The sequence below is a fragment of the Trichosurus vulpecula genome, chromosome 1 (assembly GCF_011100635.1).
Source record: "Trichosurus vulpecula isolate mTriVul1 chromosome 1, mTriVul1.pri, whole genome shotgun sequence".
Taxonomy (NCBI): domain Eukaryota; kingdom Metazoa; phylum Chordata; class Mammalia; order Diprotodontia; family Phalangeridae; genus Trichosurus; species Trichosurus vulpecula.
Window position 1 is genome coordinate 146,483,967 of NC_050573.1, and position 288,358 is coordinate 146,772,324.

Sequence of the window (288,358 nt, forward strand, 5' to 3'; positions counted from 1 at the left end):
AAATCTATAAGAATACAAGTCATTCCTCAATTGAGAAATGGTTGAACAGGCAGTTTTCCAATGAAGAAATCAAAATAATTTATAGTAACATTTAAAAATGCTCTAAATCATTACTGATTAGAGAAATGCAGATTAAAACAACCTTGAGATATCATTTTACACTTACCTGATTGGCTAAAACAATAGAAGGTGAAAGTGACAAATGTTGGAGAGGATGTGGAAAAATTGGGACACTAATTCATGGTTGGTGGAATTGTGAAATGATCCAATCATTTTGGAGAACAATCTGGAATTATGCCCAAAGAGTTCTTAAACTACCTATATCCTTTGACCCACAATACCACTACTTGGTCTATTTCCAAAGAGGATTAGGGGTAAAGGAAAAGAACCTATATGTTCTAAAATACTCTCTTTGTGGAGGCAAAGAATTGGAAATTGCAGGGATACCCACAATTGGGGAATGGCTGAACAAGTTGTGGTATATGATTGTGATGGAATACTACTGTGTTATAAGAAATGATGAGCTCAATGGTTTTAAAAAAACAGGGAAAGATTTGCATGAAATAATGAAGAGTGAAATGAGAAGGATCAAGAGAACATTGTATATAACAGCAATATTGTTTTAAGGAGGACTTTGAATAAGTTATTTTGTCTGTTATGAATACCCCAATTAACTATAAAGGACATGTGAAGAAAGATGTTATCTGCATTGAGAAAGAACTGATAAAAAGAAGTATGTAAAGAATAATTTTACATACACACACACACACACACACACACACACACACACACACACACCCCTATTTGTGTCTAATGGTAGCCATCTCTAAGACAGGGGAGAGGGAAAAGAAGAAAAAAGAAAAAAATTACATAATTTTGTTGTATATTTGAAAGGAATAGCAAGTTGGTAGATTTGCAGTTTCATGTACAGTCATCTTTTGTATTTTGCTTTGTTATGGAAATGCTTGTTTTATTCTATAAATTAAAATTAAAAATAAAACAAAGCAACAATTAAGGGCTGCCCTGAGGGGGTTGGTTCACCATCCTTGGTGATCTTTAAGTAGAGGCTAGATGACTACTTGTGTTTGTTATAGTGGGGATTCCTTTCATGAATGGGTCTGGATACAGCCCCTAAGACTCAACTCCTAAATTCTGTGATCCTGAGAGCATTCCAGGGAAGAGGGATAGTCTGTGGAAAGGCATGGAAGAGGGGCTGGAATGTCAGCAAGTGGTTTGGCCCAGTATGGAAAGGATGTGGACAAGGTGCAGATTGGATTGGATGACTTTTAAAGTCCCGAGCAGCTGTGGCCTGTAAAAATTCCTCTGAATTTGCAGGGGGGAAGGCAGGGCAATTGGGGTTAAGTGACTTGCCCAAGGTCACACAGCTAGTGTGTCAAGTGTCTGAGACCGGGACTTCAGGGTCGGTGTTCTACTCACTGCGCCACCTAGCTGCCCCTACCTCATGTGATTTCAACCCCTTAGCTTCTAGTTTCTCTCTGGAAACATAAAGAATAAATCTAGTCTTCGAGTTTTAGAAGACCACTCGAATCGCCTAACAAGGAGTCCATTTTTTCCTGGACCCAAAGTTGTACTTGGATTTTTTTTTTCCTTGTAAGGTTTCCACTAAAAAAAAAAAAGCAGTGTGAGAAACCCTGATGAACTCAGTAATGAGAAAGGTCAAGGCTTCGACAGGGTAAGGGTAGGGACTTGGTGGAGTGGAGGGGTTTGATGAAAACCCAAGCCGTCACAAGAAGCTGCTGCATCCTCAGCCTCGTCACAATTGAGCACTTTGCTAGATCATATCCAACCAACCCTTAGGTGCCATTCCAACAGGGTGAACATTTCCCTTTGGTGTATAGAGGTGGGGAGCCTGCTTACCAGTCAGATCAAGTACGTGGTGGGGGTTAGGGAGAGGTGGACAGACCCCTTCTCCAACTAACAGGAGACGAGTAGCAGTAGCGGGTGGAGGGCAGTGGCGAGTCTGGAATTCCTGAAGCTCTGCAACTGAAACTTTGCTAATACGCAAACTCCCCAGGCCACCTCCCTTTTCGCCAGGACATTTGTTCCCAAGGAGCTAAAAGCGTCCTTTTCACGCTTTGCATTTGAATCAAGGTTGCTAGGCTGACTGAGGAATACGGGTGCGGTGCGCAACCAAAGCCCTAATACTGTGAGGCGCGTCGGGGGAAAAGAGTGAGCGGATCTGCAGAGCCCCAGAGACCCCCTGCTCCCTTCCCGAGTGGGACCACGCCAGCACCTCGTTCAGTTTGCTCGGAGGCTTGTGGCTTCCCCGCCGTGCGGAGTGTGAGCGCTCCGCCTGCAGCAGCAACAGCAGCTCCGCACAAACCGGGTCCCCGGGTGCAAAACCAGTCCCGCAGCGCGCGCTCAGCCCAGTCCGGGAGGGCTCGCGCCAAAGCCTCAGGAAACTCTCCCCGCTACTCCCCCACTCGCCGCCCCGCCCCACTCCCTGTCCCCCATCCCTCGTCTCCCATCCCTCGTCCGCTGCCCCACCACCAGCAGCAGAGACCTAACGGGCCAATGGAGCACTGACCACCGCGGCCAGGAGGGAGGAAGTAGCCTCCCCCAAGGAGGAGGGGAAGAGCCCGCAACACGGCTATGCGGGAGAAACGGCTCACCACCGGTACGTAGCGGAGGCAGCAGAGTGCAGGAGGACGGAGGGGAGGAGCCTTTGGCTTGGCCGCCATTGGCCCGCCCCGACAAGGCCCCGCCCCCGAAAGGCCCAGCGCCGTTGGGGGCGGGGGGTGGGGTGGGGTCCTTCTCCTAGGACTAAACCTCCCACTTTCCCTACCTCTGCGGAAAGAAACCTGGAACCTTTGCGCATCTGCAGGGCCCGCCCCCCTCCCCCTCCATCAGAAAAAAGACCAATTGCTACACACGCATTGATGTGTGACTGCGCCTGCGGTTTGCACCTAGCTAATTTAGCGCCAGCAAGTCTTTTGATGCCCTCTCAATAACCGGGTGAGACGGGTGCTATAATTATTTTATAATTAGTTCTCCCTATTTTAAAAATGGGGAGACTGGAACATGTGGGGAAAACGGAGTTCACAACTCTGAGAACTTGAGCAAATTAACATTTCTGAAGCGGGGAGGCTATTATCTAGTGTGTTGGTTGTTCCAACTTTGTGTCATCTGCAAATCTGATGAGCATGCCAATCACCATTAAAAAAAAGTTAAACAGCAAAAGACTAAGCAACCTGGAAGGCAGACTGGATAGAACACCTGGGCCTGCAGTCAGGGTGACCCTGGGCAAGTCATTTAACATCTGTCTGACTCAGTTTTCTCATCTGCAAAAGTGGGAATAATATTATAACACCTACCTCCCAGGATTTATAAAGCATTTTGCAAACTTAAGGCAAGATACACACACACACACACACACACACATACACACACACACACACATACACACACACACATATGTATATATATATATACATATATACATGTATAAAGTAATATATGTGTATACACATACATTGTGCATATATATAGTACACATGTGATATATATGTGTATATATAGTGCTTTAAGGTTTGCTAAGTATTTTACAAATTTCTTTTTTGATTTCTATATATCCATATAATTTGAAAGAGCCAAGGTCTTCCTCACTCCTATCTATCATCCATCCATCCATCCATCCATCTATCCAACATATACATACATATATATGTATATACACACACACCTCCATATCTATATATTGATATCTCTACCTGGGTAACTAGGTGACACAGTGGATAAGGTGCCAGGCACAAAGTCAGGAAGACTTGTCTTCCTGAATTCAAATCTGACCTCAGACACTTATAGTTGTGTGACCCTGGGCAAGTCTAAACGTTATTTGCCTCAGTTTCCTCATCTGTAAAATGTTCTGGAGAAGGAAATGGCAAACCATTCCAGTATCTTTGCCAAAAAAAAACCCAAATGGGGTCATGAAGAGTTGGTTCCGACTGAAATATGACTGAACAAAACGCACACAGATGTGGATATGTATATTTATATATGTATATATACACACACATTTATGTGTATGTGAATCAAATGAAATATTTGTAGGGCACTTTGCAAACCTTAAAGCAAGATATATATATAGCAATATATAGGCATACATGCACATACATTGTATGTGTATAGTGTATGTGTGGTCTCTGTGTGTGTGTGTGTGTGTGTGTGTATAGTGCTTTAAGGTTTGCAAAGTGTGCTTTACAAATATCTCATTATATATATCAAATTTGAAGACTCAAGGTCTTCCTTACTCCTAACTATATCTCTATATACATACACATACATATATACACATACATATATGTGTGAATAAATCAAATGGGATATTTGTAAAGCACTTTGCAAACCTTAAACATTAAATATATATTTATACACATACATATAAGCTATATATATGTATATATGCACCTTCCATATACACACAGACACACACATGCTAGCCTTTACTATTACAGACACAAAGGGTCTTCCTCACTCCCAACTAAACTACCTAGACATTGCTTCTCCTAAGAAAGGGAGACCACCTCCCTCCTTTCTTTAGCCCACCGGACTTTACAGAAGTCCATCTTTGACATTTATTTACATTAATAATAGATAGGTGTGTAGTCCTCCACCAACCTTTAGCCTACTAGATTCTGCAGAAATCTCTTGCTGACATTACATTTCTTATCAGTCCATGTGTCTAACATGGGCCTGTCCAGTGGGTTGGTTACACATATATTTTCCTTTTATCCTGGTGACTAATCAATATAGAGCAATTGAAGGCCAGGTTAAATCCAAAATGACGGTAAAGTTAATTAATAGATGATGCTTTTAAAAGCCTGTTTGCCAACTTTAAAGGGCACTATGGATATGGGTGGATGAGAGAGAGCAGCATGGTGGAGTGGATAGCAGTTATGAAGTCAGGAAGATCAGATCCCTAACATCCTGTTGTGTGATTCTGAGCAAGTCAATTTACTTAAATTCTCAGAGCTCTAAGCAGCTCCTGAGGACCGTAAATTGCAGTGAAGATGCCTGCCTGCCCTGCTATAGGGAGTTTGCTCACCTGAGAGTTTCCTATAATAATGAAATCCATGCTAATGAAAGATCTAGCCCCTTTCCCCATATTTGTAGATTATGATTACTTACACATAGCGACACTGGTTCTTATGGCAACATTAAATGGCTGTAAAGATGAATCAGATTGAGTGATAAAATTCATTATTTCATTTTGTTGCAGAGCCACCAGTTATAACAGAAGAAGGGTTTGTAAGTACACATTAGAGTGACTGAAATGTTCTTTTTGCTCTGTTCTTGTTAGGAAATAGTATGGACTGCAGAGATAAAAGCTATTATGTTTTCTTTATTGCTGCAAGTGATAAGTGTGTTTTATTCAATTAGTGGCAACAGCTGGATGTAAACATGTGCAATTTAAATTAGTTTTGATTGATGTTTGCTAAAATAAAGTGGAATGCTGGTTATAAGGTTTCAAAAAGAAGTATTTTACTATTGGGTGCATTCTATGTTCTTTGCACGCTGGAAATATTAATTAGACAAAGCACTAATTTAGGAAATATTGTTAACTTATATTTCATTTTTGTTTTAATTTTGCTCTCAGTTTGGACTTCTGATTTTCCCCCCATTTAACGGTATTTTATTTTTTCCAATTACATGTAAAAATAGCTTTCAGCATTAACTTTTATAAGATTTTTAATTCCAAATTTCTTTCTCCCTCCCTCCCTCTCTTCCTTCCCACCTCCCTGTATGAGCAAAGCAATAATCACTCACAGGACTGATGGTGCATCCGCTCCCTCCCTCAGTTCTAACTGCTCTCCCAGCATTTCCTGTGACACACTTTCCTTTTCCTGTCAGGAAGCTCCTCCCACCACATGTGACTTAGGCTTCCTGTGATGTAAGCAGGTCACATGGTCTATTAATGGGTGGGGAAGATCTTCAAATCTAAATTGTTATACACTCCCCAAGAGAGAAAGCAATCTGATATTGGCTATATATGGACAATCATATTAAATAAATTTTAGACTTCTGATTAAAAATCAGAGGACTATTGCATACTTCTGACCTTTTAACACATATTTTGTTAGCTAATTTTTCATTTATTTTTTTCTATTTCAGTTTACAATAGAAATTAATGGTTTCTTGTTTCAGTAGCTGGTTTTAGGTTGACTAAAATAAATATTTGTGGAGAGAAATGCTTATATACCTTAAGTTTACATTTAAATACAAAATTTCTCAGTCCTTTTTTTCTTTGACATCTCTGTAGTATTTGACACTATTGGCTAATCTTTCCTTGAAGCCCTATTCTTTGGTTTGTGTGATACTAAAATACTTTTGTTCTCCTCTTTTCTCTCTGATTTGCTTCTTCTCTGTCTCCATCACTGGCTTCTCTTTCTCCATCTTTCCTCTAACTGATACCCTGACCAAGATTCAGTCTGTAGCCCTTTATACTTCTCTCTATATTTTCTTCTTTGGGATCTCATCCACTCTCACACATGTATCTTCATGTCTTCCATTATTATTAGCTCTTTGGGGATGACTATATCTCAAGCCCCAAACTCTAGACCTGCCTCTTCATGGAGTCCTAGAGGACATTTTTTTTGAGTTGTCCTGATACCTCAAATTCAGCAGATATAAAACTGAACTCATCCCCTTTCTCTTCAAACCATATCATTGTAGGTTATGGTCACTCCTTTGGTTTATAAAGTCTTATATTGTCATTTATCATACTATTATTACTTCTGTAGTATCATTTTTGCATGTTTTGTTACCCTAACTGGACTGTTCTTCCAATTTAGGAAGCATGTTTTATGATTAATTCTCTCCTCCCTCTAATGCATTTAACAGAATCTTTACCAGATTAATTTTCCTTAAAAGGTTAATGCAATTTTCTAGTCCTTTGCCCATTTGAATAGTTAAGGTAAGCAAGCCCTTTGAAAGTTTATATTTTTTGGTAATCAGTCAAAAATTTTTATAGGGTCTTCCTGTTATGAAACATTTATGTTTGAGTTTTTAGCTATAGATGCACACTAATTCTACATTTATTTAAAATAAGGCATAAATACATTTTAAAAAATTGGCCAATACAAGAAAAACAGTCACATGGAAATAATAGAATTGTGTCATATTGTTAGTCTTTATATTGTGTTTGTGAGATTGAAATGTAATTCCCATTAGAAAAATAAACACAAATTATGTAACATAGCATTCCATAATGCTTTTTTTTAACATAATGGAAATAATTACTAATGAAATAAGATGTTTTATTATTTACAAAAGATATTCTGTTCTTGCCAGTTGCTTTTCAACTTTACCAGTTTAAAAAAGTCTTAGAATTGGTGAACTAAATCTCCATGGTAAATGCACAAAATTTTCTTTGCATTTAGAAAATTTTCATTTTCTAAGTTTCTGTATGCTCTGACACATTAGAGCAAAGTAGGAGTTGGAGCCCCTAAATGCATCTTCTCCTAAAGAGAAAAAGAAGCAATATTTTCTTCTCTCTCCTCAACCTGCCTTCATCGAGTCTCTTGATATATATACACCTTCTCTAAAACTTTACCTTTTGCTTCTTTTTCTTCTGCAGTAAGATTTGTTTTTAAACAATCTGCTACATTTATTCTCCAAGAAATCAGTGTAGAAAGTACTTCAGCACCTTCATAGTGGAGGTGATATTATTTGATGACAACAAAAGAAAAATTTTAAAAAGAAAATTGAATTTTTCTACTTGCATTCTTTCTAATTCAATTTTAAGTTCTTTAAGAGAAACTCTTGGTTTCCTTGCATCTTCCTTTCAGACATTAGCTTAATAAATATCAATTGACTAAAAAGGACTTTAAGATCTATATTCTAGGCAATTTATAGTACACAGACAATGATATAGTCATAGTTTTTCCCATTTAATAGTATAAACATTTGTTTTCATATTACAGGAAGATTCTTTAGCAACTGATAATTTGCTTGTGGACTACTTCAATGAATTTTTAAGTCTTCCAGTAAGTATTATGTTATGGTTATCTTTGCCCTTCACAGCAAAACCAATGATGACTAAGTTCTGATGTAAAATAAATGTATTTAAGGATAATGTTTGTTTGAAATATTAATCAAAAGAAAAGAACTTGCTGACTTTTCTAAGTGTTTCAGATAAAATTTTTATGTCTTCACAGAGTTAGTAATTAACTTGAATTTTACTTTCATATGTTTTTAGTGAATTTACTAGGATTCCAACCACCCATTTTTCCTGTATCAGTCTTAAAAAGCAGCATATATTAAGTGTCTCTATTTTGCACTTGACATTCATTATATTAAGCTTCATACAGAAAATAATGTAAAGTGTGAAACCCTTGCGACTCTTGTTCCTTCTGAAAATATAAGCGAATACTCACTTAATGAAAATAAAAGTTTAAGCTAGCAAGCCAAATGCTGTAATGCGATACTTTTTGGTTTTAAGTTCTCATTCTTCTATCTCTTAGATTTTTCCCTTAAACTTGTTTTTTTTTTGTAAGAACCCTTTATGGCTACATTTGTTTCATATATAAACTCATGTTTTTAGTTTAATCTTCGCGATATGTGAAACAGTAAGAGGAAAAGATTGCTTAAGAATATATGAGAAATAGCAGTGATTAATGTTGATGAGGTAGATAAAACTTTTTTGAGTTGGTGAACTATTTCTAAAAGTACATGTGGAACTTTCAAGGAGGGTAGTATTTAAAACTTGTACAGAAAAGTTCATAATAACACTTTGTTCTCAAGTTTTAAGTATCTAGTGAATGAAGAAAATGATTCATTGCTCTCTGTGTCACAATATTGATAAGTTCTTCTTGGATTTAAAAGCCTTTTGTACTAACACCTTTGGTACTTTAATGGAACTTTGATCTCATTGCTGTGTGGGAATCATTTTCTCCCCAACTTATACCTCAGATACCTTCGACATCATTCTCCATTCTCCCCTCCTTTGCTCTAATTTCGGAAGAGGTTTCCCTTCTCAGTGTCCAAAACAATTCCTATATTTGTGCTCTTGATTCTATCCCTTCCTGTTTTCCCTAATTCCCTTTGCTATCATCCCTTCTTTTCCCTTAATTTTCAAACCTTCCTTACCCACTGGATCTTTCCTTGCTTGATATAAACATCCCCCAATTCTTTGGATAAATAAGCTAATTTCTAAAGATAAGTGAGTTAAGAGTGTTTTGTCTTTATGTTTCCTCAGTGCCTGGCAAATAGGAGGAATCTATTAATGCCTGTTGATTGTTTGGTCATTCCAGAAACTTTGGTCTCAAGGAAAATTTACCAGGAAATGCAGTGCGCTGAAATTAGAACTCCAACATGCTCTGAGTGTTTTATCTTGGAGGCAAAAAGTATATTTGCTTGAGTGTCAAATTCAACTCTTAAGCTATCATCATTTACATCTCCTTCCCTTCAAATCCTAGAAAAATTTTTTAATACTTATCATTACTTTCTCAACTTCTACTCAGATTCTCTCTTTATAGATAAATCCGATAGTTTTTTTTTTATTCTCGGCCCTTATGTAGGAGAGGAGGAAGTATCCATGGTGTGGTAGAAAAGGGTTGGATTTGGAGTTGGAGAACCTGGATTCAGAGAGTTTTCCCACTTACAAACTGTGTGATCTTGGTCAAGTTACTCTTCTCTGGGCCTCAGTTTTTCCTTATCTGTCAAATAAAAGGATTGGACTAGATGTTCTTTAAATTTACCTTCAAGCTCTAAATCTGATGCTTCATCTCAGCAGCATTTAGTAATAAATAGTGAATCCCTAAAGTCTGTCTCCTGGTTCTTCTCAGTGACCATTCCTCCTCAGTGTCCTTTGTAGGATCACCATACACATTGCACAGTGTGGATATATAGTAGGCTTTGAGTTGAGATCCTTTCTTTCTCTGTACATTTTTGCTCTTGGTGACCTCTTCAGCTCTTATATGTTAAACTATCATCTGTGACCAGATGACAACCAAATCTACATGTCTGGCCTTCATGTCTCTTTTGAATTCCAGTCTTGCATCATTAACAGCTTGCTATACATCTTTATCTGGATGTCTCAAAGGCATCAACATATCCAAAACAGAACTCACCATCTTTCCCCTTACACTCAAGTTTTACTTTGTTTCAAACTCTCCTTTCTTTCAAGGACTCTACATTCCTTCTAGTCATCTAGGTTGGCAACCTAAGAGTCATCTTTGACTCTTCACTTTCCATCACACCCCACACCTCCTATATTTTGAGTGTAAGCTTTTTATCTTTGCTTTATGGAATATCGTATTCCAAAATCTCCTCTCATCTATAATAGAAGCTATAAGTTCTTGGGTAATTCTGGCTGAGTGGCTCCTTGATACTTGAACCTCTTTTTGTATGCTTGCAGCATTTTCTTTGACATGGGGACTCTAGATTTTGGCCATGACTTTCCTTGGATTTTTCCTTTTGGGATTCCTTTCAAAAGGTGATAGGTTGATTCTGTCTTCTTATATTTCTCTAGTTCTAATAGATTCAGGCTGTTTCTATTTATGACTTTTTAAAATATGGTCTTGAGGCTTAAATTTTTTTTTCATTCTTTTGACTTTGTTCTATTGTTTCTTGAAATGTCATGGACTCATTGGCTCCTACTTGCCCAATTCTAACATTTAAGGAATTATTTTCTTCAGTGAGCTTTCATACCTCTTTTTCCATTTGGCCAATTCTGCTTTTTAAGGAGTTCTTTTCTTCAGTGAAGTTTTGTGCCTTTTTTAATAATTAAGTCAATTCTGTTTTTTAAGGTGTGATTTTTCTTCAGTATTTTTTTTCTGTACCTCTCTTACCAAGCTGTTAATTCCCTTTTCATAAATTTCCTGCATCACTTTCATTTCTTTTCCCATTTTTTCCTCTACCACTCTTATCTCTAACTCTTCCAGGAATTCTTGCTGGCCTTGGGTCCAATTAGCATTTTCCTTTGAAGTGTTGCTTGTAGGTGTTTTCCCATTGTTGTCATTTAAATTTATATCTTGGTCTTTGTTGCCACCACAGTAGCTTTTTATAGTCAAGTTTCTTTTGTTTGTTTGTTTGTTTGTTTTCTCATTTGTTCAGCCTGTTTCTTGACTTTGAACTTTATGTTAAAGTTGGGCTCTGCTTTCCTGGGCATGGGGAGGCACTGTCCCAAGCTTTAGACTTTTTCATGCAGCTGTTCTGGGAGTCTGCAAGTTTTGGGTGCTTCTAAGATGGTATTATTCTGGGAGAGATGTGGTCACTGCTCTCTTTGTCTGTATTCTGGCCTTTACCCAGGAAGACCCCATGCTCTCCTGCAGCTGCAAGTGCTAGTGTTCTTCTTGACCCTGGAACTGTGACCAGGGCCCCTGCTCCCTTGTAACCTCTCACAAGTGTTTCTCTCTGCCCTGGATCTGTGATCCAGAACTGCTTATGGGCAACAGAGTTTCCAATCAGTGCCATCTGCACTCAGTGCTAACAAAGGGTCCTCTGTAATCTCTTTCTGACCAGTTGTCTGACCCCTTTTACTATCTCTGGGCTGAGATCTCTGGAAGCTGCTGTTGTCACTGCTGTAATAGATACTTCCTAGCTCCACTGTGGGCCTGTGCCCACCCTAGTGTTACAGACCTCTCTTACGGATGTCCTAAGTGCCTTAGGCTGGAAAAGTATCTTCCTTTGATCTTTTCATCACTTTTCTGCTCCTCAATTTGATTTCAGAAGTTATTTTAAAGTAGTTTGGAGGAGAATATTGGGAAAGTTCACCTGGGTCCCACCTCGTACTCTGCCATCTTGGCTCCACCACTTAGGGGTTTTTTTAATTATGTTTTTCAGGGAGTCCAGTGGTTATTAAATTATTTCTCCTTGGCCTGTTTTCCAGGGTAGTATTTTTGGTGTCCAATATCTTATATTTTCTTTTTTTCAATTTATGATTTTGTTCTCATTTTTTTTTTTTACTGTCTCATGGAATAATTGATTTCTGTTTGGCCCATTCTGGTTTTCAGAGAGTCCATTACTTGGATTAAGGTTTGCCACTTTTTATTCTTACCTATTTATTTTCCTTCCATTTCTTAACTCCAGAGCTTTCAGTTCATTTTAAATTTCTTCCAGGTATTCATGTAGTTATTGTGGAAAAATCCATTTTTTTTTCCTTTAAGTCTCTTTGTAGTTCTTACAGAATTACTCCTGCCTTCACTTGGAGATCTCTAAATGCATAATAATTTTTAATATAGTGTTTTATTTACTCATCTCTCTGGCTTTAGTTTCTGAATTTTGAGGGTTTGTTCCAGGTCCAGGATTCACCCCCTGTTACACTTTTGAGTGGGCCCTACTTGGTCCCTCTTGGGTCCCCTGGGTTCCTGTGCTGACCTCTACCTCACAGCGTTAGAGCCCTCTGTGTCTTTGAGCTTCAGAGTACTGGATCTTTAGGGTCTTCTCTGGCATTTCAACGTCCCAGAGTCTTCTCTGGCATTTCATATCATTAGTGTTAGAACCTAAGATCCCCAGGGGTACCGGGTTCTGGTCCAAGTGCACTATGTTGGCTTTTACCTATTGCCTCTCCATGGCATGTCTAACTTCCACATCTATTGGGGCTTTTTGATGACCATAGGGTATTCTGACAATGCCGAGGCTTTCTCAGAACCTTTGGCTCTTGATGCCTCCGGACACAGAGCCTTGCAGGCTATGTCTGGTCACACTGGGTGGTTGCCCTATTCTAGTGCTGACTTTCTTGGCAATCCCTGTCCTCTTGCTCTCACGCTTGTGGCTGACGTCTTATGCATTTCTGGGATGGAACAAGGCACTTGCTATAGTTTCTTATTGTATTTCTTTATCATTGTACAGTATAGTATGAACTGTTTTTACTGGAGTGGGTATGTGAGTGCAAGGCAGTTTGCCTCCTGTTCACATCCCTGCCCTTATCTAAACAGTTGCCAGGTTTTATGGATTCTACTTCTTCTGGAAGATTTAGACCTGAGAAAGGATCAAGAGATTCTAATAGCTATCTTCCAGAACATCTTTTGCATCCGTCCCTTTCTTTGCATTCACATCATCACTACCCTCATTACTTCCCTCACCTAGACTATTGCAGTAACTTCCCAATTGGTCTCTTTGCATCTGTCCTGTCATCTCCAGTCCCTCTTCCACACAGAAGCCAAATTTATCTTTCTCTAACAGAGATCTGACCATGCTGTTCCCTCTTCAAGAGGCTCCTTTGTTTCCGTTACCTTTGGGATAAAATGAAAAGTCTTATTTGGCATTTAAAATCATTCTTAATTGGTCTCCAATTTGTCATTTCAAGCTAACATCTAATTACTCCCCCTTGTACACTCTGTGTTCTAGCCACATAGGCCCTCTTAGTGTTCCCTGGGCAAGAGACTCCACCTCCCATATCTTTGCACAGGATGTTCCCCACGTCTAGAATTCTCCTGGACCTTAGTTCCACCTCCTGGAATCCCGTGCTCCCTTTGAGACTCAGCTTAAGTATTAACTTCCTTAATAGGAGTTCCCTGGATCCCTCAATTGTTTGTGTTTGCCCTTCTCTAATGAAATTGTATTTATTTTGTATATGCTTTGTGTTTACTTATTATTATATTTGTTAGGGAAATTGTAAGCTCCTCAGGGCAGGGATTGTTTAATTTTTGTTTTTGAATCCCAATATCTAGCACAATGCCTGGCACATAGTAGGTGCTTAATATTATGAAATGCTTATTGAATTGTTAAGAGTACAGTCTCCAACTTTCAAACTTCCAGTTTCTGTCAAATATGCCACCATCTTTCCAGCATCTCAGCTTTGTAATCTTGGCATTATCTTTGACTCCTTTTTCTATCTCATCCTGGATGTCTGGTCAGTATACTCACTCATCTCCACAACATCTTTCACATCTGACCCCTCCTTTCCACATACACAGCTACTGCCTTACTTAGGTCAGGCCCACATCACCTCTTGTTGAGGTTATCCCAATAACGACCTAGATGGTCTCCTTGCCCCCAGGCTCTCTTCATTCCAGTCCATCCTCCATGTGGCTGCCAAAAGAATTTCCCTTAAACACAGATCTAGCCATAGGACTCCCCTACTCAACCAATTCTAGGGGATTCCTATCACCTCTAGAATAAAATAAAAACTTTTCTGTTTAGCTTTTAAAACTCTTCACAATCTGACCCCAACTTCTCTTTCCAGCTTCATTGTATATTGTTCTCACTCCTTCACTTAATGTACCAGTCAAATTGACCTTCCATTTTTACTCATGATCTCCTCCTCCTGCTGTCCCTGGACCTCTAAAGTCCCTTCTTATTGCTACTTTATAGCATCCCTCTTTTCCTATAATAGGGACTCCAACACCATCTTCTGCATGAACCCTTTCTGGCTTCCCCCAGCTGCTTCAGGCAGCCACCTTGGCAGGAAGCTTTAAATCACCAGCCCTAACCTACCTTTCTAGCTTAGTTGGACATTATTCTCTCTCCCATAGTCTGCATTCCAGGCAACAGGGACATTGTTCCTCCCTTAAGATATTCCATCTCCCTTCTCCATGCCACACCAATGTGTACTGGCTGCCATTCTTGTGTGCCATAATGCACTGCTGCCATTCTTCTGTCTCATCAGAGTCTCTCTGCTCCTTTAAGATGCAGCTCATGCACCCTCTTCTGCATGAAGCCCATCCTGTCCCTCCACCTGCTAGTGGCCTTCCTGTCAGACTACCTTGTATTTGACCACTTTGTGTATATTTGTATCCTTTCATTTTCTACTTATGTTATACTTGTAAATATGTGTCTGTATGTATATGTGTGTGTATATGTATGTATTTGTCTCCATTGTACATTGTAAGAACGCAAGTTTTTTCTAAGTAGAGTTGTTTCATTCTTTGTACTTTTATCCTCAGTGCCTAACAAAGTGCCTGGCCTGGAGGAGGTTTTTAAATAAATACCCTATCTGTCTTGTCTTTTTTCCCATTCTTAGAAATCTGTTATCATTGTGTTCCTAACATATGAAAACACATTCTTGCCTCTACAATTTTGATTATGTTTGGGCAGTCACTTAGACATATGTGATCATTCTCTTAGAATGGAAAGAATGAATTGGTTCTTTATGAGGTAATTATGTCAAGCCAACTTTACTTCCTTTTTTGAGAGGACTGGTAGATCAGAGGAAAAGCATAGACATTTTGTATATGCAGTTCAGATACGCATTTGACAAGTCTCTCATGGTACCCTTCTAGAGAAGATAAACAAATGTGAATTAGATATTAGTCATGAAATGGCTTAAAAGGTTGTTGAACAACTATATCCAGAATCTTGATTAATTGCTGGTGACCTGAAGTGAGGCTTGGCGTAATACCTCTCAAGGACAGAAGTACTTGGTCCTGTTCTGTACAACTTGTTAAATTGGTGATTAGGATAAAGGCTTACAAGCTATAATTATAAAATTTGTAGGCGATAGACAACAATTTAATGACAGAACCAGGATTCAGATGATTACAATAGCCCTAAAGTGATAGACTGAAGCCAAAAAGATGAAGTTTAATGGGTAAGAAATCTAAAGCCATGCATTTAGGGTAAAAGTAAACGTGCAACTCTGTAAGTACAAAATGAGATAGACTTTGATGGCAGTTTGCCTGATAAAGACCTGGGAGTTCTCAGTGGACCATAGGCTTAATATGAGCCAACAATATGATATAGCTGGTAAAAAAAAACTGCAACATTATGTTGCAGGATATCAGAACTATCCTGTCGTTTTCTGTGCCAGTCAGACTCTGTCTTGGGTATTGTTTTCAATTTTGTACACTATACCTCAAGAGGAACTTTGATAATTTAGTGTAGACGACAGATTATTAAATCAAAACCAAGAGACCGGGTTCATAGTCATGACTTAGCCCCTAAATAACTACCATATGATTTGTGTCCCTTTTTTACATCTTGATTTCCTGATCTGTCAAATGAAAAGGTTGTACTAGATTGTTTTCAAGGTCCTTCCCAAAGCTAATATTCTTAATAAATGCTAGCATAGTTCTTTGGCATGTGCCCCTGGGTGTTTATAGATGTTTGTTGAATGAATGATGAATGAATAAGTGGAACTAAAGTATGCAGAAGAGGAGAATTGGGATAGTATGAGGTCTTGAAACTGTGCTATATGAAGAATGTTTGAAAGAATCTGGAAGAGTTAGACCTGAGAAAGGATCAAGAGAATCTAATAGCTATCTTCTCAAGCACTTGAAGATTTGTTATATGAGAAGTGTTAGTAGAATTTTATAGCTTGAAAGGAAAGAACTGGGACCAATGGGTGTGGAAATTATAGGGAGGCTGATTTTGACTAGGGGCAGCTAGATGGCACAGTGGGTAGAGCACTGGGCTTGGAATCAGGAAGACTCATCATGAGTTCAAATTTGAACTCAGAAGCTTAACTAGCTGTGTGTGACCCTGGACAATTCACATGTTTGCCTCAATTCCTCATCTGTAAAATGAAGAAAGAAATGGCAAACCACTGCAGTATCTCTGCCAAGAAAACCTTAAATGGGGTCATGAAGAGTTGAGCATGACTGAACAATAAGATTTTGACTCTACATATAAAAGGACTACCTAATAGTAATTAGAACTAACAATAGAAAGAACTGCTGTTAGTAAGCTCCTTACATTTAGATGTATACAGTCACAGGCTCTCTAACATTATGTCAGGGCTGTTATAGAAGTAATTACCACATTGAGTGGAAATTTTGTCAGGATCAGTGGTCTCCAAACTTTTTTGATCATACTCTCCATCAGTAAAAGATTTTTGAGTATTACTGCCCTATGTAAGTAGATGTATATGTATTTACAAATTATATATATATACTACTCTAATAATAATTATTTTTTTAAAATAATACTTTATTTTCCCCCAATTACATGGTAACAATTTTTAACATTTTTTAAGGTTTTTATTTCCAAATTTTATCCCTTTCCTCCTTCACTCCCCACTCTCTGAGATGATAAGCAATCTGATATAGGTTATATATGTGTAACCATGTATACCATTTCCACGTTATTCATTTTGTACAAGAAGACTAGAATTTAAAAAAAAAAGAAAGAAAGAAGGTGAAAAATAGTAAGCTTCAGTCCATATTCAGACAACATTAGTTCATTTCTCTGGAGTCAGCGTTTTTCATCATGAGTTCTTTGGGATTATCTTGGATCATTGAATTGCTGAGAATAGTTAAGTCGTTCACAGTTCTTCATTGTACAATATTGCTATTGCTGTGTACAATGTTTCCCTGGTTCTGCTCACTTCACTTTGCATCAGTTCATGCTAGTCTTTCCAGGCTTTTCTGAAATTATCCTGCTTGTCATTTGTTATAGCACAATAATATTCCATCACAATCTTATAGCACAGCTTGTTTAGCCATTCCCTAATCAATGGGCATTCCCTTAATTTCCAATTCTTGATCACCACAAAAAGGGGTTCTGTAAATATTTTTGTATAAGTAGATCTTTTTCCTTTTTAAAAAAATCTCTTTGGGATACAGACCTAGCAGTGGTATTGCTGGATCAAAGAGTATGCCCAATTTTGTAGCCCTTTGGGCATAGTTCCAAATTGCTTTCCAGAATGTTCTCAGTTCACAACTCTACCAACTCTAATAATTATTTATATTATAAGCCTTATACAAATGTAGAAAATTTAAAAATATGAGCTAAAGTTGAAATGGCATTTGATTCGAGGGTCAGTAAAGAGCCACTGGGGTTTACTGAATGGGGATGTGGCATGGTCAGATCTGTGCGTTAGGAAAATCACTTTGGCAACTGTGTGGAAGATGGATTGGAGAGGGGAAACATTTGAGTTGGGGGTAGACCAATTAGGATGCTATCATAAGCTCAGGTCCTGAACTATGGTGATGGCTGTGTGAGCAGAATGAAGGCTGTGACACAAGAAATGCTGTGAAGGAAGAAATGACAAGATTTGCTAAATGATTGAGTGTGTGGTGTGAGGAGTCAGGATTAACACCAACGTTGCAAACCTGAGGGATTGTAAGGAGAGTGGTGCTCTCAACAGAGATTAGTAGCTTCAGAAGGGAAGGTTCTGTTTTGGGCAGATTGAGTTTGAGATGCCCTTGGGACATCAAATTTGAAATGTCCAAAACATAGTCACTGATGTATAAATAGAACTCAAGAGAGAGCCTAGGGCAGGATATATAGATTTGAGTTATTTCCATAGAAATGATGAGCTCAGAAGTCATGAGGTGATGTGGAGAGGCAGGAAGGGGCAAGGCTTGGGGATGTCATAGGAGGAATAGGATGGCGATTTTTGCCTGATTAACTGCTGAGGATCCTTGAATCATGTTAGTCTATAACTGCCTTAGAGGTCCATGGCAGTGATAGTCACATGGGAGAGGGAGAATAAGGGTGAGTGTTGAAATTAGTTGATAGAGTTACGTAGAGATAAGCTATTGGTGGGAGGTGATATGGGGCCCATCTTGCCATCCTCTAATTGGTTGGTTTTATAGTCCCTGGCAGGAAGCCTGTGGAAATTATTCTGTGGCCCTCACTTTGGATACCACTAGCCTAGATAAGGCGGGGATTCTTGACCTGGGCTACATGAATATGAACTTTTTAAGAAAAATATTTTGATAACCATATTATACAATTAGTTTCCTTTGTTATCCTGTGTGTTTTGTTTTTCATTTGAAAAGATTCTAAGAAGAGGTCGGTGGGCTTTATGAGCTTGCCAAAGGGTTCCATAACACACAAAAAAGTCAAGAACCTCTGCTCTGAGGGCTTTTCCAGCTCTAGATTCTATGATTGTTTTTAGGTGCATTACTTTTATCTTCCCAACTAAACTATAAGCCTTTCTTGAACATAAATATCTTGTAGAACCCACTGCTTTTACTTTCACGCCTTCCTTGCAGGACATCTGTATAAACTTTCTCTCTGTACTCCTGTTTCAAAAGTAACAACACACAGTATGGAGGTAATAAATAGACATAGTCAATGCACATTTATTAAGCATTTAGTGTATGGTGGGCCCTGGGCTAAGCACTGGGGATACAAATAGAAGCAGAAAGATAGCCCCTGCCCTCAAGAAGCTTACATTCTAATGGGGGAAGACAACCCTTAAAAAGAAGCTGACAAAAGGGACTTTAGAGATCACATTCTCTCATTTTACAGATGAGGTAACTTGGACTCAGAAAAATTAAATTACTTGCCAAAGTTGGATAGCTGTTAATGGCAGAGTTTGGAACTAGGACCCAGATCTTCTAATTCCCACTGAAGTGTTTTTTTTTCCACCATTTCCACTGTATTGCTTCCCTTGGGATATATTGTAGGATCCAAGAATTGATGGCTAGTAACCACCCCCAAGTTATTTTTGATGAGGGGAATCAGGGACAGTTGCCACTATTATAAATGATTATGGCACTTTCCAAATTCTAGCTTTCATAACTTCATTCTTTTTGTTCATATGCCAAGCTTACATTCAGATATTGTTTTCATTTGGTGTCTGGGAGGTTTCTTTGCTGTCAACTCTTTCTGTACAAGTGTTTGCTTATTAAGATTTCTTCTATATTGGAGTGTGAAACATTTCTTTTTGTTTTGTGTATTTTATGTGCAATGAGTGTTGTGGGGTTGAGTAGACGGGCCCACATAGAGATTTAGGTTGGTCCTTTGTGGGTGGTTTAGAATGTTTGTGACACTTATGGTTTGCAGAAGCTGGAGGGGTGGCCTGCTCTATACCCCTGCAAGGATAGGTATGTCATATGTCTGCCAGACCATGCTCAGCTATGTGCCTTTGGAATTTTACCATAACTTTTTTTTTTCACTGATCTTAAGCATATTTTTTGAGCTATAAACTATTATAATTTATTACAGCTTTTCTAAAAAGTTATGTGGATTGTTGGGGAGCAGGAAGAATGATTTTGGCAATTTTTTTCATTTTTGTTGAGGATGAAGAAAAAAAGTAGGAGGATAAGGGTGTAAGTAACCATTTTTTTCCCCTTACCAAAGTTTAAAGGTTCTAAGGTTAACTTAACTTTTTCAAAGATATCAGCAACATTCTAGATACAGAAGATTTTATGTTTGTGGCAACCAGGGTGCTCTTTTGCATGCCTTCTTCATGTTTGAAAGTAGGACACAAAAGAGCTTTGTTAGCTCTAGGATAAAAGATAAATGATATTTACTTCCGTCCCATTATTCTATGGGCCTAATAGGTTATGATCAGACATTTACAAAGACAAAATATAAATTTAAATGAAAAGAAATTGTTATTGGTAATTAGCTTGTCATATTTAGTCAGCTGTTTTTCGTTCACTGATTTGAGTGCATTTAAAAAGTGGAGCTCTGGAGCTCTGGAGATAGAGTTGGAACAGAGATGAACATGTACTAAATTAATCTAGTCATTAGTTTTTAATTTAAATACTGTTCAGCTAAATAATTTGGCATCCAGAAAATTTCACTGGTTAGCTGTTTAAGCACATCAATAATTACTCCCAGGTTATGGGTTTGGCTTTTTTTGCCTCCTTTTTAAAGAAATTTAGAAACAACAATTTATTGTGGCAAATATATTTTCATGCACTTGATTTTTTTGTGTGAAAATCTTTTTCACACATGGATGGTTAGTACGACAAAGTTAACTTTCATCACCTTCAGGTCAGTTCATTTTAGAACGTTTGGAATGAAATAAATATCCTTTTAAAATAATACATTTGATTAAAGAAAATCAGTCTTAGCCGCTTGTTTGAGGGATCTAGTTTTGATACTTAAACTGAAGATTTTGTTGTTGGTTAAGCAAGAGAAAAAGTTAGTTGTTATGTGAAGTCTTCTCTATTTGTTTTTTTTTTTTTTTGATGAAAAGACTCCTGATATGTGAAATTTTATTCTTTCTCACTGGACTAGGCTGACTTTGGGAATAATACTTATAAGATTTAGAAGGCTTCCAAATCAATATATAGAAGGTAAAGGACATATGTGGGAGGAAGATTTGTGAAAGTGAGAGACAAATCTTGCTAAAGAGAGGGAGGATTGTAGTTTAGGGTCAAAGACAAAAGGCAAATTCTTCTGCCTCTCCTGGTTTGCAGGATTTAGTTGAGTATGTGTGTCTTGTGCTTTCTGCCCCATGGGAGGGGCCCTGGGAAGTATAGGTATTTGCAAAGATCCTGGCAGGTAAGCTAGATGAGGGTGACCAAAATGAGTCTGGAAAGTTTTGGAGGACCTACTCAGTTGGTTTAGCCTGGAGAAGAAAAGAGCAAAGAGAGTTAGGTTATCTGTCTAAAAACATTTGAAGGACTCAAGTAGAAAAAAGAACATATTTGTTCTGTATTCCTTAAAAAGTCCAAGTGGAACCAGTAAGTAAAAGTTATAAAGAGGCAGATTTAGACTCAAACTAAGGAAGGATTTTCTAATGCCCAGGCCTGTCCTCCAAAGGCTGCCCTAATTTGGGAGGACTGACAATGAGATCCTTTTCAGTGAAGATATTTAAGTAGATTGGATGATCCACCATCAGTGATGTTGTAGAAGAGATATTCACTTTGTTTAAAGTTGGGCTATGGGTGGTACAGTGGTGTGAACTTGAGGAAAATTACTTTACTTTTTATTAGTAATTAGTAAATTTAGTTTAATTAGTTAAAATTAGTAAAATGAGTAATTAGTAATTACTTTACTTTTTATTCCTTAGTTTCTTTGTAAAATAAAGTAGGGATCACAGATTTAGAGCTGGAAAGGAACTTCTGTGTCCACCTAGTCCAACCTTCTTGTTTTCCAGAGGAGGAAACAGGCTCAGAGAAATGAGAAGACTTGCCCAGGTCACACAGCCAGGTCTTCCTGACTCCATGTTTAGCACTCCATCTGTTATGCCAAAGAGTCTTAACCTAGGGTTTGTGAACTTTTTTTTTTAATTTCACAAGCATTTCAATAGAATTGATTTTCTTTGTAATCCCGTGCATTTTATTTTATGCATTTAAAAACATTATTCTGAGAAGGGATCTATGGGCTTCACCAGACTGTCAAAAGGGTCTATGACACAAAGAAGGTTAAGAACCCCGGTACTATGCCATGTTGCCTCTGATGATATCCCAGATGATCTTTTAAGTCCCCTCAGTCCTCTAAATTGATATGCTTTGTGATCTCTACCTCTTAAGTTCTAGAAATGATATGAATTGAATGGTAATAAATATTAGAATCTGAGACAAGAAGAGATTTCAAGAAGTTATCTGTTCCAGCTCCCAGCCTTTAAGCTAGATGAATGTTTTAAGTCATTCAGGACAGATATGTATGCTTGTTTTCTTCCTGAAGACCTTTAGGAGTCCTTTGGGAATAGCTGATTATCATGAGTTTTAATTTACACCCATTTTTTTCCTGCTTAATTTTCTGTGGACATAGAGAACAATTGTTCATCATACTCTTTAAAAAATACTTCATATTCTTGAACAGAATAACTCCTGGGAATATTGTGGCCATTCACTGTGAGCTCCTTATTTTCTACTTCTCTCAGAATTTTTTCTCGTTTTTACCTCACTCTTCATTTTCTCCAGCACTTGATTAGGAGGTGGCCCTTCTTGTCAAGGCTAGGCTTTGACATATACTCCTCTCATCCCCTCCTAACTTCTTCAGCAGATTGCCACCTCATTTCCTTTCCCTTCTGATCTCTAACGAGGCTCTTTCTATAGGGTTCCTTCCCTATTAACTTCAAAGATGCTCAGGTGTCTCCTGTCTTTAAAAAAAAACTATGACTAGACCGTACCAATTCACTCAAGCTGTTGTCCTAGATCCCTCCTATTTCTTAGCCAAACTCTTAGAAAAAGTTATATAGACATATTGTCTTCACTTCCTCTCTTCTCACCTCTTTGTTATTAGCATTTTCGTTTTGACTTCATCATCAATCAACTGAAACTTCTCTCAAAAATTATCAATGATCTCTTAATTACCAAAGAATATCTTCAGGTTTTTCCCCCCAGTTCTCATCCTTCTTGACATCTCTGCTGTATGTGACATTGCTGACCACCTGCTCTCGCTGGATCTTCTCTTCTTCTCTCTGGCTTTTAGTGATTATTACTCTCTCTGTTAGTTCTTCTGCTAACTATCTGACTGCTTCTTCTCTGTCTGCTTTGCTGGCTGATCATCCATATCATGTCCTCTAACTGTGGATGTGGCGGGGCTCTGCCCTGGGCCCTCTTCTCTCTACATACTTTCACTTGTATTGACCTCATCAGTTCTTATGGGTTTAATTATCTTCTCTATGCATGTGATCCATAGCTCTCCATACCTAGTTCAAGTCTCCTGCCCTATAGTTGCTCTTCACCAACTACCTGTTTAGACAATTCAAACTAGATTCCTCAGAGAAAACTCAAACTCAGCATGCCCCAAACAGAATTCATTATTTTTTCCACAAAATCTTCTCCTCTACCAAATTTCCCTATGTTTGTTGAGGGTACGGCCATTCTTCTAAAATCCCAGGTTTGTAACCTTGGCATTATTCTTGATTCCTCATTCTTCCCCAACTCACATATTCAATCTATTGCCAAATCCTGCTGTTCCTGCCTTCATGTCCCTTGTATCCTACCTCTCCTGTTTACTGACAAAACTACATTAGTTCAGGAGACTTCATCACCTTTCACCTTTCCCTCCAAACCAACTTCTGAAATTACCTCTTTCTGTTGAGGTCACCACCATTCTGCCAATCACCTAGGTTTATAAGCTTGGTGTTATCTCTGACTCTTCCCCCCACATCTCTAATCAGTTACCAACTCTTGTCATTTCTACTTCCATATCATCTCTTACATTTAACCCTTTCTCCTTTCAGAGCCCACCACCTTAGGTCAGGGCCTTGTTATCTATTACCTAGACTAGTGGTTTTCAAATAGTGTTTGGCAGACTCCTGGGGGTCCTCAGGACTCTTTCATTGCATCTACAAAGTCAAAACTAGTTTCGTAATACTACCACGACATAATTTTTCCAACTACTTATCTGTGTGAGGCCATATTGTTTTCATATACAACATATCACAACAGATTAAATGCAGAAGCAGATATGTAAATCCAGCTGTCTTCTATTAAGCCTGATACAAAAGAGATTTGCAAGAATATGTAGAATAATGCCACTGTTCTCACTAAATTTTTCTTGTTTTGGAAAATGTTTTTCAAAAAATGTTACATTAATATGTAATGGGTTTATTATTTTTAAATGAATAAATATTAAAATTTATCATTTTGAATTTCTAATATGGTAAGTATTGATATAGTCCACATAAATAAACAAAAGCTCTTTGGGTCCTCAATGACTTTTAAAAGTGTAAAGGGGTCCCGAGGCCAAAAAGTTTGAGAACTACTCATTTAGACTACTGTAATGGCCTCTTAATCGTTCTGTCCTATTCAAGTCTTTCTTCAATCTATCCCTCCATGCCGCTGCCAAAGTAATTTTCCTTATGGGAGAATCTAGCCATGTCCTTCTCCTGATCAATAAACTACAGTAGTTCTCTATCGTCTTTAGGATAAAATGTACACTCTGTTTGGCTTTTTAAAAGCCCTTCACCAATTTGGCCCCAACTTCTCTTTTCAAACCCATTTTAACTTTAGTGTGCTACACTTTGCAGTCCAATCACCAATCAAGAGCTTCTCTCTTTCTCTCCCCGCTCTCCTCTTTTGTCCTCTCCCCTCTCCTTTCTCCTCTCTCCCTTTGCTCTTCCCACCCCCAATACCTGGAATGAGCTTCCTCTTTACTCCACTGCTTCACAGAATCCCTCACTTGTTTCAAAACATAGCTCAACATCACCTTCTCCATTACAACTTTTATATACATGCTGTCTCCCCCTATTGAATGTAAGCTCCTTGAGGGCAGGGACTTAACATTTTTGTATTTTTTTCCCAGCATCCAGTACAATTCCTGGGATATAGAAGGTGATTAGTTAATACTTATTGATTGTTAATTCAATTGATCCCCTAGCTTGTTCTTTTCTAAGTTAAAATTTCCCTGCATGACTTATTTTTCATCCTTTTGATAGCTTTTGTTGCTTTTCTATGGATCAGATCTCTCTATGTCCTTTTTAGTTATGACCAAGATTGTGCAGGATTCTCTAATAAAGATTTGATTAATTCAGACTATAATAGAAAGAGTGCCCTTCAGTTTTTGAATATTTTACCTATTTTAAATATAGCCTGTCATCCTTTTGGCTTATTTCATAGTAGCCCAAAGTAACAGAGACTTGTACTTGTGCCCTTGTAGAAGTCTTGAATAATTTAGTTGATAATCTCATTCTAGAGTCATGAGACTGATAAGAATATGAAAAGGCAGATTCTTTATGGAATTCTCTTTTGTCAGGAATTTATATTATCTTAGAAGATAACATATTCTATTTCAAAATTCAATTTAACAAGCATTTATTAAACACTTACCATTTGCAATACCTTATGATTCAGAGAGAAATTCCACACATTTCCTTAATTATAAAGGACATTAATCTATTATATACATTTGGGTTTCATTTCTTAGCATAAAAAAATTTTCCCACAAATACTAAATTACATATTCGTTTTTTATGATAGGTGAAACATTTCCTTGATTTTCCTTTCCAATGCTATGGATATATATGTATGTATATGTTTCTGGCCAGTTGCTTTCCTGAATATTTTATACATTTTTACATTTTAGAAATTAATTCTCTTAGTAACTGATTCTAGTGTGTCTAGTGTCTAACAGGAATCCCTGCCATGAATTCCTTCATTTTGTCTAACCTAAATCCCTTGGACTTTAGTTGAAATCTTTTCCCTCTTGTCTGTCTGTACTCAAGCATCTCAGAGGACAGCTGATTTTCTTCACTTGTATAAGAGTTCTTCATAGTCAGTTCAGTTCAACAAACATTTTTAAGCACTTGCTGTGTGTGAGGCACCTCTTTAGGCACTGGGGATTCAAAGATGAAGAAAAGAAAAAAGTACCTTCCCTCAAGGGACTTACATTCTGCTTCAATGTATACAATGGGTATACAGATAAGGAAAGAAAAAATAATTTAAGAAGAGAGAAAGCACTAACAACGAACATATATGTTTTAAATGGTTATTTAACACATCCTTAGACTGGTTTTCTACAAGAAGAATCTCTAGTTCTCTTTAATCTTGTCTATAGTTCTTATATTCTAATTCTTCCAGTCTTTGTGACTTCCCTATAAAAACTTTCCACATTTTTCACATCCCTGTTTAATTGTGGAGATCAGAACTAGGGCAGTTGGTAGATGGAAGAGATAGCAGTAGTGGCTGGGTATTTCTAATCTTCTGCCATCCTTCTCCATAGCACAAATGACATTGTAGTGTAAGCTGGTGTTGCCCTTGGCTTCCGTGTCTCACTACTTGTCAAGAAGCTCAGGTATTTGCTTGCTCTATTTTGGGTCTCATTGTGGTGACATTTCACATCAGTAAACTTGTCCAAGAAATAATAATAATCTAGAGCAGATTTATCAAACTCATCTGCAAAACTCTGGAGAGTGGCCAGAACCAGATTAAAGTGTAATGGGCAATTATTTAACAAATAAAACAAATAATAAATAAAAATACATAGATATGACATAGATAATGATAATCTGTGGTTTTCTAAGATAAGTCCTGCAGGGATTTGAATTTGACACCACTGATCTAGAGAAAATGTCTCCATTTTTCAAAAGCAAAATCATGCTTAAAATGGGTATAAATGATTGCATAAAAGCATAGATTTAAAGCTGAAAGGGATTGTATATTCCAGCACCCTCATTCCACAGATGAGGAAAATAATACCCAGTAAAGAAAATGGCTTGGTCACAGAAATAGCATGATGGCAGTGCTGGCATTTGAACTCAAGTGATAACCCTAATCTCTTGTTCTTTCCACTGGGTCATACTTTATTCCTATGAATAAAATGTAATTGAACAAATAAAAATTAGGTCTAGATAGACATGTTAAAAATGTATTCAATGTCAGTTCATCTTTATCCTTTTTTAATAGACTTGGTATTGAATTTTTAACCTTTGCTTCAACCATTCAACAATCTGGCTGTACCTCTGGTAGCTGATTCTGAAGTGACTCCAACATTAGTAACTAGTCATTTCTTGTCTATTAAGATAAGGTCACTTTTACTTTTTGTTGTGATGTTTGTTGATTGCAGTCTCTATCATTTTTTGACTTTACGTCTAAGTAGTTTATAAACCATTGATTTCATATGTTGATACTGAACCATATTTTCCAGCATACTTTTTGCTACCTACTTTTGTGCCCTTCACCTTGACATCATCAAATATTAATATATATGTTGACTTAGTTTGGAATATCTTTCAGGGTTTTCATAGTTTTTCATCTCTTCATATTTTGTAACAGATGTTACCAATAAGATGTACTTAGCTTCATGCTGGTCTGTTTACTCATAATGAGCTATGAGCCCAGAAAAAGTGAAGTGACCAAGCATCCTATGAAATGATATTTCTTATTGCCCTTGGATGCATAGTGAATCCAATGACTTCAGCTCCTTTAATCATCTCCCTAAGGAGAACCTCTGATCTGTTCTTCCATTTAGCTACCATTTCTTTATCTTCTAGTTTCATTCATAACAAGAATTTCAATGTGATTGTAATTTACTCTCTCTAGGGCAGTAGTTTTTTTAACTTGTTGGTCAGTATCACTCGAAGATCTAACATTTACCATACTAACAGCCAAGATAATATTTGTAAACAGTCTAAAAATGATGCAATTCTTAGAATTCTCTGTTCCCTTTTTCCTAATTTTGATATAGTCACCGCAGAAGTAACCACTGGTTCATCTTCCTGCCTCAAGTCTCTCCGCTATCTACCACTCAGCTGACAAAATGATCTTCTTTAAGTGCTGGTCTGACTGTATCACCCCCTCCAGCTCACTAAATCCATTGGCTCTCTATTACATTATTATTATATTATATTTGATACAGAATCAAATATAAAATCCTCTAGCTGGCTTTTAAGTAAGCCTTTTACAATTTGGCCCCTTCATGCCTTTTCGGTCTTACACTTTACTACCCTCTGTCAACTCTATAAGCTACATTGGCCATTTTGCTGTTTCTGGCATCCAATACACTGTCCCATGCCTTTTTTCCTGCCTGTCCTCAATGCCTAGAATTTCTTCCCTCCTTGCTTCCACTCCCCAGCTTGCCTGGCTTCCTTCAAAACTCTCCTCAAATCCCACCTTCTCTAAGATGACTCCCCTAGTCTCCTCTACTAAAAAGTATACTATCTAGTGTACTCTGAGATTACCCTACATTTGTGCTTGATATATTTTGTATGTAGTAGCTGTTTTATATTTTCTTTCCTATTAGAAAGTGAACTACTTGAGGCTGAGAACAAAGGTTTTGCCTTTTTAAAAAATCTCCGTTGTTTAGCACAGGGCTTAATAAATGCTTGATGATGATGGTGGTGGTGGTATTACACAGAACTGAAGGCCATTCTGTATTTTTATCTTTTTCATGGGTTACTATAGCTGAACTTGTAGTGATGAAGCTCTTTGTTTCGCTAGGAAAGTCTTTGTGTAATATAAATGTAATTTCCTTGAAAGCAAGGACTAGTTTTTTGTTTTGTTTTTGTTTTTTTATCTTGAGTGCCTACCATATGTATTTGGATGCTTTGTATGTAGTTGGTGTTTTATAAACGTTTATTAGATTGGGCTTAATACACATAGCCTGCTGTTGGTATAATAGTCACAGCCTTTTTCACCTTGTTAAAATATGTCAGAACTTGTGTTCCATTGACCTAGCCTTTCAAGAGTTCAGCTTCACTTCTACACTGGAATAAGGCATAGAGTAGGACTTTTGTGGAGATGGTTCAATTCAGCTAACAGTTTTTTAAATGGGTGCTACACACGAGGAAGATGATAAGGGACAATGTTGCCCTCAAGGAACTTATTATGTTCTAATGGGAGGATATAACATATATATATATATATATATATATGTATGTATGTATATACACACACACATTTAAAACCTGGAGTTATTAGCCAAGGTAGAGTAGGTGATGGGCCAAAGGACAACCAAGTGCTCTGAGAATTTTGAGGAAAGAGAGATAATTTTCATCCCTTGAAAAAGATAGTCAAGGATAGGGATGACATTTGAATTGGGCCTTGGAGAGAACTTCAGCAGATGGAAACTCGGGTTGGTGAGAGTCTATTCTAAACATGGAATTAGTATGAAAAAGACATCAAGATGTGACGAGAAAGGACAGGATGAGAAAAGAATGTGGAACAGAGCCCAGCACCCTATTTACCAGTTTGTCTGAAATATAGGATACTTAAAGGGAAGTAATATGAGATAGGGTTAAACAGGTAGGTTTGAAGCCAGATGGTAGAGGGTCATGGTTCAAATTTCTTGTGGTAGGCATGGGAAGCCACTGAATGTTTTGAGTAGAGGAATGCTACCAAATAACAGTAGTAAGTTGTTACCTTTTAAAATTTAAAAATTGTTTTTAATTAATAATCATATTTTTTCTTCCCCCTGACTTCCCCACCCCCACAAGGCTCCCTTCCCCACCACAAAACCTTGTAACAAATTGTGTAGTTGATCAAGCAAAAGCAAATTCCTGCATTGGCCATGTCCAAAACACATATGTCTCATTCTTTATCTTGAGTCTGTCGCCCATCAGGAGATGGGTACTGTGCTTCATCATTGTCCTTCTGGATTTGTGGTTTATCACTTACTCTTCAAGTGTGCGTTAAATGATACCCTTATGGTGTGGAAATATCAGTGCCTTTTCAAAATTAGTATTTTGCCAAGTCATCAGGAAACAGTTTACTTCAGAGATATTAAACTCAAATAGAAACGGGAGGCACTAAGCACACTTGGGAGTATTGTGGGCCAGGTGTTTGACACCTCTGGTTTACTTGACTGTGGAACTTTTTGTAAAGACCTTAAGTTAGGAGGATTTCCTGAGACAGTCTTTTCCACTTTGGCACAGCTCAGATTGTTATAAAGTTTTTCTTAATGTTGAGTCTAAATCTGCCTCTCTTCAATTTCCATCCATTGCTCCCAGCGCCACCCTCTGGAGCCAAGCAGAATGAGGCTAATATCCTCTTCCACATGATGGGCTTTCAAGTCCTTAAATGTATGTAACATAAGCTTCCTAAGTCTTCTTTAGTCTCCTCAGATGATTTTCATATGGTATGATCTCAAGACACTTGGCCGTCTCTCCACACTAAGCTCTCCATCTTATCAATATCCTTCCATGTTGAACATAATATCCATGTAATTCAAATTCACATGTAAGGAAGTCATCAGATGACAAGGTAGACTTAGAAGATGAAATTCTTACAACAAAAGTTATGATTCTAAATAAATCATATCCTGCTTTATGGCAAGTTTTTGTACTAGTAAACCTAGAAATCCTGTGATATTTTGGAAGAACTATCTTTTGGTCACATCTTATGTGACCAACTTGATGAGCTCGGTTCTTTCCTTTCAGGCAAGAGGAGATTGAAAGGGGTAGAAGGTGTAAAAAAGTCTTCTTTCCTCTCTCATCCTTTCTCAGTGATTCATCCTTCCCACAAGAGTGTACCATTGAAACCAAATTTTGCAAGTTTATGAGATGCACATAGCTTAGGTGAAATGGCCAGATGGGAGAATCACCGCTATGGTATTCCCTAATTCTATCTAATGGCCTAATTGCATTTATGAGGCTATAATGGTGCCACAGTCTCAGGCCAATAACTTTTTAAGCTTTTCTCATGCCTTCTAAAAAGGAATTTGAATTTCTGGAATTTTTTTTAAATCCTTTAGTTTACTTTCATATGTATATAGGTAATGAGTTTTCTCAGCTTTTTATTTTTTTTAAAAAATATGATGTTTAAAACATTTCTTTTTCAGACTTTTTCAGAAGCAATTAGATTTAATGTGGATTATGGAGTTTTTGAAGTAGTTAATGATGCTCCTAACCTTATAGAAAAGCAACTAAAAAGAATCCTACATGAACAGAAACCTCGAAATCCCATTTATGATGTTGTAAGAAAAGAAAAATGTGTGGTGACATCTGATAAATTAAATGTCTCTCCTGAAGAAGATACTATAAAGATCAACTATAATATTATGGTAAGAAATTAAATTTGAATTAAAATTAATTGCTTAAAATAAAGTATTTTATGGAATTAAGTTCTGGGACTTGAGGGGTCTTTTTCCATTTAAGAAACTATGCTGATGCTTACACAGTTACTCAGTGATTTCTCAGTTGTTCATAAGTATCTGAGATCCAAATAAATATTGATAGTGCCTCTTTGCTGTGCAAAAGTTTTGTTTACTTTGCACAAACAAAGCCAATGCAACCAAGATTAGGAGGGAAGCAGAAAACTGGGAAAGGATTTTTACAATCAGTGTCTCTGATAAAGGCTTCATTTGACTCTAAAATATCTCCATGCAATGCCTTAGAAACACAGTTTGGGTATAAACTCAACTAGATTTCTTGAAAGAAATGGAACAAGTTAAAAGTTTTTTTTAAAAAAAGAGTTTAAAATGTTTTTATAAGTGGAATGAGAGTGCTGGAGAAAAAAAATTGGAAGAGAAATGTGACCTATGGAAGAAGAATAAGAGAGAGAATTAACAACTTGGTCCAAGAGGTACAAAACTTTGCTTAAATAACAAACTTCCTAAAAATTAGAATGGACTAGTAGAAGCCGATGACTCCATGAGGCAACAAGAAACATTAAAACAAAGTCAAAAGGCTGAAAAAACAGAAGAAAATGTAAAGTATCTCATAACAAAAACAATTGTTCTGAACACTATGACCTCCTCAAAAAGCTTTGACATCATATTTCAAGAAATCTTAAAAATAAAACCTTAAAATCTTAAAAGAAAATTGCCCAGCTCTCTTAGAACTAGAAGGAAAAGTGGAAATAGAACCCATCAGTCACCTCCTGAAAGAAACTCCTAAATAAAAACTCCTAGGAACATCATAGCCAAAATCCAAAGCTTTCAGGTCAACCAAAAAAAAAATACTGCGCACTACTAGAAAGAAAAAAGTCAAGTGCTAAGGAGCCACAGTTAGAATCACATACGATTTAGCAGTCACTATTATAAAGGAGCAGAGATTTGGCTATGATATTCCAGAAGGCAAAAAAAAAATGCCTTTACAGGGAAAAAATAGATCCATAATGAAATAGAAGTCTTCTAAGCATTCTTGATGAAAAGACCAGAGCTTCACAGAAATACTGAAATTCAAACATGAGTGAAGAGAACATAAAAAGGCAAACATGGATGGGCAATGATGAAGGAGTATACACAGATAAAACTGCTTACATTCAAATGTGGGATGATGGTAATGTGTCTTCTCTGATTCCTATCATCACGAGGGTTCATAGAGGAAGTCCAATTAGACAATGATTCTGTCTTGATGTCTAGATGATCTTAAGAAAAGAATGGAAAGAGAGGGGAAGAGAAATACCCTAAGGAGGGGGGAAGGAGAGGAAGATTAAGGAGAATTATTTCATATAATTGGGTGTACAAGCAGACATCTATACAGAAAAGGAGGGAATAGAGGAGGAACAGCACACACTTGAACCCCTCACTCTCATCTGAATTGGTCAGAAGGAGAAAGAACACACACACACACACACACACACACACGCATGGAGTTGGGTACAGAAATAAATTTCCCTCAATAGAGAAATAGGGGAAGAGGAGGGGAGGGAAGGAATTAGAGAGGAGAGTAGACTAAGGGAAGGGGCAGCTAAGTGGCACAGTGGATGGAGTACCAGGCCTGGAGTCAGGAAGACTCATCTTTCCAAGTTCAAATCTTGCTTCACACACTTACTAGCTGTGTGATACTGGATGAGTCACTTAACCCAGTTTGCCTCAGTTGCCTCATCTGTAAAATGAGCTGGAGAGGGAAATGTATCTTTGCCAAGAAAACCCCAAATGGGGTCACAAAGAATCAGACACAACTGAAAGGACTCGACAAGATTAAGGGAGAATCTAATCCCTCCCTTAACCTACCCCCTTCCCCTTTAGCAAAAGCTCTAAGGATGTATAAAAATATTTATAGGGGGCGGAGCCAATATGGCAGCTGGTAAGCAGGAACTAGTATGAGCTCCGTACCGAGTCCCTCCAAAAACCTATAAAAAATGGCTCTGAACCAATTCTAGAACAGCAGAACCCACAAAACAGCAGAGGGAAGCAGGGCTCCAGCCCAGGAGAGCCTGCATGGTCCCTGGGTGAGGTCTATCCCACACGGAGCTGGGAGCTGGGAACGGAGTGGAGCAGAGTCCAGCGTGGGCGGCGTGGACCATCCAGACCAGAAGCTGGGGGGAGGGGGCCCTAGCGCCCTGAATCAGTGGGCTGCGGCAGTTACCAGACTCCTTAACCCACAAACACCAAAGACTGCAGAGAAGGTTAGTGGGAAAAGCTGCGGGAGTAGAAAGAGTTCTCCGTTCAGCTTCCAGCCCCGGGGGCAGCGGAGGTGGGGCAGCTACAGCTGTTGTTACTTCTGGCTCCAGGCCCACCTGGTGGGAGGAATTAAGTGGTGGATCAGAGCAGGAGTGCATGGCCTGCTGAAGATCTAAGCCCAGTCCGGATTGGGGGTTGGGTAAGGAGCAGTGCTGGTGTGGCAGAGCTGGCACCTCCCCCCCAAACGTGGAACATAGAACTCGTTAGTCTACAAGCAGTCATACCCCGCTGAAAAACTCAAAGGGTCAAGTTAGTTGGCTGGGAATATGGCCAGGCAGCGAAAACGCACCGAGATTCAGTCTCAGACTTTGCATTCTTTCTTTGCTGACAAAGAAGACCAAAACATACAGCCTAAAGAAGTCAATAAAGTGCAAGAGCCTACACCAACAGCCTCCAAGAAAAACATGAACTGGTCCCAGGCCATGGAAGAGCTCAAAAAGGATTTGGAAAAGCAAGTTAGAGAAGTAGAGGAAAAATTGGGAAGAGAAATGAGAAGGATGCAAGAAAACCATGAAAAACAAGTCAATGACTTGCTAAAGGAGACCCAAAAAAATACTGAAAAACACACTGAAGAAAACAACACCTTAAAAAACAGACTAACTCAAATGGCAAAAGAGCTCCAAAAAGCCAATGAGAAGAATGCCTTTAAAGGCAGAATTAGCCAAATGGAAAAGGAGGTCCAAAAGAGCACTGAAGAAAATACTACTTTAAAAATTAGATTGGAGCAAGTGGAAGCTAGTGATTTTATGAGAAATCAAGATATTATAAAACAGAACCAAAGGAATGAAAAAATGGAAGATAATGTGAAATATCTCATTGGAAAAACCATTGACCTGGAAAATAGATCCAGGAGAGATAATTTAAAAATGATTGGACTACCATGATCAAAAAAAGAGCCTAGATATCATCTTTCAAGAAATTATCAAGGAGAACTGCCCTGATATTCTAGAGCCACAGGGCAAAATAGAAATTGAAAGAATCCATTGATCACCTCCTCAAGTAGATCTCAAAAAGAAATCTCCCAGGAATATTGTCGCCAAATTCCAGAGCTCCCAGATCAAGGAGAAAATACTGCAAGCAGCCAGAAAGAAACAATTTGAGTATTGTGGAAACCCAATCAGAATAACCCAAGATCTGGCAGCCTCTACATTAAGAGATCGAAGGGCTTGGAATACGATATTCTGGAGGTCAATGGAGCTAGGATTAAAACCTAGAATCACCTACCCAGCAAAACTGAGTATCATGCTCCAAGGCAAAATATGGATTTTCAATAAAATAGAGGACTTTCAAGCTTTCTCAGTGAAAAGACCAGAACTGAATAGAAAATTTGACTTTCAAACACAAGAATCAAGAGAAGCATGAAAAGGTAATCAAGAAAAAGAACAAGAAAAAGAAATTGCAAGGGACTTACTAAAGGTGAACTGTTTTGTTGACATTCCTACATGGAAAGATGATGTGTATGATTCATGAGACCTCAGTATTAGGGTAGCTGAAGGGAATATGCATACATATATGTTTATGTATATATATGGGTGAAGGTGTATGTATGTATATATCTATGTGTGTATGTATATACGTATATATATATATATATATATATATATACATATATATATATATACAGAGAGAGAGAGAGAGAGAGAGAGAGGGAGAGAGGGAGAGAGGGAGAGAGGGAGAGAGCAGACACAGGGTGAGTTGAAGATGAAGGGAAGATATCTAAAAGAAATAAAATAAAATTAAGGGATGAGAGAGGAACATACTGAGAGAGGGAGATAAGGAGAGATAGAATGGGATGGATTATCTCCCATAAAGGTGGCAAGAGGAAGCAGTTCTGTGGGAGGAGGGGAGAGGGCGGATGAGGGGGGAATGAGTGAACATTGCTCATCAGATTTGGCCTAAGGAGGGAATACCATACATACCCAATTGGGAATCTTACCCCACAGGAAAGAAGAGGGAAGAAGATAAAAAAAAATGGGGGGGGGGATGATGGAGGGGAGGACAGATGGGGGTGGAGGTAGTCAAAAACAAACACTTTCGAAAGGGAACAGGGTCAAGGGAGAAAATTCAATAAAGGGGGATGGGTTGGGAAGGAGCAAAATATAGTTAGTCTTTCACAACATGAGTATTGTGGAAGGGTTATACATAATGATACACATGTGGCCTATGTTGAATTGCTTGACTTCTTAGGGAGGGTGGGTGGGAAGAGAAGAGGGGAGAGAATTTGGAACTCAAAGTTTTAAAAACAGATGTTCAAAAACAAACAAAAATGTTTTTGCATGCAACAAGAAAATAAGATACACAGGCAATGGGGTGTAGAAATTTATCTTGCCCTACAAGAAAGGAAGGGAAAAGGGGATGGGAGGGGAGTGGGGTGACAGAGGGGAGCGCTGACTGGGGAACAGGGCAACCAGAATATATGCCATCTTGGAGTGGGGGGAGAGGGTAGAAATGGGGAGAAAATTTGTAATCCAAACTCTTGTGAAAATCAATGGTGAAAACTAAATATGTTAAATAAATTAAAAAAAATATTTATAATTCTTTTTGAAGTGATGAAGGATGAGAATCAGAGGGGGTGCCATAAATTGGGGAATGGATGAACAAGTTGTGGTATATACATGTGACTGAATACTATTGTGCTGAACTCTCTTCTAAGTGTAATGACCAACTAGGACTCCAGAGGTTTGATGATAAAACCATGCTGCCCACCTCCTGAGAGAAGAATGTAAAATAAGACGATTTTTTTTAACATGGCCAATGTAGGGAGTTCTTTAAATTGACTATACATGCCTGTAATGGGTTTTGTTTTTCTTACGTTCTCAGTGGTTGGGGTGAGGTTAGGGTGGGAGGGTGAGAAGGAAGATCTTGACTGATTAAAACAAATTTTATATACATATATATATATATATATATATATATACACACACATACATATATATATACTCATAAATATATATTTTTAAAAACCTAATGGACTTTTCTCAGTTACCCTTCTTGACCTCTCTGCAGCCTTTAGCAACTGTTTATTGCTCCCTTATTCCTGAAACTCTCTTCTTCTCGAGTTTTTTCTGACGCTGCCCTCCCCTTGTCCTCTTCCTCCCTTTCCCCTTATTCCCTCTCAGTCTTCTGTTTTGGATCTGCGTTGTTTGGTGTCCCCCAGGCCTCTGTCCTGGGCCCTCTCCTTCCTCTATATTGTTCCAATTAATTATTATCTACATGCAGACGATTCTTAGATTTCGTTGTGTATCTTAACCTCTCTCCCAACCTCCAGTCTCACACCTTCCGCTGCCTGTCGGATTTTTAAGCTGGATGTCACATGTATTTTACACTCAACATGTCCAAAATTTGAGCTCATTATCTTCCCCCCTTTCCCTGCCTCTGTCTCTTCTTAACTTCCTGTTACCGTAGAGTGTACTCCTGTCCTCTCAGTCACCCATGCTCACAATGTCGGTATCATCAACTCCTCACTTCCTCTCACCTCCCATACCTAATCAGATGCCAAATTCTTTTGTTTTTACCTTCTCAACATCTCTTGTCTAAACCCCGTTCTGTCCTCTGACACTGCCTCCAGCCTGGGCTAGGCCTTCATCATCTTACACACCTGGACTATTGCAGCAGTCTGCTAGTTGGTCTTCCTACATGAAGTCTCTCTTCACTGAAGTTCATCCTGTCAAACTGATCTTCCTAAAGTACAGGTCTTTCTTAAGTGTGAATTTATATCTATGGGTAGGAGCAGGACATACAGGGTCAGGAGGAGAACCATAGAGAGCAATGTCGCCAAAATCAATGGAAAAGAAACTATCCAAGGGAATGGTCAGCGGTGTTCAAATAAATGCAGAGAGGTTAGGAAGATAGCAACTGGCTCCTTTCCTGTTGCCTACAATCATGCCCGGATTTTTTCTGTGCTTAAAAAAATCATCATAATAAAAAATAATTCTACTTTCCTCCTACTTTTCATAGCCAAACTCCCAGAAAATGGTCCTTAAGGGTAAGGACTATCTCAATTTTGTATTTTTATTCTCTTTGTCAAATACAATGCCTGGAACATGATAGATGCTTAACAGATGCTTATTGATGAATTGAAAAGTCCAGTGGATTTAGCAGTTAAGAAATCATTAGTAATTGTGTAGAGAACAGTTGCAATCAACTAATGGTGTTGGAAGCCAGACTGCAAAAGGTTGAGAAGAGACTGGGATGTGAGGTAGTGAAGACAAGAGTATATAGCATTTTCTAGGAATTTGTCAGCGAAAGGGAGGAGAGATGTGAAACAATTGCTCTGGGGTATAGGGTCAAGCAAAAGGTTTGAGGGTTTTTTTTAAGTGTGGGAGAAATATGGGAATGTTTTTAGAGGTAGTATGGAATGAGTCAGTGGATAAAGAGAACAGAGGTTAGAAAGAGAAGTGGAGATGATTAAACAGGTAACTCCTGGAGAGAATGTGTTCAAAGGCATGAGTCGAAGAGTTGGCCTTTGTAAAAAAGAGGGACCTCCTCTTCCCCTGAGACTGAAGCAAGGGGAGGGTCTGACAGTAGTATTGAGGAACCAAGGGTATGCTTACACCTTTCTCCTAGACCAGTGTGTTGAGGGGTTTGAGAGAAGATGTATCCAGTTCCAGAGAGGGTGGCCAGGGATTCACTTTCTTCTTGAGGTAGCCAGGTTTCCCTGAATACAAAAACATGGAAGGAGGAGTGTAAAAGGAACAGGGCTAATAGGAAGGGCAACTTGTTAACAATAGAATGGCATTCTGGGGAGGGGGAAGACAGAGAAGAAGAATAGGGCTACTGAGTTGGATAAGGAGAAGTAAACAGGGATGGCAGCAGGGAAAGGAAGTTTTTACTTAGGCAGCCTACATCTTTTGAGTTACAGGGATGCAGAGAGGAGGAGAGAACAGTGCCCGTTTGCTAGCCATAGCATGGTAGACTGGCCAAGGTCTGTGCAAGGATGGCCATTGGATTTTCTCCCCTAGTTGGGGTTGGGGATGGAGAGACTCAACCTATCCTCTTGAGTGGTGTGGATCCAGTCTTGGTGGTTAGATCATAATAGCTAATTTTTGTATCATGCTCACTGTGTGCCAGGCGCTTTGTAGAGTTCTTTACAATCTTTACCTTATTGGATCCTCCCAACAACCCTGGAAGGTAGGAGCTATTATTATCCCCATTATTATTGTTATCTCTATCACTATCTCCATTTTACTGGTGAGGAAACTGAGGCAAACAGAGGTTAGGTGACTCGCCTGGGGTCACACAGCTTATAAATGTCTGAGACCGAATTTGAACTTGGGTCTTCCTGAGTGCTTTTATCCACTGTGCCATCCACTGTCCCACTAGATAGCCTAGTGTCTGGGCCCTTGCTGATAAACGATTATTTGGGCAGCTGTGTGGATTGTGTGATGGATTGGAGATAGGAAGCAGAATACTGGAAGTACTCTTATTCTACCTAGAAGGTCTTAAGAGGAGATAGATGTTTTTTTTTTTGAGGGGGGAAGGCAGGGCAATTGGGGTTAAGTGACTTGCCCAAGGTCACACAGCTAGTAAGTGTGTCAAGGCTGGATTTGAACTCAGGTCCTCCTGACTCCAGGGTTGGTGCTCTACTCACTGCACCACATAGCTGCCCCAGAGATGAATGTTTTACCCAATAGAATTTAATCTTCTTGAGTTCAAACTCTTTTGTTTTTGTCTTTGTATACCTAGCACTTAGTATAGTGCTTACCACTAGTAGGTTAGGTGGTTAATAGATGTTTATTGCAGTGAACTGAATGGAGTTAAGAGGTGGAAGTGTAAGGGTGAGGCGTTCAGCTGATATAGGCCTTCCACCGAGACTTCTAATTGTGGGAAGGGGCTTAAAATGGACAACTCAGTTCACATTTGCTCCTGCCCAAGTAGCAACAGTAAATTGGGTATAATCAGTTAGCAACTATTTGTTGGTGTCAAGGCCCATAGTGGATAAAAAAAAATTACTCTAACTGTCTCTGTTTCTATCTCTCTAACAGTCTCTCAACCGTGAACAAGGTATTCAGTGGATTAAGAAAGAGAGACTTCCAGCATTTCTAGAAAGTGATTGTTACTTTGAATACAGGTATTGTTATTTTCATGGATAAATGCTTAGAGTATGCTTAAAATTTTCTTTTTTTAAAAAAACATAACTTTTGCTCTACTTTTTCAAGATACTTAAGTATCCAGCTTTTAGCCCTGTATGAACTTGATTTGTGAAAAAAAAATATTTTGTTAACTATTTTTCAGTAAGATCCTTTGTAATGGTGTGTATTTTATTTTATGCATTTAGAAACATTTTAATAAAAGGTCCATAGTTTGAAACTCTTCTTTAACCCATGTGGATTTTGGTGATTCTATAGGTAAAATTTATTAGCTGTTTTCTCATCAGAATATCAACATTTTACTTTAACTTATCATAGTTCTTGAGAGTCTTCACTCTTTGCAAAAAGATCTTAGGGAAGCCAAATCAAATAAATATGTTTCTTACTATACTTCTGAGCACTATATTCTGTAAAACTAGCAGTAATAAACTGGAATTTCATATAATCACAGAGTTGGAATGGTTTATCAGATTAATGATTATGTGTATGGATTAAGGTGGGAGAAAAAGGATACCAGGCCAGACTAGAATATCACATACTTCTTTTTTCCTTGGCCTTAAAAAATGCATCAGGATTTTTTTTATCTTAATATGTTTCAGAATGACCCATGCTCTGAATACGCTTTTATTCCCCTAATAAAGAAAATACATGAAATACCTATCAAAGCCACAGAAGATGAGAGACTCTGATGGGGTTGAGCTATTCTGGAATTCTGCTTTCTCTCAATACTAATAAGTCACAAAGAATGAGATTCTTTATGTTGGAAACGGCATTTTTCTTAGAGAATCAAAAACTTAAAAGCATTGGAAACACTGGGGAAATGGTTTTAATTTTGGCACTAATTAAGCAAACATCTCTGTAATTTTGAAATTTACATATATAAATGGAATATATATGATTCAACTTACTGAGCATTTGGCCATTTCTAAACATATAACCATGTATGTATGTTGTGTTTGTTTATAAAATTTTATCAGATAATAACAATAAACAAAGAAATTTAAGAATTCTTGTCTTAGTGGGTACTGAAGGAATGTATTGGAACCAGCAATGAATCCAGGCTACCAGCTTTGGCCACAGAAATCTCTACATATACTTTGTTTAATTCTAGTTATGTCAGAGAGGGGCACTCTGTAGAGGGGATAATTGGAGTTGAAGATATAAAATTGAATTCCTGATCTCCTAAGATATGGTTTGTGTCTCATTTCTAATAGCTCTTATTTCTCAAATGCAGGTTAGCTAAACTGATATCACAAGTGAGATGGAGCAGATCAGGCGTGAATATGCATGTAGATTCTCTTTATAGGCCCTGGGTTACTAAGAAGCCAGCAACCCCACCACCTTCTTTAGAGGAAGATGAAAATGATTTAATTATGAAAAAATACTACATTTCTCTTGGACAGGTAAAAAAAATACACGCTTTTCATTTATTGAAACTTTTCTTTTTATGTATATGTAGCTTTCATTTTGCATTATTTGACCAGGAGAGGTGCATAAAAAAGTTATATAATAATATGTGACATGTACATAATATGTAATAATACTTTCATAATGTTTTTGGGTTTATTCTGAGACATCACATTTCTGCCTTTTATGTCCTATTCCCATTGTACATATAAAGGATGTATGGGGTCTTCTTCAGGTAGATGGCAACACAGCACAGTAGATACAGTCACCAAAACATGGTTTCAAAAATCTTGCTTCCGATGTTTACTAGCTGTGTTACCTTGGAAAGTTAGCTTCTCTGAGCCACAGTTTTCTTCATCTGTAAAGTGGGGATAGAGCACCAACTTCACAGTATTACTGTGAGGATCAAATGAGAAAATGTACACAAAACAATTTAAAAACCTTAACAGTGCTATATAAATCTTAGCTCTTATGGACTCAGTGATAGACTTTTGTGCTTATTTTACACGGATCAGCCTCTCTGAGCTGAGAGATTCTAGATCACCAACCACTAGGTGATCACTTTTTGCAGCTATAGCAAATCATGAAACTCATGGAAATGTTTATAAAATTATTTACTGAGCTATGAGAACATTGATATCTGTATCAGTGGATCACCCACACAGATAAGTTCACAGATCTTTGACATATACATAAATTTTTGTTTTCTAAAATACTTTCTCTTATCTCTAATAGCCATGACTTTTAAAATGCAGGTTAGATAAACTGGTGTCAGAAATTGGATTAAATAAATAACACACACATGTATGTATACATACATACATACGTATGTAGATATATACATGTATAATCTTTGTTATTAAAAGTGTATTAGACCTACCAAGAAGTAACAAAGACACAGTGAATTGTAAAGGAAGATATATCATGTGGTAGAAGGAGTACTGGGGATTTCATACCTGCTTTTAAGTTCCAGTTTCACTGTGATATCAGGCAAGTCACTTAGCTGCTTTGACCTTCGGCTTCTTCATCTTTGAAATAAAGGCATTGGACCAGGCAATCTTTATTATTCCCTTTGTCTCTGACATTCTGGAGCTGATAATTGCTTCCATTTTAATATGTATTTTAATGCATTAGAGTGTACAAAGCTATTTCTTCCAAACAACTCTAGGTTAAGTAGTAAAATATTACAATCCCTATTTTGCTGAGGAAACTGAGGCTGAGAATCACAGAATCTCCACAGCGGCATGAACTCCAGAATCCGTCTGTCCCCAAACAAGAGATCCCTCCTAGAGCATCTCTGACAAATGGTCCCTCAGTTTTTGTCTGGAGATTTCCAAAGACTTCTCAGATATCAAGTTCCTAGCATATATCAAGTGCTCAACAAATGCTTGTTGTGGAGTTGCTGAGACTGTGAGCATTCTCTTCATCTGGTATCTTCAGCAGAGCTGCTTCCATTCATTGCTATGCCTGTGACTGGCAAAATCTCACCATGTGTTACTCCTAATTCCTATGATATTAAATCACCAGTTGCCTAAAAGTAAACTACAACCCCCCTCTATGCCTCATTTCCTGTTCTTTCATTTTTGTCCTTAACTCTTCCACTTTTGTTCTCTCATCTCTTCTAGTTTGTCCTCAGGAATTCTTATTCCGTGTCTAACAAAATTCCTTTCATTTTGACTCTATTCTTTTTGGGTTCATTCCATTTTTTTCTGGCACTCCAAAACACCTGGCATCTCTCATTGGAGGGTACCCTAATATTGTGCCACCATCTTCTGCCTGGTCTCCATAAGGGTCCTGCCTGGACTCCAGCCTCCATTGGGAAGAGAAGTCTCCTGCCACTGAGGTGAGGGGAAGAGGGTACTAATCTATCAAGTTTCCAGCCTGATCTTCTGCCTTGGGAGGCAGAGGCGAACCTTCTGCTCTCCACACCTTCCACTCCAAGTTCTTGCTTCCTCACTTGAACTGCCTAAGGCTCTGGAGAAGACTACACTGAGATCATAACATTATTGACATTGAAAATCTTTCTAAAAATTTTCCATTATTGACTAACAAACCTTGGCCTTACCTTTCCCATCCAAGTGATTCTGAATCCCTATAGGTCATCCTTCAAACCTCATACCATATCCTCCACTGCCCTATTCCTTATTCCCATTCCCCTCAACCTGCCACCCTCAGTGTCCCACCCTAGCTACTTCCACTTGCCCTTTGGAATACCTGCTCGATAGGCAACAGACTTGTTTGCTTTTACCTTAAATCTTTTCCTGCTCCTTTCATCTTCTAGTTCTCCCTGAGTCTTAACTTCCTCCTGATAACAGAACCTCCCATGGCACCCTTTCCAACTCTGTCTTCACTTTCCCTCATACTGAACTCACTGGTTGAGGTGAGGAGTTGGAATACTCTTTGCTACCCATTGCCACTTCTGGGTTTTCCCCCTACCACCATGAATCGTTGATCTCCCCTCCTTTGAGGTTCATAAAATCCACATCTACCATGAAATAAAAATCCTGGCAGCTATTTTCTACAGAACTCTAAGATACGCCCCTTCCTTCCTTAAGGAATTCAGTTCCTGGCTCACAATCTTTCCTTCCCAACTCCTTTCCTCATAGTAGGGGACTTTAACATATATATCAACTCTCCCTCAAACATCTGAACCTCCCAGTTCCCTCACTCACTTCCCATGACTTACTTCTCTACCCCATCTCAGCTACATGCAGAGGTGGTCATATCCTTGATCTTGCCGTCATCTATAAATGTTCCACTTCCATGTTTGTGAACTCTGAAATTCCCTTCTTTGATCAGAATTAGTGGTTATTCCACCTTCCCCTCTGCCTTGCAGCTTCACTGTTCTTCACGTACACTGTGACCACCTTAGCCCCTCATTTCTCTCCTAGACCTCCATCCCTGCACTAGCTACACTGTCCTCCTTTCCTTGTTTGGCCCTTTGGTGAACCAGTTGAACTCTGTCTTCTCTCTGAGTCTCTTGTTCCCTTATCATATTGCTTATTATGTCCTACCAAGCCTCAGCCTTGGTTCATTCTTACCAACCATTTGCTCCTACATACATACTGCCAAAAGAAGGTGGAGAAAAGCATGCAGTCATGCTTCCAACCATGCTGGCTCAATTACAGATTTATGTTACATCACCTCAACTGGACCCTCACCGTACTAGGCAATGCTTTTATGCCTTCCTATTTAACTCACTATCCCAGTTACCACAGAAGCTCTTCCAAATCTTTTTCTTTCCTTTTCAAATCCTCCATGCCTCCCCATCCACCCCACCCTTAGCTTAGAACCTTGCCTCATATGTGAGTGGAAAAAGAAAAGAGCATTCACCAAGAGCTCCCTCTTCTCCTTTCTTCCTTATCTGACATCATCCAGATGTATTCAATACTATCTTCTCCTTGTCTCACGTGATGAGGTGGCCCACGCTAACCCCTCTACCTGCACAAGTGAATCCCATTCCACCTTCTCTTCTCTAGCAGATTGTCCCCTCTATCATCCCCGCCCCCTCTCAATTATCTTCAATCTCTCCCTGTCTACTGGCTGCTTCCCTGCTACCTACAAATATGCCTGTGCATTCCTGTCCTCACAGCCTTATTTGATCTATACATCCCCACTAACTACCATTTCATATCTTTCCTACCTTTTGTGGCTAAACTCCTTGCAAGGGCCATCTACAGTAGGTACCACCACTTCCTCTCTTCCAACTCTCTTCTTAACTCTCTACAGTCTGCCTTCTGATAACATCTTTCAACTAAAACTACTTTCTCCAAAGTTACCAGGGATCTCTTAATTGCCAAATCTAATGGCCTTTTCTCAGTCCCCATCTTTCTTGACCTCTCTGCAACTTCAACACTGTAAATCACCACCGTTTCCTTGATATTCTCTTCTTTCTACTGTTTTCTTCTGATTCTCCTCCTATCTGACTGCTCCTTCTCAGTTTCCTTTTTCCAGATCTTTGTCCAGGTAATGCCCAATAACCAGGGGTCTCATAGGGCTTTGTATTGGGCCTCTTCCATTCCTCTTAAATACTATTTCACTTAGAGACCTTATCACCTTTCATGGATTCCATTATCATCTCTATGCTGATGATTTTCAAATATACTCATCTACCCCTAACTTCCCTGCTGATGTCTAGTCTCACATATCCAATTGCCTATTAGACATCTTGAAGGAGACATCTTAACATGTCCAAACCAAATTCATTATCTTTCCCCCTAATTCCTCCCTCCTTCCAAACTTTTCTGTTACTATGGAAGGTACCACCATTCTCCCAGTTCCCTAGGCTTACAATCTAGATGTCACTGTCAGCTCCTCACTATCTCCCCTCAACCCACCTATAACCAATGTGACTAAGGCCTGTCAGTACTACCTTTGCATATTTCTCAAACATGCCTCCTCTCTCCTCTGATACTGCCACTATGCTGGTGCAAGCCTTTATCACCTTGTATCTAGACTATTTTAATAGCCTACTGGTTGGTTTGCCTGCCACAAGTCTCTCTCCAGTCTAGTCCACCCTCTATATAGCCACCAAATTGATTTTCCTAAAGCACTAGTCTGACCATATGACCCCCCTACTCAATAAACTACAGTGGCTCCCTATTACTTTCTGGATCAAATATAAATACTTTGTTTGGTGTTCAAAGTCCTTCATAACCTCCCCTCCCTATGTTTCCATCCTTCTCTCACTTTACATTCTGTGCTCCCCCACCACAATCCCCCTTACTCAGTGGCCCAGTGACACTGTCTCCCTTAAACTCTTCATTGCTGCTGTCTGTAGGACAAATGAAACTTTGAAGGAGCAGTAAAGAGATTTAAATCCATTAATGTTCCCTGTTACCCTTCCAGGATGCACATCAGTATTATCCTTTCCATCTCATGTGCCAGAACCTGGAGGACAGAGTGATGCTGCTAGCTTCCCTTGCTGTTTCTTGAACAAGATGCTCCATCTCCTGGCTCCAGCCTGGAATACTCTCCTTCCTCATCTCTGTCTCCTGGCTTCCCTTGCTGTTTTCAAGTCCCAGCTAAAATCCCACTTTATACGGGAATCCTTTTCCATTACCTCTTAATAAATGTTTATTGATTTTTTTACTGACTGGCTAAGATGATACTGCATCCCTGTTATTCTGTCTGTCACTGAATGAACTTCCTTAACGCCATGCCCTCTCACACTGGTTAAGGAAGGGAAGCTTTGTGGAGAGTCAGAATATTTCTGTCTCCCACTTAAACTTATAATCTATCCCTTTGTTGCCTCCACTCAGCAAGCTCCCCTTTTTTTGAGGTTTACTCTGTTCATAATAGTTAATAAATATAACAGCTAATATTTCTCTAATACCTGCTATATGCCAGGCACGGTGCTACTTTATGACTATTATCTCAGTTGATCCTCACAACAGCCCTGGGAACTGAGGGAAACAGAGGCTAAATAACTTGCCCAGGTTCACACTGCTGGTGAGTATCTGAGGCTGGATTTGAATTTGGGTCTTCCTGACTCCAGGCCCAATGCTCTATCCATTGCACCACCTAGCTGCCTACAAATTAATTACTCAGTGAATATCATGGTGACTTCTGTCTACTGGTGCCCAGGTCATTTTAAAAGAAAGGCTCACAATCTTTCTCTCTTCCTTAACTGTTGCTTAGGGTCTTCTACATATGTGTTAATGTTCCTTCAAATACACTAACACCTTAGTTCTTCAGCAGTCTCCTTAAATCCCATGACCTATATCTTAGTCACTTATGGGGAAGGTTGAACCCTTGGTCTTATCCCCTGCAAGCATTCTACTTCCTTCACCAAAAACTTAGAAATCTCTTGACCTGGTCGAAACCAATCATTCCACCTCATCCTTGCCTCAACCCTTCCTAAATCTATCCTTTCTCTTCACCATGACTTCATATCTCTCCACTACTAAGTACTATGGCATGCCATCATCCCTGTTCTGACTTCACTTTACACACTTCCCCATCTTGATTCTACAGCTAACCAGTTCACCTCCTTCTTGTTCCTTGATCCTGTCCCTATTCATACCTCACCAAATCCCAGCCCTGTATTATTGCCACCATCCTCATTTCCTGCTCCTACTCACATGATAAATGAATTGATCTGGAGAAAGTCAAACTGAGCTGACTGGATCCGCTACAAGTTCATGTTATCTAAGCTCAAATGGACTCCTACTGCAGCAGGGCAATACATTCCATCTTCCCTAATTGATTACTCCTACTCTCAGTTGAGGCCCTTACCTCATGCTTTACTGAGAAAATGAATGTCATTCACTTATTGCTGTAGTGGTAAAACTGTGACTTGGATTCTGGAAAACAATTAAAAGCTAGACACAAAAAGCCACTACGTCATGTGTATTCTTTGACTCAGCAATAGCACTACTGGTATATAGCTCAAGAGCTTGTGGGAGTAGCGACGAAGGATCAGAGAAGAGAAATGTTGATGGAGCGTGTTATTATTTCTTACCAGTGGGAATACAGAGTGGAATGACTCCTAGGTAGAAAAATGTTAATAGCACTTTTGTTAGAGAAAAGAACAGGGAAGAAAGTGGGTGCCTCTCAGTTAAGAAATGCTATACAAATCATGGCATGTTGAATGTAAATGGCATACCATGGATTAGGAGATAACCTGGGAAGATTTTTGTGAACTGATGCAGAATGGAGTAAGCTAGAACCAGAGAACAATTTAGTTTGATGACCATAGTAATGTAAAGAAAACGATTTTTGAAAGACTTCAGAACTGTTATCAAGCAGTGATCAATTTGACTTCAGAAGAATGAGGATAAATCATATCTTCTACTTCTTGGCAGAGAGGTTTTACACTAGACCAAGGGTAGCTAAAATACAGTCTGATGGCAAATCTTGTATGTCCATATGTTTTGTATGATAGTGAGCTAAGAATGGTTTTTACATTTTTAAATGAAGTTTTATGTATTTTAAAATGTAAAACCATCTTAACTCATACAAAAGGAAGCTGTGGGATAGATTTGGCCTGTAGACTGTAGTTTTCTGACCTCTGGACTATGTAGAATGAGATTAACATTTTCAGAGAATAGTCAATGTATTGATTTTTTTTTGCCTGACTGTACTGATTTTATTTTCTTTTTTATGGTGGCAGGGAAGGGAGCTAGTGGCAGATAGTGGTAGCTAGCTGGTACAGTGGATAGAGTGCTGTGCCTGGAGTCAGGAAGACTCATTTTGAGTTCATATGTGGCTGGCCTCGGACACTTATTAGCTGTAGACCCTGGGCAAGTCAATTAACCCTGTTTGCCTCAGTTTCCTCATCTGTAAAATGAGCTGGGGAAGGAAATGACAAGCCACGCTTTGCCAAGAAAACCCTAAAAGGGTTCATGAAAAGTTGGACATGACTGAAAATGAGAAAAACAAGGAAAATGAAAACAACAAGGGAAAGGAGTTGTGGATAATAAAATTTATACAAAAAAAAGAACAGGGGAAAAAAGAGAATCAATGAAATGCTTGCAACATAAAAGAGAAAGAATGTTCAGAAGATGATAGAGGGTTGTTTTGTTACTATGTACTAAATTTAACACACACATAAAACAAATTATGTAGCAAGATTATAGTTTGATATTTTACTCTTTTCTGTTCTTTATAATACTGAAATGTTCACGTTAAGTTTATAAGAAAATATAAAACAACAAAAGAGGCCATTTACCACAAGCATCTTTTCCCTTTCACCGTATCCAAAATTTTTAACATCATTTTCACTCTTTCTCCTCCTCATCTACTCCATATCTGAGAGTGAGTTGTTAAGGCCAATCCCTCTACATGTGTGTCATTGATCTCACTCCAGCAGATTGACTCCTACCAGCCACCCTAGGTCATTCCCTTTTTCTCCATTCTTTAATCTCTCTTAACCTACTGGTTCCTTCCTTGCTACCTACAATCTTACTCAAATGAAAAAAATTCTCATATGTTCTCTCAAGTTATCATGCTACATTCTGTGTAGGGTTGAGATGGCTTAACTCTTGGGTTGAAGTCAGAGAGGGAGGAAAGTGAAGTCAGAGCAGGGGCGAGCTGGGAAAGTATTGAAGGTTAGAGGAATTGGAAATGTCAATGACAGTGGAAAAACAGGTTTAGGAGGGGTGAAACAAAGGAAAAGGCAGAATGGTAGGAGGTTGTGTTCAGATAATGGAATGCCAAAGTTTCTAGTTAAGGAAGTGGCACATTTATAGGTAATGGCAAAATTTATTATGTTATCTTCACTGTGTGTGGCTGAAATGCAATGAAGAAGTAGGTCCTGGGATTTAAGGAGGCTGAAGAATTGGGAGTTTAGGGAGTTTGAAGGACCTAATATAAGGGTAGGAGTTAGGGAGAAGAGGACTATGATAAGCCAGGATGAGGTTAATGAAAGCCAAGGTTGTAAACCTAGATGTCTGAAAGGGTAACGGTTCCTTTAACAGAAATAGGAACATTTGGTAAAGGGTGGCAGAGCAAGTTTTGAGATAAATATAATGAGTTCTATTTAGGATACATTAAATGTGTGGGAAAGCCAGTTTCAAATGTCTATCAGGCAATGTGTGAGACTTAGGGTCAGGAGAGATTGGAACTGGATATATAAATCTGAGACTTATCTGCATAGAGGTGATAATTAAACGCATAGGAACTGGTGAAGTCACCAAGAGAGTGATTGGAAAGAGAACAGAAAAAGACCCAAGACCATGCTTTGAGGTGTGCCTTGAAGGAATTACATATATGTCTATATCTATCTATCTACCTATCTATATCTATAAAGAGTCAGCAAAAGAGACTGAGAGGGCAAGTCAGGTAAGTCAAGGTAAGAGGAGCACCAGTAGAGAGCAGTGTCACAAAACCCTAGAGAAGAAAATGTTCAGGAGGAGAGGTCAGATGCTTCAGAGAGATCATGTGAGAAGAGGACTAAGAAAACACCTTCAATTTGGGCAATTAAAAAATCATTGGAAACTCAGTAACTTCATCAGCTCCCATGGATTTAACTATCATCTCTTTGCAGATGACTTCCAGATCCATCCCTAGCCTCCCTCTCAAGCCTCAGTCCCACATCACAAATTCTCTATTGGATATTTCAAACTAGATGTATAACCTTAGGGTTGACATGTCCAAAATTGACTTCATTATGAAGATTTCACCATCATTCTAGTCTCCTAGGTTTGTAACCTCAACATTTCTCTGGATTCCTCATTCTTTCTTTTTTTTTTTTTTTTTTGGAGGGAGGAAGGCAAGGCAATTGGGGTTAAGTGACTTGCCCAAGTCACACAGCTGGTGTTTCTACTCACTGCACCACCTAACTGTCCCTGGATTCCTCATTCTTTCTCACTTCCAATATCTAATCAGTTGCCAAATATGCCTTTTCTAACTTCAACAATATGTCTCTGTTAACCCTGAAAATAATGCAGTTCACAGAGGTTATGCACCAACTATCAACTCTGAAAAATAAAATAAAATTAACCAAAGGCACAGAGGTTATTACACCAACTGTCAACTCTGACCAAAGAGCATGGAAGTCCTGACATCTCAAACTTGACCCCTTCAGTCACACAGCTATCTCCTTTAGTTGAGGGCGTTGGCACTTCTCACCATGATTGCAACAGCCTCCTAATTGGTGTCCCTATTCTGTCTCCCCCTACACTAGTCCTACATTTTGCTGCCAAATAATTTTCCTTAAACCGGTACTGACTATGGCCTCAGGTTGGCCTCAGGTGGGGCCAACAAAGGGTGGCCTGATGAGAGGCAGGCCCACACCTTTGTGATGCCAATCAGGGATCAAAGACCTTTCCCACCCACTCAATAAACCTCAAGTGGGGCCAATTAAGGGAAGCTTAATTAGAGGTTTGTTTGTAGGCAGGCCTAATCTCTTTACTTACTAGGCACTAAGCCTCAGGCCCACACCCTTTTGTTGTTTGGTCCTGAAGGCCCAAAAGAGTACATACACCCAGAAGGTAGCCATGGAACTCAGAATCTGCAAAGAGCTACAGGGGTCTGAATTCAGGCCAAGGAGAAGGAGCAGGAACTCGAGAGTCAACAGAGCTGCAGAGAGAATGAAGAGGCGGAGAGTGGAAACTTTGGAGACCATAGAACTGAGAGAGGGGAGGAACAAAGGCAAGCAGATAGTTAGGATTTGTGAGTGTTTGCAGCAAAGGCCTGCTAGGGAGGTTACAGGATGTCTTGGTTTCTTGCTATAATACTGTGTTATAATTTCCTTGTTGCTACATTGAGGTGGGCTTACTGGTTTTGGAATATAATTACTGCTATATCGAATTGGAATTACTGGTCCTGGGATTGGATTCTCTGGTGCCTAAATAAATGTTGTACTTCCTCTGCCTTCTACCCATTTTTTTATGCTTTGCAATTACAACCATTCAGGCATGTTCATGGTCATCCAACCTCAAGGTCATGAATTGTGCCTTACTAATACACTCCTCTACTCAATCACCTATGATGGCTTCTTGTTGTCTTTAGGATAATAGATGAACTCTTTTGTTTAGCTTTCAAAGCCTTAAAAAGGGGCAGCTAGGTGTTTAATGAGAGTAGAGCACCAGCCCTGGAGTCAGAAGGACCTGAGTTCAAATCCTGCCTCAGACACGCGATCCACCTTACTGCTGTGTGACCTTGGGCAAGTCACTTAACCCTTGTCTTCCCCCCTCCAAAAAAAAAAAGCTTTATAAGATCTCACCCTAATCTATTTTTTTCTGACTTACTGGATATTACCCCCTACCTGTATTCCAGCCAAATTGGCATCCTTTCTGATCGCCACACAAAATACTACATCTCATTACTGTCACGCCTTTGCGCTGGCCTTCCCATCTGCCTGGAGTTTCTTTCTTCATTTGTTGTTGTTGTTTGTCCTTCGTTCTCAAAGACAACCATGACATCAGGGAGGTGATGCCATGACATGCAAATGAATTGGATTTAATCGAAGGAGGGTTGTGAAAAGTCACTGGCCTCAGACTTTCTCCTCCAGAGCCATCTCAGTCCAGTGGTAAGATATAGATTAGGATGACTGGAGATGACCCTGGATGCTCATTTGAGATGATGTTCAAGCACTGTTTTCTGTATTTAGCTTTTCCTGATCCTCCTTATATTTAATTACTTGTATATATTTATTTTTTATTCATTTTATGTTTATGCTACACACACACACACAAGAGGTCTTCAGATAAAGGTAGAGTGCTGCTTGTCCAGGATTTCGTTGTGGAGATTCATGATTATACAGGGATTGGGTTTGATAATCTCTTAAGGTCCTTTTCAGCTCTTAAGATTTTGCCTTCTTTGGTAGTCACACTAGCCAATATGTGAAAGAAAGACTAATATATTAAACTTACATGCTTTTTACTTTCTAGGCTACTGTTACTCAGACACAGGAATGGTTTACAATGGCCAAACAAATCCAGCCCACAGTGACAACCTTCTCATCACCTACTTGTATGACCAGCCCTAGGATTCAAGAGAAAGCCTTTGAGAGTAAGCAGAAGCAGCAGATTTCAAAACAATGAAAATAATGAAGTTTGATCTATTCTTTAGTCTTAAATATTTCTTGTTCTATTGTTGCAGTATGGCATTTTGTGATTTTGTTGGTAGAGATAAAAAGGGAAAGTCTTCCTTCTCTCCATATTATTATAACATATTTCTTTATCTTCTAAATCAATTAAACCCTGCTCTTAAGGTGAGACTTTCAGGAGGCTGGACAAATATCCACTGGGGAAAGCTTTTAGAGCAAGGGATCACTAATCTGGGACCCATGAACTTTTTTTAATACAGTACTATTTTAATATAATTTTTTTATGCATTAAAAATCATTCTGAGAAGCAATCCATAGGCTTCATTAGGCTGCCAAAGGGGCATCCATGATACAAAAAAGACTAAGAACCCTGGTCTTGAGGGTGAAACAACTGTCATGGAGAGAAAAGTGCAGTATTGTTAAGGGGCAGGTCCAGAAGTAGGAATACGGGTAGTGCTTAGCCATTGACTCTACCATTTTTATCTTAATTCCTCTGAAGAAATGTAGTCTGTGCCCACAGTTGTCCAGTACTATTTATTCTCTTTTGAATTCTTTGCTCTACAACCTAACCATAAAGGAAAATTGATTCTCCTAGCTCATGGGATATGTGATTTTATGAATTCAGTCTGCCAACTCCTGTAATTCTTGGATAAGCAAGGTTTTCTCTATTATTTAACTCCCAGAATTTGGAAATATGAGGGGGTGATGGGCACAGAAACTAGTCAGTGGCATTCAGGGACTGTTTTGTTTTATCTGTCTATCTTTCTATCTGTATCTCTGGGGCTTGCATGTAGTAAGCACTTAATAAACATTTATTGAAAGAGTGAAAGGAAAGCAGAAGTATCACTGTTACTTCTTACTATAACTTTATTCAGTGCTATAATTCTAGTTTGTTTTTGGCTTTAGTAGTTTAGTAATACTAGTAACAGAACTTGAGTAAACATTTTCCTCCTGTGTTAAGATGAGGAAGGTACACTTCCACCCCATCACCAGAAAGGAACAGATAAACTAATTCATCCTACTTTCCTTCAGATCTTATCTCAGTTGTTACTTCCCTACTGTAGGAAGACTTTCTTGATCTCCCTCCTAAAATTATAGTACATTGACTTATCTGTGTATGTATATGTGGTGTCCTGCTGCTCCTCTCCTACCTCCTCCTATAACATAAAATCTCTGAAAGGAAAGTAAAGTTCACAGCAGAAAAAAAGAGATCGTTTGCTAACATGGGATTGGAGATGGAACTCACTAATTTTCAGTAAAAATAAAAATGAAATGTTTCCAGTTCATTGACTAAAATGTGTGAATGATAGAGTGGGATCAGTCAGGACATGAATGATGCCTTACCTTGTTGCAAGTACTTCTGAAACCAATTGCATATATGATGTGGAATACAATGAGGAATATATCTTTTACTGCTTTGAAAGAGGAAGGAAGGAGAGATAGGAGAATGATTCTAGTTATAATATAGGATCCTTTACTTTGAAGGAATTGGGGGGAAATGACACACTTGTATATTTATAGAGGGAGCCACTCAGTGAAGTGAGAATGAAGGGTAACTAATGGATAGCTTGCTTGCTGTATCTTGCTATATTGGTATCCCTGGTATCCATGAAAGCATCTAAAGAAACGTCTCTCACATTTTGATGGGACCCTAGTGAAGATTTTATTGGAAGATGTGGACAAGAACTGTTGCACAAGATTAAATGCTTAGGTTGTGATTGGCATTCGTGAAAGAGAACCCACATTGATGAGCTCACAGATCCTTTGCAGAGAGTTTGTAGGCCTTAACACAGGCCTTGTGTTATTCAAAAAGTTTTAACTTAATACTTAGGTTGTAAAGGTTATAAAAAAGAAAAAAGCTCATCATCTGTACAGGTGGTTAAATTTTCTCCCCTTAGCTTGTCATAGGAAAGGCCATCTGTCTCAGCCTCCTGATTTTACATTTGAGCAAATTGATGACAAGAGAGGTTAAGTTACTTGCCCAATATTACATCTACCTCCAGAACCAATGCTTTTCCCGTCATACCACAATGCCCTTCAAATTATGAAATGGTCATATGTGGACTTAAATTCTGACATCCATTGGACACAATTTACCTTTTTTTTCTGTGTGAGCTACTTTTCATTTGTCATAGGATATGAAATCATATATGAGTTTAGTTGTGTGACATAGTTGTCATAAAATTAATAAGGTATATTAACGTTTTAATATATTGTTTCTGTCGTGTCTACAACAACCCAAGCTACTTAAATTTAAAGGTTCTTAAAGAATTATATGAAAACTTCTCTGTATCATCTATGTAATACAACAGTTTGATATGATGGTCTTTTTAATGATTAATGATTTAATCTAAAAGGTGATGAAATTTTTGATGAACCTGTGAAGAAAGATTCAAGTGCTACTCCTGGATCACCATTAGAAGTTTTGGATCAAGAAGGGTCTGTATCTGTTAAAGACACTCCTTCTCATGCTCTTTTGAGATTTATTTAGAAAGAAAACAGGAGACCATTAAGGATTCGGAATATTTTTCCCAACAATTGAAGGCTTTGTAACTGCTTATATAGACTTTATTACAAAATCAGCACTGGCAAAACTTGGTCACGGCCACTTAGAGCCAGTGAAGATGTTATAGACTTCAATAATATTGCACAAGTGGTGATTCAAGAGCAGGAGGAGGAAGTTGAAAAAAAAAGTTCAGATTTTTCTGCTGAAATCAAACAGAAAGAGTTTGATGAGAAACTTAGAGCTAGTGAGTTTATGCTCAAGAACTGAAAGCATTGGATCAGAGATCAGAGCTGATTGGTGTATTTCCCATAAGACGTATGACATTGGCACCAGGAAGGAATTTGAAAGATTTAAGAAGTTTATAAAAGGGACACTAGGGGAGAGATATCGGTGGCTCTGGATGATATTGAAAGATTAAAAGTTCTAAAGGACGCTGGAAGACGTCAGAGGTATTTTTCCTTTATTAAATTATAATTTTATTAAATTAAAATGTGCATTTTTACTACTATTTCAATAAATCTTGTTGACCCGAAAATAATTGGTGCTCTGGAAGAAATTATTATTGAAATTATGATTGTTATTAATATTAGCTTCTTTAGGCTTCTGATTTTCAGAGTCAGCAGATAACAAAAAATAATTCACTGAATTTGTAAAATATTTTCCCATGAGAGCTCAAAAGACTTTCCACATTTGTTATTTTATCCTTATAACATTTCTGTGGTCAGGTTTTACTTTCCTTCTTCTGTTGAGTGAGGAAACACACTCAGAGAGGCAAATGTCTTGTCCAAGATGACAATCAGTGTTTTGGCCAACATGAGAACTCCTCTCTTTGGTAGTCCCTATAGTAGTCTTGAGGAGACCACTGTTCACACTAGATGTTAATATTTTTATGTGCTGTTAAGATTACTACGGTAACAGGGAGCAAAAGCTATGGTGTCTCAATAAGTGGCCTGAATATCTGTTGGGGTCCTTGTAGTGGAAGATCCCTTGGAAATCTTGGTCTAGTTTTAAATGGACTTAAAGTCTTCACTGAGCGACTCTATGGCATTGAACTAATTAGAACTTAGAGATATGAAGCATCTTGCTAGATTGCATCTGATTGAGGAAGCCCTAGTTCTTAGCCAGACTTCTAATAACTGAGCCAGACCGTTTGGAGTGTGAAGATTCATTAGACTATACTCCTATTGAAATATCTAGCCTGAGCACAGAAATATTTACTATGTTCTTCCATTGAATTTTTTTTTTTTTTTGGTATACAGGTTACAGAGCTAATTTAAAAAAAATTTTGCGGGGGGGAAGGCAGGGCAATTGGGGTTAAGTGACTTGCCCAAGGTCACCACAGCTAGTAAATGTGTCAAGTGGTCACATTTGAACTCAGGTTCTCCTGACTCCAGGGCCAGTGCTCTACTCACTGCGCCACCTAGCTGCCCCGCAGGAGCTAATTTTTACACAGAATCAGCAATGATACAACAATGGTTCCAAAGTGCTTTCTTGTGGCTCATGAAAAAACCACTACTCTAGTCCTTTAAGCATTCCTAACATGGAAGAGACATTTCTAGAAGTGCCCTTCATAGTCCTTTTCCTCTTAATTGCTCAGGAACTTAATTGTCAGAACTTTCTCCAATCTCATGATATTAAGATTTCCAAGAAATAAAAAAAAAATTCTTCCTCACAATAGATTGGGACCCCCAAAATAAAACTTTGATTTTAATATGATTTTTAAATTTATGGAAGTTCGGAAATTATAAGTTTTTCACTAATCTTGATGGCAATTGTATGTTCTGTGTGTTTCCTTTTATTCTAGACACCTTGAAAAGATGAGAAAATGCTATCTAGTGAGTACTGGAGAATGCTATCTCACTCCAGAAGTCTTATTAAAACTTAATCTAATAGATGGATCTTATTGGAATGAACCACATTTGAGATGCATTCAGGCTGAAGTTGTGAAACCCTTACTCCAATATTGGTAGGAAAAACTGAAGGTTGAATTACAAAGTTATTTAATTTCTCTTTCTTAGACTGTGTAGGAAAATTGTCTTAACAGGCATGGAGATTACAGAAGTCTGAAATGGTAAAATCTCATTGTGTCATTGAAACTTTTTTCCTGAATAACAGTCATAATTCTTCCTCAAAGCCTCCAATTTAAAAAAACTTTTAAAAAGTTATAAAAGAGCAGTTTCCTTAGACACCTTCAGAATGGATCAGAAATCATCCAACACCCTTCCTAACTCAGTGATCACCTCTCTGAATCTGACCTATTCACTCTTTCTACCCCTTCAATTGTTGTGGCCCTAATATATCTTTCTGCCCATCCTACTCCAAAACATCCTTTCAATTATTTTAGCTCCTCACAAACCAAGTCAGATACACTAGATTTTCTCTTCTCCCATCTTCCACATAGCTGCCCACATGGATTTCCTTAAGTGCAGATGTGATCATCTCACCTGCCTGTTCGAATAGGATAAGATAGAAATTCTTCTGTTTTACTTTTAAAGCCATTTACAACTTGGCTCCCGCCTATATTTCTAGCATCATTATACACTATTTCCCTTTTAATTACACTATGGTCCAGCCAAACTGGCTTTTTTCTATTTATTCCTCTCTCTATTCCTCCTTTCTACCTATTCTCATCTATTACTTCATCTCCTCTTTCTATTTCTTTGGCTGGAACATACTCCTCCTTCATTTCTGCTTCACAAAAGTCCTCACTTCCTTCAAGACAACAGTTCAAACACTGACTTCTACATCTTTTACAGGGATTTTTATAAATCTTTTAACCAGCGAACGCTCTATCCCATTAACTACCTTGCATTTTGTATTTATTCTGCATAGAATCGTTCTGTATATATCTATAATGTTGTCTCCACTGATAGAATATAAGCTCCTTGAGAGACACTTTTAATTTTTTTGGTTGTCCTCAATTCCTAGAACTTAATAAGGGCTTGCTAGATTGACTGAAGAGAGAAACTTTAGGAGGACTGTTGTACAGAGATATGACAGGGTTAAAGTACTCTTATATAGGGGTTAGACTCGTTCTCCCAGGGTCCAGAGGCCAAAACTAGCACTAGTGGTGAGAGTTCCAGACAGGTTACTTTAGTCTTGACTAAGGAAAAAATTCCAAAGAATTAGAACTATCCCAAAGGGGAATGGGCTGCTTTAGGAGTCATTGGGTTCCCTGTCGCCTGAAAATTTCAAGAAAAGACTAGATAACCCCCTTGCTCTCTATAGATTCTTGTTCAGGCTTGGGTTGGATATGTGGCTTCTGAGGTATCTCTCAAATCTGAAAGTCTTTGATTCTGTAAATTCATCAATACCATAGGGAACACTGTGAGTAGAGACTTAGGTAGGGAAGCATGAGACAGTAGTATAAGGTCAGGTTGGGAATTATAGTGTGATGACAGATTGTAGAGCAGTTTAAATGCCAGGCTACAGAGTATGAGCTCTTTATGTGAATTGTGTGCTAACTCACCTCTCATAATTATGTACGCTCTGATTTGACATGCAAATATGTGGTTAAACATGCATAATTCCAAAATATTGACCTCTGCTGTTTTGTAATAGGATGTTGACAACTCTAAATGAATTACAGAATTCTATTGCATGATTTTTCTCTAGTTTCCATCATCCCACTTTGCTTTCAAGTTATAGAACCATAATTGAATCATAAGCAGTAATGCCATTGCTACTGGAAAATGTATGCAAATCTACTCTATGGTTGCATTCATCACTTGTAATTTTCCAAACTAAAATATTCCTCCCTGGCTACCATTCTCCTATATGTCTTGTCTCCCACTGTAGAATGTAAGTTTCTTGAGGGCAGGGACTATTTTCAATTTGTATTTGTATCCGCGGTGTCCCTCGGCACATAGCACTTAATGAATGCTTTTTCATGTATTTATTAATTTCAGTCAGCCAGCCAGTAAGCATTTATTAAGCACCTACTGTGCGCCAGGGACTGTGCTAAGTGCTGAGGATGCCAAGAAGGCAAAGGAGAGTCCCTGTTCTCAAGGAGCTCACAATCTAATAGGGGAAGACCACACATAAAAAGAAGCTGAAAAGGTGGGTTACCCTGTATGGGTAGGGCATTATGAAGTCCCGCAAGTGGGTGGGAAATTCTGAGATGAGTGCCCTGGGTCTTTCCTTAAATGGAGGATCTGAGAATAACTCTCCAATGTCCACCTTCTGTCTACTCCAATCAGAGAAAGGCAGCCCCCTACCCCGGCCTGAGGTAAATTGTACTGTGGAGGTATGCTTTCAGAATTGATGTGATCTTGAAGAAAGATGAGTTCTGGAGACAATGATGAAGTCTAGGAGAGCAGGCAGGTGGGACATGATCGTTTATTTATTTATGGAGTAAAAGCAGATTTGCCTTATACTAAATTCTACTCCATTTGTGAGATTCTAGTATTTTCTATTCACCTTATTTATGTGGTTAGCAGTAAGAAAAAGGTGGGGATAACTAGAAATGGATCATAGATTCTCATGGCTGAAAAAAACCTTAGAAATCATCAAGTGTACCTCCTCCCTTCATTTGACAGATGACTAAACTAAGGACTACAGAGATAAAATAACTTGTCCAAGACCACACAGGTAATAAGTGACAGAGCTGGGATTTGAACTCAGGACTTCTGACTATAAATCCTTTGCTTTTTCCACCGTAATTGTTACTCTTAGAAAATAAAGGGTTAGGTATGACTCTGGTAGTTGGGGCCAAATTGGTACATTGCAAATTTTGTACTTTTGAAAATGTTTTTATAACCAAAGATATAAGGAGTCTTTTATCAAGACCTTCTTAGAGTTGTATTTCTCCCAACAGGGGACCTAGATTCTGTGTAACACATAAACATGAAATAAAAAATGCCAGTGCTGAGCTGAAATTGTGGCATTCCCGCCAAGAACGACCAAGGAAAGATATTGATCCTTTCCCACAAATGGTGACTCTTTTACCGCTAAGACCTAAATCTTGTATGCCACAGATTCCTACACTAAAGGTAGGTTGGACTATTGAGCTCATTATTGTGAAGTTTGTGATAAAAATCCATGCTTGGTTTATATGTATGCCTTCATCAAGTTTAATCATAATCTTTTAATAATGCGCATCTTGAAATAACTCAGAAACAAGAAAATGAAATGCAGTGACACATTTTAAAATGGAATCTTTCTTGTTTGTGTTTATAATTATTTGTGAGTATAAAATTAGGCACATATCTCTTCCTTAGTTTCAAGGATGGTCGTAACCTTGCTTCCAGTGTCAGTCCTCCTCCTTCTGCCTTGAATTTCATCTTGTCTTCCATGCCTTACCTTTTTGATTAGACATAGGCACTTGTTTTAGCCCTGAACCATAGGAGTTGCCTTTCCCCAACCTGGACAACTCTTCACATCCCACCTCCTTCCCACTTTTTGGCTACACACAGTTGCCTCACACCCTGGGACGACTCTACCCTCTGGCCAAACCAACATGGAAAACAATAGTCTACCTGAACTTATTCTTCAATGATTAATATACTCCTATCACTCTTTCCCCCAATCCCATGATTCTGACCACCCAGCTGCCATTGTTCAAATCCTGTTCTTGGCTTCCCACTGATTGTTCCATTATTCTTATCTCCTCAACCCAATTCCAGGTCTATCTCTTTTGCCTTTTGTAATATTATATTCTAAAGTCTCCTCTGGGTTTTTGTATAAGCTTCCAGGTCATGTGTAATCCTCAATGTGTGGTTCTTTGGTATTTGAACTGTTTCTGTCTTGGTGTTTTAAATATTCTTTCTCTGATGAGGGAACTCTGGACTTTTACTTTTTGGGGTTCCTTTCAGGGAGATGATTAGTGGATTCTTTATATTTTTACTTTGTCATCTGGTTCTAATAGAACTGGGCAGTTTTTGTTTATGATTTATATATTTCATTATAAAATATAATGTTCAGTCCCCTTTTTAAGAGTGGTTTTTAGTTAGTATACTGATTCTTAAACACTTTCTCCTTGACATGTTTTCCATGTTAATTGCTTTTTATATCATGTATCTTATATTTTGCTCTATTTTTTCAGTTTTTTGTTTTAATATTTCTTGCTGCCTCATAGTCATTGATTTCTGTTTCTTTGTTCCCCACCCCCCCACCCCTCCCAGTTATCAGTGTCTCCTTTACTTGGATAAGGTTTATCATTTTTTCTTCTAAGCTCTTTATTCTTCTTAAAAGTTTTCCAGAGCTTTTATTTCATTTTTCATTTCTTTGATTTTTCTCATGAAAAAATCCATTTTTCCTTTGAGTCTCTGTTTACAATTGTTATAATTACTCATATCTTCTTTGGGAGGTATCTTTAGAAGCATAATTTTATGCTGGTTAGTGTCTTCTTTATTTACTCATCTCTCTTGTTTTAGTTTCTGATTTTTTTCCCCTCAGAGCCGTGTTCTGGCCCTTCTGTGCTTTGGGACTTTGGGGTGGAGCTGCTTAGTCTTTCCACAAGTGCTGGGTTCTTCTGGGATTAAGCCTTCCTTCCTATAACTTTGAAGTTCAGAGCATTATGGACCCTCTAGGGCATCACAGAACAGAGTGCTAGAGACCTTGGAACCCCTGGATCTTGAATGTCCTGGTCTGAGCATGCCATGATATTCTCTGCCTGTTCTCTAGTCTTGGTATCTCTAGAGCCTTACTTGGTTACACTTATCTATGGCCTCTCTGTAGTAGCACTGGAAGACTGGGCTTGTTTTCCTGTGTTGGCTTTGTTGAAGACCATTTAACTCAGGGGTGGATAATCTATGGCCTCAAGGCCACATGTAGTCTAGGTTTTCAAGTGTGTCCCTTTGACTGAACCTAAACTTCACAGAACACCACTGTTGACCTAACCAATTATCCTCAGGCTTCTAGCTGTCTTTGTTCTTTTAGTGTTGTTCTTTCTCCCTCTATAAGCACTTCAGAGCCTGTGATACCTACTAGGGTCCAAACATGGTCGAATCTATTATCTTTGATAGTGAAGAGTTTTTGAAGTGGTTTTTGCAAATCTTTTCCATCTTTCTTTGGTTCTTTAGTTTTCCTTCCAGTATCATCAATGAAGGTCCTTGGGATAACTTTGCTTAGTTAGATATCTTGCTAAGGTTTCTTTAAGCAAGTTTTATCCTCTACTGATTCTGTTTTATGAGATGATACTTTTGGGTATCATCCATCATTCTTCTTCTTAAGATTGTGCAACTAAGTTTATATCCTAACCTTTGTTAACCATCACTCTCCATTTGGCAAATAAGGTCATATGCTTGCTGACTAAGGTGCGTCCTGGGTTCTTTCAGTTTCCTCGTTAAGGAAACATTTACATTTATTTCACTTCTGGATAAACTAATAGTTGGTGCTGATGTCATCTCTGTTGTCCATGTTCCGTTTTTGATCTTCAACAACTTGTTTAAATAATCTAGGGCTAAATCTTTTTTTAATTGTAAATTACATCTTTTTGTCATTATTATTGTTATTGTTTCTTTTTGTTTTTGTTTGCTTTTTTAACTAATTCTGATTCCTGAGCCTGGAGTTAAAAAGGCCTGAGTTCACATCTGGTCTCAGACATTTACTAGTTGTATGACCCTTCAAAATCTGCATCACTTAACCTCTGTTTGCCTCAAATTCATCATCTGTAAAATGGTTATGTAGAACCTACCTCCCAAGGTTGTTGTGAAGATAAAATGAGATAATATTTATAAAGCTCCTTGTAAACCTTAAGTCTCTTTGTAAATTATATTATTATTACTGTTGTTATTGTTATTATTATAGAGTTAAGTGAGTTGCCCGTTTATATTTTCAGGAATGAATCAAAACCTCAGATCTCAACTTTTGAAATCTACTTCACCATTCACTGAGGGTTGCATTTTTTTTCTTTTCATTTTAGGTTATTTGGAAAATTCAGTTATGTGAGACAGTTCATTTTCTAAAAGTATTAGAGGACTAAGGCATTATTGGGTTAGACACAAACAACCTTTTATTCCACAGTTATAAAATAGCATTTACGTTACTCAGTGACTATGATAATCATGGTTGTTAAAACATTTGTGGCCTTTGATCCTCCAGGAGGTTAAACTAAAATATTCTCAAATAATTATTCTCTTTATACAATTTTAAAATCTAATAGCAGTTGTTAAGCATGCCTTTTATGCAGTACATCATATTGTATATAAAACATATAGTAGATGTGTTTTTGTTCTCTAACTGCTTACATTATAAGAAGAGCTATCCAAAGAGAGAATAAATAATCTTTCAATGGCCTGAAAATGTTCAGGTTTTCTCCTCCCGGCCCAAGAATCTAAGGCAATTTTTTTTTAACTTTAAGAGAAGATGAGTATTCTCTGTAATGCTGAATATTTTGGAAGGAGGGGTGTACAGCTCACACTTTGGCCTTCGTCTGCCCCAGCCCCACTACTGATGGGCTTCTGTGGTTTAGCTATCCAGTAGGTATGGATAGAGAAAAGCCTTTAACTACATTGATGCAAGGATGTGGAGTAGGGGGAATGATGTGTGGATCCTCAGGTAATCTAATATAAATCTGAGGATTAGGGTTCAAAGCTGAGATATTTTCTTCCATATATTCTTTCATGTTATCCATCATCCCATCACTTTTTAGAAGGAGGAGTTCATCCAACCACGGTCTTCGAAGTCCGAGAGGAAATCAGCCAAGAAATCTGAAAGAGCAGGCTCAGCAACAAGAAGATCAGCTGTGAAGACTGAGGCTCCTGATGAAACTTTGGAGCAGGATCTTACCGGGAAGAAGTGAGTACAATTACAGAGGAAGCTACTGGTCTGTTTTACCACCCAGACACTATTGGAATGGAAACAGGTGTGTTTCCATTATCCACAAATTAAATTTGTTTGAAGGATCTTCCCTTTCAATAGAAACTGAGAATTAACTGAGTGGTGTTTGAGGTGGTTTCTTATGTTTCTTATGTCCTTATGTTTGTCACTTCTTGCATGTGACTGCACACTCCTGAGGGGTAGGTTCAGAGATTACTAATATAAAAGGGAGAGTCTTTTTGAATTCTAGAGTCCTATGTCTTACTACAGTCCTAAGAACTCTCAGAGAATCTTGCTCTTAATAAGGCAGCAAATAGTAATGAGATGATTTGTTTTGTTTCTTGTTATCTAACTTTTTCTTAGCTCTGCCCTTTGCCTATTCTTCGCCATCAGTGAATCTTATTTCTAAGAACTGTTATTTTCAGTTAAGTTCAACGAACAATTATGAAGCACCAACTGCATGTAAAGTACTATGTTTAAGTGTTGAGAATAAAAGACCAAAAAAGGGACTTGATTTAAAGGAGCTTACAGTCCCCTTTGTGTGAATGCATGGAGGCAGAAGATGGAATATTGAGTCTGTTTATTACAAGTCCTATTACTGCAAAAATGAAATACTGTTTTAATTTCCACTATACTATTAAAGAAAATACGCCGTTAGGTAATAGATATTATATAGTGCTTTACTTGGTCTCTCAAGTCTTGGGTTCATATTCTCCCTCTGATACTTACTAGGTATGTGACCACCTAATCTCTCTGATCTTCAGGAAATTCTCTAAGACTATAAACTATAAACAATTTGTGATATGAGTCAGTGGACAAAGTTTCCATAACAACAAAATCATCAATAGATTACATTATCTAAAACAATTCCTCTTTTTTCCCCCTAAACTAGCTTCCCTCCCAATTTCCTATTTTTCAGTCATCAAAGTATAAGACCTTAGAATTATTTTTTATTTTAATTTAATTTTAAATTTTAAAATTTTCTTTTCTTCATGTATCTAATTTTTCTTTCACGAATTTTCTCAAATCCACCCCTTTTTTCCTTCTCTGTTGTCATCAGCTTAACTCAGGCCCTTATCATCTCACAACTAGACTATTACAAACAACTCCCTTCATTGAGAGAAGTTTAGTTATCTGTAACTTACAGTAATATAGAGTTGCTAGGATCACTGAAAGTTTCTAGTAAGTTACCCATGGTTATACAAATAATAGTATGTGTCAAAGGCAGCACCAGAGCAAGCTTCTTGACTTGGAGCCTGGCTTATCTACTTTGCCATGCTGCTTCTAAATGAAATACTATGATAGAAAGCAAAGCCAAGATGGTGGAGTAGCAGGAAGAAGTACAGCTGACCTTCTTCCCCTTCCCGCACAATTTCTTCACGAAGATCTAGAAAATGTACCAGATAGAGTCTTGATTGGGAAATTTAAGGAAAAATTACAGTGTCACTTTGCTAGTCCAGCTGAGCATAGAGAGACAGATAGAGATGTCTGTGGACGCTAGAGATTGGATCTAGCCTAGAACAGCCTTGTGGAGCATTCCCTGACATGATTCCCCAAAGCGAGGACCAAGACTGTGCCTCAGGACAAGAAGAGGTCATTGACCCACACAGAAGGGGCTGATCATGTATAGGCTTCAGGTACCAATGCCCATGGGCAGTTCTGTCATCTACTACCCAGTTTTAGGGCATAGATCCAAGGTAGACTAATGAGGTGACCTGTGCCTAAGGGTAGGGTTTCAAAATGAAGATAGGGTGGGAACCTTACAGTGGGTATTAGGGGTTCACTCAGAAATCAGCTGCAGTCATATGACAAAAAGATGAGGTTTAAACATGTTTTCGGATCCTCATGACCTTTCAAAACTTCCAAAATAGAAATGAGGCACCAGAGATAAAGCAATTTCAGCTGTCATCATGGTCTAGGACTCCAAGAAGCAAAGAAGGTAAAAACCTCATGAGCCTTCCCTTAGCACCTTCTCCCTCACCATCCACCATGCTCACTAGCCAACCTAACCTACAGGCCTGCAAAAGAATGTCACACTATACCCTGACTCCTCCAGCCTACCCCCTATCCCTTTTCTAGTGCCACAGCAATCCAAACTCCAAACTGCACTGAATGCTGCAGGAGGACAGAGGCAGAGATAGGACAGGATACCTTTCTGGGTTTGTGACAGAGCTCAACCCCATACTGCCATGCCTTTTTCTCAGTGCCGTGAAGATCCAGATTCCAAATGGCAGTTGTGACAGCAGCATGGCAGTGCTCTGTACCACTGGGCCAGAGAACTGATGAACAGAGGGACAGGACACCATGTATGTGGGGGTGGTGTAGCATTCCACTAAGCCTGAGAAAAAGAGCCTAGCATACCCCTGGGGCCAATTCTATCCCCTCAAAAGTCGCGTAAGACAGAGACCTAGACTGGTGAATTGCCCATTTTGGGAGGAGACTGAGACACTTTGAGATCTATCCACCGGAGAGATGATCAGATCATGGCAGGGAGTAGAGAGGGGGAGGATCAGAAAGTGAGCAAAAAGGGAAAATAAGGGGAAAAAAATTGAAATTACCAAAGATTTCAGGAAGAAGAAAACTCAAAGACCTTAAGTATAAGCAGATAAACCAACAGGAGGGAAGACATTAACATCGGAAAGAAATATGGTCTACAAATCTAATGAACAGTGGGAAGTCTCCTAAAAGAAACAAGAGAGAATAAACAATAGGGAATACAAATACACAGAAGTGAAGGATAGTCTGGAAGAAGAGAAACAAAAAGCAATAACATTAAAAAGAAAGCATGCTGTCCATACGCAAAAAACATGTTGATCTCAAAGATAGCATGCATAGAGATAACTTAACGATCATAGGTCTCCCAGAAGAATATAAGAAGTAAAAAAACCTGAATACCCTAATACAAGAACTATTACAAGAAAACTGCATGAAACATCTGAACACAGAAAATAAAGCTCCAATCTAAAAGGGCCATAGCTGTTCTCCAGAAGGGGAAAAAAGAAGAAAACAAACAACCACCACCACCTGAGGCTGCAAACTCCAAGATACATAGCATTTAAACTTAACAATTCCATTAAGGGGGAAGCTAAGTGGTGCAATGAGTAGAGAACTGGCCCTGGAGTCAGGAGGACCCAAGTTCAAATCCGACCTCAGACACTTGACACACTTACTAGCTGTGTGACCTTGGGAAAGTTACTTAGCCCCAATTGCCCTGCCTTCCCCCCTCCAAAAACAAAAACAAAAAAAAAACCAATTCTATTACCTTCAAATACAAAGGAAAGGAAATTCAAACAATGCAAGACTACTCTATACCCACAAGAAAACAAAAGAGAAAATGGAATAATGTGTTCTGAAAAACAATGGCATTCAAGATGCAGCCCAAGGTGACCTGCCCTGCAAATCTGAGCATAACCATAAATGAAAAAAGAACATCCAATAATAAAGAGGAATTTGAAGTATTCTTTGAAAGAAAACTAATCCTGAAGAGATAAGTTGCTTCCCAAGTACCCCAGACAATAGAAATTCAAGCAAGGTGAATGAATACAGCAGCCAAAGACAGCAATGGCAATAGAGTGACACCAAAGAGAGACCATTAAGAGACTTCTTTCTAAACGTACAAAAGGAGACAGGGATGAAGGTGGAAGTCAGGTAGAGGTAATAGTAGTCAGATGGGCCTGGGGAATTCTGGACTGAACACCCTACTTACAAGTTTTTTGTAAGACTAAATTCCAAAATGGGAGGTTGCATGAAAGGGGTGGGGGAGAATCAAGAGAAGTGTGTTGGTCAGCTAATAGGTTAGCAACAAGGGGAAGGTGACTACTGTGGTCTCTCAGCAAGAAGAGAGTCTACAGGGGAGTGAGTGAGGTGGCAGGGGGAGTGATGGAAAGGAAGGCAAATGAAGTATGTCTTTTTTTGTTGTTGGTGGTGCTACTGATGAATGCTCCAATGAGTGCAGGAGAGATATTCGATGAATGGAGATGGGGACCTTGCACTGAGTGTTTTCTGCAGGGATTTGGTGCTTGGAGAGATCATTTTATTCAATAAAAGTCAATTCCTCAATGTTGGTCCTCAAAATAAATAAATATTTGACTTTGAGCATCTGAAAAATTCTGAAATTAAGGCCTGGTACAGGACACCAAAAGCCATTCTCCAATAGATAAGTGAATTGATAAATGGTCAAAGGATATGAATAGGAAGTTTTCAAAGGAAGAAATCCAAGCTCTCACTAGCCACATATGAAAAATGTTCTAAATCACTAATAATTAGAGAAATGGCAATGCATACCCATCAAATTGGCAAAAAATGACAAATGCCAGAGGTGATTTGGGTGGGGGGAGGTATTTTAATGTTTTATTGGCATTTGTGAACTGGTCCAGCCGTTCTGAAAAGCAATTTGGGACAATTTTGTATAGGGGATGGCCCTTTGGAAAGGAGAATGAAAGAGTTGAGGGAGATCAGGAAAGACTGCTTATTTAGCTTTGTTAATGATTATGTTTATAACAAAAACAACTTAAACTTTTCATAGCTCTCGATAGCCCATAGAATAAAGCACACATTCTGGCTTAATGCCTCCATAATCTGAACCCAGAAAGGTAGAAACCTTTTTAATCTTATTCACCAATTCTCTCCTACATAAACCCTCCACTCTTGCCAAACTGAACAACTGTCTCATGACCAAACCTTCTATTTCCCTGCCTCCTTAACTTTGATCCTACTGTGGCCCCACCTGCCTTTCCCTTTCTGCTTATCCAAATTCTTCCTAAATGTCATCTCTGTGCCCTGAGCCCACAAGGATTCTCACTTTAAAATAGCCATAGATTTATTGTCTTTATCACCTTTTAGGCACTTACCAATTTTCCTCCTTGTTATTTTTCTTTTTGTCCTTGCATATCTTTTTTCCTCAACTAGATTACTGGTACTGTACTTATATACTGTGCCATCAGTATGTCCTTTATAGTTCTATGTATACTACTTTCATGTAATAGGTCTTCAAAAACATTTATTTGACTTGATTTGTTGAGTTGCTTATCTCTTTTTATTCTAGTGCAAAGTGCATGACTGTAAGCAGCAAAGTTATTCGTTTAACATCTTTTACTGACATTTCCGAGTGTCTGAAGCCTCAGTTAGATAGAAAATTCAGCTATACTGAAGAAACTGTTGTAAGTATTTTGAACAATGGCCAACCTGGCACATGATTCTATTATACTGTGATTCTTTAGTTTAATAACATAAGTGGGTTTTTTGGAGAATGTTTGCTATAAAGTAACACACACTTTTTCCTTTGTAAGATCTTTTCCCCACATTTTCATTTTGAAATGAAAATAACATGTTTATTGTTCTTTAGTACCAAAGTTGATAGGACCAGATCAGCCATAGAGTGGCAAAGTACCAAAAGAGATGACATTTTTAGATATTGACAATTATTATTTCTACAACTACCCATGTTCTTTGTTTTTCAGTGTGACACTTTTCATACAAGATAGAAGCCTTTAAAGTCCTGGATAGAAATGTAAAAATAGGGTTGATAGGGTAAAATCCTTTCAAAATTTAAAGTTTCCAAAAGTTAAAGACACTTTATTTTCAGATTAGTGTTATCTAATTCAAGGGAATCTGATGTCCTCATTCTGTATATCATTTTCATACTCCATAGGTGTCATGCTCTTTTATAGAAGCTTTAACCTCTGGGCATAGACTAAAAGTGTAGGTATAATTTTGTGCAGTTATTATTTTTGGACATTTCTTTTCTTCTCATTGGGACCATTCTCCTGCTTTCTGTTATTGAATCCATTATTATTTGGTTTATGATGCAGATAGTCAGGAGTTTCTAAAACAGGGAGAGATAACAAGAACCTCACTTAAATCATCATGTTTTGTACCCCAGATGCCAAAGGAGATGTTGAGTTTTTGTGAAACAAACAAAGAAGTTCATATTATTCTTGGGTCCCTTTATTATGAGTGCTGGACATTCACATCAACTCAGAGAAAGAAGGAAGTGGAGCCAGCATTTCATGTTTCTAGGGTGACATAAGGATTGCCAGCTTTGTTGGCAGAGAAATGAATAAGCAGCAAAGTTTTTATGAGGACTTACATGACCATGTGGCTGCAGGCCACAGCCTAGTGTGGAACTCTTAAGAGAGTCCCCCCAGGCCAATTAATAGTTCTCAACATGGTTTCTTTATTACCTTCTCATGGCTATAATAGCAGCACCTCAAGGCACAAAGAATAGTAATTCTGCAGGCCACCAACAGAAACTTGGAAGACTTCCTAGGGGAAAAAAATATATCATTGTACCTGAAACGCAAGTATTTGAGGTTCAACAGGAAGTTTAAAATCATATTCTTCCATAATAGAGCAAAGGTTGCTGCCATGGTTAGCTCCATGGACCACTTATGGACCAGATATGGCCATTCTACATCGGTTACATGAGTGGTACAAAAATAAAGTGAGATAGGCCAGAGGAAAATGACAGTTTTGTGGATCTGATGAAATCCCATTGCTCTATACCTCCCTTCTAAGAAAACTGAAAGTAATGTTTGCAGAGGAATCTAAGTGATGTAATGGATAGAGCACTGGATGTGGAGGTTCTTCTAACTTTGAATCCTGACTCCGATGATTACTAGGTGAGGAAACTTATCTGTAAAAGAGGGTGTAATAGCATCTACCCCCAGGGTTGTTGTGAGGATCCAATAGGTAACATGTATAGCCCTTTGCAAACCTTATAGTGCTATATAATTACTAGCTATTATTAGGTGAATAATAGACTTATGCTGTGTTGTCTAGGTTAAAAAAACTACAGCTAATGCTGCCTTGTTTGGATCTGACATGGAAAACTTGCTGCAATCTTTGTATGTGGAAAATAGAGCTGGATACTTCTTCACTAAGTTCTGTGAACGTTCAGAGAACAAGGTAGAAAGTGACTGTATATTTAACCTCTGAAGACTGAATCATAAGTCATTCCGTGTAAAGTAGAGGGAAAGGGAAAAATAAAAAAGAAATCTCTGTATCGGGAAAGTTATTTTTGGTGTCAAAACTTCTCCCTATTCTAGGAAGTTCTGTAATGTTACTTGACTAAAATTTAAACATCTGTATTGTAATTTTTCATGGTCTAATTCTTACATTAAAAACAACGAATAGCTGAAATGTATTTAGGTCAAGATTAATTTGTGATTGTGTAACTAATTACCAATTGAAGCTTTTAGTAGCTGGAAAATCTAGAATATGGGTCTGATTTTACTTATACTTAAATTTTCTGAGGTTTTGCCATAAACAGTGACTTATTATAGCATTATATCTTTTCAGGATTGTAAGTAGTATCGGTAGTATAGTTTAAATTTAGATCATTGAATTTTCCATGTCCTGTAATTGTAATAAATTCTTTTAAATATTTACCAAAATTAACAAAAAATTTACAAGCTTTCCCCCCAAGTTTATTTTTCCTCCAAACCTTTTCATAAACTATAATTTTACCCAAGTGAAAAATCAAAAGCATTTAACTACCTCAATTGTTAGAATAGAATTTGGTTTCAACATGGTGTAATTTTGCATGTAAAGTATTAAAATACATTCAGTTTTTGGCTTAATTCCACAAAAATGTGGTTATTCTTCAAATGTTAATTAGGATTTTTCTATTTTAATGGCCATTTAGATAAGAAGAGAACATTTTAGGAATATAACATTCTAGTGACAGTTCCACTAAATAGTTTGTCCTGTTGCCAGTATATGATAGAAGATTAAAACCATCTTAAGTTGAACCTGATTTAGGATGACCCCAAGGAACTAAACAATTACTTGCATCAGAAATTAGAACTTTTTAGAGACCTAATAATTAGGTGGTAATAATTTATGTACTTTTTCCATCTGTAGCTTTGGAAGAACAGTGCGTACTTTTGGTTTGACCTGCAGGCTTATCATCAACTATTCTACCAAGAAACACTTCAGCCTTTTAAAGTATGCAAACAGGCACAAGTAAGTAGAAAATAATATTTGTTCAGATCCCTGAAAATGGAACGGTCTGTTCAACCTCACATGAGAAATCTAGGAGTATAGGCATAAAGTCAATAGTTAAATTGTTGCTGTGAGACTACTTAAAAAGCAATCTATCATCCTATGATTGCATATGTTGGGTCTTAGTTTTATCTTTTTTATTTGTTATGTTTTATGTTTCTTCTTTGGCGCCAACTATTTTCCTTCTCTTATTTATTGCACCCCTCCACTTCATTCCACTTTTCTCCAAATTATATTTTTTCTAACTAGGTGGTCAGGATGCAGTCCAAAATGGGCTTTTTTAAAGGAATCATTAGAGTATCTAGGAGTGTGTGTTAATGGTATGACTAGAGGTGACCTTTATTGAGCTGGTAGAGAAAACTAGTTGCTGGGTCTCTGTGGTCTGTTGACTTAAAGAGGAGGTTAATGACTAATTCCTGATATATTAATAGTCTGCCTATGGTTAGCTTCTGTGTTTCAAACCATGTGAAACTGATATTGATATAACATAATATCAGAGATTTTTAAAAAATGTGTTATGACAACCCATAGACATGGGAGGAGATGAGATGAAGAGGAGATGGAGAAACAGGTCTCTTTTTCAAGTAGAAAGGGAAAAAAATTATAAATCGAATAAATTCTCCTTGTCTTTATGCCGTTTCATGTTCTTTAAAAGAGGATTTTTAAGCCTAGGCAATTAGTCATCAGCTCTATACTATTTGATTGCCTAAATAATTTTGTATATTTAGAAATAGCTCTATTCACAAGAGGGTCTCTAGGGAAATTGAACTAAAGAGAAGGGATAGCCTTTGTCACAATCTTACTGGGGTTTTGCTAAATGTTTGCAGAGATTTCCACCAGCCTAATGCTGGCCTTAAATAACTACACTTTGTAAACAGCTGACAGGGTACAGCTTTGTACTTCCTACCATGAGACTAAGGGCCTTGGCTTCTACATTGCTAAGAACTGAGACAGTGGTTTTAATCATAATATTGGATCTCTCATTTGATAGTATAGCTTCCTGTGACTGCACATCTTCACCTTTTTGCTTGTCAATCTTTAACATGTAATTCTCTACTTCCTTTCTTTTCCTTATTACCTTCCTAATCCTTTCTGCCGTGGTACCATTTGCTACTGTTACTGACTTCTTTTCTTTTTTAATTTAAAATTTTTATTGATATCTTTTGTTTTTATATCATGTTCATTTCTGAATAAATCTCTCTCCCATCCCCAACCTAGCAAGCTACCCCTTGTAAAACAAAAGAAAATAAAAAAGAAGACAGTTTTGCAAAACTAACCAACCTGTCTCCTTAGTGTGAGAGTATATTATATCTTATGTTCCACTCCCATAGCACTCCCAACCATGCAATTAAAGGGAAGGGAGTGTATTTTTTAATCTCTTTTTCAGGGTTGTTGTAGTAAAAGGAGTACCATTCACATGCCATTTGGGTAAAGGTCAGGTGGAGAAGTTTTATTATTATGACAAGCAATGGAAGGGAAAGATCAGTGCATTGATAACATTCCTTTGTCAGCCAAGTGAACCCAGAACACAATGACCTACCTATGTATAGTGTAGGATGCAGAAAAAAAGGAATATATAAGTTCAGGTCTGCAGCTGACAGTGGTGGCTGGGCATTTGCTTACTAATTCATCATTAGTCTCAAGGGAAACAGAACAAGACCCCTGTGGCCGATATAGCAGGGAAATAGCAGAAACATCAACATGAAGGTTAGGTGTAAGTGCTCGTTTTAGACTGAAATGTAGGCTAGTTTAAGGATGGAGTTACTCCTGAAAGGATAGGGAAGAGATAGGAGGGCCGTTCTTTCTTTTCCTCCACAATAAATTTATTAAGCAATTTATTAAGCAATTTTTCTTTCTCAAGTGTAGTTCTAGATGATGGAGATACAAACATAAAAGCAAAAACAGCCTGTGCCCTCAAGAATCTTATGGTATGTCCAGGAAAGACAAGATGGGAGTAATTTGGGGGGAAGGCATTAGCCACTGGAAGGATCAGTCAAGGCCGCATATAGAAGTGAGCACTTGAGCTGAGCAGGATTCTGAGAAATGGGGGGTGAGAAGAAAGCTCATTTGAGGGATGAGGGGTGGCCAGTACAAAAGCACACAGATGGGACATGAAACACCATATATGAGGAACAGCAAGACCAGTTTGATTGGACTTAATAGTAGCTATCACCAATAACTCAGAATTAGCCCTCCAGGTCCTCAGAACATGAGGTAAGAAGGGGAGCTGGTTAGTATCCCTAGCTATGGGATGACAAAAAGCACAGGTCACATACTTGGATAGGACCAGGAAAACTTCAAGGACAGTGGTAATAATAAATAAAACTTAAATGAGGGTGAGGATGTCTAAGTCAGCAGATCTTGGAAACAGGAACCAGCTCATGTCTTAGGTTGCTATAGAGAGTAGTGGGGTAGAAGGTCCTGAATGGGATGAAATCAGGCTAAACACCACAAAAAGAGGTGCTATAACTAGTTTTGTACATGTAAGTCTTTTTCCCTTTCTTTTGGATGTCTTTGGGATATGCATCCTGGACCATCTCCAGTCATCCTGATGAATATCAGGCCACTGGATCCAGATGGCTCTGGAGGAGAAAGTGAGGCTAGTGACCTTGCACAACCCTCCTTTGCTTACATCAAAGTCAACTGCAAGTCATGTCATCATTTCCCTGATGTCATGGTCCTCTTCGAGAAGGAAGGACAAACACAACAACAATCTTTGGGATATAGACCTAGTAGTGGTATTCCTGGATCAAAGGCTATGCACAGTTTTATAGCCCTTTGGACATAGTTCTAAGTTGTTCTCCAGAATGATTGGATCAGTTCACAACTTCACCAACAATGCATTAGTGTCCCAGTTTTCCCACATACCCTCCAACATTTATCATATCCTTTTTTTTTTGTCATATTAGCCAATCTGATAGGTATGAGGGTGGTACCTCAGAATTATTTTAATTTGTATTTCTCTAATCAATAGTGATTTAGAGCATTTTTTCATATAACTATAGATAACTTTAATTTCTTTGTCTGAAAACCTGCCTGTTCATATTCTTTGACCCTTTATCAATTGGGGAATGACTTGTAGTTTTATAAATTAAACTCAGTTCTCTAGTTATCTGAGAAATGAGGACTTTATCAGACATACTTGTTGCAATTTTTCCCCCCATTTTCTGCTTTCCTTTTAATTTTGGTTGCATTGGTTTTGTTTGTGCAAAACATTTTTGATTTTATATAATCAAAATTATCTATTTTACATTTTGTAATGCTCCCTATATTTTCTTTGGTCCTAAATTCTTCCCTTATCCATGGATCTGATTTTGTATCACTCCTTATGTGTAAATTATGTACCCGTTTTGACCTTATCTTGGTATACTATGTGAGATGTTGGTCTGTCTATACCTAGTTTCTGCCATACTGTTTTCCAGTTTTCCCCAAAGTTTTTGTCAAATAATGAGTTTTTGTTCCAAAAGTTGAATCTTTGGGTTCATCATATACTAGGTTACTATGATCATTTACTATAATGTACTGTGTGTTTAATATATTGCACTGATCCCACACTCTGTTTCTTAGCTAGTACTAGATTGTTTTGATAATTACCACTTTATAATACAGTTTGAAATCTGGTATGGCTAGACTACCTTCCTTTATATTTTTTTCATTGATTTCCTTGATATCTTTGGCCTTTTGTTCTTCCAGATGAATTTTGTTATTTTTTCTAGTTATATAAAATAATTCTTGGTAGTTTTATTGATATGGCTTAACTATGTTATTCTTAAGAATTACAGCTTATTTTTTTGTTGTCACCACAGCCTCAAGCTGATACAGGCAGCTGAATCTGCGTTCTTGCCATTTTTCCTCACAAACTATTTTATAAAATGGGTGTCTCTGTCACTATTGATAGAGAGTGATACCAAACCTAGGAATAAATTCCTTTACAAGTCTTCATAGTAACTATAATAGTATTTGCTTCTTTACACTAAAAAGCTTTAATTCATCCCTAATACTAGCAAAAATTAGAAATACATATTTAAAGAACAGCAATTTGACACAAGGCATGGATTACTTGTTTTGCCCTTTGTAATCACAGAATCCTAGTCAAACTACTGTTACACAGTTGGCATTACAAAAGGAAATTTAAAGGAACTAATGTTCTCAAATTGCTTCAATTTAACTATCTTTCCTTTGCTTATGCTATACGTGAGTTAGGTCTGGCTTCCGAGAGGTAAGTGCATTCCAGGGGAGATGGGACATACAGTGTCTTATGTGAGGAACAGCAAGGCCAGTTTGGTTGAATTGTAGAGAGTGGGAAGGAAAGTAATGTGTAAATAAGGCTGGAAGATAGATTTTGACTGTGGCATGAAGGGTATTAAATGCTAATCAAAAGAGTTTATGTTTTTTCTTAGAGGCAGTAGGGAGTCACTGGAAGTTTTTGAGAAGGAGGTGACACATTTAGACTCATGCCTTAGAAAAAACACTTTGGCAGTTGTGTGGAAGACACCTGAGTCAGGGAGGGCAATCACTGGTAATTTTAGAGAGCAGTCGCAGTTGAATAATGAGGTCCAAATCTAGATTTGAGAGGGTTGAGAAGTGAAAGGAGAGGAAGTGGAAGCAATGATTACAGACAGCCGCTAGGTGGTGCAACGTTTAGAGTGCTGAGCCTGGAGCCAGGAAGACATGAGTTCAGATTTTACCTCAGACGCTAAGTACATGACCCTGGGCAAGTCACTTAACTCTGTTTTCCTCAGATTCCTGATCTCTAAAATGGGGCTAATAATAGTTTATGGGGATCAGATGAGATATTTGTAAAGCACTTAGTACAGTGCCTGCACAGAGTAGGTGCTTAACAAATGCTTGTCCCTCCCCTCTCCCTTTTTCTAGGAGTTTGACTGAGAAAAGGAAAGAGATAGGAAGATGGTTAGAGGGAACAGTAATAAGAATAGCATACACATATATACACATATATATACATGCATACATATACATATACACGCACACATATATAGATACATATAGTGCTTTGAGGTCTACAAAGTGCTAGAAGTGTTATTTCAGTTGATCCTTGCAACAATGCTGTGAGGTAGGTGCTGTTATGATCCCCATTTTACAAATAAGGAAACTGAGTCAGACAGCGATCAATTAGGTGACTTGTCCTTTAGGGTCACACAACTGGTAATGTTCGGAGAAGGTGAGATAAAGCCTCTAGCACAATGATGAACCTTGGGGAGAATATGGACAAGAGTCACATGAGCAGGCAGGTAGCAATGGGTTTTACTCTGCATCATTGGGAGGAACACCTGAATACATGAGATCACAGATCCATTTGTATTTTCAGATATTAAATCTATAGTCACTTGAGCCCAGTGGACACAATTTTGTTTTGTATCTATTGCTGGAACAAGCTTTGCAGTTGTAGGAAAAAATTGTATAGAACAGTTGTCTTTCCATGTGTCCCTTATCTCCCCAGCTCCTGGTTATATTTATAGCACTGTAGAAAAAGGAAATCAGGAGAAGCAGGAGATCAAATAAGTTCTTTTTCTCTGATTTGAACACTTAGCAGTTCATCAGCTGTTTTTTCAGTGCACAAGGATGGGCTCTTCATTTTTCTACTTTCTCAGAGAAACAAGTTTTAAAATGAAAATGATACGACCAGGCTACGTATACACATCTATACCAGTTATGCATTGTCCTCAAAGTGCTTTATTATGAGGTCTAGGCTATCCTTAAATAACCACAACCATAAAGCTTATCACTAATTATGCTTGAAAAGTTTTCATGGCAACATAATGATCAGTGTTGGGAGGTCATTTGTTGATTCGCAGTCTGGTTTTTCTTTTGCTCACAATCACCCATTACTCTTAGAGTTTGCCATTTCTGCTTCCTTTATATATATACCAACTAAATATTCCAGGGTGGTCCTGACATTTTTTTTCCAAGTAGTATGAGCTAAGTGTTTTTCACTGGATTGGCATTGTATGTTCAGGTGCATGAGCAGAGCTCCTAATTGTCCAGCAGACCAGCAGCATTAAAAAACAAACTGTTTCCTAGGAGATGAATAAATATGGTTGCGGGAGATGGATGAGATTAGGATTGTGATTAAATATGTGAAGCTTTGCATCCTTCGAGGCTTTGTTACATTTTGGTTTACGTTTCATAATTAGCTTATTCCTAGAATGGCTTTTTTATCTAGACTTGGTGAGACTGTTTTTTTGTGGGTTTTTTTTTTCACTACAGTAGTTTAAGAAATAGCCTTGGATTGTTGTTCACTACAAATCATTCAGGTGTCCACAAAATTACCAGTCTCCTTTTTACCCATCCTACTTTATTATATTTGTAAAGTAACCTTCTAAGTCTGATTCATTTAATTCAATTTTTAAAACCACCACCATTTTTTAGCTTGTAAAGCAATTACTATTTGCGAGTCACTGTGGTAATAACTGGGAACACAAAGACAAAATGAAATTGGGTTCCCAGCACTTAGCACATTCCTCAGCACATAGTAAGTGCTTAATAAATACTTGTTGGCTTGACTAATCTTCCAGAGCTTTCATTTAACTGAGGGGATATGATATTTAAACAGACAAGTAGATAAACTATAATTTGAGGAGAGAAAGAGGTCACCGAAAGTCAGGCTGACCAGGAAAGGTTTCTTGTAAGAGGTAGCACCTGAGTCAAATCACGGAGGAAATTAAGGGGCAGTTGGAAAGGGAGTGCATTCTAGAGAGGAGAGAGTATTCCAGAGAAGAGATTGTTCAACAGTGTCAAATGTAGCAGTTAGGTTGAGAAGGATGGGGATTGAGAAAAGAACATTGGAAAGAAGAATCTATAATGTTACTTAAATGATGTTGGGTATCTAGGTGGTACAGTGGATACAGTGCTGGGCCTGAAGTCGGGGAAACCTGAGTTTCAAATCCAGCCTCAGACACTTACTAGTTGTGTGACCCTGGGCAAGTCACTTCACTTCTGCTTGCCTCAATTTCCCCATCTATAAAATAAGGATAATAATAGCCCCAACCTCCCAGAGTTGTTGGGAGGATCAAATGAGATAATTATTGTAAAGCACTTAGCACAGTGCCTGGCACATAAGCAAATGGTAGCTGTTGTTATTATGATACACTTTTATAGCTAAATAACTCTCATAGTCAGAATTCTCATTGGATCCTAACCGCTGGCCAATACATATCCTCCCTGAAATCTTTGTTCAGTGGATGTAGAAGCGGATGAGGTCTAGTGGAAAGAATTCTAGATTTAAAGGCAGAACACCTGGATTTGGAACCCATTTTGGTCATTTACAAGCTGCGTGATTTGGGGCAATTTGCTTTATCTCTATATCCCTGGTTTCTTCATCTTTAACAAGGAGAAAATAAGACCTGTATTGCCTCCCTCACAGGGTGTTGTTGATAGTGTTCGTGCTGAGTGCTATGAAATGTTCAAGGCCCTGGGCATGGTGAGCATTGAACAACGGTACAAAGATTGAAATAGACAATATTTTAATAGACATGATATGATTAATGTAGGACTTATTTCTGAATCAATTGCATGCAATCATATCACTGATTATAACAAAGGTCAAATTCAAAACCAAATCTTTCAAAAAGAACACAAAATCATAAAATTTGAGAATTAGAAAGGAATTCCCATTATAACAAACCTAGCAAGTGAATGGGGCAGCTAGGTGGTGCACTGGATACAGTGCTGGGCCTAGAGCCAGAAAGATTCATCTCCCTGAGTTCAAATCTAGCCTCAGATACTTCCTACCTGTGTGAGCCTGGGCAAGTCACTTAACTCTGTTTGCATCAGTTTCCTCATCTGTAAAATGAGCTAGAGAAGGAAATGGCAAGCCATTCTAATATTTTTGCCAAGAAAACCCCAAGTGGGGTCACAAAGAATCAGACACAACTGAAAAAACTGAACAACAACAGCAGAACAAGTGAATGTCCAGTCTCAGTTTAAACTCTCCAAGGAGAGGAAGCTCATCCCCGATTCCACTTTTGGACAACTATAATCATCTCATCATTAGGAAGTTTTTCCTGACATTTACTCTAATCTGCCTCTTTCCAATCTCCACCCACTCTTCTGGATTCTGTCTTCTGGTACCAAACAGAACAAATCTAATTCCTCCGCCATGTGACATGCTTGAAATACTTGAAGAGAAGATAGTCATCATTTCCTCCTGGAGTCCTTTCTTCTCCAAGCTAAACATGCCCACTTCCTTCCACCAGTTCTGATAAGGCATGAATTGAAGGCTCTTTACCAACTCCCCATCAATAAAGGAATGGCTGAACAAGTTGTAGAGTTTGGTTGTGCTAGTTGCCCTCCTCCAGCCTATCAATGTCCTTAAACTGTGGTGCTCAGAACTGAACACAATACTCTAAAATGGAGTCTAAGGTGGGCAGGGGACAATGGGACTATTACCTCCCATGTCCTAGAAGGTGTGCCTGCCTCTCTTAAAAGAACCCCAAGATCACGTTATCTTTTTGAGAGCCACATTGCACTGCTAATTACAATCCTCTGCAATCCCCGTATAGTTTTTTTCTTAAAATTTATTTTATTTTCAATTCACAGAACAAAATAAGCATTTCCATAACAATTACCATAAAAAAGATGATTGCATGTGAAACTACCAATCTACAACTTGCTATTCTCTCTAAATATACAACAAAATTATCACGTAGCTTTCTTTTGTTTCCTTTTTTTCTTCTCTACCCTCACTGCTACCCTCAAAATGGCTACCATTAGACACAATAGGTATATGAAAGTAAAATTATTCTATACATATTTCAATTTATAAGTTCTCTCTCTGGATGCAGATAGCATATTTCTTCACATGTCCTTTATTTTCCATTTGTGTATTCAAAATAGTCAAAATGACATAGTCACTCAAAGTTGTTCTTAAAACAACATTGGGGTAGCTAGATGGTGCAGTGGACAGAGCACCAGCCCTGAAGTCAGGGGGATCTGAGTTCAAATCCAGCCTCAGACACTTGATACTCACTAGCTATGTGACCCTGGAAGTCACTTAACCCCAATTGCTTCACCAAAAAACAAAACAAAACAATACTGCTGTTACTGTATACAATGTTCTCTCGGTTCTGTTCATTTTGCTCTTTAGCATTTCATTCAAGTCTTTCCATGTCTTTGTAAGATCATTGAGCTCATCATTTCTTATAACACAGTAGTATTCCATCACAGCCATACTCTACAATTTGTTCAGCCATTCCCCCATTGATGGGGAGCCCTACAATTTCCAATTCTTTGCCACTACAAAGAGAGCAGCTATAAACATCTCATTCATATTCAGTTATAATTACTATTTGTGAACTTCCCTCCATCTTATTTTTACTCACTATTTTCTTTCTCAATCTCTCTTTTTACCCTATTCCAGTTACCTTATCTTCTCTTCCCATCTCTCCAAGAGTCCCCCCAACTTCTCTCACTCCCCCAATCTCAATCCACGCACCCTTCCAAAAGTCCCTCCATCCCCTCCCCCAACCCTCCCAAATCCCAATCCACACACCCCTCTAAAAGTTCCTCCCCTGCCCCCCAGTTTTCTCATGTCTCTACATGTCCAAAAATACAGTCAGGATTTCACAAGACTTAGCATCTTCTACTCTAAAAGACTAGGTCTTGGAACATTATATTTCAAAGAGCAAAAGAGCCGAGGTTGCCTCCAAGAATAACTTATCCAGCAAAGTTGAGTATAATCCTGAATGAAAAAAAATGGGACATTTGATGAACTGAAAGACTTTTCAAGTATTTGTTCAAAAAGACCAGAATTCAAAGGAAAATTTGATATAAAAGATTCAGAAGAAACATAAGGAAAACATTAAAAACTAATTATAAGATACTTATTAATGTCAAACTGTTTACTTATATATATGAAAATGTTATCAGTATTCTTAAACTGGGTAGTTTGAAAGAAAGGTTGGGGCTGAGTTGTGTTAGGGTGATTCTAAAAAACAAAATTGGGTAGGAAAAGATAAAAGGGAGCAATTATATTATAAAAGGGCCTGAAAGGAAAAACTAATACAGAGGGGTGGAGGGCTAGTGATGTTGGAACCTTACTTTCATCTGTGTTGAAGAGGCAACAGCATGTACCTCTGGAAAGGTGTAGAAGTCTTCTGAGACTGTATAGTTTTTTGTGTTGTTTTTTTTTTAGCACAGCTGAAGTGTAATACTTTACATTTATCATTTCTCCCCCTTACTTTTTTTTGTCTTTGCCCAGGGCAAACATTTTGTAAAAAACCATTGACATTTTTTTTTCTCTGCCCCCTACCTTTCTCAGCCCCACTAGAAAAAAAAAAGCAAAATCCTTGTAACATATGCATAGTCAAGGGAAATGATTTCCCAAGTTGTCCATGTCAAAAATGTATCTCAATCTGCATATTAACTCCTTCACCTCTCTCTCAGGAAATGAGTAGCATTCTTCATCATGGGTCCTTGGTTGACCATTGTGTTGTTCAGAATTCTTCAGTCTCTTGAAGTTGCTTGTCTTTATAATGTTGTCGTAATGGTATAAATTATTCTCCTACTTCTGCTTATTTCATTTTGCGTAAATTCCTACAAATCTTCCCAAGTCTCTCTTAAATCACCTACTTTGTCATTTCCTACAGCACAATAGTATTATTCCATTATATTCATGTACCATAATTTGTTCAGCCATTTCCCACTTGATGGGTACCCCATTAGTTTCCAGATTTTTGTTGCTATAAAAAGAGCCTGTATAGATATTTTTGTGCATGTTGGTCCTTCTCCTCTTTCTTTGATTTATTTTAGGCATAGGCCTAGTATAAACGTCTCTGGGTCAAAGGGAATGCTCCATTTAATAATGTTTTGTGCATAGTTCCAAATTGCTTTCCAGAATGGCTGTACTAATTTCACAATTTCCTTTTTTGGCAACTGTATTGGTAAGCAAAATGGGCTCTTAGCACTTAGTTCAACAAGTGCCCTTGAAAAGTTTGGTTTGTTTCCTTTGAGTAATTCAGTGTATTTCATTGAGCCTTACTAGGTGCTAAGCCCCAGGCCCAAACCCCTATTAGGTGTAAAACCTATGTGGGTGTGGATTGTTAACTAAGGTGGGGCTAACTCAGGGGAGGGCCTAGTTTACAAATGAGTTTGAGTGATACGTTTGGGACATCAGAGGCTCTTAGACCACGTGGGTTTAAGTCACCTCTTTGTGACGATTTTAGGTCATGTGGGTGAGTTGCATGTGTGACTCACCCCTGACACTGAAAAAGATATAAAACCAGGGGTTGGCCTTCTCTTCTTTGGAGCTCTTTCCCACAGCAGTGGTGGCTCGAGTGACTCTGGGCCAGCCCACGTTATGAGCTCCCAGGCTGAACCTAGATGTTGGTAACTATGAATTGTATTGGGTCTGTCTGTTTGTAATTTGTTTAGGGCTCTCACTTGTGCTGGTGTGCTGACGCAGAGACTCCAGGCAGCTGTAGCTAAGGGCCCTCCAGCTTGTAACCCGGATGCTGGGACTTTGTTAAACTCTGGTAACTATGTATCAGGATTTGAATCAGACAAGGTCTGTCTGTTGATGTTTGTAATTTGTTTGTAATTTGCTCTGAAGTTCAGGATGCTGGCTTTTTCCCCTGAACTAAGTGAATGGTATTTGTATGCTGCATTAAAGTAAGCTTGTCAACCCCTTAATGTAGCTTTCCTTAGTTAAGCAGATCAAAAGAACCAGTGCTTTTGCACGTGTTGGCAGCTTTCTGGGTGCTGGCTGTTGGTGAATCTTACACCCCCACAGAAGCTGCTAGCTGGATTGTGGAAACAGCAACTTTGCCAAACTGATAGGCTAGAGGTAGAGCTTCAGAATTGCTTTAATGTCTGTTTTTCTAATTATTAGTGACCTGGAACATTTTTTTCATATGGCTATAAATGGCTTGGATTTCTTCCTGTTGAGAACTGCCTATTCATGTCATTTGACTATTTATCTATTGGGGAGTAGCTCTTATACTTATAAATTTGAATCATTTCCTTTATTTTAGAAATTAGATCTTTATCATAGAAGCTTTCCAAGTTAACTGTTATCATTCTAATCTTAACTGCACTGAATTTGCTCACGAAAAATGTAAAAAAAAAAATTCTTAGTTTGTGGACCATACAAAAGTAGGCAGCAGCAAAATTTTGGTCATGGGCTATAATTTGCTGACCCCTGCTCTAGTTGGTCAAAATATTTTAAAATCCTATCCACTATTAACTATCCCCTCCCTTCACCCCGCCTCCATAGCTGTGTGTCATCAGTAAATTTGATGCACATCCTATCTATATCTTCACCGATTAAAATGTTAAACAGCATACTGCCAAGTACAGATCCCTGAGGTACTCTACTGGAACCCTCCTGCCATGTTGACATCAGGTCACGAACAACTGTTCTTTGAATCTGAATGTCCAGCCAATCTGAATCCATCTAAATTTTTATTGTCTAATCCATATCTCCCCATTTTCTCCACATGAATAGTATGAGATTCTTTATCAAAAGCTTTATTTAAACCTAGGTTAACTATAGCTACAACATTTCTGGTATCTACTAGTTACTAATCTTCTAAAAAAAAAAAGAAATGAAGTTAGTCTAACATGTTGTCTGATTAACAGATGAAGTCATACCGCTTCTTTGTTATCACTGCTTCCTGTGTGGTTGCTTGAAAACCCTCTCTTTTAAAGATGCATAGTAGAATTTTCCCAAGAATTGAAATCAAGGTCAGTGGCCTGTGATTTACAGACTCTTCTTTTTACCTCTAAAGAAAATCAAGCCAACATTTGCCCATCCCAACCTTATGAAGCCTATGTCATTTTCCATGATCATTCAGATCATTTACAATAGCTCAGCAGTCATATCTGTCAGCTCTTTCAGTACTCAAGTGTGCCAATCAACTAGGTTCAGTCACTTCAATTTATCAAGGATGAATTATAAATGATATTATCAAAAAAAGTAAAATGAGTGTACCTTAGCAACTCACTAACTCATATGCTTGCTTTCTCACACATAAAATCTTTATTAGAGTGGTTTTCTCAAATGCCTTTAACTAAAGGAAATGTTAAGACTTTTTAACCTTTTTTGTTTCATAGACCCCTTTGGAAGTTTGATGAAATTTATGTACCCCTTCTCAGATAAATATTTTTAAAGGCATAAAATAAAATTTTTAGAATCACAAAGAATTGGAATTAAATTTGGAATTAAAATATAGTTTCTTTCTCATATAGGATCACAGAGCCCTTGAAATATTTCTTTTTAACTTAATTTAATTTTCAGTTTTGAATTCTTCCCCTCCCTACCATCCTTTGAGAAAACAAGAAAAAAGCATTTACAAATTTGTATAGTCATGCAAAACAAATTCTCACATTAGCCATATCCAAAAATAAAAAGAAAATATGATTCAATCTGTGCTCTATTCCATTCACTGTCTGGAGTTGGATAGCATGTTTCATCATGAATTCTTTGGAATTGTGGTTGGTCATTGTGTTGATAAAGAGGTACTAAGTCTTTCAAAACTGATTATCTTTACAATATTGCTGTATTGTTTTCCTGGTTCTGCTTACTTCACTTTGCACCAGTTCATTCAAGTCTTCCCAGGTTTTTCTGAAACCACTCCTTTCATCATTTCTTATAGCATAATAACATTTCATCAAATTCATATACCATAACTTCTTCAGCTGTTTCCTCAATTGATGCACATCTCAGCTTTCAATAAAGTACTGTTATAAATATTTTTACATATATGGGTTCTTTCCCTCTTTCTCTGATCTCTTTAGGAAACAAGTAGTGATGTTGTTGATTTGAAGGATGTACACAGTTTAATAGCTTTGGGGGCATAGCTCCAAATTGCTTTCTCAAATGGTTGGACTAATTCACAACTCTACTAATAATGCATCGATGTGCCTTTTTCCCCAAATCCCCCTTCACATTCGTTGTTTTCCTTTTTTGTTTGTTTGTTTGTTTGTTTGTTATCAGCTACACTGAGGGCAGCTAGGTTGCTCAGTGGATAAAGTGCTGGCCCTGGAGTCAGGAAGACTCATCTTTGTGAGTTCAAGTCTGGCCTCAGACACTTACTCTCTGTGTTACCCTGGACAAGTCACTTAACCCCATTTGCCTTAGTTCCTTATCTTAAAATGAGCTATAGAGGGGAATGGCAAACCACTCTTAATATCTTTACCAAGAAAACCCCAAATGGGGTCACATAGAGTCAGACACAACTGAAAAACAACTGAACAAGCTACTCTTATGGGTGTGAAGTGATACCTCATATTTGTTTTAATTTGCATTTCTCTAATTGTTAGTGATTTAGAGCTTTTTTTCATATGACTATTGATAGCTTTGGTGTCTTTCTTTGAAAACTGCCTTTTCATATCCTTCGAACATTTACCAATTAGGGAATGCCTCTTATTCTTGTAAATTTGATTCAATTCTCTTAATATCTTAGAAATGAGACCTTTATCAGAGAAACTTTCTCACTTTAGATGCATTGGTTTTTGTTAGTACAAAATACTTTTTAATTTTATGTAAACAAAATTATATTCAATATTTGAATTCAAAATTCAAAATAAAATAAAAATTTTATCTCTTGTGAACCTCTTTCTCTTATCTGGTCATGAATTCTTACCCTGTCCATAGGTCTCACAAGCAATTTCTTCTATGCTTCACTAATTTGCTTACTATGTTATCCTTTTTCTCTAAATCATGTGTTCATTTTGAGCTTATCTTGATATATGCTGTGAAATGTTGGTCTATGCCTAGTTTCTGCAAGACTGCTTTCCAGTTTTCCCAGAAGTTCTTGTCAAATACTGAGTTCTTGCCCCAATAACTGAGATCTTTGGGTTTATCAAACACTAGGTTGCTGTGCTTATTTTCTTCTGTATATTGTGTATCTAATCTGCTCCATTTATCAACAACTCTATTTCTTATCCAGTACCATATTGTTTTGATGGTTTCAGTTTTGTAGTATGGTTTGAGATCTGGTACTGCCAAGTCCCCTTTCTTCCCATTTTTTTTCATTGATTCCCTTAACATTCTTGATCTTTTGTTCCTCTAGACAAATTTTGTCATAATTTTTTCTAGTTGAATAAAGTAATCCTTTGGTAGTTTGATTGATATAACCTGCACATCAGCAATGGATATTTCTCTGTCTTTGTGTGAAGTGCTTTGTTTGTGCTCATATAGCTCCTGTGTGTGTTTAGGAGGTAGAGACATGAGTATTTTATACTGTGCATAGTTATTTTAAATGGAATTTCTATTTCTATTTCTTCCTACTGGGCTTTGTTGGCCAGAAATGCTAGTGATTTGTGCTGATTTATTTTATATTTTGCAACTTTGCTGAAGTTGTTAATGGTTTTGATGAGTTTTTTTAGCTTATTGTCAAGTGTTTTCTAAGTAAACTGTCCTCTCATTTGCAAAAAGTAATAGCTTTGTTTCTTCTTTCCTGTGCTTATTCCTTCAATTTCTTTTTCTCATCTTATTGCTATAGCTTGCATTTCTGGTATAATATTGAATAGTAATGGTGATAATGGACATCCTTGCCTCACCCCTGATCTTAATGGAAAGACTTCTAACTTATCCACATTACAGATAATGCTTGCTCTTGGTTTTAGATAGATACTACTTATTATTTTAAGGAAAGCTATATTTATTCCCATACTTTTCAGTGTTTTTTTTTAAACAGAAATGGGTGTTGTAGCTATATCTCTCGAAATAATCATATATTTTTTTGTTTTGTCATTAATATGGTGGATTATGTTTATATTTTTCCTAATTTTGAACCAGCCCTGCATTATTGGTTTAAATCCAGCCTGGTTATAGTTTATGATTTTTGTGATACATCACTGTAATCTCCCTGCTAGTCTGTTATTGAAAAGTTTGCATCAATAATATTCGTAATGGAAATTGATCTATAGTTTTCTTTCTCTGTTTTGACTCACCCTGTTCTAGATGTCAAGACCATATTTGTGTCATGGAAGGAATTGGTAGGATTTTACCTGTTTTTTTTCAAATAGTTTATATAGCAATAGTAACAACTATTCTTTTACTGTTTGGTAGAATTTATTTTTAAATCCATCAGCTCCTGTGTTTTTTTTTTCCCTTTGGGAGTTCATTTATGGCATGTTCAATTTTTTTTTTCTGAGGTAGGGTTTTTTTAAGTCTTCTATTTCCTGTTCTGATAATCTGGACAATTTATATTTTTGTAAATATTCATCAAGTTCATTTATATTGTCAAGGTTTTGGGGTTTTTTTGACATGGCAAAAATAGATCCTAAAAGTTGCTTTTATTTCTTCTTCATTGGCCTTAACTAACCTTTCCCATTTTTGAGTATTGGTCTTTTTTTTTTCTTTAAAAAAAATCAAATTAACCAATGGCTTCTCTATTTAAAAAAAAAAACCAGCTCCTACTTTTGTTTATTAGTTCAATGTGTTATTGGGTTTTTTTGGTGGGGGGGTGAGATTTGCTTTCAATATTGTTCATCTCTCCTTTGATTTTTAGGATTTCTACTTTGGTGTTTGATTCAGGCATTTTTATTTGTTGGTTTTATAGTTTGCTTGTTTGTTTGGTTTTTGTTACATGCCCAATTTGGTGATCTGCTCTTTCTTTCTTTTTATTCATGAGTTTAGAGATATAAATTTCCTCCTAAATATTACTTTGACTGAATCCCACAATTTTTGGTATGTTTTCCCATTTTTCTAATTATCTTTAGTGCAGTTTTTGATTGTTTCAATGATTTGTTCTTGGATTCATCCATTATTTAGGATTTTTTTCTATTAATTGGTTTAGAGTCCCCTTATTGAATGTAATTTATATTGTATTATGGTCAAGAAAGTATGCATTTAATAGTTCTGCCTTATTCTGCATTTGTGAGGTTTTTTTTATTCCCTATTATATGGTCAATTTTTGTGAAGGTGCTGTAAATAGCTGAGATAGGTATGCTCCTTTCTATTCCCATTCAGTGTTCTCCAGAAGTCTATCTTTTGTAACTTTTCTAAAATTTTATTCATCTCCTTAATTTCTTTGTTTTATAATTAGATTTACTTAGATCTGAAAAGAGTAAATTGAAGTCTCCCACCCCCTCCCACTATTATAGTTTTACTATTTCCTCCTATAATTCATTTAAATTTTCCTTTAAGAATTGAGGTACTTTACCTAAATTCATATATGTTCAGTATTGATATTAATTTATTTTCTATAGTACCTTTTAGCAAAATATAGTTTCCCCATTTATTTCTTTTAATTAGCCTGGTTCTGCAACATAATGTTGTTATTTATTCCATTGTGTTATCCTCTTCCATTATATGGATGAGTTCATCCCACTCCATTCACAGTTATGATTTCTAACTGTATTTTCCTCTATCCTATTCTCTTAAACTTTTCCTTCTCCTTGTCCTCCTGCCCTCTCTTTAAGAATCTCTTTTGCTCCTGAGCACTGTCTCCCTTGATCTACCCTCTTTTTTACTCTTCCCCACCCCCACTTTTTTAACCCCTTTCTTTCCTACTTCTTTCTTGGGTAAGAATGTTTAATTTTTACCTAACTGTGGGCATATATGTATTCTTCCTGCCTTTAACCTGTTCAGATGAGTGTGAGATTCAAGTGTTAGCCACCACCTGACATTGCCCCCATATGTTCTATAAACTCTTCCTTATGTGCCCTATTTATGTGAGATAATTTTCCCTGTTCTTCCTCTCCTTTCCCCTCTCTCCCAATGCATTCTTCTCTCCCCACCCCACACACACACTTGAACTCCTTCCACTCTTCTTTTGAGATCATCCAAATGTAATAGAATAATTCCCAAGCTTTCTGTCTAATTAAACTCCCTCTAAAGCCCCTGGTGATGTTAAAGTTCTAAGAAGTTACATTTATTATCTGTCCATATAATAATGTATACAAGTTGGACCTTTTTTTTTTTAGTCCTTTATGATTTCTCACTTTTGTTTGCTTTTTTTGTATGTCTCTTGAGTCCTATGTTTGAAATTCATATTCTCTACCCAGGTCTGGTTTTTTCATCAAGAATTCTTGAAAGTCCTCTATTTCATTAAAGATCCATTCCCCGACCCTGCACCCCCCATAGGATTATACTCAGTGTTGCTAGATTAGGTTATTCTTGGTTGTGATACTGGATCCTTTGCTTTCTGGAATATCATGTACTAAGATTTCCATTCCTTTATAGTAGTGGCTGCTAAGTCATGTGTGATCCTTCCTGTGGCTCCATAGTACTTGAATTCTTTCTTTCTGGCTGCTTGCAATATTTTCTTCTTGACCTTGGAGCTCTGGATTTTGGCTGTTATATTGCCTCACAATTTTCATTTGGAGTTTTATTTCAAGAGGTGACCAGTGGATTTTTTTCAATTTCTACTTTGCCTTCTGGTTCTAAGATATCTAGTCAGTTTTCTTTTATGACTTCTTGAAATATGATGTCTAGTATCTTTTTTTGGTTATGGCTTTCAGATAGTCTTATGATTCTTATATTTTCTCTCCTTGATTTATTTTCGAGGTTAGTTGTTTTTCCTATGAGATAGTTCATATTTTCTTCTACTTTTTTAAATCTTTTGACTTTTAAAAAATTATTTCTTAACATCTCATGGAGTCATTAGCTTTTGACCAATTCTAATTTTCAAGGAGTTATTTTCTTCAGTAAGGTTTTGTACTTCTTTTACCAAGCTTTTTATTCTCTTTTCTAACTTTCTTATATAGCTTTCCATTTTTCCCTTACCACTCTCATTTGGTTATTTAAATAGTTTTTTGATCTTTTTTAAAAAAATCTTTAACTGTCCTAGGAATTCTTATTGGGTTTGTGTCCAATCTGACTTTTTTTTCTTTGAGACTTTGCTTGTAGATGTTTTCAAGTCATTGTCTTCTTCTGAGTTTGTGTCTTGCACTTCCTTATCACCATAGTAACTTTTAATGGTTTTTTTTATTTGCTCATTCTTCTAGCCTTCTTCTTGATTGTGGACTTTATGTAAGTGCTGGGCTTTAAGTATTTATGGCACAGGAAGGGTAGGGATGACAGTCTTAATTTCTGTCATTTTATATTCTAGTGCTTTCACAACTCAGTCTGGGACCTGTGAGTTTTCAGTGCTCCCAAAGTGGTGTGATCTGGGGAGAGATCTGTTTGCTGCTCTCTTCATCTGACCTCTGCAAATTCCTGACCCATATTTGTTTCAATTGGCTCCTGTGTGATTGAGTTTACATAGATTGTTACTAGACTCAGTCTCTGTTAGTCCCCTGGGAGCTTCTGCAGGTTCAGAGTAACTGAGCTGCTGGTTCCCCTTTGGTTTGAGACTTCTGCCTTAGTTATTCTTCTTCTACAGGCTTGTGCATGGAGCTAAAGGTTAGAACTGAGTTGTTGCTCTGCTCCTGGAATCAGAGCCATATAGCTGTTTCTAGGACTTGTTCCTTGTTCAGTATACAGTTAGAGCCCTACTCATAACCATTCTTTTCTGCCCTGGATCTGTGACTCAGAACCAGGTACTGGGAGACATAGCTGCCAGATGGTACCCATTCTTGCACCCATCATTAGTTTAGGGATCTCTTGGAAGATCTTTATACCCCACAGTTTGCAACTCTGGTGCTCTGACTTGGCTACCTTTCCATTCCTAACTACTAGAATGCTCCTTCCACTGCTTCTGTGTCACCACCACACACACATTCCTGGCCAGCTTCTGCAGACCTCTTTGTCCCCCTAAGCTGCCTTGGGCTGGAAAAATTACTTACTATGACTTAGTCTTGGCTTCCCAGTTAGGATTTGGTCTGGCACTTTTTCTGGGTTGTTGTAAAGGAGGTATGCTGGATGAACCAGGTAAAAATGCTTCCTCTTACTCTATCATCTTCCCCTGAAATCTTTCTAAAAACCATAAACCCCAACTTAAGAACTTTGCTTTAATGAGTCCTGCTGATCTATTGGAATTCAGTATTCCACACTTGTTTAAATTTGCATCTTTCCTTTTTCCTTCTATAAAATTTTCTTAAAGACTGAAAAATTCTTCATAAATTTGCTTTTACCTATATAATTTTGAACTAGGCAGTATTGACATTTTCCTCCTCATACGTTTTAACTTTCATGATGTCTACTACCTCCTTTCTTCAATTGGAAACAACAGAAATTCATATAGATAGATAGATATACTTATATCTATCTATCTATATCTTAGCTGTTTCATCTGTTTTATGTTTTGAGTTTTCTTTTTCTTTTTTGTCTGAACTTCATGTAATCTCTTTCCTCTGAACCCCCTCACCATACTCATAGAGTTTACTGAGTCTTATTTTTAATTCTCTCCAACATGATTCAAGTTTAATTTCTCTTTCCATCTTATTGGTGTTCTTTTGGGTTCTCTTTTGTACTCTGTTCTGCTTTTCCTAGGCATCTGGTTTGGTTGTCAGCACTTTGCTTTTTTTATGCAATTCCTTTTTTTTTTTTTACTGATTCTCTGCAGTAGTTCCCTCCACCCCTCCCCCACATTAAGATGTTGCAATCCTTAGATTCCATCTTTTAGATTATTAATTGGAAAATTGGAGGACTTTTTCATGAAAATTTGCTTGTGGAAAGCACCATCTGTAATTTATTCCCTTTCGGCATCATTTCTTAGTCATGTCTTTGAGCTCTTAGAGGGAGATGAGAGGTCATTAAAATCATCATTTTTTCCTGCTTTGTAGAAAAAAAAAGTTGGATTGTTAAATATTCTTGTTATTTTCTTTTAATGACTTATATGCTCTAATAATAATGTAATCTTGTTAGCGTTTATAAAGGTTAGATATATGCAGACTTCTGTTTATTAAAGTACATATTTTGTCATCTCTCAGCAAACATCTTATACCTGGGGACTCATATTCTCCATTTTAATGAGTTCTTTGTGCATAGTTTTGCCTAGAATTGTTTACAAACTCCATCTAGAGCAAGGCTTTTTAAAAAATTTTTTAAAAATATTTGATAACTATTTCAATAGAATTGGTTTCCTTTGTAATTCTGTATATTTTATTTTTCCATTTAAAGACTTCATTCTGAGAAGAGTCATAGACTTCACAGACTAAGATATGACACCAAAAAAGGGGAATGGCTATCAATCTCAGTTAAGAAAATCACAGGTCACTTTCAGGTTTATCAATAAACATGGGGCAGTTTTATGGACATTACTCCCACTGTGTTTGAGTTTTATCTATGAAATACTTTTTGGTGTATGTTGTCTGCCACTGAGTCTAGCTCAATTAAGTCTAATTTATGTGTCCCAAAGCAAAGTTTATACTTCTGTAATTTTTGCTCTTTCCATTTTCCCAGAAAAACAAATTAGCAAATTTCTTTTCCCTAAAATACTTTGTGCAACTAATTTGTTTGCTTAACTGGGCTATATATAAACCTAACATTTTAAAGTTATAAAATTAAATTCATAAATTCACACTTCAGAACATAATTTCTACATTATTTGAAATGTAAATCAAATTATTTCAAAGAAGCTTTTCTTCGTCCCTTTTCCCTTTTTGTATAGTACAAGTTTTCTCTGAACAGTTATTTTTATCATTCAGACTGCAGAAAAATCAAGTTTCAGTCAAATTGCTAGGACATAGAAGTTTATTATAAACTTTGTATTAAAAGTTGGTGTATGATTTTGCCCCATCAAGTGTTGTAATTGACTACTCTACCCTACTCTTTTTTGTCCTTGACTTTTCCCTACAGTGACCATGATGTTCTGAAAGGAAAGGATAATAATTTTAGCTTCTGATAAAAGAGAGAAAGCACTGGCTTAAGGGGGAGAAACACTGAAGTTTGGGACTCATAGTCACCTTTAAAAACATTTTTTTAATTATCAAGCATTTATTTTTTCCCTTTCCCACTTCCACATTCACACACTAAAGGAAAAAAAAAGAAAGAAAAAGGAAATTTTTGTAACAAGCACAGACAAGCAAAACGAACTCCTACCTTGGCCATGTCCAAAAACATGTGTCTCGGTTTCCATTACTCATTTTTCAGGAAGTAGGTAGTGTGCTTCATCATCAGTCCTCTGTAATCATGGCTGATCATTGTGTCTATCTGGGTTCTTGTGTTATCACCACCTTTCCACTCTCCTCTCCTTAGATATTTTACTTTTATTTAACTAGTACTATTCATCCTACATGAAGTTACCAGATCACATTACCTTTGCTCCATATCTGGCGTATGTGCAGATTAGTTTTTACCAAAATGTTGGTGGTGGAACTCAGTCACATACCCTTCTTGTAGCCTGTAGCTACATGAAATTTAATCTTAATGTCTCACAATTTATCATGTTTTGACAACACTTGTTCCTTATTAAAGTATATATTTAAGTCATACATTTAGAATTTTAATTTTAATTTTCCCACTTCCCACCCTGGCCAGATGGTGACAGCAAAACATCATACAATTTGTTACTAGGCAATCATGAAAAGATACATACACATGATCACTAAAATAAATATATCAAAACAAAATATGTAAAATTGTTCCATTACCATAACTAACAGCTGAAACGTAACACAACAGATCAACACACATGCTGCAACATTTGTTATTATTCTCAGTTTTGCCTTTAAAGTCTATACAAAATTTATTCGTGTTTTCGTTGGAACACAGTTGAGTGTCGAGCTGTATCTAATGAAATGGACCCCTACTTATGTAAAAGATGCTTTTACTAATTCTGTGTTTACCTTTGGCACAACGGAAGTACTGGGCTTAATACAGTACTTGTAATGCAATGACAATTAAAACAATGGCAGGGGATTATTGGGAAATGAGTAATTTATTATATAAATAAATTAAAAATACTGCTAATAAAAAGTTTGTAAAAATAATCTAATGGCCCATGTCATCCTTTACTCTTTAGGATTGAGAGAAATCTAAAAGGGAAACTGTTGAAGAAACTGTTTCCTTTATTTTCTTCCCTTGCTTCTGTCAAAAAAGAAGAATAAATTCAATCACTTATCTTCCTTACTTCTTTGGTTTATTTGTGTAGGCTTTATGATGTACTAAGAAAACACTGATGTATTCCAGAGTATATAATAGTGTCTTAATGTAAGAAAAACTAATCTTAGGATGAATTGTGTGGATGTCAGCTACATTGAAGAATGTGTTGAGTTTTTTTTTTTTACTATAAACATACAATATGGTGTAAAATGAATTTTAAAAGAAAACCAAATAATATTCTAAAATCTCAAGTGAAAAATAGCACTTAAGGATTGGGAAAATTTTAAACTGTGATGGGAAATGTAATATGTTTTTATGCCAAAAGTCTCAGAGGTTGTCACCTTTTGTAAAGTGTTTTGGAGATTTTCTTGAAAGGTAATAATTGGAAACTTTGCCATTTTGAATTTTTTTCTACAGTTCCAAACATACTAATATGATATACAAAAATATTTTTAAATAGATATCTTTATGTATCAAAAAATTGAGTTGAAAAAGTAACAGTAATGGGCCAGATGGAAAGAAAATGGTTGAGATTGTGGGAAGGTGGTGGTGGATTAGGGTTTGAAGGAACTCAGATCCCTCACAAGTACCCTGGTAAAAATGCATAAGAAGGCAGAATTACAAGGAAAATAAAAGAGAATTATCTATAAACTCCTCTTTCCAATATAGGACTGCAGAAAAAGACTAATAGAATGATGTGGTAGTAGCATAGTATTTGATAAACTGAAAGACTCTAGCTACTGGGATGAGGACTCATATTTGACAAAAAACTGTACATCAGTCTGGCAGAAACCAGGTTTAGATCAATACTCATGCCATATTACTAAATAATTGTTGTTTGTCTTCATTCTCGAAGATGACCATGACACCAGGAAGGTGATGCCATGACTTGAAAATGAATTAGATTCTCTCATGATTCATTCCATTGGTCATAATTCTTCTTTGCAACTTGACTATTGTGTAAATAAGTTTAATGTGAAGGTTTATGTAGAATCTATATCGGACTGCATGCCATCTTGGGGGGCAGGGGGAGGAGGGAAGGGAAGAAAATTTGAAACTCAAGAACATGTAAAACTAAGTGTTGTAAACTAAAAATAAAAACATCTAATTTAAAAAAAAAGAAAATGAATTGGATTTAAGTGAGGGAGGGCTGTACAAAGTCACCAGCTTCACTTTCTCCTCTGGAGACATCTAGGTTCAGTGGCAAGACATAGATCAGTATGACTGGAGATGGCCCCCCTAAATAATTAGTGTCAAATACATATATGACCTAGAAATAAAGGGTGACATAATAAATTAAAAGAGCAAAAGAGACCTTACTTTTTGAATCTATGGATGAGAAAAAGTTCAGGATCAAATAAGAGATAGAGAAAGATCAAAGAAGACACAATCGACAATTCTACTTACAGAAAATTTTAAAATTTTTGCATATACAAAACCAATGTACTTAAAATTTAGAAGAGAAATGGTTATTATTACTGCTTTGCAGTAACTCTCTCTGTAAAGGGCTCATAGCCAAGATACATAAGGAACTCATCCAAATTTATAAGAACAAGAGTCATTCCCAAAAGATAAATGGTCAAAAGATATGAACAGAGGCAGTTTTAAAAGGAAGTAATCCAAGCTTTTGAGAAACATGAAAAAAACACTTCAAATTACTAATAATCAGAAATGCAAATTAAAACAATGCTGAAGTTCTACCTAATGCCAAATGGATGGAGAAATATGACCAAAAAAGGGTAATGACAGATGATGGAGGGGCTGCAGGAAAATTGACATATTAGTGCGCTGCTGGAGCTGTAAGTTGGTCCATCCATTCTGGAAAGCAATTCGGAACTATTTCTCAGAGTCACTAAATTGTGCATACTCTTTGACCCAGCAATACTACTACCAGACCTATATCCCCAAAGACATCGGGCAAAGAGGAAAAGGACACAATAAACATGAAATTATTTGTAGCAATTCTTTTTGTAGTAACAAAGAACTGGAGGCGTGCCCATCATTTGGAGAATGGATGAACATATTATGGTATATGGATGTAATGGCATACTACTGTGCTTTAAGCAATGATGAAAGGAATTGGCTCAGAAAGTCCTGAAAAGTCTTGTGTGGATTGATGCAGAGACAACTGCTTCAGTTCAATGGGTTCCTCCAGAATGTCACAGAATTTGAGATCAGTTATCTAATGCAACCAATATACCAAAGGCATTCTCATTCTCACATCTGACAAATTGTCATCCAGCTTGAGGATCTCCAACCAACTACCTCTTGTAACAGTCCATTTCACTTTGAGAGCTCTAATTAATTGTTAATAGATTCCCTCTCCCCTTTCCCCCCTCCCATATCAAGTCTAGATTTGCTACTTTGCAATTTCTACATATTACTTTGTTCAGCACTCTGGAGCCAAAAAACTGAAGCAGGCGCTATAAGCTGTAGTCCTGGACAGGAGGCATCAAAGTGTCTAACCAAGAGGGCAACAATTGGCCTACATATCCTAGACTTCCTAAAAGTTCAGCAACTAGACATGAGCCACCCCCGAATGCCTTAAATAGCTTAGCAATCTACACCAACAATATACCTGCCAGCACTTTGTGAACAGTAGACACAAGTGAGAAGGAGAGTTAGAGGCAAGACCCTATTAAAATAGACAGGGACAAAATATGTGCCCAGTATCCCATCTAAGAGTTCAGGAGTATTGGAGTTTGGCCTTGACAAAAAGTGCCAATTCAGAAACTAAAGTTTGAAATAAGAATAAACAGAAGATGACATCAACAATTAAGAAATTTTATGGGTTCAGGGACATCCAAAAAGCAAGTCTATAGGATGAGATTAACAGCCTATTGTATTTCCTAGAAGAAATAAAAAGGATATTATAAATGAGTGAGAGTGCTAAAGAAAATAATTGGAAGAACAAGGAGTTTAGTTTTAACTGCTTCCTCCTTTTCCTCTGTCTCACATGAGGAGGTGGCCCTTCTCCTTGCCAAGGCAAACTCCTCTCCATGCACAAGTGATCCCATTCCATTTTGTCTTCTTCAGCAAATCTCCCCCACCATCTCTCTCTCTCTCCCTCTCACCTCCAATCTAATGCCTGCTTCCATGCTGCCTATAAACACATCTATATCTCTCCATCCTCAAAAAAAAAACCACTTTACTTCATTTTGCCTTGCTATCACTCCATTTCTCTCCTCAATTTCGTGGCCAAACTCCTGGTTCTGTTATGTTTTAATGATCTTAAAAGAAGACATGAAGAGGAGAGGAAGAGAAGTATTCTGGGATGGTGGAGGGAGAGGAAGGCTGGAGAAAATTATCTCACCAAAGTGGAGTGTGCAAGTAGAAGTCTATACCAAAAGAAGAAAGGAATCACAGGGAGTGGGTGACACTTAAACTTCACTCTTATCTGAACCAGTTAAAGGAGGAAGAATGTGCAGACACACATGCATGTGCATACACACATACACACACACACACACACAGAGACACACACACATACACACCAATATATGTAGAAATACATATCACTCAACAGCCAAGAGAGAAAGGGGAAGATAAAAGAGAGAATAGATTAATGGAAGGGACTGGCCTTAAGAAAAAACAAACTCTTAAAGAAGGATCCAGAAGTAAAAAGGAGAAAGAAATATAAGAGAATAAGATGGAGGGAAATACACAATTAACAACCATATCTGTGAATGCCAATGAGATGAACTCACCCATAAAATGAAAGAGGATAGCAAAATGAATTAGAAACCAGAGTCTCACTATTTGTTGTTCGTAAGAAACATAATTGAAACAAAAAGATGCACAAAAATTGAAATGAGAGGCTGAAGCAGTATCTATTAGACTTCAGCAGAAAAAAAAGGCAGGGGTAGTAATTATGATCTTAGTCAAAGAAACAGCAAAAAAAATTAGATCTAATCAAAAGAAAAAAAGGGGAAACTATATTTGCTAATAGATGCCAGAGACAATGAATTAGTAAATACATGTGTATCAAATGACATGGCATCTTAATTCTCAAAGAAAATTTAAATGAGTTAGAAGGAGAAATAGATAACAAAACTGTCATATGGTGGTAGGGGAATTATTTTACTCCTCTCAGGTCTAAATAAATTTAACCAAAAAGGAAGAAAAGAAATGAAGGACCTAAGTAGAATTTTAGAAAAATTAGATTTGAGAGCCCTCTGGAGAATACTGAATGGGGAAAGAAAGGATATTATCAGCTATATATGGCATTTTCACAAAAAATTAACTATTTAGGCAGAAAATCTCACAAATGCAGAAAAGCAAAAGTATTAAACATTTCTTATGGAGTATAATGCAATAAAAAGTGTATTCAACAAAGGGCCTTTGAAGCAAAGATTAAAAATTAATTGGAGGGCATTGACAGACTTACTGTACTTCTTCCAGGCTCTAATTTCTTCTTCCTGCCTTGAAACCAGAAAATAAGAAGACAAATTCATCAAACACCCTATGATTGTTTCATTTGTCTAGAATATAACCACATGAGCCATATTTTCTGACTTTTGAAAGAAACCAGGTCCAGAAGAGAACCCAACTTGTTTATTGTAATCTGTTCAACTTTTATAGCATAGTCAATTCAACAAAAATTAAGTTATGATGTGCCAGGAACTATGCTAGGTGTTGAGATAAATGAAAAGTCTGAGAGATAGAATTTCTGGGTAACTAATAATCTATTTGTTATGACCAGCAAATAATCAATAAGTTGAGGCCTTGGAGGCCATCAAATCATTAAATATCTTTGAAAAAGGGGTTGTCCCTGATAGTGAAAATCAATTCTTACTGGTTAACAATTGAAGAGAGAATAAATATTACAATGAGAGGTGACCTTATTCTAATGAAAGACTGGGAGACCAACTCTGATCATGTCACTGGACAAAGAGACTCATCTCAAGCCAGACTATTCTAGACAAAGGGATTCATCTCTACCCAGTCTTACCTGAGTAGAACAATGAGCCATCATTCACTTAGATTAGATTCTCTTTACCCTTTAATCAGAAATAAGCTTTCTCAGTTGGGTGGGATCCCATCACAAGATTTAGGAGAATTTCTCATTGTCAGCCCTCTCCTTCACAAGGACTTGGCTTTGAATGAGGAAATAGAAAGGGAAAAAACCTTGGATCCCCTCATATTAATAATTGGTTTTTAATAATTGTTTCAGTACTAGGGATTTAGTTAAATAATTGAAAGTCCCTGTTCTCAAGAAGAAACTCCATAGTCCAATTCAGCAGTTTGAGATTTTATCAAAATGATTAAGGGCCACTGACAACTACTTTCTGCTTCTCTTTAACAAATAAATCATTTTAGTCTTTTTAAAAAATTAATTGGAGACTAAATAACTTTATCTTAACAAATGGGTGAGTCAAAGGAATAAAATCATTGGAATAATCCATAATTTCATCAAATATTACAACAAAAATGAGACAGCATACCAAAATTTTTGAGATGTGATCAAAGTGGTACATAGGAGGAAATTTTACATCTCTAAACACTTTCATCAATAAAAGAGAGAAAGAGCAGAGCAATCATTTGGGCATGCAATTTTTAAAAAATTAGAAAACCAACAAATTAAAACCTCCAGTTAAACACAAAATAGGAATTCTGAAAATCAATGAGGAGATTAACAAAAATGAAAACAAAAATATTAATTCAATTAATAAATAAAACTAGTAGCTGTTTAAAAAATAGATAAACCATGGACTAACTTGATTTTTCAAAAGAAAATAATTCTGGAGAGCAATTTGGAACTATGCCCAAAGGGCAATCAAACTATGTACCCTCTGATCCAGCAGTACCATTACTAGGTCTGTATCCCAAAAAGATAATAAAAAGGGGAAAGGGGCCTACATGTACAAAAATGTTTATAGCAGCTCTTTTTGTGATGGCAAAGAAATGGAAATTGAGGGAATGCCTATCAATTGGGGAATGGCTGAACAGGTCGCGATATATGAATGTAATGGAATACTATTGTGCTATAAGAAATGATGAGCAGGTGGATTTCAGAAAAACCTAGAAAGACTTACATGCACTAATGCAAAGTGAAGTGAACAGAACCAGGGGAATATTATACACATTAACAGCAACATTGGACGATGATCAACTGTGATGGACCTAGCTCTTCTCAGCAATACAAATGATCCAAGACAATTCCAAAAGACTCATGATGGAAAATGATATCTACATCCAGACAAAGAACTATGGAGTCTGAATGCAGATCAAAGCAGACTATTTTCACTTTATTTTAGTGTGGTTTTCTCCTTTTGTTGTTTCTTCTTTCACAACATGACCAATGTGGAAATATGTTTGACATGATTGCACATGTATAACCTGTATCAGATTGCTGAGTGAGTGCATTAAAGAATAGGCATCAGCCTTCTCTACTGTTAATTCATTGCATTGCTTCATTAAGCAACTTAGTGTCTTAGCCTATGGAGATAGCTGCAATTAACATCTGATTCCAGATACAGTGCCCTACCCATGCAACCCACCTGCCTCTAGGTAACTTCCCATGTACTTTGTGTAGTATTTTGTCTTGCTCCTTGCTCATACATTTATCACATGATATTGTGTAGTATACGTATCTGTATTATTTTCCTTCTAGAATGTAACTCCGTGAGGGTATGAACTGGGATTTAAAGAAATGTTATATTTCCCTCTATTGATAGTCCTCTGGAAACAGAAGGCACCTAAAGTTTTTTTTAATCAATGTTCCTAACATTTCTACAGATAACACTTTTATGGTAAATAGGTGAACTCTTATTTTAAATAACATTACGTTTTAACCTGGGAATATAATATAAACTTTATCGGATTTAGCATTTTGCCATTTAACTTTAAAGGTTTGACAAGATTTTAAATTTAATTTCAGTTTGACTGAAACCATTCTGTCATGAGAAATCAATCACAATGTTCTGCCGCAAAGGGTAAAATCATATGAACCTTTAGAATACAAGGAAAAGAAGAAATCTTTCCACCCCCAGGTTGGGGATGGTGGATCTGAATGACTTTCTCAGCTCAGAAAAAATATTTTAAAAATACTTTCTCTTTTAGGTCTTGTTTATAGCCAAATGAGAGACTGAACTCAGTATTTGCTACTGGACTTTATTAATTACTAAACTTCACCATCACTAGTCATAGAACCTCAGTGAGTTATAGCCCTGCCTTTATTTAACAGGCAAGGAAACTGAGGTTTATAGTGAAGAAGTGCTTTGACTGAGTTTGCAGAGTGGTTTAAGGGATGGCTCAGGAACTTCATGTTCCCGACTTAAAGCCCAGTTCTCTTGCCAGTAGATAAAACTTCCTCCCACACAAAGACAGATTGGTACCATGTGGAGAATTCTTTAGCTGTTGTCACTTATGAGAGCAAACATTTCCTCGATCCCAATTAAAAATCAACCAGAAAACAATTAACTAACCAGTGTTTGCCACTTTTAGGCGGATTCCTTTGTCATTGCCACAAGAACAAGCCAAGTGATGATTTTCTTCTCTTCTATTTAAGTTATATAGCATCTGTTGTTGTTGTTGTTTATCATTATTCCATTACTTTTGGACTCTTTCCAAATTGCAGTATTACCCCTCATAGCCATCATATTCTGTTTTCTCTATAAATCCTGCTTATAAATAGCTGCATGAGGTAAGAAGCAGTAATGGTTGTTTCAGATTTATGCCATACAATCACAGAATGTTAGAGCTGGAAGAGGCTTCTATTTTGATACTTTCCTTAATAAAGCACTGAAATCTTTGAACAGAAGAGCATAGTAACAGGACAAGTATTCTTGTGATCAAACAACATGTAGCCATACTAAGCTTCTAATTACAGATTTAAATATAATGTAAATGCTGTATTTGCTTCATATATTTATTAATATCTTGCATTCCTCCTGTAACTATAGTGTATTCCTAGACTTTTAAACTCCCCAAGGTCAGAGTCCTCCAACTAACCTTGCATAGCATTACTCACATGTGTATATTTTAATATTTATTTGAAAATAATTCTAATCTTTTCACTCAAAGTCAGATCTGAACAATTGGAAAAATATTCATTGCTCCTGGGTGGACTGAGCCAATGTAATAAAAATGACAATTCTACCTAAATTTATTTATTCAGTGCCATACTGATCAAACTATCAAAGTATTTTATAGAGCAGGAAAAATAATAACAAAATTCATCTGGAAGAACAAAAGGTCAAGGATATCAAGGGACTTGAAGAAAAAAAGTGTGAAGGAAGGTGGTCTAGCCGTACCAGATCTCAAACTGTATTATAAAGTGATAATTATTTTTTTTAAATCTGCTAATGGCTAAGAAATAGAGTGTTGGATCAGTGGAATAGATTAGGTACAAATTACATCATAGTAATCTGGTATATGATAAACCCAAAGATCCAGGTTTTTTGGAACAAAAACTCATTATTTGACAAAAACTGCTATGAAAACTGGAAAACATTATGGCAGGAATTAGGTATAGACCAACATCTCACAATAGAATAATAATAATATAGTAATAATATATTTACATGTAATATATTATATATAACAATATTACACCAAGAAAAGGTCAAAATGGGTATATGATTTACATATAATGGGTGATACCATAAGCAATTTAGGAGAGCATGGAATAATTTATCTATCAGATCTATGGATGAGGGAAGAATTTATGAGCAAACAAGAGATACCACTACAAAATGTAAAATAAATAATTTTGATTATATAAAATTAAAAAGATTTTGCACAAACAAAACCAATGAACAAAATTAAAAGGAAAGCAGAAAACTGGGGAAAAAAATTTGCAACAAGTGTCTCTGATAAAAGCCTCATTTCTAAAATATATAGAGAAGTGAGTCTAATATACAAAACTACAAGTCATTCTCCAATTGATAAATGATCAAAGAATATGAACAGATAGTTTTCAGAGAAAGAAACTAAAGCTATCTATAGAAAAAATGCTCTAAAGCACTATTAATTAGAGAAATGCAAATTAAACAACTCTAAAGTACCATCTCACACTTATCAGACTGGCTAATATGAGAAAAAAGGAAAATAATGAATGTGGGAAAACTGGGACAGTAATGCTCTGTTAGTGGAGTTGTGAACTGATCCAACCATTTTGGAGAACAATTTGGAACTATGCCCAAAGGGCTTTAAACTGTGCATACCCCTTGATCCAGCAATACCACTGTTAGGTCTATATCCCAAAGATATAAAAAAGAGGGACCTATCTGTACAAAAATATTTATAGCAGCTGTTTTTGTGGTGGCTAAGAATTGGAAATTGAAGGGATACCCATGAATTGGGGAATGGCTGAACAAGCTGTTGTATATAATTGTTATGGAATATTATTTTGCCATAAGAAATGTTGAGCAGGAAGATATCAGAAAAACCTGGACTTACATGAACTGACGCTGAGTGAAGTGAGCAGAACCAGGAGAACATTATATACAGGAATAGCAATATTATTTGATGAAGAATTGTGAATGACTTAGCTATTCTCAGTAATACAATAATCCAAGAAAATCCCAAAGGACTAATGATGAAGTATACTATCTGCCTTCAGAGAAAGAATGATATTGTTTGAATGAAGACTAAGACATGCTATTTTTCACTTTCTTTCATTCTTTTTCTTTTATTTGAGTCTTCTTATACAAAATGATTAATGTGGAAATGTTTTATACACATGTATAGCCTATATCTGACTGGTTACCATCTCAGGGAAGGGGGAGGGAGGGAGGGATAGAAGTTGAAACTCAAAACTTTTTTTAAAAAATGTTAAAAAAATTGTTTTTATATGTAATTGGGGAAAGAATAAAATATATCTAAAAATAAGATAATTCTAAGGAATGATTATTTTTATGAAAGTGCTTCTTTTAAAAATATGTGGATGACAATGGCATATTTATTGAGCAATATTATTAATCTGTATAAAAAGCTTTCTCATTCACTCAAAGTATTTGTTACATAGGTATATAATTATACACAATGTGATGTGTAGTAGAAATTATAGATCTGCTCTATCCAAAATTACTATACAGTAGTATTACTATATGTTAATTTTATTCAATAAACATTTATTAAGCACCTGCAATGTGTAAGGTATTGTACTAGATGTGGAAAAACAAGGATAACAATGAAACAGTATTTAGCCTTAAGCAGTTTACATTCTTTTTTTTTTTTAATTTTAATATCTTCCCCCAGTTGCATGAGAAACAATTTAAATGTTTTTTTTTTCAAATTTTGAGTTCCAAACTCCCTCCCTCTCCTGCTACCCTCCACATCCCAATGAAAAGGCAAGCAATTTGACATAGATTATACATGTGTAGTCATGCAAAACACATTTCCATGTAAGTTATGCTGTGAAAGAAAACACAGTTTACCTGAATTAATTTCCTTATTTAGTGCCATACCAATCGAACTATCAAAAAATTATTTTACAGAGCTGGATAAAATAATAACAAAATTCATCTGGAAGAACAAAAGATCCAGAATATCAAGGGAATTAATGAAAAGAAATGCTAGAGAAGGTGACCTAGCCATACCAGATATTAAACTGTACTATAAGGCAGCAGTCATCAAAACTACTTGGTACTGGCTAAGAAACAGAGCTGTGGATCAGTGGAATAAGTTAGGTACACAGGACACAGTAGGAAATGACCATAGCAATCTACTCTTTGATAAACCAAAAGAATCCAGTTTCTGGGCTAAGAATTCCCTATTTCACAAAAACTGCTGGGAGAATTGGAAAATGGTATGGCAGAAACTGGGCATAGACCAATATCTTACACCATATACCAAAAGTCAAAGTGGGTTCATGATTTAGGATAAAGGCTGATACTATAAGCAATTCGGGAGAGCAAGGAATAGTTTACCTGTCAGATTTATGGGAAAGGGAAGAATTCATGACCCAACAAGAGATAGAGAGCATTACAAAATGCAAAATGGATAATTTTGATTATGTTAATTTGAAAAGTTTTTTGTATAAACAAACCCAATGCAACAAAGATTAGGAAGGAAGCAGAAAATTGGGAGAAAATCTTTACAACCAGTGTCTCTGATAAAGGCCTCATCTCTAAAATATATAGAGAACTGAGCCAAATTTATAAGAATACAAGTCATTCCCAATTGAGAAATGGTCAAAGGATATGAACAGACAGTTTTCAGAGGAAGAAATTAAAGATATCTATAGGCATATGAAAAAATGCTCTAAAGCACTACTGATTAGAGAAATGCAAATCAAAACAACTCTTAGGTACCACATCTCTCCTGTCAGATTGTCTAACATGACAAAACAGGAAAACGATAAATGCTAGAGAGAATGTGGGAAAATTGGAACATTGTTACATTGTGGGTGGGGTTGTGAACTGATCCAGCCATTCTGGAGAGTAATTTAGAACTATGCCCAAAGGGCTATAAAAATGTGCATACGACTTTGACCCAGCAATACCACTTCTAGGGCTGTATCCCAAAGAGTTCACACAAGTAGGAAAGGGACCTACATGTACAAAACTATTTGTAGCAACTCTTTGTGGTAGCAAAGAATTGGAAATTGAGGGGATGCCCCTCAATTGGGGAATGGCTAAACAAGTTGTGGTATATGAAGGTAATGGAATACTACTGTGCTATAAGAAATGGGGATGATACGGACTTCATAATAACCTGGAAAGAACTACATGGTATAATGCTGAGTGAGCGGAGCAGAGCCAGGAGAACATTGTACACAACCACAGACATAATGCTTCTGTGATGACTAACTTTGATAGACTTGGTTCTTCTCAGCAATACAAGGTTCAAAGACAACTCCAAAGGACTCATGATGGAAAGAGCTACCTAACTAGAAAAAGAACTATGGAGTCTGAATGCAGATTGAGGCAAACTATTTGCTCTTTTTTTTTCCTCTTCTTTTTTGGTTTTGTTTCTTCTTTCTCATGATTCATTCCATTGATCATAATTTTTCTTTACAACTTGACTATTGTGTAAATAAATCTAATGTGAAGGTATATGTAGAACATATATCAGATTCCATGCTGTCTTGGGGGGGGGGGGGCGGGAGGGAGGAGAAGAAAATTTGAAACTCAAAAACTTGTGGAACTGAGTGTTGTAAACTAAAAATAAAAAAATCTAAAAAAAAATAAAATTTTAAAAAGAAAGAAAGAAAACACAGACCAAAAAAATCCCCCCAAATAAAGAAAAAGTGTCTTTGATCAAGCATCTCATGCTCTACTGGGGGGTATACAGCATCAATCAGTCAACAGGCATTCGTTAAATACTTATACATACAGGGCAGATGCCTTCATGCATCCCTTTCCCTTGCTTCCAACGTATCATTTCAAATTACTGGTCATAATATACATTTAAGTGATTACACAAAGAAGGAAAAATGAAAGTCTGATCAATCAAGGTGCCACAGAGTATATGCGGAGAAGATTTTGCAATCTTAGAAAATTTAATATCTAAATCTAATAATATCCACATCAAATACTCTTCCTAACATTAAATAAATTGTTGTGCAAGGGCTAGTGACTCATAGCACAAGCAGAAATAAGAGAAATAAAATGAAAGAATGAATGTATGAAAAAAATTTTCCTAAACAGTTTTGCAATATTTTTTTTTCAAGAAATGCCTCTTTGGTCTTACCACCTAATTTCTTTCGAAGGAAAAATGTCTGGAAAAACATATTTGTAGAGGACTGATGCTAACCATCATGTTTTCTTCCCCTCTTGCTTTAGTATCTTTATGCCATGTATATTGCTCCTTCGGCTGCCTTTGACATTGGATTAGAAAAAAAAAGGAAAAAAGAGATTTACATGAAAATAGACCCACCATTTGAAGATCTTTTTGATACAGCAGAAGAATATATTCTTCTCCTCCTTCTTGAACCCTGGATACAGATGGTGAAATCAGATCAAAACAATTATGGACAGGTATTGTGACGCTGTTTACTTTTGTTTGGGCTATCTTGGGGACTTCCTTTTTACTTGTTTATTGCAAAATTGATAATAAGCACTGTGGTCAGCATCTCAATAGAGAAATAACTGAAACATGTCTCTTAGAGCAGTACATTTGATTCATACCTGTGTTGGAACTTTAAATCAAGATTTGGCCATTGCTCAGAATGGGAATGGTGGGGGGTATTGTTAATAGCAGGGGGAAAGTATTTACCAAATTTTATCCTCCCCCCCCCAAAAATCTTGTTTCTACATTGCTTATTATACAGCTTGTGTCACAACACAGTATTTAATTCTGGGCTATTTTCTGTTTTTTTTATAAACACCATCAGAAGACAGATCTGAGTTTTGGTTTGCTGTAAACAAGTAAGCTATTATGCACTGGTCTTGTCCCTTCTCACTGTTTCAAAGCAATATTCTGTATGGATTAATTGATTGATCGCATTTAGTTTTATGCTACATGAGTTATAATAAATATTACACTCATAAAAATATCAACTTTCCACATGTACTGTGAAAAGTAGAGCCTATGATTGCCATGCTATCATTTTAAAGCACAGCTAGATGTTTATTAAGTCAGAATGCTTGATTTTGATAGTGTTTTCTCTCTTAAACATATTGTTTTCCCTATGAGATTGTCTCCAATTTACCTTTTATGTTGCTGTTTGCATGTTGTCTCCCACCTTAAACTGTGAGCTCCTTGACATCAGGAACTGACTTTTGTCTTTCTTTGTATCCCCAATGCTTAGCACAGTGCCTGACACTTAAAGATACCCGATAAATGCTAGCTAATTAACCGACCTCTTTTATCATAAAAAGGTCATTTTGAGTCAGTATTTAAGTTTATTCTTATTATTATTGATGGATGGAATCAGTACTCTTTAGTATCCATTTTGAATTGTAGAGTAAAACCACTTATAGATGTTTTCTGTTAAACTAAAGAATGTGCCTTATATATTGTGTTCTTTTGGGGGTTAGCAGAAAGCATCATGATTTTAGTTCAGGTGGGATGCTTCTTTGTTTTTCCATTTTCCCCCATGTATAACTAGAAATTTCTAAAATAATGATATATCATTGAGGCATCATGGTAGAATGGAAAAAGAATCACCTCAGGAATAAGAAATAGAGAAGTCAAGCAACCTAACCTCAAGAAAAAGAAATTGAACAAGCCATAAATGTACTCTCAAAGAAAAAATCCTGGGCCATATAGATTTACAAGTGAATGCTATCAAACATTCAAAGAATAACTACAATATTATACAAACTGTTTACAAAAAAAGGAAAAGAAGGAATCCTAGGAAGGAATTCTTTCTATGATACAAATATTGTCTTGATACATAAATCGGGGAAAGTCGAAACAGGAAGAAAACCATAGGTCAATATCCCTAATGAATATCAATACAAATTTTAAAAGTAAAATAGTAGCAAAAAGATTATAGCAACATATCAAAAATATTGATACATTCTGACTAGATTGGATTTTATGCCAGAAATTCAAGGTTGGTTCAAGATTAGGAAAACTATAAACCTAATAGACCATGTTAATTAGAGGAATAACAAAAGTCATATCATTATGTCAATATTGGAGAAAAAGCAATTTTGGCAAGATATAATACTAGAAAACAGGAATAAGTTTTCTTAATGTGACAAGTAGCACCTATCTAAAACCAATAGCCAGAATTATATGAAAGAGGGTAAACTAAAGTTCTTTCTAGTACTATCAGTAGTAAAGCAAAACATGCGTTATTTACAATAGTATTTAAGAAAGTGCTAGAAATGCTAACTATAGCAATAATACAAGAAAAAGAAATAGAGGAAGTAAGCAGAAGAGGAAACAAAATGATTGCTTTTTGCAGATGATAGGCTAGTTTACTTAGAGAATCCAAGACAGTCAACTAAAAATTGATTGAAACAATAATGTCAACAAATTGACTTTCTGTGACTCTGTTTTGCAGTTTCCTTGGAAAAGTTTCCTTGCTCTGCTTTGCCCTTTCCTTCTCCAGTTCATTTGATAGATGAGGAAACTGAGGCAAACAGGGATAAGTGACTTGCCTAGGGTCACACAGCTAGTAAGTGTCTGAGGCTGGATTTGAACTCAGGAAGAGGAGTCTTCCTGACTCCAGGGCCAGTATTTTATCCACTGTGCAACCTAGTTGCTTTCTAACTTTAGGAATGCATATTAAATCAACCTCACAACAGATTGTCAAAATTGACAAAAAAGGAAAAAGGCAAACAGGCACATTACTACACTACGAGTGAAGCTTTGGACTAGTCAGACAGTCTAGAAGCATGTATTAAGCACTGGGGATACAAAGAAAGGCAAAAGACAATCCCTGTCCTCAAGGAACTCATAATCTAATGGGAAAGGAAATAAGTCAATAAACATGCACAAACAAGCTATGTGCAGGATAAATAGGAAATAATTAACAGAGAGAAGACTCTAGAATTAAGAGGGGTCAGGTCTTCCCAACTCCAGATCCAGTATTCTATCCTCCGTGACCCCTAGCTCTGGTGACTGCAGTAAGTGTCCTATTGGATGTTCAGTAGCCATTTCTTAGTAATATGTTCTAATCTCTCCATTGATCCCTAAAAAAGAGAAGAGTCCAATTTTGTTCCATACAAGGTCCCACATTTAGCAATACGATGGCCTCACTCTCCCAGAGCAAAGTTAGCCACACCTTCCTCTCAGAGTACTACAGATACCCCAAGAGGTTGGAGGTGTCTTTCCCTAGTGCTATCAGCTCTACTTTCATTCCAGGGCAGTCCTTCCAATGTTAACCACCAATGACTAACAACCCAGTTCCATTTAACAAATTAATATTGATTAGCGCATTGTATGGCATATTATATAAGTACTTAAAGGAAAAGCTAATCAACATTCAAATTAATGTAAAGTCTGTGACTTTAGCATACCCCTTTCAGATTCATACAAGCCAGATTACTTCAAAAATAAGAAAGCAAGGATTGATGGCTACTAAATGGAAGTTGCAAAGAGCACGATTTTTTTTTCAGTTTTGCATGGCACTTTTGCAAAAGTTGACTTTGTCCTAGAGCATAAAGAACTCAAACAAATGCAGAAAGGCAGGAATATTAAATACCTTCTCATCAGACACCACACAATAAAAAGTATAGTTAATAAGAGAAATTTGAAGAAAAAACTTCTTAAGACAAGTGAAGATTACATAATAAATAAGGTCAAAGAACAAAGCATAAAAACAACAAATAATTATGTGGAATAAACTGATAACAATGAGGTAGTATACCAAAATTGACAAGGAAAAATGGTATCTCTGATATTTACACAAATAAAAGATTAGTGGATTGAGCATGCAGCTAAATAAAAAGAAATTCAACAAATTAAAACTCCCAAATAAAAATATGTAGTACTTCTGAAAATCCAGGAAAGGATGAACAAATTAAAACTACTGAAATGATAAACAGCTAATAATAATAATAATTGCTAACATTTAACATAGTGCTTACTATGTACTTTGCAATTATTATCTTACTTGATCTTTATAACAACCTTGGAAGGTAGATGCTATTATTATCCTCATTTTACAGATAATAAAATTGAGGCAAACAGAGATTAAATAACTTGTCCAGGTTCACACAAGTGTCTGCGGTTAGATTTGAACTTAGAAATTCCTGACTCTAGCCTCAGAACTTAATCTACTGTGCCACCTAGCTAATAAAGATATTTTTAAAATATCGATAAAAGAGATAAAAGGTAGGGGGGAGATGGTGAAAGAGTGAAAGAGAAGAGAGACCAAAAGAGAACAATAGAGAACAGATTTCCAACATCAAAACTGAAAAAGTTAATTTACAACAGTTGAAGAAGAAATAAGGAAATTGTCAGAAATAATAATTGTTAGAAAAAGACCAATTATGTGCCAACAAAACCGAAAATTTACAAGTTGTTTTTCTTTCTTTTTCCAATTGGGGAGGAGGAAGGTAGGAAGAGAAAGCAGATTTTTGTTAGTTGAAAAAAATAAAATTAATTTTAGAAAAGATCTATGCAAGAGGTAATGAAAGCTGGTAACGGTGAGAAGAGGTTGGAAATAAAATATATGGAGAACTAGAAATGACAAGATTTAGCAAATGATTGGTTAATGTTTTTTTGTCCTTTTTCGAGGACAGAGTGATTTCTAGCATGTGTAATTGGATTTAAGTGAGGCAGAGTTGCACAAAATTGTCAGCCTCACTCTGTCTTCCTGAGTCATCCAAGTACAATGGCAGGACAAAGTCAGGATGACTGGAAATGGCCTAGGTTGCAGTGGATGACCTTGGCATCTTCAATGACTGACCAAGCTTCAATGACTGCCTGTTTCAGCTGCCTTCATGGCCATTGGAACAAATTGTCCTCATCTACCCATTCCAGCAGGGCAAGTGTTTATATGCTTGGGGTAGACACTGCCCTAACTCACTAATAGGTTTGAGATCCACAGTTACCTTCAACTTGGTTTAGCCCATCTACCAAGGTGGTTTTACCATGATGTGTTTGCTACACACACTACAGTTTCTTGCAGCCATAGGTGAGAGTTGGGTGCTAGGTAGCTTGGTTAAAGTACAGTCAGAGACAACAAGGACTGAAGGAAAATGCTGAGATCACAAACATAAGTAATTGCACAAATGGTGCCTGTGACAGAATTAGGGAAGTTCAGAAGAGAGGTAGGTTTGGAGGGAAAGATAATGAGTTCTGTTTTGGGCTGTTGGGTTGAGAGACACCAGAACTCTGATCATGTAGTCACCAATCTTGACTCCAAAGAATGGATGGTAAAACATAGCTGTACCTCCTAACAAAGACATGATGGAGTCATGAATGGGATGAGGTTTGTTAGAAGTGACCAAGGTGTTGGTTTGTTTTGCTAGTAACTCTACTTCTGTGGGTTCTAATGAGACTGGCATAGGTCATTGGGAGGTGATAGTTTGAAGCAGGAGCCGATTTAAGTGATAATTCTGGAATTCATATGTGTCACTTTCATCTTTGAAATAATGACTTTTGGGACATCTTGGATAACGTGTGATCTATCGATGACATGAGATACATTATTTTTATTAGGTGGAGCTAGTGAAACAAGATCGACAGTTGGACTCCTTGTACTTTAGAAAGCTGCAGGCTATACACAAAGAGACTGTTCCCAAGAAAGAAGAGGTAAGACAAGTCCCTCATTATACAAACAGATTTTTTTCTCCTGAAAAGTTAGCACTTTGTATATCCGGAAAAGAAACTGAAAGCAAGCTTTGCTATAATAAGAGCAATGGATTTTGATGTACTGCTCTTCATTTACCAGTCACAGGGATATTAATTTAACCCCACAGCAGGAAAATTAAATAGATGATCTGTTCTAGGTCTCTCCACAGCTCATCTTCCCTGGGAGGGATCAGACAGCTGAGACTTTTATCCAGAAATGAGTTTGTTTTAATGCTGTTGTTCAGTCTTTAGAGCAGCCACATCTTCTACCTATTAAAAGTTCAGGAAGGAGCTAAGAATTCTCCCATATGGGAAGGGAAGTGTTTGATTGACCAAAGTAATAAGGAATTTAAGAGTGACAAGGAATTGACAGTGTCTGGGGGGAAAAAGATGAATGAATTGAATATTTTTATTTGTTTATTATTTTGTTATTTATTGGTGTGTTTTATAAAATTGCATCCTTCAGAATAGTCATCTTGATACACAAGCCCTGGATTTTAAATATTACATAATAGTAGACAATATTCATTTAGCACTTTTAAAATTGCCACTTTACAGATGAGGGACCTGAGGCTGAGAATGATTTGAACTCAGTTCTTCCTGGCTCCAGCACCTATACATTGTACCACCTCACCACCTCTAATTATGTTAATTAATGTGTTGGAAAACATTACATAAAACTATAACAACAGTGTCACGTAGGCATGTCAACCTTCAAATCAACCATATGAATTTAAAGCATTTCCCTCAAAATTATCCTCCCTACTAAGGGAAAGCTGGGTTTAAAACTTAGTCTGTGTTGTGAGTTTTTTAATCATGGTGTTACTTTTCTTTAGGTGAAGTAATGGGAGGAGTTCAAGAGGTAGCAGACCTCCAGAAAACTTGTCTGTCCCCTCCCTCCTATGTATACAACTGCAGATAGTTATTTGAAGTTCTATGCTGTGATCTTGTCATAATGAAAAAGTGCTCTCAAAAGTTTGTCCTGCCTACTGGATTAACGGCTCAGTTCTACCATTGACTTGCTCTGAGCCAATAATTAACTTTTGACTCTTTTTCTCCATTATCCTTGAGAGGAGAGATTGTTCCATTTTTTTTTTGTATTTGTTGTATCCTTATCTCCTGGCACCAGGCCTGACAACATCATAAGCACTAAATAATTGCTTGTTGACTGACATATTGATTGGTTGTGAAAATGGCAAAATATATTTGTGCTCTTATATAGATATTTGTAAAAATGCTTGACATTTAGTAGAAAATGTTCTTATTTGTGTTACAACAACCTCTTTGTATTACATTAGGAAGCTGAACTTGATTTACCAGTTCCTTATATTCCTAAAGAAACACAACTTTGGAATAAAGTTCCTGAGGAATTTAGACATCTTAACTTTAACTATCTGATTAACAACAAGCTGGAGTTTGAACATTTCCGCCAGTTTCTTGCATCTCATTCTGCTAGGTATGTAATGTTTACCATTTATAAATTTATTTAACTTACAAAGCAAAATGGCCCGACATTCTTTTCTAATATGCTTCTAATTGAATATATTTCTGTAATCCTTTGATTATGAAATTTGCCTTTGCCTAAACCCAGAAGTATCATGCTAAATTCCCAAGAACTGCTGAACATAATTTTTAGAAATGGCTCCACATACATTTTACATTTCAGATTTGGGTTTAAAAAATTTTTTTTAAAAAGTTCAAATAGCAAAAATATCATAAATTATTTTGGCGTTGACTATTTTTAAAACAATGCCTTTGTCTTCTTTCTGTGTTTTCCTTCTATTATGCTGTGTTGTATAGGTATGATATTGTTGTTTCTGGGAAGATAAAGTTACCTTGTCACCAGAGTGTACCTAGTCTAAAATTTCAATAATATAATGTTTTTTCTTAAAGAATTGAAATTATCTTAATTTCCTATGCAATGAAGCATGTTTCATATATGTGATGCAACCTTTGTGTGTACAGCTGAATATAAGCAAAAACAAATATTAAAGTTTTGCATGAGAGCTGAGAATTTTCAATATATTTGTTTAGTGTAGACTCAGCCATAATCTCTTGCTGATGATGTCATTCATGTTTAGTAGAAAATGACTTCTGAGTGTTGAATTTGCTTCTAGCTGTCAGTGACAGTTCCCAATGCTCATTCTTATGCATATACTTGGTCAAACTATTCTTTTGTTATGGCAGAATTTTCCCTTCTTTCTAGGAAGAATTGCTCTTAATCTAGCACATAGGTGAAATATAACATGCATTTTTTGTTGTTTATAACTCTTAAAGTACAACAGAAATGTAATCTGTATTCTATTTACATGGTCCAGGGGGGGAAAAACATTGTTTATTGATAATTTATCATTAGTGGATTTTTACTAATAAGTTCATATTGATAATGTATAGTATTAATAAGTTAATATCAACAATATTGTTAATATAATATTAATAAGTTAATAATTGTTAACAAGTTAATTATTTTTATGTTGTATTCATTTGGATCATTACATCATAAATGAAGATGCCATTACTGAGCTTTGTAGAAGTGCTTTAAATGTCTTTTCCAGTGTAACGGTGTTATAGCTTCCAGTTCTTTGTCATTGTCATATATTTACAAAATAATTACCAAAGTAACTATTTTAAAGTGAGGTAAGCTAAAGTATGGTACATAGTCATCGATGTTAACCTTCCAGTTCTAGTGATCAACAATTTCAACCCTGCTAGTTGCATAAATTATGTTAATCAGTCATGGACATCAGCCTTCTAAATGCTTTCAAAACAATGACTGGTTCAGCAGAAATGGAATAAGTAGTAAGCAAGTAAATAAAATTTAAAGTATTAAAATACTTTCTTTAGGCATTCACTTGTGTTTTATATGTCTGTTTGTAGTATGGACCTCATGTGTTGGACCGACATTGAGCAGTTCAGAAGAATACTTCACCAGGATAAAAAACAAAGAGAGGCAAAATCTATAGATATTAAAAACAAATACCTTAACAAAAAATACTTCTTCGGACCCAACAGTCCAGCTACAAAAGAGCAACAAGATGAGGTATCAGTATTTCAAAATAGAAATTTCCAAACTAAATTTTAATTCGTACTTGGACAAAAAACTGAGCTTTTCTATAATATGCTTACTTTTCTGATTTGCTTGATAGACATTTCTGATATAGTTTATTTCTTATGACTATTTAGTCTTCTTGTTTAATTAAGTTCCCTTCATTACTTTTTTTTTAAAAGTCTTGTTTAAAGAAGCATTGTCATTATAAGAGAACGTAAAATTTCATACAAGGTAGCCTATCACAGGGGCATTTGCCTTGGGCTTTTGGGGTAACCTGCATTTTTCAAAGAATAGGAAACCACCGACAGAGTCAACTAGTAAGCTTCACTTCCATTCCATTTGTGTTTGATGTTTCTCAGGACATTCTAGGTCACTGAAAATCCTTTTTCCCAAATTTTCTGCCCCCGAAGCTATGTTTGATGACTCATCATTGCAATTTCAGTACTCTTTTGGAAAGTATCATCCTGGCTTTGCGATCTTTCAATCATTTCAGTTTTACCATATTTTTAAGAACATGTGTTTCTCTTATACATACTCCAAGGGTCTGCTGAACTTAAAGTCTTTGGGCTTTAGGAATACTGAACAACTCATGTTCACATAGATTCATCTTTGCAAACAGGAGTCTAAATGTTCCAAACACACAATTAAAATATATGTTGATTACTTCAGGAGAAAATATAACTAAAAAACAAATATTCAAATCATTATCCATTAAAAATAGGAATATAAATCAATGATATAACTAATTTGCATAAGGAAATTAGCTTTAATAACTTCTTAGATTAAGAAGCAGGGTGACAATGTCAAGAATGATAAACTTGGAGTCATAGGACCAGAGTTTGAATTGGGACTTGCTTATTGCTACCTATGCGATTTCTCCCCCAATCCAAATCTTTTCTTCTTCTCCTAGGTGCATTATTTGGTATGTGCAAAAACTTTTGAATTTGATATAGCCAAAATTATCTTTATTGTGTTCTTTTGGATTGTGGCTAGGACCTGCAGTATTTCTCCAGTATAGTTATTTCCCTTGTGTTTTTCCCCTGGTTGATAACTGGGGTGGGGAATGGAACATACTGCTAGAAAACTCTTTCCAAGGCGACATTGATCAAATTAATGACTGCTATTTAGGTTCAGTCATTCATATAGTTCTAAATCCATCTTACTGTAGTAACTTCCAACCTAGTAGTGTCACACTCAAATAGAAACAAATCCCAGCAGGCAGCATATTGACTTAGAAAACCACAAATTAACAATATCTATGTTGTATTGTATCTTTATTTATTTTATTAAATATTTCCCAATTACATTTTAACCAGGTTCAGGCAATAATTGGGAGTTCTGCAGCCAGGGACTGTGAGCTGTCAATCTCACACCTCTGATCCAACTCTATTTCAATTAACTTCAACAAGCATTTATTCTGCTTATTTATCCATCTTATCCACAAGCAGAGTGAGATGTTTTGTCAAATGTTTTGCTGAAATTGAAATGAATTTGGGTCTCTAGCATTCACCTGATGTACCAGGCTTTGATGGATCTGTGCTCAAATTGTTGAATCCTTCCTCAAATAGGGCCGATGCGCTTTGAAACCATCTAAACCAGGGGTGGGGAACCTGTGGCCGCAAGGCCACATGTGACCCTCTAGGTCCTCAAGTCTGGCTCTTTGACTGAATCCAAACTTCACAGAACAAATCCCCTTAATAAAAGGATTTGTTCTGTAAAACTTGGACTCAGCCAAAAAGCCACGCCCGAGGACCTAGAAGGCCATGTGTGGCCTTGAGACCACAAGGTTCTCCAGCCCTGATCCAAGCTTTCTCATTCTGTGCTTTTCTTGTCCCTGTGTATCCTGCAAATCCTGCACAGGAGCTCCTCCCATCAGGGGACACTTCCGGTAGATCTCCTAACACTGTGTGAATACCAATGGACCAGACAAGCTCTTCTTCATTTATCCCTCCCTCTCATTGCAATGCTGGCTCAACTCCTTTTCCAGTCAATATTTCCCTAGTAAGATATATGTATGTATGTATATATGTATGTGTGTATACATATATATATGTATGTATATGTATATATACACACACACATACACACATATATATATACATACCTACATATATATATATATATATGTATATATCTGCCATGCTATTTATCCTGTGCAATTGCTTTGACAAAGATAATTTTATTTTTGTCTTTGTACTCTTCATTTCAATCTCCAATCCTTCTATGCCTCAGTACTTTCTCAGGCTGTCACTCTTATGCAGAAGTATTCCAGAGCCAGCTCCAACCAGCCACTGCTTGTTAAATTTTCCATGTGAGCATTTACATCTTGGAAACAAGCAAGATGCAAATCAGGGCTTGGTTTATTGTTTTATTTATTATCTAGACTTAAGAAAATATTAATGATTCAGATTAAGCTTAAAAGTGCGTCGTGTGTACATTTTTTGAGAGATGGTTGTTAAATGTTTATTAGTACATCCCTGCCCCAATATTTACTTCACTTTCCTTCTTTATCTTGTAGCTATGTTTACAGGTCCTATGAAGTTAATTTCACAATAGCAGGGTTAAATGAATCACACTGTTGTTTAACCTTTATAATTCTTGACTAGCTGAAAGGAATTTTTTCATATGAAGGAATCAGTCTCTTCATCCTAGATCCTACAAGAACCAAGGGCATCACCTATATAACATGCTACACCTGCAGAGTTCAGAGATGGAAAATTGTCAGCATGCTCTCAGACCACTTAGTGAGACAAATATGAAGGTCTTTACTGATAGGTGTAAGGAATTAGACAGTAGCCATTATTTAGATTGGCATATAGAGGTGGAAACAAGGGAGTATTATTGGCCTTAATAATAAAAGTGATACAAATATGAATAATATAGGATTATTTTAATTCGCATTGCTTTGGGGAAATGATTTCAAAAACTGACACCATCAAGCTGTTTTATTTTTAATTTTTACTAACAAAATTTGTCCCCATTCCCATTTCTCTCCCCCTACCCAGGGTGGTGATATGCAGGGTTAAAGTTGGGAAGATTCCAAAGTGTAAGCATGCTAAGTCATGATATACTAAACTGCATTTTCCTGTTTTTCAAAAAGATCTGCTAATTGGATCATGTGACTTTACCTCTCAATGATCCTTAGTTTTTAAGGTTATAAATGTTTACATTTAACCACCTTTGGACTTGGTACTTAGCCCTGGTTGTCAAGTTCTGCTCATTACTGAATTGTCTCAGCATTGTTGCTAATTAATTAAATCATATCTCCTCCTTCATTAGCCACAGGACAGAAGATGTCATTATGATCTATTTCTGAAACTCCTTCAATTGAGAGTTAATCAAGACAGTGAATTTAGCGATCACTATAATCGTGGTACAGAGCCTGAAAATTAACAACAGAGGTCAATTATTTTGTTTCCTTCCACAGTTACTTTCACAAATGTCAGTGTACGTCTTAATAGCCAATGGGAGACAGTGTCCCACCCCTCCCCGCCAAAGAAAGAAATGCAAATCTTTTTAATGCTGTAACACTGGAACAGATTTGTACACAAACAACTAATATTACAGGAATGTTTGTTTGTCCTATTCTGTGTTGTTTTAAAGACTTTTTAAAACTTATACTAAGGGTAGCTAAGGTGCCTGTAGAAGGCCATTCCACACATACTGAATAAATCCTTTGCTCCATCCCATGATGGGAAAGTAAACTAGCATGAATATACATTAACATTCACTGAATTTTACATGAGATAGGAAAAAAAAAGTTACAAACTCCAGGACTGATTTTTATTCACAGACTATGAGAAATACCTTTTAACCACAGTAAATATTTCCTTATTGACATTTCTTTTTTTGTTTCTTTAAAGATAATGCAATTAGGTGGTGGCTGGGGAATGATTCTTCATGAGCAGCTGGCATCACCTGTTCTGCTGGAAATTCAAAAATGTGTCCGAAGGAGGCTAGAAAACATGTGGTTGCCCTTGTTCCTATCAAGTGAACAGTATGTAGCACGTCAAAAAATAAAGGTAAGAGAAGGGACACAATCTTTGGTGTAGTTTTTGACTGTGTTTAAGTGATGAATACCATCATTTTTGTTGTTCAATTGTTTTCAGTCACGTCTGACTCTCTGTGACCCCATTTGGGGTTTTCTTCGCAAAGATACTGGAGTGGTTTGCCATTTCCTTCTCCAGCTCATTTGGCAAATGAGGAAACTGAGGTAAATAGGGTTAAGTGACTTGCCTGGGGTCACACAGCTAATAAGTGTCTGAGGCTGGATTTGAACTCAGGTCTTCCCAACTCCAGGTCCAGCACTCTTATCTAAAATTGCCACCTAGCTGCATCATTCTCCGTATTAATTGGTAGGAACATCAAAGTACCATCCTCTTTACTGAATTGACAAAACATTCTGGAACCAAATTACCAGGAAATGCTGCTAGCCTTTTAGTTCATTAAGGACATCAAATAAAACAGAGAAGGAAAATTAGAATTGGAAATTACAGAGCCATGAAGCTGCCTCATGTTAAAAAGGGAATCTGTGCTGAACAGCTAGAGTTGGCAGTAATAATGTTGTCTCCTTTGACTGTTCCATTTCACATTCCAAAGATGAAATTATTCCTCCAACTACCTAGCCTCTCAATGCCTCTGAGCCAAAGGTGTCAAACACACATCCCTACGTCATCTCTCCTGAATGCAGACTGAATCACATTAAAATGCAATTGGGAAATATTTAACAAAATAAATGAAAGTACAATAAAATATAGATCATATATTTTAAAACTAAGTCAATATGCAGCCCTCAGGGATATTTAGGTATAAATTAGTGGCCCCTATTTCTATTTGATTTTTGACACCGTGGCTCTAAGCAGTCTCTAGTACCATTTATTTAATTCCTCCACTATATTTACTATAGTGATTTTCATGTGACCTGTTACATAAATAACAATGATGGTCTAGAAGATACTCTACCATACATTAGCAATTCCTGTTTTTACACTGATGGCAAACAGTTTGGAGATTTGCTGCGATTTGCCTGTTACATGGAAGTTGGCAGTCAGAAGACATAGGTTCGAATCCCAGCTCTTTCACTTCCTAGTCATTTGACTGTGCAATATTTTTACCTCTTTAAGGTTCAATTTCCTCCCTATAAAGTGGAAATAATAATATTCCCTACATATCTATCTCACAAGGTTGTTGAGAGGATCAAATGAAGTAATGAGCATAGATAATAAACTCTGTAAACGTTAAAGGATATTGACTGTATCGATGCTGGCTGTTACATTTTTGGCTGACCAGCACATGTAAGGATCAGAATTGTTTGCTTAAGACATAGCTCAAAAATATGAGGAAGAAAGCTATCAGGTTTGAATCATAGGCCTCTCTCTGTCTTCTGGATAACTCTGCTAAACCAGTGCTCGGTTGTGTCAGTATGACTAATTCAATACTGAAAAATTCTTAACTTTGTGTGTGTATTCCTGATTCCAAATAACCACTTTGAATAGTCTTTTTTTTTTTTTAGGACTGGCCAGTCTTATGGCTTGACCAGTTGCTTTATCGTCATATAGACATGACTAGAGCGTACAGACCTCCTCAATAGGGTGAAGGAGGCTCCCTATTCTGAAATCTGGGGAGAGGTGTCTTTGGGATCCAAGCAGGACAGTTTGGGACGGACGCAGTACAGGCCTTCCTGAGCTTTTACCAGGGGGTTGAGGTATGAAGTAACCTAAGATGACCAAGCTGGGAGGAAATTGGGAAAGAAGTTCCTGCCTTAGGCAAGACTCCCAGCTGGCAAACTAAATACACATACTGAAAGAATATAAGGGACAACTCTGGACAAGCAGCTCCATCAGTAGGGAGCTAGACCTGAGGTAATGTCAGGTTCCAGACCACATTAAAGAATGTTCAACAGGAAGCAGATGGGCAGATGTCCAAGAGGTGGTGAAAAACCACGATTAAACCGTAAGAAGCATTAGACATTGTAAACCCAACCTTTTTTCATCTGTTACTGTGTGATCTCCTAACTACTGTTCTCCATAAAAGTTCTCCTTTGAGTGTCTCACTCCAGTTATCGACATTACCCTGGGTTCTTGAAGGTTGTTCGGACTCTGATAGGTTGTACCAAGTTTGAAGTATGGTTATAGTGGCACTTTGCCTGCTGCTCTTCAAGGAGCAGTTCATGGAAAAAAAAGGTCCGTATGTGTTGATTTTTTGTCCGTGGCAACCTATGAAACGGACAAAAATACAAAAGGGTCCTGAGGCCATGTGCCTGTCTCCATAGTGAAAGTAATGGAAAATGGGGGTAGAAGGTAAGAAGAATCACATCTTTCTTAAACTATTTATAAACATTAACTGTTGATACCCTTACTGATTTATCTTTGACCAACAAAAAATGAGTTAATATATCATTGGAGGAACTAAACAAATCTATGTTGACAATTTTTAATATAATTAGAGAAGACATAAACAAGTTACAGCTAACTGGAAAAGGTGGCTGTCATCAAGAAGCTATATTAAGTTGGTTTTGTTATGTACCCAAAGGCAGCAAGGAGCATCATTCTATGGCATACTTGGTATTGTGCTGCAGAAAGACCTTGGTCTCTCTGATTGTCTGTTCCTTAACATCTCCTCTGCCTGCCTGGTACCCCCTCTGTTCTTCTTTGCTGTTTCTCCTGAACAACACCCTTCACACATCCAAATCTAGAAACTTCTAAACTTGGAATATTCAAGGCTAGCAATTCTCTGTGGTGGTTAATTGCCTGTGACCTCAGGGAGAGTGACCAAATCCAGCCCTTCCAAGCAGGAAGCCTTCCTATAAAAACACCAAAACAGTTCTGGATCAGTCATCAGTCTAGCCCCAATCGTGTAGCCATCTGAGATGCCCAGAAACACGGACTCATTAGTCCTAAATCATCATAAGACTCGCTCTTCCTGAAGTGTCCTAAAGACCATCATGCTCAGTACTCCTTAATGACATCCCTGGTTGTATCCCTTTCCTTCCCCTTCAGTAAGCACTCAATAACTTTTTTTCATTGTGAGGGAGTTCAGTGGACACCCTTAGCTTAGAGGTGTTGGTCCTGGCCCCAGTGTAAAAATGGGGCTAGTGATCTACTATGATGCTCTTCCATCATTGTCCTTGTCCACCACTCCTTTGGATTGTCCCCCAGCAAGCCACATGGCCTTGCTTTGGGACCTTCATTAAAACATACCAAATAAAATAGCCTTTTCCTTTCTGCCAGGACTGGCTCATCTAATTTTTCATGAAATTTTTTAGTCCCAGCAATAAAGTCTGACACTTGGTCATCTTTCCTTGGGAGCATAAACAAAGAGATGAAAGTAAAGATAATTGCAACATGGTGATGATGACAACTCACATTTACACAATATTTTGAAAGTTTACAAAGTATTTGTACCAAAGAGATGAAAGTAAAGATAATTGCTACCTAGTAATGATGATAACTTAATTTACAAAACATTTTAAAGGTTTACAAAGTAGCCAAGATGGTGGAGTGAAAACAAAGTACTTGCACTTAAGGCAGTGGGTTCGAGTTGCAGATACAGCATTAGACTTGGAGTTAGGAAGACCTGATTTTAAATCCTCTTGCAGGCATTTAATATCTTTGTGTTCTTGGCAAGTAACCTAACCTCTCAGTTTCTTCATTTGTGAAATGGGCATAGTAACAGCAACTACCTCACAGGGCTGTTGGGAGAATCCGATGAGATAGTAGCGTATGTAAAGCGCTTTGTAAGCCTTAAAACACTGCGTAAATGTTAAATGTTATTGTCTTGCAGAGTATAAAAAAGAAATTCTCATGATAAGTAGAGTTTCTAAATAAAGTCATCATATATGCCTTTACATTCAGTGACAATGAAAATCTGGGCATTAGGGAAGGAAGTTGAAAATTAGGATTTTGAGTCAAGAAATGAAAAAAGACCAAAGGCTTCTAGACTTCTAAGCAGCTTCATACCCGCAAGTTTTTTAAGAAAAAAGAAGTGAAGGGAAAGCGTTAGATGTGGCAAGCACCAAGGAAATCTCACAGGAGATGAAACAGACAATATATTCACAGAAAATGACTTTACTGAATTACTGAATTTACTGAATTCAGATTCAGCTGTCTGTATACGATTGAATCGGGGCAGCTAGGTGGCACAGTGAGTAGAGCACTGGCCCTGGAGTCAGGAGAACCTGAGTTCAAATGCAGCCTCAGACACTTACTAGCTGTGTGACCTCAGGTAAGTCAGTTAACCCCAATTACCTTGCCTTCCCCCTCCAAAAAAAAAAAAGAGAGAGAGAGGCATTAAGTGGGAATTATATGTTAAGTGGAGGTATTTGCAATTATAATTGAAAATAAGCTGCATAAAATTCCAATCAAAGAAGGATTCGTGTCAACACGGAAATTCTCCAGATGCTCCTGTGACTTTAAAACCCAGAACACTAGAAGGCCTTCAGAATGAGCTGCAGTCATTTAAAAGAGATCAGCCTAGCCGTTCACATCAGAAAAAAAAAAATGTGACGAAGAATGCATATTGCACAGATTATGGCGCGTAGTTGAATAGGAAGTCTGTTGAGTTAATTCAGTTCTACATCTGTCTTGGACAAACACTGTAGATGGTCAGTGAATTGGGCCCAGAACTGACTAGGAGAAGATCAGGCATTAAATTTAATAAATCATACAGTATTTTCATTGATATCCAGCTTCTTATTGCTCCTAAAGCATATGCATTTAACAACACTATTCTCTATCCAAAAACAAAACCAAAAAATCTTCCGAGTGATTCTGTGTGGTTCTGCCTCATAGAACATGACAGTTTCAGAAGAATCAAATTGCAAGAGATTCAAAGGGAAAGATGCCCAGTAAGTATAAGAAAGGTGTAAAAAGTCTGTTTCACACAAAAGGCAGCATCAGGAAGACTTCAGTTCAAATCTCCACTCAGACAACTGCATCTCAGTTTCCCTCTCTGTAAAATGAAAAGATTGGACTCAATAACTTCTAAGACCCTTTCTAATTCTAAATTGATGATCCTATGCTTTCCATGTTAGGAGTGGCAAAAAAAAAATCACTACACACTTTAATTATCAGAACAGTAAAAGCTTCTGTCACGTAACTAGTGACAGATGACAGCTCCACTGTATGAGGGCTGCAATGATACTCATGGAGGATTAAAAGAACCATAGACAAACCTCTAGCTCATTTGACAGATTCTCTGTGAAGGAAAGTTGTGGATGAGAATCCGCAACAGAAAGAATGTTCCCACACCACAGATATAGTATAAGCAGTATGGATAAAGGGTTGGATTTGGTCAAGAAGATCCTGGTTCAGATCCTGCCCCTGCTACTTCCTGGTAGTGACCACGGGCAAGCCTGAGTGCCCTCATCTGAAAAACTAGAGATAAGCCTTCCTCCCAGGGTTGTTGAGAGAGTCAAAAATGAAAATGCATATAAAGCACTTTGTAAACTTTAAAGAATTATTTAAATAAATGTTAGCTATTATTGTCTGTTTCTTTACTATTGCTCTTCTCCCTATTTTGTGGTCTTTTGTAATTTTCATGGGAAATACCTTTTAAATACCTAAAAGGTTGGCATGATGTCATCAGAGGGTAGGAAAGGTCATGGAAAAAGAGACTGCTGGGGACCCGGGTTTGGGGGAGTCTAGGTAAGCAATAGCATTTTGAAACCTGAGGAGGCTTCTGGGAAGCTGAGATCCATCTTGGTGGATGAGTAAGAAATTATGTGGTGATACGATTCAGGAAGTGTGTTGCAATCCATGACTCCATAGTATGTATCATTAATAAATTAATTTTATGTTTAATCTATGTTTAGTTGCAGATGGAGGATATAGCTGAAGAGTTTATACTCAAGAAACGTGGAGAGAAAATTGGGGTCTGGAAGGCAAGTATTGTACTTTCTTTCTTAGAAGATCCATTCTTTCTGTTAGACGATTATTTTTCTGTATCCTTATGCTTTGTAGACTTATGCTGGAAACATGACTCTCTTAGCCACAAAGACCAAAATTGTCAACATATTAACTTATTAGCTGATTAGAGGGATCTGAGAAGTGTTCCCAGCATAGGTTATTGAGCATATATCAATAAAAGTAGTTCCCTTTCAAACACAAAAGAGAAAGTAGAATATGTAACCAAATCAACAGAATAAATTATCTCACAAAATCACTTTGGTTTAGGATTACATTTCAGCATTATCAGAGTTAAGATAAATATCATTTTGATAATGATTAAAATCATGTACCTCATTTGAGATGTGCCAATTTTGCGTCTTAAAAAGCAAGAAATCTTCTCAGCAATACAATGACCTAAGACCATTCCAAAAGACTCATGATGGAAAATGCTATCCACAGCCAGAAAAAGATCTATAGAGTCTGAATGCAGATCTTTTTGTTTGTTTTTTCTTTCTTGTGGTTTTTCTCTTTGGTTCTGATTCTTCTTTCACAACATGACTAATGTGGAAATATGTTTAATATGGTTGTACATGTATAGCCTATATCGCATTGCTTGTCGTCTTAGGGGAGAGGAGAAGGGGAAGGAAGGGAGTGAGAACAAAATTTGGAACTCAAAATTTTATAAAAGTGAATGCTGAAAATCATCTTTACATGTAATTAGAAAAAATTCTATTAAGTGGGGAGGAAACAGAGTAAAAAAATCAGATTTGTTGCCAGAATGCAAATTTGTGCATGATTATCCATTTTCTTAGTAAAACCAAGCAAAACAGTAAAGATAGTGCATGAAAGAAAGCAGCAATTTCCACCAGTAGCTAGAGTGAGGACATTGGTCACACTGCCACTGAGAAACTGCTTGTAAGAGAAAAACCAAGTATCAGCTCTGGACAGTTGTGACATTTCCTGTGTGTCCATCTGTTTTTCCTCTATTGTGAGTGTGTGTCCCTGGAAAATACTGCATATGACATTGGTCAGCAAGCTACCTGAGATTCAAGGTATGAGTACATGAAAGGCTTATACCCAGTGACAACTCTATGTCACAAGGTCAGCAACAACTGCATCTTCGATAACATCTTCTGAGCCTTTTTCTGTACATAGTTGAGCTTATGCCAAAGGTCATGGGACCCTGATACATTCTATCTTCTAGTGGTTTCACTTCGATAATTCAAACTACAACTGAGTGACTCACTGATGGAAAAGTCTTCCACCACTTTAAAGCCCCTAGAGCCAATCTCTAATCCCTGCTTGACCTAATCAAAGAGATGCTTACCTCATAAAGAGATCACAGGGTATAAACCATCTTGTTCACACATTTAAAACATCATAGGGTAACCATTCTTACTCTTTAACACCTTGTAATTCCATTAATTGAAGTGAAGGTGGAACCTCATCCTTGGATATTTAGAAAGACTTCAAATAGACTCTCATCATAGTATGGTAATGTGATGTAAACCAAAAAAAATAGAATTATTCTGAAACTCCAGTGTATCTTTTCTAGTAAAATTTCAAGATTCCCATAACAAGATTGCTTTTTCTTAAAACTTTAAAAGATTTTTTATTTAAATACTGAGTTACTTGAAATTGTCCAGTGGCCAAGGACTTGACATATTACTGGAAAAAAATAACCACATAAATTTTGGCACATTTGCAATAAATTAAAAAGGAAGATAAAAGGAAATTGAAATTAAATGGAGGAATGGTTAGCAGGTTCTCCTTGGAGAGATAAAGGCTTTGTTGGAGTTGGCTTCATCTGCTGCTGAAGAACAACAGGAAACATTTCACAGGAAACTCATTTTACCTTGAAGTTTTCATGATGAACATACGTAAAAAGACCACTATGAAAATAATTCAGCTTAAACAGTAGTGTCTGTTTTAAAGGATGAAGTTGAGACATTCTGAGAAGAGCTTGACAAGATATACCAAGCCAAATCAACATATATTCTGAATCTTTGATTTCAATGAAAAGATGAGCACAGGAGAGATTAGGGGAAAAAATAGGTTGGAAAATATGTTTCAAGTTTAAGTAACAAAAGAGAGGACAAAGGCTTATAGACAACTTGGAAGACTCATACCTCTGGGTTGTGATTACTTTCCTCAAGAAGATAATCTGAAGGCATTGGACATGGCAAGAATTGAACAACACCACATGTACACATGAAATGGATTATTTCTTAACAGGCAGGAAATTACAGCTTATTGATGTAGGATTCATGTCAGAATCATCTGTCTCTGTGTAGTTACACCATCAGCTAGTTATAGCAGAGATCAGAATCAACACTAAATGAAGGGGGAAAAATTATGAGAAGATACTGCATACAGTTACATTAGCTAGAATTTGAACTATTCAAATGAGTTGTTGATGCCCAAAATGTGGGAGTGATGGTAAAGATATTGATCTTCATTATCCCTGTTTCTTACAAAAGTTCTGGTTATAAAGGATTACATAAGTTTTGGAGGAACAAAGTATTCTTTTTAAAAAATTTTCTCCATAACAAAGCTTTGAGTAGAAAGATAGTACTCCTAAAATTATTTAATATGAAATATAATTTGGGTGGGAGGCAACATATGTAGTAAACAGAAAACTGACCTTGGAATTAGGAATGTCCAGGTTCAAGTCCATCCCTACCATGCTCTACCTATGTGACCTTAGGCAAGGCATTTAAACTCTTAGTCCTCCAGGCAAATCTCTTTAAAAAAAGATTGCCTGATAATCTGCATTGATAAGAAGGAATTTCCCTACATTGATGAAAACTCAGAAATTTCCCTACTTTGATGAAAACCCAAATCCAGATTTAAATCTCATTAAAATAGCAATGCTAATCTCTTAAAGACATAGCCACTAACTTGAGTTTTTATATTTCTTAACCTCCTGACTATACTCAAAATATTTATTTCACTATCAGAATGTTAACCCTTACAGATTCTTTACTATTTTTCCTTTAATAGAATTACAGAATCTTAGAGATGAAACTGCTTTTAAAAGGTCCCTTAATCTTTCCTCTAGTCTTTAGAAATCATTAAAATTAAACTCTCCTAGAATAGGTATCTTCTTAAAAGTATTTGTTATTTTTTTTAACATTCTTTTTAAATTTTTAGTTCCAGATTTGCTCCCTCCCAAACCTTTCTCCACCCACAATATGAAATAAAATATACATGGAAATCATGTAAAACATTCCCATATCAGCCATATTGCAGGGGGTGGGAAGCAAAAAAAAAATTAGAAAATTATACTTCAATTTGCATTCAAAGTTCATCAGTTCTCTCTTCCTGGAAATAGAGAACATTTTTTTACATCATGAGTCCTTTGGAATTGTCTTGGATCACTGTATTGATCAGAATAACCAAGTCTTTTACAGTGATCATCATTACAACATTTGTGGTTACTGTGTGCAATGGGTCCCAGTTCTTCTCACTTCACTTTGCATCAGTTCATATAGGTCTTGGCATATTTTGTTTGATTTATTTTCTGAAACCACCTTTCCATCATTTCTCATAGCACGATAGTACTCCATCACAGTCATATGCAACAACTTGTCCAGCCATTCCCCAATTAATGAACATCCCCTCAGTTTCCAACTCTTTGCTACCACAAAAAGAACTGCTATAAATACTTTTGTACATATGTGTCCTTGTCCTTTTTTCTTTTATCTCGTTGGGGTACAGACCTAGTAGTGGTATTGCTGGATCAGAGGGAATACACTGTTTTATAGCCCTTTGGGCATAGTTCCAGATTCTTCTCTAGAATGGTTGAACTAGTGAACTTGTCCACCAACAGTTCATTAATATACCTATTTTCCCTCATCCCCTCTAGCATTCATCATTTCTGATAGGTGTGAGGTGGTACCTCAGAGTTGTTTTAATTTACCTTTCTCTCATCAAGAGTGATTTACAGCATTTTTTCATATGACTATAGGTAACTTTGATTTCTTATGAAAACTGCCTTTTCATGTCCTTTGATCATTTCTCAATTGGGGGATGGCTCTTCTTTTTATAAATTTGACTCAGTTCCCTATATTTTTGAGAAATGAGGCCTTTATTAGAGAAAAATGCTATATAATTTTTTTATATTACTTCACTGTCTATGGTACCTTTTAGCAAAATGTAGCATCCTTGATTATCTCTTTCTATTAGGTTTTATTTTTGCTTTTGTTTTGTCTGAGATCATGATGGCCACCCTTGCCTTTTTCACTGAATCATATGGATTCTACTCCAACCTTTCACTTCAACTCTGTGTGTGTCTGTTTCAAATGTGTCTCTTGTAAACAACATATTGTTAGATTCTGGTTTCTAATCCACTCTCCTATCTGCTTCAGTTTTATGGGTGAGTTCATCTCATTCACATTCATAGTTATGACCACTAACTGTATATCTCCCTCCATATCATTTTCTTCTGTTTATTCTTCTTTCTTTCCCTTTTTGTCCTGTTCCTCCTCAAAAGTCCATTTTGTTTCTAACCACTAACCCTAGTTGCCCTCCCACTCTACATCTTCCCCCTCCCAATATCTCTCATTCCCCCTCTCCTCCTAGCTCCCTATTGGGTAAGATAGATTTCTATACCCAACTGAGTGTGTGTGTGTGTGTGTGTGTGTGTGTGTGTGTGTGTGTGTGTGTGAGAGAGAGAGAGAGAGAGAGAGAGTTCCCCTCTTTGAACCAATTAAAATTCAAGCATTGCTTGCCACCACTACCCCTCTGGCCAACATTTTTCGCTTCACTATAAAAGCTCTTCCTTGCATGCCTCCTTTATGTAAGAAAATCTGTCCCATTCTACCTCTCCCTTCCCCCTTCTCACAGTGCCTTTTTCTCCTACATTCTTTTTTTTTGGAGATCATTCCAATATAATAGACTCACACCCATGCCCTCTATGCAGACTCCTTCTAACTGCTCCAGTAACGATAAAGTTCTTTGGAGTTACATGTATCCTCTTAACATATAGGAATGTCTACAGTTTAACACCATTGAATCCTTTACTTTCATGTTTAAGTTTTTATAGTTCTGTTTCAATGTCAGATTTTCTATTCAGCTCTGGTCTTTCCTTTTTGTTTTCCTTTCCTGTTCTATTTTCATTACTCTTTTTAAAAATAGTACTTTTTTCCAATTACATGTACAGATAATTTTTAACTTTCATTTTTTAAATAAAATTTTCAGTTCCAAATTTTCCCTATCCATTCCCCCTCCTCCCTAAAATGGTAAGCAATTTGATATAGGTTATATATGTGCAATCATGTAAAACATATTTCTGTATTAGTCATGCTGTGAAAAAAGAAATAGAACAAAAGGAAAAAGCTGAAGAAAATAAAGTGAAAATAAAATGCTTCAATCTGCATTCAGACTTCAACAATTCTTTCTCTGGATGTGGATATCACTTTCCATCATGAGTCTTGGAATTGTCCTGTATCATTGTATTGCTGAGAAGCAGCTCTGCTCTTTTCATTAGGTATGCTTGGTAGTCCTCAATTTCATTATATATTCATTTTCCCCCTGGAAAGATTATACTCAGTTTTACTGAGTAGGTTATTTTAGGTTGTAATCCTAGCTCCTTTGCTCTCCAGAACATCATATTCCAAGCCCTCTGCTCCTTTAGTGTGGAAACTTCTAAATCTTGTGTGATCTTGACTGTTGCTCCATGATATTTGAATTGTATCTTTCTGACTGCTTTCTCCTTAAGCTGGCAACTCTGGAATTTGGCTATAGTATTCTTGGGAATTTCATTTTGGGATTTCTCTCAGGAGGTGATTAGTGAACTCTTTCAATTTCTCCTTTACCCCCATGGATCTAAGATATTAAGACAGTTTTCTTTTATAATTCCTTGAAATATATCTAGGCTCTTTTTTTGGACATGATTTTCAGGTATTTGAATAATTCTTAAATTATCTCTCCTTGATTTATTTTTCAGGTCAGTTGTTTTTCTGATTCTTTTGACTTTTTTTATTGTTTCTTGAAATCTCATGGAGTCATTAGCTTCTCCTTGCCCAATTCTAATTTTTAAGGAGCTATTTTCTTTGGTGACCTTTTGTACCTCTTTTTTCCATTTGGCCAAGTCTGCTTTTGAAAGCCTTTTCTTCTTCAGTGAATTTTTGTGACTCTTTTACCATTTTACCTACTCTTTTACCATTTTAAGGTGTTATTTTCTTCAATATTTTTTGTGCTTCTTTTACCAAACTGTTAATTATCTTTTTTGTAATTTTCTTTGCTCACTCTCATTTTTTCCCCATTTTCCTCTACTACTCATCTCTTTCTTAGATGCTTTCAGGAATTCTTGCTGGCATTGGCTTCAATTAGCATTTTTATCTGAGTCTTTGCTTGTAGCTGTTTTCACATTGTTGTCTTTGTCTAAGTTTGTGTCTTGGTCTTCCTTTCTACCATAGTAGCTTTTTATGGTCAAGTTCTTTTTTGATTGTTTACTCATTTTCCCAACCTATTTCTTCACTTTAACCTTTATGTTAAAGTTGGGCTCTGCTCTCCTGGGGGGTGGGGAGGCACTGTGCCTAACATCGTGCATTTTTGTGTTACATTTTTAAAAGCTAGTTCTGAGTATCTGCAAGCTTTTGGTGCTTCCAAGGTAGTGTTATCATGGGAGAGATGTGGTCACTGCTCTCTTGGTCTGCACTCTGGTTTTTACCTGGGAAGGGCCCTTGCTCACCTGTAGCCACAAATACTCCTCCTGTGACCAGGTTCCTTGTTCTCACACTCCTCTTGGCCCTGCGGCTGTATAACCAAGGCTCTTGCTCCCTTGCAACAGATCACAAACTTTTTTCTCTGCCCTTGTACTGTGTTCCAGAACTGCTTATGGGCAATAGAGTTGCCAGTCAGCACCAACTGTATCTAGTGCCAGCAAAGGGCCCCCTTTCTGACCATTTGTCTGACGCCCCCCCTCCCCCATCATCTCTAGGCTCAGAGCTCTCAAAGCTACTGCTACTACTGTCATAGCTGCCTCTAAGGCTCACCACTGGTGCTCTTGCAGTGCTCCAGGCCTGCACCCACCCCAGTGTTACAGACTTTCCTTGATGACCTCCTAAATTGTTGTAGGCTAGAAAAGTGTCTCACTCTGACCTTCTGTTGGCTCTGCTGCTCCAAAATTTGATTTGAGGCATTATCTTAAAATTGTTTAGAGGGAAATATTAGGAGAGTTCTTCAGGGTCCAGCCTGTGTTCCACCATCTTGGCTCCAGTAGCTTTTAAAAAAAGATTCCCAAAGCTGTTTCTTAACATCTCACAGTAATCTCTGCCAAAGATTAATGACCTTAATCATCAGGAACACTTTCTTAAAATCGAGTATATCAATATTTACTATTGCAGCAACAATATTTTTCCTTCTGTCCTTAGTAAATATCAGAACACCTAATCACCATTATGTGTGTATGTGTGTTTACCTTTCATGTACATTTAATTTATGTGACAGTATGACAATAGCAGTAACAACTTTACCACTTTTGTGGAATGGTTATAAGTGGACAACAGTACCTTTTTTGTTGTATGATTGTGCTCAAGTATGCTGTTTCCAACCACATCTTTTTAATTGTTTTTATGGAGTATAGAAGAACTTATTTCAGAGCAACCTTCAAGCAATGTAATCTCTCTTGTTGTATGTAATTATGTGTCAAGATCTGCCCTTATCCCTAACCCCACAGGCCAGTCACATGAACTAATGTCCTTAACATAATTTACTTGCTCCACCCTGCAGTCCTCACGCAGGCCATCTCTTGGGATTGGCTCCCGTTCCACCAAGAAGCATGCAACAGGCGTCCGGTCTGAGGTAGGAGTTCAGGATCTCCTCATTGATGGTGCTCCATTTCTGCTCTTCTGATTGCTTGCCAGACTTCTGACTTGCTCTATCATACTTTGATCTAATTAATCTCCCCATGTATTTCCTGGTTCTTGACCATTTGCCTATGTCTTGACTTTCATACATGTGCACGTGCCCTCGGCTGACTCCCAAATGTCCAACAATGTCTCAACTATCAGCTTCTAGGCACTCTCTGTTTTGGGTATTTTCTTGTGTTTGACTCCTATATTTCATTTCCAGGCTTCCCTTAACTCTGCCTTGGTATCTTTATTTTTTTCCCCTTTGGCTCCCTTGAACACCAGTTGCTTTCACAGAACCTGCTGCCATTTATGTCTATTTCTTAACCCTACAAACTCCATATATTTTGTCAGACTGATGAGAACCAATCATCTCCATCACCTGAGTTTCCTTGTTGCTCTCATTTTCTATAAATCAACATTTTTTTACGGTTGCTCCATGATTTCCATCAGTACAAGCTTAAAGTGTTTCTTTAGATGTTCTTCCTTGTAACTCAGTCACTTCATCTCACTATAAAACCTGATTCCTGTATTGATTCCCTCCATTATGCAATAATTCCTCATAATTGGTCTTGAATAGATTCACAGAATCTCTGAGTTGAAAGGCATTGGGGCCATCTAGGCCAGTCTATGGCTGAACAAGTATTCCCTTGACAGTACCCCCCAAGAGTGATTATGTAGCTTTTGTTAAAGACTTCTTATAAGAGGCGACCTCCTTCTCACTCCAAGCAGGCCATTCTTTTTCTAGGTAGCTCTAATTGTTACTAAGTTTTTCACTTGCCTCAGACTCAAATCTTCCTCTTGGAAACATTCTCCCCTTCCTTCCCAGTTCTTTTTTCTGCAGCCTAGGAGAACAAGTCTAATCCTTCTTCCCCAGGCTAATCCCTCAAATACTCGCAGCTCTCATGTCCCCGCTACCCCAGTTTTTTCTTGGCTCTCAGGTAACCAAACTCATTTCTTTCAACTGAACTTAATGTGGCCATCCTAGTCATGTTCCCAGACACCCTCCAGCTTATCTTTTTTTTTTTTACCAGACCTATGATGTAAAGAGTGCCAAGTGAGGAACTTTCTCTAATGATGTAGATTGGCACCTTCTCTTTAATTTATAGTCTTAGAGAGTAGCCTGGGGCTAGAGGTGAAGGTCATGATCACACACCCAGTATGTAATAGATGCAAAACTTGAAAACCCAGATCTTCCTGACCCTAATGCTGCTACATCTCCTTACTCTCCTTCCTAAAGTAGAAGTGATATGGTTTGGGGAGCTGGGAACCCTGAAATGTAAGGGTATAGAGCAACTCTGCCTGGAAAGATTTTGAACACTCAAGCCTTCTTTCAGTGGAAGTAGCAAGCTTTATTGTAATGCCAATAGAGTGAGCTAGATTCCACAGGAATCTGCCACTTAATGGGGATGAGATTGACATATATATGCAAAAAGACTGTGAGAAGATTTGGATGGGAATTAGGAGTGGTAAATAGTCTGGGGTGGCCCAGGTGGGGCAGTGAAAGAAATTCAGTGGTCTGGACTGGGTCAGAGAGCCACAGTGAAAGGATTATTAAAAGGATTATTGAGTATCTAGGTGGGCTGGGCTGGGCCAGATATCTCCAGAGAATGCCAGGGACTGTGCTGTGTGGGAAAATTCAGGAACTGGGTTGCTGAAAATTCAAGGTCCAGGTCCCATCACCCCATCAGAAGGAACTATTCCTGAAACTGAACCTAATGCACCAGCCAGATGTGGTCTGAACAGGACAGAATAAAAAATGACTCCATTACTTCAGCAGTCTTGACGCTGCCTTTCAACATCTCTGAAGATCTCTGTAGTTTTGTTAACCACCATAGCACACCCTTCACTCTGCCCCTAAAGTTCCCAGATAACTTTCAGAAAAACCACTATTTGTCTTTTCTGTCTCTTACTAGAGACTTTCAGAAAAAACTCCATTTGTCTTCCCTGTCTCTTACTAGAGTGCTAAATAGGAGGCTAGGACCCTGGGTTCAAAATCTGATTCTTCTACTTAAAATGTGAGTGACTTAGAGTAAATCATTTATCTCTGTGCCTCAGTTTCCTCACATAAGAGGAAGAAGTTAGACAAGATGACCTCTGAAGTCCCTCCTGGTTTTAAATCTAAGATTCTCTAAACTTCTTTTATAAAGTTAATTTTTTTAATCCAAGTGTTAGGCTTTCCTTTGATCCTTAGTAAATTCTATCTAATTGGATTTGGCCAACATCCTAGCCTTTCAGAATCTTTTTAGATCCTAAATCTGTCATCAGACATGTTAGTGATTCCTCCTAGCTTTATGTCATTGGCAAATTTGATGTTTACCTCGTCTCAAACTTCCCTATCATTCGTTCTATCCACTCTCTCAAGTGGTGACCTCATCAGTTTCTATGGATTCAATCTACTCTATACAGATGACTCCCTGATCTATATGTTTCATTTTCCACCAAGAGTTCTGCTTGGTTTTGACTCCAAGAACATCACTCCTACACACCAGAGAGCCCTTGGTTGTCCTCCCCCTTTTCATCTTCCTTTTGTATATTGTCTTCCCCATTAGGATGTAAGCTCCTTGGGGGCAGGGACTATCTTTCCCTTTCTCAATTGTATCCCTAGCCCTTAGCACAGTGCCTAGCACATAGGAGGCACTTAATCAATGTATATTGAATTTAATCAAATTGAATGTATCCAGCCCTATACTTACCTGAGCTCTAGTCCCACATCAATGACTGCCTCCTGGACACTTCCAACTGATTATTCTACAGACATCTCAAACTTAACATATCTAAAACAGAACTTCTTGTTATTTCTCTCTCCCCTTCCCCCTAACTCACTAAGCATCCAAACTTCCCTATTACGCTCAAGGGAACCATCATCCTTCCATCTACCCAGCCTCACAACCTCAATGTTATCCTTGACCCCTCAGTCTCACTTGCCTTACATATCCAACTGTCTTAACATTTCTTTCTTGGCATCTCTCCCATATGTCCTTTTCTCTCCACTCACACTTTAGTTGAGGCCCTCATTGCCTCTTTCTTGACTGAATTATTTCAGTAGCCTTCTAATTGTTACCCCTGCTTCCATCTGCTACCCACCACAGTCCATTCTCCATACAGCCACTAAAATTATTTTCCTAAATCACAATTTTGACCCTACCACTCCCTTACTTAAAGGTAAACTCCTGTGGTTCCATATTGCCTCTAGGATAAAATATAAACTCTGCCATTAAAAGTCCTCAGCAACATGGCTCCAACCTACCTTTCTAGCCTTATTCCACATTACTAAGCCCTCTTGGCCTTCTTGCTCTTCCTTAAACATGATACTCTATCTCCCATCTTGGTGCCTTTGCTAGAGCTGCTCTCTATGCCTGGAATGCCCTTCCTCCACAACTATTGTCTCCTTTAAGACTCAGCTAAAGCACCCCCTTCTAAGACTTTCCTGATCCCCGCAGCTGCTGGTCTGTTCTTCAAAAAAATCACCTTGTATTCATTTTACATATATTCTTTACATACGTATGTATTTGTATGTGTGGCTCCCCTCCCCTTAGAATATAAGCTCCCTGAAGGCTGCGACTGTTTTACTTTTATCTTTGTATCCTTTGTGCTTAGTGTGGTGCTTGCTTGCTTGCTTGCTTGCTGAAGTAGTAAGTTCATTCTCATGGGAAACCTAGAAGCGGAGGCAGATTGGCCACTCCTCAAGGTTTCCACTAGAGTAAAAGATCCTTGAGGGTAGAAACCCCGTGCTCTTCTAAATATATATCTTCCACCGGGCCTAGAAGAGTACTCTGCCATGCAGTTCATCCTAGGCATTTAAGAAATATCTGTTCATTTGAGTGTTATAAAGGAGACTCATGCCTAGGTACCCAAAATAGGGGCTGGACTAAATGACCTACAAAATCCTTTCTAATTCTAAGATAATACAATTTCCACAAAATAAAAGAGAGTATGAAGGATGAACTGAGGTTCCCTTTTAAATGATGGTATATTTTACATTAGAACTGCATGAGGTTTCTCTCTTCAGCTTTGTCCTCTTTTCATTTTCCTTCTGTCAACATATTTCAATGTTTCAAAGAATCCTTTATAATCTAGCAGATGGTTTTTGAGTTCCCGTGATTGAAAAATTCATCACCCTGCAGCCAGCATGGTAATGAAACTCTCTGAACTTCCATAGTCTGGTTCTTGGATGGCAAACATATAGTGTGTCACCAAACCTATTTTCAAAACCTTTTCCAGCTGGGCAAAAGATTTGCCATGCTATGCACTACACTTACAATACCCTTTGAGAACTCTGGGTCATTTCCGAACGTAGGTATCAGAGGTGTCAGAGCTAGACTTTAGTGGACATGGTCAATATAAGGTTAATAGATTGGATGATACCAAGCTACACTTCTCTACTGGTTCCTTTTGCTAGAGCAATACATTTGATAACCTCTGTTTCTTGATGATGGTGACATACTTTAAGCTAGATTGGCTAAATTGATTTTTAAATAAAAAACTGATGCATTTGCTAAGTGATTGTGTATTCCCTTTTTAGCACAAAGCTCATATTGTGCAATAAAAAGTAGTTTGTGATCACAGTTATAACTTGTGACAGTTTTCATTAATAGACAACAGTCTTTCATTCTAAATAATGCATTTATTTTCTCTACACTCCACCCTGTCAAAAAATGTTGCCCCCTCAGTTTCCCAGTCCCCAAAAGAGACAACACAGTAGACAGTAGACCTAAGGAAGGAAAATGCAAGATCTATTGTATTTATGTCATAACTTTGAAAAATAAGGGTTAGGAAATAGGAGTTGGAAAACTTACCCTAACTAATGCCTTTTTTATTGGGAGGTTTGGAGAGTTGTTTTTTTTTTAAACAAAGCTCATTTGTTGTATTCTCTGTTATGGACAGCCTGAGGAGAGTAAATGGATAGCTTCATCTACTGATATTATTGCTTTCCGTAAAGCGTTATTGAACCCTCTAATAGCAAAATTGTTTCGACAATTTGTATCACTAAAAGGAGATTTATTGGGAAATGGAGTACTCTTCTGGCAAGAGGTTCAAAAATATAAGGTACTGTAATAAACTGAAATAAGTCATTTATTCATGTTAAAGAGAAAAATGCATTGAAATTTCTGATTTTTAACTGAATAGAAAATGTGCAGATAGATGTTTTTCATTAACTTAATTTTGAAACGTTGTTCCTTTCTCCATTCATATGTAAACATTAAATTATATATTATTCAATTGTTAGATAATAATAAAAAGGTTACTATTCTAGATCCTTTTGTAGTTATATATAGTATAAAATTGTAGTGATCTTTGGAGGAAAATTGTCCATTTTAAGGTAAATTAAAATTTGACCTATAATAATATGCTGTTATGTTAATTATAACTGTCCTTAAAACACTTGAAATCTTATTTCTGCATATAGTTTATAAATACACAACACATACTTTTCTATCATGTTTCTATGTTTGCTACTATACTCAAGGAAACTAAAAGTAAATTTCTTCAACTCATATTTGTAGGAGCAATGACAAAGATCATAGATTACAAATAAGTCAAAAAGAAAAAATGATTCTATAAGAATAATAGCAAATATTTATATAGCTCTTTAAGGTTTACAATGTATTTTCTATACAATAGCTTTGTGAAGTAGATAATATGAGCATTATTATATTTTATGAGTATTTTAATATTAATATAATTAATTATATAATTCACATATGTTATATGAACATTATTATATTTTACAACCAAAGAATTTTTTCCATAATCACACCCAGCTTTGTAAATGGCAGAGCTGGAATTCGAACTTGGCTCTCCTGAGTCCAAGACCATTACTAATTTTCTCCTTTCCAAAGAATAATGAGTAATTAGATAAAGGCAATTTATTTTCAGATTATTAAATTAAAATTTAAAAAACTTTCCAATTCAAAAGGGGAACTTCACATTGATCTAGTTCAACTAGTTGAATTAGCTAGTTCAACAGTCAGGCCTCTGACTGAATACTTCTAGGGATGAGGAGATCACTACTTGACCCCTTCACTTTGAACTTAACTAGTAAAATTTTTGGTTTATATTTCTTTGTAAAGGCTTCATAGCTTCTAAGCTGTCTATCTCATTCCTTATCCTTCTGTTTTTATTTTTATAAAGTAGGCCTTTTAACCACTCAGCATCCTTGTGGCCATTTCATTCTCTTTTCTGAGGTTTTACTTGTAGTTATTTCCGATTTTTTCCTCTTACTTTGGTATTTTGTCCTGAGATTCTTTTTGTCATATTAGGAGTTTTCCTTTGCTTACTGATATCCTTCATCACACATACACACCAACCACCCCATCCATGATTAGCTCCTGATTTGTTTTTGAGAGGAGACATGGCTGCGAGTGGCTATTGTAGCTTCTCTGTGATTCCCCACTGTATTTGCTATTATTTCCAAACTTCCTTTGATTCAGTTTCCTCTGGAGTTTTTGGTACTCAGAAGCCTTGGAACAGAGCCTGTGGTCACAAGACAGGGAACTTATAGTAGGGCCCCTTGCATTTTTTTTCTTTGCTTTTTTTTTTTTTTTTTTTTTTTTTTTGGCTAGAGGTGGGGTCTGGAATTGCTTTTCAGGAATGCTTTCTTTCTCCACTTTTGATTTCTCTTTTTTTGGCTTATTTCTTCCTATTTTTGAGATAGTGGGAGAAGAGAACTAGAAATACCTAGAAGTTTTCACTAACCATCTCACCACAGGTTCAACCACTGAATTTTTAAACCCCACTGTGAAACTTTGTTTTTAGTTCTAGTAAATTACTTTTTTTGAAGTTTGCTCTATCATTCTAACCCAACCTATCTTGTCCCTTTAAAAAGTCTCATGACTGTGTCTATCATAAACTTGTTAATGTTGAATTATAAATCTCATACAGTTATATAAGTAAGCCAAATACACTATATGGCAGAGGAAGAAAATGAGACAATATAATGTGTATCTAGAGAAATAGTGGGCATGGCCTACCCCCATAACTGCCGTATTTTTTATGCAATAGTCTGGTTTTTCATTCCGGGCTTGAATAAACCTATATCACCTTATCTGGCAAATAGTCTTGGTCTTCCCCATTCACCCAGGTGTTTATGTAAATTGCTTCATAGGAGCTACTTCAGGACTTTTGGCTTAGAATGACTTTGAATTGAATGCACTAATTCATTAGGGTTCCCCAATCCAAGAGAAATCAAGGTTGCTATTTAAAAAAATACTTGATGCATCCCAGGTATTTCATAATCTAAGGAGTTAAAACTGCTAACATCTGTTCAATAGTTTAATGCTTGCAAAGTGCTTTACATATACATTCTTATTTGAATACTTAAATCACCTCTTTGCAGTTTCTCAGGTCTGTTAATGTATTATATCTTTTGATATAATTGAAGTGCCCTTATGATTTAAATATCTTCATCAAGGAAGCCATTTTCAATTCAGTAAATATTAAATGCCTATTGTGTTCAAGGCACTGTGCTGCATACCAAGGACAAAAAGATGATATTAGACCCAGTCACTACCTTTAAGAAGTTCACAGTCTGTGAGGGAGGTTCACAAATTGATCTAATGAAAATCAGCAGAGGAAAACCAAGAGCATGGTCTCCCTGGACATGCTCCCCCTTCTTACTTTTACTTCCCCCCGGCTTCCTCCAAGGCTCAGCTCAAATCCCATTTCACTGGAGGCCATTCTTGGTGCCCCTAGCTGCCAGCGCTCTCCCCTCTGAGAATACCTTCCATCTATTTGGTATAGACACAGCTAGGTGAGGCTTTGGAAAGAGTACTTGACCCAGAGTTAAAAAGACCCAGAGTTAAAAAGTCAAACCTTGCCTCAGACACTTAATACGAAGTTGTTTTTCAGTTGTGTCCAATTCTTAATGACCCCATTTGGGGTTTTCTTTGCAAAGGTACTGGAGTGGTTTGCCATTTCCTTCTCCAGCACATTATATAGATGAGGAAACTGAGGCAAACAGGGCTAAGTGACTTGCCCAAGGTCACATAGCTAGTATCTGAGGCCAGATTTGAACTCAGGTCTTCCTGACTCCAGGGCCTATCCCAGAATAGTGGTGATACCAGAGAAGAGAAGAGGGTATATTCAAGAAATGCTGCAAAGATGAATTGACAAGGCCTTGGCAACAGATTGAAGGTGGTAGGTAAAAGATAATGAGTAACTGAGAATGAAACCTAGGTTGAGATCCTAAGGAACTGAAAAGCTGTGCCCTTGACTTCCTTGAGGGAAGTTTGGAAGGGGAAAGATTTTGGGAAAGGAGAATGAGCTCACTTTTGGGAATTTTGCACCAAAGATGTCTCTTGGATATCTGATTCCAGATGTCTGAAAGGCAGTTAGAGATGTGAGACTGGAAGTCAACAGAGAGACCAGGGCTAGATGAGTAGATTTGAGAATCCTCAGCCTAGAAATGATGATTAAATTCATGGGAGCTGATAAGATCAAATAAAGTAGTATAGAGGGAAGAGGGCCCAGGGCAGAGCCCTGTGGGACACCCATGGTTACTGGATGTGACCTGATCCAGTGAAAGAGAAGCCAGACAGATAGGAGGAGAACCAGGAGAGAGTGGTGTCCCAAAAACCCAGAGAACAAGAGAGTATCCAGGAGAAGAGGGTGATGGACAGTGTCAAAGACTGCAGAGAAGGCAAGAAATATAAGGACTGAGAAAATGCCTTTGGGTTTGACAATTAGAAAAATCACCAGTAGCTTTGAAGAGAGGCATTTCAGTGATTTGATGAGGTCGGAAGTTGGATTATAGAGAGTTAAGAAGAAAGATATTTGTAAAGTACTTTGCAAACCTTAAAGCCCTATATAAATGCTATCTACTAGTATGACTATGTATCTTGTATACACCTAGTTATCTACATGTTGTGTCTCTCATTAGAGTATAAATTCCTTGAGACAAAGACTTTCCTTTTTTTTTCTTCATAACTTTTTAGCATAGTGCCTGACACACAGTCAAAGCCTGATAAATGCTTATTTGATTAACTGACTAACCGAAAGAGGTATAACCTGTAATAAGAATTGAAATAAAAAATCCAAACGAAAACTCAGAGCCAATTTTACAGATCAGGGAACTGAGGTCCAGAGAGGTTGAATGCTTTGCAAAAAGCCATGCAGGTTTAGTTAGTAGTTAATAGGCAACACATGGAAAATTTGACTATTTCTTCCTTCTTCTCTCATTGTGCAGGACTTGTGCCATTCTCACTGTGAGGATGCTATTATCCAGAATAAGATCACAACTATCATCAACTGCTTTATTAATTCCAGTATTTCACCAGCTCTGCAAATTGACCTTCCATTTGATCAAGCTCAGAAGATTATGGAGCACAGGAAAGAATTAGGACCCTATGTATTTAGAGAGGCACAGGTAAGAAACCTGTGCTAGATGTGGGTAAACAGCATTTAAAACTGATGAAAAATCAAGATATTTTTATTTATTTATATCATTCATATGGATAAACATGGGTAGATTTATTCGGCAAGTTTAAAATTTGGTTTCTCGGTTCCAAGTTCATTTTTATTCAAACATAAAAGGTTTCTATATGCCGCTGAGATGCAGAAGTAAGTACAATTCACCCTATACAACAAATTAAATATTTGAATTTCTGTAATTTCTGCTTTGCAAACCTCTCTCTACTTCCTCTTCCTTGCCCTTCTTCTTCCATCATTTCTTTTTCTTTTTAAATTTATTTAATATATTTAGTTTTCAGCATTGATTTTCACAAGAGTTTGAATTATGAATTTTCTCCCCATTTCTACCCTCCCACCCACTCCAAGATGGCGTATTTTCTGGTTGCCCTGTTCCCCAGTCAGCCCTCCCCTCTGTCATCCCACTCCCCTCCCATCCCCTTTTCCCTTCCTTTCTTGTAGGGCAAGATAAATTTCTACGCCCCACTGCCTGTGTATCTTATTTCCTAGTTGCATGCAAAAACTATTTTTTTTTGGTTTTTGAACAACCGTTTTTAAAACTTTGAGTTCCAAATTCTTTCCCCTCTTCCCTTCCCACCCACCCTCCCTAAGAAGGCCAGCAATTCAACATAGGTCACATGTGTATCATTATGCAAAACCCTTCCACAATACTTATGTTATGAAAGACTAACTATATTTTGCTCCTTCCTAACCTATCCCCCTTTATTGAATTTTCTCCCTTGACCCTGTCCCTTTTCGAAAGTGTTTGTTTTTGATTACCTCCTCCCCCTACTGCCTTCCCTTCTTTCATTCCCCCCTTTTTTATCTTCTTCCTCCTTACCTGTGGGGTAAGATATTCAATTGAGTGTGTATGATATTCCCTCCTCAGGTCAAATCTGATGAGAGCAAGATTCACTCGTTCCCCCTCACCTGCCCCTTCTTCCCTTCCTATGGAACTGCTTTTTCTTGCCACTTTTATGTGAGATTATTTACCCCATTCTACCTCTCCCTTTCTCCCTCCCTCAAAATATTCCTCTCTCATCCCTTAATTTGATTTTTTTTTAGATGTCATCCCTTCATATTCAACTCACCCTGTGCCCTCTGTCTATATATATATATATGTATATATATATATGTATATATATGTATATGTATATATATGTATATATATGTGTATATATATGTATATATACACACACACATATACACATACATATACACACATACATATATACATACATACACACACACATATATATGTGTGTGTGTATATATATATATATATGCATATATTCATATTCCCTTCAGCTAGCCTAATACTGAGGTTTCATGAATCATACACATCATCTTTCCATGTAGGAATGTAAACAAAACAGTTCCACTTTAGTAAGTCCCTTATGATTTCCCTTTCTTGTTTACCTTTTCATGCTTCTCTTGATTCTTGTGTTTGAAATTCAATTTTTCTATTCAGCTCTGGTCTTTACACTGAGAAAGCTTGAAAGTCCTCTATTTTATTGAAAATCCATATTTTGCCTTGGAGCATGATACTCAGTTTTGCTGGGTAGGTGATTCTTGGTTTTAATCCTAGCTCCATTGACCTCCGGAATATCGTATTCTAAGCCCTTCGATCCCTTAATGTAGAAGCTGCTAGATCTTGTATTATTCTGATTGTGTTTCCACAATACTCAAATTGTTTCTTTCTGGATGCTTACAATATTTTCTCCTTGATCTGGGAGCTCTGGAATTTGACAACAATATTCTTAGGAGTTTTCTTTTTGGGATCTTTTTGAGAAGGCGATCTGTGGATTCTTTCAATTTCCATTTTACCCTGTGGCTGTAGAATATCAGGGCAGTTCTCCTTGATAATTTCTTGAAAGATGATATCTAGGCTCTTTTTTTGATCATGGCTTTCAGGTAGTCCAATAATTTTAAAATTATCTCTCCTGGCTCTATTCTCCAGGTCACTGATTTTTCCAATGAGATATTTCACATTGTCTTCCATTTTTTCATTCCTTTGGTTCTGTTTTATAATATCTTGATTTCTCAACAAGTCATTAGCTTCCACTTGCTCCAGTCTAATTTTTAAGGTAGTATTTTCTTCAGTGGTCTTTTGGACCTTCTTTTCCATTTGGCTAATTCTGCCTTTTAAGGCATTCTTCTCCTCATTGGCTTTTTGGAGCTCTTTTGCCATTTCAGATAGTCTATTTTTTAAGGTGTTATTTTCTTCAGTATTTTTTGGGTCTCCTTTAGCAAGTCATTGACTTGTTTTTCATGGTTTTCTTGCATCCTTCTCATTTCTCTTCCCAATTTTTCTTCTACATCTCTAACTTGCTTTTCCAAATCCTTTTTGAGCTCTTCCATGGCCTGAGATCAGTTCATGTTTTTCTTGGAGGCTTTTGATGTAGGCTCTTTGACTTTGTTGCCTTCTTCTGGCTCTATGTTTTGGTCTTCTTTGTCACCAAAGAAAGATTCCAAAGTCTGAGACTGAATCTGAGTGTGTTTTCGCTGCCTGGCCATGTTCCCAGCCAACTTACTTGACCCTTGAGATTTTGGTCAGGGTATGACTGCTTGTAGAGTAAAGAGTACTTTGTTCCAAGCTTGAGGGGATATGCTGTTGTTTTCAGAGCTATTTCTATACAGCCAGCTCTGCCACACCAGCACTCCTCCTCCCCCAAGGACCACCAACCTGGACCTGACTCAGACCTTAAGCAGGCTCTGCACTCCTGCTCTGATCCACCACTTAATTCCTCCCACCAGGTGGGTCTGGGGCTGGAAACAACTGCAGCTGTAGTTCTGTAGCTGCACCACCTCTGCCGCCCCCGGGGCAGTGGCCGAACTGGGAACTCCTTCTTTTACTCTGTCCCCCACAGCTTTTCCCACTAACCTTCTCTGTTGTGTTTGGTGTTTGTGGGTTGAGAAGTCTGGTAACTACCACCGCTCACTGATTCAGGGCGCTAGGGCCTGTTCTGCCTGGCTCCTGGTCTGGTTGGTCCTGCCGCTGCCCACGCTGGGCTCTGCTCCCCTCTGCTCCCAGCTCTGTGGGCAATAGACTTCACCTAGCGATAATCCAAGCTGTCCTGGGCTGGAGCTCTGCTTCCCTCTGCTATTTTTTGGGTTCGGTAGTTCTAGAATTTTTTCAGAGCCACTTTTTATAGGTTTTTGGAGGGACCTGGTGGAGAGCTCACGCAAGTCCCCGCTTTCCAGCCGTGATCTTGGTTCTGCCCCCCCCCCCCATTTCTTTTTCAAATATCTGCTACTGATGCTATCACCTTTTGGGGTCAGTTTCCTTAACGGTTTTTCTTTGTTAAAAGGAAGAGTTCAAGAGGGAACAGGGATAAATCAGGAAATGACTGAATTATTTTTAAAAAAGACATCAATAAAAATATAATAAATAAAAATATTGGGGGGGGGGCAGAGCCAAGATGGCGGCTGGTAAGCAGGGAATAGTGTGAGCTCTGTACCGAGTCCCTCCAAAAACTTATAAAAAATGGCTCTGAACCAATTCTAGAACGGCAGAACCCACAAAACAGCAGAGGGAAGCAGGGCTCCAGCCCAGGAAAGCCTGGATGGTCTCTGGTGAGGTCTATCCCACACAGAGCTGGGAGCTGGGAGCTGGGAACGGAGTGGAGCAGAGCCCAGCCTGAGTGGCATGGACCAACAAGACCAGCAACCGGGTCCTCAAAAAAAGAGCCTAGATATCATCTTTCAAGAAATTATCAAGGAGAACTGCCCTGATATTCTAGAGCCACAGGGCAAAAAAGAAATTGAAAGAATCCATCGATCACCTCCTCAAATAGATCCCCAAAAGAAATCTCCCAGGAATATTGTTGTCAAATTCCAGAGCTCCCAGATCAAGGAGAAAATACTGCAAGCATCCAGAAAGAAACAATTTGAGTATTGTGGAAACACAATCAGAATAATCAAAGATCTGGCAGCCTCTACGTTAAGAGATCGAAGGGCTTGGAATACGATATTCTGGAGGTCAATGGAGCTAGGATTAAAACCTAGAATCACCTACCCAGCAAAACTGAGTATCATGCTCCAAGGCAAAATATGGATTTTCAATAAAATAGAGGACTTTCAAGCTTTCTCAGTGAAAAGACCAGAGCTGAATAGAAAATTTGACTTTCAAACACAAGAATCAAGAGAAGCATGAAAAGGTAATCAAGAAAAAGAACAAGAAAAATAAATTGCAAGGGACTTACTAAAGGTGAACTGTTTTGTTGACATTCCTACATGGAAAGATGACAAGTATGATTCATGAGACCTCAGTATTAGGCTAGCTGAAGGGAATATGCATACATATATGTTTATGTATATATATGGGTGAATGTGTATGTATGTATATATCTATGTGTGTGTGTGTATACATATATATATATATATATATATATATATATATACACAGAGAGAGAGAGAGAGAGAGAGTGGACACAGGGTGAGTTGAAGATGAAGGGAAGATATCTAAAAGAAATAAAATCAAATTAAGGGATGAGAGAGGAACATACTGAGAGAGGGAAATAAAGAGAGATAGAATGGGGTGGATTATCTCGCATAAGGGTGGCAAGAGGAAGCAGTTCTGTGGGAGGAGGGGAGAGGGCGGATGAGGGGGGAATGAGTGAACTTTGCTCTCATCAGGTTTGGCCTAAGGAGGGAATACCATACATACCCAACTGGGAATCTTACCCCACAGGAAAGAAGAGGGAAGAAGAAAAAAAAATGGGGGGGATGATGGAGGGGAGGGCAGATGGGAGTGGAGGTAATCAAAAACAAACACTATCAAAAGGGGACAGGGTCAAGGGAGAAAATTCAATGAAGTGTGAGGGGTTGGGAAGGAGCAAAATATAGTGAGTCTTTCACAACATGAGTATTGTGGAAGGGTTATACATAATGATACGCATGTGGCCTATGTTGAATTGCTTGACTTCTTAGGGAGGGTGGGTGGGGAGGGAAGAGGGGAGAGATTTTGGGACTCAAAGTTTTAAAAACAGATGTTCAAAAACAAACAAAAATGTTTTTGCATGCAACTAGAAAATAAGATACACAGACAATGGGGTGTAGAAATTTATCTTGCCCTACAAGAAAGGAAGGGAAAAGGGGATGGGAGGGGAGTGGGGTGACAGAGGGGAGGGCTGACTGGGGAAGAGGGCAACCAGAATATATGCCATCTTGGAGTGGGTGGGAGGGTAGAAATGGGAAGAAGATTTGTAATTCAAACTCTTGTGAAAACCAATGCTGAAAACTAAATATGTTAAATAAATTAAAAAAAAATTAAAAAAAAATATTGGAAAATGTAAATAAAATAAAAATAAAATATCAGCTACCACAACAAAGATGTGCAAAATATGGGATCCAAATAGATACATATCTTAGAAGCTAGGAAAATGTACATAAGACCACAAAATAAATGAAGTGAGACTCAAATACCCAGTTTACATAAAGTATACAAGTTTGGCAAAGGAAAATCTGCCTGTTGAACCTGTTAGAGTTATTTCCTTAAAAAAAAATTGGAAACTGAAATCCAGAGTTACTTATCTGAGACGACAATATGGGACTGAGACAGAACAGAGGTGGACAGTCAAACATTTATTAAGCACTTACTTGGTCCAAGGCAATGTGTTAGGTGCTGGAGATACAAAGAAAAAAAAAATTAAATAATCTCAGCCTTTAAAGAGCTTACCGTGAGATGTCTGGGATGCAGTAGAAGTAGCTTGAATTTTCTGCCAAAGGCCAGTGTTGGTGGGATCTGGTACATTGTAACTCATTCCCCATTTGCTGAACCTGAGTAGTGTATAAATTGAATCTTCTTCCCAGTGTGTGTTCAGTCCAGTCTGACTCTTCATGCCCATGAGGTTTTCTTGACAAGGATACTAGAGTGGTTTGCCATTTCCATCTCCAGTGGGATTAAGAGGTTAAGTGACTTGCCCAGGGTCACAAAGCTAGTAAATGTCTGAAGCTGGATTTGAACTCAGGCCTTCCTGATTCTAGACCCAGTGCTCTATCCACTGAGCCACCTCGTTGCTTCCTTTCCAGCACTGCCAGCCAATAATGCTTGAAGCATGAAGCACAGGTATGTATAATATACTCTTAGGGTTTAGAGTTTAAGGGAATAAGGATACATAGTTTGGGAGATACCACCAGCTATTCAATATAGGGAATCTCAGGAAAATACTTAGTAGACTAGGTGATAGATAGGAGCAACCACATAGGGAGGGACAGAATAAATAATAGAAGATTGCTCCATGATTCAGCATTATTATTTGTTATTTATCATTGTTATATGATGATGACCTGGGGAGGGATAAGACCATTCATAGAGTTTATAGAACTAATCTAGGTATGTCTTGGTTTACTGGGATATATATCCAGGTTAAAGATCTGTTATCAAATCCTCAACCTCTGCCTAGTTTTCCAGAACAAATCTGTCATTGTTTTAGTGCTTTTAAAGTCACGACTTAGAAATTTAGGGACTTAAGAGCAAATAAAGGGCATTTTCATTCTTCCATTTGAAGGTTTTTATTTTGAAAGAGAAAGAATAAGGGAATTGAAAACAGCTGGTTACACAGATAGTAGTAAAGAATAGACTTCAGTTTTCTGGAAGAAAATTTATGATATCTTAATGATAGGCTCTGGATAATGAAGAGAGTGCATTTCAGGAGGACTGGAAAGAATGTGTTTGGCGCAAAACAAACTGATCATTGAAAATCGAGGAAGATAAAAATAAATCCCTAGATAAAATTATAAAGTTGGTTACCATGAAACTTTTAGATAGCAGGTATGCCATTAAAAAAGAACAGGAGATAGGTCAGTAATTTATAGAACGCAAATGATGGAGAAAAGGACTGTGGATAAAACTTAAAATCTCACACGTATTTCTATATATTGGTATACAACATTAATAAAGTAAACTTAAAGTTTTAATAAAAATACAATTGCATAGATACTAATAGTGAGTTAGTCTGAAAGCATTCATTAAGCCCTTATTGTGGTAAGCGCAGGACATTTAAAAAAAGGCAAAAATTCTCTGCTTTCAAAGGGCTTACAATATGTTAGGGGAGACATTAAAAACCATATATGTGCATATGTATATATATATATATATATATACACACACACACACCTATATGTATGTATGTGTGTATATACATATACATACATTATACACTGAGTTGATAGAAGGTAGTATCAGAAAGGAAAGCACTAGCAGCTGGGGAGAGCCAGGAACTTCTGCAGAAGGTAGGATTTGACCTGAAGACATGAGGTGCGAGAGCGTTCCAGACACATAGAACAGCCAGTGCAAAGGCTTGAAGATGAGATCTAGAGTGCCACATATCAGGAATATCAAGTCACCCAATGTAGTTGTATGAAGGCTAGTAAAGTGTATGAAGACTAAAAATGTAGGAAGTGGGCCCTGTTTATGAAGGGTTTCAAATACTAAACAGAGGAGTTGATCCTGGAGGTAATAAGAAACTGCTGCAGTTTATTGAGTAGGAGAGGGGTAGTACAGTCATACCTAATGCTTTAGCAAAATCACTTTGGCAGCTAATGGACTGGAGGTGGGAGAGACTTGAGTCAGGGAGAGCCACCGGGAGGTTGCAGTGGGCCCCAGGAGAGGTGATGATGGCCTCAGGTGTGAATGGAGAGGAGATGTTTATGAGAGCTATTGTGAAGGTAGAAATTACAACGTTTGACACCGTTTTAGATGTTGGGGTGACTGATGGGAGTTGAAGGTGACACTGAGGTTGCAAGCCCAGGTGATGGAGAAGATGCTGGTGCCCATGGCAGTAAAAGGGAAGTTTAGAGGAGGGAAAAGGTTTGAACAAAAGATGATGAGTTCTTTTTTGGATGTGTTGAGTCTGAGATACATACATACAACATAGTTGTATCTAATAATGTCTAATATACAACTATTTATAGATCTGGAAATCGTCTCCACAAGAGAGATAATTGAATCCATGGGAGCTGATGAGATAACCAAGTGAGACAGTATGGAGGGAAAAGAAAAGAAGGGTAGGATATGTCCCTTCCCTCTGAAATGCTCCACCAGTTCATCTTGTGTATGCCTTGTATGTTCATGGTTATTAACTTGTCTCCCTCATTAAAATGTGAACTTTGTGAGGTCGCTTCTCTTGGGAGGGAAACATACAAAACAGCATAAAGCAATAGGACCCCCAGCTCCTGGGAGGATCTGAGAAGTCCATTTGTAGTGAGCAGCACTTGGTGACCCTTGAAGGAAGAGAGTTATTCTAAAAGGCAGAGGCGATGAAGGAGAGCATTCTAGGCCCAGGAGAGAACCAATGCAAGGCACAGGGGCTGGACATAAGATGTCATGCGTGGAGGACCATGAGTCAGTGAGTCTGGCTGGTGTGCTGAACAGGAGTGTAATTGGTATAGAAAGCCAGACTGCAGCTAGATTGTGATGAGCAGGCCCACCAGACAGAGGACTTTTTCTGGATCTTGTCCAGAAGCAGGAAGGAATCACTGAAGCTTCTTGAACAGGGGCATAGCCTTGTCGAACTTATACTTTAGGAATTTCAATTCTGGCAGCTGTTTAAAGGATGAATTGGAAAAAGAAGCGATAGGAGAGAGTATAGAAAGAAACCTTGAAAAGTCTAGTGGCACCAGGTTTTATAGATCTTTCATTAAATTCACTGAAAAAGTGGTTTTTAAAAATTAATCTCCTTTAATGTATAAAGCAAAATGTTAGGTATTGGGGCAGACATGGAGTTTAAGTGTCTGACCTCATAAAATTTACATTAAGTCTAATGGAGAAGGACACGATTCAAAAATAGATTAACAGTACCGCAAAATATTTACATGACAGTTTTGTTGTTGTTTGGTCATTTCAGTTGTGTCTGACTCTTTGTGACCCCATTTGGGGTTTTTTTTGGCAAAGATACTGGAGTAGTTTGCCATTTCCTTCTCCAGCTCATTTTACAGATGAGGAAACTGAGGCAAACGGGGTAAGTGCCTTGTCCAGGGTCACACAGCTAGTAAGTGTCTGAGATAGGATCTGAACGTGGGTCTTCCACTACTCCACCTAGCTACCTTAGATGGAATGGAAAATGGATTGGAAAGAGTAGGCATTGGATGTAGGGAGACCTGTTACAAGGTGATTACAATAGGCCAAGTGGATAGTAATGAGGGTATATACTTTAAGGGGTATCAGTGGAAATAAAGTGGAGGGTATAAATATAATTGATATTCCAGTGGCTTAACAAACAAACTCAGAAATTGGGTATCTTATAAATCATTTGTTGTTCTAAGGTTTTAAGCCCTTGTTGTTGTTGTGTTTGTCCTTCGTTTTTGTCTCCCATTGCATCCTGGGCCATCTCTAGTCATCCTGATGAACATCAGGCCACTGGACCCAGGTGGCTCTGGAGGAGAAAGTGAGGCTGGTGACCTTGCACAGCCTACCTCACTCAGATCAAAGTCAACTACAAGTCATGTCATCATCTCCCTGATGTCCAAAAACGAAGGACAAACACAACCTGGGAGTAGTCTGAGCTGCCTGAATGGGGACCCAGCCAGTTGGGTAACTTGGCTTGTCCTCTCCCTCTCCCTTTCCCTCTCCTTCTCCTCTCCAAAGGAAGGTAAATTTTGATGGCTGAAAACTGACCAGCTAATTTAGGGTTTACTGACTAGATTTCCTTCCTTCCTTCTTTCCTTCCTTCCTTTGCTTCCTTCCTCCCCTCCTTCCCTCCTTCCCTCCTTCCTTCCTTCCTTCCTTCCTTCCTTCCTTCCTTCCTTCCTTCCTTCCTTCCTTCCTTCCTTCCTTCCTTCCTTCCTTCCCTTCTTTCTTTTCACAAAGACCAAACCTTAAATCCTTTTCACTCCGGAACTCTGAGATTGGACAGCAATAGGTCCCTGCCCAAGCACCACCTAATGGCTATATTTGGGGCCCTCCTGGCTCAGAGTGAATGTAAATAGTAACTGGTTCTCTTTTGGCCTGCAACCGTAAGGGTATTCTCCTCTCAGGTTGATTTTTTTTTTTAATTGAGGGGGCCATCCCTTGACTCACTTCTTAAAGAGGCCTATTCATTGAATAGTCATTACCTCACTCAAAGTGAGAACCTGAAAAGACCTTAGCCTAAAAGAACTAAGGTCTCCCATTGCATCCTGGGCCATCTCCAGTCATTCTGATGAATATCTGGCCACTGGACCCAGCTGGCTCTAGAGGAGAAAGTGAGGCTGGTGACTTTACACAGCCGTCCCTCACTCAAATCAAAGTCAACTGCAAGTCATGTCATCATCTCCCCGATGTCATGGTACTCTTTGAGCCCTAAAGGGCTGACTAGACTTACATAGAATTAGTGATTTAAAGCACTTGTGTAACCATTTGTCATGGAGATCTGGAATAGCAAAAGACTAAATGTACTAAGATTCACTTTTGGGGAAATACTATATAAACAAGCATCTATAGCGTCTATACAAGGGCAGTTGCTCTTCAGACCCAATGGACTTTTCTGACTACATGTTGTTGTAATCGATCTGGTTGTGTGTCCATAACAGTATATCTTTACCAAGTTTGTATTTTGCAAAAGGTTTTTGTGTTCTTATTAATTTAATTTCTCAAGATAATGACTGTAATTGGAAACAGGGTGCACCTACACTAAAACAGATGAGATAGAAAAAACACAAATATAACACCAAGATTTTTGGATATTGGTGATTAATTGACAAGTGATGCCACTAACAGAGAGTGAAGTCAGAAGGAGGTTGAAAATGTCCTCAGTTTGGGACATGTTGAATTTGTGAAAATGGTACAACATATTGGAAGAAATGTCCTATGAACTGGTGGAAATGTGGGCTTAGAGCTCAATTTCATTCAGGACTAGAAATAGAAATTTGGGAGGTGGTGGGTGGGGCCATGAGACTGAGTAATAGTGCTAAGGAGAATATAGGGACAGAAAATGAGAGGGCCTGGTAAAGAACATCGGTGAACAGCTATCACAAGGACTTGGGAAGTTAGCAAAGGAAAAAGGAGTGGTGACCCAGGAACCCGGGAAGAGACTTTATGCAGGAGGCAGAAGTAGTCAACAGACTCAAATGCTACAAAGGTCAAGAAAAATAGATTGAGAAAATAGAGGGATGGACCAGCAGTCATAATAAGGTTGAAAAATACATTTGGTTGAAATAAAAGAGGTGGAATTTAAGTTCAATATTAGGAAAACCTCGTTAAGAATTATTGTGAGTTTTGGTCCAGACCTGTGATTTCATTGGCATAGTGAAGGTCCCATATGAAAAATCCTTCCACTGATGCAGATCAGCAAGAGAGCCCTGTGATATATTGAAGGGTTAAGTGATTTACCCATAGTTAGCACATGTGGGTTAGAGACATGACTTGAACACAGATTTTCTTGGCCCATCTACTGTATCTCTCTGCCACTCACTGAAGGATTAGAACTATCTAAAGATGGAATGGCCTACCTTGGGAAATCACTAGGGGTCTTAAAGTAGAGACTGGATGACTGCTTGCCAGAATGCTATCAAAGGAGCTCCTGTTCAGGTATAACCCAGATTGGATAGCTGTTGAGGTCCCTTCCAACTCAAAGACTTGGTGAAGCTTGACTACAATGCTTTCCACTGGAGCACCTTTTGGATGCTGTTTCTCTGGATTAATGCAGCCAAAGTCCACACACACACTACTTAAGTGCTAGGAAACACAGGGATGTGTGAAGAGTTTACTGAAAAGAAGGATAATTTAGTATATAAGACGGAAGGAATGGTGAGTATTTAAAAAGGAAGTCCACAATACCAACACACTGGGTCTTGCTCCAATGAATTCAACTCAAGCCTTCTCACAGTCAAAGGAAAAAACAAAGTTTATTAAAGATTCGCCATAATGGATAGTCTTAAGAAATCTCACCGTTTGTGATGCTTATTTTCACAAGCAGGCCAGATTCAATCTAAGGTTGAATCTGAGCCCCTTCATGGAGGCAAGATGAAACTTATATACAGAAGGATTGTGGGAGGGATCTAGGGTAGTCCTAGGGTGATGGGAAGGGTTTATGGAAGGTCTTAAGGAGGTGTCTGAAGAGGAGCTTGATGGGACTGGGATGAGGTCAGACTTCAGGAACCAAGAGAATGGGATCAAGGGTGGGAAGTAGCTGTAAAACAGAGGGCTAGGCTAAGTTAAGAGTAACCTAGATTCGGGCATAGAAAGAATGAAAGGCTTATGGTCTCAGGAAAATGCCTCATCAAGTGGGAAGATTCAAGGGGGCTCCTAGATCCTGTACCCCATCAGAATCACTAATAAAATTTGGAGGCAGCATGGCATAGTGGAGTCCCGAAGACTTGGGTTTAAGTCCTTCTTCTGAACACAGACTGGCCTTGTGACCCTGAGCAAATCTCTTAATCTCCTACTGCTTCAGGCTAGCTGGGAGGATTTCCTCACCAGGAAGTTCCTTCCACCTACAGGTCCTGAAAAAGATAGATCGATAGAGAGATAGATAGATAGATAGATAGATAGATAGATAGATAGATAGATAGATAGATGAGAGATAGATAGACTAGATAGATGATAGATAGATAGATGGACAGACAGATAGATGAAAAATAAATAACATGAAATTGCAAATCTGGGTAGGAAAATTGCTGAAGTAGGGAAAATCAAATGTCATACTTCGGATCATAAACTGATCACTGAAGCATTTATAAGATAATGTTTTTTTTTTCTTTTGCCTTAATAGTTATCAAACTAATGATTACCAAATGAGAAGTGCTTAGTATAGTGACTGGCACATAGTACATGCTCAATAAATGCTTATTCCCTTCCCTAATAGTCAGCTTAAAGCCTAATGAGGTTTTTTTTGTTGTTTTTTACAGCATTAGGTAAAAGCCATAGCTAATAAGCAACAAGATGTAGAATTTCTTAGGATGACAGCCTGATCTGATGTGGCAAGTACTAAGTTTTTGCAAGAAATAGCATGTGTGCATTGCAGAACTAATGAAGGAATTTGGCACAGACTTTTGAGCACAATTCTTATCTATAGAAATATCGTGATCACTTAATGTGGAGTATCCTAATGGAGGGCATTAGTTAAGGGCGCCATTCTGCTTTTTAAATGTTGCTTTTCTTGCTTTCACTTAAAAAGAAAGATCATATCATTTAAAAGTTGTCCAAGATTTATTCTTACATCTGCAGTGTTGTTTAAGAGTTTTTCCAGAGGCAAAATGGTATTTCCTTTCTCCAAAAGAAAAAAGTAGGGTTTTTTCCTTGATGAGCTAAATGTTTAGAAAAGTTGGATAAAATAGCAATGCGTATGGCAATTTTTAAAAGAAACCATAAATTCCTTGTTAAAAAGAAAAACCTCCCAAAACCTAATGAATGTTTCTATTAATTCAGTCAATTGGTATGAGACATATAAAGAGGAAAGTGTCTCTTAACTGCATTTTTTTAAACAAAAACTTTTCATTGGTAATAAAAAAAAATTGATGATCAGCATGTGTATAGCTTTTATGAAGCTGCCTGGAGACAATAAGTTGCAGGAAACATGCCGGATACTAAGTAAGGACTAGTTAATCCATTATTATGGTGAATTTTATTTTAGTCAGGACATTTGTATAAAATCGTAATCTTAGTACCCTTTTGCTTGTGCCCAGATGACCATTTTTGGGGTTCTTTTTAAATACTGGCCAGCATATTGTCAGTTTCAAAGCAATTTAACTGATGAGAAAGTTGTGACTACTTCAGAGAGAAGAAAAGAATATAAGAAAAAACAGGCCACTCCCAGTGAAGACAACAAAGTAAAGGTAAGATGAATCTCATTGCTTCTTGTGATCAGAGCTTTAAAAAGTATGTATGACATGGATGTATGTAAGAGGTTAAAGGAGGGAAAAGGATACAGAGAATTCACATAATCACTTAACAAGCCAGGCCTTGTGCCAGATGCAATGGGTACCACCAAGACAAACAGGAAAGAATCCGTGTTCTCAAGACTCTTGCAGTCTAGAAGGTGGTGCTTGAGCTGAGTCTGGAAGGAAATCAGGAACTCCAAGAGGCAGAGGTAAGGAGGGAGTGCATTCCAGGCATGAGGGGAAAATGAGATGAGAGATGGCGTGCCTTGTCAAAGGAAGGCCAACATGGCTGGGTCACAGAGGATTTGGGTGGGGATAATACGTAGTAAAGATGGAAAGGTAGAGTGCAGTCAGAGAGTGAAAAGTTTTAAATGCCAAACGGAGTTTGGAGCTGATAGGGAGCCATTAGAGTTTATTGAGTAGGAAACAATGAAATAGCCAGACCTGCACTTATGAAGTCTCTTTGATGGCTCTGTCGAGGATGGGTAAGAGTGGGAAGAGATGGACGACTGGGAGACTATTGCAATAGTCCAGGTGAGATGTAATAAGGTCTTGAACTAAGGTAGGGACCACGTGAGTGGAGAGAAAGGGGATCTATTCGAGAGGCTGATAGAATAGGCAACTATTTAAATGTGCGAGTGAAAGTAACGACTTGATGGCATCCAAATTGTGAACTAGAAAATATTTATTAGGCACCTACTGTAATACCAGGTTCCATGCTAGACGCTTGAGATAGAAAGATAAACATGAAACATCCTCAGACTTCCAGAAACTTACATTCCATGAAAATATGTTTTACATAATTGCATATATGTATAACCTATATCAAATTGCTTACCGTTTTAGGGAGGGGGGGAGGGAGAGAAGGGAGGGAAAAAATTTGCTTCTCAAAATTTTTTAAATAAATGTAAAAAATTATTTTTTACATATAATTGGAAGAAAATGCTATTAAAAATTTATATTCTGTTAGGGAGAAATAACATGTACATAGAAAACTAAATACAAAATATGTGCAACGTACTTTCCAGGGGAAGGTGCAGGAAGACTAGGAGGGGAAATTTGTTAACAGGAGTACAGGAGCTGTAAGGGCATAGTGGAAGGGTGGGATGGAGCGTGAAAGAGACCCAGGAAATATAGGACTGACATGGAGTTTGTGAGGGAGCAGGGAGTAGTAGGCAGCCTATGACTCAAAAATCACAAGATTATAAATAGAGCCATAGGGCAAATAGATTGTCACACCCATCATAGGAAAAAAAAAAGTGTATGTGTGGAGGGGGGGCGTTGTATTGATATGATTTTTATTCCCAGAGAAATTGGTAAAAAGGTCTGAGGGAGAGGGGAGAGAGGACAGTTAACTAGTCTCTGGTCATGCCTGGTGTGCAAGGCCCCTAGACGGGGGTAGAGTCCTGAGACCAGGCCTCTCTGGGTTATAGAGTGAGGTTTATTTGAGTTACTCACCTTCCAATGACTGATCCAAGGAAGAAGATAAGATACACATTTTAGTGGTTTTCAAGAGTTTTCTATCAGGAGTTTCAGATATTGGTTTATGTAGTACAGGCCCACTTTTTCAGTAGAGAAGTCAGAATTACAAAGTGAATATTTATAATATGAAGCTAGTGGAAGTAAGATCTAGAGTCAGATCAGACACTCACATGAAATACTCTCATTCATTTGAAAATTCGCTTAGTATGTAATACTTTTATATTAGTTTGTGTACATTAATTTATAGTAGATAAGAATGAATTTTATTTTGGAATGATTTTGAGAATGTTGAGTTTAGAATCTTTTTTCTTTTAAGATACATCTAATTTTTTAAAAATCAAGCAAACCTTTAATTAGCACATTAATGAAAAATGTCAAAATATGTATTAGCTCAAACTAAAAATATAGTAAATAAATGCCAGAGGAAAAAAAAAAGAAAAGTGTAAGTAACAAAACAACTCTATGTGGGATCAAGCAGTAATTGTCTATTCATTGGATGGAAGTTAAATGCTTTGGGCTCTAATTTGTGCGCTAGGTGAGCAGCCTCAGGAGAGCACAAGCAATGAGCTCTCTGCATTCTCTGCAGCCCAAACATCCCATGACCACTGTGGATAAATCAAACTGTTAGGGGAAAGTTATGTAGTGGCTGCAGCCACCCAACCAGAGCACTATCTCAGCCACCTACTCCAAAGCAGGCTCCTTCTTCTGTGTGTGGTAAGGAGGACAGGATGGGAAGTGGGCAGCTGTGTAGGGCTGGCTGCATTTTAGCAGCATAGCACTGCCCTTTGTTAGAGTAATTGGGGAAAGAGATACTCTGTCTATCTAAACCCGTGGGAGATAGATGTTAATGTTAAGCAAACCTGAAGGTCTGACTCAGGAAGAATAAATTATCCTACTGACTCAGAATTTTTTTCTTGGTCTTCATGCTTAGCTGTAGATAATCTCCTTTCTCAGACTGATACAAAATCCTGTCTCACATGAGCTTTGAAATACATGCCAGTAGAGCCTACTAGGTTTCTCACAGATTATCTCAATGTTGTTGAGTCTGCCCTGATACGGGTGAGACTCTGTAAGGCTATTAGTGTGTTCAGGTCTCTAATAGAAAGCTTAATATTAATATAATTATAGGCATTATCCATTCCTTGTAAAGTGCCTCCTATGGTTGCAAGGGAAGGCATTAGCATGTGTCTCAGCTCTTCATACATTCTATCACTTGTACACACTTGAGCTTAAAAGTAAATAAGTCTCCAGTGGAGAGCCCCAGGGTCCTAAAACTTCTTCATAAATTCCTTAGATAAAAACAAAGAAGGCAGGCTTAGCAGATGTCCAGATGACCTTAAACTAACACTCTGGATGACTGAACCAGGATGGAAAAAAAAAATAAACACCTTACATTAGGTGAGAATATTGAATCAAAGTGAATAAAGGAGAAATATAAAGTCCTAAAAAAAAGAGTGAATAAGGTACACCAGGTACAAACAACACACACATACATGCACATACAAAAATGTGTTTACATATATGTTTGTGTACGTGTGCACATATGTATGCATATGTGTATATGCCTATATGTGTATATACACATTTAATTATGGTCTTTGCTCTGATGATCCCAAGATATACAGGTATTTATTCTCAGATACACATGGGAATAAATGCAGTGAGCTGATGAGGTCACTCAGAAAGAATGTAGGAGAAGAGGACCCAGGAAAGAGCCTTGGGGTACACCCATATTTGGGGGGCCATGTCCCATGGGCAGGAGCAGGACCAGAAGAGTAGAAAACTGCAGCTGATGAGCACATGGAGGACTCTCAGAGTTACAGATTATGGAGCCTAGAGCATTTATTGGGTGAGAATGGGATCAAGATTAGGAAGGTTTTAGTGTTTCCCATTGTGTCCTTGGGTGGAGTCGAAGTGAAGCTAATGGCAGTTGAAAATGTTCATGGACCGGGAAGCCAGGGTAATGGACAGGACTTAGCCTAAGAATCTTTATCTTCCTTCAAGACTCAATTCCTGTGCCAGCTCTTCTCCAAATACTCCCCGGGATGGCCTTCCTGCCCCTGCTGCTGCTGCCCAGAGCTCCTCCTGTCACTTTTGGCCCACTTCCCTCCTTAGTCTGTAGGAGGCTTGTTTATGTCCATGCCACGTTCCACCAGAAGGATGAGAGAGCTTCCTGAGGACAGGCCCTGTTCTACTCTTTATCCTGTCCAGTGTCACCACCATGTAACAGGGCAGACTACAGGCAGACTAGATTATGAAAATCAAATGACCGTAGATTAATAAGAAAAATTTAAGATGAACAATGGGAGGATCATTTGAAATAAATAATCACAGGCTACACTGCACTTGCTTGTGATAGACCTTGGTATAACATTAACTCTCATGTTACTTTACCAAAAAATAAAGTGTATTTGAATAATGTTCTATAGCATTTTAGGAACATGGGGTGATCTTCATATTCTATTTTTCCCTCCATTAAGCTGTCACATTTACACTTTAAGTTACAGGATGCATCAAGAACACTGAGTGGTTCAGGTTCAGGTTCAGGGAGAATAAGCAGCACCACAGGTTTAACTACCCAGGCCTATAACCGACAGGTAAGCAGTCAAGTGTATTGCAGGGGCTATCGCCATCTTTCTGTAGTATGTTTCCTCTCTTGATGCAGAGATTTGTTTATTAGATGAGTTTAAAACTTCATGCTGCCCCATCATCAGCTCAGTTAAACAATTTGTATACAAGTGTGTTATTTGCCTATCTCCCAGCCATCTAGCCAGTCACCTTCCCCCCACCCCCACCGCCATCAGACTATACCCTGAAGGTTTTAACCCTTTCGACTCCAGAGATCCCAGAGATCCCACTTTCCCCACCCCACCCCCATTGATGAGTGCCTCATTTAGCCCACTCTCTTAGGCAGACCGCAGCCATGTTTCACTTTCATTTCCACTTTACCCCCATACTCCCCAAGCCATCTTCTAGCTAACCATCTTGCCACTTAGAACAGAGACCATGCCCCAGAGGTCTTAACCCATTCAACTCTGAAACACCTGCTATGGTCTACTCTTTCCCCACTATGCTGATTGGTGAGTGGCCTCAGCATGGCTGCTACACCTTGTTCTCTGCCCCCCCCCACTTCAGCACCACCCCTCCTTTCCAGAGCCATAATCAAATCAGTACTATCATCACCCTGGAAAGGAGTTGTCAGCCTACTTCCCTATAGTTCCACTCACTATCCCTATAACTTTCCATACCTAAATATCCCCTCCTTGGCCACCACTCTCCTACATATGTTGTTTTCCCTTATTAAAATGGAAGTTCCTTTGGGGCAGAAACTTTCTTGACTGTTGTATGTGTGTCTCCAGTGCTTGGCACATAGCTTTATACACAGTAAGTAATTAATAATTTCATTTTTATTCATTTACTTAAGTTTAATCAAAATACACTCTATTTTGTTGACTTCTTCAATATTAAAAAAGTTCCCATCTCTTTTGATAAACATATAATTCGATAAATATTCACAAACATTAGATTGACTTTCTCAGTCTTGTATTTTCTGTATTTTAAGTGTGATAGCTGTACATTTGGGTCCTTTCAGCAGGGCCTTAGGACAGGTACCTGTCAATCACCCAGTCCCCCACTGCTGCCCATCAGTGAAACATTTGTTAAGCTCCTACTATGTACCAGATACTCTGCTAGGCATTGGGGATACAAATACAAAGAAAAAAAGAAATTCTATTTGCGAAAAGCTTATATTCTAATGGAAAACTATAAGTATGTATTTTTATATTCTAATGGAGAAGACAACTATAAATATAAAGAGAATAAATACAAATAAATTCCCACACGGTCTTGTTCTTGCTATGGATGACCCCAAGTTCTTAACCAAGTATGTGTCAATCATGACCTGTCATTCATACGGAGTCACTCCCAAAAGCTAGCTTCACCCATGGCTCTTCCCTCCCAGAAGGCACTCCCATTCAAGTTCCTAGTTTGAATAGTGGTTGAATTGGATTAGATGAAAAAGCATTTTTGTTCAGTTGTGTCCAACTTTCCATGACCCCATTTTGGAAAGATTCTTCTGTAAACATTTGACTTCGAATTTGAGCAACCAATGGTGGTCTTTTATCTTGTTTCTGCAGCACCTAAATAGATATTTTGGAGCCGGTTAAAGTTGGATTTTTCAAGTCAGATCACTCTTTGCACCTCTGCAATTGTTTTCTTTCTTTTTTTTTTTTTTTTGCAGGGGGGAAGGCAGGGCAATTGGGGTTAAGTGACTTGCCCAAGGTCACACAGCTAGTAAGTGTGTCAAGTGTCTGAATCCAGATTTGAACTCAGGTCCTCCTGACTCTAGGGCCAGCACTCTCTACTCACTGAGCCACCTAGCTGCCCCTCTACAACTGTTTTCAAACTGAATTACTCTTTGTAGAACCTGATCCAAATTCATCAGCTTCTGTTCCAACCAATTAGATGTGCCTTCAACTTTCACTGGTGTTTTCTCTCCTTATTACAATATAATATCCTTGAGGGAAGAGATTTGTCTTTACTTTTGTATTTGTATTCTGAGCCCTTAGCACAGTGCTTGACACATAGTAAGTGCTTAGCAAATGCTTTTTCATTCCTTCCTTCATGCATCCGTCTGTCCATCCATCCTTCCATTCATTTGCCTTTTCTCCAGGCTAACCATCTTCAGTTCCTTCAGCCCTCTGGCATGGTTTTGAACCTCCTTACCATAGACATCGCCCACTTCTATACATTCTCCAATTTTCTCCACAAGGTACCCAGATCTGAACACAATATGCTGTCTAGATGTAATGTGGTCAGGAGGAAGCACAGCAAGATGGATTCAGGGTGCCTCTCTTAATGTAGCCTAACAAGTGATATGGTAGCACTGGTGAAAGATCACTGTGAATTTAGAGGACCTGGGTTCAAATCCCACCTCTGAAACGTTCTACCAGTGTGACCTTGAGCAAATCCCATAACCCACTATGGCCTCTGAGGGGGCTGGACTCGACGGCCACTGAGGTCCTTTCCAGTCCTATTCCAACGATCGTGTAAAGTCTTCTGGCTTGCACGGCAGGCCTTTGACTCTCATTAAGCTTGCAGTACACCAGAATACTTAAATTTTTTTCAAACAAACTGTTGTCTACTCACATCTCCCCTGTCTTTACTTGCAATGCTATTTTGAAGTATAGGACTTTACATGTATTTCTATTAAGTGATTAAGTGTCATGAATGTGATTATACCCAACCCCATGTCCCCCCTTCACCAATTCAGAATAGCAAGAATCATACCAAATAAGGTAAAATAACAACAAAAAGAAATTTCCACAGATTTTTTTACTATCTCTCCCCTGCCCCTCTTTCTGCACCTTAGAAGGCAGCTCAGTAGTATAGCAGCCAGGGTAAAAGAGTAAAAGGTGTTGCCTCAAGCCAAACTAGTTACAGAGAGTTAATTAGGAAACTAATGGAGAATTTTGCTGAGAATTGAAGTCACTCTCATTGGAAGAGTCTTCATCATCTCTACCTCCCTCATCCTCCAGATTTTTTGAGGAATACTGACAGTGGCTCAGCAGCTTTGGTTGCCCCTTTCTCCCATCTCTGAAGTGTGGTTCACCCAGGCCTGGAGATTTGAGCTCATCAAGGGCAGCTCCTTGTCAATCTTACTCACTGTCTTACTTATCTTGGGTTTCAATTCCCCATTAACCATCTTTATTCTCTCCTTCTAGGTCCAAAGACAGTTCTCCTTGTCACACAAAAAAAAGTTGAAATGAGTCGAATACTTCTGCCTTTTCTCCCTCATTCATTATCACATCCCATTTATCAAGAGCAACACGTTTATTTCTCCTTTGAGGCTCTTTTTTTCTCCCTCCCCTCATCCATTGAGAAGGAAAGAAAAACAGAACCCACCACAAATATGTCATGCAAAGCAAATTTCTGCATTATCCATATACATGCCTTTTTTAAATTGAAGTTTATGACGTCTCTACGAAAGGCCATTTTTGATGTTTTCAAGTGTCTTAAGCAAATTGGATTCAACTCTAGCCAGTTTGACTAATTATATAGAAATCAATTGTTAGCAAGAGAAAAGAAATGGTTGATTTGGGTAGATCAAAAACTAGCATCACCAGTGGCTCATAGATCAATACAGTTCAGATCCAAGTTCATCAGCCTTGGCACCTTATTGCAACATGTTTCAGATAAAATAGTACCATTTAAAAATACTTTTGGGAATAAATTTTATTTACATGCACACAGGGAAGGCGTCAATGGTACAGAATTTAGCAAAAGGTCAAGATACTCTGGGCTGTTTTTTTTTTTTTATTTAAAGTGGACATTCCGAATTTACTTGTGATTGTTTGTGATTGTTCCAAGAAGTGTGCTTCATCAACTTAAATCATCCGGATCTCTCCTAAACATTTAAATTAATTATAAACCAAAGCAAACACATAAAGATGACCATAAAGCTATAAAACTATCCTGATAATTTTGACGAGCACATTCTTTACCAGGGAATTGAAGTTGATGGCATGGAAACAGAAACCAAAGATGGGTACTTTATTTTGACACAAATGTATCTACATGGGCAAAGATGGGCTGAGAAATTAATCTTGATAGCAGTTGCAAGATAGCACATCTTCTTCATTTAACTTTGAAAATTGTTTTTACAGCCTTCCTGGTGCTACTCAAAATACATAGAAGCTCTGGAGCAGGAGAGAACCTTGCTTAAAATCCAAGAAGACCTGGAGAAAAAGATCACAACAAACAACTTAGCAGGTCCCTCTTTGTTGTTTTTTTCTTAAGTTTTTTTTTTTTGAGGGGGGAAGGCAGGGCAATTGGGGTTAAGTGACTTGCCCAAGATCACACAGCTAGTAAGTGTGTCAAGTGTCTGAGGCCGGATTTGAGCTCAGATCCTCCTGACTCCAGGGCTGGTGCTCCAGGGCTGAGCTACCTAGCTGCCCCTTCTCTTTGTTGTTTTTGTCCATAGATTGCTTTACTCTAGCTAACTGCTATACAGTTGCATAGTAGAGATGAATAATTTGACATTTTTAATAATATTTATTGTTTTCTTCCTATTTCCCTTATTATTTTTATTCAGGCCCCTCATTACCTAGTAGTGCTAAAACTTTTGTTTCCTCAACTTTGAATATGAATGTAACAAGATGCAAGTTTTTACAAGACCAGCAAGGGTGAGTGTCTTGGCACTAACATTGTCCATTATTCTCCTGTTTTCATTATGTCTCTGCCTTCCCCTGTAAGTTTCTCGTTTGTCTTGACAGCAATTGATATGACCTTCTATATTACTTAAGTTGCTTAAATTCATCGTTATCAAGGAGATATATACTATACAAGTGGTATTTTCTTTATACTCATGTCCAGAGTTTATCCCCTTTATTCTTAAAATGTCTATATTAGGTAGATATGTTTTTCACATGGAAAAAAAAAAGAAATTGATTCAAATTTTCAGCACCTGATTGATAGTTTGCTAGTTGGGGAAAAATTTCTCTTCTTCATTAAATAAATAAATCTATTCTTCATTAGTAATATTTTTAAAATAGTTTTGCTCTCTCCTCTGATTATTCATATAAAAATTTGGTAATTCTGTTCTAGTTAGTCCTGAACTCTTTGGATTTATACTTATTATCTGTGATAATAGTTTGTTGTTCAGTCATTTTCAGTTGTGTCCAACTCTCCATGACACAATTTGGGCTTCTCTCTGGAGAAAGACACTGGAGTGGTTTGCCATTTCCTTCTCCAGCTCATTTTGCAGATGAGAAAATTGAGGTAAACAGGATTAAGTGACTTGCCCAGGATCACACAGCTGATATCCAGTGTTCTTCTTAATGATGTAATAAGTGGCTACTAGGCTTCATCTGAAGGCCTGGCAACAGACTCTGGGTCTTTGCTGACAACAATTCTATCTACATGTCAGGAGGTAGATAATGAACAGCTTGGTTTGTGGGTGATCAAATTGAGCCTTCAGCAGTCTACGAAAGGACCTGATAGTACAGTAAAATACAATCTTGAAGGTGCTCAAACTTTCCAAATATACATCACAATCATACAAGATGCCATGATGGACATGTTAAATAATCCACTGAGTTTTAACATCAAATGAGATGTTACATATGTTCATCAAAGCTGCTTACCAGTGTCAGGAAAGATGTCCTACAGAAAGTCCAAACAAAAGAATTCCCTCTTGGTAGTAAGCCTTTGTTATAGCAAGGCAATATTTTTTTATTCCTCTGTTATCATCTCTATCCCACTCTATACAATGGATGTTCCAAACTTCCTTTTCTTTCTTCCAACAGCACCTCCACTCACCTTTCTCTCAACTGAAAACCTTGCTTCATAGTTTACTGAGAAGATGGAGCTTCCTCTTCTCCCTTCCTCCTTATCTCACCACTCCTTATCACCTCCCCCACCCCATTGCCTTTTATATCAGTCTCTAATGCAGAGATTTCTTCTCACCAAGACAACAACCTTTCTACATGTGCTTTCATTCTAATCTCTTCCCATCTTCTCTCACAGACTGCCCCCACCAGCCTTCCTTCCTAAGTCTATCCCTGATGAGGGTTTGGAGTGAGAGGTGCTCGACACCCCAAAGTACCGACACATCAGGTCCTGCCGAAAGAATTCGACTCAAGCTTTCTCAGCCAAGGGAAAAGATAAAGTTTATTAAGAGTTAGCCAAATAGCCCTGCCCCAAGAGATCCCACCCCTTGCAACGCCTGTAAGGAAAGCAGGCCAGATCAATCTGAGCTAGATTGGATCTGACCAACTTCATGGAGGCAAAATGGAGATTATATACACAAAGATTGTGGGAGGGAGTGAGGGGTGGTCTGGGGTGACCAGAGGAGGGGTCTAGGGAGGGAATTAAGGAAGAGTCTAAGGAGGAGCTTGAAGGGACTGGGATGAGGTCAGACTCCAGGGTGAGGGAAATAGCTGAAGGCTATATAGAAATGACAGACCATAAAGGGCTGGGGTAACAGAGCTAGGGCATAGATATTTTGATCAGGATTAAGGATGGGAAACAGGATTAAGGGTGGGAAACAGCTGGACAATAGAGGACTGGGCAAGGTAGGCATTTGGGCTTAATGGTTATAACCTCAGGCCAAGGCCAGATCAAGTGGGAAGATTCAAGGAGAGTTCAAGGGTTCAAGGGGTTCCCAGAGACTGTGCCCTCATCATCCCATTCTTTAAAAATTCTTTTAAAATTTCTTTTAAAAATTCTCACCAGATCCTACCATACCTAGTAGCTCTCACCCTCTATCTTGCCTCCCTTTCCTGGCCAAACTCCTCGGAAGAGCTGTCTACACTTAGTGCTTCCACTTCTGCTCTCATTCACTTCTGAACACTTTGTGAACTGGCTTCTGACCTCATCACCCAACTGAAACTGCTCTCTCCAAAGTTACCATTGATACCTTAATTACTGTGTCTGATTTTTTTCAGTCTTTTGACTTTATTCTTTAGTCTTATTTCATTGAGCTCTGTTTGCTCTGAACATTGCTCCATTCTATTTTTCAGGGTGTTCGTTACTTGGGTAAAGTTTTCTATCTTCTATTCTAAGCTGTTTACTTTCCTTCCATTTTTCCCCTCAAAAGCTCTAGTTCCATTTTTTAAAATCCCTTCATTTCTTCCATCTACTCCTAGAGTCCTTGCAGACAATACATTCCTTTTCTGAGGCTTGACTTATACTTATCATAGAGTTTCCCTCATCTTCTGGGTTTAGGCTTGTATTTGGGGAAATCGCACAGTGATTTTAATGACCCCCAAGCTCCTCCCAGGAAAAAAAAAGACCCATCTTCTTAATATATTATACAAGTGATACTATATGGTTAAAAACCATGGAATACCACAGTCTCCAAAGAATTATAAATCACTCAAAGGGCAATAGGGAATTGCGTGGTGGGCATGAGTAAGATGGACCACATCGCCAACAAAGACTCACAAGAGCTGGTTGTTTTGATCAGTGAAAGCAATAGGCCTTGGCAACAGCTTGGATATAGGTGGGGGGAGGGGAGCGGTTGGGGGGAGGGATGAGATATAATGAGGAATCTAGGATAAGACTCCTAGGTTGTGAGCCTGCCCGAGGGATGGGAAGATGGTATTGCCCTCTGCAGTAATAGCAAAAGCTTGTGTTGGGTATGGAAGGTGGACATGGTTTAGTGGTATAAACAACAAATTCTGTTTTAGATATATTAAGTTTAAGATAGCTACTGGACATTCAGTTCAAAATGCCAAAATAACAATTACTTTATAAAAATACACAACTTTGAAAGGGTTAAGAACTCTGATCATTGCACTTACCAACATTAATTCAGAGGATCATTGAAACATAACACCCTCCTCCTAGTGATGCCGAATGACACATTTTTTTTTAACATGGAAAATGTCTTATTTGTTTTGCTTGATTATGCTTGTTTCTTTTTTTGACTATGTGAAGATTTTTTGTTTTGATGAGGTGGGGTGGGAGGGAAGGATAGAAAAGAAATTATCATTAACAGAAAAAAATTAAAGTTCCCTTCCTCCCCCCCACAGAAAGATAGACTATTTGAATGATACAGTGTATCCTAAAAAGGTATTAAAACAATAAGAAGAAAGTCTCCATTAGAGACTCCAGAGAGTTGGGGGATTTATTGGAAAAAATGAAAAAGAATCACCCAGAATGAGAAGAAATAAAATGTTGTCATTTATATTGGTGAAAAGAATACTCACATCAATAGAATTATAAGCTAATGGAGCTCTGCTATTTAAAGAAATTATAAAAGATGCTTGTACAGTGAACTATTATAAACAATTATCTAATCATCTTCTATCTGTTTAGGAGTCCAGGGTTTTTAAAATATTATTTTCTTACATCATTTAATTTCTTTTTACTTTAGAGGTAAAAAAACAAACAAACTTGTGAGTTGAATTTAATTTGAATATCCCTTTCCTCTAGCCCTTTGTCATATTGTAAAATATAGTATTTTCTTTTTTCATAGGGAGACTTGAAATACAACTAGTCTATGAAATGAAGACCCTGAATGAATTTGGATGATCTAAAACAAGTCTACATTATAAATAAAATTTGGTTTCTTTTGCTTTAATGGTTTTCAAATTATAGGTATTCACAAATGTTACAGGTGAGTCATAAGATAAATGACTTTAGATGAGTCTTCTAATTTGCTTAATAGAATTAAAATATTTTGCTATTAGTGCATAATTAGTAAGATGATACCACCTTCAAACAACAAGTATTAAGTGCATATCGTATCTTTTTATCAACAGCCCCAGGCAAGAGCTAGGGTGGGGAGGGTGTAAAGATTCAGACCGATGAATTTACCTTATATTTAGGGAGATCTTTTTTCACCTTTATTGGTCACCTTGGGAAGTACCATTTATGAAACTTTTGAACAAAATAAAAACCCCCTCATCGGCTGGGTTTCAACTGAAGCCTGATCCCAAGATTGTAATTTGTCTGTTTCAAAACTGGAACACAGCATTCTTTACAAAAGAGGCAGGTTTAATATCATAAAGTCTTTTGATCTCATTAAAATTATATTGTTAGTTTGTATTCTTAACATTAAAAAGTCATTTTTTTACTGACACTTATAATGTCTACACCATTGACAATTGTTTCTACGTGATAAATACATAAAATCCTCCCCATGTACTTAAGACCTCTAATCAGAGTATCACACTACAGAATGGTCCTGTCCCACCACCCCCTGGCCCTTCAACAGCAATTCTTTTTATTAGTGAATTTGGAAAAGTAGCTTCTGACAGGATGCTTCTATTTCATGCACCCTGGGCCTGTAGTGGCGAGTACAGGAATCGGAATATTTTGGAAACTTAAAAGTTTGCCTCTCTTTAATTGCTTTTGCCTTCTCCCATCACATAATTATTTTAAGCCAAGGAATCAAGAAAAGTGACTATGACGATAAAAACTGTGACCCTAATTGGCAGTGTGGATTTTGAATAGTGTGGTTTTCAAGCTGCTCAGAGAGTAACATAACGAGACTCTTACTCTCACCCACACACACAAGCATGTGTGCCGAGCAGACCAAATCTGTCACACAGGATGTTTGTCTTCTACCTTGTATCAGCATTTGTTTTTGAATTGAAAGATGTATAAAATTACAGGAATTTAATTCATTACTCGTATGAGAACGATCATACAAAATGTCTTACCCAATACATTTATGGAAAACCTCACTAACATGAAAGTATTATTGACACAGATGCACTATTTTTGTAATCATGAATAAAGAATAATTTGATGATTTTGGTCAGGTCTAAAATGTATTATCTTGGATCTAATCATTTCTTTGTAACATGACAACAGTCATGTTAATCCAGTATCATAATGCCTAGCAAAAGGAACAAGACTTTGGTTCAGAAGGGAGAACGTTTTTTCACTTTGGACTTTTGTATATTTCAATTTACTTAAATATGTCTCAGATAAGAACTGAACCTTTAAGTTCCAATCTGGTGCTAGAAAGCGTAATCATCCTGTTATCAGAAGTTCATTGATGCATCATTTGCTCTATGGATAGTGCAGATTTCAATCCCTTTAATTTTTTTTCCTTCAATATTGCTTTTTTGAAATAGTGTCATGTAGTCAGTGCTTAATAAATATTGTTTGCATGAATGAATGAAATGGCTTTTAAAATATTTCATAACTTTTGAAATTAAGCTGTTTATTCTGTACATGCTGCTCTTTTCATCTGTTCTGACTTCTGCTTTTTATACATCCTCTGTAGTCTCCTGTCAATTCTGGGACATTTCATGTGGGCAGAAGTGTTATACAGACATAGCACAATTGCAAGAATAATGTGTGAGCCTATTCAAAATCTTGTGGAATTGCTGTCATACCTGATTTTAAAACCTTCCATTTTATTCTGAGGCTGATAGATTTCTAAACAAATAGAATGTTTGGTTAGTCTAATCAAATTTATAAATTGTATATGGCCATCTTTGTGAATTGCTCTAAAATTATTTTAATTTTGTGTAATCTGTGAAAAACTGTTCTGTTTTTATTTATAGTTTTTATGATGATGATGATAATTTTCTGCTTTTAAAATGCTTTTCTGAAATGTAGCAGAAACCTGACTGCTTATTAGGAAATTCCAGTTTCACTAATTCAGCTCTACTCTTAACTAATTTTATGACCTGGGGCAATTCATTCACCAGAATGGACTTTTATTCCTTCTTCTATCAAATAAGATGATTGGAATTGATCATTGCTTCTCCCTCTAAAATTCTATGATTACATCGATATTACAGTATTAGAAATTGTATAAGCCAAATATCTATGGAATTTTGTTCTATTTGCTTGATATACTGTGATTAATATATCTGTGAGTAGATATTTAGTATCATGAACTGCAAGTCAAAAAATGTAACAAAAACTACTCTTTCATTTATGCTTACTTTCCTAGAATTAAACTTTTAGGACGTATCAATGCAGCAGAAAATGAAAGGTCAATTGGACAGTTACCTGTTTGGTTTTTCTGTCCACACAGTTAACTTTTCCCTTTATATTCTGCTTTATAGCGATACCCAAAATAATACTACTCCCTATGCAGTTTGATGACATCTATCACCATCTTACCTAAATGATTCAATACTATCTTATATATCTATTAATAAGGTCTGTTAGTTATTTTTTGCCTTTGTTTTGAATTTGAGTAATCTTTTCTGGAGTACACTTTAGTCTTTGTTGCCAACAGAAGAATAGAAAAAGCATATTTTCAAATGATAATTTGTCTCAAATGCAAATTTGTAAAGTTATTCCATCCATGGATCTTGTTAAATGTGTCTGTAAGCAAGAAATATGTTTTGTTTTTCATATTGTGAACTATTCATTTTTAAGGCTGTCAGCGGAAAAGAAGAATGCACTTAATGGATTTATGATTTTAATTGGAGAATTTTTTTTTTATCCACTAAAACTGTTATGGGCAAGGTCCTTTTGTGCCATATGTGTTTGAAGTTCTTTTCTTGGCAAGAAAATGTTTTTTAAATAAGAAAATTATCTCTTCCCAGAAAAGTATCCTTGCACATAGAAAAGCAATCATTTTGTTAACAAGAATGTGAGATGAAACAATGATTGTGCCAACAAGGAACAAATGTTGTCATGCAGAAGAAATGCACTGGTGTGCAATATTTTATGCATTATTGCCATTGAGACGATGAGATTGCCATAGATTGCCAATAAAAACGAATATGCTGTATAAAAGCTCTCCTATAAGTACTAACTGTTAAACATATTGTAGAGGATATTTTGTTGATGTCTTCATTGTTACATTTCAGCTGGAGAATGAAGGTTTTAATTCAAATGTAATTCAGCAAAGGCCGCTGGATGGCTGTGTGACCATTGTAACCATCAACAAACCTGATTCATGTGCGATTAGTCCAAAAGTTACAAAAGCTGTTTCTGAGTTCTTGTTTGTACCCACCATCATAAGATTACACCAGAATTAAAACATGCAGTACTTGAATTGACTTCAAAGACTGAGCTTACACTTCTAGCTAGTCCGGCCGGTTTTATTGATTCATGTTTTCCATTTGGCTTCCATATCCTGTTCTTACTTGATGCCCCTTCTAGAATTTCATTTACAAATCTTACAGCCCTGGTTAGACACACAAATTAATACTGTGGTGGAGGCTGTGGATTTTAGCAGTCTTTTACCTCCTGCTTGGAAATATCTGCTGTTATTCCAGCCATGTCTAGCACCATATTGAACATGGCCACATGCATCTTAAGCTTTACTCTAAACTCACTTAGTCAAAATACATTTTAGGAAGATTATTTACACTGTTATCAGTTGCCAGTGTTATTCACTATGAAGCTCAAATATTTCCATGCAGAAGAAACGGGAGAATCTACTAGTTCCTAATTAGACTTTTTTCCCAAACAAAGCAATAAAGTAAAAATAAGTCCATTTTATGACCCCAAAAAGGCCAACTAATTCTTAGAGCAACAATATTGAAACTAAAAAAATGAGATGATGCAGTGGATTTTATAATTCCCTCATGAACATTCTAAGTAAGTGCCAAATTTTGGCTTCCTAGCCTTATATGTAGGTCATACATGTCTACAAAAGGTGTCATGTGAAAGCATCAGAGGCCAGATTCCAACCTTCTTGCTTAAATGACATGGTCAATAGTAATCCTTCATTGGAATTCAAACCAGTGTTTTTAGAGTCAGGCCAGAAACTACCTAAGTGAAGTGAATGTACCTATCAACTCAGGGAAAGTCATAGCTCTCCATCCTACTGGGAACATGATTTTGGTGATTTTATAAGTATTTTTCCTTATGAATAATGTGGGTTCAATCCAATTCAAAAAAAAGTTCATTGAGTGCCTACACCATATCCAGTATTTGCTGGGATTAGAAAGCCTTTAAGAAGTTGCAGGATACTTTGAGTACCATACTTAAAACATCCCAGGAGAATCATAGGCTCATTTCTTGGAGGTTAGCTAGCTAATAAGAAAAGATTACACCAATACTCCAAGTCTCCAATACTCCATAAAACCTACACTTAAAATCCCTCCTTGTTCAGGATGCTGACCATGGCTAAATTATCTGACTTTGTATGACCATGGAAATGGGGACAGTTTTTTGAAAGCATGCAGAGAGAAACCTAGCTTTTCTAGCCACAAGTTAACTTATCATCTAGTCTCATTTAAATGAAAGTTCCGTGTGTTAACAGTAAGCTGTTTTGAAGAAAGTATATCTCTACTTCTAAGCATTTGAGAATATGGGGTTAGAGAAAAGATAATTCATAATAAATGTACCTTAAGCACTGTCTGACATATTTGACATATGTATATGTAAACACAAAGCAATGGGAGGTTGTTTCTAAAATAACAGGGAAAAGATAATATACAAAAAAATACATAAACAGCTTAGCTGAAGTTTTTATAACTTGTAAACATCTTTTTTAAACGTAGTAATGTTTAACTCTAGAGCTAACATTTAATAGAAAATCTGTCCTGTTGGACTTTTCCCCTAGAAAAGAGTTCAGCTCAGAACTTCTTATATTTAAACTTAAAAAAAACCCTATTACACAGTACTTTAGTTATTTTTATGTGTATGACACTTATTATTTTACAAATGAGGAAAGTAAGGGACCAAACATTGACATGGCTTGGCCACATTCCCGTCTGAGAGAGTGGCAGAATTGTGGCGAGAACAACTAACAATCGGAATGTCCAGCTTGTTGCTTCACTGAGACACAATGAATCAACTCCAATACACATTATTAGCCACTGTTTAAAATAAGGATCTAGGAAGAACTGAGAACTGAGTTGTCCATGTCAATGAAAAATTGGCTCATTTGGATTTTCAGAAGTTATTGCTTTAATTGCCATAGTGCACAAGTTAAAATTCTGCTTGCGAGAGTGCTTTGCATTTTGTCCTTAAGTTGCAGAAAAATTTTGTACACCACCTTTTCCTAAAGATATATAAAAAAAAAGTTACTGGAGAGAAATCAGAGCCACCCACGGAACAGCAGTTCTCAATCTTCTGGGTCTTGACCCCTTTACACTCTTAAAAATTATTCAAAACCTCCCCACCCCCAAAGAGCTTTTGTTTATATGGGTTGTATCAATACTGTATTAAAAATCAAATTGCCTTGTTATGAAAATGAGTTTGACCTCCCCGGAAAGGTCTTGGGGTACCCCAAGAGTCCCTAGACCATACTTTGAGAAGTGCTGACATAGAACACAGGGCAAAGAGGTAGGTAGTTTAGCCAGCTAGTGATAAAAATAAATGAATACTTTGAGGCCTTTCTAAACATACTAAACCCATTAACTCTAAACTCCAACATCAACTAAAGCAAATGGAATGGGGCGGGTATTTCTACCCACCCCACTCAGGCTGTCCCTTTTGGTTCTCTCTGTCTCTGTCTGTCTGTCTCTGTCTGTCTGTCTGTCTCTCTCTCTCTCTTTCTCTCTCTCTTCTCTCTTTTTCTCTCTTTCTTGTCCCAATCTGTTATTCCATCAGTGCAGATAACTCCAACTGTGAAAACTCCCTCCACAAATGTACATGACATCCTTATGGCACTGAGATTAAGTGACTAATCTATGATCACAATGCTGGAATATTAAAGGTAGGACTTAAACCAAGGTTTCCCTAACTCCAAGATTGTTCCTCTACCCACTAAGCTATGATGACTCTCTGCCAAATTTCTAAACCAATCCAAGAAGTGTTTACTTTGTTTTATTCCTTATATTTGTATCCCCAGCACCTAGCATAGTACCCAGAACATAGTAGGTGCTTAACAAATGTTTATTGCTACTACTGACACTGTGATAAGATCTGAGGATACAAAAAGAAGACACACAAAAAAATACTGCCTGCTTTATACTATTTTTTTTCCTGGGGGGTGTGGAGAAGAGCAGTGGAGAATTTGCAATATGTAGACAGATATAGACATGATGATTTGAGGAGCACTAACACCTGGGAGTATCAGGAAAGGCTTCATATAGGATGTGGCATATGTGCTCAGCACTGAGCAACCTCTTCTCCTCTGAGGTTAATGCCCTCTATATCTATCACTCTATCGAGATTCTTGTAGCAATTATGAATAATAATATCTTTCTCCTTGCCTAAAGCATTCAATGTCTGGTTCAGAACTTTCTCCCTTGTATATAGCTATTTATTGATATATCTACTCCATTAGAATGTGAACTCCTTGCAGGAAGGAACCACATTTTTGCCACCTCAACTCTTGGGACTGTGACACATAATAAGTGTTAAATTAATGCTTGTTTGTTGATAGGTTGATCCAACCCAACTGAGAAAAGGCCACTGGATATAGTTTTCATCCTTGAGGATTTCAGAATGTTGACATACCCTCAAATATACTGCCTCCCATTTTCCTTGCACCTATACCTGCACCTTCTGGTACCTGTACCTTCACCCCACCTCAGCTATATTCAAGGAAGGTAATAACCTTAATCTCATCACCCACATGAGTTCTACCTTCAAAAGCAAAAACGCTGAAATTCCTTTATCACCACCACCTCCAGTTCTTCCATCTTTTTGTGCTTCACACCCCCTAAACATATTTGTCATCTTTACCCCAACTAGTAGTCACACCATCCTTCTGTTTTCCAGGAACATCCCCCCTGCCCTGCCTTCATTTTACTCCCTTTAAAATCTTGGCACTATAGTTAACCAGATCTTTTTGTTTTTGTCCTCTTATCTACTCATAAGTCCCTTGAGCCTTTATCCTATAATGATCATCCTTTTCCAAATCAGAGTTCTGGATTATTCCCTCCATCCATCCTCTCTACTCCTACTCACAAGTTTCTAAATACCACTGGGGTTGTCTCAAAATCATACTGACTGGTCCACTATGAATTTATGCTATCTGATCTCAACTGAGTACTCGCTGCTACAACAATTTTACTTTTCCCTGAATGACCTTCAATTCTCCCCATAACATCTGTTCCAAACCTCTTTTTTTCTTAGGCCACCTTGTATCACCCCTCCCTTCCTCTCAGCAGAGAACCTCACCTTATAACCTCACCACGAAGTCATCCATCAGGACTTCCCTCTTCGTCTCCCTTCTGTAACTCAGATCCATTCAACATCTTCCCCCAATCTTTCCTCTTTTACTCCAACCTCAGAAGAAAAGGTCTTTCTCCTTTCCAGTGCCAAACCCTTGATTACTTCCCTTCATCTATCCTCTAGAGGTTTGTCCTTCCAAATATCCCCTAATTTTTTTATGATCTTTGATTTCTATCTCCTTGTTCCTTTCATACTGCCTATAAATATGCTCGAGTCTCTCCCATCCTTTAAAAATCTTCACTTAAACTTTTATCCTCAGAATATGTCTTCTACCTTCATCCCATCAGCAAAAGAAGGTATATTTGCTTCATACATTTGCTTCATAGTTTACTGAGAAAATAGAAGTCATTTGCTATGAGCTCCTTCCTTCTCTCTCATTATGTGTCTCAAAAACCTCTTGATACCATTCTACTTTACTCCACTCTCAGATGATGAGATGGTCCTCATTGCCAAGGCCAGACTCTGTACTTGCGCCCTTTATCCTATTCTCTCCCCATTTCTCTGTCAGGCTGACCCAACAATCATACCCCTTCTCCAATCTCCTAATCTATTGGCTTATTCCCTGATGTTTACCAACATGCCCAGGTCTCTCACATCCTTAAAAAAACATTCACTGAAAATCGAATGGGAATAGAAATGGGAGTATATATACCTTGTCAGCTATATACATGGCACCTTCACAAAAATTGACTGTATATTATGTCATAAAAACTTCACAAACAAATGCAGAAAAGCAGAAATATTAAATGCATGCTTTTCAGTCCAGAATGCAATAAAGTACACTCAATAAAAAGCCTTGGAAGCATACATTAAAAAATAATTGGAAATGAAATAATTTAATCCTAAAGAAAAAGTAGGTCAAAGAACAAAACACAGAAACAATTCCATTAAAGATAATGACAACAATGAGACAACCATACTAAAATTTGTAGGATGCAGCCAAAGTAGTATTTAGGGGAAAAATTATATCTCTAAATGCTTACATCAATAAAAAAAGAAAAGGAACAGATCAATGAATTGCGTGTAATTAAAAAACTAGAAAGAACACAAATTAAAAAATCTCCAGTTAAACACTAAAATAGAAATCTTGAAAAAGGAAAGATGAATAAAATTGAAAGTTTTAAAAAATTGAACAAAGTTAATTTTATTTTTAAAAAAGAAGAAAACCAAATTACCAGTATCAAGAATGAAAAATGCAGAATGCATTACCAAAGAAGATGAAATTAAAACAATTATGCCTAACTTTATGCCAATAAAACTGACAATCTAAGTGAAATGGATGAATATTTACAAAAATTTAAAATGTCCAGATTAACAGAAGAGGAAATAGAATACTTAAATAACCCTATCTTAGAAAAAGAAACTGAATAAGCCATAAATGAGCTTCCTAAGGAAAAAAATAGCCAGGACTACATGTATTTACAAGTGAATCCTACCATACATTTAAAGAATAATTCCAATACTATATAAACTATTTTTAAAAAATAAGTAAATGAGTTCTACTGTAGTCCTTCTACGACACAAATATGGTTTTGATACACTAATCACAGAGAGAAAAAACAGAAAAAGAAAACTATAGACGAAATTTCCTAATGAATATTGATGCAAAAACTTTAAATAGTAGCAAGGAAATTACAGCAATGTATCACCAGGATCATACACTATTAAACAAGTAATGCAAGGCCAGTTCAATACTGGGGAAACTATAAGCATAATTTACAATATCAATAAGAAAGGCAACAAAAATCATGCAATTATCTCAATAGATACAGAAAAAGCTTTCGACCAAATATACTTATTATAACATATATATATACATTATATGACATTCCTATTAAAAACACTAGAAAGCATAGAAATAAATGGAACTTTCCTTGAAATGATAAGTACTATCTATCTAAAAGCAAGAGCAAGCATTATTTATAATAGGGTTAAACTAGAAACCTTCCCAATAAGATCAGAGGTGAAGCAAGGATGTCCATCATTACCACTATTATTCGATATTGTACTAGAAATATGCTAGCTATAGCAATTAGACAAGAAAAAGGAGTTGAAGGAATAAGAATGGGCAACAAGGAAATAAAACTTTCAGTATTTGCAGATGATGTGATGGCATACTTAGAAAACCCCAGAGAAGTAATTAAAACACGAGTTGAAATAATTAACAGCTTTAGCAAAGTTGCAGGATATAAAATAAACCCACATAAATCATCAGCATTTCTATAATCAACAAAATACAGCAGGAAGAGATAGAAAAATTCCATTTAAAATAACTACAGACAGTGGAAAGTACTTGGGAGTCTGTCAAGAAAAATGGAGAACAAGATGAATGCAATTACAAAATACTTTTCATACAAATAAAAAATAGCTCTAAATAACTGGAGAAATATTAATTACTCATGGGTAGACTGAGTCAATATAATAAAAATGTGATACAGCCTAAATTAATTTATTCCATTTCATACCAATCAAACTAACAGAATTATAAAACTAGGAAAAGTAACAAAATTCATTTGGAAGAATAAAATATCAAGAATATCAAGGGAATCGATGAAAAAAAATGTGAAGGAAGGTAGCTTAGCAACACCAGATCTTAAACTATATTACAAAATGGTAATAATTAGAATAATCTAGCACTGGCTAAGAAATAAAGTGGTAGATTAGTGGAATGGATTAAGTACACAATATCACATTATACAGGAGCAAATGATCATAGTAATCTAGTGTTTGATAAATCCAAAGATCCTATTTTGGGGGGCATAAACTCACTGTTTGACAAAAATTGCTTGGAAAACAGGAAAACACTTTAGAAAAAACTAGGCATAGACCAGCATCTCATACCATATACACCAAGGTAAGGTCAAAATGGATACATGATTTAGACATAAAGAATGACATTATAAGCAAATTAGGGAAGCATGAAAAATTTTACCTATCAGATCTATGACTAAGGGAAGAGTTTATGACCAAAGAAGAGATAAAGAGGATTGTGGGAAGTATAATGGATAATTTTAATTACATGATATTTAAGAGGTTTTGCACAAACAAAATCAATGCAGCCAAAATTACAGGAAAGCAGGAAACTGGGAAGAAAAAAATTACAGCAAGTTTTCTCTAAAGACCTCATTTTGCAAAAATATATAAGGAACTGAGTCAAATTTATAAAAATAAGAGCCATTCCCCAATTAATAAATGGTCAAAGATTCCTTTGTTTTCAGATGAAGAAATTAAAGCTATCTATAGTCACATGAAAAAATACTCTAAATCACTATTGATTAGAGAAATGCAAGTTAAAACAACTCTGAGGTACCACTTCATATATATGCATGTATGTATATATACATATATATATGTATATATAATATATGTATGTATGTATGTATGTACGTATATATGTATATATATATATATCAGATTGACTAACATGACAGAAAAGGAAAATAACAAATGCTAGAGGAGATATAGAAAAATTGGTCCAACTATTCAGGAGAAAAATTTGAAAATATACCCAAAGAACTATAATGTTGTACATACCCTTTGACTCAGCATTTGTCACTACTAGGTATGTATCCCAAAGAGATCAAAGAAAAAGAAAAAGGACCTATACGTACAAAATTTTTATGGTGGCAAAGAATTGGAATTGTATGCCCATCAATTGGGGAATGACTGAAGAAGTTGTGCTTTATGATTGTGATGGAAACATGAATTAATGTAAGGTAAAGTGAGCAGAACCATGAGACACTGTACACAGTAACAGCAATATTGTAATGATGATCAACTCTGATCAATACAATGATCCAAGACAATTTCAAAGGACTTAGGATGAAAAAATGCTGTCTACCTCCAGAGACAGAACTGATGAACTGAGTGCAAATTGAAGTATAATTTTTTCACTTAATTTTTCTTGCTTTTTTTGTAAGATGGTTAATGTGGAAATGTTTCATGTTTTCATAAGTATAACTGATACATTGCCTGCCTTCTCAATGGATGAGGGAGGGACTGGAGAAAGGAGGAGAATTTGGAACTCAAAAAATTTTTTAAATGAATGTTAAAATTAAATAATATTTTTTTAAAATCTTCATTGACTCTACAATACCCTCAAACTGTCAATCTCTATTTCTTCCATTCAAAGCCAAAATAAAAGTATTTGTCTGTACTCCTTGCCTCCATGGCCTCTCTTCTCACTTATATCTCCATATCTTGCAATCTGACTTTCAGCCTTTTCAGCTACTAAAGCTGCTCTCTCCAAAGTCACCATCGATCTCTCAATTGCCAAGTCTAATGTCTTTTTCTTAAACATTTACCTTTTTGTAAAACTGTCTGTATCCTTTGACATTGTTGCCCACCCTTCCCTCCTGTATACTCTCTCCTAGATGGTTTTTGCAACACCTGCTCTCTTAATTCTCTTCTTGTCTGACTGCTCGGCTCAACTTTTTTTGTTATCAAACATCTTTTTCCCACCTAACTCTGGGCATACCCCCAAGACTGTATTCTGGGCCCTCTCCTCTCTTCTACATTATTTTGGTTACCTTATCAACCCCCATGCATTTAATTATCATCTCTGTAAATGACTTCCAGATCTACATATCCAGACATAGGCTCCTCCTTTAGCTCAAGTTCCATCACCAACTGCATATTGGACATTGCTAAACTGGAAATCCTGTAGGCATCTCAAGTTCAGTGTTTCCAAAACAACTCACCTTTTCCCCAAAACCGTTCATCCAAATTTCCCTGTTTTGTGGAATTATCATACTTCCCAGTCACCCAGGTTTGAAACTTCAAATCAAACTTGACAACCATTCTCCCTCACTCCACACATCCAATCAGTCACCAATTGTTATTGATTCTACCTCCACTTCTTTGCACTTATGTGGCTACCACCCTAGTTCAGGCTCTCATCACTTAATAGCACAGAGGAACTTCAGAGATCTGGATCACGGAGGTACAGCACTTATGGATGATGACAAAATCAAAAGTTTGACCATACCTATTTGTGGCTGAGGTGGAAAGAAGGTGAAGGTGATGAGAGTTAGGGAGGCTGATGAACTTAGAGACCAGAGTGATTGAGGAGGGTCATCAACATATGTATTGAAGAGGGTTGGCATAGAGAGAAAGACTAGAATCTTCATTGTGTCAAGGGTATAAGTGAAGGTGCCTGCAGTACTCCTGTTGCTTTGGCAGCCACTCTGTATCATAGAGATTGGGAAACAAATATTTGCTTAGACACCCATCCCCTCTACTCACAAGGAATTTTGATGACAGAAAATTACTCCAAGTTCTCAAACACCAGAAAAGAAGGGAGAATTGTCAGGTCTTTTGATCCGTAATATGGTGTCTTGGTTCCCAGGGTGTAGACTGAAACTTCCCAGGCCTGGAGAGCAGAAACCAGGAGAGGAGCTGAGATTTGAGAAAATGGTTGGAGAATTCTGGCACTCCAGTCAATGCTGGCTCTACCTCATACTTTGCATTTCTACTCTAGCTCCTCCCTGAAGCACCGGGCTTCTGACTGGTGAGTGATTTTCATCAGTAGCCTGACTACTGCTCCCCACAGTGCTGCTGCCACTGCTTCCCAGGCCATCCCTTCCCACTTTCACCTTCTAGGTCTAGAACAGTAACCAAATCAATACTAATAATCCTGGAAAGGACATGTCAGTTAGTAGTCCTGTGACTCCACTCACTACATCTGTTGCTTCCCTGGCCACCATTTTTCTACATGTGTTGTCTCCTCCTATCAAAATATAAATTCCCTGAGGGCAGGGATTGTCTGGCTTTTTAAATTTGTATCCCTTGGTCTTGGCACACTTCCTGGAACATAGTAAGTACTTTAAACAAATGCTCATTCATCCATCCATCCATATTCAACGTCAATTCCTTTGCTTCATGTCTTTGGTCAGAATCCAGGAGGTGAGAGGCCTGGTGTATGAAGCTATGATCCAAGGTGGTCTGAAGCCAGGCAGTGGAATTAATTTGATTGTGGGATCCTATCCATCTAGGCTGTTTTAAATGTATAGCTGCAGTGTTGCAGTGAGTTAGAAAATGAGAAAAGATGAGGTCCCCAAGCCTGGTCCTGGAGCAGAGTGAGGACCAGGGTATTTGCCCATGATGTCAAGCCACAACATGGCTCTAAAACCCTGGAAGTTTCTCTCCTGCCTCCTTGGCATAATATTTTCTCTCCAGATGCCTGGAAGTTACTTTTCTGGGCCTCATAGAGGTGTTGAGAAAATGTTGGGAGGCATAAGTTACAGCACCATAGTATACCCTAGTCTATGCTCAACTCTGGATGTCCCTGAAGAAATTTCATAACAAGATAGAAAATACCTTTTTTTCTTTAACCCTTTTGTTGTACTAGAGTAAAATACTCATTAACGCTAACAACCCTACAAAACAGACATATAAGTTTCTTTAGTATGATACATATATAGATATGTAGAAATATAAAATCATCGAGGTAACATTAGAAGCTTTCCCAACAAATATAGTAGTATATCAAACATACCCCTCACTGTGGTCATTTGTTACATAGTTGAGAATCATTTAACAAGAATTTATTAAGTGCCTACCATATGCCAGGCAGTATGCTAGGTAAGCACAGGGGACACAAAGACAAAAAATTAAATAGACCCTGCCCTCAAAGAAGCAACTCAATAATTAAATTAAGAGGAAGAAATGCTAGTGATAAATATGATGAAAGAAATTAAAATACATAAACATAGGCACAGAAGCCAGAGGGGGAGTTCCTATTTGCTGACAACATAATGATTTACTTAGAAAACCCTAAAGAATCAGAAAAATAATTGTCAATAGCTTCAATAAATGAGAAGGTCACAAAATAACCTATGAAATTCAACAGCATTTCTATGTAGCTATAATAAAACTCAGGAAGAAATAAAAAGAAAAATCTTATTCAAAAGAAATAAAATATCTGGGAGTCAAGTCTACCAATAAACTCTGAATATGTGTATAGAGAAATTTAAAAACACTTTAAAGAAGTAAAAAAAAATCATTAGAATCTTTTGACAAATTACATGCTACCCAAAGTGACAAATGAAATGAATGAGTAGTTAACAGAAAACATAAAATATCTAGATGAACAGAATGAAAAATAGAAATTTTAAATATCCCAATGTCTTTTAATAAACTAAGAATTTTCACAAGCCATAAAGGATCCCTCAAAGAAAATATTCCAGACCAGATGCATTCTTTCAAACATTCAAAGAACAATTACTTTTAATATTACCTAAAATTTTAAAACAAAGAAAAAGGGATCATGCCAAACTACTTCTGTGAGAAAAGTATGGTCCTGATACTTAAACCATAGAGAGAAAAAACAAAGGACACTAAATAATAAGAATTCTAATGAATGCCAAAGTACAAGTATTAAATAAAATATTACTAAAAAAGATTATAACATATTAAAAAGATTATGCACTATAACCAGATTGAATTTGTACCAGGAATGCTGAGTTGGTTCAATATTAAGAAAGTGGATAGAGCATTGTGCCTAGAGTCAGGAAGACCTGAATTCAAATCTGGTCTGAGACATTTGCTAGCTGTATGACCGTGGGCAAGTCACTTAACTTCTGTTTGCCTCAGTTTTCTCAACAGTAAAATGGAGACAGTAATGGCAACTACCTCCCAGGGTTGTTGTGAAGATCAAATGAGATAATATTTGTAAAATGCTTAGCACAGTGCCTATAGCAAATGTTACAGAAATGTTAGCTATTATTATTACAATAGACTATAATAATAAAAATCTCATTTATAGTAATAGAAGCAGAAAAAGCTTTTGACCCAGGATAATGCCTCTTTAGGCAGCTAAGTGACACAGTAGACAGAGTGTCAGACCTACAGTCAGGAAGACTCACCTTCCTGAGTTCAAATGTTGCCTCAGACATTTGCTATCCGTGTGACCTTGGGCAAGTCACTTAACCCTATTTGTTTCAATTTCCTCCTCTGTAAAACAAGCTGTAGAAGGAAATGACAAACTACTCCAGTATCTTTGGCAGGAAAACCCCAAATAGGGTCATTAAAAGTTGAACATGACTAAAACAACCAAACAACACCTCTTTATGATGTTTGTGCCCCATTGTTCTGAAACAAAGTAATATAATATATATGGTTTGTTTAATCATATAGACCTTAGAATAATATCATAAACCCCAGTAGTGGTCAAAGGGTATGAATGAACAGTTTTGAAAAGAAGAATTGTGAAGTATTCACAACCACAGGAAACAATGCTCCAAATCACTAATAATAAAAGAAATTCAGAAAAACAACCCTGAGGTTTTCCCTTATACCCTACATATTGGCAAAGATGACAAAAATGGCATCAATCAATGTTGGAAGGCATATGGGAAGACAGGCACACTAATTCATTGTTGGTGGAGCTATGAAATAGTATAACCATTTTGAAAAACAACTTGGAATTATGCAGGCAAAGTAACTAAACTGTTCATACTCTTTGAACCAGACACTTCATTACTGGATTATGATACTTATGATACTCCGAGGGAGCTATATCAATAAGAAGAAAATCCCCAAAGACACTGAAATACTTGTAGCAACAAAGAATTGGAAATAAAGGAGATGCCCATTGGTTGGGGAATGGCTAAACAAACTGTGGCGCATGAATGTAATGGAATATCACTGTGCCGTCAGAAATAATGTGTGTGATGATGAAGAAGATTGAGAGAAACTGGAATGATCTTCATGAACTGATGTAGTGTAAAATCAGCAGACCCAAGAAAACAATATACACAGTAACTACAACAATGTAAAGGTAAAGAACAACCAAACAAAATCGAAAGTAAATGTGGGGGCAGCTAGGTGGCAGCTAGGTGGTACAGTGAGTAGAGCACTGTTCCTGGAATCAAGAGGACCTGAGTTCAAATCCAACCTCAGGCACTTGACACACATACTAACTGTGTGAACTTGGGCAAGTCACTTGCCCTGCCAAAAAAAAAAGACCCCAAAAAAGAAAAGTAGATATGACAAAATAACATAGATTAAACATGACTCACATGTGTCATAGGATACAGGTTTTCAGACTTTTTCAATGCATTGATTAATTGCGCTGAATTTTTTTTGTCTTTAAAAATTATTATTTGTTATATGAGATGGCTCTGGGGGAGGGAAAGGAGGAAGTAAAGGGGAGGAATACTGGAAATAGCTGTGATGACATGAAAAACAAGACATCGAGAAAGAAAAAGTTATTACAAAAAAGAATGTCACAAGTACAAATACCTCAGCTGTTCATCTTCAGCCCACTTGTCGACATTATTTATTTGTTCATCCTTTTCAAATGACATCGTGCAGTGATGTTGATTCATGTGTGATTGGATTTAAGTGAAGCAGAATTGCCTCCCTTCCCGAGTCACTGAAGTCCAGTGCCAGGACAAAAGTCAAGACAGTTAGCAATGGCCAGAAATGCAAAGGATGACCTTGGTGTCTTTGATATCTGACCAAGCTCTAAGCACTCCACAGCAGCTACTTCAGCCGCTTTCCTGGTTGCTGGAGCAAAGTCTTCTTATCAGCCCATTCCACAAAGAACAGTCTCCACAGGCTTGGGGTAGACACCCCCCTAATTCAACAATGGGTTTGAGGCTTGACAACTTGCCTCAATCTTGTTTAGCCTGTCTGCTGACATGGTTTTTCTGGCCACTGAACATACTACAGCTTCTTAAAGCCACAGGTGACAGCTGAGTGCCACCAAAGGTGGATAAGCAGCCCTGAAAAGAGTTCAGTAGCCCTCACATCAGAGGTGCTAATCTTCCTGAATACCGTTTATACCCCGCTTGTTGAAGCAGAGCCTCACCAATTGTCCCCAACTGAAAACTTGTCATATATTTGTCCTTATGTTGAAATGCGGAGATTTTTTTCTTAGTGTCTCTTTAAAAAAAAGAACAGCCCCAAGCCCCTTAGATTATAATTCTGTAGGTAGTGTTTGTTTGGACGTTTTGATTTAATTCAGCAATGTTTAAGCTCAATGGGGCATGAGTTTGTTTCAGACTGGTGGGAGCAGAAACAATAAGATTCCAATGTTCTTCCTTCTTGAGTCTCCAAATCCAAGAAGAAATGATAGGACTTTGGCTTTTAAGGAGCCTTTAGAAAGACTTCTGCTCATGCTTAGTGGTTATTAATTGATGAATTGACCGATGTTGACCTGACCCATAAGTTCATCTGTGTGGGGAGCTCCCAAGGAGGCTCTGCTAATGCCTTTTCTGTATCTTTGAGTCCTAGAGAGTTTTTTGGGACCCTGGGAGGGGAAAATACCTACACAGGCTCACATCTGCACAGGGTCACACAGCCAATCTGAGTCAGGGATGGGATGCGATTGCAAGTCCTCCTGACCTAGAGGCCAACTCTCTATTCACCAGGCTAAGCTGCCCAGCTAACAATAGCATATCTAAATTATCAGAGCTCACGAATACTCTAGGAAGGAATTATCATTAGATGCCTGTATTTTCTTTCCATAAACCATGGGTTTTTAGGAAGCAGAACAGTGGGATTTCTCTTATCTTGATATCCTAGGACATTTGTATCTTGGGATCACAATCTCTAAGTGACACTACCTTGTCAATTGTCTTGTTCAACTAAGAACCCTAAACTAGAGTTGGGATTGTTACTTAAACCTTGTCTTTCTTCTTTCAGTAAATCAGAAGTTTGCTTCTGATTAGATGATCATGTGTCTGCTAGCTTTAAGGGAATAAACAATATAAATTATATATCACCTAGCCTGTTTGCCTCCTTTAACCAAACTTTTAGGTGTGACCGTAGGCAAGTCACTTCACTACTGTCTTCCTCAGTTTCCTCAACTGTAAAATAAAGATAATAATGGCATCTATCGCCCATGGCTGTTGTGAGGATCAAATGAGATAGTATTTGTAAAATGCTTAACATAGTGCCTGGCACATAGGAGGAACTATATAAATGTTAACTATTAGTTATTAGGTTTCTGTACTTGTTAATTGAAATTCAATAAGTCCTATAAAAATATTTGTGAAGTTCTACAAATAGAGCATTATTTTTACCATTATATTAATTTGGTACATGAAATAGATGACTTTAAAAAAATTAAACTGGATTGTTTGCACTAAATTTGTTAGTGTGTTTATCTGAATCAGAAGAAATTCAGTTTAACAAATCTGTACTTGGCCATCACCTGTACCATTGCATTTTCTCTGTCTTGAAAAATGATTGTCAATCATAAAGTGAGGCTACATTTGTATAATTAAGTAATTCTACTAATTATTGAAATGAAACACCGGTTTGATTTAATTTTGTCTTATTAGCTCCCTGGAAAAAGTTTTGGCTTATAGCTGAATAGGATGCTGAGAAGTGAACTAATTTAGTTCAAGCGTGTGCACGGCCAATTAAGAAATGGATTTGACCAGTCTTCGAGGAAAAGACTTCCATACACAATTTGTTAGTTACCAAATCTGCTTGGTAATTAACCCCAGCTTGCTCATAATTGTTTAAAATGTATAATGTTCACATTCATGTCACTGAAGGCTTATCGGTTAATTAATGAACCATTCTTGCTCTTTTTAATAGAGAAAATTTTCTGCTTTGGGGGTTGAACAAAGAATTAGCATGTTTTAGTTATTGGCTCCACTGTGTATCTATCTGGGAATGTGATTCCTGATTTCTTTGGAGTTAGAGCTAGTGGTGGGATTCAGCCGGTTTGCACTGGTTGTGGAGAACTGGTATCTAATTTTAGGTTGAGTCGGAGAACCAGTTTTTAACGAGGGCGGGGCCTGTGCCAATCGCGTCAGCAGGCCATGGCACCTCAGCTCAGTTCCTTGGAGAACCGGTTGTTAATTTATTTGAATCCCACCACTGGTTAGAACCCCATGGGGAAGAAGGGTGTTTTTTTTTAATCTATACCCAGTCAGAAAAATTGCTGAATACAGAGCAAGGGTTTCCAACTGGTGCACCCTGATGTGAAAGGCAGCGTGGCCAATTGGAAAAAATTCAGTCTCAGAATTAGGAAGACCAAGGTTTGAGATCAGCCCCTAGAAATACTGGTGCTTTAGCCCTGGGCAAGTAAGAAGACCCTTAAGCTGCAGAACAGTTGCCAGTCAGCCTTGGTAGAGGGAGTTTCCTATACAGGAGCAGTCATGGGACTAATTTTTTTTAAAAAAGGCTCAGGAGTAACCATCCGCAAGGGTGCATGCCCTTTAACAATTCTATTCAGAAACAAGTTCTGTAAGCAAATCAGGAGAAGGACCTTCAAATACAAAGGGAAAAAAATTTGAATAACACAAGACCAGCAAAGTTGCAGGCTATAAATTAAATCCTCAACAATCAACAGTATTTCTATATATAATAACTAAATCCAAGAAGCAAAAATAGAGAAATCCCATTCCAAATAATTAGAAAATACATAAAATATCTGAGGATCAACCTATCAAAACACATACAAGATTTGTCTACATTCAATTGCAAAGTGTTCCTTAAAGAAATAAAAACAATGTAAATAGCTAAAGGAACGTCAGTGCTCATGGCTAGGCCATGCCAATTTGACAAAATAAAAATAACAATACTTCCAATGTTAATTTACACTTCTAATACTATACCAATGAAATTCCCCAAGGAATATTTTATAGAACTTTATAAAATAATAATAAAATTCATTTGGAAAAACAAAAGATCTAAAATAACAAGGGAAATGATGAAAAGAAATAGGGATGGAGGGGGAAATAGTACTTTGAAACCTCAAACTACATTATAAAGAAGCAGTCATCAAAATCCTCTGTCAAAAAACAGAGAAATCAGCAGAACAGACTAAACAAGGAGAGTCAGAAACTATCATACTTAATAACTCAGTGTTTGATAAAGTGGAAAACACAAATTACCTCAAAAAAAAACCCTCCTTATTTAATAAAACTGCTGGGAAAATTAGAAAGCCATCAGGCAGAAACTGGGTCAATATTTTATGCCATATTCCACAACACATCCAAAATGGATATGCAACCTTAATAAAACCTTGAAGAGAAGTAGATTATATACCTCTTATAGCTATGGGAAGAAAACGTGTTCTTAGTCAAATAAGAGATAAAGACAATGATAAGAAATAAAATAGGTAACTGATCACATGAAACTGAAAAGCTTATGCACAGACAAAATTAATGCATCTAGGATAAGAAAGGAGGTGGATGAAGAATTAAAAAAAAATCTTTGTATCATATTTCTCTGATAAAAGGTTTTCACCCAAGATATATGAACAATCAATAAATGTATATAAAACTAGTAGTTGTTCTCTAATAGGTAAGTGATCAAAGGATATGAACAAATAGTTTTCAAAAGAAGGATTGCAAAAGATTCACAACTACATGAAAGAATGCTCCAGATCACTAATAATGAAAGAATTAAAAATCAAAACAACACTGAAGTTTTACCTCACTCCCTATAAATTGGTGAAGATGACAAAATTTGGTAATAGTCAATGTTGGATGGGTCGTAGAATGATAGGTATGCTAATGTATTATTGATGGAGCTGTGAAATAATATAACCATTTCAGAAAGCAATTTCAAATTATGCAAACAAAATGTCAAAAAATGTCCATATTCTTTAAATCAGAGACTCCATTACCGAGCCCATACTCCAAAGAAGCCATCAATATGAAAGGCCCCACATACAACAAAATACTTACAATAGTACTCTTTGTGAGAGCAAAGAATTGGAAACAATTTAGATGTCCATAAATTGCAAAATGACTAAACAAATTGTGGTGCATGAATCTCACAGAATAGTACTGTGCTGTACAAAGTGACGTGTGTGATGAGTGGAAAGAAACATGGAAAAATCTATATGAAGCAATGCAGAGTGAAGTCAGCAGAGCCAAGAAAATAATAAACAATAACCACAGTAATATAAATGGAAAGAACAAAGACACTTCAAAACAAATGCAAATTTAACAAAATTACAAAGATCAAGAATGATTCAAATGAGGAGATATGAGACTACAACCCCAAGCCACCCTTTCATGGAGTGAGAGGGGCACAAATATTACAGATTGCATATGTTTTCGCATTTTTTCAATGTAACAATTGGTTGTGCTATGTTTTTTTCCTTTTAAAAATACTATTTATTATTTGGGATAGTTCCCTGGGAGCAAGAGAGATATTTTGTATAACTATAATGGAGAAAGAAACAGAAAACACCAATAAAAATTTATTTTGAAAAAAGTCAGTCAGGAGACATGATTAGCTCAAAGCAAAGGCATTTACTGAGATGGCAATCATAAGGACAACAGCAACAAAACATTCCCCCATAAACCTGGGATGAACTCTTCCATGACTACACATAGAGTTAGTGGGAAGAGTGATCACACATGCAAAATACAATGATAGAGATGTTCTCGTGCGGGGAACCCATGACCAAAATTACTCACACCTCCACAAGTAATATAGGGCTCCGATACCCATAAGCTTCTTGTGGTCTCCTCATAATGTTTTGTCTGGGTGCCATTAATATCTTTCGATTGGATTGCCTGAATATTCCCTTCTCTACAACTCAATTCCCAACAGCCACAGTTGTTTTCTTCATTCACAGAAGTCATTCTTCAAAACTCTTGACTGGCTCCCTAGAGAATATGTTTTGCTTTTTCGTTAGTAGTGTGGCCAGTACTCTGTCAGACAATGGCTAGCTGCTTCCCGTTTCCAGCAATTTTTATCTGAGAACTTCCTATCTGATAAAGGGATGATAGGACGTAGGCAAGTTTTGTTTTGTTCTTTACTTTAAGATTTTAGTACCTCACTGTCTCCCTTACCTGCCCCTTATCTTCTTGACTTCATAAAAACAGGCTGGGGGAAACCAATTGATCTTGAATATCCTGATCACTGCCCGCTCCTCATATATAACATAACAATAAAATAATAAATAATAAAATACTTTAATATGTATATTTCACAATGGTCAAAACTAAAATTTGAGTCTTCAGAATTTAGAAAGTTAGGAGTTTAATAAATAAATCATTATTTTACTAATGAAATGATTTGGCCTTTTTAAAAAAATCATTTACTAAAACATTAACACTAAATGCTCTCTTTGAAGAACAGAAGTGCCTTGCACATCCAGTTCAAGATGTTCAATAGGCAGTTGGAGATTCAAGATTGGAATTTAGTAGAGAAGCTGGGGCTCAGTCAGTATGGAGATGAGGCAGCTAGGTGGCACAGTGGATTGAGCACCAGACCTGGAGTCAAGTGTTGTCTTTGTAAGTTCAAATTGGGCCTCAGACACTTACTAGCTATGTGACCCCATGCAAGTCATTTAATCCTGTCTGCCTCAGTTTCCTCATCTGTAAAGTGAGCTGGAGAAGGAAATGACAAACTTCTCCAGTATTTTTGCCAAGGAAACCCCAAATGGGGTCACGAAGAATTGGAAACAACTCAAATGAGTGAACAACAGAAAAAATTTCCTTAAATTTAACATTTTTTTTCTTATTAAGCACTTATTTCCTTTTCCTCCCACTTTCCTTCTCTGATTGAACAATATTTTTTTAAAAAAGCCATCACATATATACATAGTCAAACAAAACAAATACACATTGGCCTTGTCCAAAAATATGTATCCCAGAGAATCCTCTTTATAAAGTATTTCCTTCAGATAGTTTTGGAAAACAGCAAGGACTGATTTATAGGAAATCAAGGAAGAGAATAATTTCTTTGAGTCAGGGTTTTTGGGAAATCTTCACCCAGAAGGTGCTGGGAGAGCTTTGAGAAGAGCTTTAAAGAAGGGGTATGCTTTCAATAAGTGGAGAGATTTCTCCTTCTCATCAACATACCGTTCCTCGGAATCACTGTCTTTTCTTGCTACATAGAAAACCCTATTTTTCCCTTAGTCGCCTGGTGGTCCCTGAAGACAGAAGTCTTTTTAAGTCAGTCAGTGAGCATTTATTAAGCCCTTTCTAATTGCTTTTTTCCTATCTAGGCCTTGGTTTCAGCCCTTCAGTCTCAGGTCAGATCCGCCTTCCTCATAGCTGAGTCCCAAACTTCTCTGCTAGGAGACCTCTGGCCATAGAAATTCCCTAATTAGCATGGAAGAAGCTTCCAGTCTTTCACAGATGTGGCATCTCCTAGTTTCCATTATCTACTACTGCCCCTTAAACTCTCTTCAGGCCATCGATACTCTGATCAGAGAGAGAGCATGATAGTGGCTAGAAAGTTGGCTTTGGAGTTAAGTAGAACTGGGTTCAAGTCTGACACATATTGGCTGTGTGATCCTAGACAAGACCTGTATTCTCTCAGGTCTCCCAGGCAACTCTCTAAGACCCTAAAGTTGCAGAGAAGGAGGGGATTTGCACTGACAGAGGCAGCATCTCTTCTGGATGTCCCTATACTGATGAGATCATAGGTCTGGTAATTTAAAAAATATTATTCCAATTACCTTTCTTTTCCCCTTTTAAACACACATATTGTTTTAAAGTAACCTCCCTAGGAAGCAGATCTCTAGGCCCTCATCTCCAAGATGTGTTTCTTCTCAGACACTACTAGGATACTTTATTTTTTAAAAAAAAAAATTCATTTGATTCCTACAATCAACTTTGGAATGCCTAGCTCTGTTTTTTATCCCATGAAATTTTATAAGCCCACATTTAGTAGATGTGGAGGGATGCCCTAGAGATATTAACTTCTCTATGCCTTAGTAGACAGTTTCATGAGCTGCTTTGCTGTCCTATCCTCCTAGCCCACAAAAAAAAAAAAATCATCACTTGGTGACCATTTGGTGATGAGTCTCTTTACTTAGCCAGGCTAGTCTTTCACCAGTCACAGAATCTCAGATTTAGAAGGAGCCTCAGTGTTCATCTAGTCCAACCAGTACCTAGTTAGTCACCCTCTCTATAATATAACAGCCTTCTCTCGATGTCTTCTAGTGAGGGGGAATCCACCACCTTCTTAAATCAACATGTTCCACTTTTTGGACAGCTCTCAGTGTTAGAACAGGTCTCCTTATGTCAAGCCTGACTGCCTGTCTCTTCCATCCATTATCCTCCTATTTGCCCTCGGATGATGCCCCCTAGCACTGGGCTGCTCCCTTCAGAGACTCACCAGCTTGGTAGGGAGGCTTAAATGGAGGATGAAGATACATGCTTGTATGTAAAATCTATGAGCTAAAAATTGGAAGAATGGTAAAGAGCATTGAGGTGAGAATTAAGGAGGGGGGGCAGTAATGGGTTGCGGAGAGAACAGAGGTTATATTTCTGTGGGACTTTATAATACAACAGAGGTCAGCAAACTAAGGCTTAAGAACCAAATACTGCCTGCATTTATTTTTGCATAGACGAGGAACTAAGAATAGTTTTTAAAAAAAAGTTGTATTTTAAAATGTAAAAGGCCATTCTTAGCTCTCTGCGAACCACAAAAAAACCCCACTGAATTTGGCCCTAAGGCCATAATTGACCCCTGCTATAGAACAACTGACTAGAGAGAGGTTAGGAACAATATTTTCCTAACACAGATTATAAAACTTCCCCAGAGATAAGATATAATACATGATGGTATAGAGGAAAGTGTTGGATATGAAATCAAAAGATCTCTGGGCTCCAAAACTTGCTAGTTAGATGACCATGGACAAATTTTTAACTTTTCTGAGTCTTAGTTTCCTCAGCTGTCAAATGTGTAGTACTTATATCACCTACCTCACGTGAATGAATGAAAGAGAAAACATTTATTAGGCATTTTTTTTATTTATTTAGTTTTCAGCATTGATTTTCACAAGAGTTTGGATTACAAATTTTCTCCCCATTTCTACCCTCCCCCCCCAAGATGGCGTATATTCTGGTTGCCCTCTTCCCCAGTCAGCCCTCCCTTCTGTCACCCCACTCCCCTCCCATCCCCTTTTCCCTTCTTTTCTTGTAGGGCAAGAAGCCCTCAGATGAGAGAAGATCCAAGAAGGGTGTGAGAAAGAAGAGAGGAGTGGTAAGGGTTAGTGGCACTCAGGCAGCTGTTTAGCAACCAGTCATCTTCCTAAGGTGTGTATGGGAAACACAATATCAGAGTATCTCCCTAGATTTATCAAAATGGACTCGCCAGAATTCCCCAAAATTTCATTTGAGCCCAAACTTCCAGAAGGAACCTAGAAAGTGTTGCCAAAGATCGCAAAGCAGTATTGGGGAAGAAACTGAAGACCATAATGGCAAAGACTGTGTTTTCCTCACTGATGCCCATTGAATACAAGGGATTTGGAAAGGGGGAAAAACCAATTTGGAAAGTAAACAACTGGTTAAGGGATTGGTGCCTGACCAAGGGATTTGGATTTCTGGACCACGACTTAAAATATAAAAATGACATATTCCTTGTTGGAGATGAAGTCCACCTAACCATGGCTGGTAAAAATGTGTTTTCCTGGTGTCTTGGAAAATCTAATAAAAATGGCTTTAAACTGAAAAGAATAGAGGAAGGAGAAGACTATATCTATATATCCCTCAAACTCAATACTGAAAAAAATAGTTATGACAAAGGAAGAATAGCAATTAAGTCATCCAGATGTTCCCAGGAAAGAAATTTGATTGGATTGTCTTAAGAGAAGCATAGATTCCCAGATAAAGGAGGTGTATTCTACCCTTGTGTTTAGGCCAGAGCTGACCAGGATGCTCTGCTACCTCAGGTTCAACATTACAATTAAATTAAACAGGCATAGAAGATGTCAGGTAACAAAGAGAGATTTATTTAGCCCTAGGAATGGAAGGATATTAATCATGGACACAATATTGATTCATCTGAGCAGAGCTGCCTGTGGCAGGCCACTGGTCAAGTATAAGGAAATAGATAGATCTCCTGGTGAATTATTTGGTACTCTGCTGATGCAATTAAATTCAAAGACATTTTCAATGCCTTTCAAAGAAAAACTAGAATAACCTAGGGTTGGGAGGCAAGGCAAAAATGGTGGGAGTAGAAGGCAAAAATACAACCTAACTTCTCAAAACAACTGCTCCACAAAAATCTAGAAAACACACTAGGTCAAGTCCTGATTTATGAAATTTAAGAAAAAAAATCACAGTGAGTCGTTTTTCTAGCCCAAGATTCAGTAGAGGCATAAAAAGATAAACATGAGTGAGAAATCATAAGGGATCTAACAAGGCTAAACTGTTTACATACATATGGAAAGATAATATATGTAACCTCTAAGAACATTATCATCATTGGGGCAATAAGGAGTCTACTTCTTCTAACAGACAGAGGGCATGGGTGTAAATTTGTTATATTGGGATGATCTCAAAAGAAGAATGGATCATCAGGAGTGGAGAGAAAGAAGAGGATGAATGGGGGAAATTATCTCATATAAGAGGCACATAAAGAAGAATTTTTACAATGGAAGGGATTATTGAGAAGGGGAGCAGAAAATGCTTAAACCTCACTCTCATCTGAATTAATTCAAGAAAGAGAGAGTAAATATGCACACACGGTTAGGTATAGAAATTCATCCTGCCCAACAGATAAGTAGGAAGGCAAGGGTCTGGAGGGTAGGGTGTGATAAAAGAGAAGGTAGATTAAGAGAAGCAGTGGTCAAAAGCAAAATAGACTTTTGAGGAGGAAACAGGATAAAAAAGAAGGATAGAGAATAGAATGGAGGGAAATACACAGTTATTAATCATAACTGTGATTGTGAATAGGATGAACTCACAAAACTAAAGAGGATAGCAGGATGGATTAGAAACAAGAATCCAACAATAAGTTGTTTACAAGAGACACACTCCAAACAGAAAGACACACACAAAGTTAAAATGAGAGGCTGGAGCAGAATTTATTCTGCTTCAGCTGAAGTAAAAACTCAGGGGTAGCAGCAGAACCAGGAAAACATTGTACACAACCACAGATGTATTGATTCAGGGATGACTAACTTTGATAGACTTGGCTCTTCTCAGCAATACAAGGTTCAAAGACAACTCCAAAGGACTCATGATGAAAAGAGCTATCTCTATCCAGAGAAAGAACTATGGAGTCTGAATGCAGATTGAGGCAAACTATTTGCTCTCTCTCTCTCTCCCTCTCTTTTTTGGCTTTGTTTCTTCTTTCTCATGATTCATTCGATTAGTCATAATTCTTCTTTACAACTTGACTATTGTGTAAATAAGTTTAATCTGAAGGTATATGTAGAAGATATATTGGATTCCATGGCATCTTGGAGGGTAGGGGAGAGAGGTGAAGAAAATCTGGAACTCAAAAACATGTGGAACTGAGTGTTGTAAACTAAAAATAAAAAAAGTCTTAATTTAAAAAGAAAGCAGAGGTAACAATCATGGTCTCAGATAAAGAAAAGCAAAGAAAAATTATTTTTAAAAGAAATATTCAGAGAAACTACACTTAGCAAAAAAAGAAAAAAGAAAAGAAAGAAAAAGTACCGTAGATAATGAGTTAATATTAATACTGAACATATATGCATCAAATGGTATAGCATTCAAATCACTGAAGGAAAAGTTCATTTACAAGTGGAAATAGACAGTAAAGCTATACTAATCTGAGACTTCAATTTACCCCTCTAAGACCTAGATAAATCTAACCACAAAATAAACAAGAAAGAAGTTAAGGAGATGAATTGAATTTTAGAAAAATTAGATATGCTAGTCCTCTGGAGACTATTGAATGGTAATACAAAGGAGCATACCTATTTCTTAGTTGCATATGGACAAAAATGTGTGCATGAACAAAAACTGACTGTGTATTAGGGCATAAAACCTCACAGCTAAGTGCAAGAAAAGTGGAAACATTAAATGTACTTTTTCAAATCATAATGCAATAAAAAATATATTCACCAAAAGGTCTTTGAAGCAAAAATTTTAAATACATTTGAAACTAAATAATCTAATTCTAAAGAATGAATGGGTCAAAGAATAAATCATAATTCCATTAATGATGACAATAAAAAGATAATACATTAACATTTGTGAGATGCAGTCAGAGCAGTACTTAGGCATATTTTATGTCTCTAATCACTTTAATAAAAGAGAGAAAGAGCATATCAACAACTTGGGCATGCAACTGAAAAAACCTACAAAAACAACAAATTTAAAATAACACCAAAATAGAAACCTTAAAAATCAAAGGAGAAATTAATAAAATTGAAATTAAAAAAGCATTGATTTAATTTTTAAAGGAGAAATTAGTTGTATGGGAAAAAAAACAATAAATAGATAAATCACTGGCTAATTTGATTTTAAAGAAAGAAAGAACAAAACCAAATTACCAGTATCAAAAATGAAAGCAGTGAATGAACAACAAATGAAGATAAAATTAAAGCAATTACTAGGCACTATTTTGATCAACTTCATGCCAATAAAACTGGCAATCCAAATTAAATGATGAATATTTACAAAAATAGAAATTGCCCAAATTAATAGAAAAGGAAATAGAATATTTAAATCACTGTATCTTGGAAAAAGAAATTAAGCAAGCCATAAATTAGTTCCCTAAGGGGGAAAAAAAAAGCCCAGGACCAGATGGATTAACAAGCAAATTCTTCCAAACATTTAAAGAAAAATTAATTTCAATTCTACATGAACTGTTTGGGAAAAAAATAGGTAAAGAAAGAATTCTACCGAATTCCTTCTATGACACACATTAAAAACATGAAAAGAAAACAAGAGACCAAATTCTTTAATGAATATAGATGCAAACATTTTCAGTAAAATGCTAACAAGGAGATTACAGCAATATATCACAAAGATCATACACTATGACCAAGTTGGATTTAAACCCAGAATGCAGGGCTGGTTCAACATTAGGAAAACTATAAACATAATTGCCCACATCAATAATGAATACAACAAAAACAATATGATTATATTTTGAAAAAGCTTTTGACAAAATAGGACATCTATTAAAAAGACTAGAAAGCATAGGAACAAATGGAGCTTAAAAAAAATGGTATCTATCTAAAACCAAGAGCAAGCATTATCTACAATGGGAATAAGCTAAAAGCCTTTCCAGTAAGATCAGGGGTGAAGCAAGAATGTCCATGATCACAATTGTTATTCAATATTGTACCAGAAATGCTAGCTATAGCAAGGTCAAGAAAAAGAAATTGAAGGAATAAGCTTAGGTAAAAAGGGAACAAAGCTAATCACTTTTTCTAGATGAACTCTAGAAAACTCTAAAGACACATTTGAAATACAAAGACACAAAGTTAAAATAAAAGACTGCAGCAGACTCTATTATGCTTCAATTGAAGTTAAAAAAAAAAGAAGGGGCACCTAGGTGATGCAGTGAGTATGGCACTGGCCCTGGAGTCAGGAGGATCTGAGTTCAAATCTGGCCGCAGACATTTGACACACTTCTAGCTGTGTGACCTTGGGCAAGTCACTTAACCCCAATTGCCCTGCCTTCCCCCCTCCAAAAATAAAAAATTAAAATGAAATAAAAAAGAAATGCTAGCTATACCAATAAGAAAAGGAAATGAGAATAAGCAATGAGGAAACAAAACTATCACTTTTTGCAAATGATATGATAGTTTACTTAGAGAACCCCAGAGAGTCAGAAAACTAGTCAAAACAGTTAGCAACTTCAGCAAAGTTGCAGGATATAAAATAACACTCCTTTATAATCATTAGCATTTGTATATATTACCAACAAATCCCAGCAGGAAGAAATAGAAAGAAAAACTCATCTAAAATAGCTACAGATACCATAAATTACTTAAGAATCTACCTACCAAGAAATACCTGTATGTCTTTCACACAGGATATAAACACAGTGACAAAACATCCTCCTCACAAAGGCATATCTAAATAATTGAAGACTAAACCAAGCCAATATAATAAAAATGATAATACAACTTAAAAATTTACTTGTTCAGTGCTATATCAATCAAATAACCAAGGAATTACTTTATAGAGCTAGAAAAAATAACAAAATTAATCTAGAAGAACAAAAAAACAAGGGAATCAATGGGGATAAAATGTGAAAGAAAGAAGCCTAGCAGCAGCAGATCACAAACTACACTACAAAGCAGCAACCATAAAAACAATTCTGCACTGGATAAAAAATAGAGTGGCTGATCAATGGAAGAGATTTGGAATACATTATAAAAAGAGCAAAATAGCACAGTAACTTAGTATTTGACAAACCCAAATATCTCAGCTAATGGTACAAAAATTCACTGTTTAACGAAAACTGCTGGGAAAATTGGAAAGTATTCTGGCAAAAGCTGGATGTAGACCAATATCACACACCATACACTAAGATAAGCTCAAAGTGAGTACATGAATTAGACATAAATGGGGATATCATGAGCAAATTAGTGGAGGATGGAAGAAATTAGATCTGTGTACAAGGAAAGAGTTCATGACTAAGAGATAGAGAGGTTCACAGGAGGTAAAATGTATAATTTTCATTACATAAAATTGAAAAGTTTTTGCACAAACAAAAGCAATGCAGCTAAAATTAAAAGAAAAGCAGAAAATGGGAGATCTTTATAGGAAGTTTCTTTGATAAAGGTCTTATTTCTTAAATACATAGGGAACTGAACCAAATGTAAACTAATCAGAGTCATTCCTCATTCGATAAATGGTCAAGGAATACGAACAGGCAGTTTTCAGAGGAAGAAATCAAAGCTATAAACAGTCATATGAAAAAAATGTTCTAAATCACTAACAATTAGAGAAATGCAAATTAATGACTATGAGGTACAACTTCACACCCATCACGTTGAATTAGATAACAGGAAAGGAAAATTACAAATGCTTGAGGGGATATGAAAAAAATAGGTACGCTAATCCACTGTTGGTGGAGCTGTGAATTAATCCAAACATTCTAGAAAGCAATTTGAAACCATGCCCAAAAAACTATTAAACTGTGCATATCCTTTGACTCAGTATCACCCCTATTAAGTTTATACCCAAAGAGATAAAAGCAAAAGGAACCATATGTATAAAAATATTTATATCAGCTCTTTTTTGTGGTGGCAAAAAAGTTGGAAACTGAGAGAAATCAAGCTGCAGATCAGAGCAGGAGTGCAGGGATTGCTTTGCTGGTACAGAGGCCGGGTTCTCTTGCTTTGCCCTGCTTGGATCTGGGTCACAGTCCTGGTTGGCAGTTCTTGGGAGAGGAGGAGTGCTGGTGTGGCAGAGCTTGCTGTGTAGAAGTAGCTCTGAAAACAGAAGTGCAAGACCCCTGAAGCTTAGGACAAAGCACTCTCCACTCTGAAGGCAGTCATACCCTGACAAAAAGCTCAAGGGACAAGTAGTTGACTGGAAATATGAGCAAGCAGTGAAAAAGGACTCAGACTATAGAGTCTTCTTTTGGTGACAAAGATCAAAACATACAGCCAGAAGAAGGCAACAAAGTCAAAGAACCTACATTGAAAGCCTCCAAGAAAAATATGAATTGGTCTCAGGCCATGGAAGAGCTCAAAAAGGATTTGGAAAAGCAAGTAAGAGAAGTAGAGGAAAAATTGGGAAGAGAAATGAGAATGATGCAAGAAAATCATGAAAACAAGTCAATGACTTGCTTGGAAAGGAGACCCAAAAAATACTGAAGAAAATAACACCTTAAAAAATAGACTAACCCAAATATCAAAAAAGGTCCAAAAAGCCAATGAGGAGAAGAATGTCTTAAAAAACAGAATTAGCCAAATGGAAAAGGAGGTCTAAAAGACCACTGAAGAAAATACTATCTTAAAAATTAGAATGGAGCAAGTGGAAGCTAGTGACTTTATGAGAAATCAAGAAATTATAAAACAGAACCAAAAGAATGAAAAAATGGAAAACATTGTGAAATATCTCATTGGAAAAACCAATGACCTGGAGAATAGATCCAGGAGAGATAATTTAAAAATTATTGGACTACCCTGAAAGCCATGATCAAAAAAAGAACCTAGACATCATCTTCCAAGAAATTATCAAGGAAAACTTCCCCGATATTCTAGAACCAGAGGGTAAAATAGAAATTGAAAGAATCCACCGATTGCCTCTTGAAAAAGATCCCAAAAAGAAAACTCCTAGGAATGTTGTTGCCAAATTCCAGAGTCCCCAGGTCAAGGAGAAAATATTGCAAGCAGCCAGAAAGAAACAATTTGAGTATTGTGGAAACACAATCAAGATAACACAGTATCCAGCAGCTTCTGCATTAAGGGATCAAAGGTCTTAGAATATGATATTCTGGAGTCAATGGAGCTAGGATTAAAACTAAGAATCACCTACCCAGCAAAACTGAGTATAATACTCCAGGGCAAAATACAGATTTTCAATAAAATAGAGGACTTTCAAGCTTTCTTGATGAAAAGACCAGAGCTGAATAGAAAATTTGACTTTCAAATACAAGAATCAAGACAAGCATGAAAAGGAAAACAGGAAGGAGAAATCATAAGGGACTTAATAAAATTGAACTGCTTTGTTTACATTCCTACATGGTAAGATGATATTTGTAACTCATGAAACATTTCTAAGTATTAGGGTAGTATAGTAAGGAATATACATGCATACATACATACATATATATGTGTGTGTGTGTGTGTATACATATACACATATATATATATACATACATATATATATATACACACACACACACAAAGTGCACAGGGTGAGTTGAATATGAAGGGATGATATCTAAAAAAATAAAATAAAATCAAGGAGTGAAAGAGGAATATATTGGGAGAAGGAGAAAGAGAGAGATAGAATGGGGTAAATTGTCACTTAAAAGTAGCAAGAAAAAGCAGTTCTATTGGAAGGGAAGAGGGGAAGGTGAAAGAAATGAGTGAATCTTGCTCTCATGGGATTTGACTTAAGGAGGGAATAACATACATACTCCATTGGGTATCTTACCCTACAGGAAAGTAGAAGGGAAGGGGATAAGAGAGGGGAGATGATAGAAGGGAGGGCAGATTGGGGGAGGAGGTAGTCAAAAGCAAACACTTTTGAAAAGGGACAGGGTCAAAGGAGAAAATTGAATAAAGGGGGACAGAAATATAGTTAGTCTTTCACAACACGACTGTTATGGAAATGTTTTGCATCATGATGCAGGTATGGCCTATGTCAAATTGCTTGCCCTCTCAAGGAAGGTGGGTGGGGAGGGAAGAAGGGAGAGAATTTGGAACTCAACGTTCTTAAAATAAATGCTCAAAAAAAGTTGTTTTTACATGCAACTGGAAAATAATATATACAAGCAACGAGGTATTGAAATTTATCTTGCTCTACAAGAAAGTAAGGGGAAAGGAGATGCAGGGGGGAGTGGGGTGACAAAAGACAGGGCAGACTGGGGAAAGAGCAATCAGAATATATGCCATCTTGGGGAGGGGGGAGGGTTGAAATGAGGAGAAAATTTGTAACTCAAAATCTTGTGGAAATCAACGTGGAAAACTAAAAAAAAATGAAATAAATAATAAAACGGGAAAACAAAAGAAATGATGCAGAGAATGGTTTAGGAAAAACCCAGAAAGACTCATATGAATTGGTGCAAAGTGAAGTGTGCAGAACCAGGAGAACAATCTACACATAACAGTAATATTGTAAAGATAATCAACTGTGAAAGACTTAGTAGTAACGATCAACATAATGATCCACCACAATTTCAGAGAATTCATGATGAAAAATGCTATCCAAATCTAAATAAAGAACTGATGGACTCAGAATCAAACTGAAGCATATCTTTTCTTCTTTCTTTTTTTTTTTTTCAGAACATGGCCAATGCAGAAATTTGTTTTAAAATCTGGCTTCAGACTCTGACTAGCTATGTGAACCTGGGCAAGGCACTTAACCTTGTTTGCCTCAGTTCCTCATCTATAAAATGAGCTGGAGAAGAAAATGGCAAACCACTTCTGTATCTTTGCCCAGAAAATGCTGAATAGGATCACTTAAGAGTCAGACATGCCTGAAAAACAACTGAACAAAGATTAAGTGAGGGATTAATCCGAAGGAAAACAAAGTATAAGAAGGGTGGATCTTAAAAAGGGGCTTAAAAGAAAAGATAAGAACCTTAGATTGAGTGCAGGGTGAGGTTAAAAGAAGCAAGGCAGGGGAGCAGAAGCAGATTGCGCCAAACCTAAAGCACAGGTGCTGAATTCACTTATTATCCCTAGACACCCTCTCCTTTATAAAGTGGGAGCAGGAAACAAAGAGAGGGAAAAGTACAAGGGAAGAGGATGGAGGAAAATACACCAATAACAGTAACTGCTATGAATGCCAATGTGCTAAATTCATCCATAAAACAGAAGAGAACAGCAAAATGGATTAGTAAGCAGAATCCAATCATGTGTGGCTTATAAGAAACACACTTGCCACATAAAGATTCATACAGAGTTAAAATAAGGGACTAGAGCAAACTCTATTATACTTCAGTTGAAGTAAAAAAAAAGGCATTTATGATTTCAGACAAGGCAACAGCAAAAATAGATTTAATTTAAAAAGACAATCAAGGAAACTACAAATTGCTGAAAGCTACCATAGACAATTAACATTAGTGCTAAGTACCATTTTGGGCATAGCATCTAAATGATTGAAGGAAAAGTTAAATGAGTTATGAGGAGAAAGAGTAAAGCTCTAATAGTCGGGGCCCTCAATTAGTAGTAAAACAATAAATAGCGGGGGCCCTTTCACACCTAGAGAAATCTAACCGAAAAACAAAGAAAAAGAAAGTTAAGGACTTAAATGGAATTTTAGAAAAGCTAGACAGGATAGACCTCTGGAGTTCATTGAATGAGAATAGAAAAGAGTTTTTACATTTCTCATCTGGGCAGGGCAGTTTTACAAAAACTAACCATGTATTAGGGCATAAAAACTCCACAAACTAATATAAAAAAGCAGAAATACTAAACACATCTTTTATAAACCATAATGAAGTAAAAATAATGTTCAGTAAAGGGCTACTGAAGAAAAGATTTAAAAATTATTTGGATACTAAATAACTTAATCCCAAAGAATTGATGTATCAAAGAATCAATTTTATTTTTTAAAAAAAGAATAATTCTTTAAAGATAATGGCAATGCCAAAGGCAATATGCCAAAACTTTGGGGATGCAGTTGTCATCTCTGAAAACAAATGACCAAATTATCACAGAGATTATGCAACTGCATAATTCTGAAAATATCAAAGAGCTCACATGGGTTATCACAACCATAGTTAACTCTGGAAAAAAAAAATTAAAGAGCTGACAGTGGTTATAAACAAAAAGCTTTCTTTATTCTGTTGGAGGAGGGAAACTAGACATGTGTGTTGGGGTCTTTTCTAGCAGGAGACACAAGACGGTGAGGGTAAACCTAGACAGACAGATAGATAGATAGATAGATAGATAGACAGACATATGTATGTGTTTATATACATATACATACACACACATATATAGACATATATACATATGTATGTATACACATATGCATAGTTGTGGTTAGACAAAGAATCAAACAGTATCATGTAGCAACAGTGGGGAGGCATAATGCCAACAGTGAGGCAAGGTTGCCTAGTGACAAAAAGTCTGTTCATAGCACGGCTTCATATATCTAGGCCTGTCGGTGCTTGTCTGAGCTCAGGGACAGTCAGTTCTGTGATTTAGTTGCAGCAGAGTTCATCCAGAGGATAAACACAAAGGATTGTTGTTATGCCAAGCTCAAGGTACAGCTTGCTTGTTGGTCCTTAGCTCTGGAAAACAGAGTGTCTCCCAGTAGTAAAAAGAGAAGGGTGGTCTTGGCATGGAGATCCTCACACAGTCAAGCAGTCTTTAGGGGAAATTTTATATCTCTAAACACTTTCATCAATGAAAGAAGAAACTGGTGAATTGGACATTCAACTAAAAAAAAACCATAGAAAACCAACAAATTTAAAACTCCCAAACACCAAAATATAATCCTAAAAATCAAGAGATAAATAAAATAGATAAGCTGTTAGCTAACTTGATTTTTTTTTAAAAAGAGAGATGAAATTACCAATATCAAAAATGAAAAAGATAAATTCACAACCAATGGAGTCAAAGAAATCAGAAACTATTTTGCCCGATTATATAGCTCAAAATTGACAAACTAAACTAAATGGATAAATATTTACAAATGTAACAACCTCTCTAAGGGGTTGGCTGGCTACAAAGTCCTCTGGTATTTATAGTTCTTCCTAGTTTGGGAAAAGGGTAACTTGAGATCAGGCCTCAAACAGAGGTAGGGTGAAGGTTTTTCACCCACAGTGTCCATGACTGTGGACAACGGTTTTGGATGATTCTCAAGGAGAATGAGAAGAAGAAAAGTAGCACTTATCCCCTGGCAATGGCAGGACCAGGGCAGCAGCTAGTGCCACATCTGCAGTTCCCTTCTGTAAGTCCATGAAAGACGCCCTCCATAAATGGACATGTGGTGGGTATGACTGTGTTTTATCATTGGCACTGGACACTTCGCAGGAGCAAAGAAAGATACAAGCCAGTTGAGAGGAACAGGCAGATCCTACACTGCCCCAGCCTTACTTCCACTGTGTTATTCTTAAATTTATTCTGTTAAAGAATACGTTTGTGAGATTTAACATTACTTCTGTGACTGACTCTGTACTTATGTTTCTGGGTCTTCCTTTGTTTGCAATGAGGGTGCAGTTGGAGCCAGGCAGGAGAGAGGGATCTTTCATAGTGCCAGGCTGGGAACTCAACCTCTACCCTATTTGTTAGAGTTTTGCTTTCTAACTGGGAGCTTTTCATAAATTTCCTCATAAGAGCAGAATTTCTATTAATTCAGGCCCTATTTTATAAATCTGCATCATAGACATGAGTCAAGGTTACACAAAAATATAAAAAGCTCACATTAATAGAACAAGGAATAGAAGACTTCACCCAGTTTCAAAAAGAAACAAGTCATAAATGAACTCCCAAAAGAAAAAACTCCAGGCCAGATGAATTCATAAGCAAATTCTATGAAACATTTGAAAAACAATTGCAATACTCCATAAAACTTAAATATGTTTCATGTCTAGTTTCCTTAAATGAGGGTGACAGGGTCCCCAGTCTGTACTCAATATGCAATATGGGTATTGGGTATAGAGTAACCTATTCCACCCACCACAGGAAATGTGCAAAGGACTCACAGGAGCCCATGAGCAAATACAGAAACATAACGTGCTCAAAAAGTCCATTAGACTCCCCAGTAGTCAAGGGCGTTTTGGGAAGTGTTGAACAAATTCTTCCTCCCAGTGACCTGCACTGCCCAAGCATCTCATGGCAAGAGTGAAATTGGCAAGGTCTAGATATCTTGCCACCTCACCCATGCTGAGGCTTTGGTCTTCTAGCTTCCAAATTGAGGAAGCTTCAATCTCTTAGGAAATCTCAAACATGAGTTTGCCCCCAAAGCTGGGAAAATTTGCTCTCCATACCTTACTTCTCAGGCCATGTGCAACTCTGCTGTGCAGGGACTCTGGTCCCTGACCTAAGTTTGGAAAAGGAAATAGAAAGGCAGAAGCCTGTGAGGACCTAAAGGACCCATCTCAGTTCACCAGGCACACAGTGGGCACTTAATAAATGTTTATTGACTGACTGATTGACTGGCTAACTAATGCCACTGACTCAACCCACTACTATTGTGCTTCCTCCCCTCTCTTCAAAGATAAAAAAAATAATCAGTTGAGAATAATTTTAGTCAGTGAGACTTAAGTAGTTTTAGGGTACTTACTAGGGTGGGCAGCCAGGTGGTTCAGTGGATAGCACACCAGGCCTGGAGTCAGGAAGACTCATCCTCTAAGTTAAAATCTGGTCACAAACACTTACTAGCTATGTGACCCCGGGCAGGTCACTTAACCCTGTTTGCCTCAGTTTCCTCATCTGCAAAATGAGCTGGAGAAGGAAATGGCAAACCACTCCAGTATCTCTGCCAAGAAAACCCCAAATGGGGTCACCAAGTGTCAGATACAACTGAAAAGTGACTGAACAACTAAAGTGAAAGCTATTAAGATGGGGAACATGGATAAAAGTAGTTGAGTCATTTACTGACATAGTCACTCACCAGTTTAGTCACACTGGAGAACAAAGAGGGGTCATCTCTGTGCAGTGAGAATATAGACCATGAGGCCTCCTTAGGATCATTGGTTCTTTGTGAAATAAGGCAGTCTAATCAAGGATGTGCTGGCCGGTATTTAACAACCTGGGCCATTAAGTTTAATCTGCATTATTAACATTTTCTTTATCACTTTCTTAAGTCTAGGAATCAACAAAACAAGTCAAGTTGCAAAGGTAGTAAAGTAATTGATAAGATATCATTCAATCAATTAGATCACAGGCCTTAGATGAAGTATGAAATGTCTTTTCAACTGGAATGACATTGCACTAGAATTGTGTTTGGATGGGGTAAGGATAAGCTATCTTTTTTTTGTAAGGCAATCAGGATAAAGTGACTTGCCCAGGGCCATACAGGTAGTAAATGCCAGATATGAATGCAAGTCCTCCTGATTCTATCCACTATGCCACCTACCTGCCCCATCTGTTAATTATCAGATGAGTTGAAAAGAGATTCATTTGAAAACTTGGAGCTAACCTCACTGAAAGAGAACTGCTTGGAATTGGAAGACAGAAGCCTCAGCTTTGGATTCAGCCTAGGTTTTCTTTCTTCAGCTCCTCTGGTGGAGGAAGACCTTATACACTTCAAAGGACCGGAGGATATTGGACTCCTCACCCTCCCAGCGGGGGGGCCTCGTGGTATCCTGGATCGGCTGGTAGTCATGTCTGCATTGAGAGCCAGATTGGATGCAGATTCACCATGCTCAAGGAAAACTTTCCTGAGCACTCCACAAATGGGAAAATAGGCTCTTTGCTCCATGTACTCTCTAAACTGGAGCCCTCTTACCCCTGGACTCTGTATATACTGGTGGGAGATCGCCATAGACTTTAAGGGTTATTTTTGTAGATATATGTACATATAGTTACAATTTCCATATATAAACATATTTGTTCATATTGGTCATCATTGTTTTATCTTCACTGCTTTTATTGTCATTCTCTTACTAAGAATTTGACTATACTCTGTTCCTGCTTTTATACAAAGTAGGCTTAAGAGGAAAGGGGATCCTATAATGTAATAAATACGGCAATCTGCATTTGGCACTATTATCCACAATGACCTTGGAGACAGTCCCTTATTAATTTGTTGTTACTGTTGTTCAGTCATTTCAGTTGTGTCTGACTCTTCCTGACCCTGTGGCATTCTGTTCCCGGGTTTTTCTTGGAGTGCTTTGCCATTTCCTTTTCCAGTGGGAAACAGAAGTTAAGCCCAATGCTCTATCCACTGTACCACCTAGCTGCCCTATGAATTGGTACTGTGATGCTTTTATGGAGCCAATGAAAGTATCCAGAAAAACCTTGGTGATTATAATGCTGAATCAGTCATCTGAAAACCTGAATTCCAATCCTGGCAGCTTCGCCTCTCCCAAGACTACTCACCAGCAAAATCGAAATAATACTACTTCTCTACCTTACAAGAAAACCGTGAGGATAAAATATCATAGTGTATGTGAAAATGTTTTGTATACTATAAAACACTATGCAGATAGAAGGGATTTAAATACCATAAATCACATAGTCACAGGGTTGGGGCTTTTTAAAAATCTTTATTTTGTTTTTGTCTTTACCCAAAGATATATTAAGGTTGTACCTCAAAAAATTCCTAGAAGCTTCAATCCATCTTTAGAGTCCTAGACATCATGAACCAGGCTGTGAGCATAAGGGGACTCTGGAAAATCTCCCAGACTGGTCAGTGGTCTCTGAGCCTAATACAAACCCTTGAGTAGCTGCTCTAGTGCCAGAAGAAGCATGTAAGTGTCCCTGATATTCTGGATGTTGGTCTGGGGGTATCTGGAGTTACAAGTTACAAAGTGGGGATTCTCCCTTCCCCTCCCCGTGTTATCTTCCCTTTCCCTCTTACAGGCAGGTAGCCTCCTCTGAGCCAGTTTAGGAGGAAGGGGTGAAGGGTGAACAACTGAGGGACAACATCAAGGCAAGTCACTTAAGCTCCATTTTCCTCTACTGCCTCTTGGGTTGTTGATGGGATAACACTTGTAAATTGATCAGCAAACCTTTCCGAACTACTTAAGTGCTATGGATTCTCCTACTTTTTCTCTCATTCCAAACTTACTAAAACTGAGAGGATTCTAAATGCAAATGTATCTGCCTTGTTTTGCAGATCCACAATCTGGGTTTCCAACTTTAAACAAGTCCCTTGTGCTTAGGCTAGGACTATGTGAACTTTAAGAAAACAACAAAGCCTGGCTTCCTTAGCACCTTCTTCTTCTATTCTACTTTCCCAGTGTTGAAGCCAGTGGACATTTTGGCAGAAGGACTGTGGTTTGGCACAATGCAAAATGAACTCCATTTAGATATGGGAAAGTCCTGGTGCCAGCTCGCTTGGAACAGCTAAGTGGGCCCTCTGAATAGCAGTGCTTTCCCAAGAGCGTCAGAGCTGGGAGCAGTGTGGGCAAGCTGCAAAGGGAAAGGCTTAGGTTCAATGTCAGGAAACATCTCCCAACAATGAGTTACCCCAAAGTGAGCTGCCTTGGGAAGTAGTGGGCTCCTCCTCATTGGGGGTCTCCTAGCAAAGGCACATTAGCCACTTGACAGATAATTATAGAGCCTTGTTCAGATAAAGATTGGATTAGTGGTGGATACTCAGGTCCCTTCCAATCCAGATTCTGGGATTCTGGAATCCTTGGTATTGCCTTCTCCCTGTAAAAAGCCTCAAAGATCGACAAACACTTATTAAGTGCCTACTATATGCTACACAGCTGTGCTGAGCTCAAAAAGAGGCAAAAAAACATCCCCTGCCCTCCAGGAGCTTACAGTCTAAAGGAGGAGATAACAAGCAAAAAAATAGGAACAACCAAGCTATGTACCAGATACAAAGGGAAATAAACCAGGGAGGAAAAACCCAAGAATTAAGGAGGGTTGAGAAGGGGGCCAGCTTTCTCTGAAATTATTTCTAGCCTCACCATGTATTCAGGCTATTTTAAAGAATTAGAAAATTGTTTTTAATAAGTAAAAACTTAGTGAGGGACTTTCTGGGTTTGAGCTACAGACAAGGATCTCTCCTAGGTCACTTTAGGTCATTTTGAGACTCGGAGGAGCAGTCCCAGAGTGGGAAAGTTGATGCGGAGAAACCATCTCATCCAGTCCCTTGTGTGATGCCTGAATTCCTCTTAGACCACTTGCAGGCCCAAATCTTGTATGGCAAAGATACTGCTTAAATGCCCCCTAACAAGGCAGCCTTTTCCACTGTGGGACAGCTCTCCATATTAGAAAATTTTATAGTGAAACTAAATCTGCCTCCTCGTAACTTCCACCCATTGGTTTGGGAACATTCGCTTAGCCAAAGTGACTTCCTATGTCTGTTTAAAAATTTTATAATAAACAATTCACAAAAAAAGAATGAGGAAAGTATGGCATAAGTCCACTAGCCCCTGCAGATTACCTAGGATCTTAAACCCCATATCAAATGAAAAAAGGGACTATGAGCCAAGCTTAGCAATGTTCCACATCTCCAAGTAAGCCCTGAGGGATCAATTCAAAACCAAAAAATGTGACTCCTCTTCCCTGGAATTGTGTACACTTCAGCGGGGAGAATTTTTTTTTTAATGAATCTGGCCAAATGTTTCTTATTTATTTATGTTCTCTTTGTACAGTGATTGGAAAGTCTAGTCATTTTATCTGGCTGTCTCTCTTTTACGATAACCTTGCAAGCTAAAATGACAAATTTCTTCTTTGTATCTTTAACCCTAACTTACTTCTCCAACCTCATGTCCCAATTCCCTACTACCAATGACTTCTCAGAATCAAAGAATTACAGAATTTGAACATTGAACACGAACTAATTCAACCCATGACAGAAATTTCTCTCTACTCCAACCTACCTGACACGTGGTCATCCAGCACCTCCTTGCAGGCCTTCAAGGAAAAAGAGCCCACCACCCATTTAGGCAGTTCACTTTATTTTGGTGAAAGCTCTAATTATTAAGAAGTTTCCTCTGACATCAACCCTAAACTTAGAACCCTTGAGTTTCCACCCATCATTCCAGGTTCTGACTCTTGGGGCCAAACAGAATAAATGTCATCCATCCTCAGCAGGGGAGTCCTTCAAACATTTGAATAACGTTTTTATCCCATTTTCCTCTCCACATTCTTTTTTACACCAGTCTAACTATCCTCAGATCCTTCAACTTAGCTTCATTTGACATAAACTCAAGATCTTTCACTACCTTGGTCAAGAATCTCAAGAATGAAATGAAAAAAAATGAGGATGGGGCCCATTTGTATCAGATCTCAAACTGTACCATAAAGTAACCATTAAAATAATTTGACACGGGTTTTCAAAAAGAGAGGTTGATCAATAGAACCAATTAGGTACATAACATATAGAAGTAAACAAGCACAATAACATAGTGTTTGATAAACCAAAAGACCCCAGTTACTGGGGGAATGAATCACGGATTTGACAAAATCAGCTGGGAAATTGGATAGCAGTCTGGCAGAAATTGGATTTAGACCAACATCTCATACAGTATCCTAACATAAGCTCCCAAAGGATAAGTGACTTAGCTATAAAAAGTCCAGCATAAACAAATGAGAAGAGCAAGGAAGAAGTGACCTTTTAGATATATGGATAGAGGAAGAGTTTGTGAACAAACAATGACAGGATCACACCAAATAAAATGGACACTTTTGATTACATAAAATTTTAAATTTTTTGCACAAAGCAAATCTAATGTAGTGAAAATTAGAAGGAAAATGTGTAATTGAAAAAAAAATTTGCTAAAAATATCATTTCCAAGATACATAAGGAACTGATTCAAATTTTTAAGACTAAGAACTATTCCCCAATAAATAAATGGTCAAAGGAGTTTTCAAAAGAAGAAATCTAAGATATCAACAACCATATGAAAAAATGTTCTAAATCATTAATAATTAGAGGAAGACAAATTCAGGCAATTCTGAGGCTCCACTTCATACCTATCAGATGGCAAAGATGACAAAAAAGGAAAATGACAAATGCTGGAGGGATTGTGAGAAAATAGTTACACTAGTACATTATTGATGGAACTGTGAATTGGTCCAGCCATTCTATAAAGCGTTTTGGAACTATGCCTCTGAAGTTATGAAGCTATGTATACCTTTTGACCCAGATATACCACTACTAAGCTAATACTCCAAGGAAACCAAAGGGGAAAAGTATCTCTATGTGCAAACACATTTATTGCAGCCCTTTTCAATACAGTTAAAAATTAGAAACTAGGGAACTGTCTTCCAAATGGGGAATGCCGAGCCAAATTTTGGTACATGGACGTGATGGGGTATCATTTTACCATAAGGTATGAGGTAACAGAATTTCAGAGGAAGCTGGGAAGGTATCTATGAATTGATGCAGAGCGAAGTGAGTAGAACTAACAGAAAAATTTATACAAAGATAACCATTTTAGAGAAAAACATTTTTGAAAGACTTCAGAACTCAGATCAGTGTGATACTAAACCAGGAGTCCAACAGAAAATGAAGATGAAATATGCCACTCACCTTCTGACAGAGAAGCAATTAATTTAAGATGCAGAAAGAGGATTATATTTAATGTGGGAATTTGTTTTGCTGGACTATACCGCCTATGTAACAAGAGATTTATTTGGGGTGATTTTTAAAAATTTGCTCAGTGGGGGATAGTAAGAGGACAGATTAATTTTTTAAAAATACTAGTTACTTAAAAAATAAAAATAATAAGTTACTTTAGAAAGAGTTTAGTCTGACATGAATTGTTCTTGATGAAATCATGCTACCTCATTGTGATCAATCACTGCTTCCTAGGAGGCCAATTTTAGGAGAGACAGGAGCTGGTGGAGACAGGAGAATTTGGTGGAAAGGCCGGAGTGCCTTCTTGCCTAGAAGGCCCTGGAAGGCAGAATATAAAAGAAATATTGTCCCCAGAGACTTCTGAGTACTGGAGATGGTCCTGGGGCATAAGGCTGTCACTAAATGCCTTTCTCCTAGGTTGGACTGGGCCATTGGGTGTAGTGGGTCTTGTTTTGTAGTCATCCTAAGGCCTGGTGCTAGAGGGAGCCCTGAGTAGAGAGAGGAGGAAGAGTGGGGAAGGAGCTGGTAGAAGAGGAGGTCTTGTGAATTTTAAAAGGCATTAGGCAAAGTCCCTCAAGGAGAATGTGGGGTTAAAACTGTCAAAGGGCGGGCTTCGTGTTTCAGGAAGGTAGCAGATAGAGGACATGTATGTTAGTCACGGAAAGATAAGGAAAAATGTCAGCTTGGTTCTGAGCTCCCACTAATCAGATCATCTGGTTCCTGTGCTGGAAAGCCACAGAACTCTGCAGTGCTCCTATTTTCCATGCCAGCATCCTGTTGTGGGCAATTTGATAAATGTTGCTCCTTCTGTGTTGGAGAAACAGCCATCAATAGGGAGCTAAGACCAGCATTTCCTCAGGAGACAGGTATGGGGGTAGAGGAAGAGAAGAGATGTGGCTACTTAATTTAATATCCTTGATTTGTCACACTACCCTGTTTTCAATAAATGACTTTTTCTGGTGATTTCATTTTTCATTTCATTTTGGAAGCAGCATGGTGCTGTGAAAAAACAAAACAAACAAACAAAAAAACCCACTGGTTATGGAGCCAAAAGTCCTGGGTTCAAATCCCTACTCTGCCACGTACTAGCTACAAGACCTTGGGCAAGTCATTTAAGTCATGTGATCTCCCTAAGTCTTCGTGTTCCTTCATCTCTAAAATCAGGGGATTGGACCAGTTATTCTGTGATCCAAACTGATTTTCTTTTTTTAAGAAAAAGGGCTCAATGCAGCCGAGCTCGAGCCAGACATAAAGTGCTGACACAAAAGAGAACCCCCAAACCACAAGGAATCGAAGATTCCCAGATTATATGAAGGCCTGCGGAGGTCTTTGCTACACTTGCAAAAAATGACCTTATCTTTCATTCAACCTCAGCCTAAGGGCACATGGCAGGCTTTAATCACTCAAGAGTAACGACAATATGAATAAGCCAAAAAGCACCACATTGCCACTGGAAAAGAGTGAATCTAAGCTTTTCTTTTCTTCCGAACTCTCTTTCTACTCCCATCTAATGAAGGACAGGGCAGTGAGTCCATTCCCTATGAGCATATGCAGAGTGCATGTTTGATGCCCAGCCATTCTGTAGCGGAGCAAAGTCCCAACATCTGCCTGCACCAGCAAGAGCAGAGATACAGACATACATACCTATCAGACCTGTCACATTTGTACATGAACTTGGAGGGACCGGTGATCTGTAGATACTCGAGATGGTAGAGGGGAAGAGTATGACCCTGGTTTGGGGGAATATTTGTACTTCTGTTCTTGTTGTATCTATTGCAATAGGACTGGAATTTTCATTTCTTACAATAGGAATTAGTGAATTAGTTTTCCCTAAAAGGTGACAAAGCTGTCCCTGGGATTCGTTCTGCCTCCCTTGAGGCAGCTCCCTGGTCACCTAAAGGGATAAAAAGTCCCACCAACATTCGTTAGGTGGGAAAACTTGGTGGATGTTTGAAGACGATATCCCGCCCTACTGACCAGATGCATTTCCAGTTTCCATATGGAGAAGAGGGGGACGGACTCTAGAGAAGCTACACACCATTGTATCCTTGTTGTATACCCTTGCTGCAATAAGACAAGTTTTTTGTTAACCATGCAATGATTTGTGGGTGTGTCATATTGTCCTATCTATCATTGAGTCTGAACAAATAGGGTGCTGGTCTTTGGCCCAACTCCAATGTCTTCAAGGTAAATATTGCTTAGTAAAAGTTAATTGATGTTAATTCATTAAGTAGAAGTGAGGTGTTAATCACTGATGGCTAATAGTGAGAAGGATGCATCAGAATGGAAGCTTGAACTAATTGCATTAGAAAAAGATACACCTAACCCCTCAAGGGTACCCCTGGAATCCTAAGGGAGGGATATAGCCAGCCTCGCTGTTGGAGATTGAAGCCAAAGTCAACTGCTACAAAAGTAATCATGTATAATTTTATGTGGAATTGTGCTTAATGTTTTCTGCTATTAATCCCTGGATTCAGTGTATGCCTCTGGGTAAACAACTGTTCTATGTCTATGTATGTTGTTATTGTTTGGTCGTGTCTGACTCTCTGCGACCCCATTTGGGGTTTTCTTGGCAAAGACGCTGGAGTGGTTTGCCATTTCCTTCTCTCAGATTATTTTTACAGATGAGAAACTGAGGCAAACAGGGTTAAGTGACTTGCCCAGGATCACACAGCTAGTAAGGGCCTGAGGTTGGAGTTGAACTCAGATCTTCCTAACTCCAGGCCTGGCACTCTATCCACTGCACCACCCAGCTGCCCTACAAACTTAGGACTCAGTGTGTACCTCTGGGTAACTCCTTATGGCTATAAAATGGGCATGATGCAGAATCATTTTAAGGCAGGCATATATTATGTTTGTGTTACTCTGTTTGATCCTTACAACAACCCTATGAGGAAAACACTGTGGATAATGTTTATTATGTTGGATATTTATCTTTATTGCTATTAAATGTCATTTTATATAATTTCATCCAATGTTCTAAACAGTTGAGATCTTTATGGATTCTGACACTGCCATCCAATGTTAATTATTCTTCCCAGCTTGAAGTCACCTGAAAATTTTATAGACATGCCATCTGTACATGGTAGAGCAGTATAGGGAGCAGAGTTGTGCAATCACTCTTGTTCATGACGCAAAGAGAAGTGAATAGAACCAGTAGAACTTTGTACGCTGTTAACAGCAATATTGTACGATGATCAACTGTGAAATACTCTGATCAGGACAATGATCCAAGATAGTTCAAAAGGATCCAAGATGAAAAATGCTATCCATCTCCAGAGAGAGAACAGATAAAGTCTGAATGCAGATTAAAGCATACTTTTTTTCAAACTTTCTTTTTTTTTCTTATTTGTCTATGTGTTTTCTTTTGCAACATGGATAATGTGGAAATATCTTATATGATTTCACATATATAATCAATATCATTTTGCTTACCTTCACAAGGAGTGGCAAAGGAGAGAGAAATTTTTAAAATGTAAATGAATATTAATTTTTTACATGTAATTGGGAAATATTAAATATATATTTTTAATTTTTTTGTTACATTTTAAGTTTCAAACTGTCTCTTTCCCTTCCTCCTCTCCCCAAACTAGAGAAGGCCACCATTTCACACACACACAGTACGTGTGTGTGTGTATGTATGTAAAACCGTACAATGCATACTTCTATTTATCAGTTCTTTCTCTGGAGGTTGACAGATCTTCCTTCCTAGGTCCTTTGTAGATGATTTGAATATTTATAATACTCAGAATAGTTTAGTCATTCACAGTTATTCTAACAATATTGCCCTCACTATATCCAACGTTCTCTTGGTTCTGTTCATTTCACTCTTCATTATTTCATACAAGTCTTTCCATGTTTTTCTTTCTTTCTTTCTTTCACAGAGGGGAAGGCAAGGCAATTGGGGCTAAGTGACTTGTCCAAGGTCACACAGCTAGTGTGTCAAGTGTCTGAGGCTGGATTTGAACTCAGGTCCTCCTGACTCCAGGGCCGGTGTTCTACTCACTGCACCACCTAGCTGCCCCTTTTCCACATTTTTCTAAAATCAACCAGTTCATTTCTTACTGCACAGTAGTATTCCATCACAATCATATAGCACAACTTATTCAGCCATTCTCCAATTGACAGGCACTCCCTCAATTTCCAGTCTTTGCCACCACAAAGAGAGCTGCTATAAATATTTTAGAACATATAGGTTCTTTTCCTTTTTCCCTGATCACCTTGAGAAACAGATTTAACAGTGGTATTGCTGGTTTAAAGGATATGCACAGTTTTATAATTCTTTGGGCACAATTCCAGATTGCTCTCCAAAAAGGGTGGATCAGTTCATGGTTTCCACCAACAGTTTATTACGTCTCAATTTTTCCACCTCCCCTCCCACGTTTGTCACTATCCCCTTCTATCATTTTAGCCAATCTGAAAAAAATATATACTTTAAAAATCATTCTTGTTCAGCCTACTGCTTACTCAGTGCCCAGATGGTTTCCCAGTGTAAACATTACTTTTCTGCTCTAGGAAATTGTATAAAAGGATCTCTAATTTTCTCTGTATTTTTTGCCTTTGAGCTCCAGCCAAATGTAACAGGCAGGCTAAACACCTCAGTGTCAGATCTATTTCTCTGTCTTTGGGGATTTACTTGTTTTGTTTAGTCATTTTTCAGTCATGTCTGACTCTTCATGACCCCATTGGAGGTTTTCTTGGCAAAGATACTAGAATGATTTGCTATTTCCTTCTCTAGTCTGTTTTACAGTGAGAAAACTGAGAGAAACAGGGTTAAGTGACTTGCCCAGGGTCATAGAGCTAGTAAAGTGTCTGAAGTCAAATTTTAATTCAGATCTTCCTGACTACAGGCTTGGAGCTCTATCCACTGCACCACCTAGCTGTCCTATGGATTCACCGCCTCCTCTCAAAAGGCCCCCAAAATCTTCCCAATGGCCTATCATTGTTTATCTTACGATATTACTGCGTTTCTAATTCATGCTAAAGACTTGCTCACCTAACATAAAAGGATCACATCATAGATTTAGAGGTGGAAGGGACCTTAGAGGCCATTAAGACAGACACCTACACTTTACAGATGAGGAAACTGAGGCACAGAGAGGAACCACCTGGAGTGACATCATTTTAATTTTTTAAAAATATATTCAATATTTTATTTCCTTCCAATTACATGTAAAATTTTTTAAACATTTTTTTTTAAATTTTGAGTTCCAAATTCTCTCTCCCTCCTTGAGAAGGCAAGCAATTTGATATAGTTTATACATGTGTAGTCATCCAAAACATATTTCTATATTAGTTATATTGTGACAGCATTTTTAATAGTCAACTTAACACTTCATTATTGGTCTCTTTTCTGCGATTAGTTCCTAGGCTTTCAAGGACCAGATCCTTTAATATATATTCATATATACAGAATAAATATTAATGGGAGGGGCACTAAACTTCACACAAGGATCCCCCCAGAAATTAGTAAATGATACAAGTCAAGGCTTTGATTTATTGTACTGTTGTTTATCCAGGTCAAAGGTCTGTAACCTATGGTGCACCATAGGCTAAGAATAGTTTTTACATTTTTAAATAAAGTTTTATTGTGTTTAAAAATGTAAAATCCTTATACAAAAACAGGCAGAGGGCTGGACTTAGACCTGGTGCTATAGTTTGCCGACCTCTCCTAAATCTAGACCTTGGACTTAGGAAAATGATGGAGGAAATGTTAATAATTCAGATTAAACTTCAAAATGTATTGTGGGAACACCACCCCCACTGCCCACCCCTCCACAGAACCCAAATCTTGTTGGATGGGACCCTTGAATTCATCAGACCTAACTCTCCCCTTTTACAGATTAGTAAGCTGAGGAAACTTGTCCCAGGTCACACAGCTAGTAAATATCAGCGGTGGGATTTGAAAGTAGGTCTTCATTGTCTCTCTATCCATTTTCACCAAGTTTGTTTCTCCATTACAGAAAAGGAAAGTTTCGTTATCTAAAAAATTAAGTCAAATTGACTTTTGGTTTCTTTGGTTGCATGAGTATTTTAATGAAATTTTTATATTTAATGACACAAATTTAGAAATAAAAATTTATTTTTCAATTAAAATTTTCCATAAGAAAGTTCTTGGTTGAACACTAATGAAATATATGCGTGCTTCGTAGCACTTAATTTATACTTCTAAATACACGGGATCTTAGAATGTGAGAACTAGAAAAGGCCTTGGCTTAGAGACATTCAAGCCTCTCATTTTACGGAGGGGGAAACTGAGCCCCAGAGAGGTGGAGTAACTGGCCCAAGGGCGTGCAGCCACCCAAGGAACCCGGTCAGGGCCAGAACCTGCCCCGCCCCCAACCCTCGCGCTTCCCTTTGGTTCCCGGAGGCAGTTTGAACGGGGCGAGGCCCGCCCTCGGGAGCTGCATTAGCAGCCTGATCACGTGGAGGGGCGGAGAGGGGGAGGAGGAGCTCGAGGCTCAGCGGCTGCTTGGAGAACTCTCCCTCGGCTTCGCCCCACCTCTTCGCGAACGCCGTTTGAGCGCTCCCGGCTCCCGTCTTGGCGCTTCTGCGGCTCTGCGCCTGCGCGGTTCCTCATCGCCCTTCATTTCTCAGGAAGCGGAGAAGGACGTACGTCCTCGGGTGAGTTTCGGTACCTCCACCTTTCCTGGGCCTGTTCTTCCTCCCTGTCGTCCCCAGGCCTTTCCCCTCTTCTCACACCGATGTCCTGTAAGCCCCCGACCCTAAAAGCGGCCTGTGAGCCTGGAGGATGCGGAGACTAGCCGGGCCGCCCCTCCTCGTCCCCGGCGGAGGGACAGGAGAGAGGAATAGGGGTGGGAAACCCGAGCCGCGGATGCTCGCCTTAAGAGTTAATAACAATAATGAGCATTCACATAGCGTTTCAAGGTTTGCGAAGCGCTTTACCAGCGGCGCGTTTCGTCCCCACGGCAGCCGTGGAGTCGGCGTCCTTGGAGGATGGAGGGTTCACCGGGGCCCAGAGGCGTAACGTGAGGCGCCCAAGGTCATACATCCGGCCGGGGCGTCGTTACCGTAACGGCTAGCGCTTAGACGGTGGCGCTCCGAGCTTTACCGAGCGCTTTAGAAATGCCTTCCCACTACCCTGGGGGGGGGGGTCGGTGCTGCCGTCCCTGTTTTACACCTAAGGGCACTGAGGCAGGCGGGGGTTACCGCCGCTGGTCACCTCAGAGACACGATTCGAATTCGAGTAGCCTTGATTCCAAGCCTCGTATTTAATAAACCACGACCGTCGTTTACGGAGCGCTTGCATTGTGCCAGGCACTGTGCGAAGCACTTTACAGTTATTATCTCATTGGACCCTCACAGCAACCCAGGGGGCAGGTGCTCTTCGCATTATATAGATAATAACTAATATCGATAAAGCGCCTACTGTGTGCCACACACTGCTGAGCACTTTACAGTTATTATCTCGTTGGACCCTCCTCTAACAACGGTGGGAGGCAGGTGCTGTTCCCCATTATGTAGATAATAAGTAATATCGATAAAGCTCTTACTGTGTGCCAGGCACTGTTTAAAGCACTTTATAGTTATTATCTCATTGGGCCCCCCCAACCGCCTCGGGGCTGTTGTCCCTCTTTTACACAAGAGGAAGCTGGGGTAGACAGTTTAAGTGATTTGCTCAGCATCCCAGGTAGTCTCTGAAGCTGGATTCAAACTCAGGGATTCTTGGCTCTCAAGGCCGCGATGCTAATGGTGGCTAACGTGGATGAAGCGCTTACTGTGTACCAGGCACTGTGCTAATGTTTTACAATTATTGTCTGATTGGTAGGTGGTATTATCCCCATTTTATAGATGAGGAACCTGAGGCAGATTGACCATATCCCCAACAGACTTGCCATATCTGAGGTTGGATTTGAACTTAGGTCTTTTGCCTCCAAATCCAATGTTCTATCCGCTTCACCGTATTTCAGGGCTTCCTGGCTCTGGGATGGAGTCTATTCACTAAGTTATGCTTATATGTCTTCCTGATGGTATAGGGGAGGAACATTGTTGGGAAGTTCCTGTGGTGGGGAAGGTAGAGGAAATACATATAAAAACAGAACAGAATATTCGGGTTCTTGACCTAGCTGTGAAGCCTAGTGGAATTTTTTTTTTTAACCTTGTTGAGCCTGGGCTTCTTCATCTGTAAGATGGAACATTCCTCGTCTGTGAGGTGGAACAGTGATGCTTGAACTACCCACCACACAGGGTTGTGAGGGAAGCACTTTGCAAATCTTCATTATTAATAGTGGATGGCCTGGGCAGTTCATTTCACCAGAGTGAATTGTAAAATTCTGTAAAATGCAGATAGTACTTGTGCCACTCACTTGAGGAGGTTGTTATGAGAAAAGCATCAAAGTGCTGCATAAATGAGTAATTACAGTACACTTATTCTGCAAATGCTTAAATTGATGGAACATCCAACTGGTTGGTGATGTCACCATATGGGCATTCCTTCTAGTGATGTAAATTGAACCCTACCCTGTGTGCCTTACTCACATTTGTCACAGGAGGAAGGGAGCTCCCCCATTCACTTAGCTTCCTATTAATTTGAGGTTCATAAATATAATTGATGTATCAGAAATGAATTCAGAAGAATTTGCTGTCTGCATTTAGAGTTTATATTTAACATTCTGTCTTTAACAGGAAGAATTGTCAGCATGTCTGCTCCCGTTTTGGCAAAACCACAGCTGCGAGGCCTTTTGGCTAAGCGCTTGCGATTTCATATTATTACAGCATTTATTCTGTCTTTGGGATGTGCTACTATGTATAAGGTATGTATGTTTCAGCCTTAAAAAGTGCTTCCCTTCAAAGGAGACACTTGAATAATTTGAAAGTTCAATGAATTCTGTATACTAGATTTTTTATTCTTCCTATTCTCTGTACCCTTGATAAGGACAGTAACTTTTCTGTCCTTATTCCCTCTCCGCGCGCGCGCGCGCGCGCACACACACACATTATCTTTCCTCTTAAACACACTCTCCTCCCAACTTCTCTCTTTTGACGCCACCACCAAACTTCATTTCTCACAGCTGTCCCTTTTGACTCAATGGCCATGGCCCTTTTCAACCCTTATCACCTGCTAGCTATTGCAGTCACCTCTTACTCAGTTTCCCTGCCACCAATATTTTCCCTTTCCAGTCCTCCCCGTGGCTGCCAAATTGATATTCCTAAAGCACTAGTCTAAGTGTGATACTCCTTTGCTGAAGAAGCTTCAGTAGCTCCCCTCTTGTGTGATGGTAAAATACAAACTTTTCTGGCTTGTAAAGCTCTTTATAGTCTGGCTCCAAACTGGTCTCCTGTTCCTTGTACTTGTAATAACAATGCTGCTTGCAGCTGCTGTAGGGGTGTAAGACCAAACAAGAGCGGCCAGCACAGGTTCTTTGATCTGCTCTTCTAAGGAGAGCAACTGTAAGGGGTTAACAATCTCACTTTAATCAAACATACATGTATAGTTCACTTAGTTCAGGGGAAAAGCCAGTACCCTGAACTTCAGAGAGAATACAAACAGAAAATACAAACAGTGACAATATAAACAGATCAGCATTTCTGTTTAACCAAATCACAATATACACAGTTACCAGAGAAGCACCAACTTCTGCCCTTTCAAGCCAGGGCGGGCCTCTTGACAAGGGCTGCCCTGAGTCTCTCTGGTCCAGTCACACTCTTCCAGTGAGTGAGAGCCCCAAACAAAATGCTAACCTGTGAGTTTATATACCCTTCTTAGGGTCCGAAGGCTTCACCCCTAATCAGCAAAAGGAGCTTCTGCCAGTAGTATAGGCACTTTGATTACTTTAGTATTTTCAAAGAGAAAAGAGTAAAAAAGTCCCACCCTGCTTAACATTACAGTACTTGACATTCCTTTTCCTGCCTCCATACCTTTGCATAGGATGTGTCTCATGCCTAGAATGTGCTCCTTTTTTGTCTCTTTTTGAAAAAACTCCATTTAAGACTTAACTCTAAAGTTGTGTCTTTAAATTAGTCTTTCCTGATTATCCCCCAACCCCCTTTTTAGTTCTTTGCCTCCCTGTCATTTTTTTTGTATTCATTTTGTATTTACTTAAGAGTGTGTACCCAGGTGTGTGTTGTTCCCATCTGTCCCCAGTACAGTTTTGATTTCTATCATCCATTGTCATCATCGTTACCAGTATTTCATTGACAATAGACCATAGAGCCACTTCAGTGGCCATCTTGTTTTCTTGGTGGTGTTTCACAGTACTTCATTTTCCCTTCCTGAACAGTGAATGTTTCTTAAGTAAATATTTAAAGTAGGGCAGCTTGATGCAATGAAAAGAGTGCTAGATTTGAAGTTAGGGGGCCTGAGTTCACAAGTTAGCTTTGCCACTTCAGACCTCTGCTACCTGGAGCAAGTCATCCAGCCTTTGTGGCCCTTAGCTTTTTGAGTTATAAAATGAGTAGGTTGAAAAAGGAGTGTGAATTACAGAATACTTTGCTTTTTCAAGGATGTGCAGTTTTAAATGAAGTATGACCTAATCACTGTTATAAAATTCATAAATATTAAATGTCTGTTATTGCTTTAGAAATTAAATTGATTAGTGAAATCGCCATTTTGAAATTGTACTGCATTTCTAACTTTGTGGAATTTCATTTTAGTTCAGAGTGGCTGAACCTAGGAAAAAGGCATATCAAGATTTCTATAGAAGGTATGATGCTGTGAAAGATTTTGAAGAGATGTATCAAGCTGGTGTCTTTCAGTATGGAAAACCATGATGAAATATACAGGTAATAAAACATTTTGTTATTTGACATATTTTATATAATCACAGTATCACAGATTGTCAGTTTGTACGGAGGTAGTAGCTCTTAGTAGCTTTTAGAAATAAATTTTTAAAAATTAGTTTATTAATCTGGATCGGTAGTGTTAGGATGTTTTTCACAAATGCTAATTTAATTTCAGTGGGAACTATAAAACTCTAGAGGCTAGTGTTGATTTTTGGACATTAATTGGGTTACATCCTGGCTTTGTGGAGATAGGCAGAGGTTTGTTTCCACTCATTCCCTTTTTGGGAACTCATCCTTGGAACTCATCCGTGTTTTATTTGGTTAGAATAGTTATAGACGATTTGCTCTATGGTGCCATGAGTCTAGACAGCTTGTCTAGATTTTTATGAACTCTAAGAACTGTAGTCAGCCTAGTTACAGAAAGATAGCATGGTTTTTTTTCTTATTTATTTTGCCGGCTGCTATCGAAAGCTATTGCTTTCCTTAATAAAATTTATCTTTTCCAACTATTTTGCCTCCTTTGTGTAATATACTCCCTCCTCACCTTAGCCTCTGAGAATCCCTAGCTCCCTTCAAAGCTGAGATTAAGTGCCACCTCCTGAAAGAGGCCCCTCTTTTCTTCCTACCTCCACCACCCAGAATTCCTTCACATTCACTTTTTATGTATTTAATGTTAACTTGAAGAAAAAGATTTTTTTTCTCTATATCCCCATCCTCTAAGATATTCCTGGCACATAGTAGGTCCTTAATAAATGTGTCTTGATTAATTGCTAATTGCATTACTTATTAATAGAGGCATGCAGACAATCAGCTAAGTGGTGTAGTAGATAGAGTACAGGACGTGAAGTCAGGAATACTCATCTTCTTGTTCAAATCTGGCCTCAGATACTGAGTAGCTGTGTTACTCTGGAAAAGACACTTAACCCTGTTTGCTTCATTTTCCTCATCTGTAAAATGAGCTAGAGAAGGAATTGTTAAACCACTCCAGTATCTTTGCCAAGAAAAACCCAAATGGGCTCAAAAAGAGTCAGACACAATGATTGAACAACAACAAAGCAAATTGAGAGTGAGGGGTGGAGTCTAAAAACAAGTTACTGACTTTGCATGGATTTAACCTTTGGAGATAGGGCCTTTAGCTATGTTGTTGGGAAAGGCTTAGATTATATGAGAGATCACATGTAGAAATAGTTCATTGAGACCCTAACCTTGTAGGTTAGGCACCAGATAATTACTTTTCTGACCTCTAACAACTCATGAAACCGTCCACTAAGGGATACATCTGTCCTCGGGTCTACATTGATGCAAGGAGTATCTGCATCAATGAAGTTGTTCCTCCTAAGACCTATACTATAAATTTAACTCCTCTAATAACTTGTTTTCTCACAGTCTAAAACTTTACTGTGTATTAAAAATAGAAAACACTTCCTGAAAATATTCTGGATTTGGTGGCATGTCCAGATCTGAAAAATGAGAATCAGAGTTTTCCCAATTTGCAGACTTGTGCTAATTTTGTGACTAAGGAAGGAATAATTGAGTGGGATGGGTGAGGAGGGTCTCATTTTGGGAGCCCCATATGTGAAATACGGAAATAATAAGGAGCTTTTATGAGGAATTAGGGGCTTAGAGAGGTCCTTGCATGTGCCACTACAAGGGAAAAGGCAGGGGCTGAGCTCAGAAAAAGGAGAGTGAATATTGATATGCATTGTCGACATGCATTGTCTTAACTAAGGGCTTTCTTCTTTATTACAGGCTTCAGAGGCTTGAGGTCCCTGGATACCTATACTGACTTGTTTTTCTTGTGCTCTAACATGAAATACATGCACACTGGCTGTGGAATAATCTAACTCGATAATAAACAGTTGATGACCTATGTGTGGTAACTTAAATTGTGTGCCTTAGTTGTATGTTATTAAGTATTTATAATTCTCTTCCCCTCTCTTCCCATCACAAGTCTTTTCTTAGATGTTTCATTCACACTAGGGTGTAAGTAATTGGAAAGCTCAGAACCTTACCAAAAATTAGAGCTTTTAAGTTAAAAGGAATGAAATTGTAATTGTAGAATTTCACATGGATCAATGAAGGTGATTTTGATTTATTTCCATTGGCATAGCTAGCAGAGTTTCACCTTCTTAGACCTCTTCAGGCTGAAGCAAAAAAAGGTCAACATGATAATAATAGCTGTAGAGACCATTCTGGTTTACAAAGTACCTTAAAATACATTATCTTATTCTTGACCTGTAGGCAGGTGTTGCAAGTATACTTCCCATTTTCTACAAGAAAAACAGGTTCATGGAAACAGCGTGTGGCCTCTTAATTTCCACTGTGACCAGCCGACCATATATATCCAGGTAGAGTCAAGTCTCTGCTGCCTGACAAATTCAGTGTCTCAGAGGACCATAGTTTATAAGAATAGAGATTAAAGCTGGAAATTACCTTTGAAATCATATAAACATTTTATAGATAAGGGTGTGGCTTGCCAAAGATCATACAGATAATAAGACACAGAGAAAGTATCATACACCAGAAGGCACAAATCTTAAGAGACACGGGTCCAAGCAAGTCAACCTCTGGCCTCACCTTTGGATTCGATTAGACAATGTTCGGCCCTATAATGCTGAGTCTTATTTGATGGTTTGAAATGGTGTTGCTTCTTGAGTATTACAGAGAATAAGCAGTTGGGAAAGTTTTCCAGGGATTATGACCATGCTTTTTATTGGAAGGTTAACTACTAATTTTTGTTCATTGATAATTGTTAGAAGTTTTGGTTCTAGTCCAAATATTCCTGTAACACACTAATGAAGTCACAGTAATAGATTGGTATAGTTGTTCATTTCTCCCAGTAATGGTTATTTACAGTGAAAATGTTTGAAGTTTTAATTAGTTTTAAAATATTTTGGACTAATGTGAATGATATTGCAGGATTAGAAAAACGTTTAATAATTGTAGGTGGACTGAACTCCTGGTGTTGGTGGGGTGAAATCCAGGCTTTTGCACTATTGCTTTTGTGTATTAGGATGAGAGGTGTAGCTAGTGAAAGAATGCCAGGTAAAGTGAAATGGGGTTTAGAAATCCACAAGCACCAGATTGTACTATGTGCAATGCTACATACTATGTATCGTGTAAAATAAAACAGCTGCTCACTAAGAGTTCAGGTTGAGATGGAGGAGATGGAAGGTGTGCTGCCGCCACTCGTGAGGCCACTTTGGAGGACAAGGAGCTGGCAGGTAGGTGCACTAGGAAAGGCCTATAGAAGGTGGTGTTTGAAATCTAGATGGAAGCAAAAGAATTCTGAGGTGAGCAAAGAAAACATTCTGGGCATGGGGAGTGCCAGCTGCAAAGGCAGAGTGTTGCATTAAGGGCATGTCAGTATGGTTGAGTATGTAGAGGGGAGTGGAGTTTTAAAATACTGGAAAGATAGGAAGGGGCCAAGTCAAAATGAACTTGTGATGCCTAAGAGTATATTTGGTCCTAGTAGTAAAAGAGCTGCTGCCATTTATAGGACAGATGATATGGTCAGACTTAATGCTTTAATAAAGTGGATGGAGTGGAGTGGGGACAGCCTCAAGGCAGGAAGACCAGTAAGGCTGTTACAAAGTCTAGAGGCATGGACAGCCTAAACCAGGTTGGTGGCTGTGAAAACGGAGAGTGGGGACATGTGATCCATAAGATGAGAACTAGGTTTTGTTTTTTTTTTCTTGAATCCTCATGATCTCTCAAACTTCTCCCAGATAGAAATAATGCCAGAGATGAAGCAATTTGAGCTCTTCCCCAGTTTAGGATGCCCAGAATCTAGACAAGGCCAATATTCCTTAATCCCTAAGGAGCTCATTCCATACCCACTCCCTCTCCACCCACCGTGCTCCTGGCAGCCATGCTACATAAGCTCACCCAAATCAACTCTCCACCCACCTCTCTTCAATGCCATGAAGATCCCAACTGGCATCCTCATTGCATCATTCTGGGCTACAGCAGAGCTCTGCAGAAAAGCAGAGCAATAGAGGAAATGGGGCAGATGTGTGCCCGAGCATGGAACAGAGCCCAACTCTACCTTGACCTCACCCTCCTCCTGATACCCCAGAAATCTGTCTGGCTAAGCCAGCCCTTTGGTGGCGTTCTGTGGAGCAACAAGAGCGTGGTAGGAGATACGTATAGGGTGATCTCTATTACTGCATATCCGGACCTCACTCCCCCACTTCATCCCAGAAATGATCTTAAGTCCAGGTGGCAGAAACTGGCTCAGGTTTCCATAGTGGCATGGTAGTCCTCTGTTGTTGAATCACAGAACTGAGGAATAGAGGGAATGAGGGAGAATACATGTGGCATTCCGCTGTATCTGAGGAAAAGAGCTCAGCATTCAGCTTGGGCTGGTCCTGTTCACCCAGAAATCAGTTGGGACCCAGATGTCGGCTGGAGAAATTGGAGTTGCCCAGTATGGGAGGAGACAAATACTCTTCTAAGGAAACCACCACTAGAAAAAAAGAAATCGGAAAAAGCAACAGGGAAATTTGGGGGGAAAGGCTGAAAATTCACAAAGATCTCAGGAGAAAGAAAAGATGTTTAGCTTAAGCAGATAAACGTAAAGGGAAAACGTTAATAGAATGAAATATGGCCTGCAGATCTAGTAAGGGCATCTTTGAATAAACGCTACAAAACAGGAAAATTAAGTGGAACCACTGAAAGAGAAATGAGAATTTGGGGTGCAGGATTTGTGGCCTGTACAGCAGAAACAACTTGCAGAATAGAAAAAACTTGGGTCTGTGGTTTTGAGTCTCATCAAAGAAACAAAACAGAAGACATTAGGAATGCAAATACCTAGAAGTGAAGGACAATCTGGGAGAAGTAAAAGGCATTAAATATTAAAAGAAAATATGCTCTGCAAAGAAGTCAAACATTGATCCTGAAGACAGGATGCATAGAGATAATGTGAGGATTATAGATCTCCCAGAAGAACATGACAAGTCAAAAAACCTGAACACCATAATGCAAAAAACAATACAAGAAAACTGCCCAGAACTTAGTTCAGAAAACAACACAGCAGACGAAAGTATCCATAGATCACCCCTACAATCACCTCTAAGGTAAAAGAATAACAACAACCCCAAACCCAAAGCTGCAAACTTCAAGATATATAGTGGTTAAATTTGGCAATTCCATTGAGAAACAAATTCTGCAAGCAAAAATATGAGAAACCTTCAAATAAAAAGGAAAAGAAATTTAAATAATACAAGACTCTTCTGCACCCACCAGAATGTAGATTGTAATGAAATAACCTATTGTGATTCAAGGTGCAGCCCAAGGTGACCTACCCTGCAAATCAGTCTAACCCAAAATGACAAAATAAGGATGTCCAATAATAAAGAGGCATATGAAACATTCTTAGAAAAAAAAACAACCAGATCTGAAAAGATTATTTGCTTCTTAAACAACCAGACACAAAAACAGTAAATAAATAACACCAAACATAGACGACAACAATGTAACACAGAGAGACTGTTAAGAGGTAACCAAAATGTCTCCCTAAACGTACATAAGGAGACAAGGGTGAAAGCAAAAGTCAAACAGAAGTAACGGTGGGGGAAAGAAGCTGGAAACGTGTTGGATTAAACCTCACAATGTCCCGCCTACAGGGGATCTATGTATGTGGGACTGAATTATGTGAGAGAGTGTATAACAAGGAGGATAAAAAGAGGGAATATGTGATGCATGCTCAGTCAAGTCAAAGGCTTCCCAGCGAAAGGAAAAATAACTCCTGCAGCTTCCCAGGAAGAAGAGAGCCTGCAAGGGAAAGACAAGGAGGCAAAGGGAGCTAGCTACTGAACAGGGGCAGAAAAAGGGACAACCTTGTTTCGATGGTGAAAGCAACACTACTGATAAATGTACCCTATGAGTGGAGAGACAGTCTTTAAAAGGAGACAGGGAACCTACAATAGGTATTATCTGCAGATGACTCATATTGCCTCAGGAGAAGGGGAATCGGAGTTTCTAGAGGCTGCTGAGCCCAGATGAGAGGGCCCAGCAAAGGGATTTTGGGGCAAATGGGTGAAAACGATCCCCTCTATCACCTGCAGGGATTGATAGGTTTCTACCTTTTTTATTCCACCATCTTGGCTCAACAGGCAGGGGGCAAGTTGTACAAGGCAATAACAGAAACTGTTTAGAAGAGAACCCAAAATATTACCTCTCCAAAGTTCTAACAAAAAAGGATGAATACGCACATATATAGCACCTGCCTATGTGCCAACTACTGTGTTACAAATGCTATCTTATTTGATCTTCTTAACAACCCTGCAAGAGAGGTACTGTTATTATCTCTGTTTTATAGTTAGGAAACCGAGGCAGACAGAGGTTAAGTAACTTGCTCAGGGTCACACAGCTGATAAACGTCTGGGGCTTGATTCCAACTCAGGTCTTCCTTATTGCAGGCCCAGCACTTTATCTATTACATCACTAGTTTAAGGGTAATGAGTCAAAAAGTGAAAAGTCTAGAAATAGAAAGACAAGGTAAATAATGAAGAGAGTGAGGGAAATAAACCATTCTAGGAAAAGGTACAGAAAATAAAATTTTAAGAATTAATGAAAAAAATGGAAAGAGGAAAAGAAGTATTTACTTGAGTATTAAACTGAGAGGAAAAAAAGAGGGGAAGAACTAAATAAATATATAAAAGCAAGCAAGCAAGAGGAAGTAAAAAGCAAAACTCCAAAGTCAGGGAAAAGGTAATAAATAGGAGTGGGGGAGCTTGACGGTAAGGGGAAGAGAGTGGCTAGGAAAACAGCCATCTTAAAAAAGAGTTAAACTAACTGGAGACATTATACCAGGTTTAGAGCACAAGAATAGGAAAATCGTAGTTTGGGAAAACCCCAATATTAAAGAAAAAAAGGGGAAAATAGAAACCTAACTTATAACTTTAAATGTGAATGGATTAAACAGTCTAATGGAATGAAAAAGAGTGAACAATTTATAACAAAACCTCACTTTCTAAAACCACATTTAAAAAAAAAGACATCCACAGAATAAAATGAGGGGTTACAAAAAATTTACTATGCAACAAGTGAATCCAAAAAAACAAGAGTTGGAATAATGTTATCAGACAAAGCAAAAATAAACATTCAGGACAAAAAGGAATAAACAAGAGACTACATTATGCTGAAAGAAACCATATATGACAACTCAATATCAATATTAAACTTACAGGCTCCAAATGCCTTTAGCATTCAAATTCATAAAGGAAAAACTAACTGAGCTACAAAAGTACACAGAGTAACACAATAATGGCAGATTTCAAAGTCCCTTTCTCAGTGTTGAATAAATTGAACTGAAAGACAAAAGGGAAAGTATGGAACTAAAAAACTGCTAGAGAAACTTAGAGCTAAAAGACTTAGAGTATCTCCTAAATGAAACTGAAATAAATAGATGTATTTCTTAGCAGCAGGTGGAACTTTTACAAATATCGACCAGGTATTAAGGCACAAATTTTGCAAATAAATATAAAAAGATAGAAAGATTAAATATATCATTAAGAGACAATGAAATAAAAAACAGTAATCAGTTCAGGAGCCACAAACAAAAGACAGATTCAAATGGAGACCTATTAGTGCAGTCCAGGTCGGTTGTTTATGCTAAGAAATACCTTGCTTTTTTTTCAGTCTTTTGACTTTGTTTTTATTATTTGTTGATGTCTCTTGGAGTCATTAGCTTCTATTTGGTCATTTGTAATTTTCAGGGAGCTATTTTCTTGGGTAAGGTATTGTATCTCTTATTTCTCAATATGTTAATTCTCTTTCCACATCTTTCTATCATAGCTCTCATTTCCCCCCCATTTTTCCCTCTGCCCTTCTCATTTGGTTTTAAAAATAATTTTTAGCTCTTTTTTTTTTACTCTTGCTTTACCTCTTCTGGTAATTTTGGTTGGCCTTGTGCCCTAGCTGCATTTTTCTTTGAGGCTTTGCATATAGATGTTTTGTAGTCATTCTCTTCTGTGTTTATGGTCTTAACCCTGACCCAGGTTTGGGTCTTAGCAAGTCTGTTGTCTTGCCCTTGTTGGAAGTTAGAGTACATTGCTGCTGGACTCAGCCACTATCAGCCCTCTGTGAAGCTGCAGATTCAGAGAGACCAAACCAAGTTTTCTTTGATTTGGAATTCCTGTGCTGATTATTCTGCTTCAGGCTTCAGCCTAAGCTGGAAGTTAGAAATGAGTCCCTACTCTATTCCTGGGGTCAGATGGGACCCACATAACTACTGGGTTTTTAATTTGTTCCTCAATCAGCAGACAGCTTGGGCCTCTACCACATCTATGAACAGGTCCTTTTCTCTGATCCTCTCAGGATCTGTGACCTAGAACTAACTGGGTGGGTGGTGAGTGACAAAATTGCTAGATGGCATCTATTCCTGCACTTATGCACTAGTTCAAGGACCCCATGGGAACTGTTTTTATCCCAGTGCTTCATGTCCAGGGCTAGAGCCTTGGCCCTTGTTCAGTCCCTAGGCGCTGGAATGTTCATGCGTGCTCCTGGACAGACCACATCTCTAGCATCCTTAGAACTCTCTTTCCCTATGCTGCCCAAGGCTGGAAAAATGGCACACTGTGATTTTTGTGTAGGAGGTATTGTGGGGGACCTGGTCGGTAATTCTTCCTACTACTACATCATCTTAACTCTGCCCTATTTGGTCCTATTTTGGGTTTTAGGTAGTTTGATAATTCTTTAATAATCCCTTGCTCAAAGTGTTTTCCAGGTTAATTGTTTTTGAAAGTAGGTGCCTTATGTTTGGGGCAGCTAGGTGGCCTAGTGGATAGAGTGCCAAGCCTGGAGTCAGGAAAAGTCCTGTTTCTAAGTTCAAATCTGTCCTCAGATGCTTACCAGCTGTGTGACCCAGGGCAAGTCAGTTAACCCTGTTTGCCTCAGTTTCCTCATCTGTAAAATGAGCTGGAGAAGGACATGGCAAACCTCTCCAGACAGTATCTTTGCCAAGAAACCTCCAAATGGGGTGATGAGGAGTTATGAACAACCACCTTATATTTTCTTCTATTTAAAAAAAAAATCCTTGATTTTGTTCTAAAATGCTTTGTCTTTTGAAGTCATTGGAATGTGATTCTTCCACTCTGTTTTTTTCAGGGAGTCCATTACTTAGGTAAGCTTTTCCAACTTCTGTTCTAAGTTAGTTATTCTCCCATTTTTTCCCCTCCAGAGCTCTAATTTCAATTCTAATTTCATTTACCTCTTGCTTCATTTCTTACAACCATTCTTGTAGTCCTTGTGGCCAAGCCGTTTTTTCCCTGTGGCTCTGTTTATACTTGTAAAGTTACTTTTTTCATCAATTTCTCTTAATTCATAGTCTTTGCTTATTATATGTTATTTTCTTTGTTTTGACTGCCATTACTCCTTTTTCAGTCTTCAGATCAGTTTATTATGGCTTGTATTGGCTTACTGGTGCAAATTCTCTCCGAGCCTCTTTCGGATTTCGACTTTTTGCTCAGGTTTTGCTTGATTGGCGGGCGGAGCTTACTTCTGTTACTCTGATTTGATTTTTTTAGGTTGTGTGAGGGAGAGCTGGATTCCTCTATCCCTTTCAGCTCTCCCTCTCTTTATGTTGCCATCATAACTATATATGAGATGAGATGAAGAAGTGGGCCAGATAGCTCCAGTTGCATCACCTACAGGTGGCTCCTAGGGTCAGTAAGCATCTTTAAGGAAAATTTCCAACTCCCTTTGTTCCTATTCTTTACTCTCACAAAGCCATTTTGTGATATTTTAATTTGGTAGTAGTCAGGCTCTGGAGAACCAATTCATGATGACTAAACAACCTTAGAATTTCAGAAAGAGAATTTACACATTATCCAACTCTCTCACTTCATCAGTGATGAAACAGGCCTTGAGAGGTCAAGTGACTCACTGAAAACCACACAGTGAAGCCCTATCAAAGTTAGTTAAATGTGTTCTTGTAAACTCTGCTCTAATACTGAAAAAAATTTTTAAAAATGTTTTCAAAAATAGTGGATATACACTAAATATTTTTAAAATATTTAAAAAGCTTAATCAAAGCCATGGTTCCAGAAGCTGAACAGCATCAGTCCTATGTTTAATTCAATTCTATATATATATATATATATATATATATATATATATATATATATATATATATATATATATATATATATCTAAAGTACCTATTGTGTTGCTATAGCTTTTGTGGCTAAAGGATTGTCCACAATAGGTGCCTGTCACTCTCTCTCCTCTTACTCTCTTCTTAATCCCTTACAATTTGCCTTCCCACTTCATCATTCCACCAAAACTGCTGTCTCCAAAGTTACCAGTGAGCTCTTAACTGCCTTGTCCCACGGCCTTTTCTCAATCCTCATTCTCCCTAAACTCTCTGCAGTCTTTGACACTGTTGATCACCCTCTCCTCCTTCATACCCTCTCTAGGTTTTCAGGACACCACTATCTCCTGACTCTTCTGTTACCTATCAGACTGCACTTTCTCAGCATCCTTACCCAGATCATGCCCTCTAACAGGAGCTAACCACTGGACTCTCTTCTCTCTTTTATACGACTTCACTTGGTGATCTCATCAGCTCCCATGGATTTAATTCCCATCTCTATGCTGATGATTCTCAAATCCACCTATCTTGCCCCAACCTCTCTGCTGACCTCCGATACTGAATCTCAATTGCTTTTCAGACATCTTGAACTGGATGTCCAGAAGACACTTTAAACTCAATATATCTAAAACTAAACTCATTGTCTTTCTCTCTCAACAATCCCTACCTCCTACCTTTCCTATTGATGTGGGTGCAAACAGTGCCCTAAGGACTAAATTGCCTTTTTCCTGGGGACACCCTAATGCATCTTAATACAAAGGTACCCCAAGGGATGAGTTTCTCTCCCTGGCACCCCAAAGTCTCCTCCCCTTATCTTGTGTCTGGGTCTGGATTCCCTTATTGTGTGTCCAGCCTTATCTTGTCCTTGCCCTGTAAGGCTTATCCTATCCATAAATATCCAGCCTCCACAAGAAACCCCAAAATCGTCCTACAGACTGTATAGCTTTTTGTCTATATAAGTCTGGTCCCTTCCCTACATCAGTGCCTTTGTTTAGCTCCTTGCTCAAAATCTCAGGCCCTCTGCTTTTGCGTCAATAAAGCTTCCAATGGCTACAGAGAAGGTCTAAGTGAATTCTTTCACATTTGATGAACCAGCTCTCCCAACTGTGACCTCATCACTATTACTGTACAGGGTAATAGCTCTGTCCAAAGAAATACAAATTTTGATAGCTTAGGGGTTTGGTAGATTTTTTTTCTTACCTACTTTATTCTATCATTGTTGTGCTTAAAAAAAACCCCAGGACAATTAACTCTTTTGTTTCATGTAGTTTTTAATTTGTGATTTCTTGAAATATAGCTCTGGAAAACCAGGATTTGATAAAGCCCATTTTGGGGGATTCCAACTTGACTATGCCTTTAAACCCAAATCACTCTGGCTTTCACTGATTGGCCAACAATAGGTCCCAGCCCAAGTCTCACTTGCTCGTTGCGCATGGCTCTCATGGCTCGGAGTGAGTGTAAATAGCAATTGTTTCTGTTGCGGCCAGAAACTCTAAGGGTCTTCCCCTCCCAGACGGATTCTTTTGTGAAGGCAAACCAGGCTGTCTTTTGCATCATTTCTTATGTAGCCTTTAACTACTGAATGGGTGTTGTCCCAAACAAAGTGAGACCTGGGAAAGACTTTAGCTTAAAAAGGCCAAGGTCTTCCACTGCATCCTGGGCATCGCCAGTTATCCTGACCTATGTCTTGCCACTGGACCCTGATGACTCTGGAGGAGAGAGGCTGATGACTGCACAACTCTGCCTCACTTGAATCCAATTCACTTGCAAGTTATTGGTGCTCTTTGGGAAGAAAGGAGGAACAACAGTAACAAGGAGATGGCAACACTGCCCTCTCAGTCCCTCGGGCTCATAAACTAGGAGTCATCCTGGATTCCTATTTCTCACCCTCCAAAACCAATCTGTTGCTAAGGCCTGTCAAATTCACCTCTATGCCGCCTTCTCTCCTCTGGCACCGCCACCACTCCAGTGCAGGCCCTCATCACCTCACACCTGGATTACTGCAACATCCTGAAGGGTGGGTCTGCCTGCCTCATCTCTCCCTACCCCAATCTGTCCTCCATCATTCAGCCACCAGTGATTTTCCTAAAGCTTAGGTCCAACTATGTCATTCCTCCCCCTCCCAAGTCCTTAAATTTGAACAACTTCCTGCTGCCTCCAAGATCAAATGCAGTATCTTCTGCTTGGTATTCTAAGTCCTCCACAACCTATCCCCCTCCTGCCTTTCCGATCTTCTTATACTTCACTGCATGCTATGCACTCTTTTATCCAGTGACACTGGTGTCCTGCCTGTTCCATGAACAAGACACTCTATCTCTTGGCTCCGGGCATTTTCTTTGGCTGCCCCCATGCTTGGAATGTTTTCCTTTTTCTTCTCTACCTACTGCCTTCCCTGACTTTAAGTCCTGACTAAAATAAAATCTTCTCCAGGAAGCCTTTCCCAACCCCTCTTAATTCTAGTGGCTTCCCTCCCTTAGTTCCTATTTATCTTGTAGATACCTTGTTTGTACATATTTATTTGCTTGTTGATACCCCCATTAGATTGTGAGCTCTTTGAGGGCAGGCCCTGTCTTTTGCCTCTTTTTGTATTCCCCAGAATTTAACATAGTGCCTGGAACATAGTAGGTACTTAATAAATGTTTCTCAACAAATGTAACTTTGGGGGGGGGGGGGCGGGGAGGGGGAAGTCCTGGTAAGGAAACTCTCTCTACTGATATCGATCAGCAACGGGTTCTGCATTCTGTATTCTGAGAATTTCTTGGGACCCTAAGAACTTAAGTAATTTGGGCCAGGGTCATGCAGCCAGAGGAAGAACTTGAAGTCTGTATGTAAGGGTTCTCTAAATGTATCTAGATTAATTAAGGCAGACTCTCCTTTCAAGGTACTTGTATGATACTGGAAAGATACAACATGAGAAGGGGGAGAGCGTTAAGAACTAGGTGGTGGGAATGAGGGAGAAATAAGGGAAGATTTTACCAAGGAGGTGATACTTGAGGGGAGTCTTAAAGGAGAATAATGATTCTTAGAGCCAGAGATGAGAAGGCAATACATTTCAGGCATGGCTGGCTTGAGCAACTATCTAAAGGAAGGAGATGGAATGTTAATTTTGGGGATAGCTTAGTTACTAGTCCCACTTGATTGAAATGCAAAGGCGTACTGCTGGTGGAGTTGTGAACTGACTCAACTATTCTATAGAACAATTTGGAACTATGCTCAAAGGGCTATCAAACTGTGCATACTCTTTGATACAGCAATACTACTGCTAGGTCTGTATCCCAAAGAGATTTCAAAAAAGGGAAAAGAACCTGTTTATACAAAAATATTTATAGCTTTTATTTATAATTATTTATTTATATGATATATAAATATATTATATATAATTTATATGTTATATAAAATTTATATGAATTTATAATTTATGTATTTTGTGGTGGCTAAGAATTGTAAATTGAGGGGGATGCCCATCAATTAGAGAATGGCTGAACAAGTTGTGGTATATAGTTGTGATGGAATTTACTACTATGCTATAAGAAACAATGAACAGGATGATTTCAGAAAAACCTGGAGAGACTTACATGAACTGATACAGAGTGAAGTGAGCAGAACCAGGAGAACATTGTACATAGTAACAGTAATACTGTATGATGAAGAACTTCGAATGACTTAGCTATTCTCAGCAATACAATGATTCAGGAAAATCCCAAAGGACTCATGATGAAAAATGCCATCTGCCTCCAGAAAAAGAACGGGTGTCTGAAGACAGACTGAAGCATACTATTTTTCACTTTCTTCTTTTTTTGTTTGAGTCTTCTTGCACAAAATAACTAATATGGAAATGTTTTACATTTGTAGCACATGTATAGCCTATATTAAACTGTTTACCATCTCAGGGAGGGGGGAGGGGAAGGAAAGAGGGATAGAGTTTGGAACTCGAAACTTGGAAAAAAATGAAAGTTAAAAATTGTTTTTATGTGTAATTGGGGGAAAAAATAAAATATTATATGAGTAATAAAAAGATAAAGGCAGGAAGGTGATTAATTTAAAATGAGCCCTAAAAATTAAACTGGAGCTGGATTGTGGAGGGCCTTTATTGTGCTAAGTTTTTTTATTTCATCCCAGAAGCCATAGGGAACCACTGAAGATTTTTAAGCAGGAGAGTGACCTGGCCATACCTGTGTTTCAAGAGTTCTAATTTGGAAATTGTATGGAGACTGGATTGGAAAGAAGGGAGACTTAGAAAGCAGAGGGATCGATTGGGAAACTAGAGAAGTAAGTATTCTAGGTGAGAAATGATGGTGTGAATTAGGGTGTTAGCCTAATGAATGGAGAGAACGGGAGGGAAGCATAAGGACCTCAGTATTCTCCATCCCCCCTCCTACACTCCCACTCTCCTTATAGAGTAAGGCTATGGAGGTAGAATCAATAAAACTTGGTAAGACTGAATGGGTGAAAGAAGAGGAGGGACTAACGAGTATGAGTAACTGGGACCACAGAAGAGCTCTCAACATAAATAGAGGGGCAAGTATGGGGGAAATGATGATTTTTGTCTTGTACATACTGAGTTTGAGATGTCAAGGAGACTTGCAGGTGGAAGTATCTAGCAGGTGGGTGGCAATGTGGAATAGTCTCTCCCTGCTACATACCTGCTAGATCAAACATCCAGTTTGAGTTGTCCATGAGGCAGTTGGAGATGGGAGACTATCTCAGCAATGATTCAGGCTGGATATTTAGATCTAGGAATAATGTACAAAATTAATACATGGGAGATAGATGCTGAGGTCACTAAGTTGGATAGTATAGAACAAAAAGAGAAGTGTGTCCAGGACAACATTTGGGGGGCTTTCATGGTTAGGGGTTGAGATATGGATGAACAAGCAGCAAGGAAACCGAGGCATCAGTTTAGAGTTTACTAGTTGTCAATTCCTACTCCAATCAGATATTGATAAGACATCTATTATGATAGATATTTTGTTTGTTAATGCTTTTCTCCAACGAAGATCATTAAAATACTTCAGAAATACAAGTATAGTAATTCTGCTTTAGTCACAAGAAAATGAGTTATTATGGGCTACATTAAACACCAGCTATTGTGGCATATTTGAAGTATGAAACACCCTAATGTTTGTAATATATATTTCACATATAGTAAGTCACCAAATCATCTAGGAATACTTTTATTTTAAACAATTCTTATATTACAATTTATGGAAGCAATTTGTAAAATGAGCAGTATTAAATTGTGTGCCATGAAATATTCAGGAATGAATACATATTTACATCTTCTTAATAGTTGCCCTTCAGGTCAAATGACAAAACTGTCACACTGCAAGACAAGTTACTTTCATAAATGGATGGACCATTTCACATTCAGCACAAATTTGAAGCTTAACATTTCTTTGAAAAAACTATACATACAATCTTGGTTTTCAGAAACAGCTGTGTTCATGTTCTTGAAAAGTCCAGCAAAATGTAGCCTTTAGATAAAGACTTCAATGTGCATTTTCATAGTGTTTCCTAGTTGTAGGTATATGACCTCCTAAGTTTGTGAGAAACTGCCAAACATTTAATATTATGTAGCCTCCCTAGACTACAGGCTAGCAAATCTCAGGTCTAAGATAACTGAAGCCACATTTTTCAACAAAAGCTATTCAGAAATGAAAATGGACATTCTGGAAACTGGGTAAAAAACTCAATTGGAATCTGTGCTGGGAATGTTTTTATAATTTCCTTCATTCTTGCCTGCTCAGCTGAAGGGGCTCACTGGATTTAGGTCACTTTGAGAATTAATGACAGGCCTTCTAACTTCTCTTGACCTCAACATGGCATTAGAAATCCCTCCATTAATTCCTTTGGCAGGGCATCTACAAAGGGAGTTCCAGATCCTGAAATGTGGTTTATGGTGACAAAGAAACCTACCTGAACCCTGTTGATCTGTAAAACCATTGTTTCTTCCAACAAAGATTAACAGTTCATCTATCTGGGCAAAGTTGAGGCTTTTCAGATGAAGGGAAAAAATGGTCATGACAACTATACATAGATACTTAAAACACAAACAGTGCAGCTTCCAGCTTATTTTCCAAAACACACAGGGTCCTAATCAACTCAAATGCTCTACAAAGTTTCAATTAAATGAGGCCATTTTGAAGCTAGGGAGGTGCTAACTAGCAGCTGTCACTAAAGGAGCCACATCAACCGTTTCAGAGTCAGTGGGTGAAACACGACTAAGCTCTGAGCAACTTATTAGAACACTTGGCACTTGTGTACTGCTTCACTGAAGGGGCTAAGTAGCCCCACAAATCATTCTGACCCTGCCTGGACACACAGGGGCACTGAGGCACGGACAGGTTATGGGACTGGCTCATGGGCTTATTATTAGCTCAGCAATATTGGAGCTGGGAATGAAGTGCTGAGCTAGTGGCTCTCCAGTCTGACCACATTCTGTCTTTGAAGGAGCAGTTATAAATCTTGAATTACTATGGAAACTTTTGCAAATGGAGTTATATAATGTCTGATGACAATACTACTGTGTGCAGGATTCCTGTTGTCATCTCCTCTAAGGGAAAGGGGGCCCTCATTCTAAAGTTGTTACTTTTGTAGTTGTAAATAGCACTGTGGTGTGTGTGTGTGTGTGTGTGTGCGCGCGCGTGTGTGTGCGCGCATGTGGGGAGAGGGCCTTGGCCGCGGGTGACCGGGGGAGGGGCAGGGGGAGCAGAACCAGATTTAAGGCTCCTCTTGCAGTGATTTCAGAAGAGTTTCCAGAATGACTGAGGCTACTATTAACATCTTGGTTCTATATCACATAGTTATAAAACAGGATTCATTTCTTTTTAAAAAACGGTAGATGCCTGACTAGGTGTCTCTCCCTCCATCACATTAGGACTCAGGGAAAGCCCTTCCGCAGGGCTTTGTTCTTCACCATAATGAACTTGCTAATAAAGACGTGAGCAAAACTTGGATCCACCAGATAATGATACGTTTTCACCGTGGAAGGAAGGGGCTCCACGGCCACCACAGGACATGGTGTCTGCATGGAAGTAGAAGTTGGGGCAAGATGGTATGATGTTTTTGTGATGTAGTCCACAAGTCTGTTGTACTGCTGTTCAGACAGCCTTTCTCTGGCACCATCCACCTAGAATAAAAAAATAAAGAACCATTAATGCCCATGAGCTTCCTCCCATGAAAAGGCTACTAGGGGCTAAGGCCTCTTTGCCATTTATCTAAAGCAAGGAAAAGTTTGTTTTTTTTTTTTTCCCCTGCGATAAGGCCACAGTGGCACCCTCCCCATTAGAAGAGGGAAAGCTCTGTGTTGGGAACAGTCTTCAATCTTAGTGGGAGCAGCTGAAGTCGAATAAAGCTTGTCATGTTTGCATCTGACAGTTTGCTCACATTTTCCTCATTAACTGCATTAAAACATCTGCTGCTGCTTTCACCAGTGAGCCCAAGGACAATGGAGAAAGACATCTTCACTCTGCTTACTTCGTTCAAGATTGATTGGTCTTATTAACTCAGGACTCAGCTTGTTCAGAACGATTCCAGTCTGACAAAAGGTGCAGGGAACTCTCAACCATTTTCAAAACAGTGGCTTTGGACAGAAACTTTAAAAATAAATACCAAACTCTAACATTTTCTGTTTTTATAAATATTAGTCTTTAAAGCCAGAAAAAATAGTAATACTGGGCAGAGCAAGAGGAAATTTTTATGAAGAAAAAAGAGGGAGAATGCAAAGTACATTTATGGTTCATAAAAGTCTGGACCATCTTCAAAGAAGCTGAAGTTGAGGAACCATGATGCTACCTGGGCTGATTCTATTAGATTTTCTGGGAAGATAACTAGGGCCATAAGTGATTTTTTCCCAGCCTAATACAATAGCCATAGTGTGTAGAAGAGTGGCCTGGGAAGCTTCCAGTGTAGACCACTAGGATAATTATCTATGTTCACATGACTTTAAATATGGAGGATCCAAATAGCTAAGGAATGATGAGGATGGCCTTGCAGTTTGTTAAACAAAACCCCAACAACTGTGCCCTCTGGAATTTAGGCATATTTTACAGAAGTGCAAAACAGAAAAAAAACGACCCATACAAGAGGAGTCTAGACCCTGCAGAGAGGTGAAAGGAGGAGGGACACGCTAGTCTACATTACCAAGTACTAAAGACTGGACTACATCGCATACTAGATGACATTAATAAGGACCTTCGTAATTGTAATACAATTCCTGTCCCTCATTTTAGTCTGGTGTAAAACAATCAAGGCACAAGACACCTCCACTGACTGTAGCAGAGGAGAGCTGTTGCTCATCAAATGGAATGGGGTCAGCCTTCAGATGGTGGGCACGGCAGGGTGGACTCAAGGGATAATTGCTTCTCCTGAACAGCAGCACAGGAAAACCCTGTGTTGTGAAAGGGACTGAGCCAATGAATAAATTGCTCCTCCTGACTCATTTGGAGTCTTTTGTAGGAGATATCAGTGGTATGCTGGGCACATTAAGCAATTGTTACCCTAAAAATGGCACCTCTGACCAAGAAAAGTCAGGGTTGCTTTGAAGAAAATCTTGTTCCACATTTGAATCTGCTAGACGATGTCATCTGCAAATTAATTCCTTCCAAAATCCAAGGGAAGCTTGGTTTTACAGCATCTAAGTAAAAAGGGATAGAGCAGAAGAAGCCTCACCTCACTCTGAATAGGCCTGAGATGAAAGTTCTTGTTTTCCTGGAAGCAGAAGATGGGAGGAAGCAGGGTACATGGCACACTCTAGCCTGACCCGCTGGTGTGGGAGCCAAGATAGATGTGCCATAGCAAGGCTGCAGGGTATAAGGCAGAGCAAAGGTCTGCACAGAAGCAAGATATCAGGAGACTGAAGCTTAGGCTCTTACAGAAAAATGAGTACTTTATTCTGTTGCTCAGGATTTTTCTCCACAGGGGAAAGAGGTGGAGTTGTGGGTGTGGGCTCAGAGAAGATAGAGGTGACTTAGTTAATGGTATGAAATGTAATGTGCCATTTCCACTTCTTTTCTTTGGATTCTCAAGTGAAGGAAGATGGAAGCAGAAACAAGGGAAGCGAGAAAATGAGGTGACCAGAGGTGGGTGACTTTAGCACACCTTCTTCTATTTCTGTGTCATGCCAGGATGGAGACTGCCTCCCTGGAGAGCCCGATTCTGCCAGTCAGGCCTTAATCTACACACAGAGCACAAGATCCTCATCCACACTCTCTCCTTCCTGGGTGCTCATGGCCCTGCCATCTCCTGGTTCTTCTCGGTCTCCTTTGCTGGGGCCTCACCCATGTCCCAACCCTTATGCACAGCTGTCCCTCAAGGCTCCATCCTGGACCTCTTCTCTTTGTTCTACATTTTGTCTCTTGGTGATTTTACCAACTCCAAGAGATTCCATTATCTTAAGCTCCAGGCCATCCTCTCCCGACCCCATTTCCCTCCAGCCCTGTCCCATATCCCCAAGTGCTGACCTCTGCTGGATGGGGGAATATTCCTTTCCTACTCAACATGTACAAAGCCGAGCTCAACCTCTTTCCTCTGAAACGGTTCCCTCTTTCTCACCCTCACAACTGACTGGGTGCCAAGTTTTGTTGATTCTGCATCCATAGCATCTCTCGACTGTCTTCTCTTTCCACTCCCATGACCACCAATCGCTCTAATTCAGGCCCTTACCCCCTCTGCCTGCCTCCCGTCTCGCTTCTTTCGCATCCACTCTCTTCTGTCTATTTCTAAGGATCTGGCCATGCCACCCCCATGCTTACAAAGCATCATTGTTGGCTCTTTCACAACACAGGTTAAAATACAAACTCCTTGGTTCAGAATTGAAAGCCCTCTACAAGCTGAGTCTCAGTCTACACTCTCAGGATTGCTTGTACACTGCTGTCCTTCATGAACTAGCTATTTCAGTTACAGATGCCCAGAGGAGACACGGCACTAAGTGAAATACTTTGGGAAGATGAAGCGGGCAGTGACCTAAAGCAGCAACCCTGGAAAAGGCCTAAAGTGGCCCTGATGTTCTCTTTTCAAAGCCCTGCCCTGTACTGAACAAGAGCTAGCTCCCAGAAAGTTGCTCTCTGCCCACCTTCTGCAGTTACGTCTTTTCAGAGGCCGGCCCTGGGACTGGAATGTTCTAAATTCCTCGTTTCCTTCAAGGTTGAGCTCAAGTGCTGTCTGCTATACAAGACCTCCTCCTTCTCCTTCTCCTTTCAGTAGCTAGTACTTGCTCCATGCCTAGTAATTACCTTGTTTATATTGTTTCTAGTTTGTGTTTTCTTTATATATATTGTTTCCCCACAGTAGAATGTATCTCTTTGAGGATATCCCCAGCACCCAGTTCAGTGTCTGCATGTAGTAGGTGCCTAATAAGTGCTTGTTGCATAAGTAGATCAACCAATGAGAGGCCAGAATCATGGGATTCTAGAGGGAGTTTTAATACATTTTTGTTGTTGTTGTTGTTGTTTTTGCAGGGCAATTGGGGTTAAGTGACTTGCCCAAGGTCACAGCTAGTACATGTGTCAAGCGTCTGAGGCCGGATTTGAACTCAGGTCCTCCTGACTCCAGGGCCGGTGCTCTACTCACTGCACCACTTAGCTGCCCCTTAGAGTGAGTTTTAGATCCTAGTTTTAGCCCCCTCATCTTACAGATGAGGAAAGAGGCCCAGAGAAGGGAGGGACCTGCTTTGGTTTGCAAAAGTATTAAGTGGTCAAAGAAAGATTCGAAGCTGGGCCCTCAGACTCCAGTCTCTTCCACCATACCAAGTCAAGTGTTTCTAAAGTAAGTCATGCTGAGTGATAATGAGGCCTCTACTAGCTTTTGGCAGCTTTCAGGGGTGGTAGTTAAAGCTGTCATCTTCTTTGATCCTCAAAAAACCAGACCCTTCTTTAATCTGATTCCCCTCCAGTAAAGGTGACTCCCTCAGTTCCTACCCCATCTAGGAAAGGAGAAAGAGGAAGATCTAATTTGAGGGGTGTAGAGATCACTCGGTCAATGTCAAATGATGAATCTCCAGTCAGTCCCAAAAGCCTGAGCATGGTGTTTCCCAAACAATTGAGAAGAACAGTCACAATTACCCAGCAAGTCCTCTGAGACTTCTCATTAAGCACTAAGGGGAGTCACTTGAAGACAATGTTATTTCCCCCTGCCAAGCCCTGAAGCCAAATCAGCACTCCTCTATTGTCAACTGCACCTAACGGTTTTGGCAGATCGAATAAAGTCAGCTTGGACATATGACCTCTGTTTATCCCCAGAAAGTCATCAACTCAAAACAGCAATGTGGTCTTGATGCCAAGCCACGGTTTAAAGCCTGACTGATTGTGATCCAGGAAACTAAAGAAATCTAGAAGTTGCTGTCATTGGCTTACTTCCATCTTCTCAGATAACTCTACCCCAAACAGTGGTATGAGAGAAGCAGTCTCTAATACTAGGATGATTATCAAATGATTTCCAGAAGACAGCACTATGTTGTTTTCTCTGAAGACTAGTGGCCATTCAGAGTTACCGTGACTTAGGAAAGCAGGTGCCAGCTTGTTAGCAGCAGCCACCTATTTTTGGTTGGGTAAGAAGCTAATGTGAAGTTGGGCTCAAAGAATGCCTCGTTCATAGGATCAGATTGGGGTTGGATGCCGATGCCCCCTAAAAGAGTAGAAGTTCAGCTGGGAGGGGCAGAGAGCAACTTTCTAGGGTTGTTCACGCCAGGGCAAGGTATATCCTCAGGTCACTGCTCACCTCATCTTCCCAAAAGACTTAGTACTATGCATCCCATGGGCATCCAACAGCTATCATCTATTGATCGGTCAGGCAGATGAAGGTGACCCAGAAAAATTCTCAACCAAAGGAAAGAGCACAAAGAGGCTGGCTAGAAAGGAAACAGTACCTGGCATTTATGTTTCTCAACAATATTTTGACCCCTGGAATGTGATGGAAGGAGGAAGAAAAAGGGGCAATCCTGCTGGTTTGACAGCTTCATTCTGTGTTCTACTGAACCTTAAGGACTCCACAGCCATGGTTTGCTCTGGTTTTACACCTTTTCAGCCATGAGGGCACTGATAATGGTCCTCACCGAACTCATACACAGGAGAGAGAGGAGAAACAGAAACACACCCTCCGCTCCAGACCACCTACAACAAGCACCAGAGTCTTCTTGCACATAGCTTGGAGGGCCCTAGCCCATAAGGAGGGACCTTGGACAGAATCTGGAAATGGACATGAGTCCCAGAAAAGTGAAAGGATTTGTCGAAAGTTCTGTAGCCTATAAGTGGCAGATGTAGGTTTGGCCTTAGGTCCTCCTCCTCCAGATCCAGTGTTCTTTTTGCTCCCTCGTTTATCTCTGATATGGGCAAGAGAAGAGACACAGGCAGGAGAAATTCTTCTCTTGGAGGGCGCAGCAGCTAACAATGCACAGAGCCTGCTGGAGGGCTGACTTTTTGCCATCATTTTTAAATTTTTATAAATGTCTTGGAGATGACACATAGCTCCAGCTCTCACCTGCAATAGCTCCACCCTGCCCATTTTAGCACACCCAAGTGTAGACAAGACTGTCTGATCCCAGCTGCCTGGAGTCCTAGGCTGTGAACCTCCTTTTTGCCTATTACTGGGCAGGGTTAGGGAGGCTGCAGCTGGGCATCTGGGATGGGCCCTTCACAACACTTTTGTCACCACCACCACCTTCCCTCCTCTCACCAAGTCTGCCTCAATTGCAGATGAGGGTCAAGGAGGAATAAAAGGGGACTTCACACTCACAAATGGCAAACATCCTTGTCTAGGTCATAGGAATCAGACCTGAGGACTCAGTTCAGCCCTGCCCAGCTCCACGGAAGATGGAGCACTCACTACATTGTTTGTATGTAAAAGCAAAGCGGAATATTCACCTCTATGTCACAGGTCACTCTGGGCTGCCTGAGCTGCACCTTTAGAAGGTTTTTCTGCTCGACACCTTGGACACAGTCAACCTCGGTGATGGGAAAGGCTTGCTGCTGTGTGTCTTCACTCACACTGACGACAAAGAGCACTTCTGATGTTAAAAGCAAGCATCCTTCGTGTTCCTGGCCTGAGCCACTCACAAGAACTACATCCAAGGTCATGTGGACTTCTGGCCTCCCCAGTGACTGCAGCATTTTCCTATTTAAAAAGGATGAAAATGATATTGGAAGCACAAGATTGTAAAAGAAAATTACTTACGCTTTCTGCCATCCAACTTTCAGGACTCAACCTTTTTCACTCTTCCCTTAGAAATGGCCACTCCATTCTGAATGCTGATTTCTGCCTGCTTTAACCCCCAGCTGTGAAACTCATGAACAGAGATGATCTGTGTCAGACTGACTTCTCCTGGGCACAGATTTCTGCCTCTATTAGTCAGTAGTTTTCTCTTTTCACTGGAAAAATACCCCTTGGGAAGTTGGTTTTGATCCCAATTACAGGGGAAGGGCTATCTTCTGGACCAGGGTTTTTCAAAGACATATTCTTTTCTTCACCAAATGGTGAAAGGGACAGATTAGCTTTACGGCCTGAGTCTAGAGGGGCAGCAGTCTCCTTTCCCTGGTCCACTGGAAGACCTCTCTGTTTCAGATGCCTGAAAACCCTGCTCTCCCCTGCTCTCCAGGAGAAGCGGCCTGTTAGCTGGTCAGCAAGCCAGGACCTATTAACAAACAATGTGAATGTAAAAATGAGCAAGTGTCTAAATAATTTTACCAGACGTATTTGACATGGCTATTTGGAGCCTGGTCAGTGTGCTGATCTCTTGGATAATAGCGTTGCTGGGGAAGCTGAGAAAGGCCAGCTCCGTGTAAAATACCTGTGGTGAGAGAAAGAAAAGAGTCTGACTGGTTGTTTTCTGGAAAACAGTTACATGTTACAGTGATGTCATCTGTTTAGAGCAGGCCATAAAATAGTACAGATCCAAAATGATGTCACATCTTTGGAGGCGAGGGTATAGATAATCCATTAAACATTACAATGCACTTAACCCTCGTGATCTTGCATTAGCTACAAACTAAAATATGAATGTCCTAAAATCCAGGCACATTCTAGTAATTAGAGGAAGGACAATGCTCTTGAGGGTGATCATTCCTGAAGAGAATCATACACATCATTTACAATTTATGTAGAAACGTCAAGACTGCTAACTTTCCTGCCTAATATTAAAATACTTCCATATCTGTGTCATGGTTGGTAAAACAATAATAAAAAAACACAACACACACAGTTTGCCTAGATACTGTATTTAAATGTTGAGTGACTTAATCCAGCTGTTAAACATGGCTCCATATACATTTATGAGACCACTTGGGGCATCTGGTTTATTAGGAGCTCTTCTTAGTGCCAGCACTGAGTGAAGGCTACACGAAGTAGCTCCACAGGTCTCCAAATAAGCTTTTCAGGACTGAAGATGGTACAGCATGTGTGCTTGCGGAAGGCTTGGAAATGTTTATAAAGGAGGCTTAGTCATTAGGCTGAGAGTTAGTGGTTTGTAAAAACTTCAGTGCTATAATAAAAAATTTACAAGAATGATGGAAGCCCAGAGAAGCCACGTGACACTCTTGGAGATGTTTGCCTCCTATAAGGTAGGCCTGGGAAATACCCAGTGAGGTACAGAACTGTTCAAAGGAAGGCAGCTGAGGAAGCGCCACAGCCCAACGATCTGGGGAAACCTCCATACTGAAAGGAATGCTATTTTCACTAAAGCATATGAAAACAGAGTTTAACTTTTAGTGTCTGTGTTGCTGGTAATCCTTAAGAGCAGTGTTCCAGTTGTGATCTTACTCACAGAGTGTTGTCTGTTGCTGTGTGACCAAAACTGTCATTTACAGATGGAGAGAGTGTGAGAAAGAGGAAAAGGAAGGAGTGAAGGAGGAAGAAGGGAGGGGAATTCCTAGAAGAGACCACATGTTGATTTCTGTGTGGTCCCTCCCAACTCCCCCCGAGGATTCTCTCAGACATAATCCCAGTTCCGAGAGTTCATCTAACTGTTGTATATTCATTTCTTGCTCATCACATATCATGGAGATGTATTTTTATGTTTGACTAGCTTGAGTCAGATCTATTTGAGATTTGTGATGAGTTGTGGTGAAATGTGTCCAGTGTTCTTTACGACCTGATGAAGTGTGCAGGGTATGTCTACCTGAAGAACATCAGACAAGCAGGAGAAGATTCCCACAGCCTGGAAATATCTCTTAAATCGTGGTTGACTGCATTGCCACTAGCATTTAAACAATTAAGGTAAAAAACGTCACAATGATTAAAAGTAACTCTAAAGTGCTCTCATTGAGAATTTTATTCAAAATTTAAGATAGGAATGGAGAGTGGGGATACTTTATATGAAATCCCTGGGATATTCTAAATGTGAACAGCCTTAACCACTTTTCTTTTTTCTGGAACACCATTCTGAGTTCTCTGTTTTACTTGTTCTGGGAAGCAGAAGCAGAAAGGCCTAGAGGACAGAGAACCAGCTTGAAAGCCAGAAAGACTCTGAGTTTGAGTGTACTGGCTCTGGGATCTTGAGCTGGTCACCACCTCTCAGCACCCTAAGAAACTCAATGAGACTCTAGGCTGCAGAGACAGTGACGACCTTCCGTGGTAGAGGAATTTTCCTCACCCAGGAATTTCCTTTACTAATGAAATCATAGGCCAAATTCCTGTTCCTATCCCCTATTCTGCAAAAGAGGTTTCTGTAAGCAGAATAATGTGCATGAACACTCTTCATATCTAGCTCCGAGCACTAGAGGTCTGCAGGGAGGGTGTGGTCCAGGCTAGGGATTCTTCCCCTCACAGGCACTTCTCAGGTCAGAGCATCTTCTAAAATCAGAGCCCACATACACTGGGCCAATTCCCTCTCAGGAAACCCTGGAATTCCAAGGGGTCTTCCTGCCTGCCCATAACCCACTTTTGCTTTCAAATTTCCCATTGGAAGAAACCATCATTCTTTTTTCTGCTGTAACACTTCTTTTTAACCGAAGCGCCAATCTCCCCCCTAATATACGGGGTGGGGTGCTTGTGGGCGCGTGTGGCACACACATGCCTCTTCCTGGTTACTTCTGATAAAAGAGCAGGCTTTTAGTGGCTCATAAAACGCTTCGACAGCGGCATGTAGGCTGAAATCACTAATTGATTGCCTGGATCTACAAAAGGATTTTATAGAGAGTGTAATTCTACTTCTTTGGGATTCCATGAAACTAAAACATCTTCGTTCAAGTCAGTGTGATGAGGTGAAACAGAGAGAAAGGCAGCCCCTGTGCATCTGTTTACTTGTAATTTTTCTGCATGTGAATGGTTTCAAGTCAACTGGAACTTTATGTTTCAGGAGAAAATCATAGAATGTGAGGGGTGGGGGAGGGCATCTATTCCAATCCCCTCATGTCATAGAGAAGGAGACTGAGGCTTAGGGAAGTAAAGGCCATATGGCTTTTCAGTGGCAGAGCCAGGATTCGCACCTGGGCTTTTCAACTTCAAGTGCAGTGCTTGCTTCACGACACCAGCCATTCTCCTTCTGAGGCACAGGACTGCCAATAATCTCAAGTAGAACTTACCGTAGCCAGTCTGCGACACTAGCTCCGCTGCTCCTCCGATGGGCTTAGTGAACACCCCCATGATTCCTTTACCCACACCGGAGATAACGCCTTTGGCCTTATGGCCGGCTGATGCCTGGGCCTCGGATGTTTTCTGAAAGTTCTGCATTGGCTGGTCTACAATACCAGCAATTGCACCTGGAACAACAAAAATCACCAATAATTAATGAGGATTTAAATCCCTGGACCAGAAGAAAACCTTAAATCTGGAACATGGTTTTATTTGGATTGAAAACAGAACTCCACCCTCATTGTAAGTCCTTCACTATACCAATGATCTGAACACAATTTTGGCTTTGTTTAAGTTAAACTTTTACTGTCTCCTTCACAATGATCTAACTCTCCAAGAGGGTTTAGCCCACAGCAATCTAACACACTGGAGTTCAGTTCCCAGTCCAACAAAAAGGATAGTGGTCCCCACTGACAAGCCCCTCTGTCAAACACAACCCCCACCCCTTCCATGCAATTAGGCTACTTTGTTTTGGAAGCAGAGCTAGGAAGATGCCTGTTAGGATGGTTTGTTCTTTCCAGTAATGACTCATATCTGTGTAGTGCTTTAAGGCAAACACAACCACTCCAGGAGGCAGGGACTGCAAGTATTACTCATTAGTCCCACTTTATAGATGAGGAAACTGAGCCCCAGAGAGATGGAATGACTTGCCCACAGTCACAGGAACATTCAGTGTAGTAGTGAGTGCCAGAAACAAGACCTGAATCCAGGCCTTTGGACTCCAAGTCCAATGCTATCTTCATTCCTTGGAATGGTTTTGGGGTTAGGATGGGGCTTTAAGGAGTCATTCATTGCAAGCCTGGCAATTAGTTAGGAAACACAGTATTTGAACCATACTGGGTAAACAAGAATTGAACCTATTTTTAAAACATTTCAGAGCTCTACCACACCAGCATTTACCAACCACCACTCAGAAAATTCTTTCTTTTCTTTCACTTAAAGCCCTTACAATATAGTCTATCCATTAGTTTTAGTGGCTGGAGAAGTATTGGTGACCACTCTTTATATCTTTGTGTATAATAATAATAGTAACTTTCTGAATATATACTTGGATATCATTACAGAAAGAAGGTACTTCCCAGTTTTGGTTTTTTAAGGTTAATTAAAGCCTCTCCGAGCTCATGTTTTTCTTTAGTTGGGAAACACAAAGGCCTGACCAGCAGTCAATTTCCAGTAAAATTTTTCCTTGATATTCACTGTGGATAAGAAAACAGTCTCCTAGTAATTTTTGACAGTTTCCTATTGTCAACACAAATCTGCTTCGACTAACGAGAATAGAAAACATCCCTTGTAGAAATGTCAATGTGTGTAACATCTCAGTACGATAAGTAGTACAGAATCATCCCATCTCAGTTAGGTGCCTCTTCTTCCAGCTTCTGCCCAGAGGCCCCTCGGAGGCCCTCCACCAGCCCTCCAGGGAGCTCTCTTCATGGGACTTCTCTTTTCCTGCCCCCAGCCCTACATGTAGAAAGCTCTCTTCGTCCGGTTTCCCTTTTTATGTGTAAAGCACCCGCCAAGGAAAGCGCTCCTTGCCCTTGTTTTGTCAAATCACAGCCATCTCCATGTGGTCACAGTCTCCTACGGGCCCAACTCCAGCAGAGAAATTCCTGGAGCGCAGCACAAGTTTTTGGGAATCATTTTTTATTTCTTATTATTTTAGAGAGGAGTGTGAGTATATAAAAGCAACGTAAATAATTTGCTATTGTAGGACTGAGCCAGATGATGCTTAATAGGGGAATAAACATCTGTACATTCTCCTAAGAGGTCTAACTCTTTCCAGGTCATGGTAGGCAGGCTATGACTGCAGCGTCAGGCTTTGTTTGCATATTATCCATTGGGCCCTCAATTCAATAGTGTGTTATACACATTCTGTGCCAAGGAAAGGGTGAATACCTGACTGGTAATCAATAAGAAGTCAGAGTGTGTGATGGCGCCACCTTTATATTCACAAAGTGCTCTCTGTGTTAACTAGAAGGCATGTGATTTGGCAGCTCATTCTTGCATGGAGAGCATCTCAGTTACGTTTTGCCATAATTTTGAGTCTTTCTACTTTTCTGGATATTGAAATAGTTTATTGAAACTATGGTAATGACAGCCTTCACTGTAGTCAGTGGCTGAAGAAAACGGAAGATCAAAGAAAAGTTTCACTTTGAATACCTGTTAGCATTTAAGAAACTAGACATTGAAGCCCTACTCTGAGGATAACCAAAGCCATAAACAGTTCTTGTGTCACTGGAATGAGTTAGGCCTGGCATGTTAAAGAGCTATGACTGTTTTTCACAAAGAATAGCCAAAATAAAGATCTATGTTTAATTTAATAATAAAATTATACGATTAAATAATATAATCTGTAATAACAACTGGTAAGAATTCCAGATTAATTATTCCAAGATTATCACAGACCCCCAAAGGGATAGACAACTTGCCTAGAAACTCATAGCTTTAACGTAGCAGTGCTCAGACTAGAACCTGGAACCTAGGATTTCAAGTCAAATGTACACTTCCTGCCTTTAAAGCCTTTACAGGGGTTTTATGCCTTCTTAACCCATGCAAACTTCCTTCTTCTTTCCACTTGAGTCTTCTTACACTTATAGGCTACCTTGTTGCCTGTATGATGGTGCCCGCCAGAAAAGCAATGGGCATCACCAAGTGCGAGATGATGGAGTTTGAGTTGGATAACATTATCAGCCTTGGTTCCCTCTGTGCCCTGGCCTGTATCCCTCGGAACCCAGGGGCAAATACTGTGTATACAGATCCAGAGGACTCCCAGACAGGTTCATAGGCCTCTCAGAGGCTGGTAAACAGCAGCTGCTCTGGACCAAAGCAGCATCCTTTCACAAATGGACTGGAATCCAGGACTAATAGAAATAGACCAATTGTTCAGTAATAATAGCATATTCATGTTCATGAATAACAACACATATGTAGCACCACAGAAACTGCAGAACATTTAAAAAACTTTATCTTGCTTGGTCCTCATGTCAACCCTGTGAAGTACATACTCTTATTCAGGTTTTATAGTAACAGGCTCAGAGAGATTAAGTAATTTGCTCATCACCACGCAGCTAGTTAGTGGTAAAACCAGGCTTCAAACTCAGGTTTTTTGACTTCAAGTTTCATGTTCTTTCCACTACAGCAAACTGTCTCTCTAGGCTTAGAGCTGTGAAAATGGCTTTGGATCAGACCACCCTTACCTGTCTTAGTCTGGACATATGCTCTAGGGCCCCAGAAAGCATGAAAACTCTAGAAATGCCCCTGGCATTAGGATTCTGGAGCCTGCTGGTACCCAACTAGCATTCCCAATAGAATGTCATACATTCCAAACCTTATCATTCCAACTAGAGAACATGCAGATATTCAGGAGATGCAGAATGCTCACTTTTATTCTTATTAATGCCACAGACATAGGACCAGCATTCTGAAAATACCAGTGGAAACCTCTGAAAGAGCAAGATAGCATGTTCTTTGATGCTTTGGGGTATGGAATAATGAGGAACAAAGACTACAGTAAAGACTGCTAAGGCGGGTCAAGAAGACTTCTGGATTCCCTTGGAGTTTTCTAGCCTAAAGTAGCATTCAATATATTTTTAGTGGTTGATTCACTGTTCCCCATCATCAACAGTGCTGAAGAGAGGCCTTATTTTTAACATGTAGCAGAATACGAAGCATTTCAAATTAAGTGGAGGGATGGGATGTTGGGCCCAGGAGGAAATGACACATTTAGTCTGTGCCTGAAAGCCAAGCATTCGATCTTGATCCAATCTTGATCCTACCACCACTGTGGAGCTAGAGCCTACTTGGGCTTCCATTTGCTGATAAGGTTGGAGTTGCTGACGGGTATTAAGCATGATAGGTATTAAAAACTACACCCCTGGCAGATAGTAGGCACTTAATAGATGCTTGAATACATGCATAAATGAATGATGAAAATTAGGATAAAATGCTTCAAAAATATCATGGTTTAGCCTCATTACCACTCCTTTGAGCCATAGACACTTAATCCCCTAGCACACAAATGAAAACATTCACTCCTCAGCTCACCTCACCTCTTTCTGCTCAGATGGGCCCGTCACAAACAAGCCCTTCTAAGCCTCTGGTGCTCTGAGGTATGGCGAGAGCCACTGCTACTTTACAAAGAAGATGCTGCCATTCCCTTTATATAATGTTTTTATCCTAGTTCATTAGCTTCTTAGTATCCAGGCATTATCAAATGACAGTGGCCCACACCATTGAATGTTATTGCTTAAATAATTTCCAGTAACTTAACCTGAACTTGTAATGTTTTACCACTTCCTCTTGGGGCCCCTTCTGGGCTGTGGTTGCAAAGCTGTAGAGCTGTGCTGAGTGCTGAAGATGAGGAAGGGAATCAGTCCTCTCAGGCTCATCTTTTCTAACCTCTGGCTCTGGGCTGCTTCGGACCACTTTGATCTCTGTGAGCCGCATACTCCTTCAGATACACCAAGGCTGCTTGCCAAGCAATACAGTTTTAAATTCCTTTGCTGGGGCGACAAACAAAAATACTCTTGAAAACCCTGTTCCACAGAATTTCAGCTCAGAAGCTTCCTTTTCATAGATTTTTCCAAAGCAAAGCCTTTTCAAACATTTGTAATATTTTGAAATATCCATAGCAATCTTCACCTCTACCCATACCATCTGGCTGCTTGACAAACAATAATTACGCTGAGTCAGGCTGATCGGGCTGTCTTTTGAAAAGTAGGCTCCTCATCGAAGTTTACACGACATTTGCACTTTGTTCAAGTGGTTTTCAAACAAAAACAAGCATCTACAATATCTATGGTGCAGAAGGAGCAATGGGTTGCATAAGGTTTTCCTATAATTCACTTGAAAGTCAACAGTCATATGGTAGTGTCCTTAGGCTGACTCTGTTACCCTCACTGTGTCTACAGGAAAATTATTCCTTTCTTTGGACCATCACATGAAAGCCAAAGACATGTTTTGTACTAAAAAGAACGCAAAGCTCTTGTACTTTCGAATAACCCCCAGAAAAGAGAGAAAGAACTCACTTAAGCACAGGCTGATCTCTGGATGTTAGAGCCTAATAGCCATCGGAAGGCATGAGAAACTGGGTTTCAGGGGCAGCTGGGTGGCACAGTGAGTAGAGCACCGGCCCTGGAGTCAGGAGGACCTGAGTTCAAATTCGGCCCCAGACATTTGACACATGTACTAGCTGTGTGACCTTGGGCAAGTCACTTAACCCCAACTGCCCGTCCTTCCCCCCCTCCAAAAAAAAATAGAGAAACTGGGTTTCAGTCTTGTTTTTTTTCCAATCTTCCCAGTGATTCATTGTGTAACCTGGGACAAGTCTTGGGGCCTTGTTTTTATTTCTATCATTTTTTGGGGAGAGTCTAAGGCTGATAAAATGCTTTGAGTCCCTGTAGTTGATTGGTAAAGGAGGAGCTGCAAGTGTCCTGAGAAGGCATGAGTGGAGTGTATGTATGTATGTATGTGTGTGTGTGTGTGTGTGTGTGTGTGTGTGTAGTAGTAGTTGTAGTTATAGTAGTAGTAGTAGTAGTAGTAGTAGTAGTAGTAGTGGAACACAACTGGCCAAGAATACTCAATCACAGTTGCTAAGGCATTACCCAAGAGGCTGAGGCCTAGTCTGGACAGACCCTGCCGGAGCCCTTCTCCCAAATTCTCAGGAAGCTGACGCCGCCACTCCTCCTGCCGGTTATAGTGCTCCTCATCCAAGGAGAGTCGGTCCATGTTCCGGGCCAGGCTTGTGGCCAAGTTGGTGATGGATGTCAGGGTACCTGCGGACACAAGGTGATGTCTGTCAGCAGGACACTCATATGGCAGAGCAGTGATGCTGAACAGATAAATGCCTTATTTCCTGGGCTAAATTGCTTAAAGGGAAGGATGGAGAATCAGATCAACAATCAACAAGTGACAGCATCTGGCATATAAAGCTTACAAAAAGAGATACAAATTAAAAGGTTATAAAGAAAAGAGGCAGTTTTTTAGTATTTGGTGGTGAGGGGAGAAAGACCGGGGAAAGGCTAAGTTAGGAGTCATTTGTACAAGTACAATTCCAGGAGAGTTATTTAATAGGAATGAATATCCTTCATGGTTTAGATTGGTATAGTCTGGCTGAGACCAGTCAGTTCTGAAAGCCTCATTTAGGTCAAATTCCAAAGGGCAAAACCTGCCCACTTTGATCAGAAAGGTCTCTAGAGAGGAGCTGTGCTGCTTGGGCCCAGGCAGGCTGCAGAGACATGGGTCCACTTTCCGAATGAGAGATTTTTTTCCTGATTGCTTTAGTCATAATAAAGGGAGACACTAAACGGCATCATTTGACAGGCTAAGGAAATCCTGATTGTGCCACTGAGAATGCAGGATGTTAACTGAAAAGAATGTGAAGAAAATCAAGGGAACAAATCATGGAAAAGTCACGATTCTTTTGCTCCCCAGAAAGGCCATTTCTGTTTCTTTCTGGAAAAGTTAGAATTCCCCTGAGGAAATGTGCATACATCTCAATGAACAAAACTTAATGCTTCAGTAAACATCACAGGAAAACTATCCCATCCGTTGGGGGGGGGGGGGGGCTGGCTCCATGTTATCCTGCAGCTGCACCTTTGCTAGCAACTGGAAAAAGAAATAGACCTTGCTAAAGGAGGAAGGAGAGAGTCAGTGCAGAAAGCCCATCCTTACAAAATAAAGACCTGGGATGCTGATGCTAGTCCTGTGGTTAGGACAAATCTGGGAGGTGGTGGTGGTTTTATTTTGAAGCTGAAACAATACAAACACTAACTACCGGAGCTTTGGAAGTTTTGAAAAATCCACCAGTGAATCATCTGGCAATTCTCTGCAAAGTTCACAGTCCTCACCAGTTTACTGTGGGTTCCCTAGGGCTGAGTATGTCTAACCTGCTCCCTTTTTTCTCCCTCCCTCAAGCTGCCTGGAATCTGCGATCTTATACCCATGCCCACTTTTGAGATATTGTATAGCCTTAGCTAACTCAGAGTGGGGTAGTCCCTACAGTTCCTTGTCGTCTTCTGTAGCACTTCCCAAATCAAAATTACTTTTATGGGGTGAAAAGCCTTTTGTTCTGTTTGGCCTAGCTCCTGCTGAGGAGGAAGTGGGGACGAGGGACGAGCTCAGATGTCCTTTGCTGGAACCCAAGTCATTTTAGCCCTGACCTTAGCATCACAGAAGGGGTGAACCCAGGTTAGTTTAAAAAAAAAAAGAAAGAAAGAAAACTGAAGCCCCTCCTCCCTCTGCAGGCATCTGTGTCCCTGGCCAGCATCAGCATTCCCAGCTTGGCGGCCAGCAGAGGCAGGCTTTGTTCCTGGGGGTCTTGACCGCAAGATGGCACTGTTTCTGTGTCTTGCTTAGGAAAGGCCAGTTATGTTTTACATCCCAATCTGCTTTCACGTCAAAACGTATCCACATACTTACAAAAGCTATGACAACTGTATCTACATTGAAAAAAATAATAAATATGATGAGGCAATAGAGTGTAGGATTTCTGATGCTGTGCAGCAGTCCTGAACACCTTTAATATTTCTGTATTTATCACAAGGCCTAACAGCAGAGCCAACCTTGGTTTCCCCAGTGGGAGGTTTAAAGTTCTGAAGCCTCCTAGCACACACTCCAGGCAGGACGTGCTCTGCTGAATACTTGAGATATTATAGACAGGCTTGGTTACAAATCCAACATTTTGATGAGAGCTAACAAGCCAAGCAAAGCTAGAGGCCACCTGAGTGTGGTTCAGAATTTAACACGTTCTTGAAAATTTAAAAAAAAAAAGAGGGAAAAGGGAAGGAACAAAAATGAGGCATCTATGTAACCATGAACCACCTTTGGAAATGTGCTTTACGAAGGATGTAGTCCCTCTGGAAACTCCACTGACAAATGCCCCGGGGCCTCGCGTCAGCCCTTCGTAGGGAAGCCTAAAGAAGTCGTCGATGCCATTCCCGATGCTTCTGACCAGGCCAGCTGGGCTGCCGAGAATCTCCAGAGAGCCCACCACCCAGCCTGTGTGGAGCAAAAAGACAAAGGTCATTTGCAGGCAGTACTTTATACACTGGTGACAAAAGCAGCCCGTTCAGTTTTCACACTGGGATTCATAACATAATGAGCTTCTAGGGAGCACAATACAGGCAGTAACTCATTCGCTTGTGAATTCATAAATGGCAATCTTTCATACTTTATAAATCAAAGAAATCCCTCTGGCAACCTCACAAATAGCTTTAATATGACTTCCTTGCATGAGCCTCCCGTATTCCTGCTAAAAGTCTAGTGCGTGTCTTCCTGGGGAGGCTGGGTTCTAGCAGCCAGCTGAGGGCTAAGGGTGTCGGTTCCTTTTGCGGGAGGTTTTTGCGTGCTGTGAAAAGCCTACGCAGTAGTGCTGCCAGCGAACTAGGATACAGGCGAGGAGGTTGATTGCTTAATGGGGTGTTACAAAAGGGGATGCAAACTTTTGACAAGGATGGAAGAGTTATTTTTAATCTCCCCCTATCGGACCAAGCTGAGTGCTTTGCTTTGGAACTGAGCTCTGGCCAGACAAATGAATCCCCTTCAACCCCCCCCAGCTTCAGTTGTATAAACATCAGTGACATCTACATACTGATTAGGTTAGTCAGAGGGGAGTATTCCCTGTGAATGTCCCAAGAGGGGTATCCTTGGATCTGGTTTCCTATTTAAACACAGGCCTGCCAGGGGTTGGCCTGCTGGCTGGGCTAAGTGGACTTGTGGGAAAGCTGGTTTGGAGAATAAACCCTGGACCTCCCCCTCCCCCCTGAAGATGAGGATTCAGGGTTGAAAGCCTGGGGGAATGGAAGACTGGAAGGCGCAGAAGGAGGTACAGTACTTGCAGTTTCTGACAGCAATGGGAAGATTCAGTAACGATGCTGCAGATGCCTCAGTTCTACTGATTCCAAGCCCAGAAGGAGTGTTCCTAACTGCCAGCGGGAGAGGACCTATGACACAGACTCCTACAACAAGCTTCCTAGCCTCCCTCTTTCTGCAGACTCCGGGGGAGAGGGGTGGGAGGGGGAAGGAAGGGCCGTGAGCCCTTACTGTTACCCTAGGCTGCTGGGAGCTTAGACTCTAGGCTGTTCATTTTCCTCCTGCAGAGGCTCACACAAAAGCAAATGGCTCAGGGCTTCTCAGCACTTCTGCCCTAGTGCTCCTTTGAACTAGGAAATGAGCAGAATTAAAAACTCTTCTGTGGGAGAGGTTGAGAGTGGACTGAACGCTTTGGAACTGACCACCAGTTCCAATTGGCTTTGAAATCAGTGCCTACCACAGTGCTGCCTGAGAGTGGAAATTCAAAGACCACTACAACAGCATGGAAGACCCAGTTTTTTTCCTGCTCTGGCCAAGCAAAAATCCACATCCCTAAAGCTGAACCCTGGCCTAATTCTCATTCTTTCAAGGAATATTAAGACAAAAATTCTAAGACTTAGGTCAATGTAGAAAGAGATTTCCTGAAGGTGAGGTTTATAAAGACTATGAAGGAGAACAGCTGAGGCAAACTTGAGAATCTCCTTCCTTGAAGGTAGTTAAGGAAGGTCCCTATCACCCTGGAAGCCCTATGACCCTATGAAACATGAGAAATCCTGATATCTATTTGGTATCATCTAGGTGTGGTAAGGGGATGAAACAAAAATTGTTCAATGTTCTTTCCAAACCTGTGATTCAAACATAGAGTCACCAATGGTGAGCAGATATATTCTAAGACCATGACCACTCCTCGGTGGGGCCCAGCCTTTTTCCAGCAAGGAGGGAATGGGTGAGAGCAGACATCATAACTATTACAGTCTCAGCCAAATCACTAGGTAAAGGATGTGGAACTTGGGGTCAGGTACAGTGGACGCAATGCTGGACTTTAAGTCAGGAAGACCCGGGTCCATGTCTCATCTCTGATCCTTAACTGTCTGGGTAAGCTGGGCAAGTCGTTCGTTGTCTCTGAGTCTGAGTTTTGTCAACAGTAAAAATAATGCCTGTATGGCAAACCTCATAGGGTTGTAATAAGGTATATAATGTCCTCTGCAAACCCTAAAGTGATGCATAAATGTCAACTATTATTATTTTTATTAAATCCTGGCTTTGCTACTTACTGCCAGGGTGACCATCACTAGGTAGGTTATTTATCCTCTCTGGGCTGCATTTTCCTCATTGTAAAACAAAAGATTGGATGAGGTGAACTTGAAGATCCCTTATCATTCTAACCACATGACCTTGCAATGAAGGTCCTTCTCTATTACAACTATACCAGTGGCCAAACAGGGTGGTTCTAGCTCCCTCAAGTTCCTCAGGGCTATACTGCGTCAAAAGAGGCCTAGGTATGAATGCTTCCTCCAAAAATTACTTATTTGTATGACCATAGGAAAGGTGTGTAACTTCCATTACCCTCAGTTTTCTCATCTGCAAAAAGGAGATTAATATTTACAGTAGTACCTGCCTCACAGGGTTGTTCAGCTCAAATGAGGTATTATTTATAAAGCACTTTGTAAACTTTAAACCTCTATATAAGTATTATTATTATCACCTAGTATTATCACTACTAAAACTGCCTGGATGCTTTACACACAGTAGTGAATGCAAATTTACATAGCTCAATGAATGACTGGCTGGAGATCTCAAAAAGACAAGAAATTAGTTGCCTGTTATATTTCAGTGGCTTCACAGAGGAAAACTAGTAATAGGCAGGATGTACTTGAGGGGGAAAAGCTTATTTTCTCTGCCCTGCATCATTTCCTTAATTATTTTCCTCAAAGAATGAACATTATTTTTACTTACTCCATTGCAAATTCTATTAAAAAATGGTACAAGAATGTGGTATGTTGCTTGGCTTCCCACAGAACTGAATCACAGTATGGAAAGGGACTTCAGGAGGTCACATGGTTCACTCTCCTTCATTCCAGACCACACCTAAATTGTTCCTGAAAAAACCACAGGCCCATAGATGAGAGCTGGAGGGGACTACTGAGGTCATTTAGTCCAATCCCCTCATTTTTACAAATGCAGAAACTGATTTAATAAGTAGAGGTTGATTGATTCCATTTCCTCAGTTACAGAATTTTCAACCTGGAGATATAACTATGACCACTGATTGCTCCTACAATGAAACTAGCTATATTAAGTGTCATCTCTTCAGTCAAAGGCCAGAAGAATGACCCAAAAGGTCATTGCTTTGCCAACAAGAATGAAGACCTTCTTCAACTAGGGAGCTTTCCTAACTCACTGGATTTTCGCCCTACCTCCCTATCCTCCATCCCGCCCCCCCCCACCTCCAAAGGGCAGTGTGGCTAGTATAATGGAGAAAGGCACTAGATTTGGAGGCAGAAGATATACCTCAGAATACTACCTCTTTTACTCACCACCTTGATCAATGTCTGCTTAATTCTATTCTCAGTGTTGTTCTTTAGCTTTGTCTCCCTTTCCCAGTTGAGAACAAAAGAAAAAACAAAACCACTGCTATAAACATGCATAGTCATATGGTCACAGTCTCATCCTTTACCACCCAAAAAAGAGTTATGAAGATTTCTGTACATCCTTAGTTAATAGTTCTCTTCTGGAAGCCAAGAGGGTGGACTAAGCAGTAACTCACTGTAACTCTCTTATATTCACCTCCAAACAACTATAAAATAGTGCCTCAGAACAAATCCTGGAACAGCAGAAACAGCAAAAAGACAGGGTGAAACAATCTTTGAGCCTGAGAAACTTGGAAGATCAGCAGGAAAGATCTGTCTCACTCAGGTAAAAGGGGAGCACAGTCCAGGACAGGAAGTATCCCAGCAAGCCAGCAGGAAGGCCCAGCTCAGCAAACCAGTGTTCAATCTTGAGCCCCAGTGCAGTAGAACAGGCAAATGTTAACCCTAGGACCCCTCCTTGTGCCTTAGCATAGTCAGAGGAATGAACAGCTTCCAGCTCTGAGAACCCCATGTGCTTTAGCAAAGCCCCAGGCAAAAAGGTAACCTCTACCAGCCAGACCTCCACATGCTTCAGTGTAGCCTGGGGCAAACAGGTAGATGCCAACCCTGTGGGTGCCTAAGCAAACAGGCAGTATATCCCCTGGGAAATGCAGAAACACCCCACTGGCCTCAGCACATGCCAGACACCAGCCCTAGAACCCTCAACACCAGGTAAGCTGCCAGACCCCTCTGGCCCTGTCACCCTCTCACCCCCCATCCCCTCAGTGCAGCACCAGACACAAGGGTCCCCTGTGGGACTCAGGGCAACATCAGTGCAACACCAGGCAAACAGCCAGGGCCTTCAGGTCCTGGCACAAGAAGCCCAAGACAGTATCCCTTCCATCCATGGAGCAGAGTTCAAATTTGAAAGAAAGCAAAAAGGCCAAAAAAGATGAGCAAAAACAACAACAACAAAATCTGACCATAGAAAGGTATGATGGTGACAGGGAAGATCAAGATACAAACTCAAAAGAGGACAAGAATGTCACTATGGGCAAAACCCCAAAGTAAAATGGGAAGTGGTCCCAAGCCCAGAAAGAACTCACAGAAGAACTCAAAAAGGAGCTTAAAAATCATGTAAGAGAGATAGAAGAAAAACTGGGAAAAGAAATGAGAGTGATGCAAGAGAATTATGAAAAAAGAGTCAACAGCTTGGAAAAAGAAAACAATTGCTTCAAAAGTAGAATAGGCGAAATGGAAAAGGAGATACAAAAATCCACCAAAGAAAGCAACTCCTTAAAAAGTACAACTGGCCAACAGTCTACCTGTCAGATCTATGGGGAAGGAAAGAATTAATGATTAAACAAGAGATAGGGAGCATTACAAAATGTAAAACAGGTAATTTTGAATATATTAATATAAAAAGCTTTTGTACAAACAAAACCAATGCAAACAAAATTAGAAGGGAAGCAGAAAGCTGGGAAACAACCTTTACAGTACATGTCTCTGATAAAGGACTCAATTCTCAAAAATATAGAGAACCAAGTCAAATTTATAAGAGTATGATCTATTTCCCAGTTGGCAAATGGTCAAAGGATATGAGTAGGCAGTTTTCAGATAAAAAACCAAAGCTATCTATAAACATATGAAGAATGCTCTAAATCACTTTTGATTACAGAAATGCAGATTAAAACAACTCTGAGGCACTACCTCACGCCTATCAGATTGGCTAATATGACAAAAAAGGAAAACGATCAATGTTGGAGAGGATATGGGAAAACTGGGACACTAATGCACTGTTGGTGGAGTTGTGAACTGATCCAACCATTCTGGAGAGCAGTTTGTGCATACTCTTTGATCCAGCAATAACACTACTAGGTCTGTATTCCAAAGAGATCGTAAAAAAGGGAAAAGGAACTACATGTGTAAAAAATATTTATAGCAACCCTTTTCGTGGTGGCAAAATATTGGAAACTGAGGAGATTCCCATCAGTTGGGGAATGGCCGAACAAGCTGTGGTATATGAATGTTGTTGTTGTTGTGCGTTTGTCCTTTGTTTTTGAAGAGGGCCATGACATAAGGGAAATGATGGCATGACTTACGGCTGACCTTGATTTGAGTGAGGGAGGGCCGTGCAAGGTCACCAGCCACACTTTCTTCTCCAGAGCCATTGGGATCCAGTGACCTGATATTCATCAGGATGAATGGAGATGACCCAGGATGCAATGGGAGACCCTGGCCCTTTTAGGCTCAGGCCTTTTCATGTACTATCTTGGAGTGAGGTACCACCCATTCAGTGAACAGGCCTCTTTAAGAAGCAAGTCAAGGGATGGCCCCTTTATTTAGGAAAAAAAAAATCAAGGAAGACCTTCAGGGTTGCTGTTCCAAAGAGAAACAGTTAATGTTTTAAGCTAGAAGGCCCCGAAATGCAGCCATTAAGTGGAGCTTGGGCAGGGACCTATTCATGAGCTTCTGAGTGAACTGGGTTTAAAGTTTTGTGGAAAAAAGGAAGGACGGAAGGAAGGAAAGAAGGATGGAAAAAAGAAATCTAGCCAGTAAACCTCAAGTTAAATGGGCAGCTTCTGGCCTTCAAAATTTACCATCCTTTGGAGAGAAGAAGGAGAAGCATTGGGGGTTCAGTGGTAGAATTCTCGCTTGCCACGTGGGAGGCCCAGGTTCAATTCCCAGGCATTGCAAGTTTATGTTATACAAATGTAACGCAATAAGAAATGATGAACAGGCAGATTTCAGAAAAACCTGGAAAGGTTTGTACAACCTGATGCAAAATGAAAAGAGCAGAACCAGGAAAACATTGTACACAGTATCAGCAACATTGTATGATGATCAACTACGAAAGACTCAGCTCTTCTCAGCAACACAATGATCCAAGACAAATACAAAGGACTCAGGAAGGAAAATGCTGTCCACATCCAGATAAAGAACTGAAAGACTCTGAATGCAGGTCGAAACATATTTTTTTCACTTACTTTATTCTGTTTTGTGTTTTTTTCCTTTTGATCTGTTTCTTCTTTCACAACTGTGACTAATATGGGAATATGTTTTCCATGACACCACATGTAAAACCTATATCAAATTGCCTACCATTTTTGGAAAAGGGGACGAGAAGCAATGAGGGAGAAAAAGTTGGAACTCAAAATCTTGTAAAAAATGAATGATAAAAATTGTCTTAACATGTTACTGGGGGGAAAATACTATTTAAAACAACAACAAAAACTCATAAACAAATGAAAACAAACAGTTCCACGGCCAGTTGCCTTAGAAAGTGATTTGAACATAATTATGGTACCTAATTAAATAGTCACAAGGACTTCTTTCTCCTTTTGTCCTGGAGAGGATCATATCTAATGCTCCATTTAATTTGTTGAAATGTCAAAGAACACGAAAGGGAAAATTTATTTTATTAGTAACTAAAAGACATAGAGCAGAAACATCAGACTATCTGAAGATGATTAATAAAAATATCTATCAATTGTGAAAAAAAAGAGTTCTTCCCCCTGCCCCCAGGACTAATCCTTCCCTTAATCTATCCTCACTCTAACTCTCTCTTCTCCCCTTTCCCTCCTATTTCCCAGCTGAGTGAAATGTATTTTTGTATCATGCGTGTGTGTGTGTGTTTGTGTGTGTGTGTGTGTGCTCTCACACACATATTATTCTCTCCTTTGATCAGTTCTGATGCGAATGAGGTTCAAATGTCAGTCTCTCCTTCCCTTCCCCTTTGTTTGTATAGACTTATTTGTACGCTCCATGTGAGAAAATTTTCTTTAAATTTCCTTTCCCTTCCTCCTCTAGTATATTTGTCTTCCCTTCTCTTTTCATTCTTCTTTAGATCATCAAGACAGATGACAAAACCAATTCCCAGGCCTTCTGTCTACTTAGACTCTCTCTATGACCCCTGATGATGATAGGATTCACAAGGGACACATGTATCATCTCCTCATATTAGAGTATAATCACTTTATCCTTGTTTTGTCACTTATGATTGTTCCTTTGTATTTCTGTTTCTTTTAATTTCTGTACTTGAACTTCAACATTTCTATACTGCTCTGGTCTTTTCATCAGGAATGCTCGAAAGTCCTGTATTTCATTAAAGGTCCATTTTCCCCCCAGTGGGATTATGCTCAATTTTGCTTGGTAAATTATTCTTGGCTGTAAGCCTATATCCTTTGCCTTCTGGAATACTGTAATCCAAGTTTTCCATGCTTTTATGGTGGTGGCTACTAAATTGTGTAGAATTTTCACTGTGGCTTCTCAGTACTTGAATGCTTTCTTTCTGGCTCTTAGCTGCATTTATTTCTTTGACTTGGAAGCTCTAGATTTTGGGAAAAACCTTCCTTCCTTCCTCTTTCTCCAGGAGATATCCAGTGGATTTTTTTTGTTTGTTTTCACTGTGTCTTCTAGTTCTAAGAAATCTGGACAGTTTTCTTTTAAGATTTCTTGAAGTGAGATACTTAGGCTCTTTTGTGATCATCACACTCAGGTATGCCAATGATTCTTATATTTTTCCTCCCTAATACCTGGTCAGTTGTTTTTTGCTATCACCTACCTTATATTTTCTTCTTTTTTTCTCCAGTCTTTTGACTTTATTTTAATATTTCTTATTGTTTCATGGAGCCATTTGTTTCTATTTGATCCATTAATTTTCAGGGAGTTTGTGGCTTGGGCAAGTTGTACCAAGTGCCAAGTTGTTAATTCCCTTTCTAGTTCTTTCTTCCATAGTTTTCATTTTTCCCCTATTTCTTTTCCCTCTAGCACTCTCTTTTCATTAATAAAAACAATTTTAAAATTCTTGCTTCATGTCTTTTAGAAAAGTGACTTACAAATCACTTTTGGTTGGATTTATGCCCAAGCTGTGTTTGACCTGAGGCTTTGCTTGTAGATGTTTTGGAGTCATCTACTTTTTCTCAGATAGTATCTTGAAAGTCCCAATTATATAAGTTTTTAATGGTGCAATTCCCTTTTTATTTGTTCATTCTTCCATCTTATGTCTGTATTTCAGACTTGAAGTTAGGGCTTGGTTCTATAAACTTCAGGAGGAAGGTCTGAACTGCTCTTGGTGCTGCTTTCTCGGAGTTTTGAGTATTATGTTGTTCCAGGATCTCAGGGACATCTCAGGCTGGGGATTTGCAAGCTATCAGCGCTCCCAAAGTAGTCTGACCAGAATCTGGTTGCTCCCCCCCTGGTTTGACCCTTGTGAGTTCCTGACCTAGGTTTGGATCTGAGTGACAGTAGACTGCTGCTGGCCTCAGCTGGGTTAGAAGCTCTGATGGTTCAGTGAAATAACTGTGGGCTTCCCTTGGGGGATTCCTGCCCTGGTTATTTCTTTGTTTTGGACTGGGCTAAGAGCTGGAATTGAGACCCTGATACACTCCTGGGGCATAAGCCGTACAGTTGCTACTTGCTTCTGAACTTGCTGCTCTCAATATACAGCTTAGGGTCTGTGACTACTCCTAACCCTGGAATGCCACCCCGGGGCAGCTGGTGGTACACTGGATAGAATTCTTGGCCTGGAGTCAGGAAGCTTTGGATTCAAATCCAGCCTCAGATACTTCCTAGCAGAGTGACCCTAGCATGGTGCCTGGTACATAGGTGACACTATGTAAATGCCTAGGGAAGAGAAGGGAATAAGCATTTACATAGTGTCACCTATGTACCAGGCACCATGCTAAGTGATTTACAAATACTATTTCATTTGAGCATCACAACAACCCTGCAAGGTGGGTGCTGTTATCCCCATTTTAAAATTGAGGAAATTGAGGGAAACTGAGGTTAAGTGACTTGTCTAGGGTCACTCTGCTAGGAAGTATCTGAGGCTGGAACAACATAATACCCTTTGGAGTCCTCCCTGGATCTGTGATCCACAATTGGGTAGTAAGCTACAGAGCTGCCAGTAGGCACTAGTTCCTGCACCCTCCATGGAGCCTCTCTGTGCTGGCTTTGGGACCTCATCTTGCATGGATATGTAGGCTCTCTCTGCACTGGAATGCTGTGGCTTGATCTACTCCAGACCTCATCTCCATTGTCCACAGACCTCTCTGTCTGTCTCCCTATGCTGACCTAGGCTGGAAAGTTGCCTCGTGATTTTTTTTTTGGTCTGGTGCATTTTCTACATGTTTGGAAGAACTGTGGGATGGGGAACTTGCTCTGTTTCTTCCTGCTTCTCCACCTGCCTGTTCCCCTCAAGAATCTACTACAATATTTATAACCATCACCATTGATTCTGCTACAATCTGGGCCCCAGTCCCTCTTCCCTTAGCTCCCTTAGATGGGAAACAGCTACTCACATCCACTTATAAACTAACTTCCTAGCCCTTCACCTACTTTTGGGGTTGCCCTTCATCTTTAGCTGTTTCTACATGATGGTCCACAAACTGAATTTATTTTGTCTATTTCCCGCTCCTTTATTTACTGCTTTCTTCTGGAACTCTTCCAAATTGTACACAGGTTTTCCCTGATAACATGTCCAATGTAACCAAACAAACTGGCCCCCTAGCAACATTAGAGTTGCTGGTCTCTGTGAGGGATGAGGTTGGGGCAGCAATAGTTCGGTGTATTTGGAGTGAATTAAAAGACATCTCAACAGAATATCAGCATTAAAAACAAATTAAGAAAAACAACACACATGACCAAACACCCAAAGGAAACTCTTTCAGCATGTGGCCTATGGTGTAATATTACTGAATACTGCAAGTTAGTGTTTCTAAAGGCCATATTTAGGCCAGAACCCCACAGAGACATGAACTTCCACTTGGCATTTACCTGATCTGATATGAACAATACACTTTCAAGAACATTAGTATGAGTTAATTCATCTACCTTTTTACCCCTGTGTTCCAGTAACAAGAGTTTCTGTGATTGCTTAAGGACTCTTCAGTCTTTTAAATTTAGGATGTCAGTTGCTTATTTATAAATTTTTAATTTTACAGAATAAAATGTTTTCCTTACTGTTTTTACACAAGTCATCGAAGCATCAGGCTCACAGGGAATCTACCCATGATCTTGGCATTTGCAAATTCAAAGTTCTAGACAGAACTAACTAAATGGGAAAAAGGTAATCTTAAAAATATGGCAACCACTTCCTTGCTATTATATTTCGTAATTGTGAGAACACATTCAAACTATACTATCTGTCTGTCTCTCTTTAGTATATACACATGTACATATACTTATATATGTGTACAGATAGTTCTTGCTTTAAATTTGTTATTATGCAATTTTGACTTTATGTAAAGAATTCTGAAAGAAATATGCATTCCAAGAAAAACCACCTATGTTAACTTTACTGTATGGTACTGTGCTCAAAAAAAACAAACAAACAAAAAACCAAACTCTCCAAATGAAAGCAGAAAAAAGGATTCATGGAGAGACTGTCACCTGTGCCACCACCATATTGGTAGCTTGTCTGGAGACCTCTTGAATGAGAGAGGAGACCTTTGTCCTGCTCTGCCCAACCACTGGCTTGTCAAGCCCCCAAGTGTTTGTCTTCTGTCCATCAGTGCCCAGGTATTATGTGTATGTCCCTGGCCCCCATGTTGCCCATCCTCTCGTCTATGTCTGTGGCTGGCTTGGTTCTGGCTAGGCCCTCACGTGACTGGCCCTGGCCGTGTTCCTCCTACTGCTCTAGCTTCTCTGCCCCTGGCCCCCATGTGTCCTTGAACTGTGTGCCAGTCCCCTTCTTGTTTACCTCCCTTCTCCCCTTCCCGAAGTCTCTGGCAAAACTGTATTACATAATTACGTAGAGGTCTACGGAATGGTCCACTTATATAAAATAAGAACTGTCTGTATATGTTTGTGTGTATATATACATATATATACAGACCCTCATATATGTATACAGACCCACACGTATGTGTATATAAATATAACGCTTTTTTGGTCTAAATCTGTAGAGTTATTAGGAACTTCCAGTGTGGAAAATTGCTCCACCAGATGTAGATCAATAGCTCATCTTAGATAATTAGGGTATCAAAAGGTTAAGTGACTTGGGATGGTCATATATATGATGTAGGCCTTGAAACTAAGTCTTGCTGTCTCCTCTATTCTCTATGTCATTTGCTATTAAGTTTTTTTATCTATTAGTTCTCCCTGATGAGGGAATAGTTCCTTTGTTTTCTTAGCAAAAAGGATCCATAAGCCAACTTTGGATGATGTACTTGTCTAACAGTCACAAAAACATGTGGAAGCAGACTATCAAACTGCAATGGCTTTCCCAGAGAGGTCTTGTTAGGAATGTAAGCTGTGATTCTGAGTACCATGATACAATGTACTCTGGAAACCCATGGACACACTGGCCTGCAGACAGACCCAGTGTCTGAAGGAAACCATCACTTATCTTTTAGCTCATGATAACATTTTGTACTCATATTCAAATAATATACAACTTTATGAGATAATTTTTCAGCCAGATTTTCCTGAGTCAGTAAACTGTCCCTAAGCTTCACATTAATCACTTCAGAAATGTATTAATGATTTTTCAATGAATAGGAGGTCTGCTGAAAGAGTTACTATTGATCAGCTTTACAGAGAACCATTTTTACTTAGGCTCTCTGGCCAAGAGCAATGACCGCTCATTTTGTTATGGATCAGCTTTGCGTACAGGCCAAGAGATTAAAGCATTTGGGCAACTATGAGTTCTGTGTTTTGGGGGCAAGTTTACTCTTTTGTCCCACAAAATTTCTTAATGATCCAGTGGTCCTCCCATTCATAGTGATGATGACCACTGAGAACAGTCATTTTACTGACTTTACTACTGTAGGCTAAAATTTTAGTTTCTTAGAAAACCTCCTTCATGTCATGGGAAGTGCATAGACTCCCTCTGAGAATGGGGGCTAACTATGTCACCTCTCTCTGTCTCAACTTCCCCATTTGTAAAATTAAGGGATTGGTATGGATGATCTCTAAGGACTAGTTCCTTGTAACACTAAATCCATGATCCTATAAAATGAGCTGACCTAGAATATGGTTTCTTTTAGTCCCAGGAGTACTGGACCTGTGTTAATTTTCTGAGCTGCACTAGAGTATTAGTTAGTGGGCTGGAGTAGTAAAGCAAATGCCTTCACCTTACCTTTAGTGACCTGAAATAGTGAAGGTCTTGCCCAAGTTTCTACCTTTCACTGAGTGATGATTCTGGCACGTGGTAGGATCTAATCTAGGGGTGGGGAACCTGTGGTCTTGAAGCCACATGTGGCCTTCTAGGTTCTTGGGGGTGACCTTTTGACTAAGTACAAGTTTTACAGAACAAATCCTTTGATTGAGGAGATTTGTTCTGGGAAGTTTGGATTCAAAGGTTTGCACTTGAGGACCTAGAGGGCCACATGTGGCCTTGAGGCTACAGGTTACCCACTCCTGATCTAATCTAATCAAATTCAATAAGCATCTATTAAGCATCCACCATATATCAGGCAGCTATGTGGCTCAGTGGATAGAGCACTGGGCTTGGAGTCAGGAAGAGCTGAGTTCAGAGAGACTTACTAGCCGTGTGCCTCTGGGCAAGTCTCTCAATCACTGTTTGCCTTAATCTACAGGAGAAAGAAATGGCAAGCCACTCCAGAATCTTTGCCAAGAAAACCCCCATAGACAGCATTGGCATACTATGGTCCACAAGAGTTTGACACAACTAAATAACAACAAATATGTCGGGCACCAGATTCTGGGAAAACAAAGACAAAATACCAAGCTGTCCCTGCTTTCAAGAAGCTTGTATTCTACTGGGGAAAGAAGGGAGGATACAACATGTCATTTGAGGAGGGAAGGAACACTCAATAACAACTAAGGGGATTGGGAAAAGTATCCTGTGGAATCTCACTGATTGAGTCTGGGAGGCAGGACTAGGGAAGGCTTGTGTGAGGAAGCCCCTGCTTGCTGCACTCACCTGCTCTGAAGAGAGCCCCAGCAGCATAGTGCATCGCCAGAGTGTGGAAGAGCTGCCTGGCAGTTGTGAAGATGGGTCCTCGTTCGAATAGGGAGAAGGCGAGAGGCGTGTGATCGGAAGCAATGTACAGCTTCAGGGATGCATGGATACTGACTGAGAGGTTCACTGGCTGGATGGCCAGTCTCCTTAATTTCACTGGATTGACTAAAGCTTTAGCGTGCTGTCTGACTTGCTCAGGCAACAGCTGCGTGAGGTCCGAGTGTCTCTTAGAATGACTAGCCAGTTTGCTGTTGGGAAGATAAGTATCAAAGAGAGTTTTGATGTAGTAAACAAATGTGTCTTCTACATATAACCTGGCCGGTTTCAGTTCAAAACTAAACTCATTAATATCAAACAGGAAGTTTTGTTTTTCAGACAAGGTGATACAAAGTTTGATAAAGCAATTTTCTTTATAGTCTTCCAAATCTTTGCTAGATATGAGGAGATTATGCATTCTGGACCACTGGATAGTTTCCACTTTTTCTCCCTGGCAGACCAAGACAGGAAAGTGGAAGTTGGATTTGTTATAGAGTTGATTGTCCAGCTGAAAGTCTCCACAGAAGACCTCCAGGCTGTAAAGCTGTGGGAGTCCTGTAGCAGCCCCTTCAAGAGGTAGGGCTCTGAGGTAGCTGGCCGCTGGTTCCATGTTCAGAAAAATGTTATCCAGCGTGAGCCGCAGAAGCTCAGATGATGTTTTGTGGTGGGTGAGATCATCAAATACTGCAAGACTCGACTGAGTGATGAACACTTTTAGTGTAACACTCTTCCCCAGAGTCCTAGATGAAAAAAAAAAGAAAAAAAATGATTATCCCATTTTATGACAATTCTTCACCAAACACCTCCTGATGTGACACAAGATTGCACATGAAACAAGAGCACAAATGTTGGTACATTGTGTCTAGATTGAGCCAGTCACACCCCAACAGCAATGGGAAATATTCCCAATGGGACTGTTATGAGTTCCTGTTGTGTCTTTCTATGCAATTCTTTATCAACACCATGTTTTTACTTTCACATTCTTCTAGGTCATGCAGACTTATTCATTGTCATGCTCATCATAGAGCACAAAGCTGAGGACGCATAGAATGTGATAACACAAAAACCTTAACACTCCTTCCAAATAGCTCCTTTTTTTCTATTTCATCATAGGCTGCAGGAGCGGTTGCTGTTTACTCCTTTCCTGTTTTGAAAACGCAAGTCTTCTCTTTAGTAACCTAGGCTGTTTTTGGAATGAAGGAATATTTTTTTGTGTGGCTAACCATGATGACCTTGCTCAGCTACTAGGTGATCTGTTCAGTGACAAACTGGCCAACTTTCTAGGGTATTGATCAGCACAACTATAGCACTAATGCAAGCCTAGGAACACATGCATTTTTGCATAATCTCTTGAAGACAACAGTTTCAAGTATTAAAAACAAGACTTCTATAAAAGGGGAATAATGGAACCAAGAGTGTAAATTTAGAATAGAGTCAAATTCCTCTAATTTGGATTAAAGATGTATCAGTCTGAATTAGTAAAAATTTTAAATTTTAATAAAAAACATAGTTTTATTATATTTCCCTTTTCAAGGCCCCAATACTATGAAATGAGAGGATGGAGATGAGAGGATGATAAAGCACTATGTAACTGTAATTACTAGTATTATTGTTACCTTTAAGATTCTTTTCAATTCTGTGATACTGTGATCATACATGTATATAAGTCCTTCGGCACATATACATACTTAAGCTGGGCTAATTCATTTATGCCTTATAGCTACATTAGGAAACTTCCTTTAAAAATTTTTGAAATATTCAAAATGAGCTTGTAAAAGCTTCCACATAAAGAGATAATTATAAAATGCTTATGGGTATTTAAAATTTTGTTCTTTTAGGTAATTTAGCATTTATCTTCCAAAAGTATTTATACTAATGTCCTTTCTACTCCGTTTTCTTTATACGGAATGTAAAGGTTAAAATCACCTCGGTCTGAATGAACACAAACTGTGAACTAGGAGATATTATAGAAGAAAAGCAAATTGCTTAAAAAAAGGTAAGCATATGTTAAGATACAACTCTTCAAAGTTCACATTTTGTATCTTTAAAACATGTTCTTCTGGTAGCAAAAAAGTGGCCAGGGGAAGAAAACATATCCTAGAAAATTTGCTGGTAAATACTTCTATTTTCGTTGTGTCCCTCATATTTATGGAATCTAACTTATAATTCCAAACTGCCACATAGACATATGGTTAAACAAAGGTTAATTTGTACCTTGTGCCAAAGTATATACGGCAAGTATGTAAACTCTAATTTGTTAAGCAGCTTGCGAAACTCATCACAGATGAATTTTACTTGGTACACGAGGTCATTTTACTGTAATCAGTTGTAAATGTTATCCAATTGATAATAGCACTATACTCTATTATGCATTATATAACCTTTAACTAAAAGCCATTCTGGGGTGGTGGGGCCATATGGCAGTTGAAAAAGAAGTTTGGATCTAGGACATCATAAATATAAAGAGCTCCTGGGTAGAAACTCTCCCCATGATGCAATGAGAAATTCGTCTGCAGCTTACAATCTTGGAGAGTTAAATAAACATGGATAATAAGTATCAGAGACAAGACTTAAACTTAGGTCTTCCCGACTGAGGCTAGCCCTTTATCTGTTATAACATGATGTGTAAACACATATAGGGGCAACAAAGAAAAACAAAATACTATGTATAAGCTGCATTACAATCGGAAGTCATGCTATTCAACTACTGAAAAACTAAACATACCTGGTGGCATTGGTTAAGATTGGTTCTGCTTTTCCTTCTGGGGCCATTGTTATTATTACTGTGCCACACTCATGAATGATATCCACATACACATAGCCAAAACCAGTTAAGAACAAAACCTAAAAAAGAATATTCACATGTTGACATAAAAGGCAGGAAATGCTACTGAAATGGATAATTTTCATCATCTCACATTCTGATTTAATACCATGGGCACTTCCTGCTTACATTTCCCTGTATCCATGTGGACATGCTATTCAGTTGACTTGCAAATGAAAAAAAATATCAAATCCAGATTTTTATTATCCAGCTGTAAGGTTCTTGGTGGAAAAAAATGATGGATGAGGGGGGCATGAGCTTCTTCATCCCTTGCTTCTCTGGGGCTGGCAAATACATTTTGATTGGGGTGGAGCTTGGCCCTACAACTTTTTGTGAGCATATGAATCTTCCTGGAAGAAAAACAAACTTAGTGCTTGAAACTTAACTACAGGATATTTCAGGGTTCTTTGAGTGCTGACAAACCAGCTCGGGGCCGCCCTTCTATTCTGAGAGGTGCCAAAAACTGAAAGGAAAACCTACCAGCAAGACTTTATTAGCCTCCCCGATGACAATGACATGGTATAGGAAAGTCAGATGAGTGCGAAGTTTTATTTGCCTTGAGTCAAAAATTTAGCGTTTTTAGCCAGAGTCCATGAGAAAGAAGACAAATGCTTTAAAAAAAACCAACCAAACCAATAGTTGTGGGAAGTCAGAGTCCAGCAGAACAGATGTCCTTTCAACATTAAATACTAATGCTATAAAATGGATGTTTGAAAATAGCACTGGATAATCTGAAAAATAACCCCAGGGACACTATGTTCCCAATCAGGTTACCGGGGCCAAGGAAAAGGACTGATGTATACAGGGTTTGAAGAATTATCTTTGAAAATTTGCAGTATGACTTCTGTTCTTATTTGGCTCCTTTATCATGGATAGGCTAACAGAATCAAGTCGAGTCAATGTCCAAATATCAAATAAAGGAAGAAGTATAGGGAACACACTATAGGGAAGTCAAAGAACCAAGAAATAATGCCACTACTAGACATTTAGATGACATAGGCTAAACATGGTTTTGAAGTGTAGTCTCTGTCTCAACTGGCCATTTAGTATTTTTGTGGTTGCTATTCCATGTCACAGCATTCTTAGAAGTTGACTGATTTTACAGAACTTTGGTACTAAAAAGTATATGTGTGTCCAGTTAAATTTCTACTTTTAAACAAAATGGCAACCAATCTGTTTTCAGATGGATATATTTTGTGCATTAAAAAATATATGGCTAGGTAAGTGCTTTGTGCATAATAGATACTTGTTAAATACTTTTTGAACTGGTTGAATTCAATGAAATTTGTTATGTGGGTTTGGTTAGAGAAACAAATGTCTTAGAAAAAAGAGCTTACTCGGCCATCTTAAAACAAAACAGGAATGTATAATCATAATAAGTGCTTAATAAATGCTTATTCCCTTCTCCTTCCTCCAAGATGTCAGTAAAAAGCAAGGAAGGCATCTAGTATTTTGGTTGGATCCACATAGAGAATTTATGAGACGACATGAACAAGAGTCCCACAGGATGGACAGGCTTTTCCTGTATAGGTTGTAATCTACATCTTCGGCAGGTGTGTTCAATTGTTTCAGTAATGTCTAAATTTTCATTACCTCATTTGGGGTCTTTCATTTGGGGTTTTCTTTAGAAAAGACAATGGAGTGATTTACTACTTCCTTCTCCAGTTCATTCTACAGATGAGGAACTGGGGCAAACAGGGTTAAGTGACTTGCCCAGGAAGGGTTACATAGCTAGTGTCTGAGGCCAGATTTGAACTCAGGTCTTCCTGATTCCAGGCCTGCTTCTTTCCACTGTGCCATCTAGCTGCCCACATCTTTGGTGGGACTATCCAAACTAACTGGAACACAAATCTGTTTGAATAGTTCATTATTTTACTATATACTACATAAAACTGCCAGTGACGTTTCTCTCATTTCAGGCAAAAGTGATACAGGTAGGAAGACTTTACATAATACTCTATATAGCCCCATGTGTCACCAAATTGATCTATATTCCCAGGAGAATACAATGGATTTTGGAGTTAGAGAAGTCCTCATAGAATATTCTGAATATAAAAGTTAAGTCTTAGGCTTGGGGCTTTGGAATAGGAGGAAAACCTCTGAGTGCTGATCTAAATGCTGAAATTTAATTTTCAAGGGAAGCTGTCAATTGGAAAAAAAATAATTTTTGTACCAAATATCTCTGATAAGGCATGTTATCCAGGCTATATAGGGAATTAAAACAAATATATATGACCCAGAGTTATTCCCCAATGGATAAGAGCTCAAAGAATATAAACAAATATTTCTCAAAGGATATACTGCAAAATATTGAGAACACAGCTCCAAATTACTAATAAGAAAAAATACAAATCAATACAACTCAGAGTTTTTACTGTACACCTAGAAAATTGGCAATGATAAGAAAAGATGAGAATAGTCCATGTTGGAGGCACTTTATGAAGATGGCATTCTAATGCACTATTGGTAAAATTGGGAAATCGTTCTGGAAGGTAACATGAAATAAGGCTAAGAAGGTGACTAAAATGTCCATGCCCTTTGATCCACAGAACCGATTACTAGGTATACAGCCTATCTACAGTGGCACTTTTATGGTAGCCAAGAACTGGACACAAAGTAGATGCCCATTGATTGAGGAAAAGCAAAACAAACTGCAGTACATGAATGTAATGGAATATTACTGTGTGGCAAGAAATGATTGATATACAGAACACAGAGAAGCACAGAAAGAAATGAATTGCTACAATGTGAAGTAAAGAGAACCACGAAAACAATATACACAATAACTATAACAAACAAAAACAGAAAGGAAAAATACCCCTTTCCTTCTTTGAAAAAGCTAGGGAATGTGGGTGTGGACTACCGTTTATACTTTCAGATTCTGTTAATGTGTTTATTAGTTTTGCTGAATTTTTATTTTTTCCTCTTTTAAAAAAATTCTTTGTTACAGGAGATCTCTGCAGAGGAGAAGGGGGAAGGATCTGTTTAGAAATGAAGGCAATGTGAAAAAAAAAAGATATTTAAAAGTTTTTTTTTTTTTTAAGGAAACTTGACCTTCAGATCTTACGGAACGAGTGATATTAATGTGTCAAAAAATGGGGTTCCATTTGATTCAGATAACAAACGAAGGGAGAAAACAAAGTGAGATGATTCAGGCTTGTGGACATCCTAAGTGTCATATAGAGCATCTCTTCCTTTCATTCCTTCATTGTCCTAAATCCCAAATGAAAGATCTTCCTTATCACATCCCTTTCCCTGCCATGTTCTTAGGTCCTACATTTCTTATAAAGCTGGTATACATACTGCTATAAATACTAAAGTTCTTTGTCTCTGTTTTGTTGCCCTGTATGGAAGTATAAACAAGCATGTTTTCAACCACTGTGAATGTCTGATTCTTGTCCAAGTGTTAGCTCTGACTCTGGTGAGTGACTCAATGCCAGCCCGCTGTTTGAAAGGCTAAGCCCAAATGGTGCAGTTTCCCAACACATTACTTTTCCTTGTCCTGTGGGGCAAAAAGTACATGGCTTGGGGATCCTAGTCCTACTTCTGGGCCCCCTCATGGCTGTTAGGGGAGGAGGACGAGGTGCATGGTGTGGTTTGCATAGCCACTGTATACTCTTTTGTGGCAGTTATGTGCTTTAAGACGTAGAGCCAGATCTTTTCAATCTCTCTGCCCAGGAGAACTGGGTTTAATCATGGTAATGTTTCCACTGGTATGTAACCTCCCATTTCATTAACATGTATTACCATCTCTAGTTGATGGACAAAAAAATCAGGAACAGAAGTTATGTACCTACAGCCAGGTCCCCCCAGAAGGATTCTGGTAGCCTGAGATAGAACCTGACTCCTACCTCTTAGCTGTCTAACCACTACACTCACCTATCATGAGGGAAGCCAGATATAGCCACCTTTCTAAACTGAAATCACTGGCATTGCCTGGTGAGAGCAATGTTTTTCACAAAGAGAATATCAACCAACTAGAAAAGCAAAAGAGACACTCTCTATGAACATCCAACTTTTTTTGGATGGACATGAGGTCCACTACACAGTTTCCAGTCAGGTAAAACAGAAATAATTAATGCTGCCAGCCTGAATGGTCACAACCTAAGTTTGGCTATTTATGCCTCGTTCATTTGGAAGTGTCTTATCCACTGAACAACTGGTGGGACTATTATGTACATTTACTGGAAACTAACATAACCTTCTTAAAGTGTAAGTAAGGAGTATTTGGCAAACATCCATTTCTTTTTGTTTTCTTGGTCTTTTAGATCAATAAAAGCTTTTTTAGACTACAATCAGATCAGGCAGGAACACCACCCTATTCAGTGTGGCAAAATGGCCAACAGTCCACTCAAATCCTCTTCTGATACCTCACTGTGGTGTGGAGAGGGTCACAAGTCCTCAAAGACTCTGTTGACAAACTATAAAGTCTTGAAGGTTCTATGCCTACAGATAGACAGGAAGGCTCCAATTCGAGGTCAACAATAGATTCTATTTGTGCAGTCTAAGGATTATATAGGTGAAGGAAGACAAATTCATCATCATTATGAGGTCATCACATGCTAAATTATTTTGGTCATCCAAGCCCATAAAATTTCTTTCCAAGGCATGGAGGGGTTATGATGTATGTCAGGAAAGGGAGTATACTGATTAAACCACGGATCTTTTGAAGTTTGAAGCAACTATCTCATAAATTATAGATTTAGAGCTAGAAAAACACCTTGGAGATCAACTAGACCAGGGTGGGAAACCTGCGGCCTTGAGGCCACATGTGGCCCGCTAGGCTGAGGATTCAGCTAAAGGGCTGCACTTGAGGACCTAGAGGGCCACATGTGGCCTCGAGGTCCCAGGTTCCCCACCCCTGAACTAGGTCAACTTCATTTTAGATATGAGGAAATCAAGGCCTAGAGAGATTCAGTTCCCTACTCAAGGTCACAACAGTTACAAGCAGCCAAGCTTAGATCCGAACCCAGAGCCTTTGATTCTAGTGCTCAGCATTTCCCAGCACATTGTAGATGCTTAACAAATGCTTGTTGGCTTGATTGCAAATTCAGCACTCAGCACTCTTTGCGCTGCTCACTCTGCTTTGTCTATCAGGTTATGGAACTATATGTACACAATTATATTTATAATAGGCTTATACCTGACAATTTCTTAAAAGTATGAATTTCATATTTTGGTACAAACTGAAGACAACTTATATAGTGATGCAAAATCCTTTTCAAATGTCCTCTCTAGCACCAAGTGTCACAGACTGTTTCTGAAGGCACAAGCTTAGAACATACCTCTTTCTGGTAAGAAAGCTCTTTTTAAAGTTTCTAAAAGAATGTACTAAAGGGAAAGCATTGGTGGTCACTTCTAGACTTCTCAAGCAGTTTTCCTAGAGGGGAGAAAGATTCCAGGGAATTCCAAGTGACAAAGGCTACACTTTGAAAGCAAAAAGGTGTTTTTTTGAGGTGTTGAGGCTGGTTGGCTTTGAGAGACTTGGGCAAATTCCCCTACTTTGTTCACTACTGTGTGAGTCTACGTTAGCTTAGATGAGAGTCTTCTGCTTCAAAGAGCCTTAAATTATATGTATCCACTTTCTGAAACTGTTACGTAGATTGCTCCCAGACTTCTAGAGCATGCCCAGGGTGATACACATCCTATGGGGGCCTAACAAAGTGCTTATATGAAGGCACTCAATATTTGTTGAATTGAATTAAAAGTTTTAACTGGGCCTAGAATTCTCCAGGGTAACCTCCGACCAGACATAAGCAGAGGACTTCTCAGGCAAGTTACAATCAGAGGTGAACTTGCATTTTGCTGACACCATATCAGAAAGATCTGAGTAAGAATTATGCTCCAGGCACTTACTACTTGGGCAAGTCACTTAACAGCTGCTTGCCTCATTTTCCTCATCTGTAAAACGGGGATAATAATACCACCTACTTCACAGGTTTGTTGTGAGAATCACATGAAATAACGTGAAATGCTTTGTGAACTTTAAAGTACTCTTCAAATATTAGCTATCATATTATTGCATAGTTTACCATCTGAGATGTGTGGCAGTCTCTCAAAGGGATGTGAGTTAAATGCCACCTCTTTCTGGCTCCCTGTGAGATATAGGATTCCCTAAGCCACTGTGTTATTTTGCCTAATATTAAAAGTTATTTTTGTGCTTATGTCAGCTACTAGGTTGTAACCTCCCTGAAGGCAGTGGCTGTGACAAGATGTCATCTGAGTTTCCTCAAACTCTTAAGTGACAATTCCATAGTTTTACTGACATCTCTATCAGCCAAGGCCCCCATTTTAGTTCCATGGAGAACAAACAGCCTAGTGGAAAGAGCACTGGACTTGAAGTGAAGAAGGCCTGGGTTTAGGTCTCAAGCATTTTCCTAATTGTGTGGCCCTGGGCAGGTCATATGACCTCTTAGAGCCTGTTTTTCCAGCTGAAAAGTGGGAATAATAATATTACCTACCCTGTAGGGTTGTTGTAAGGTTCAAATGAAATAATGTATGTATTTTACAAGCTGTAAAGACTACATATATGAAAGGTTTTTTAAATCACTACCTTGCATAAAACTGGTGATCAACAATAATGATTATTATTATAATAAACTTTTTAAGCTGTGTTGTTTAACCTTAAAAGTTCCTCTTTCATTGCTGGAGGCTGTTGGTCCTCTTCAGTGGCTGAAGTTCCAGATGTGTAACTATATTTAGGTTTATTTGGCATTCTTACCCCATGAACAATAAAGTACCTACTCTGAGGCCTCCCTCTGGACCCTGCTTCTACCTGGCACGTAGACATGGGGTCACATTCACACTGGAATGGGAGATGAAGCTCTTCTGCACAAAGGAAACAGCTGAGAATTAGGAAGCCCGCAAAGCACAGCAGATATAAAGTAGAAATTCAGGGGATAAGAAATGAATTCTTGGAACAGCTTACACAGACTCAGATGATAAGAAGAAGGGGTTCTTAACTTAAACTATGCCAAAGGTAGGAAGCAAGTTAGAAAACTGACAGGATGACTTGATGCATTATAGAATCAGAGTCAGAGGGGACTTCAAAGGTAATCTAGGCCAACAAGCCAAAACTGGTGTCACCTTCTCTATGATGTGTTCATTCCCTGATCTCCAAAGCTAAAAGTGTTGTCTACCTCCTCAAACTTTCCTACAGTACCATGTCAAGATCTTGCCTGTATCTCTATGACATACCAGTTTGCAGACGTGTCACATTCTCCCAGTAGAACAACAGCTCCCTGAATTGTTGTTCAAGGTATTTTCATTTCTCAGTTTTGCATTCCCAGCATCTAGCATAGTGCCTTAAGCATATTGGGCACTTAATACATGTTTGGCTGGGAGGTAGAAGGCAGAGTGGGAGCGCTATGAAATAAGCCTGGAAAAGTAAGTTAGATGCAGATTGTGGAGAGCTTTAAAAACTAAACAGAAGTTTGTATTTTATCCTAAAGATAGTAGGAAGTCTTTAGAGAGTGGGGTGATGATCAGACATATGCTTGAGGAATATCGATTTGGCAGCTGTGTAAAGGATACACTGGAAAGGAAAGGAAGATTAATTAGGAAGCTGGTACAATAAACAGTCCAGGCATGAGCTGATGAGGAAATGGACAATAGGAGTTGGAGCCAATGGTAATGGAAAGGAGGGGATGGATTCAAGAGATGCTGTAGAAGGAGAATCAACAGTATTTGGCCCCTGCTTAGAGAAGAGGAGTGAAGGACAAGGAGCTCCTTGAGGGTTAGAATACTTTTATGGCATGGTGATGTACTTAGATCAGTAGGTCTGTCTGTTTGTCAAATTCCTCTGGAAAGAGGACTAGATGTATTTTATATACCAAGAGATCAATCAAAAAATATGTGTGTACACACACACACACACACACATTTTTTTTACCTTGTGACAAGCACAGTGCTAGATGTTAGGACTACAAAGACAAAGAATGAAACAATTTCCACTTGCAATGAACTAACATTCTAGTGTGGGAGATAACAACTACGTATAAAACATACACACACACACACACACACACACGTGTGTGTGTACAGCACAAATATAATTATTTACGTACATTATGGGTTAAATAGGCTTTTGTGGGCTGGCCTGGGTCACTAATTAGCATACGTAACATATTTCTGTGAAAAAATATAGTCTTGACTTCCAAACAATGAACTTACAAATAAACTTTTGGGACACAACCCATTTACAAGTTTGGGATTATAAGTACATCCTTTCTCTGACTCATTTGTGTCTAGAATGACTTCACAGCACTTTAAATTTGGCCATTTAAAAATCCCTATTGTTTCAGATAATAACAGACACATATCTACATGTAATATATCTATATATGTACACAAACATACATATATATGTTGATAGAATGTAAGCTCTTTTGAGGGCAGAGACTTTCATTTTTGTCTTTGTATGCCCAGAGTCTTCCACAGTATCTGTCACATAGGAAGTGACTAATAAATGTTTACAGATTGACTGGGCATGCCACCGCAGCTAATCAGAGATGTGGGGAGCTGTGCCCAAATGTATCAATGCTGCTCTCTTTACTGTATCCTTTCCATGTTATTGTCAAATAAACTTTTTTGTTGTTCTTAAAATGTTATGTACTCTATGGAGGGTCTTATTTCATTCTAATTCTGAGGTAGAACCACTGAACCATTATGAACCAAGTCTGGCCCAGAAGAAGAATAGGTCACGGGAGTTAAGAAGAACAATGAACTGGGAGGCCAGGGCGCTTGAGAGAATACCAACAGGTAAAATAAGTCCTCTTGTATAAAGGCAAGGGTTTGCAAAGATGCAGAGGAAGACTCTTAGTCTTTGACATGAAGGGGCAGAAGATAACTGACACAAGCACTCGCTATATCTGCACAGAACGAACTTTAAAGTAGAAAGGGTTGCTTAGTGATGACAGCAGAGACAGGGTCTGGAAGAGTACGTGGGGAGGAAGAAGCATGCTTACTCCTTCCAGACAACAGTGTAAGGGGGCATGAAAGAAGGAATGTCCAGGACTAGAAAGAAGGGTCACTGATGGAGGGTCTTCTACAGGTAGCCAGGTCTCCATGACTACAAGAAGACTGAAAGAACAAGAAGGGAAGACAATAAAAGTTTGTTGGACTCTGTCTTAACCATGATTTTACAACATAAACATTTCAAATTTAGAGTCATAGCACATAAGAGTTGAAAGGTATCTCAGAGATCTAATCTAGTTCCACCCCCACCCCCAATTTTACTTCTAAGGAAACTGAGTCAAAGAAAGCTGAAGTATGTGGCAGAGCCAGGATGGTAAGAGAACTGGAGACAATGACATACTAGCACCAGCTGAGACCCTCGGTGAGGCTTCTTCTAGAAATGTTTAGTCTTAGGGGTACGTGAAATCTATCTCCAAGTAACTGAAAGGCTGACACAAGAGAAATTAGATCCCAGAGGGTGAGCTAGGTACAATAGGTGGAAGTTAGCAGCAATGGAGGAAGGAAAAAAGTGTTGTCTTAACGTAAGAGGGAAAACTTTCCAACTAGAACTGTCCTGACATGGAATGGGTTGTCTTGGGAGCTTGCAGGCACTCTATCACTGGAGTCTTCATGTGGAGATGGAATGGCCACTTGTGGAACATACTGTGGAGGGAATCCTTGTTCGGGTAAGAGCTGGATTCTTTGGCCTCAGAGTTACCTCTCGATTTTGAGATTCTATGACTAGAACCTAGGACTCCTGACTCCATGCCAGTGTATTTTCCATAGCACTCTATTTTCTTCTTCAAGTGTGCATTCCTCAAAGATGGCAACACTCAAATTGTTGTCGGGTTATTAACACTGATGAGGAAGATATCCACAACAACTTAGCCTTTCAAACCTAAAGCACATAAATACAACTGGGGCAGCAGCATCATCTGTTCCACAGCGGCTAAGAAAAAGGGTCTTTTCTTTAAAAAGACAATGAAGAAACCATTCTCCAGTTAATTGGTCCAGAGGACCAAGGCTCTAACTGCTGAAGAGACTTCCTGGTTGCCAAAGGCATACAAGCCCTATCACATGGGCAGTCAGTGTCCCACAGGCTTGATGACCGTCCCACTGTTGTGTGAGTCCACATGCTCTTGTGACTGGGCACAACACCACAGCAAATGAAGAGATGTGGGGAGCTGTATCTTTGTTGAATAGTCTCTGCAGGCACTTGAGAGGTAAACTTTTTTTGTTAAGTGTTATATGAGTATTGAACCACAGGACTTGGCCGATTTAGGTCTGTTTCAACAATCTGGCTAGCAGCTGTTGTGGGGGTGAAAGACCAACACAAGCCCAGCAACAAGAACACTACCAGCACTCTGCAAAAGCACAGGCTCTTTTGATCTGCTTTAGTAAGGAAAGCAACGTTAAGGGGTTGACAAGCTTACTTTAATTCAGCATACAAATATCATTCACTTAGTTCAGGGGAAAAAGCCAGTGCCCTGAACTTCAGAGCAAAATACAAACAAAGTACAAACATCGACAGACAGACCTTGTCTGATTCAAATCCCAATACATAGTTACCAAAGTTTAACAAAGTCCCAGCATCTGGGTTACAAGCTGGAGGGCCCTTAGCTACAGTTGCCTGGAGTCTCTGCGCAAATGGCTCTGTCTTCTCTTCTTAAAGCATTTCAGACATCATCAAATGTCATCTGAATGACCAGAACTTAGGCTCCTATGATTGGCTCCGGAGTTGGCACCTCCCCTCAGTTAGCCCCACCTTGGGCCCCACCTTAGTTACCAATCCACACCCACATAGGTTTTACACCTAATAGGGGTTTGGGCCTGGGACTTAGCACCTAGTAAGACTCAATGAAATACACTGAATTACTCAAAGGAAACAAAAGCCAAACTCTTCAAGGGCACTTGGTTGAACTAAGTTTTAAGAGCCCATTTTGATTACCAACACAAGGTCTGGACCAGAAGAACAGTAATATTTCCATTTAAAAAAAAACCCTTAAGGTTCTAATGGTCTTCCTCATTGTTAGAAACTTCATTGCCACAGGTAGAAAGAACATAAGAGGCAAAAGGATGGATCCCAAGATGTACGCTTTGTTCTCTGTCCCATACTAAGAGAATCTTCCCTATCTCCCCTCCAGAGAAGGACCAAAATACTTGAGACTCAAAGGTCCCTAAAAGTCACTGATACTGTTTGTGAGATTCTTTGAAATGTTCTTTCTAAATGTCTAGGGAATTCTTTTAGCATCAGGATCAGGTTTGTCAAGCCCTGTTTTGGGGATTTCTTTTCCCTCTGGCTTTCCTCAAGCCTTTGTAGTCAGGGATGCTTCAAAGCTGAGAGAAGGTGCTCATTCCTGGACCCTTACTGACAGTGGTCTTTGGACCCCAACAAAGTCTCATGTTCCCATTAATCTTTTAGGAGCTGTGTGCCATATGCCCAGCAGATCATTGTTTCCTTCATATTCTGAGAGAAGAATTTATTCATATTCTCTCAGACAACCCTTCTGTGATACACTAGGGTATATAAATCACTGGAGAGAGAAGAGCGCTGCTCCTCTGATGAAAGGAAGCAGCCCTTGTGTAGAAGGGAGTCTGTCTTCGAGGGGCTTTCCTTTGGCCCTTGATCTAGGGAGACATGTGAAATTCAAAGCCAGCCTAGACAAAGTAGAATCAAAATGCCATAAAATCTCAGTCAGTACAGTGATAGAGACCATCTCTTCAACTTTTGTCACTCAAAGCAATGGCCTTTAGTTCTGAAGACAGAACAGGGGAATTTCATCTTCACTGAATTTAAATATGAGAAGTAGAAATTGGAGCATATGCCACTCCAACAATCCCACTAAATTTTCCATTGAATTTAATTAAATAAGATTCAGAAGGAATATAAAGTCTTACACTTGTGTTAGAAAAAAATCACATTCACAAATTGGTATGTCTAGACAGCAGTTTTCCTGAAAAAATTACAGGTATTTTTGTGGACTGAAAATTCACATAAGTCCATAGTGTGATATGACAGCCAGAAAAGCAAATGCAATCCTAGGTTGTCTTCATAGAGGTGCAGTGCTCAGGATGAGGAAGGGACCCCACCACTGCACTCTGCTCTGGCCTGTCCACACTTGGAATGTTGGGTTTGGTTCTGGCTGCCACATTTTAGGAAGGGCTCAAGAATAAAAGACCTTCAGGGGGATATGACGGCTCTCTTCAAGCATGTGAAGGGCTCTCATGTGCAAGAGGGTTCAGAATAGCTCTTTTCAGAGAGGTATAAAATAATAGCATGAAAGCTGGAGATGACGTCAGAGCACTTTGGTTTGAACCATTCTTCTCCTGCTTTTTATCTGTGCTACCTTGGGCAAGTCATTTATCTTCCTGGTTCCTTATCTACATAATAAGAGACCTGGACTAGATGCTCTGATTTCACAGGTTCCTTCTAGCTCTAACCCAAGGATTCCATTTACTAGGAGTGACAGGCAAAAACATCAGGGAGGCCAATTTGAGTCTGCCCTGGGAGGTTAGTGGGTCTCCTTTATTAGAGATCTACAAGCAATGGCTGGAGGCACTCTTGCTGGGGATGACATAGATGGGATTCTTCTAAGTATGGGCTGGACAAGATCAGTGGTAGCTAATGTGGGGCATGGGAAGAAAATACTGGGACTTCTATTTCTATTTATTTTTATCTAAAGAATGAAAGAAATGAATTTTATTAATATTTAATGTATGGGTTACGCATCAATACGTCTGATCGTTTGGCCTTCACTCAGTCCACATACTGTCATGTATCCCTGTAAAGGCAATCAGTGAATGGGAAGATCTTTCCTGCCCATTTGAGTGGGCTTCAGGGCAGGGCTCTCAGGGTCCTGAGGAGAGTGGCTAGGACTGGAGCCAATGGTAGGTGCCTGAGTTCTGGTCCACGTGATGACATGAAGCCTGTGGTGGGAGGAGCTTGCTGAACAGTTGAAGCAGAGCTAAGAGGAAGTTGGTGAGGCAGTTGGTGAGAGCAGTTAAGAGCTGAAGGAGAGAGGAAGCAGTCAGCTAGCTGGAACACAACTTGGAGATTGTGGCGGAAGCTGCGGCGACGGCGGCAGGCACTACAAAAAAGCAGGACTGACCCTCGTGGAGACAGGAGAGTGCTGAGCAGGGGCTTGAGGCCAGTGGGTGGTCTCCTTGCTGGAGGGCCCTGGCATTGGGTAGGGGGGAAGCACCAGTATGGCTTGGCTTGCTGCCATAATGTTTTTCTGTGGCCTCCTGGTCACTATTGTGAGATGGGCATACTGGTTTTGGAAGGTTCTTGCCAGGATGTCGAATTGGGAACACTGGTCCGTGGGTCTGCTATTTTTTGAGTTTCAATAAATGCTTTAATTCCTCTGCCTTCTACTTAGAGAATTCCTTATATCCTGTGATTCTGGACCATTCAGGCATATTCATGGTTATCTTTGAAGTTACGAATTCTGCCTTAATGATATAATCACGTACTGTTTAGGAGATTATCCTGATAGGGTAGATAGTAGTGCTTTTAACTCATTTGCTCATATGGAGTGTGGTAGCTTATGTATGCCCAGGTGAGGTGATGCATGGAATGTATAATCTAGTTTTGACTAAAATAACCCTCAAAAAAATGGATAAGTGACTTAAAAGGATTCCTAAAGAGAAACTATGGAAGATAATATTGGTAAAGAGAG

General features: G+C 38.5%; 3 protein-coding genes across 3 annotated transcripts in view; 2 read left to right on the forward strand and 1 right to left on the reverse strand.

The window, feature by feature from the left end:
* The first annotated feature begins 2,613 nt into the window (after positions 1-2,613).
* Positions 2,614-165,295, forward strand: RGS22 (regulator of G protein signaling 22). Its single transcript, XM_036740854.1, is given in 32 exon segments — positions 2,614-2,638; positions 5,240-5,268; positions 7,944-8,006; positions 30,760-30,981; positions 39,312-39,397; positions 40,651-40,819; positions 52,160-52,280; positions 54,675-54,797; positions 54,800-54,838; positions 54,841-54,912; positions 54,915-55,054; positions 55,056-55,221; positions 55,224-55,272; positions 56,628-56,789; positions 59,640-59,814; positions 63,417-63,562; positions 68,628-68,742; positions 70,364-70,489; positions 71,447-71,548; positions 107,213-107,407; positions 112,494-112,586; positions 113,924-114,081; positions 115,503-115,665; positions 119,538-119,696; positions 125,486-125,554; positions 133,299-133,370; positions 138,305-138,466; positions 142,605-142,784; positions 156,431-156,580; positions 160,609-160,704; positions 164,773-164,878; positions 165,201-165,295. Coding segments are annotated over 32 exon segments (3,828 nt in total).
* Positions 165,296-219,678: 54,383 nt separating this feature from the next.
* On the forward strand, positions 219,679-225,788 carry LOC118827856 (cytochrome c oxidase subunit 6C). Its single transcript, XM_036734185.1, has 4 exons — positions 219,679-219,783; positions 221,806-221,933; positions 223,774-223,902; positions 225,652-225,788. Exons 2-3 carry the CDS (start codon positions 221,820-221,822, stop codon positions 223,888-223,890), a joined length of 231 nt encoding a protein of 76 aa, XP_036590080.1. The 5' UTR covers positions 219,679-219,783; positions 221,806-221,819; the 3' UTR covers positions 223,891-223,902; positions 225,652-225,788.
* Positions 225,789-239,156: 13,368 nt separating this feature from the next.
* Positions 239,157-288,358, reverse strand: part of VPS13B (vacuolar protein sorting 13 homolog B) — a 1,100,792-nt gene continuing 1,051,590 nt past the window's right edge. The window contains 8 exon segments of the mRNA XM_036759288.1: positions 239,157-241,127; positions 246,856-247,105; positions 247,676-247,778; positions 250,510-250,686; positions 256,159-256,329; positions 258,377-258,553; positions 271,826-272,640; positions 274,626-274,744. Coding sequence (XP_036615183.1) covers positions 240,879-241,127; positions 246,856-247,105; positions 247,676-247,778; positions 250,510-250,686; positions 256,159-256,329; positions 258,377-258,553; positions 271,826-272,640; positions 274,626-274,744 — 2,061 coding nt within the window. The 3' untranslated portion in view covers positions 239,157-240,878.

Bases quoted from the DNA above. Each gene is read 5' to 3' on its own strand.
- LOC118827856 (XM_036734185.1), top strand. From the start codon at position 221,820: ATGTCTGCTCCCGTTTTGGCAAAACCACAGCTGCGAGGCCTTTTGGCT. The intron at 221,934-223,773 runs GTATGTATGTTT...ATTTCATTTTAG, and splicing joins GATGTGCTACTATGTATAAG to TTCAGAGTGGCTGAACCTAG.